The sequence below is a fragment of the Topomyia yanbarensis genome, chromosome 1 (assembly GCF_030247195.1).
Source record: "Topomyia yanbarensis strain Yona2022 chromosome 1, ASM3024719v1, whole genome shotgun sequence".
NCBI classification, from domain to species: Eukaryota; Metazoa; Arthropoda; class Insecta; order Diptera; family Culicidae; genus Topomyia; species Topomyia yanbarensis.
In genome coordinates this window covers 166,167,196-166,427,778 of record NC_080670.1, presented here as the reverse complement: position 1 = coordinate 166,427,778, position 260,583 = coordinate 166,167,196, and the positions used below count along the sequence as shown (strand labels likewise).

Genomic DNA, 260,583 nt, shown 5'->3' with positions numbered 1-260,583 from the left:
TTTCCAGAAGCTGAGCAGAATGATAATAAATTAATAATATGAAATAATATCCATTATCTTACTTTGAACACTAGCAAGTAAAAACAAAACTTTGAAAAACCATTGCTATGAACGTTTCATTCCTGTTACTAGTTTATTGGACAGAAATTTCTGACAGTTGGATGCAAAAGGGTTAATATCAACAAGTGAGCACGTGTGTGTCACAAAGCTTCTACACACTACAATATATGTTTACATTCGCAAGTTCCACCAGTTGCATGTAGTGAACTTTCGTAGTGAAGAAAGGAGAGAAAATCACACACACATACATACTCACTCAAAACTTCAAATCCAACTCAATCCAAGCAGCATCCCGCAAGTAGGTACTCGTTTGCAGAAGTTGCCTGCCTATCAGCCTGTTGGTACAAAAGTTTCGCACCTGCGCTTTTGAGCTTTCGTGGCGGTGAAGCTTTGGCCCGCGTCAGTTCATTCACGAAGAAGGCGGTGCCCGGACGGTGTTCATCCGTTGTTTTCGGTCCTGCCCCTTTTCAGGATTCTGCTTTGTGCTATCTTCGAGTCGACTCCATGCTTGCTGTTTTTATGATCTTTCTTTTATTGCCCCGGTGATGATCTGCGGGACAACTTGTTGCATTTCAGCGATTTGAGTAATGTTGTTGGTTTAACGATTTCAGCGATGTTAGCTGAGCTCTTACTATACTGCTGCAGATGGCTTGCAACTAAGCGCTAGTTTGTGGAATCAGTGACAATGTTGAACAAGCAATGTTGATCATTGCACTTTTCGTGTTATGTTTTAGGTACGTTTCGATCGGCATCACAGATCAGTAATTAAAACAACTTTGTGACCATAATCTCAAATAAAAAATATCTAATTTTTGATTTCGCCATTTTTTACATACACGGAAACATGCTAAATATCGTGGTAGCAATAAAAGGGTGTGATATCGGAATCTGTGTTTCGACTCAATCTCATCAGAATCTGGCACTGACTAAGTGCTAAAAAGACGCTGAATTTCTTATTGAATGTGATTCCAAAAGATTTTAACTCACTTAACACGAAGGTTGTTAAGTATAAGTGGAGTTCTTGCCAAGTCACTATTGAACTAAGAGGCTCCTATAATAAAACAAAATAATTTAAGACTAGAAATATCTTTGTGCGCAGTTATCAACCTCATAGTTTTATGATGTTGGTTGAGGATAAACAGTGAATTGACCAAAAAGGATTGCATTGCTTACATATGTTTTCAATATGAGCCTAAATGTCTGTGATTTGTGTTACTACTTTTGATTTACACTTTTAGAACACGATGTTATTATAACTTGCAACCAAATAAAACTTTTCCACACTACATCAAAATTAACCAAATTTGGCACAGTTACTCTTTGAAGTGTATAGTTTACAGGGTGTTTCAGAATAGGCCCATCCTAGCCCATCATAGATCGAGCCCATCACAAATCAATAGATAATGGTTGTGATTAGAGATTACTAGCCACCCACATTCATTACTACGTCAGGAAGGGATGCTACGTGAGGCCGCTGATGTTTCTTCTTTACTACACTGACGTGTATTTAGTGTTTAAGACTCCTCGCCGATTTTTTGCATACGATCTCAAAATAGTTCGTCACATCCGCTCAGTTCGGGATGGCGAAATCTTTTATAACTGCCAAAAATCTGCAGAATTTCGCCAAGCACGTTCACGTGAGAAATAACGCGAAAGAAGGTCCTGGGTAATAGCCTGTTTTGATCACCCTAGGTGAATCTCTAAAATATTCATGCGGACCCCTAGGAGGTCGTGAAGTCGTTACTGGGGGTCCGCCAAGGCAAGTATTATTGCCGAGTGAATATAGAAATTTCAAGTCTTGTTTCCTAACAGACTAAAAATGATATATTGATAACATACAAAATCGATGTTCAACCGTGGGGGTCCGAATCAACCCAGAGTGATTTCCAAGGAGTCCTTGGTACGAAAAAGGTTGAGAACCGCTACTCTATCGTGCAAATCGGTCAGCCAAAATTGAAGATCTACTCAACAACTTCTGATCATTAAGAGCGCTTTCATTGCATTACTTTTCAATTGCAATTATCATATTTATTTGACTAAAATCGCGAGAAGAGACAAGTACTTTTTATAAAATAAAGTGAAACAAACACATTAAACTTATTTCCCCTATTTAAAAAAAAATTCCTTAGAAAAATCTCTAACCCTATGTGCGGGGTTGGGACTCGAGCCCAGGTAAGCTGTGTACAAGGCAATCGATTTACCAACTATGCTTTGCCCGCCCCATGATTTTCTTTAACTGTAGTCGGACGTTCCATAATTCATAAGTATTGTTACCTACCTGTTATGTGCTTGCCCCAAAGTTTCCCCATCTTTCGAATCACCCACAGAAAAGACGTGAACTGACCGGTCAGTCAGCTCAGAACACTTTTAACAAGCCCCCGCTGGGAAGTTAAGCAGCGTAATTAAAATCGTCTGAAAATAGATCCGATTGAAGTGAAAACTTCCTTTCAAGTCACCCCGAGGAGTGGAAGAACGACAGAAGCTAAAAGAACCCCTTTTTTGCTCTACCCAAATAGTATCCTGCCAAAGTTCATTGTGGCACCATCAGCGTTGAATTGTTCGCAGTGCTTTGGAACATTTTATTCTAGAAATTTCACTCGTAACTTCGAGTGAATAAAAGTTGAAAGTTTGTAAAAAATCCCATTTTAACTAAAAAAAACAAATAAAGACCTAAATCGAACAAAGCATGTCGAAGAGCGGGTTGGGATGGGAGGATGGTCGCCCGTAAAGTGGGGGACGACAACATAAAGTAGATTTTTTACAGCCCGTATTATTTTTGTTAGGATCGTCGTCCGCCATGATGATAGTACATAACAAAGCGGTAGCGGTAAACCGCAAAGTTGTTGAAAAAATCTGGCCAAAAATATGCTGTTTATTTTCACTCGTCTCCTCTCGTCATCATCGTTGCCGTCGTTTTTCACAGGCTCTCTAGACTGCTGTGGCAGTTCATTATTATTTTTTTCTCCATGCAGATTAGAGGTTGCTTTCATTATCAGCATACACATCGGCTTATGTTTCACATGTCGTTGCTTTTTATAGAGTGCTGCGACGATTTTTTTTTCGGTCTCAAATGTGTTGGGGAAGTACTGAAAGACTGATGGGAGACTGTAAGCAGAGCGTATTTATAACCGTATTTGTTACTAGACAGGATATCAGCTTGATATGAGACAGCATTTCCGTCGTACGAGCCACTGAAAGGTTCTCACGAAGGTAATATCAGTGCATCTCTGTTGTAATTTAAAATGTGATATTCTATTCCATCTAATTTGACTTGTCATTAAAAAAAACTTGAAACAATTCAAAACAAAGTGACCGTAAAACTTTTAGTTTGGTTTACCAAAATGTTAATTAGATCGTTTAGAAATAGGGCACTTTCACATGAGCGTTCCCTCGAAAAATTTTCTAAGAAAATCAAGGATAAGATTTTAAATATTTCATAATGTAAAACTGCATTATTTCGAAGAGAATATTCAATCAGGATTTTTGGTTAGCTGATTCCATCAATTCTTCATCGGACCAATGCCGTGGGTGACTGTTCCCTTCATATTCAGTTGCCGCTTAATTATAATTATCGTTCAATGCTTCTCTATTAAACGGAATCTGGTGAATTGGTGGACTCCACTGTTTTGGAATGAACTGTACTTTATTGCTGTTGTACACCCTTGTTGTAATGGGAACTGATTAGATCAGGATAAAACGTGACCAGACCATCAAATCGTCTTATTCACTAGAAAACGTTGGGTTTATAGCCACAGGAATGGATCACTTGCCATATCATAAATTTTTTCGCGAAATTATTGAGTTTAAGACCCGGTTTTTGCATAGGTATCTTTGGCGATCCAGACTCTTTCATCGAGTTTTGTAAGTACCTAGTCGTACAACTGTTTGTTGTAATGCACTGTACTACGCCTATTATTTCGTTTTTCGCTAAATCATAATTCGAAATGACAGGATCAACTTTGCTGAATTGCTGATATTAAGTTTGCGATTCGCAGTTGTGAGAGTTTTCTTGCACCTTTTGAATCAGTCGAGCTTTTGGGACAATCCAGCAGTTTTGCCAGTATTAGAAGTAACGCCGGATGTTTTATGAAGTAAATGAGTACAATAGTTTTTCTTTTGACATTGACGCAGTAAGACATTTTCTGCGCTATCTGAGGCTGGATGTCATCCTAAAATCTAAAATCAAACGATGTAACGTAAAAAACAGATATCGGAAAACGTGAAAACTCCCATACATGGGTCAGTATATTCTGGACCGAGCCGTCAACAGCATCTAGCGACTCAATCAAATACCACGATAGTATGTATACAGGTGCCGCGTGTCTGTTTGAGTCAGTCGATGCTTGCATTTCAAACGAGCAGCACCATGACTATATTGTTCGGACAGTACAATACGCGGTAAACGTTATGGTATTTCTGCAACCCGCAACACAACTTGCACGCCGGGGTTGCAAATATGTCAGATTTATCTAGCACAGCTAGAATTTTTTGCAGCTTTCAAACAAATCAATTAAGTCAAAGTATGAAAATACAGAAGTACTTTAAAAGTGGAATAAATGTTCGAAAACTTCTCTAACGGGCAAGATCATATAATATCGAAAGCATCAACTTTGGAGTTAAAACATCCTCGAGGAAGCATTCCGACATAAAAAGCGCATCTTTTAAGGTAATAATTTTGGTGATTAAATCTTCTAGAATTAATTATGGAAAAACTCTTCAAAAATATTAAGAGACTTGGTGTCTTCAGCAAAGTTGATGATCTTATTTTAAACACTTTTATTTAAAATATGAAGGCGACATGAATGCACTATATCGAGATATAAAACGATATTTAAGACATTTTTTTGAAGTCAGTTCTTTGACTCTGAGTTCCTTGAATAGAATTTGAATTATATTGTTGATACACAGTAGATGAGAATTATCAATTACAGTAATATCATATTAAATTGTTTTTTCACATATAGTCTAATATATTTCGATATTCTGAATGCACGGAATATCCATGTCCTCAACAAAATTATTTTGTAATGTCTTCAACAAAGTTTTTTTTTTCATTTTGGCTATAGAGGCTTTGACCTTAGGGTCTTTCTGCTCTTTTCCAGGTTAGAAACATTTTTTACTTGACGCACGGGGGTTGGGAAGCGAACCCAGGTGAGCTACGTACAAGCCAATCCACTGACCAACTACGCTATGCCCGCTTCTTTCAATAGTTGTTTGAAATGGCATTTTTTATAATTACTACTAGGAGGATGGACTACCACAATTCTTTTATTAGCTTTATGTTTTTTATTGTTTAAAGATTCTGAACATCCAAAGTTGACAGTTTCGAAATAATGTGATCGTGACAGTAAAAAATATGTTTGAGCATTAATTTGCTTAAAACTATAGGTTTTCAATGTAGTTATCAGACAATATACTTCCAAAATTATTATTGTGCAATATTTAATTGAATTAGTCAGCATCAATTGATTTGTTTTTTTTAATCCAACTAATTTTGGTTAAGAGAGGTTTTCACCACCACCATACTCCCCCCCCCCCCCCCCATGACTCCGCAACTGAGTCATACTGTCAACAACTGTCTTTTACATGCAATAGGACTATAATAAATGCTAGAAAAATCCAGATTAAGCAGTTTTTAGTATTGCTAGAAAAGCAAGTTCGCGTAAATACGACTTCCTGGTGCTGTTGTGTATTTAAGAAGCATTTTGGTATTCTAGTTGTAGGTTAAATCTTTAAAATGTGAATTAAAATGATATACAAACTGTTATTTTAAACGCTCAATCAGTCAGCTGGCTCAAGGCATAATAGCAATAAGCCAAAAAACTGTTGCATTTTACCCCACATAGGTAGTTAACATAGTTAACCCTAGAATGATGCACTGGGGTACAAATGTACCCCATGTCTTCTTTGGAGCCGTGTGAAGACTAGAATTCGGCATTTACGGACCTGGGACTCTAACCATAATTCAATTTAGTGTTCCTAGTAAGAGTAGAAAAAGGTGGTTTAGCCAGTTTGCTTATAGCCTTCGTAGAAGCAGGTGCCAAAGTTGGCGTGGGGTACATTTGTACCCCAGTGTACGGATGCCGTTAGCGTTTCTTCAGGTTTCGTGCTGTCAGTGGAAATGTGAATAATCGAATCTCAATCATTTGTTCAATTAATTGAATTTAATTTTGAAGTAGAAAAAAATTTTTGCAAATGTTCTCATTTTTGCTGATATTATTATTGTTTTATTGTTTATTTTTTAAAACAATGGCTCGCAAGTATAATTTTCGCACAGTAACTGCTGTAACAATAACGTTGCGTGTTACCAATGTATCACTGGCCAGAAATATTTTTTTCATTTCAATTTCCACCCCATTATTTGGGTATTTTCCAAAACCCGATTTTTAAACTTTCATCCTTCCAAATAATTGCACTTTTACAAAAATATTGAGATTTCATTTTATCCCGTTTCTAGACCATTCTTTCAACTTTTAGAATCATTTGATTTTCTTCAAATCGGTTGAAAAGTCGCAAAGTTATAGTAATTATTGTGGAAAAAGTCAAAGCCGCGCTTTTTTCACTTTTTTTTGTTCAAACCAATTTATGTATCATAGATTCAATAAATTCCATACTTTCACTTACATAGCTGTTTTGCAATTAAAAAACAAAGAAAATGACGTATTATACATTTGTTTCGTTTGGATTTTTACCTGCGAAAATTGCGATCAAACGCGTGGGGTACGTTTGTACCTTAGTGCAACGTTCTAGGGTGGAAAATGCAAGTGCAACGTTCTAGGATTAAATCGCTATCTTGCGTGTATTTGAGATGGTAAACAAACATGCATTAAACAGTAACGTTTGCTCGATCTCGATCTGCCCGTAAGAGATACAAATTATATACCATTAAATTGGAGCAAAGCACGACATTCCAGCTTCTTTTCTATTGAAAATTCTTGAAATACCGAGGATTACCCAGTTACGCTAAAGAAACCGAAGATAATGACTGGTAGTGCATGATTATCTTTTATCATATGCTTACATTTGACAGCTATAGTGCTAAATTGTAAACATCAGGCCCGTGCGCAGAAATCTCTTAATGGAAGGGTTTTGATTTATTTGTTCCTTGAATAAGGAAGGTATAGAAACTCTCAAACGTTCAAGTATTTTCCGAGTCCCAGAGGGCTGAGTCTTGTGTCGATTTGGTTAGACAAATTGAGACAATGACTGTTATTGAGAAGGAACTTGGATCAGACACCACCACCCGCTGGCTCATGGTACACACTTAATTTTTTCTGCCGAGTCTCAGCTTATTTTGTAGCTTTTGCCGAGATTTGAACAGCCGAGCACTCGGCAAATTCATATTTGGTTGGGATCTCAGCAAAAGCCATAATTTTTTACTGAGACTCGGAAAATATTTCGCTGAAATCAGCAAATGACATTTTTCCGAGATATCAGTATAAACATTTACTGATTACTCGGCTGTGCGGTAATTTGCCGAGATCAACTAAGTGTGTAGTGCCGGATGCTAACTGTGGTGGTTTGTAGTAAGCCTACCGACTCTGGTAGCTTTTGGCTACCTTTGGTTTTTCGAAGGTAAGGATTGCTCGCTGTGTATAAGGTAAGACTAAGAATGTTCTTTTATTAATTCCCAAGGCTTATTTTATATGCGCTGGCATGTTGCGCGACATGTTTGTATTTTTGGTTATTCTGAGTAAAGCCAATTGGAGAGAGACAGAAAGGCTACCTAGAATTGGTCGCTACTCGGGCAGAGGGTGTGTGCCCATAGATAGCACTGGACGTAGGGAAAAACGCTTGTAAAGCGAAAGGTTCTATCAATAAACAATTGAATATATTTTGCTTTAGCTGGGTGTTTCTCGGCGTTCACGACACATGCGAACTATATGGACGGTTTCGCTAAGGCGTGTACCGAGCCGAGGTAGTTAATTTGAATGAGCTAGAGATAGGTGATTAGATGTATTACACCACCCTCCTTTTGGAAGAATAATGTAACTAAGTGAAATTATTCGAAAAAAACTTGTAGCTTTTGCTTCTCTCCAGATAGCTTTTATATTTTGGATGTACATTTGTGGTATGTGGTTTTTTTTTTTTTTATAATCTGATTATCCTGTTTTTATGAACAATTTGTTTTAAACCTGTGGTATCTTCTTGTATGGTAATATTTGGATGCTGAATTGAAATAACTGTGTACGGGCCTTGGTATACTTTATCTAACTTTCTTCTATTTTCGTTCTGCAACATTACCTTATCTAGAGGTTTTACATCAATTGGGTTACTTATTTTCTCTTGACTTAAGTTTCGTATTTGCTTTGTATTATCTAATATTGCTTTTGTTTTTTGTGCTGCTAAGTGTAGTTTGTATTTTAGTTCTGCGTGGTATTGGTCAAAATTGTATATGGGTTGTGTGTGAGTGTTTTCGGAATACATGAGATTTTGTGGGATGTTTGCCTGTTTACCAAATACTAATTCAAATGGTGTGTATTGGTGGTTTGTGTGAGGTGTCGTGTTATAACAGAACGCATAGTAAGGCAGCCAATCATCCCAGTCCGTTTGGGCGTGATTGATAAACTGTCTTACGTATTCATTCAGACAACGGTGATTCCTCTCTAAACCTCCAATTGTTTCTGGATGGTATGCTGTAGAAAACTGATGGTTTAACAATTTATTCACGTGTAAGAATACTTCATTTTTGTACTCTGTTCCCTGATCTGTTCTAATTAATTTGGGTGCGCCATATACAAGGATACAATTTTCGACAAGTGCCTTTGCTAGCGTATTTGCTTGTTTATCAGTAATCGCTTGGATTATTACATATTTTGACAGATCGCATTGTATTGTTATGGCATATCGGTTACCACTGTTTGATTTTGAAAATGGACCGATTGTGTCTACTGAGATACTATCTAGTGCTTTAGTAGGTGTAGGAGTATGTATGAGGTTTTCTTTAGTTTTGTAAGTATGTTTATTCTGTTTACATTTTAGGCAATTTTTTACATATTCTCTTATGTGTATTTTCATTTTTGGCCAGTAGTATTGGCAACGAAGTTTTTTATATAATCGATAAGATCCAACATGACCGCCTATCGGTGTGTCATGGTTGGCTTTGATAATTGCTTTTTGTTTTTCAGGATTTTCTATTATTTGCTGGCGAGTATATAGAATTATTGATACATTCTTCAATATTTGTTGGCCTTTATCTTTAAATTCTTGAATATTCATATCCTTAAGAATCTCACTATTTAGCGCTAGAGCTAAAGTGGTAATTTTTTTATTGTTTGCCAGTAATTCCACATTTTGTAAAATGTGACCTAGGTTTTTTGATAGCTTGCTAGGGACTGTTAACGCTGGAGTCAATTCCCTCTTGTAGCTTTTATCCATGATTTGTATATGGATTTTGTTGTTTTCTTGTGTTAACATTAATTTTGGGAGGTTATATGCCTCTTCATTGTTTAGCGACTCGTAGATTTTGAGTTGATCGGGCTCAGCATCATTCGATATCGCGTCTATATTTGAATTTGTTTGTTTGCGAGTATTTGCTCTAGTTTGCACCACGTATAAATTTAATTGTTTTAATTTTTCAGAGTCGATATTTATTCTAGAAAGAGCATCAGCACCTACATTCATTTTACCTTGTACATATTGTACCGTAAAACTGAATTCCTCTAGGTCTAGTCTCATTCTAGTTAATTTAGATGATGGTTCTTTCATTGAAAAAAGATAGACCAACGGTCGATGATCAGTTTTAACAGTGAATTTTCGTCCGTATAAATATGGTCGGAAATAGTTAATAGCCCAATGTATGGCTGTTAACTCTTGTTCTACAGTAGATTTATTTGCTTCGCCTCTCGTGAAGGTTCTGCTGGCAAATGCTACTGGTAATTCAATATTGTCATATGTTTGTGCTAGGATAGCACCACATGCAATTTTGGAAGCATCTGTTATTAGAACAAATTCTTTGTTAAAATCAGGAAATTGTAAAATTGTTGGGGAAATTAGTTGATTTTTAAGCATATCAAATGCATTTTGGCATTCAATATTCCAAACGAAGGTAGTGTTTTTCCTTAATAATTTGTTCAAAGGGTTTGCTATCTGAGCAAAATTTTTTATAAAACGCCTGTAATAATTACAGAACGCGACGAATCGTCGTACGTCATCTGCATTTTTAGGTATAGGGTAGTTGCAGATCGTATCAAATTTGGATTTATCTGGCTGAATTCCTTTTTCAGAAATGTGGTGACCTAAATAAGTTACGTCAGCTCGAAAAAAATTACATTTGGATGGATTTAATTTTAAATTGTGGTTTCTTAATTTCTGAAAAACTTTTTCCAAGTTTGCGAGATGATGGTTGATTGAACAACCGATGACTATGATGTCGTCAATATAGAGAAATGCGCACTCGGGACCTAGTCCGCTAAGTGCGATTGACATCATGCGTTGAAAGCTATTCGGGCTAATATTGAGTCCGAATGGCAATCGTTTAAATTGAAAATGTCCGCGTTCCTGTAAGGAGAATGCGGTGAATTCTCTAGATTTTTTCTCGATTTCTATTTGGTGGAAACCGGACTGTAGATCTAGAGTAGAGAAATACTTTGCTCTGCCAAGTTGGTCAAGAATGTCGTCAATTCTTGGTAGAGGAAATTTGTCGGCTAGTAATTTTTTATTTAGTTGCCGAAAATCTACAACTAGTCTCCATTTCTTTTCTGTGCTAGTTGTTTTCTTTGGAACAAGCATAATGGGTGAATTATAATTAGAAACAGATGGTTCTATCACATCATTTTTGATTAAGTCGTCCACTTGACGGCACATTTCTTCACGCTGGCTATGCGCGTTTCTATAATTTTTTATATATACTGGTGATTTGTCACTCAGGTGTATTTTTTGTTTATAGAAATTGTTTGCAGATAGTGTGTCGTCCTTTAGGTGGAAGATATCGTTATACTTATTGCATAATTTAATAAGGCTATCTTTTGCAGATGCCGAAAATTTTTTTAAATTGAGCTCCTCTTGGAGAGCATCATTTCGTTTAATATTCCGAGAATCAGTTTCGCTGATCGTCGCCAATTGAAAATTGGTTAAATGTTCATATTGTGGTAACAAATGTTTGATTAAAACGGGTTCGTTATTGGTATTTACAATCTTTATATAAGGAGATTCTTTATTTACAATTGCGTTGCTGCTAAATACTCCAGGAGCGATCTCTGAGGCAATTAACACAACGTCTCCTTCTGGATTAAAATTATTAATTATTCTATATGTTTCTGCTCTAGCTGGTAACCAGGTTGAGCCACCTAGATTATTGTGTATAGGTATATCTATATTTATGTTATGTACATGCATTGACAGCAACCATGCATCATAATTTATCGAGCATCGGTATGTTGCCAAAAAATCTCTTCCAATAATACCATCGGTTGGTATAGGAAAATCATCGTTAATTATATGCAGAGTACCCTCAATAGGTGTGTCTTGCATGTAAAAGATGCATTTGGTAATTCCATGGCTCTGCAGTTCACCAGGAATAATCCCTTTTAGTTTGTATTTGCGAGTTGTATCTATGCTTGTACCTGGCAAGATACATTCGCTTTTAATGAGTGATATGTCAGCTCCTGAGTCGACCAGGAAAGTGCACATCTTGCTCGAATTGTTCAATTTGAGCTTTATGAAATTCGAGGCAGCTACGTTTAATGTGTAGACTGCCCGTTTCCTAAAAAAAGATGGTTGGGCGGTGGTTGGATCAGGTCCGCTGTTGGTTGATCAGGTAGGCTGCTTGGTGTTGAGTCAGTGACATATATATATACCCGATCAGAATGAAATAACAAGATTATAACAGAACACATTTTTTGTAACATATTGTGTTATAAATTAGGTCTCGTTAGTAGTTAAAATAACAGAAATTTATAACAAGTAACAATGCGAGTTATAGTTTTGAAATATTTTTGTTATGTGTTTCTGATCGGGTATCGTCCCTGACCTTGCTTACTGCGGTAATTGTTATGCTGAGGAGTCGAATTATTTCTTCCTCGTCCTCTGTTATTGTTTTGGTAAAATTGCTGCGTGTTCCCGTTTGTGCTAAATCGGTTAGCTTGTGTATTATTAGGAGTATAGTGCTGCATGTTACCATATGTGTTATATCGGTTAGTTTGTGCATTGGGACGTCGCCTATCAAAATCTCTAACACGTGTATTGCCACGATAATTTCGTGTGTTGTCAACACGATCGTAGTGTTGACGGTGCCGGAAATGCATAATTTGTGCATTTGGTACGCTGTGGCTTTCGTGCTCCGAGTTCTCCAATACTTTTTGTGTGGCTATTTTTATTGAGGAAAAATTTCCTGCTTTAAGTATAGTACGTGTTTCATGGTTTTTTAAACCGTGAATTAGGGCATTAACTCCAGCTTTTGTAGCCATTGAAGCTGCTACATCACCTGGAATTTGCCTTTCTATATAAGTGTTTTGCAGTTGAAGTGTTAATTCTTCTACTTCATCACAAAATTTGTTGAGAGGTCCTCGCTGTTGTGAAAATTTCAATTTAGCGAGAACTTCATCTGGGGTTTTGATTGATGCACAGCGGGCTTTTACATCCGCTGTAAGTGCATCAATTGATACTAAGTTAATGGGTAGGCCAAGTCTTGCCTTACCCGTTAATCTAGTTCTAAGAAATTTTATTGCCATCGGCATATGTTCTGCCGATGTCATTTCTTTTAGTAACTGAGCCGAGTCGATAAATGCCTCCAACTCGTCAGCAGTTCCATCGTACTTTTGTACGATGGCTGTCGCAGTTTTAATATCAAAGTCAGGCATTTTTGGTTTACCTGCCGATAGCCGTCTGCAAAATATGGCTGTTTTAGCTAGAGTTTTTAAAGTAGTTTTCTTTAATATTGTTGTTGTATCCAAGATCTCTAATGATGCTTGGTACTTTGTTTTTAAATTTAGAAACTTATCGCATTCGATGTTCCACTCTTCGTGCGATATCCGATGTTTTAATTTATTTAATTTGCTTTTGTATTCATTATAGAGATCGGAAATTTCTTCCTTTTTCTCTAGAATACCTTGTAGGGTTCTAGCCCTGCCCTTGCTCTTATTTAAATTTAGCTGTATCCTGCAAAGGTGCGAGTCTATTTCTCGTAACCTTTGCATGAGCACGCAAAAACAAATGCGTATGTTAACTTGTCTATCTGCTTGTCTGTTTTATCTCTAATTTATGTGCATTCTAAACTTGATCTATACTTGCAAGCGAAAAAAACTGTATGGTGCTAACCATGATTTTATACATATATATTTTTTGACAATTTTAGCCTAGGTTTTAATGAATCTTGATTTACATCTTCTCCGGTGACATCTGTATTTCATGCATTGGAAAGAAAACAGCGTTTTCTGTTCATCGAACTCTTACCTCCGGATTCTGCTGCTGTTGCTAGTATCACCGTTACTCTCCGACAGTCATGCACCCAAACCGTCCGAGTAGGGAGAGGTACTGCTACGTGTCGAATTAATTTGTAACAACTCGTGGGCCTGTGGCGGGTGTGTAGGCATCGTTACCAAACTGTTGCCGTACAGCTGCTTCACTTCCTCATGGTGTTATGCGGGTGTCTCCGTTTCCTTGGGTCATGATTAGTCAATCTCTACGTGGCACTAGTTCTCTGTGTGGCACTAATTCTTCTTCGGTGTGGATGATTTCACACGTTTGTTTCATTGCCAAAAGCAAACTTGCATGCTTATCGATCACCAATCAGTAGTCTGAATTTGTTGCCACTGTCAAACACTTGAATGTCCTTATCCAGATATAACCAGTTATTTCAAAACGTCACTTGTTCGGAATCGAACTTTTCTCGATTCATAGTTCAAAAAAAAATGACATCAACAAACCGATCACGTTCAGGATCAACTTTAACTTCTCGTAAACATCCTTATAACGAACTTTTATCACTCCTGTTCACATTTCCAAGTATATTATTCAGTTAGAGGCTATTTTTCTGTGGCACTCTTGCTCGATTTCATGCAACTGAGTTTTTCGTTTGTTGGTTTGCACCGTTTTCACTTTTTCTTTTTCACGGTCGCCATCTGGTAGCTTTTGGCTACCTTTGGTTTTTCGAAGGTAAGGATTGCTCGCTGTGTATAAGGTAAGACTAAGAATGTTCTTTTATTAATTCCCAAGGCTTATTTTATATGCGCTGGCATGTTGCGCGACATGTTTGTATTTTTGGTTATTCTGAGTAAAGCCAATTGGAGAGAGACAGAAAGGCTACCTAGAATTGGTCGCTACTCGGGCAGAGGGTGTGTGCCCATAGATAGCACTGGACGTAGGGAAAAACGCTTGTAAAGCGAAAGGTTCTATCAATAAACAATTGAATATATTTTGCTTTAGCTGGGTGTTTCTCGGCGTTCACGACACATGCGAACTATATGGACGGTTTCGCTAAGGCGTGTACCGAGCCGAGGTAGTTAATTTGAATGAGCTAGAGATAGGTGATTAGATGTATTACACGACTAAACCTAAATCTCTTGTTCCTCTCAATCCTCATCCTTCCGGGACCACCATTTGGTATTACTTCAGGATGAATTGTGCTCTTGCTCTTTTCATTTTGCATTAATCGTTCGCGTTTTGCATTGATTTTATTTCTTGCTTATTGTCCAACCATCGTGGCATAACTGACCTATTCAGGTCAGCTGCAAATATTGTTACCTGTCGAGACGCGAACAGATCCAGAGATGCCGAACATAACGACTTAAATCTCTTTACAACTATCTTCGTAAGGTTCCTATCATTTTTGTCCATATTCGTTCCTGGTACTGAGAGTTTCTCGTCGGCGGAATTTCTCTCTTTCTCTATTTAAATAATAAATTAAATATTTCTTAAAAACAGGATATAATGAGACCCATTGCTTGGGTGACCATCCATGTATCACAGATTATAACATAAAATGTACTTATATTATTTTTAGCTTATATACATTATTAGCTGTTAACAAAATGTTATATTTTACACGCACCTATAAGTACGTAGAACATATTCAGTTGCGCAATTACGATTACAATACGGAAAAGTTAAAAATAACTAATTTTGAGGTTGAACTGCCAAAGAACGATTTCAGCTCAAAAAGTAAATCTACAGTATGTATATCGTATTTTCTACAAAATTGTTCAAAATACAACTTAAAAATTACGGGAGATAGGTTTCAGGCCGTGGACCCTTCCCCAAAGTGGCTTCTACTGGAAAAGGCTGCACAGTTGCTGTCTTGTGGCAAAATTACTTTAAAAATATTTCTATGCACCACAACTATAAAGTTAGTACTATATTGCACATTTAACAAGATCTCGATTCACTTCTTTATTGCGTCTAGAAAAAATCCCGAAATATGCCTATTTTTCCGGTATGTGGATACAATAGGTATAGGGCATTATCTTTGCTATGTTATTGCAGTGGTCGCTCGTACTGCGTGAATTATTGTGGGTACTAAAACATTGCGGAAGAAACCAAATCGACAAGAAAAAGTTTTTTACGCGGATTTTTAAATTCACACGGTTTTTTCACGAAAAAATACCAGAGTGTATTTTATTATGGTGAAGGCTATATGGTTCGACAATAAAACGGAAACAATTGCAATTTCTGTATCAGCCAGGTACAGCTTTGTTCGCTATCCGGAGAGAACTAAATAATATCATACCTTAAGCCAAATCCACTTGAACTGCGGATGAAAGAGTTAGGAGATATTGAAAAGAGACACCCGTGAAGATCTTTTAACAGATCATCTTTAAGTGAAATCGAAAAGTGAACTTTTTCCAACCTTGCTCGCATACAATAATTTACCGAAGTATTGTTCGAGAGAGCACCTCTGCGATTGTGCTTTTTTCTTTGGTTCTTATCAACATTTTAACCTATTTTTAAAGGATTAGAAAAAGCACACTTCTCACAGTTGACAATATTCGCACCTGATGTTGTGGAAAGTGATTTAATTTTCGATTCACCGAAAGTCGGCAAAGGAGTGGAAATAATACACGCATCAACGGTTCGACCAAAAAGAGTGGGTCCACACAATCAAATGCAATTGTGTACTTTCACTTACTTAAAATTGAATTATTACACAGTAGAGCTGCAAGAGGTGGCTACGTGTAGACGTTTAAATGATCAAAGACGATGTACTTATGACTAGATAACGACGGTTAGAACCAGTTGAGTACGAGCCAGTAATTCGTAATACCGTCAGAGCAGAGAGTTATATATAACACCTCTTCTACGCCAGATCATGCAAAGCTAAGCTCGCGATTTTTTTAAAGCGTTCTATGCAATTTTTATTTGAAAAAGCAAAAGACAGTTCGTTGATAGCACTCTTGCAAATCAAGGTTGTCGGAGTTATGTCAGAGGTTTAAGGTGAACGCTCTCCAAGCCGAACCGCTTAACTGAAATCTAAAAACTAAAAAGATTATTAAAGAAAAATATACTGTGGTGTACTTGCAAGGATCGATTTCCCAATAAATTTTTGTTCTTGCAAAAAAACATGTTGACCAAAAAATTGAGTTTTGCTATGTTCAAAGTTTTGAAGTAAAGAATCGAAATTTTTCCGATGAAAATGGAACCGTTCAAGTACACAAGAATGTAAATACAAACATATACAAAAATGTATAACGGATGAACAGTTTTTGAGATATCACGTTCACCGCAACGGTACTTTTCAAAAAACTTCATTCTGAAATAATTGCATTTAAAGTTTTGTGTTAACCTTCCGGTAGTCGCGCTAGTGCACCGAGTGCACGCTGCTCTGAAAAGCAAACGAAATCGTCTTAGAGCATCAGCGGTTGCTCGTTCAGTGAGCCATATGCGCGACTTCTGAAGGGTTAACTTCAATCGTGGAAGAACCAGCGCGCTGCAAACTTCTGTAATTTAAAATCTAGCGCTCCGATCTGGATGAAATTTCGCACAGAAATTTTTCCAAGGTATGTATTCAATAATCTTTTTTAGATGTTTTTTCCAACTTTGTATATAACCCCTTAAACCATTCGAACCGGAGAAAACTTGCCACAAAATCGGGTGCATTTTTTTCGGATTCGCGCTAATAAGCATTTCAATGTCAAGATTGTACATAAATAAATACTTTAAATTTCAAAATTGTACAAAAAAGAGTTGAGTAACCAAATAAAAAACCGGTATAAAATATCGTGAGTGGTTTCCTTGTAATCCATCCTGGAAGAAATGCTCGAAATTCGTGTTTAGAACCAGACGAACTCCTTAACACAGCAAACGTAAGACCCACGACACTGACTCGAAAGTTAAATTGAATACACATATTATAAATAATCTTATAAAATACTACAGTAATAACCTGTCTTTATCAGCCCCGTGGTTTATTTTAGGCTGAAATAGGGGCAAAATTTTAATAAACCGAAGCTGTTAAAATATTCCCATTTAGATCCTCGACATACCTACACTACTTTTACAGTAAACGGCAAGTTACGGCGGATGGAGTTCCAAAGTTTCAATAGCCTACCGATCGCTAGTTTAATCCGCCTAGCCGCCTTTTCGTGTACCGGGTAGCTTCGTTATGTATTCACACTATTTAGTGGAAATTATCAAACATACTACACTGATAGAATATATTCGTAAATCGCTATGCATTAGTTTCGTACAGATAATTTTCATAAAATATACGAATTTTTCGTACATATAATTAATCGTTCGTAGTTCTATTGAAACACATTTATTTTTTATTACGAGTTTTTCGTGAAAACCACGAAACGACTTTCGTTGGCTTATTACGAAACAGCTTCGTTCGGCAAACGAATTGTTCGCTGCTATATACGAATATCTTTATAATATTTACGAGCACCATTCGTCGAACCGTCAACATCAATAGAGCTTCAATATGGAGTCATTGTTGCTATACGTCAGATAATTGTTGATGATCACGACGGTCTCGGTCTGACTATTTAGTAGCCTTATCCGTGTCCGCCGGGTTCAGGAAGATTTTCTAAACCTCTTCCGCTTCTAGTTGATCCAGAATCTGGAGCAGTACGGATTCAGTTGAGCCATCGCAAATCGATGGTTTTGTATGAATAATTTTGAGTTTTTCTCTGCCGGAGCAATGTCAAAAGAATATGCTATTAAATACGAAAACTTCTCTTAGATGAACGAAATGAATTCGTGCGATCAACGGAATTGTTCGTAATATACATAGACGTTTATTAAAATAAACAAAACATTTCGTTTCATTCACGAAAAATAATGTCGTTATCAACGATAACATTCGTGCAGTATACATTAAACGTGTAAAATTTACGAAAGATTTCGTTCACCAAGCGGCCATTCTTGTTCATAAAATGCACGAAACCTACTATTTAGAAAGCAAGAAAATACTTCGTTGCAGAAAACGACGAATGAATTCGTGTATTGTATGATCAATTTCATTTTATTTACGAATTTATATTATCAGTGTAAGACCGTTATTTCGCAAAAAAAAATTAAGTTAGTGGGAATTGACTACTGATTCACCACCACGTGTTATGTAAACATGACTCAGGCATCACTAGTTTATTAACTTTTCCTAAGGGAGTTTTCGACTAAGTTGTAGGCAATACAATTATTTCCTTTATTTTCACCTGCAGTGATAAACTGATGCATAGAGATGTCTGATTTTTTGCAAATAATCGATTATCCGTTAAGCGAGTAATTTTCGAGAGCTTGATTAATTGATTCGATTAATCGATCAAGATAATCGATTAAGATCACTAATCGATTAGGTGGGAAATCTTAGTTTGCCAACAAAAAAAGGTACATTTTGAAGTTTGGAGGACGCTTGTAATTTTTGTTCTGCGATTTTCATATTTAACGTTGAATTATATTGTCGATTCATTGATATCAGCAATTGATTTACTCGATTATATCGTAAGCTTATAATCGATTATTGATTTTTCGATTATTTTAGAAGTTAATCGATTATTTTCTTTAATCGAGTAAAAAAGACATCATGTGCATACAGCGCTACCAAACGGTGCAAATGCAAGTTAGTGTGCTTTCTACATGCAAATTGCCGTAAAATCTCATACAAACTTCGAACATGTTGATCCGATAGCTAGACTTGTCCGATTTGGCTGAAATGTAGAACAAACACTCCTGGTGGGGTTAGAAACGGACTCAGAGGTGAACAAATTAAGTTTTCAAAAATTCGTATTTTTTCTGAGAATTCTAGTGCACATTTCTATGATACAGTGGAGACCAGTTTTTATCAGCCCCTTGGTGAATTTTAGGCTGATAAAACGGAGATATTGCCAAAATCGGGACACATATTTTTTCTTTCTTTTTCATAAACAGAAGCTCCTATAATATTCTTCATTAATCTCTAGATATAGCTTTATAACCCTTTCTGAATATTTAGTTTAAATTTTCGTTAAAAAATTGACATTTTTATGTTTGCGTATTTCTGAGATAAGAAAAATATTCTCAAGAAAGGATTTACTCGAATTCATCTTGATTTGTCTACTAGAGCCCATCAAAGTACTGACTATCAATTTTCATGCGATGCTGACGAAATCGCGGGCTGATGAAATCGGTTCTACAATGTAGTTCAGTGAAGCGCACACTATACAACTTCACAACGTGCTTCTCCGTCTTAGAATAAGATTTAGCAAATACAGCCATGTAAAAAATATTGTGTAAACATAGTAAATAAAATAATAAAAAAACTCGACTGAATAATAAACTGAAGAATTGTGCGTGCCACTTACATTTGCATGCTCTAAATGTAAATTCATCCGAAGTGTGTAGAAACGAACCACTCGCCAGGTGGGTTATTTGAAAGCTACCAAAATTTCCAGCATTCTCAGTAGAAGAGTGATGGGATTTCCAGCATTTGTGCACATTTTGTTACTTGTAGAGTAAACACTAACTAACACCCACACATTGCAATCACAATCCCCCTTTATTCACATATATTTATCATTATCACTAGTGCTTACCGGCAACCGGCAACGGCTTTGCATTCATTCGTTCATTTAATCAGCTGCTTTTTCGGAAAGCATGTGCTGTTGAATGAACATAAACAGATGACACTTCCCCGTCTACTGAGCCAGAGCCAACCTACCAGCCCCCACTCGGGTTCACCGGTGTGCTTCTGCTCGGATCAAAGCACTCGAAATCTTCAAAAGACAGCGGAGTAAATGCGATCGAACGCAGTAAATGAACACATTCGTGCTCTCGCTCATTCCCACATCGGGGTACAGCGAGCCAAAGCTACAGGCACAGCACAAACCACTTCTTCTCGTTATTGGGGGCGAGGATTTTGTGGTTGCGTACGCTTTGTGTCTTTTCCCATTCATCAGTTCTCGGTTGTTGCTGGACGTAGCGAGACGATTCTCACAGCTCAAGTTCAAGCTCTGAAGCTCCCTACTACTGCTACTGCTGCTGAGCCCTGCCCTATACCTTAAAGAACGGTTCGGTGTGTCCATTCGCGGTTTGATGCGCGGTTTTATCCGAAGAAGTGAAGTGCAGTGCTGATTTTTTTGTGCGGAACAGTGTATGCGGGGGTGGTGCAGGGGAACGCACCCGCCAGCCTGAATGCGGTTATCCTGAACTTGAACTGTGATCGATCGATCGAAGGCCCCACCAAAGACTGTGGAGAAAGCTATCTTTGGTCTGGTGGGGAAGTTAATACGGTTTGACTTCCGTGGGTACGACCGCAAGCTTTCGGTTAGTTGTGACGGGTTTGTGCGTTGACATGCGAAGCAACTGAAACAATGGATTTAAGTGAAAATTTGATAGCATGAGATAGTGAGAATGTGTACAAAGCAGTGAAAAATTGTCCAAGGCGTGGTATGAATATGAAACCCTTATCCTGGGTTAAACCAGTAGCCGAATTTGTACTAAATTTGCGTGAATGCTTGCCTACTGTCGCACAAAGGGTTAATTGGGAACGTCAGCTCTACCGTCTGAGTCACACCTACTATTCGATAATATTTATGATGATTGTTGATGCTAATGTTGTGCAAAACGTGCGACTAATGTCTACCCAAATATTTCCGTGTGACTAATTGGCAAGGTGATATTGACTACTAGAATTTTGGGTTTTAATTTTATCTTAATATTTCGAGTGTATTGAAATTAATAGATGAATATAAACCAATATATCGTGATCCTTCGCATGAAATATAGCTTTCTTAGGTGGCTTGAGTAACTCATTGTATGAAATATATTGTTGTGTGCATTGTTGTTTAACTTCTAAGAAACAATTGGCTTATTACAACACACCTATAATCGTGCAAGTACTTCAGATCAAACTGGGAGAAAGTTGATCTTGTAATTTGCTTCTCTATTTTTGCATACTTCCTGTTTCTGAGACGTTTTGCTCTAAGAAAACAGAAGTAAGTTGGAAGTACTAAACCAAAATAAAATAATAGCAAACAAACCTGATTATGTGAACAAGTAAACTATTTAATGAATATTGTAATTATCATGCCAATTTGCAAGAATAGAAAATGCTATTGCTATCCACACGTTCACGTCGCGACGTCAGGAGCAGTGCGGATTTCAGGGTTGCTCTGTTCATACCAGCCGGTATGAGTAGTAATTATAAAAAATCAAATTGAGCTCATATTTACTGTACAAACAAATGGTTTAAAATGCCATAAATCTAATTTTAGCTAATCAAGACAAATTTATTGAAATGCAACGTATCCACAATAGATCACATAAATTGATGATTAATAATTCAAAATATTATTAGTAACATAAATAATGTTATTCTGTTCGTATAGTTGCTTTATTTGGCTAAAAATAGTGTCTGGAATTTGCATTATCAGTAAATCAGTGTCTGAGGGTGCCACTCGCGAGTTTGACCCGGAGACGGTTTTTTGGGGCGGTTTCCGGATTTTAAGTCAATTTCTCCGGGCCTGGTAAGACGATGGACAATTTTATTTCTTTTAGCACAGCTTTCAATTTTCTTTGAAATATTTTCTAATATGTAAGTAAGACTTTTACCACTATTTGAGTTCAGATTTATTTCGGCCGACCCTTCCAAGATTAATCTACCAAGTGTTTCGAATTTTATATGCAAAATAAGGAAAATGTAAAACGCTTCTTCATCACTATTGGGAAAAAAACTATTCCACTACATCGTTCAAAGTAGTTTTAGTAAAATTGCATACTTCAACTTCACCAAATCTAGAGAAAATTTTCAATAGGACGTAAGTAACATTGAGAGCCTCTCTTTGTTTACTTTCTCTTTCGTTTATTACGACGTCATTACAACACTTTGTACTAATTTTCCAGTACATATCGAAAACCGACGGTTTTTACTAGAATATTATGCAAAGAGTAGAGTAGTAAATGCTGAAATGGCCGAGTAATGAAGAGAAGAGAAAGACCCCAAAGAGAATCTCTCATTGTTACTTACGTCCTATTGAACATTTTCTCTAGAAATCGTTGATGATTTGTAGCTGTTGCGTGATGATAAGGCGAATGTCGAGGTATTCTTTTTGGATTCTTGTGGAGAAGGTATTGTGATTCTGGTGACAATTATTTGGCTCATCCCTTGTGTTGTTCAGCGTAGAGTAACGGAATGAATTACATCCTTCACTGAGTGACACCGAGAGATTTTTGTGCAGTTATTTGAATCCGTTTCGCATATACAAGGTGATTCAATATGTTTTTAACAGGGCATTTTCTAGTGGTTAACAGGTGCCAACAGCAAACTGCCATGCTATTGTTGTTCAAGTTTGTTTGCCATTGGCGATTTGCGGTAAAACCAAAATTAGTCATGCGACACCTATGATTCAGCACATGAACTGGCAAAGTGATACAGTTTGCTTTTTTTCACCCGTGAGTGAGTCGTAGCTTACAACAAAATCTTCATTATCTTCTCGGAAAAAGCTAACCACTGCCAAAATATGAATGAAACGAGTAAGAAATTTAGTTTTATTTGCAATTATTCTGAAATTACAGCCATTTGCAACTATTTCACTCATACATTTCTTCGAAATGTAATCGGGGTATTATTGTGGTTATAAAAAATCGTTCCATAAATAAAGTTCCAACTCGAAACCGAGACACAATCAGTACCAATGTCAAACTCCTTCATATTTTGAACTACGTAGGAGATTCAGTGAAGACTATCGGAGAGAAGGATCGGCTGTGCACGATACAAAGCTGACACTTTCCTATTAGCCGGATATATTCTTTCCTCGCCTGATCTGGAGAGTTTCATTAATTTACACCATCTCATGAAAGTTTAGCTTAACTTAGGACGAACGGGAAATGCTGTTTCGGCGGCTACGGTGCTCAACAAATTACATTTCGAAACAGCGCGCATATAGCTCTGCGAATAATATTAGAAACCACTATGTTTTACACTCTTTTCGCAAGATGTTTACTCATCATCTTATAAAATAATGGTTTTCCTTCATTTTCATAAACAATTATCAACAAATTGATCGGTAATTTGGTGTTTAAAAGTCATTTTTTACCAATGTTTACAGAAAATATATGCACTATGACAGAACAGAATAAAATCAGCAACACTTTCCTTCCAGCGCTATCTGCGAGCGGTTTCAACGTAGAATTGCCAATGGAACGGCTCTCCGACGCCCGCAACGCTATCTATACCTCATTGTCTGCATTTTCAGATCGGCACGCATTATGGCAAGTGCATGTGATCACTGCGCAAAAACCGTCAAATCGGACGACGACTTTATTGAATGCATGGGCTTATGCAAAAATGTTGTGCACATACAATGAGGGAAACAACTTAACAAGCAGTTCTTAAAAATCTTACGGAAAACCCAAATTTATTTTGGATGTGCAATGTATGTGTCAAGCTAATGAAGTTTGCTCGCTTTCTCGACACCGTTTCTTTGCTTGGATGCGTTATCGCTGGGAAAACTGATGACGTCTGTGCTGAACTAAATATCCAAAAATAACGCGCCTGGCTAGAAAGGTTTCAACGGCTACTCCAGTCCGACCAAATTCACGTACCTCTCGTCGACCTCAGAAAAGTCGTCGCGAAGATGGTGCTGGTCCGAGCAATATTCTTGTTGGTGGTCGAAAGCTAATCGATAATAGTAACATTGTTACGGTCCCACCTCCCACGTCGTTACTCTGGTTGTATCTTTCCCGCTTTCATCCCAGTGTCAGCAAGGAGACTGTTGAAAAAAAATATACAAATGACTAGATTGCAACGGGTAGATAAAGGTTATTTCGCTTGTTAAAAGGCATAAATGTCAGTGCTTTGAGCTTCATATCCTTCAAAGTTAGAGTTCACCCAAACTACCGTGATGGAGTGTGTATGGAGAAAGGGTCTTTCTAAGCCGTCTTTCTCGGAGGTATTATACAAATTTTAACGATATAACGGTTGAACCGATTCACGATTCTAGCTCATCATCTGACTCCCGCCGCAAGCTACTACCGTCCTGTTTTTGCTCTCCACATCGCGCCATCCGGGTTCAACACATACTGGGAATTGAATTGATAGAAAGGATCTCCCTACATTGACTAAAGGATCTCCCTAAACGCCCAAAACGAGACTGAAGTTCACTCCTGGGGTCAAGATCGTCGGCTTTGCCGACGACATAACCTTGAACGTCTACGGGGAGTCAATCCTAACTAACTGCAGAACACGCGATCAACACGGTGGAGGAATGGATGAGCGCGAGAGGCCTGGAGCTCGCTCAGCATAAGACGGAGGTAGTTATCGTCAACAACCGCAAGTCGGCACAACATGCAGTTATCCATGTGGGAGAAGTCGTGATCGCCTCACAGCGGAGTCTGAAGTCTCTCGGAGTCATTATAGACGACAAGCTGACCTTCGGCAGCCACGTCGACTATACATGCAAGAGAGCGTCGACTGGCAGGCGTTGCCGTATCTATCCTCAGGTACGGCGGCCCGTCATGGTCAAGAGCAATGAGGGTAACCAGTTACCTACAGCAACTGGAGAACACCTACCGCGTGATGTGCCTCAGAGTGATATCTGCCTACCGCACGGTATCACACAATGCATCCTGCGTGATAGCGAGCATGATGCCAGTCGGGTTGGTCATTCGGGAAGATAAGGAGTGCTTCGAGCTACGTGGAAATAGAGGAGCCCGCGAGCGCACCTGGGTGACCTCGGTCGCCAGATGGCAGCGTGAGTTGGATAACTCCTCGAAAGGTAGGTGGACCCACCAGCTGATATTGAGCTGGGTGGGAAGACCCCATGGGGAAGTTCGCTTCCATCTGACACAATTCCTGTCAGGCCATGGCTGTTTCCGACAGTACCTCCACAGGTTCGGGCACGCGGAGGTCCCAGCCTGCCCTGACTGCCCAGGTGTAGACGAAACAGCCGAACACATACTGTTCGTATGTCCTTCGTCGAAAGAAGAGCAATGCTTGGCGCCTGTGGCTGGGACACAACCCCTGATACCCTTATCCAGCGGATGTGTCAAGCGGTGGAGAAGTGGAACGCAGTCTCGACTGCAACCACCCAGATTGCTTGTAGGCTACAGATAATTTGGCGCACCGAGCAATAGACGACGGGCACGACTAACTAGTGATTGGTTAGTTGAAGCGAAAAAGGCCGAGCGCAGAAAAGTGAGAGAATGGTCTGTTCATGCTGAGGCAGGTTTGGCGCAGCGACTGGCAACCGCGTAAGGGGTAAACCCAGCTACCCCGAAGCAAGGCAAGCGTATATGTGGACTGCCTCATGCCAAGATGGGAGGGTCGTAGTGTAGTATATTGGGACTTAGCTATCGATGCCTCGTGGCGTCGTAGAGGAGTGAAAGGGTGAGCATCCAAGTCAGTCTCACACGGTATGTTAAGGGTGAGCACAAAAGTCAGCCTCACATGGTATGGTAGAGGCTAGCACAAAAGTCAGCCTCACAAGGTATGAAAACGGTGAGCACCCAAGTAAGCCTCGCATAGTATGTCAGAAGTGGGGCCTAAGAAAAATGTCCCACATGGGATGCCAGGGGGAGCGACAGGGGTGTAATAGAATAATGGGTATAATGGGTCCAAGAAAGCCTCGCAAGGAATGAAAAAGGTGAGAACAAAAGTCAGCCTCATGTGGAGTGTTAGAGAGTGAATCAAGGTGCGATAGAGAGAGCACCCAAGTAAGCCTCATACAGGACGTATGAACGCGTGAGTGAGAGTGAATGAGTACATCAAGTACAGCCATCCCCCCAGAAGTAATACCGAGAGGTAGTCCCTGGGGGGAACGATGGCGGAGCCCAATGGAGTTTAGTAGGTATTAATGGCAGCGTCACCATTCGAGCCCGACTCGCCCCCAGTGCACCCCGTGTGGTAGCTTGGCACATACTAATAGCATGTATACTGGGCTAGTACGTAAATGTCTTCTCCATTGTAAAAACAAACACGCCCAAAACGGCAACATGGCTTCGCTCTCTGCTGAACCTGATCCATCGTTCTACAAACATCGAGGTCTACTATCAGAATGTTGGTGGCTTAAATTCATCAACGAATAGCTATTTGCTCGCGACCACGGGCTGCTGTTTTGGCGTCATCGCCTTGACTGAGACGTGACTCGACAAGCGTGCTCTGTCTAGTTAGAAGATTGGTTCATCATTCGATGTCTTTGAAGACGTTACAAGATCTATCGTTAGCACGCTGTTGGATATAAATTGGGGTCAAAATTTTAACAATGAAGATGCGAACGAATGGCGTTTTTTTATTTTTTTAACTTCCTAACCGACTTTCATGTGCAAAAACGAATAATTAAAACCGATCAACACCCTCAACCGTCCTCAGATGATTAAAAACTGCGAAACGAGCTGCATTTCGAAAATTCTCAATACATAAGACAATGCCATTTCAACACATTACGAAACTACAATACAAACAGCAGAGCAGACACTCCTTTTTTAGACACCAGCGAAACGTCGAGCGTCAACTGAAATCTAAGCCCAAGTCATACTGGGAGTAGGTGAACGAGCAGCGAAAAGAATCCGGTTTACCATCTTCTATGTTGGAGTTTTGGGCATCAACTTTAAGGAAATTTGCCAACTGTTCTCCACAAATTTTCAAGCGTTTTTTTCAACGAGCGCCTTCCATCACAACAAGTCGCTACCGCCGCCAATTTGACTCCTTCTCTAGGACGAACCATCAACCGAAATTGAGTCGATAATGCTGCCATTCTTGCAGCAAATTTCAGACTGAAAGCATCTAATTCCTCGGGCCCAGTTGACGTTCCCTCGATTTCTGTCAATAAGTGCATCAGCGGGATCTTCAACCACTTTGCGCGAGTCTTCACTCACTTACTACTTACTACTGGAACATTCCCTTCCTGCTGAAAAGTAGCGTACATGTTTCCAGTTCCCAAAAAAAACAAATCCAACATTAATAATTATCGGGGAATTTCACATTACATTGCAAACGATCAACACGGTTTTTTGCCTAAACTATCTACAACGACCAACCTGTGTACTCGATGGATTCGCAGACGGATTGCAGACCGATGCTATCTACATGGATCTATCTGCGACCTTCGACAAAATCAACCGTGATATCGCAATAGCGAAGCTGGACAAACTCGGTATTCATGGACAACTTCTGCGCTGGTTTCGTTTCTACCTCGATGGAAGGCAACTCTGAATCAGCATTAACGATTGTCTAACTGTACCATTCCTCGCTACATTCGGCATCCCACAAGGACGCCATCTAGGTCCAGTAATATTCCTCCTCTGCTTTAATGACGTCAATATCAAATTACAAGGACCGTTTCTTTCGCCGACGACATGATTTTTTTTCGTCAAATACGAGATAGTACGTGGTGTGATCTAAACTGAATGGTTTTAAACCCGAATAAATGCTCAATCGTTACCTTCAGGCGGATACACCATCCGACTCAATTTACCTACCATTTCTTCGACTCGAGCATTCCAAGACACTCTCATGTCAAGGATCTCGGATTAATCATGGATTCTGTACTAACGTTCAAACCACATACTTCATACATCGTGGTTAAGGCATCAAGGCAGCTTCGGTTCACCTTCCGAATAGCGAAAAACTCTAGGGACGTAAACTGTTTAAAATCGTTCTATTGCGCATTGGTTCGCTATTGTTCTGTTGTTTGAAATCTGTACTACGAAAACGGCATTCACAGAATCCACCCGTGTGGTATACGGCAGGCTGAAAACTCTCGAAGTATTTCAGTTCAAAATTGACCCACTGGTTTCTGTTCCCATGATGTAAGAGGCAACTAACAACAGATGTGGCTGTGGACCACTAGGAAGTTGATAGCAGTCTATTATCTTTCTCAGGACGACACCAAACAAGAGGACGTGTGGCATCCGGTGTGTTGCAGTATCTCAGCCAACTATTGATCCACTAGGTGCCTGCTCCCATGTCGTATGAGGCGACTGAACACACGAGTCTTCAAGTCGAGGTATTTGTCCGTGCAGAGGACTGAATGGCTGGCCTGATTAAATTATGCCACTCGCGTATGGCCTTAGCAAATATCTGACATAGAGGACGTTTGTTTCTTCGCAAATCGTGGGATTCAAATGTTGGTCATGCCCCTAATACCCATTTCATGATTCGCTATAAGCCAACGTGTTTGGTATCTTCAAGGGGCGGTACAATAAATGCTGATGATAACATGTGCAGTGCTGTAATCGATAATGGTTGGAGTAGTACAAATTAATCTTCAGCATAAACGTACAGTAACTAGGAATCTATCTAACTAGGAATTCCCTAGTTACTGTACTATCGTACAGTAACTAGGAAACTTCCATAACGTTAGTGGAAGAACCTTATTTTCATAGAGGAAACTTCCATGTCTTCGTAGCTTTCAACAAAAATGGCATGGCAAATCCACATGAAATGTCTCGTGTATACTTGCGAATAATGTTATTGATGCATGTCTTTTATCCGACCTCACAACTCGCGATATTTGTGTTCGTCTTCTGATGATTTCAAAAGGATTGTATCATACTGTAGCAGAAATGGGTTAGTGCACTTAGTGCTCGCTGCTCTGAAAGTCTAGCGAAGTCGTCTTAGCGCACCAGCGGCTGCTAGTTCAGTGGGCCATTTGCGCGACTTTCGGAGGGTTAAGTAGTACAAATCTGTACGTACTTAATGTAGGAAATCGCCCAATATTTGCACGATCTGGCAGGGAAGAGGTGTTAGATCTAACCCTCTGCTTTAACGGTATTAAGTAGGAGTTGGCGAATTGGCTCGTACCCAACGAGCTCGAACCGTCGTTATCTGATCATAAGTACATCGTAATTGATCATTTAAAGGTCTAGATGTAGCTTTCTCTTGCGGTTCTACCGTGTACTAATTAAATTTTGAATAAGTGGTAGTACAAAATTGGATTTAATTATGTGGACTTTGCTAGAATGTAAATTTTCACTCTTTTTGATCAAACTGTTAATTCGTGCAAATCATTTCCAGTCCTTTTCGGATTTTCGGCGAATTGAGTCCTTTCACACAACATCAGATGTGAATACTAACAGTTGCGAGAAGCGTGCTCTTTCTAATCCCTTAAAAACTGGATAACATTTTTGATTTCGAGTGTAAGGTGTCAAAAATGCCGTCCAAAATGGCGGCTCCAGCAAAAGATGTTTTGAAAACTGACCTCATCTGCGGGCACGATACAGGTCGTAATTCGTAGTCTACAAGCAGCAAACCAAAACGACCTTGAATATTACATTCCGTAGAGGCGGTCCAACCTAAAAAACATGAAAAAATTCGATATAGAAACAAAATGGCGGACACTTAAAAATAAAGTGTCGTTTTTTCGTATGATTTGTCCACTTTTGTCGGCTGTAAAAAATCGTTAATGATCAAAATATTGCGATTTTGTAGGTTACAGCGCTCGAGAATGTTGATTTCTTTTAGGTGGGCAAAACCCGAAGTTGATTGGTTCAAAAACGAAAATGCTCGCAAATTCGAAAAAAATCTTGTTCCGAGAAAGCCGCCATTTTTGACAGCTTACATTCGAAAATTTTTATTTTATAGATGAAACCTTAATAAACAGTTTGCAGAATAGCGCACATGTCTAAGTCATTTTACCGTTTCAAAAAAAAAATTAAACATTGGGTACTATTTGCATTATAATTATATAAGAGATCCCCTTAAAGTGTGGTATTGTTTGGTTCTCTCCGGATAACGAATAAAGCTACACCTGTCTGAACCAAAAATTGGAGGAGATAAGTGGAGGGTATTGGACTTCCGTTTTATTGTCGAACCATATACTCTTCACCAGAATAAGGTATTCCTTTACATTCCGTGGAATCCTAAGGAATGTTTGAAGAGTACTGATGTTTTGATATGGCTAGATTTCCATAATCCTTGTTCGCGGGAAGTTCTAAGTCGATAATAAAGAAAATACAGTAGTATTTTTGCAGTATCGACGACCGATCTCTGGAATTTCTGGCGAAGTTATATGCTGAACTCTGGCTTCCAAAAAGTGACAGCGAATGTTTATAAACCTAAATCCGTTAAAACCGAATTTGAATAACAATATCTCTGAAGAATACTTCCTTATTGTCTATGTTCTCTGTGTCGAAGTTTTTCTTATCCCTAACCTTACCATTTTCCCCAATCCTTGCCATCAGGGAAATGATGAAAGACAAATCACGGCAAGGCACCAATCTTCGATCAACATGATTGTGTATTCTCCCATCGGTACCGAAAAAGGGACCACCCAGCAAACTGTGCTTTCGCACGTCTTACTTGCTTGAAAGTTGGAAGCCGAAAGAGGATGTTGTAATGGCGATCAGCGTGTTGATCTCGCATTCCTGAATGTGTGCACGCGTACAGAGTGGCCATTTCATGTTCAGCATACGTTACACTGTCTTAGTACTTCAGCCTGTACCACACAATGGTGGACGTGCCATTTGAGCCAGTCGCTACCGATTCCTGATTTGCTCTATTGCGCATTAGTTCGCTCAACACTAGAATATTGTTCTATTGCTTGGAATCCGTACTACCAGAACGGCAGTGACAGAATCGAGGCTGTTCAATGCCGGTTCATACACCTCGCATCTTCCTTGGTAGAACAGATTTCAGTTGCCGAGCTACAAAAACTGTTGTCGGTTAATACATGTTAATACTCTAGGCATCCGGAGAGACTTTTCTCGAGCCATATTCGTCTCGGACTTACTGTGTGCCAGGATAGATTGCTCTACAATCCTCGGACGCCTAGATCTTTAAGCCGCGTTCGAGCTCTACGCAATAACTCTCTCCTGCGATTACCATTCAAGAGAACCAACCATGGTCGTCAGAGCGCTGTTACCGAACTTCAGCGTAACATTAACAGTGTGGTGACGGTCTTTGACTTCCACTTAACGAGGAATTCGATAGAAGCTAAAATATTATCCATCCTTAAATGTAATTAGGTTAAACAACACCATTGGGGCCAAGGGGTCTGTTGGTAACGCTACAACAAATAAATAAATAAATAAATAAATAAACTAAACTTCTTTCCAAGCTCTTCTGCAAAACTTTTTAAATCTAGCAGGTTCGGCATTTTACCAAGGCGTTCCTCTAGAAGCACGCATAACTCGAAACGAACAAGCCCTTTGGTAGGCTGCTACTATGAGTGAGTTTGCTTGTCACTCCCTCTTCGTAGAGGTCCCAGTTCGTAGATTTGAGATGATATCTGACGATATCTAGCGAGACGATTAAATGATCAAAGATGATGTACTTATGAGCTGATAACGACCATTCGAGCTCGTTGGGTACGAGCCAGTTTGCCAACCTAGAGACCGGATAGTTATGACTAACGTCAAAATTTCCCAAACGGGGCACCCAAAATAGATACCATTACAATATCAATGGAAAATCTATTTCAAGGTGGTATTTGCGAATATAAAATCAAATCCAGATGAACATCACGAAAAAAAAAAATGTTGGCGGAAATATTACCCTTTAAAGTTTTTAAAGTTTAGGTTTAGGTTTGGTTTAAAAATCGTCAAGAGATACAGATTCATCGTGATGTTTTCCGATTCGAAAAGTCTCTTTTTCGTTTGTATTTTCGTGAATTCATAGCAACATGAAAAAAGATCTTCTGGACTGCTTTTTCATTCGAAAAAAACACATATATTACTTTGAGTACCGTAAAACGGGGTATCTTTGATCACCGAGGCAAGTATGATCAAATGAGACTTTTTGAAGTAGAATACTTCTAACGTTTCAATATGGGGTCCCGTTTCAAAAATTTCAGTTGAGAAATTTTCCCAGATTTGAAATGCGAATATCTTCCGTTCTACTGGACGAAATCGCAATATTTTTGCACTATCTGATCGGAAATTTGTGCACGTATTTCGTATTAAATTTCGGAATTACTGCGACTACTATAAATAAACCAAAACAAGGATTTTCAGAAAACAGCTAGGAAAATGCGCAATTTGCCAGCATATCCCACGCAGAGCCGTCAAAAAGGAGCATGTAAGCGTTTCATTACATACGGGAATGTTATATATACAGGTCACGCGAGCTTGTTTTGTATCAGTGGGTGCTCGCTTACCACACGAGCAACATGCTCGTCCGGACGGTACAATGAGCGGTATCATGTTTGCGTTCCCGTACCAAGCGTCATTGCAAGGTTCTTCGTGATAAAATGCAGGGAATCACCAAATCCGCCATTCGGCGTCTAGCTCGTCGAGGTGGTGTAAAATGCATCTTCGATTTAATCTACGAATGATGATGGTGTGCAAGAAAATGTCATCCGAGATGCCGTGACCTACACTGAACACGCCAAGCGCAAAACGGCAATGAATGTCGTCTATACTCTGAAGCGGCAGGGACGCACTTTGTATGGATTTGAAAGTTGAAAAGGTAGAACTCACTTGTATCATTATAAAAAAGGCCCTTTTCAGGGCCACCAAAATCATTTCAAAGAATAAGTTTGCATTTTCTGTTTCATGGACTGTTTCTCCCTGGAGAGAAATTTATGTTAAACCCTAAATTATGATTTATTTCAGTACGCAAATTGCAAATATGGTCAGAAACAAACTGGAGTGAAGTGGAAAACATTTTTACTAGGCGCATTCAAAAAAGGTTTCAATTCTCAAACATTTTACCAAGGTGTCGTATTACATTACTCTCTTTACCCTGAGTGTTCGATAATCTCCGTAGTGGAAACACAATTTCAATTTTGTTCTTTATCAAAAATATGTGGTCGGCCAACAAAGGTGTGGAGCTACGAAGAACACATATTGAGGAAAACACAAAAAAGGACGAGCTTACTTTGTGCTGTAGTCAGGTATAAAAACTCAGCATGCTGTTGCTCACGCTCAGTTCGTTTCCAGCATCGCCCGCAAAATTCAAACCGCCGTCCGTTTGCTGCTGTCAGAAGAGTTGGCCAAGCACGCCGTCTTCGATGAAACCAAAACTGTTACCATATACACCAGCACCAAGTAAATTTCGAACACTGCCCAAACAAAAGGCCCTTTTCAAGGCCATCAATTTATCGACAAAGAATGAAATTGAAGTTTTGTTATTACAAGCATCAGCTTGTCAAGAGCGTTGGATGGTAAGTGAGCCACTTGTGAACAATACCCTCGCTTTCACGAGAATGGCACAAAATCAAACGTTATTTGTGATTTATAGACAGTTTAGTGTAATGATTCAATTTACACAAATCGAACGTTTTCTAACGTTTCGATATAGGTGCTCCGTTTCAAAATTTTCGGGCAGAATGCTGCCTGTTTTTTCAAACGTGAAAATCTGCTGTTGTATTGAATGAAAACCTTGGATTTTTGCGCTGATTGGAAATAGTTGTGACTAATTCTGTAGAATGTACAATTACTGAAAATAACGGATTTTGTGAAAGCAGTGGTTGGTCCATACAATTCGATTCTAAGCGAGCCAGACTAGTTTTCGTTGGAAGGTCCACCTCTGACAATAGAAGTAAACTATTTTATTTTGAATTCAACTACAACTTCCTTGAAAACAGCACAGTTAAAAAACTTTTGGGAAAAACGCACAGACCTAAATTTTCCACTATAATGGAAACTGCCTGTGCCCCGCCGCACAGCATCAAGATTGATAGTAATTCAAGCCGGGAGGAAAGAGGTTGTAAGGCAATGGAAAACGAAAATTTCATTTATATCTTACTGGAATATAATTGGCTGGTCCTGAAAAGAACTTGTTGGTTTGTGGTTTATTTTGGGTTACAATTTAGGCCTGCTCGATTGCTGATAGCTGTGAATTTCTCGCAGGGCGACAGTTTCTGTTCAGTAGTGATGAGGCTTCCTAACGCCAACCGTTACTGGGGTACTTTTACACGACCTTCGTTGCTTACTGTTTGCGGGGAGGCTTTCCTCTGGTGGACTTACGAGCGGTTTGTTTGGTACGGGCCATTTATCAACAAAGAATCGAATTGAAGTTTTGTTATTACAAGCAGGGTTGCCAAAATTAAATCTGTATTTTAGTCCTAAAAAATCTTTTCATCTGTATTTACTCTTCGAAAAATCTGTGTCGATATCTGTATCGAATCTGTTGAGTCGTTTAACCTTTTGCTGGATAATCTATCGAAGATATTAATTCTTGTGGTTTAAATCAGTCAAGCAAGGGCAGTTTACATTTTCATAAAAAACACTACAAACAGAACGACTTCTGATATTTTACATCCAGAAACTTGAACTTTAGGAATGTGCACAAAGGAAAAATAATTTTCTTCGTCATTTAATGACTTTTGTTGACATATAATGTTATATACATTAAGTCGACCAATGCAGCTATCGAATTCTCGGAAAAATTGAGAATTAAAGACACAGAGCATTACAATTACGGCCAATTTCTTCACTGGATGAAAACCAGTTTTCAGGTTGCTGGTGACCAATTTTCCGAAAACCGTTTCATTCAAGTGAAGAAATTGGCCGTTAACGTTTCTGGAAGTAGACTTCAGCCACCCGGTCAGCGTGGCAAGCAGAAAGTTAGCAAAAGTTGAGCAAAGCGAAATTGATGCTGGCAGAGTTTCTGCGAGCATTTTGCGCGTTTTGTGCGAGAATTCTGGCAACGAATTCGCTCAAATGCAAAAACCGTTTCTGACAGAAGCGGTTAAACCAACCGATGCTGCTCACTTTTATCCAGAATCTAGCCAGAAATGTACTACCAAGATCTCTGCACGCTTCCTGCAACATCTTTGTCAGATGTTTTGCTCGATTCGTGCTAAATTCTACCAGGTAGGAATTGCCAGGATCTTTGCACAGTTTATGTCCGAGTTATGCCAGGGTTTAGCTTGGTTCCTGTCAAAATTTGCCAGAAAATGCGAGCGAAACCGAGTTCGCCCTAGCTCAACTAACCCGACAAGATACGCGCAGAAATCTGACAGGGCTGCCAAACCAAGACTTACAGAAATCTAGCAGAGCGGTCTCTGCCAGAAAATTTGCTCACTGGGCAGGCGTTTGCTGGGTGCTAACCTGAGTGTATTACAAACTTTTGTCTTCAGAGTGAGCGACCAATCTTAAAAGTGAAGATATATTTTAATATAGAGGGCTAAGCTGAGAGAGACAGAGAGGAAGTATTACTGAAACTGAAAAAATTATGTCCAAAAACAGTATTTGTAACATCATTTCTCAAAAATCTGTGTATCTGTACATACACGGAAAAATCTGTATATCTGTACATACAGATTCTTGGTCTGAAAATGGCTGAAAAATCTGTATAAATACAGATTATTCTGTATTTTTGGCAACCCTGATTACAAGCATCCGAAAGTAGCTTGCCAAGAGCGTTCGATGGCAAGTGAGCTACTTGTGAACAATATCGTCGATTTCACGTATTTCACAAAAGAAAAAGTTATCATTTGTTTGTTTGTTTACAGTTTCGTGTTTACTAGGCGCATTCAAAAAAGGTTTCAATTCTCAAACATTTTACCAAGGTGCCGTATTACATTACTCTTTTTACCCTGAGTGTTCGATAACCTCCGTATTGAAAACACAATTTCAATTTTGTTCTTTATCAAAAATATGTGGTCGACCAACGAAGAGGTGGAGCTACGAAAAACACATATTGAGGACAACACAAAAAAGGACGAGCTTACATTGTGCTGTAGTCAGGTATAAAAACTCAGCATGCTGTTGCTCACGCTCAGTTCGTTTCCAGCATCAGCATAGAGCAGTTCGTTTGCATCATCGCCCGCAAAATTCAAACCGCCGTCCGTTTGCTGCTGCTAGAAGAGTTGGACAATCACGCCGTCTTCGATGGCACCAAAACTATTACCATATACACCAGCTCCAAGTAAATTCCGAACATTGCCCAAACAAAAGGCCCTTTTCAGGGCCATCAATTTATCGACAAAGAATGAAATTGAAATTTTGTTATTACAAGCATCAGAAAGTGGCTTGCCAAGGGCGTTGGATGGTAAGTGAGCCACTTGTGAACAATACCGTCGCTTTCAAGTAGAATGGCACAAAATAAAAAAGTTATTTGTGTGATTTGTAGACAGGTTAGTGTAATGATTCAATTTACAAAAATCGAACGTTTTCTAACGTTTCGAAATAGGTGCTCCGTTTCGGCCAGAATGTTGCCTGTTTTTCTAAAAGTGAAAATCTGCTATTGTACTGAATGAAAATCTTCGATTTTTGCGCTGATTGGAAATAGTTGTGACTAGTTGTGTAGAATGTTCAATTACTGAAAATAACAGATTTTGTGAAAGCAGTGGTTGGTCCATACAATTCGATTCAGAGCGAGCCAGACTAGTTTTCGTTGGAAGGTCCATCTCTGACAATAGAAATAAACTATTTTATTTTGAATTCATCTACAACTTCCTTGAAAACGCACAGCTAAAAAACTTTTGGGAAAAACGCGCAAACCTAAATTTTCCACTATAATGAAAACTAGTGCCCCCGCCGCACAGCATCATCAAGATTGATAGTTATTCAAGCCGGGTGGAAAGGGGGAGGGAGGTTGTAAGGCAATGGAAAATTTCATTTATAATAATAATACTATATAATTGGCTGGTCCTGAAAAGAACTTGTTGGTTTGTGGTTTATTTTGGGTCACAATTTAGGCCCGCTCGATTTCTGATAGGTGTGAATTTTTCGCAGGGCGACTGTTTCTGTTCGGTAGCGATGAGGCTTCTTAACGCCAACCGTGACTGGGGCACTTTTACACGGCCTTCGTTGCCAACCAGCCCCCTGTCAAGGACGACGTCTCTGTACAGCCAGCATCACTGCCATAAAAGGCAAAACATTGATTTTGAACCGAATGATTAGAAGCTGTATTTAGTTACAAAATGTCAATTAAATTAAATTATTAAATCATCCCACAAGATGCAAAACGTCGTGTGGAATGCTTGAATATCGAGCATAGTGCCGAACATAATTCTTTGTTTGGGGCTTTATAGCTATAACACCCCATACATGTCGGTCGCTGTCAAACTCCATAGGATGGTATAGGGTTGCCAGGGGGCTGTTGCCAACTGCTTGCGGGGAGCTTTTCCTCCGGTGGACTTACGAGCGGTTTGTTTGGTACAGGCCATGTAGCGAAAAATGCTGATCTGCTACTTCTCTGATGCTGGTAGTAGGACGACGGTCAAACGCTCGTTTGCGTACCTTCATTCATAAAAGTTCAACAATATTTTCAAAGAATGTTGCAAATTGTCAACTTGATAATTCCAAAAATACTCCAAATAAACTATGAATGTGCTAAAGTCGACAAAGTCGCATAGAAATTGCTTATTCCAGAGCAGAATTTACCGGTCTAAAGTGTATTCTACTTCACTCCGGTTATGTCTCTGACATTACCCACCCATCTTTTTAACTATTTAATTTCGACTATTTTCCTGAAAAAGTTCAAAAAATGAACCCTTTAGGCAATTTTGTTCTCTCTCGATTCGTCATAGTATCAGGCCATGAAATTGCCTACAGATATGAAATTTACACAACATTTGGAGCGTTATTTCGCATTTCGATACACATATTTTACTGATCAAAGTTACCCCGAAAACAACGTATGAAAATTTACAACAAAGTAATTTTGCTTTTATAGTAAAACGAAATAAAATACCCAATAATTTGAACATTTACAATCTATGGGTAACAGCACTTGTTTGAAAAATGCAAACAGTTGCATCTACTCGAATTTAAGATAGTTATTCGAAAAACTTTTGAAAACATATTTTGTATTTGTCATATATACACCAACAGGCAATGCAAAGCCCCAATGATGTCATAATGCTAAACTTATTACTAAAAGTTGTTAAAAACTTTGATAAAAATAATAACAATATAGTGAGGAAATTAGCCGAAATTAACGGGTCCGTTGAAGGTTCTGCAAAATCGTAGACGTAGAGTTGGGCGAGACAAATTAAAGTCGAAAGCCGATGCGTCTTGGTTGAAGATCCTTTGATGGCCAGTAATGGCCTCGTGCGTGCTATAATTAGTGCGTCGAAATGGCAATCGGAGCAGGAGCTTGTTACGCGTTGTTCGAGGTGCGACATTTATGTTAATTTGCTCCAAGATCGCTGGGCAATCCAGATGACCTCGCAAAGTATCAGCAACGAACAAAGCCCTTTGTGTATTCCTTCGAACAAGCAGGGGTTCCAAACTAATCAGCTAGCACCGGCTTTCGTAACTTGGCAGACGGACGGGATCTTTCCACGGCAACCTACGAAGCGCAAAACGTAAAAAGCGTCGTCGGACTGGAGGGTTCTGGAAGAACCACTCTAAATGATATTTTACTTTTCTCGTTGTTGAATTCATCTTTTTAGATAAATATCTGAATAAGTAAAATTATATGGATGGTTATGCAATGAAATCTGTACGGAACTTTTCGTAAGGATTCATGACCTGGCTCAGAAGACAAAAAACAAGGCGACAATCCAAATAAATTGGCTCAATTAGCACATTCCCCACGTTGTTCGGAGATTAAGCAGTATGTCTCAAAACTTTAATGAGTGTTACAATATCAACTTTTCGATTTTAAGTGATCTTGGAAATTTTCATTCTTATATTTAAAATGTGTGTGCTTATGATGCTCGGTAAATATTAAGATATTTTATTTGAAATAGAAATACATAATATGATTCTACAAGTCTTCTTTTACAACTTTAATGGTGGTTTTGAACAAAAATAGCTTTAGATTCTCCTGAACTTTTGAATTAACTAACAATATTTTTGGATAAAATACAACACAAAAAGAAGCTGAAATCAGTCCATTAGTCCCTCTTGTAATGTAGGTATACACAACATTTAAAAACCAGTAAAATCTGTTAAATGATGCGGAAATCATCACACTACACTATTAAACAGCATATAACAATGGTAACATAATTTGAGATTTTTAACTTTTGATCAGGTTTTGAATTTACTCCTCTGTGCGGCGCCGCACACGAATTTCGAACAACGGGTTGAAGGCGTAAAAAACTTGCGTTTCCGCGAACCCGCATGGACCAACACGGATGTTGAAGCTATGCGACAATTGAAATTAATGCAGGCTAGGATTTGTACTGGAAAGTTGTTTGAAATTATCAGCATTTTTTCTCAATGCACAATAGTGCAGTTCTGGATTTTTCATGTCAACGGACACAATTTTGCCAAGCAACTGCGATTCCCTCACTTGCATCTTTGGTGCAACGAATTGCATAACTTTAAAATTCACAGGATGTCAATAATACGCTTCAAAGAAAAACTACAAAATTTGCTCAATTTCTGACCAGTGAATAAACCAGTTGCAATAATTTCGTGTTCACGCTTTACTAAATGTAATAGGTTGTAAGATCAGTTGCTTAGGTTGACGAGACGACGCCACTGCACTGGTTGGGATATATTTTCCACCGAACCGGTTTTCAAATTCCCAATTCTTTCAAAAACCCACTACCCCATCATGATTACGATCGAGAAAATTGCGTAACCCTGCCAAATTTATTTCCTTTTCCCTCGCCTAGCGATTGTCTACATTTCGACAGGTTTCCCCAAAACACAATTTACCCTCAAATATGTAGATATTACCATTTAGCACCTTCCCGGTAAGTTTAGTTGATTAGAATCGTCCACCCTCTCTCATCACGAACGCAGTTAAGGTTCATTCCTTTCCCAACCATCAGGAAAATCCAAATATTCGCGTTGATCTTTCAAATGCTGATCCGATCCGATACAAAACCAGTTACTCAGGGGCACGCTCCGTATGCGTACTATTTATTTATGCTGCCAATATTAATGGTGACAAGATACTGACAGCGCGTCGACGAGCGGTGGGATCGTCCAACAATCCGGAGGCATGTCCGTTGATTCGTAATGATTAAAGGTGATTACTCATTCACGCGGGAAACAAACATCGACGAGCGGCGTGTAGGAAAAAGCTGGAAGTCTGATGGTCGTGAGCTTTCTGTGAGCATTTCGTCATCTCTCGGCGTCGTCCGAAACTCCGCATCGACCGGTAAGCACGCCACTTTGTGGCAACAATTTCTACGTACGCGAAACAAATTATAAAAAGGGGTATTCCGCAGAAATCTGTTCGTGTGGATTGAATTGAAGTTCGGTTAATATACAAAATTACCGCTGCTTGGCGTTTTTTCGAGCATGGTGTGATAAGCAAAGAATTACCAAGATTGAATTAACACGAAATCGAATATGCTGATGAAGCCTACAGCTCTTTATCACATTGTAGCTTTATCCAACTAATCAACAATGGTAGCGCTAAATTTCAACTGGGTAAGATATTTGATTGGCCAATTCGGTCTGTTAGATACTGATGAGACGAAGTCGAAACACAAATTCGTGACTTACTGAAATAATTATTGGGACAATATGATGAAAGAACTCAGCAAATAGATTGAAAAATTAATGTATATCATCCAATCTCTATCCGACTACCCTATAGCCAAAACCCTATACACAATGTAAACCAAACCGAAAGCCACACTCATCTGTTTGACCAGTGAATGTTGGTTTCAATGTTTATCCTGTGGGCTAGTTATATGTGTACACTTACCCACTAACGTGTTTAGGTGACGACCTACCTCCCCGCTACCGTGGACACCACCCAGACAGTTAACCCTGAAAAGCAAATCAAACAAAGCCATCGGCAACCGTTTTGCACCCACCGCGGTCAACTGTAAAACGCATCAACTAAACTAAACAAATATTATCGATTAGAGGCAGTGCAGCAGACAATACGTCCCTACATGTAAGCGGTAGTAATTAATAAGTTATACCCTCTTTTTCTGGTTTCAGTTCCTGGTTGAAATTGAAATAGTGGTTAGAGTAGTGTACGTGGGTGTGTGCGCGAAAAAACGTTCACCGTCGGTATCTGGGTGTACGCAATTAAATCACGCATAAAAGAGTTCCGTTCGTCGATATAGATATAGATATACGATCTACTAGCGTCAGTTGACCACCGAATAAACCCGCGCGCCGAGTGACTAATAATAATCGATTGTGTCAACATTGAATGGTGAGAGTGTGTGTGTGTATGCATATTAACGAAGAAATCGCGAAAGTAGTTAGTATTCATCACGGCGCACAGCCAGGTTTTGCATCAAGTGAGTAATACCACAACACGATCGCTGTTGTTCGATTCTGCTGTGAACTGCTTCGCGCATAAAAAGCCTTCAAAATTGCTCCGAAAACTTCGTTCCGAATGCATTTGCCCAGCGGTGGAACCACGGCAGCAGCGATAACACCGGGCGGCACCAGCGCCAACGCAAATACAGCGCCGACGGTCCCGACCGAGTGGGACATCTACAAGGACGAGGAGATGCTGGAACCGCCCGCCGGAAGTAACAACAATGCGGAGAATAGTTCGCCCAGCCCGGGCGGAACCGGCGATTTGTGGTGGATCGAACGGTTGGTGATGGAGGCGCAGCAGGAATATCCGGGAGAGTTGGGTGAGTTGATATTTATTTGGAATGTTGTTCTAGCTTTCGAAAAAAAAATACAACACGGGCACACCGGTCGGCTGAAGCAAAAAATCAATCACGTCATATAATAACCAAAAATGCAGCACGCCGACGGATGCAGCCGGATAGCTGACCGAAGCCATACAAGCTTGCATCAACTTTCTTCAGTCACCTACCTTATGTGATATGGGCCGGGCAGATATCGATGCTCCCGAAAATCACCGTTCCCTTCCTCAACTGGTTTATATGTGGTACCCTCACGAACATGAATGGATTAATGACAAGAGAAATCAGAACAGAACTTTTTTACCCCCGATTTATGTCGTTTCTTATTTTGGTGCTGTCTTGTTCACTGCACTTGTGTTTCGAGTGGTTTCATGTTTCATGTTGTCCAGAAAGTATTTTTTTTTCTACCTTGGGTCGTGTGTAGTGATACATATTTTCAAGCAGTCAGCACTGGTGTCGGTTAGCTAAGAGAGAAAAAATGGAGTAACTTAACATTTTTGGTTTGGTTCATCCCAATGACCTGTTTAGTTTTCGAACACACTTCAAGCTTTAGCAATTTTGCCAAGTCTTCAGCTTGTGATTATTTTTATAAAAGGATACTTCTAACGGTTCAATATAAGGCACACAATTCAAAAGTTCTGGAAACTGGAGTGAGAGCTCTTGAACGTGTATAACCAAATTACAGTTGTTACCTTTTTTTGTAGGAAATTTGTTCACCAACTTTGTATTAAATTTGCATTAAACGCATAAATAAAAATTGATTAAAAAGATGCGTGGGTAATGTCCGGGGCATACCCGGTGTGTCGTGACTGCGCTTAGTCCTGGCAATTGAAATTTAATAGTACGCACAATGAATGCTGTAGACAATACATGGAATTATTGATTTATTAACAGATTAAGGCCGAAGTGGCCTGCGCCGTATACAAAAGATTCCTCCATTCCACTCGGTCCATGGCCGCGCGTCGCCAGCCACGCAGTCTGCGAAGGGTCCGCAAATCGTCTTCCACCTGGTCGATCCATCGTACTCGCTGCGCGCCACGTCTTCTTGTACCGGTCGGATTGCAATTGAGAACCGTTTTCACCGGGCTATTGTCCGACATTCTGGCTACGTGCCCGGCCCACCGTAGTCGTCCGATTTTCGCGGTATGACAGATGGGCGGTTCCCCCAACAGCTGATGCAACTCATGGTTCATTCGCCGTCTCCATGTGCCGTCTTCCATCTGCACTCCACCGTAGATGGTTCCACCGTAGACTTTCCGTTCGAAGACACCAAGTGCGCGTTGGTACTCCACGAGCATGGTCCAGGTCTCGTGCCCGTAGAGAACTACCGGTCTAATCAGCGTCTTGTAGATGGTCAACTTCGTACGACGGCAAACTCTGTTCGACCGAAGTGTCTTGCGGAGGCCAAAGTAAGCACGATTTCCTGCCACGATGCGTCTACGAATCTCTCTGCTGAGTGCTGGTATCATTGTCGGCGGTCACCAGTGAGCCCAAGTACACGAACTCTTCAACCACCTTGATTTCGTCGCCACCGATGCAAACTCGAAGCGGGCGGTTCTCATTCTCTTCTCGTGAACCTCTTCCTATCATGTACTTTGTCTTCGACGTGTTGATGGCAAGTCCGACGCGCTTGGCTTCTCTTTTCAGTCTGATGTAGGCTTCCTCCATCTTCTCAAAGTTTCGTGCAATAATATCAACGTCATCGGCGAAGCCAAGTAGCTGAACGGACTTTGTGAAAATCGTACCACTCGTGTCAATCCCTGCTCTTCTTATTACACCTTCCAGCGCGATGTTGAATAACAGACACGAGAGACCATCACCTTGCCGTAACCCTCTGCGTGATTCGAAGGGACTCGAGAGCGTCCCTGAGACACGTACTACGCACATCACCCGATCCATCGTCGCCTTCACTAATCGCGTCAGTTTGTCCGGGAATCCGTACTCGTGCATAATCTGCCATAGCTGATCTCGATCGATAGTGTCGTATGCGGCTTTGAAGTCGATAAACAAATGATGTGTGGGCACATTGTACTCGCGGCATTTCTGCAGTACTTGACGAAAAGCGAACACCTGGTCCGTGGTAGATCGTTCGCTCATGAAACCCGCCTGGTACTGCCCCACGAACTCTCTTGCAATTGGTGATAGTCGACGGCATAGTATTTGGGAGAGTACCTTGTAGGCGGCGTTCAGCAGGGTGATTGCTCGGTAATTACAGCAATCCAGCTTGTCGCCCTTTTTGTAGATAGGACACACGACACCTTCCATCCACTCCTCCGGTAAAATCTCCTCCTCCCAAATCTTGGTAATCACCCAGTGCAGCGCTTTAGCCAGTGGCTCGCCACCGTGTTTTAGTAGCTCGCTTGGTATTTGGTCAACCCCAGCGGCTTTATTATTTTTGAGCCGGCTGATCTCCTCCTGGATTTCTTGGAGATCCGGAGCCGGTAGTGTAAGGTCTTCCGCGCGTGCTCCCAGGTGCGTTACCGTGCCATCCTCGTCGTCTGCTGCATCGCCGTTCAGGTGTTCTTCGTAGTGCTGCCGCCACCTGTTTTGCATATAAAATATTTAAAATAATCCATAAAAAATTGTAAAACGATTCATAAAAAAGTTGTCCATGTTCCATAAAACAAAACTGAAAATCCATAAAACAGTGTGAATGATCCTTAAAAAAGGGCGATTTGATCCATAGGTTATGTAAAATTGAACCATAAAATGGTCACAAAAGAGCACTAAAATAGTAATAAAAGAGCAATTAAAATCAACCAATGCCCCATAAAAATATTGGAAATGTTCCATAAAATGATACATTTTGCGCCATAAATTAACTGACATTGATCCATAGAATATTAACAATGTACAATAAAACACGTCGATATATTCCATAATATCGACAAAAATGTTCCACGGTATTACAAAATGGAGCAATAAAATGTTAGAAAAAGTCCCATAAATTTGATGAAAATGTTTGCTAAATAATTTTTATTGGTCCATAGAAGATGTAAAAATGAACATTAGAAATTCTATGTATTAATTCATATATCGAACGTTAAATTATGGTTCACGGATATGTATAAAACGATCCATAAGAAGAGAAAATGTAAAACGATCCATTAATATGTGCTTATGCACCAGAAAAATTAAATTTAATGAATTCATGCGAAATTTTTGCTATTCGAACTAATAATAAAGTATATTACATTTGGTTGAAATTCCAAACTACAACAAACAATGCATACATTATAGTTAGAAAACTTAAGCTTTCGTATCCCACTAGTCAGGTAACTGACCTTCGCTAACCTGAAATCATTGTGGCAACTATTTTAACCTAAATAAATCCTAACCTAAATAGAATCCGAGAGCGGAAATATAAAATTATTAACCAAAGTATGGTAAACTGAAAAAATAAGTTATGCTAAATAATACTCATAACAGTGACAGTGTTTTAACAAGTGAGCTTATACTGGGAGCTAGTGTGATGCGGCTTGGCCGCATATCCGAGGCCAAGGATCCGAAGCGGTGCAAAGTCGCTGAGGATCCGTTGGACGAGGCATTGATTAACCCGTAGCTGGAATTGCAAGCGAACCTGTGATCCTCTCGTTTGCCCGGTTTACTTAAACATATGGGCTATAGCTAGTTAAAAGCCGACTGAGCGGCAGCGAAGTCGGACAGTGCACTAGAAAGCGATGTGGCGTAGCCACATTAGTCAGTGTTCGTGTATAACGTGTCTGTTTTCGCTTCAGATATTTGGTATTTGCGACTCATGCCAGCCTGTATCAGTGGTCTAATAACTCTCAGCGCGATAATGTCATAGATACGCTGCCCTTTAAAGAGTTGCCACAATGATTTCAAGTTAGCGAAGGTCAGTTACCTGACTAGTGGGATATGGAAGCTTAAGTTTTCTAACTGTAATGTATGTATTGTTTGTTGTAGTTTGAAATTTCAACCAAATGAAATTTCAATCAAATGTAAATTTCGCATGAATTCATTAAATTTAATTTTTCTGGTGCATAAGCACATATTAATGGATCGTTTTACATTTTCTCTTCTTATGGATCGTTTTATACGTATCCATGAACCAGAATTTAACGTTCGATATATGAATCAATACATAGCATTTCTAATGTTCATTTTTACATCTTCTATGGACCAATAAAAATTATTTAGCAAAATTTGATGAAAATTTATGGAACTTTTTCTGACATTTTATTGCTCCATTTTGTAATACCGTGGAACATTTTTGTCGATATTATGGAACATATCGACGTGTTTTAATGTACATTGTCAATATTCTATGGATCAATGTCAGTTAATTTATGGCGCAAAATGTAACATTTTATGGAACATTTCCAATATTTTTATGGGGCATTGGTTGATTTTAATTGCTCTTTTATTACTATTTTAGTGCTCTTTTACGACAATTTTATGGTTCAATTTTACATAATTTATGGATCAAATCACCCTTTTTTATGGATCATTCACACTGTTTTATGGATTTTCAGTTTTGTTTTATGGAACATGAACAACTTTTTTATGAATCGTTTTTCTATTTTTTATGGATTATTTTTGTTGTTTTAGCAGCGCAAACTTAGGGCTGCCATTATAATATTGCACATCCAGCAAATATTAACATAAATTACATGCGGAACTATATTTGTGCCGCAAAAATTCAATGCTTTTTTACTGTGCCGTCTGAACGTCCACATGCTTCTCAATCGACTAACGAACAACGAATTACATACTTTTGTTCGTGATTATGCAAAGCGGAATTTAAAATTTCGGAAATCATTAACATCATCATCGAATTGATGTATCGAATTTCAGAGACAAAATGTAGGAGAATTCGTTCTAGGTCAATTTTAAAATCAAGTAAGAAGATTTGATTTGGACAGTGATCATGAAAATACGGAGCCAGCTCTCAGTTTTCTTAACGGCCTATAGGACCATTCATAGATTACATAACGCAAAAATTGCACGTAATTTATTAATGGTCCCTTATTGGCATTAAGTGAAGAGGAAATGTGATCAAATCGGCAAGTGGTGTCTTGGGGCATAAGCGTTAAAATTCACGTCGGAGAAATTCAAACAATTGAAATAATGTTTTATTCCAGTAACGTATTCTATCGAAAACTTCCAGTTGCTGGCAGTTACCGTCGGGTTTTCAATTAGTTGATCAGAAATATAGTCGAATGTGGCTATAAAATCATTAACTCGGTTCAAAAGAGGCGATACTGGTGCTGTTGAAAGACACGAACTGCATTAATGCATATCAACCAGATCAGGAAAACAGCAGCATTTTTATCCATATCATTTAACCCATTCATGCCCAACTTTTTTCTAGCGTATGTATGGTTTCAAAACTATTTTTTCTTGACAACGGTAGGGTTAAGAAACACGAAAAGCCTTTTTCATACATGGTAATCACAACAAACCTTATTATAACTATGAAGTACGCATTTTGGTGGGAAACAGGGACTACCCATAAAATGAATATTGTTTTTACTCTCTTTTTAGTAAACAGAATGTACGTCAGAATCTGCATACTTTCTACTCCACACAACAAAGTAAAAAATGCATAGTTTTGACTCTTTCGGCGAAGTATAAAATGGGTAATTTATACTCATACCTGCAAAGCAAAATGTATAGGTTTTAGTTTCTTGAAAAAGTAAAAAATACCTATTTTCTACTTCTTATAAGAAGTCAGTAATGCGTAAATACTGTACAATTTTTGTTTTTCAATTTCTTTCCGAGAAGTAAAAAAATACATTAACTTTTATTTATCTAATTTATTTAAATACATTTATAGGTAATGTGCCGTAATCGACTCACGCATTTTGTAGAGTAGTTGTTTGACTGAGAGTCGAGAGCTGTTATTTCCAACTTTGCAACATAAAACTTGATCATAACTGGGATTCCAATATAAAAAAATTAAGAAACTTGATATTTCAAAGAAATTAACAAGAAACAAGCATACGTACCATAGCATTATATGATTTATATTGAAGTTTAGAAGTTTCGTCCGAATTTCCTTGCCTGTGACAAATAATCGCGGAAGTAAAAAAGAAATGCTGTTTGCAACACGAACTTTTATTTGAAAATGGCCTCACGTCAAAGTGTAAATTTTCTTTTCTCTGTAGGTATACTTTTTACGCATTTTTCTTTGTCGTTGACATTCTCAAAAATGCGTAAAACATACTCTTCGTTCATAAGTAAAATCTAATTACTTTTTGACGTATAAATGGTATTCTCAAAAATGTGTGAAACATAGTCATAAAATGGGTAATCTCGATTTACCGTGGAAAGATAGGTGCTTCCATCGCAGTGCCAGAAGCTGCTCATTTTTTACCTTCCAATGCTCAATACAATTTTCCTAGAATACTTACAATAGTCCACTTGCGTGGAAAACGTAGCTAGAGACAGTCCAAATTGATAAATTTTCTCAGTTTAAATAATATTGTAAAATAACGAAAATATATGAAAAATTCATTTTCCGTCGTCAAGGTAAACTGTCCCTGGCAGCACTGCTCCATCGGAACCCTATTAGACTAATTACAATAACTTCAGTTCCAGGGCTGATCCTTATTAGTGTTGTAATACTCAAATGAAAGGCAATAGTCATATTTATTATCCTTACTTGTTTTTGTGAGCAAATTTTACCTCAACCAAAAGGTATAGCTGGTTAAAAACGTTTTTCACAAATAACATGAGCATGAATGGGTTAACATCTGAAGAAACCGATGATTCCGGGAACTGGGAGTTTCGGGGGCGTTTTACATGTTTTGCAATTTTTGCTCAAAAATCTAACATTCTGTACTTTTTCATAAAAATCGGAACCGTACAGATTCTATCGATAAAATTCCAAAAAGCTGTTATTTTGTAGATAAATCTGTACATGTGGAAACACTGCTTCTAATATTCTGTGGTTCTCGGAATTGAGAAATCTTCTATTCTTACTCACTTTCTCATGAGCGCAACCTAGTAATTCCAGTCATAAAATGAGCCGGAATTAGAATCGGTGCTGTCACTGGATCCGGAATACTAACTAGAACCAGCCAGCATTCCAGCTAGGATTGCCACCTCTAGTGAGGCTTTCACCCGGAGATTTTTACTGACCTAGGATAGGTTTCAAAAACATGAGTATCGGCTGAAACCAGACATAAATATGAATCAAAGCGAGTTTTTTGTGATTTTAGAGCTATTAAATCGGTTATGTTTATCTACAGAGAAGAAAATAAACTTTTTAATTTCATTAGTAACTCTCCTGGGTATAAATTTAGCACTGGTAGCGAAATTACCAAATTAACTGACATTTACCATTGAATGTTTTGTATTGGCAAAGCATAATGGGCACCACGATTCTGGTCCGTTCACAATAAGCTTTGTTATCCCACATATTTCGCGTTAGTAAACAGTTTTGTTGGTTTAGATAGGTGTAGAATTTCTCTTCCCTTGTTAACCCATTCATGCCCATGTTGTTTGTGGACAACTACGTTTTCAAACAGCTATAACTTTTGATTAAGACAAAATTTGCTCACAAGAACAAGTAAGGCTAATAAATGTTACTATTGCCTTTCATTTGAGTATTAATAGTTTCAAAAACCAGCTGTAGAACTAAAGTTATTGCAATTAGTCTGATTAGATTCCGATGGAGCAGTGCTGCCAGGAATAGTTTACGTTGACGACGGAAAATTAATTTTTCATATACTTTCGTTGTGTTGCAATATTATTGAAAACTGATAAAACTTGTCAATTTAGACTGTCTTTGGCTACATTTTCCACGCAGTTGGACTATTGTAAATAATCTAGGAGAATTGTATTGAGCATTGGAAGGTAAAAATAGAGCAGTTTCTAGCACTGCGAGAGAAGCACCTATCTTTTTGAAAAAAGGCTTTTTATGTTTCTTGACCCCACCATTTTCAAGGAAAAATAGTTTTGAAACCCTACATGCACGAGAAAAATGTTGGGCATGAAAGGGTTAACTGCAAAGAATCGCCCCCTACAAAAGTTTAAAAATCCGTCGTCTCACCAGACCCGAAGAAATTGATGTAAAACCCTGAGGCCCGGAGATCACTTTCAAAAACCGGAGTCTCTGGGTCAAACCCGGAGGGGTGGCAACCCTAATTCCGGCTGAACTTTTAGCTTTTTCCACAAAGGGAAAACATTCAAGTTGATCCAACTCCGGGTAGAGGTGGATTTACTCCGGGCCGCTGTGATATTAACAGCGAGGATCTGTGTGGAGATGTAAAAGTTGAACCAATGGTTGGTACAGAGTGTAAATTTTCAAAAATAAGGCGAAGAATACACCCTTCAGGATTTGCTGTTGTGGGGAATGAAAGCGATAAGCTGCTTGCTTTCAAAAGGGGCTGAATGACCCGGTGTTGATTTTCATAAAGATAAAGCAAAGACCGAATTCAACCGCTGTTCATGAAACTTATCTTTGACGGATGTAATTAAAAATTTCAACAATTCAAAATTAAATTAAAAGTTGTAAGTAGGGGTTTGCCCTCTACTGGGGTTCTTATTTGCCCGGCAGACCCCTTTGTCACGGCGACCTATGTGCCTCTACAAGAATTTCGGATTTTCGTATACAAACAAAAAGGTAAACAAACAAAAAAAATCTTAACTTTACCGTTTATTCTTCCACCGTCACTCTTCTCTTCGACAGATCCGACACAGTGAGAACGGTCGGTGTTCAGTTCCTGGTTAATTAGCTGGGGTAGCGAAATTAGCTAACCCCTTTTGGCGAACCGACACCACACCGGCAATCTTGACGGCAATTTTTACCGTCGCAGTCGCGCACTTCGCTACGCTGGTTATCGTGACTGAAAACTGTCCCGAAAACCAAACACGGAATCTGGCGGATGTCTGTATATAGTAGTGATTCGTCACCAAATACCAAAAAAACTCGATAGCCGCCTTCCTCACGATCAAAACAAATTGTTCCATACCAAAAAAAAACCGCTCCGCCGCATAGCTGTCATCCTTATGGTACAGCATAATCAGAACACTTTTCCAGCAAGAGGAGAGCGGTAACCTCACTAAAACCTATGCTAATTATACAGAAATGTAAAACAAAAATTACTACACCTATCTAGATCAACAAAATCGTTCACAAAAGCTAAAACAAAACAAAAAACGCTTTTAATCCACCTAACAGTGTGATGAGACATTTCTTATAACTCTTATCACTCTCTTCGGATATTATATCGTTTGAGAACATTTAGAACTTGATGCTTCGCGATGTTTTTGATAACACATACTACATGGGATTGTGGCAGGACACAGAGAATCGCTCAAATCAGCATAGGACAACATCAGTGCTAGAAATCTCAAACCAAATCAATGGGAAAGCGAAAAAATGGCCCATAAAATAGACATACAAACGAATTATTGGTAATGCTCTGTTAATAAAATATCTAAATTCCTCAATCAATGCATGGTGGTGGGAAAACTGAATTTTCCTAAAGGGGGTATGTATATTGTACTGAGCCAAAAAATCGATTTTTTTTTTAATCGAAATGAAGTTTATACTTTACTCAAATTTCCAACGCGACTGAGACCTAAAAATCAACGCTTTTTCTGGAAAAAAGCGATACTAGCAGTGACACCATTAAAAGAAAATCAACAGTGAATATTTCCAGACATGGTTTTATTTTCTATTTAAGAACTATTGTGTTTTTTTACATCCTAGATTGCATGATTCAGTGATCGAAACCCAAAACTTCATGAAGTATTTGAAATTATTAAATTAAAATTTGTGTTTGCTATTGAAATTGACAAAATGATAGTATCGCCCCTTTGGCGATTGTTTACTTTTTCGGTCCCACCTATTAGCATTGAAGTATCGCCCTTACGTTTTTTTTACAATACCAATTTTACAATTGGTGGGGGTTTGGTGAAAATCGATCTTACTGTCCAAACGGCATAATTCCGAAACCGTAATTTTTGAAGTTTTAAAATTATGCAGAAGTAATTTTTCAGAAAATAGTAACAGAGTTCGTGTTTAAGCGAATTTGTTGAGTCTTTATTGTAGTCATGAATATTAACCTGAGAAAAATCACCATAAATACTTCTTGGACGATATACCGCCAAAATTATTTTATCAAATGATGCGCTGTTTAACGTTTGTAAAACTCATCGAAGATACTAAACCTCCGAAATTTGCGGTTTCAAAATGATGTTATCTTGACCTTAAATTACTGTTTTTGAATATTTGACCTATACATATAATTGGTCATACAACAAAAATCAAATTTTCATCAAAATCGATCAGAACCTTCTAGAATCGACTGGAAATCGTAATTTTTCATAAATTTCTCTCTACATTCGGAAAGTGTTATCCTCGTTATTAATCATATTACGTTTTCGTCTCAACTCAACGCATTCCCAAAATAAAAACCTGTTTTAATCCACCTAGTGGTGCAATTGTGCTTTTCTCATTTGTCCAGACTACGATGGTTATGTTCAATAAAATGGTGAAAATGAATATTACATGTTCAGTACGATTTGCACATACGTACAATGGATCGACAGCCACGATCTTGAGATACTACGCTTGACCGCCGCTGGTTTCAAGCGATGTTTCAGTATCACATAGTAAGATCCGGGAGGTCCGGGTCCTGCCGAAAATTTTCAACTTGTTAAGAAATTTTAAACTAGTTTTAATTTTAAAGTAGCAACCACTCAATGCATACTCCCTCCGGGCCGGTATGATTGACGATTTTTAGAGTGATTGCATAACCTAAAGTCCAAAAAAAAAAATCAATTTTTGTCAAACATTATTTTTTTCGAGTTTACATCAAATCTCAATGTTTCATGCATTTTAAAGTCATTTGGCATCAAAAATACAAATTTGATTTTGAAAATTTTTCATTTCAGTTTATATGGGAATTTGCTGTGCGATTGCACTCTTCAACTCGTAACTCTGGAACCGGAAGTCCAATCAATAAAAAAAAATCAATTGCAGTCGATGGGAAGGTTGTACCTTTCATTTGAGACTAACTTTGTGCAAATCGATCCAGCCATCTCTGATTAACAGAGGTCACATTTTTTTTCCACATACACACATACATATACACACAGACATTATCCGATCCCGACGAACTGAGTCGATTGGCATATGACACTCGGCCCTCCCGGTCGGGATTAGATTGACGAATTTTAGAGTGAATGAGAAAGGCAAAAACATTTTTAGCAAATGTTGAAAGTTGTGCATTTTTTTAGTGCGCAGTTCTATGTTTCATAGACATTAAATCAATTTTAACGTCGCTTCCTATTAAATAAAGACCCTTATTACAGTACATCTCTACAAAAACGAGCTCAATTTGAAAAGAAATCTGAGGATTATGATTGATTACAGAACTCTGGAGTTTTCTATTGGAATGTTTTCAGGCAGGAATTTGATATTGATGCAATTAGACAACTGTGAAATCAAGACCAATAGATCACTTACATATCAGGACCCCATTTCGACAATTTATCAAAAGTCCTCATGATGTTTACAACAACAGGATATCAATGTACGGATCAGATAATTGTTATTGTAATATTGGATTAAATCAGTCTGCATCAATAAATTTTCAGCTTCAATCCAATTTTTTTTGGGTGTGGTGGGGGGGGAGGGGGGGTTGTATGGTGTTAAACCCCAAAACCTTCTCTTGGCAACGCTGTTGCTTGGAGTTATTTATTTCGCTTTTTATTTTCCGATATGTTTCAGATTGATCCGATGGTCATGAGTTAGAAAAATTGCAGTCAGAAGGTTCGCACAAATGAACATTTTTGCACTGATAAGTTATCAAGTTCCTTCCAGACAACTTGGAAGTGTTCGGTGATTATTTCTAGCGGTTGTAGATAGAAAAATGAAATACAAAATTCGTTTTATCGAAATAATGTTTGGCTTATTTCAATAGATTATTACTATATTGAAAAATAAATAGGCGACAAAGAGTAATCCACAAACAACAAGCCATAACTTTTGAAATATTCAAAATAGATATTTGAAGTCTTCAGTAAAGTTATTCGCAAAAGTAAGAGCTACAAATTTGCTGAAGGCATCATTTCGATATAATCACTTCCAAAAAAATTTGTGAAAATATCTCACTCATAGGGGGATTAATCAGCAAAAGCACAATACCAAAAGAAAGGGCATATTGCCTCCATTAAATTCACCGAAGATACTATTGTCCTAAAATAAGCCGTTTTGGCGTTAAAAATAGATTACATGTTTTTGGTCATATTTCTGGCAATGGGAAATGATAAAAATCTTTCGTCCGCATTTAATGTTAAATATCTCTTTTGATAATAGTCCGATTTCAAAAATCTATAGCTTGTTCGAAAGATATTCGTTAAAGCTGTCTAAAAATATATAAATTGTTAACCTATATTGTCAATTTCGGCAGATAATTCAAAAAAACTGCAAAAAACGCCATTTTTACGCATTCAAATATTCATATCTTGGAAACTAAACATCAGAATCAAAAACAAATTAATAGCGTTCATACTGTTTTTTAGTTCTTTAATTTAAAATTTGTTTGGATAAGATCGGTTCAGCCATTGCTGAGAAACACGAATGAGAATTTGTCCGTTACATACACACACACACAGACACACACACACACAGACATTGTCCCAAATCGTCGAGCTGAGTCGATTGGTATATAAGACTCGGCCCTCCGGGCCTCGGAAAAAATCTTGAAAGTTTGAGCGAATTCTATACATTTCTTTTATAAGAAATGTAAAACAAGATAAGGAACAGCGGTGAGCATTATGTTACATAAACAATACACTCTACGGAGAGAGTACGTACAAAGGTATATTTCCACCCAGTAGTAAATTGTTACTCTGACGAGTTACAAAGCTTGAATATTTTAAAATATAAAAAACTTACATTTTTAAAAATTTTAAATTTCCGAATTCAGAGATTTGAAATATTAAGAATTTTGAGATCTAAATTAAAAAATCGTAAAATTTAAGAATTTAAAAATTTAAACCATTCAAAAAAAGATAGCAAATTAAAAATTAAGAAACTAGAAACAAAAAAGTAAAGAGTCAAAGAATTTAGAAACTTAAGAATAAGAAAATGCAGAAGCTAAGAAATAAAAGAATCGAAAAATTTTACAAAATTTCAAGTTAAAAAATTTGGTAATCAGAAAAATTTAAAATTAAAAAAATAAAACTTAAAAAATTTTAAGTAAAAAAATAAAAATTCATAATTAAAAATTAAAAACTACACAGCTTTGTTACCTAAAAATTTAAATTGATTCCTAGAAATCTAAAATGTAAAAAATCAAGAATAAAATAAATATTAAACATAACAAATTAAAAAGTATAAAGCTAACTAAAAAATAAGGAATAAAATATTAAAAAATAAGAAAAAAAATATTTTGAAATTTAGAAACACAATAAATGTAAAAATTTTATTGTCTAAAAATCTTAACATTTGAAAAATAAAAATTTCAAAATGTATTCATTTCAAAGATTTAAAAATTTAACTATCTAAAAATTATTTGAAATTTAAAGATTTTATGAACATCTAAAAATTTGAAAATACGTACGTACAAAGAAATTTAAAAAATTTGAAGTTTAAATTTAAAAATATAAAAATTTAAAATTCTAAGCATTTAATAATTTAAAAGCTCAAAATTTCAAAATTTAAGAAACAAAGAATTTGAACATCTGGAAATTCAAAAATTTTAGTGATGAAGGATTTAAAAATTTGAAGCGCGATATTTAAAAAAATTGGGAATTTCAAAATATTCAAATTTTAAGACTAATAAATTTAGGAATGTATAGAGTAACCAATTTGAAAAAAATAAAAATTTGATGATTTAAAAACTTAAAAATTCAAAACTTTGAAAATTTAGCTGTTCAGAGATTTAAAAATTTAGAAATTTAAAAATTTAAAGATCTAGAAGTTTTAAAAATTGAATTTTCAGAAAAATTTAAATTCTAGTATTTAAAAAATTGAGGATTTGAAAAATTTGAATAAAATACTAAAAAATAAAAAAAAATCATAGAATAAAATTTTTCAATATAAACAGATTTAAACTAATAAAATTAAGGTATTGGTAGGACAATCTTTTTTGATAATTTTTTATTGAGACTTTTATTTTAATATGAAACTGTTATTACATATAGCGAAGGTATCTTTGACGAAATCTCCGCACTGATTGCCACTGTCGACTGGACCGATTTAATGTGTTGTAATGAGCTTGACGAAGCAGTCGCGCTATTTTATGGCAAAGTATATGACATACTCCGCCTAAAGGTTCCACTGAAACGAGTCAACAGGAGGGTGGATTTCAAATTTCCATGGTGGAACGCTGAGATTCGCCGTTTGCGTAATGCACTGCGAAAACAACGCAAGCGGTATTTCCGCCATAAGTCAGAAGAAAACAAAGTTACTCTTCGACGGATAGAGCTGCAATACGAAACGGCCCGGAATTCCGCTTTTCGTGAGTATTTGAATCATGTGCAAAATAGCCTTCGCGATAACCCCGCAACATTTTGGAAATTCGTTAGCAGCAGAAAACGATCTGGTAGTACTCCCACTGACGTTTTCCTTGGAAACGCAAGCGCGCAATCTCCAGCTGATACCGTAAATTTGTTTGCTGATTTCTTTCGCGGAGTGTTTAGAAGCGACTATACCGTCCCTTCGGAAGAGTATTTGGAAACATTATCATCGTACAACATAAATCTCCCCCGTCCCACTGTAAGCCGAGCTGACGTCTTGAAGGCTCTGACTGCTGTTGATTCGTCGAAAGGGCCTGGCCCCGATCATCTCTCGCCCCAATTTATAAAAAGCTGCGCCCACGTGCTGTCTCTTCCGGTGTGTATCATTTTCAATCGCTCTCTCGCTGAAGGCATTTTTCCTATCGCCTGGAAAGAAGCTGCTATCGTTCCCATTCACAAGGCTGGAAATATTCACAACGTCGAAAATTACAGAGGTATCTCATTATTAAACTGTCTCTCCAAAGTTCTCGAAAAGCTGGTCTACAACGTCACGTATGCAGCTGCATCCCACATTATCTCGGAGTATCAACACGGGTTTGTCACAAAACGATCAACAACTTCTAACCTGATAGCCTACACTTCTAAGTTGTTTCCCGCCGTCGAGAAGCGTCATCAGGTGGACGCAATTTACGTCGATTTCTCAAAAGCTTTTGACAAAGTACCGCACAACATCGCAATCTTGAAATTAAAGCGTTTGGGATTTCCCACCTGGTTGACTAACTGGTTGCAGTCGTATCTTTCCGATCGCTCGGCATTCGTGAGTATAAAAAACACGCGTTCAAGCACATTCAGAACACCCACAGGTGTCCCGCAAGGAAGTCATCTGGGCCCGCTTATTTTTATTCTGTTTATTAACGATATCTGTAGTCGGATCAAGTCTGGGAAATTGCTGTACGCGGACGATCTCAAAATCTTCCGAACTATCGCTTCTGCACTTGACGCCGTAGTGCTTCAAGAAGATATCTGTACTATTCAAGAATGGTGCACGCTTAACGGAATGGAAGTCAACGTTAATAAATGCAAAGTAATCAGTTTCGGACGCTTGCTTACTCCAGGACGTTATGAATACAGCCTAAAAGGTAGAACAATTGAAAGCGTCGACTCGATCCGTGACTTGGGAGTGCTCTTCGATAGGAAGTTGAGCTTTTCCGACCATATCACCGCGACAACTGCTAAGGCTTTCGGAATGCTGGGCTTCTTAAAGCGGAACACGGCGGACTTCGATGATTTCTACGCACTAAAAGCACTCTACTGTGCCCTGATCAGAAGTGTTCTGGAGTATGCTGTGCAAGTGTGGGCACCATACCATGCCGTTCAAATTGACCGACTAGAGCGTATACAAAGATGTTTTGTGCGATTCGCCCTCAGGAAACTTCCATGGAATGATCCAGTTGTGTTGCCGACTTATGCCGATAGATGTATGCTACTCGGTCTGCAGACTCTGGCGACTCGCCGTATCTTCCTGCAAAGAGTTTTTGTTTTCGACTTGCTGTCAGGTAATATCGATAGTCCCGATCTTCTCTCGGGCGTTAATTTGTATGCGCCTCCTCGTGTTCTCCGTAACCCCACTCTGTTGTGGATCCCTAGACACCGTACTTCATATGGACAAAATAATCCACTGGAAAGATGTTGCCGCAGATTTAACGAAGCTTCTTCAGTGTATGATTTTAACATTTCCAAGCATAGATATAAGATATTAATAAGAAATATATAGTTTTAAAATGCGTCTGTACGGTGTATACCGAAGATAAGGAAATAAATAAATCTTGGGGAGTGTATAACACATATTTTTCTAAAATTTTTGATGACTGGTAGTGAGTAAATGAAGTTCATTTTTTCTGGCCGCTGCACAGTGGCTCAAAACAGCGTTTTGAGGTACATAATTCATTAGAGTCAAAACTGTCCATATTAGCGATTTCGCATATTCTACCATGTTTCTGTGTGTAAAAAGCGCCATCTTTTGGCAATATTATTTTTTTAAATTGATCATAGTAGGCTACAGAAAATTTAACTTTTGAACCGACAAAGATAGCGCTTGGCTGTCTTCGACAAAGTTGTAGAGGAGAGTATTTTTAAAAATTTTGCAGAAGACATGTTGTCTCTGTCACTCATAGTAATCGAGTTATGAGTTATGAACGGGTGCTTATGGACAAACAATTTTACCTTCGTTTTGTAGGTGAAACCTAGTCCTATCAGAATAATTGATAGTATAATTGCAATTTTTGCCGATAGTGAAGTTACACGGGTTCAAAAACAGGCCAAAATTAAATCAAAATCAACTATAAGTCTTTACACAGAATTCATACCTATCTAGTCTCTTCGGAAAAGTTGTGTGTTTTATGATAATAAAAATACCTTAGAACATTGTTAATGCGAAAAATTCGAACTATAAAAGTTATAAGTAAAAATAGGAAATGAAGGAGTTCACCATAGAGAACTTCTCATAACTCGATTACTATGAGTGACAGAGACAACATGTCTTCTGCAAAATTTATAAAAATACTCTCCTCTACAACTTTGTCGAAGACAGCCAAGCGCTAGCTTTTTCGGTTCAAAAGTTAAATTTTTTATAGCCTACTACGATCAATTTTAAAAAAAAAATATTACCAAAAGATGGCGCTTTTTACACACACAAACATTGTAGAATATGTGAAATCGCGAATATGGACAGTTTTGACTCCAATGAATTAAGTATCTCAAAACGCTGTTTTGAGCCACTGTGCGCTGTGATTTCGACCTAACTACCTAACTACTTTACCGATTTGCTTATTTTTTTTAATGTTCATGAAACGTCTGGCTATCGTCCTTACCACGGACATGTCGATTTCTTCCCATGTGTTTTACAAGTTTGGATGCCTTTTGGTCGCGATCGTCAGTTGCTATGCAGAATATGGTCCCAAAGGAAAACTTTTATCAAATCACAAACTCTATAATGCGACGTGTCAAACAACATGGGGAATAAAGTTCCGAAGGGAGCATTATCTAAAACTGCAAACTGTCACCTCACGGAAATTGTTGAATGACTGCTAGAATCATCTATTGCTCACCCGAACATTTCTAAAGCGAATCGTGTTATCTATCAACAGGCGTAATTAGTATAAAATAATAAATTATTGATTAGAGCCATTTTGTAATCCAAGATGGCGGCTTCCGGTTATCACAAAATACTAGAAACACGAATGTAAATGTGTCTGTCGGTTCCGACAGCATGAAGTACAATTTTTTTTTACGCTCGTCCGGACATGCCGCAGACTCAGGTGATTCGACTTTTCAAATAGCAAAATATTCTGACTCCTGCGGTAGAGGATAAAAGGTTAAAATCGCTGGGAAACTCTAAGATTGTTCATATGACCTTATTCTATTCTCGCAGATGAACCAAGTCAAATTCGTCTTTGATTTCAAAATGACGCCAATCATCCATTTTCGCCTTCTACTAATCACTACCTTTCAAATGACATCCATATTGATTGTGGTTTTCATTGTTTTGTGGTAACCGGAAGCCGCCATATTGGATTTCAAAATAGCACCAATCATCAATTTTTAGCTTCTACTAATCACTAGCTTTCAAATGACATCCATATTAATGGTGGTTTTCAGTGTTGTAACTGGATGCCGCCATCATGGATTTCAAAATGGCGCTAATCATAAATTTCTGTCATTCAAAAACTTCTCATACACTAAACATTTGGGATCAAAATTTGTTGAATTTTCATTCCAAAAGTTTGGTGTGCAACTGCCATTATCCAAAAGAAAACGTTACCCGAAAATTCAAAAAAAAATATTTGAGGGTTGTACATGAAACGACCACCATTCCATTGAAAATACAGTATGTCTAGCGAGCACCATGCGCGAATTTATTTCATTGCATCAATATCGCATCAGAGCAATTTTTAACTAATTTTTCAAATTTCGAATTTATTTCATTTTATCGGTTGCTTTTCGTTTAATTGAGTTTTCGACGTTTTATTAAAAAATATTTTTATGTTGAAAATAAATACTTATTTTTGCATTTCGTCCGGTCTAAAATTCATCTACTATAAAATTCCTCACATTTCATGTCTTTTATTTAATCTCATTAAGTTCACATTTTTTTTATTTTCCTGATTTACTGTTTTGCCATTTGCTCATCCATTCCATAAAAAATTAAACTATGAATTATATGGAAGAAAAATGCAAAATACAAACAGAAAAAAAGATAAAAATGGAAAAAAAAAACTTCATAGAATGAAAAAAGTGTAAATTGTAAAAAAATAATTGGGAGAAAAACGAAAGACATCCATAAACGAAATATGCAAATTGGGAACAAAATAAAAGCCAGAAAAAAAATTAAAAACAAAAAGTAACACATGTAACGAACTGAACAAATGAGCTACAATGTCAAAAATGAAAAAGGACTCATATAGAAAAATATGGTTGGGAATAGGGTAGTTGGTAAATCGATTGACTTTTACGCAGCTCATCTGGGTTCGGTTCCCAATCATGTTTGTTTTTTTAAGAGATTTTTTTAACCCGAAAAAGACAAATAACTGTAAGATGAACCTCTATAATCGAAACAAAAATATTAAAAGAATTGGAAAATATGGATAAAATTTTAAATAAAACCGATAGTAAATAGAAGCCGATAACAAATTATTGAACATTCTAGATTTAACGGAAAAAGAATCAAATGAAGAAAACGAAATAAAATTAACAGTGGAAAACGTGGCAAATATAGGAAAGAAAAGCATAGAAAATAGTGATAATATAGAATTTGCTTGAAAATAAGTGGCCAATGCTGGAATAATATAATAAAATAAAGAGAAAGATAATATAATAAAATAAAGAGAAAGAATGTTTTTGAAAAAAATGAAAAAGTAAACAGTTGTATCAAATAAGAGAATGGATACAGTCAGAAGGGTAAAATAGGAAAATGAAGAAAAAACAAAAATGTATTTGATGTACATGAAGAACCAAAAAATAAATGAAGGAAGTTCGGAACAATTCAATAATAAGAAAACATGTAAAAAATTAGAACATGTGAAAAACAGATATATGCAATAAACAAAATAATTATACTAAATTCGTTGACCAAATTTCAAAAACGGCTTGTGATAGGATCGTGTCCAATTCTGGCTTTGACAAATTATAAACTATAAGAAAAACGTCGACAAACATATGATAAGTGCTTAAAAGTCAACTGTAAAGATTCACTTTGAGTGGAAATTTCGGAGAAACCGTTACTCGCTAACTACAGATGTTGTTAGAAAACAAAAGAGAAAAGTTTTCTCTTTCATTAACTTCTGTGAATTGTGTTTGGCCAGTAGCAGTTTGTCCGGAATATCTTTTTATAGAAAATTTTGGTAGTTGGCTTTTAGACCGTAATCATATGTTTGTCGAGACTTTTACATTGTTTGTGTTAGATGTATCAAAAAGCTTTTGAAAATCATCAGACCAGCAAGTTAAAAGTATTAACATTGAAATTCTCTCGCTTCTGCAATTAGATATACTCGATATCAAAATCTAAAATCGTGAATAAGATATATTTTATTGGGAAACAATTTGTTGGCGTTACCTAGGTTCCTTACTTTCTAAATAATGGGTAATTCGAACATAATTCAAGATTGTTGTACTACAATATTAAGCACGTTTGTTTAACTCTATTGCGATATTGTGGGTAATCCAGCGAAACCCCGTCTGTATCAGCCCCTGTGGTGTATTTTATGTGGACTAAATGGAAACAGTGACAAAACATATTTATTTAATTTTTTTTAATAAACCGAAACTGTGAAAATATTCTTCTTTAATCTGTAGACATAACATCACAACCCTTGCTGGCTGACAAAATCGGGTCAAAAAGCTGACAAAATTGGGGGCTGATAAAAACGTGTCTTCACTGTATTGTGTGCAATATAGACATCATTTAGTCTTACTCGAAATAAAGGTTTTCGCTGAAAACCATATTTATAAAATATTCAGCTGTAAATATCGTTAGTGCCAAGTCAAAGTAGTAGTCAAATTCCCTATAAAACTATTTTTCATTTGAAAATAGATCCACATAGCAGCAACGCGCTCCATTGTGTCTCGCATAATTATGAATGAGCCAAAGTTTAATTGACAATATACCTAATGCCGACCGCTGTAGGAGAAAATCTACAAAAATGCAGCGGAATCTTGAAACATTGAGCGGTGTAGCAAGCGGGAAACCTTAGTACAGTTTACATCTCCTCGCTCCCCAAGCCCAAGACGGTAAATCTATAGGCCCCGAACCAACAAGAACCAGCAACCAACGAACGAACGGTTCGACGGTTGCTCGCCTGCTCGGTATTAGTGCGGCGTTCACTTTCCCCTCTCGCAGCACGCCATGCGCACTCATTTTCTTGCATGGATAAACTGGCTGCCGGGCTGCATTTTCTAGTTAGGTTAGGTTGGTAGATACCTACCTATAGCGACAAAACTTGAATGAAACGCAGTCACTAGGAAATTGCTTCATTTTGCATCTGTAATCGAACACTAGACTTTTGCCCCAGTCCCGTTTTCCCAGATTCGCTGAAATGTAATGAGATGAAACTAATTACTCCTTACGTGATATCGCATTACATAGAGCTGTCGTATGGCTCCATTTATAATTATTAATGTTTCTCTCAATCTATACTTGCAGTGCGAACCGGTAGTCCATATTTCCTCTGTTCGGCGCTGCCGAACCACTGGCGATCGAACAAGACGCTGCCGAGTGCCTTCAAGGTGGTGTCACTTGGGGACGTCTGCGACGGGACGATGGTGACGATCCGGGCCGGTAACGACGAGAACTTCTGCTCCGAACTGCGGAACTGTACAGCTGTGATGAGGAACCAAGTGGCCAAATTTAATGATCTCAGATTCGTGGGCCGAAGCGGGCGAGGTAAGGATGACTACACATACAACACAATATTCGACAGTTTTGTTTCTGCTCTGCCTACCTAATACCACACCATATGGTGGTGAATTCTGGAAGCGAAAACTCGGTCAAACAGTAGAACTCATCAGGTTGGCACGAGCTACGGAAGAACCCAAATATGTGTATCGGCGGTAATTATACGTCACTACTGATTGACCGCATACGCCAACCGTATGCGACGGGCGACCCTCAAGACACACTTATGTACAAACAGTCGCGCTGCCGTAGCTTCTGCGGTTGTCTCGTGGCTAAAGGCGTGCCTCCCTCCATCGAGTCGCTCGGTCGGTCGGTCGGTCTCTGGTTTTGGTGAGGGACACGCAATCTCTATTATCATGTGCCGACACCTTCTTCGTACACAACCCACGACGTCCCAGGTCTCGTGCCGGTTCTGGCCAAACTCAAATACAGTTGCCTCCAGGAGGGAAAATTGAACAAAAACAATACGTCAGTGCAAAATAATCATACAGTTTATGAATTGCAGTTCATTATTAGCTCGTTTAAGTAACGAATATTTTAAGATGAGGAAGAAGAAGCAATACTTTGGATATTTTTCAAGCGGTTGGTGACCTCAGTTTAAAGTGAACCAGATATCGTTTAACAAGTGACGCACGTTTGCAACGTTTTTTTTTCGATACAGAAACTCCGGAGCTGTTCCAGTGTCAGCTTTATGCATGGCCAAACTGGACTAAGCTCAGCTGTCTCGAGATTTCGGAGGTCACTAACTTGATAGCGAAGCAATTTTAGAGTTTCATGTATTTAGGTATTACAGTCAAACCAGTTGTCTGGCCCGGCCCCGTTCCTTGTTTTAGTTATGGGAAGTGCTCGTATCAGCATATAGGTCTAAGATTATTGGGTTTTTCGCGCAAAGAAAGATTATAGCTTCAAAATTCGAATTCGACTCAGTTCAAATGGAAGAGATTAAGATGCAATGTGGACCACCTCCATTTATCTGTACTTTGTTTTAAGGTCATGCGCCTCTTTTTACGGGTAGAAAAATCTCCAAACTTATGTGCAGGGTTGGTAATTCAAACTGCTAAACTGCGTACAAGGCAATCTACTTATAGGGTTGGATACAGAAAAAAATTTCGGCAGGGGTTTGAAATTTTGTTTTAAAATGAACATTGTACAATAAATAATACGTTATAAAATGTTTAATATTTGCGAACAACCAGTAGTTTACTAAGTGCTGCGGTAGTAAACATTAATAGTTTTGCTCGAATCATTCCAGTCCTTATGATTATAACCTTGTAAGCAAACTTAATGGAATTGCTTGTTTTTAGAGTCGCTTGTTAAATAGTTAAATTGCATTTGAACGCGATAAAATTATAATTTGAATGGCATGTCGCTACCTGATACTGGCAGATGTCGTAAACTGTTTGATATGATCAGGAACGCAGCCAGAAGGGGTAGAGGTAGCTAGCCCCCCCCCCCTCCCGAATTTTTTCAAAAATGCATTAAAGAAAGAAGATACATTTCGGTGACTCTTAACAAATTTATATATTGTTTGATTTGAACAAACTGACGAGGAAATGCTGAAGTAGATTGAATTTTCCACCACCAAAAACAACGGTCACGATATTCAGTGTACTTTCTGCATCAGTCCCAGCCAGCAATAGGTGAACGACAAAAACAGTTACTGTTATCTTGTATACCTTGTCTGAGAAACAACAGAAACTGTTACTTTAATTCTAGCTGTTGGGATCTGTCAAGATGAGTGCGTCGCGAAAACAAGAAGTGGTGCTCCGGTCAACCACTGTGGCTATTGACTACCGGTCTTTCCGCATTAGACTGAGCATTCGTGATGTGGAAGTGAAAATGCAGCTTAGGCTTACGAAAGTCGCCTTTGTCGAGTTCAACCAAGTCAGGCATTTAGTGCTGACAACTTTCTACAAAATGGTCTAGGCGGAACCATTCATTTTGCACAACTTTAAATACGTAATTCTATGTGACATATTGTGGACGATAAGAAAATCGAGGTCGGCTAAGAGGTCTGGCACCACTTACTTGCACAGTGGCCGATGGGTCATTCCATGCGAAGTGATCAAAGCACGTGTAATCGACCTCCACGGATTTGAACAAAATTTAGAGGAATTGTTCATCTAGGGCCAATATATAAAAACCCAAATTTTTGTGACAATTGAACCACCCCTCGGGTCATGGGAGCACCCCCCGTTTTGGCAAATTGCCACAACCCTTGATTTTCTTTTGATCATATCTTCGGTTCTATTTTCTCTAGAATCAAACCACAAGATGGCTTTTGAAGAAAATTGTTCAAGGAGTCTATAAAAAATACTATTTTTTGCCGACAGTGTTGCCAACTATGCAATTTTTTCAGTTAAATATTAAAAGTTAATTTTTCTCTCAATACGTATATTTTAATTTTGAAAATTTTAATGCCATCGCGTTCCTCAGAAATTTTTACATAAAAAACACTTATCATCCCAATATAATATGAGCGCATCCTGAGATACACCGTTTTGAAGAGAAAAAACCCATATAAAATCGCAAGCGCACAACACTAAAAAATCAACTTGAGTATTCTGAGTTCAAACATAATTTTTCGAGAAGTAGACGAGAAATGATGAAAAACTACGTATTTGGTTTGCTTCTAGCAGATCAGGGTCGATTTTTATGACAGTTTGAAGATTTTCTCAATTTTTGCCAATAAAAATGGATTTTTATATGAGAAAATCGGAGTTTTTCCCTTCAAAACGGTGTATCTCAGGATGCGCTCATATTATATTGGGATGATAAGTGTTCTTTATGTAAAAATATCTGAGTAACGCGATTGAAAAAATCGCATAGTTGGCAGCACTGCCGGCAAAAAAAAAAATTTTCTAGATTCCTTGAAAAATTTTCTTCAAAAGCCATCTTGTGGTTTGATTCTAGAGTAAATAGAACCGGAGATATGATTAAAAGAAAATCAAGGGCTTTGGCAATTTGCCAAAACGGGGGGTACTCCCATGACCCGAGGAGTGGTTCAATTAACACAAAAATTTGAGTTTTTATATATTGGCCCTAGATGAACAATTCCTGCAAATTTGGTTCAAATCCGTGAAGGTCGATTACACGTGCCTTGATCACTTCGCATGGAATGACCCATATACCATTTGATGCAATTCATCGAGATCGGAAAATGTCTGTGTGTATGTGTGTGCGTTGCGTTGCATTGCGTAAGCACGGTATACTTGGGGATGAGTGGGTTGTTAGTCAGGATTCGCTTCAAGCAAGCGATGCGACTGAGACTATATTTTCGTGCATGTTTGAATAGTTTATTGACTGCAGGATACGTAAATCTTCTACGCGTTTAAACTCTGGCTAATCGTTTATCGAGATTGTTTCATCGAAAACAACTTGAACTCCGGACAGCCGGCTGTCGGGAGTGTTGTCGAGAATGTAAAATGGACCGTAAACAATGAGTTTAAAAGAGGTATGGTGGAACATTCAAAAATTATGTCACGCAAAGAGTACCCAATACTAACTAACTCTCTGCCATATTAAAACGCTATTTTTCCCCTTGATCTAATACGAATCAAATTCTTTTGGTTTTTCCTTCATTTTGTAGTGTACTTTTATGCCGCTACTCGCAAAAGTGTTCATGTTCTATCGAATTTCCTATATACATGGCGCAATCGTACGTAAAACGTCCGATTGCGTCAAAGCACATGACGTGCTCCCCTCCCATTTATGTCACAATTAGTCATATCTCTTCCTCCTAATAGCGTGGCAGAATCTATAACTGGTCCTTATTGGCATAATCACAAGCATATTGAGATCCCGTAACTTGAAATTTTCCACCTCGTTCGAGTAAACGTTCCGATATTACAATGAAGACGCGAAACAGAAAAAATATAAATGCTGCGTTCCTAAACGATATTAACATCATGCACGAATCAAACACCCCCCGTTTCCAAATAGTACGTACTTATTCTTATCTCAGTATAATTGACTGGTGAGGTAATGTACTAAAAGTAAAGCATTAAATATGACCATAAAACATTTGTTCCTCGTGCTGAAATGATTGCCGCAAATTGGTAATTGGATTTAAATTGATCTTTCGAATTGTCAATTCTCCACCTTCATACATAATTCAAAAGTCATTCACTCAGACAAGACCATGCGTAGTTCCCACCCGCATTAAAGACCCAGTGGATTCGTTTCCTAGTTGGTCAAATAAACACTAAACAAACAAATAAATTAGTTTGTTCAGTCTTAAGAAATGTCAGCTCGATTGGCATCAACCGGCGGATACGTGTTCCCTTACAATGCCATCAAATGAAAGTACATTTAAAATTACATGCGACAAAATATGTGCAATTCAGAATATAACGAAATGAAGATTGCTTAATTATTTGCATTTAAAAAAAGATCGGAAAAAAATAAAGGGTTGTGTACAGGACACGACCACGGTGACATTAAAAATGTAGCTTTTTTCAAGAGCGTGCAAATGTATTTTATCTATCACACATATCGACTCAAGTTCTTGCTCACTCACCTGTTTTTTATGTTACAATTTGCTATATACCCTCCCCATTAAAACATAATTTATTGAAGGTCTTTTAACGGTAATCTATTAATTAATCAAGTATCTCACTAGGTGATTGGCATTATTTGGCTGATCCATCTAGTAAAAATAGGTTGGTCTGTCCAGAAAATATATTCAAAAGAAAAGTTCCATATTTAGAACCGTGACGAGGAAGCCCACGCCCAGCAACGGAAATATACAGATTCTTCATGAAATATGAAATTTCATTTTCCATTTAAATTTTCAATAATGTATTAATGAACTTAAGTAAACAATCTTAAGGTTAAGTATTTCTTGATCGATTAGTGGTGAAAAAAATGAAATTATTTGATAAATTACATTGTTATGCAACGTTCGCACTACCAGTTAAAACGGGTTTTATGCTATCTTGGTGACATTTTCTCTTGTTGCTAATTATTAAAACGTGTTATAACTCTGTAGTGTAAACATTGTATTATTAAACCAATTCTGCAGCGTTTTATGTTATATAGGTGTTTTATGTGGTAATAGGACTGACATAATTATATCTTCAGTACAGCGGTTTGTTGCATAATTTCAAATAGATATATTTTAAAATTTAAATTAGTATACCTAACCGTTCTATTTGTTGTATACTTTAAAACGCAATTAGAACTGTGTTTTAACTACATAGGGCAGGACAGATACTCTGACTGGATAAACTGGGAAAACAATTTTAAGTCCAGTAACGATTAAGACATGGCTTGAATTTGAATCGAAAAAGAACACCCGCCTAAACTGCTGCTGGGACGGTAAGTTCTGTTTTAAAATTTTCCGTTGTGTACAGTACGAAACAAAAGTGTTTGAAATTAGAAAACAAAAAGTTCTGCTGGGAATGTGATTGTTTCCGATGCAATTACACTCAGGTTTTTTTACGCAGGGGATACAGGCCGTGCAAATGAAAACCGCCTAAATTTCAAAAAAACGCGTAAATGAAAACCGCGGAAATTTCAAAATTCGTGTAAAAAATACCGCGTAATAAAACCTGAGTGTACTCCCCTATAAAAAATACTACGCTGCTGAACAGTGCAATAACTACAGAAGCACGTTGTCAGATGCCTTACTGATAAAAAACATATAACCAAAATATGAAACATATGAAAACCAATAGGCTCTTTACCCTAGGCAGCTACAATGCGCCGTAAACATGGATTAACAAGTTACAACGCACACGCATGCATAAAAATAAATATATTTTATTCAAACGCAACACTCTTAAGCAGCACACACCGTATTGAATTAAATCCAAACCACCCCACCCACCCACTTTGCAAATCATTCTGTAACACCGTGCTGGTACCCGAAAAATCCGCACACGGCCACCGCTGCCGAAAATGCATAGCGTCTACCGCTTATTGTAGTGCCCAGACGCTGCAGCCATGATCTTACCCGTTCGACATAAGAACAAAAACTGATTCAAACGGGTACGCGTCACCTCTATTTATAAACTAACCGTATATGGTTTAGTCACTTAGGTGCAGTGTGGCCACTTTTGAATGAGGTCAGATCCGTAGGTTTTGAGTTTACCCGCCAGAATCCAATTTTTAACGTAAATTTGGATTCTTTTTCAATCCCAATTGATGGAGCGTTTTGTTATCTTGGATTTAGTTTTTAGCTTTCTCGTGTTAATAAAAAGCTGAATTGGAGCCCTGGGGCGTTTTTTCAGCAATTTCACTTAACCCTCCGGCACTCGCGCGAATGGCTCCCCGAATGAGCAAGGAAGAAAATTTCGTTAGAGTTTCGGAAGGTGTTGCACAAAATACAACGACGCGAGTGCCGGAGGGTTAATACTTTTCAGTTTTAGATCAGGAAATAGTTGATATTTTGTCTTTGGAATTCTCTCAGATACAGGCCGCATAAATGAAAACCGCGTAAATTTCAGGGTCCGCGTAAATGAAAACCGCACAAATTTCAAAATACGCGTAAAAAACCGCGCAAAAAACTGCGTAAAAAACCTGAGTGTATTAATCAGTTTTTCTTTTTACATTTGAATTATCAGGTTATGAAACAACATAAGTATGGTTAAAATATTCTCTCTATAAGGTCAGTTACATTTCTAAGTATTATATCGCGAATAATTAAAAAAAAGCCACTTCCTGATTTGATTTGCATATTATACTTTACACATAAAAGAACTAACAACGACTCTGTTTTATAGGTTAAAGGGCCGTATAGTTGTGCTGTAGAATCTCAATGGCTGGTATATGCGAGAAACTGAAAATATGGAAGTTCAATTTCTGAGAAATAATTGACTTTAGGAAGAACTCACATCAGCATATTTGCGATCTTTAGAAAACAATAGATCAGCGACATGAATGGCAGATCCTAGCTGACCAAGATATCACGAATGTGGACACTGAGTGATCTAGCTCGGACATTTAAGGAATCTTATAACCAAACAACATGCTCGATGTCTTGGTAACTCTTGCCATACACGCATATTTCACTATCAGTGATTCTAATATGAAAGAGATGTGCATAGTGTGTATAACCAGCGAACGTAGATGATGCGGACTCCTGCAAAAATTCTCTTCCTTGGACGTGTATTCTATGCAGAACGTGTAATCTGAATGTGAGAGAAACACACGTAAAGGAATTAATACTTTGCGCACGTGGCTGAAGGGATATCCCAGAATTCGATTTCGGGCAATATACAAACAACGCAACTGTATTCGTTCCACGTTGATAATACAAGTGTTTGTGGCTGAACCGAAACACAGCTCCCATACTCATTTACAGAGAATATAGTTATTTGATACAATCTTTTTAAGTTTCATAGGTAAACACCATGCAAAGATCAAATTAATGCGCGAATAAAATTAATTCCGTGCTGACATTTAGTCTAACGATATCGGATCCGAATGTATCTTTTTCAAATGCATTATGAATCGAACTACCCTTCGGGTGCTTAAATGCGAAACTTCAGCGATCATTCTATCCTTTATTAGAAGTTGAAGTTGAGCTGGACCATGCTTCATTGAAAACCAGCTCAATTTCCTTCTTGGGGAACTCGATACGCGAATTTCCAGCCAGAGTTCAAAAATGTTCAAATATACCTTGCATTGTTTTTCGAAAATCTGTAGCTCTGTGACAGAAACCACGACGTATGGAAACAACAATTTATACAAATAGTTATTTAAAATTGTACGAACTTATACGAATAGTTACTTAGAACTAACGGTGAAGTTTATTCCAGATAACAATTGCTACAGAATCGTATGGTCCTTTATTGGCCACGAATACACAAACCAGTCGCTCTTTATTGCGTATGCTAGTTGAATTTTCGCCGAAAACAGCGTAGGAAAATCATTTGTACCCTTCCCGTTGCGAAAGGCAAATTGAATTTTGATAACAAGCCGTTTACCTTCATCCAATTGTCTGGGTGTAGTGTAATGCAATCGACCGATACAAATTGTGGTCGAATGCTAGTTATATATGAATAACAATGTTACATGTCTTCTGTCGCGTGGACCAATGCCTTTCTGCAGAAATCAGTTGTATGAATTCAACTATCGACTCTTTGTCGGATCATCAGATACTTCAAAAATTGAGTTTGATTCTGTCAAGACCATTATTTTCGCATGACACTAGTGCATCTGGGAATTCATCGTTAAATGGGAGTAAATTATGTAATTATGTAATTCCGCGGAGACATATTACGCACAATTTTCTGTATATAAACGGAGTACTGGCATACCTTTCTAAAGTTTATCTCGTCGAACTACTTCGTGTGCTCGAAAAAAACTTGTTTGAAGAAATCCAATCATCGTTTCGTTGACATGACATTCTTGCCTAAGGCTATGTTCCAATTTTGAGCGAAAAAGGCTCACCTATTTCTCGAGTGCGGGATCTGCACCAACGACATCCAGGTTCACAACTGAACAGAACTTTAGTTGTTTTCTTTTCCTGCAAACTAGCTACATACCCGGTTATTTGTAGTCTGCTGTACTTTATAAGCCTTTCATGTTTGCATACCACTTGATAATCAATTTCCGTCAACGACCGCACCTCATATCTGAATAGAGCAACAGGGAGTATCAGCGATATGTATGAAAAGAGCTTTGTGTGTGTCAATAGGCTGCGGGACTTTAGTTGAATACGTAAATCGTAGAAGATGCCATTTACAGCAGCAATCCGCTTTTTTCCCACGACTGTCACTAATGTCACTAGTCTTCCAAGATATATGAACTCGTGGACAACCTGTTGCTGCGTCAATTTCTATCTCGGAACTAACACCGTGCTGGCGATCTGGTTCTCTATCAACTACAATTTATTTTATTTTACCAGAGTTTATACTCAGACCGATATTGGCAGCCTCTCTTTTAAAAGGCAAAAAAAACCTCTTCCACTGCTCTAGGGTCGACTACAATGGTGTCTAAGTCACCCAGAAACCAAGAAGCATGCGAGATCTTTTAATGGTAGTTGTGTTCCTTTCGCACAGCTGTTCTAAGCATCACACTTTCAATCACTCTTCAACATCAAATCAGAAAGTGCATTGCTCAGCTTCAGTACAGCAAGCGTCACAGACGAGTCGGATGTTTAATAGCCAAAGATGTAGCTTGTTTTTAACCTAAACTATTCAATTTGTCGGGAAGTCAAGTTCAAACATTATCTGAGACCACAACTGATTTTATTGCACTGAATCATGGACTACCTTAAATTCCACAAACAGATGATAAGTTGACAAATTGCATTCCCAAAATATAGGGTTAGTCTTCTAAAGAGCAATTATTAAAATCGAGAGCCCTTACCTAGTTGTATTGGTTCGTATTGGTGTAAAAAATTCAATATTGAATTTCCGGATATAAATATAGATAGATAACTCAATACAGATATCCTAACAACTTCTTCGAACCTGTTCAAAGTTTTTAGAGTTGGTTTCAGTAACTGCACAAATTTGAACAAGATTTTCTGGTTCCACAAAGTATCCCAATGTTTGTTTCAGCTTCAGTCTTCTGACCTATAATACTAATCCGATTTTCTCGATGCGAATAATCTGTTGAGTTTATCGGTGATCTGTCACACTATCGCAAGAAACAAAATACAGTTCAGTTACTGGGTCCGATAACATTTTATGAATTTGTTTATCATCGTAGAAATTATTCACGTTTTCAACCCAGAGTTAAAATTGGCTCAAAGGTACCAATAGTATTCCCCAGTTGCCTTCATGAGAGAAAGCCCTCATCGTCCATTATAGGAATTCGCGTTGCTCTGTACTTCAAATGAACGAACTATACGAACTTTAATTTAAATGTTCTAGATTGAATACCAGTCAAATTTTGCAGAAATATAATTCGGGATTCTTGTGTATTCCTACTCCAATTCATCAACCGATTACGATTCGATTGGCTTCGGAATTCAAAACATGCATGATTGTCTATTTGATGTCATGAAATCGAATACGTATTATTTTTACTAAACTTCCGTAGAATTCTGAAGAAATTTTGAAAATTCCGTAGATTTCACGAGTTAATCCGTAGATCCGTAGAAAGGACAGAAATCCGTAGATCTACGGGAAAATCCGTAGGGTTGGCCACCCTGCTTAGGTGCGAGTGTGTGCAAATGCCAACGTTACCGAAAATCGATAGCGCTTATTGCATCGCCCGGAGACGACGTTGCTCGTGTGGGATAAGAGCAACAACTGATTTAAACGGACATGCGTTGCTTCTATTTATGACTTTTCGTGTTTCATTGAGAAACTAAGCTGCCCTCTTTTGACGGCTGTGTCTGAGAAATCTGCCTCACGAATGGTATTTTTCCCGTTTTTGTGAAGTTTTTAATTTTACCAATTTCCAAAAGTCTACTTTTATTGGGGAGATATTAAATTATTACCAATATTTAAGTTAGGTGTTTCTGAATCGGTTGGTGTATGAATGATTAAAATCCATCTAGTAATATCGGAGTTATAAGCGTGCAAACCTTACATAGTTTCGTTACATGGGAGACAGTTTAGATTTTAGAATGACACCTAGCCCCAGATAGTGGAGTAAGACATTTTTAATGTCAAAAATTAGTTGCATAACCAAGGGTGTTCATTTTCAAAGATAGCACTGCTGATGAATCACTGTATAAAAATTGGTGATAAGGGACGCGGACGAAAATAGCTGACCACCGCCGGAAAATGTCTGTGTGTATGTGTGTGTCATCTAAACTCACACAATTTTCTCAAAGATGGCGGAACCAATTTACGCTCTCATAAGCTGCTATTGAATTTTTAGTTGATCCGACTTCCGGTTCCGGAGTTACGGGCAGAAGAGTGCGGTCACACAGCAAATTTCAATATAAACTGGTACCACCATGATGTCTAAATGATGTAATACATATTTAAATGAATGCAGCATCACTTGGAGTCTAGATCACTAATGATCAATCAAAGTAGTTTTGACCACATCAGCCACATGGACGGTTCATGATTCCCCCGAGGAACTCTCCAAGTGCCTAAGCTAATATCCCACCTATTCCTCAGCGAATTCTTGACCAATTTTTACAAATTTGATTTCAAATTAACGATAAAGTAACCTTATTGACTGCTATTGAATTTTATTCGGTTCTGACTTTTGGTTCCGAAGTTACACGTTGGTTAGTAAGATCACACCGGAATTTCTCAAATAAATCGTTACAATCGCAATACCTCAGAGGCTAGAAATTATTGAAATAATCGCCAAATTACTAGATCACTGATTGCGAATCAAAGATTCTTTGAATATATTGTCCACTATCGGCTATTCCGGCAGTTCCAGATTCCGGGTGTAAATATTCCGTTTGCTTCGAATGTAAGGTAGTGGGGCTACCCATTATTAATTGCTACAAGGAAATTACTCGGCACGGAAGTCGACTGTTGGGACGAAATATTACCTACCTGCATAATGGACTGACGCAAAATGAATGACGGACTGCGCTCTCGTTTTCTTACCCGCAGGGTAATTTGGGGAGAGATTCTGCACATTTCTAAAAATCGATCCTGCATCAAAGTAAACCATTCAATATTCGATGAAATCAATTTTATCAATTGCGACAAGTTTCTAAAATACTGTGAAATGGTTTTTATCATGAAAAAAAATTATCGAATTTTCACGATCATTTTTTAAAAAAAGGTCATTGCAGGTGGGATGCCGGATATGCGGGTGAGACGCCGCATCGTGGTCAAATCTGAAAAATGGCAACCAAAAGTATTTTTTAGCTCCCGTTGATGTTTTTTTTGTGATTAGGTGTCCAACTAAGTTTCTTGAAGTTTGATTATACCTGAAAATCGGCTAGCGCCTACACTTTTCTTAAGGGGGTACTACCATTTCTGAAATATTTTTTATTCAACATTTTGAAAAATATTTTTCCTTCACAACCTTGTGTAACAATTAAGTTTGAGAAACTTAATTAAGGGTACTATTTATCTATATGTTTGCACAAGCGATATATATCTATGTATTAGTAGGGGCTCCTTAAAAGCCTTAAAAAGGGGTCCTTTTTGGTTGTTTCTCCCAACAATGAATTTATGCAAAACTATATTCTGGAAAGATTCATTTTGAAAAAAGCATTATTTCCATGAAATTTTATTTTTTATCCCAATATTGACATCTCTACAAATCAATGCGTTTACGAAAATTAGTGCCTGAAACTTTTAAGAATAAACCGAAGTATCTAATACTTAGATGCATAACGCTCGTTTAAATATATAGATAAATAGACTCATAATCCTATATGGTCGGTGTTAAGTCAGACCGGACTAAGTGACAAAATATTGATTTCGAGAAAAACAGGTTTAAAGTTTGAATCGCAGCATCCTTTACATTATGAATGGAAATTAATTATTGCCATAACTCTAGTTTATTGTTACTTATTTCAAATCTGGCAAAAGTCGGATGTAGCTGATGATATTCTTTATCAAGTGTTGTCATTATCTCATTTTTTGATGTTTTGCGACTTAGTCCGGTCTGACTTAACACCGACCATATGTCACTGTGTTAGGTCCGTAAGTTTGTGGATATACCTTATTCAGGACCTATATCTAATGCAAATGTTCATTTAATGACATTCCGATGTGAAAAAAAATCTTTTTGCTATGGATCCTCCGCCATCATGTGCGACATCTCACCCGCAATTTTGATGCGGCATCTCTCCCAATTGTAGGGGAGAGATGCCACACGACGATATTTTTTTCGGAATTAAAAGGATGACCGTGCTCATTATCAGAATGCCTTCTAAAAGGCCCCAGCTATTCAACCGATACATGATTACAAAAAATCGAACAAGTTAGAAAAAAAACAAATTTAATGTTGTACTTAAAAATGTTCGACGCTCCGTGATGCAACTGGACGCAAATAATCATTAAGGGGTTATATATGTTGAGATGCGGGAAAAAAGGGAAAAGTTTGAATTTTTATAAAGGTATGTAGCCATATTTTTATGAAATACTTGTTATACGTTTAACGTAGTACAATGTCAAATTTGCAAAATCCACTTGAGAAAATAAAAAATATTAATAATTGTCGAAGCTATAGCAATTTCCGCAAACGCGTTTTTTTTTTCAAAGACGTTTGTTGTGACTACGATTCCAGTCCAACAGCTCAACAGAAACCATCAATCTAAAAAAATTCATTAGTATATGTACCTGTGGTGTCCTTGAACGATCGATTAAAAAAAAATTCTTTTTTCCAAAAAAATCACTTTTTTCACCTGAAAAAAATTATTAAAAAATTGATAACAATAATATGAAAATTTTGATGAAAAAAATGGAATCGTTCAAGGACACGGCAGTTAAATTACGAACAAGTCCAAAAAAAGTTGTGAGATCGGTTGAAAACTTTTCCGGCAATCGTAGTCACCGCAAAGACGCTTTTGAGAAACATGATTTCGAGATAAACGCGTTTAAAGTTTCAAGTATAAGCAACACCTCCATAAGGGAGCAAGATGAAAAACGCTATAACTTTGCGTCCACTGCTCCGATCTCTATACAAATTTGAGGTAACATTCTTAAGAACCTGAGCTTTACGATAGAAGAATAAAAAAAATCGATTTTTTGGCCGACCTCAACATATATAACCCCTTAATAAAATTTTTATGAGTTAATAATAAGGATTATTTTACACCTCCAGTGTTGTAATTCTTTGAAAGACAATTTCACAATATCATATTACCGTATAAAAGTGACCCCATATACGAGATATAGACAGTGCGGCATCTCTCCCGACGCGGCATCTCTCCCGAAATTTTCCTACCACAATTCTGGCTCCGATAGTGCGGATCGTATCGATCGAGATGTCCTTCAGTGATAGGAATTTTTGCTTGCTGCAAAATCCTAAAAATCGATTTCTTGAATTCTTCTGCAAATATTTCTCCATCTTTATGTTCTAGCGAGGCCAAACACTGACGCTCCATTATCTGGACTAGATATCTCGGCTGGGATTCAACCCAGATCAACCTAAGTAAGTGGTGGTCACGCTTGCCACTCAACCACCGGCCATATCGGTATTTATTTATTAATTTTTTCTCTAAGTTGTTATAAAAGTATCTCAATTTTTAACATGTGATTTGAAGGATTTCTGTTCAATTCAATTCACACGAATTTTTAATATTTTCGAACTACAAACGACGATATCTCAAGAATTACACGGACGATTAGAGTAGTTTTAAGTTCATTCGAAAGGAGAATGGTTATGTTGAACTGCAGGTTTAAGCATTCTGCGCACAAACCATTTACGTTTGTTCTGCATCAAGAAAAAGCAATTGCGAAATTTATGCGATCTCAGAAATTCGTATACAAGATCGTAATCTGCGAAAATTCCATGGAACTCTAAATTGAACCCCAAAACGTATTTTGTCCCCTCGAATTGAACACATAGGGTGATGAGCCCATTATCGCTATGTTTCTATTATCACGCTACCTATTTGAAGCCGTTGGTTAGAGCAGTGTCTGCCATCCTTGTTTAACACATTGAGTCAAATGGTAGCGCAACAATAGGGGCACTCGATTCGTGTTTTCGTTGCGCCCAAACACGAAAATTTCACTGTTTTCAGCGCATGTATGTTATTATCTTGGTACTTAACAACGAAGCAAAGCTGTATGCCAATTTGTACGCATTCCATTGTTTGTAGGCCGAGTAATTAATGAATCAGTGAGGCGCCCTCCTTAGTATGGTTAAAATAGGCACTTCACCCTATATTAAGACGAGCCACAAAGTATTCAAAAATATCCGTTAGAAACAGTAAATTGTGATATTTTTTGTTGTGATCATCATATTCCCAATATGTCCCGCACCATATCGTCGCTGTTGTGCTATCTTATGACAAGCGCCATTTAGCACATTTTGAGAAAAACGATTTTTAAAGTTTGAGATTGAATATCTTGAAACTTATAAATGGTATGAACAATCCAAAGAAGACAATTGATGCTTCTATCTGTTCTGCATTAATCTCTCAAATATTACGAAGATCGGTTGACTATGTTGCGAGTTTTTACTATGAATGTAAACAAAAGTCGCACTCACACGTGTCATAGGCGTGTATTGATGACAAAATTGGTATGACGTGTCATAATCGTGCATGGAAAATTTTCCATAGAAAAAAATCATCACTTTTTAACTTTTATTCATATCTTTGGGTTCATATGGTCTATAAACATTCGGTGAAATGCATTTAAAAGGAAATGAGTCAGGGAATCTAGGAAAAATGGTTATTCTTGATTACAGTGTTGCCAAATATATTTTATTTCCAGTTCAAAACTAAAACTGTGTTTTTCTCACAACTCGTATAATTTTCTTTCGAAAATGTTTATGCCATTGTGTTCCTCAGACATTTTCACACATAAAATCGTCTAAAACTTCAATATAACTTGAGCCAATCCCTAGATATAGTGATTTGAAGCAAAAAACTCACAATTTCTTATCATGTTTCTAGCTATATCTAAGTAATCAAGTAGAATTTCAAAATTCTGAAAACGCCACTTTGTAGAGATTTTTCAAACAAGTAATGTGGCATATCTAACTCAGTTTACCCCAAAATGGCGTTTGTCGTAAGATAGCACAACAGCGACGATATGTCCGTTTCACCAACAATCAAGAGGGTATGTGTCCTCTCGAAGCTACCCTTGATACTGCACCCCCTCAAAATAATTTTCGGTTCCAGTCTTCTGTTGGACAACATACTCCCGGCTCCGTAGTTGATATTCATCAAACCATCTGCAATCTAAATTATGATGACCTCACGACTGTTTCTCCAGGTAAAGCTAAAGAGGGTATATGTCCTCTCGAAGCTACCCTCGATACTGCATCCCCTCAAAGTAATTTTCGGTTCCAGTCTACCGTTGGACAACACACTCCCGGCTCCGTAGCTGATATTCATCAAACCATCTGCAATCTAAATTATGATGAGCTCACGACTGTTTCTCCAGGTAAAGCCAAAGAGGGTATATGTCCTCTCGAAGCTACTTTTGATACTGCACCCCCTCAAAGCAATTTTCGGTTCCAGTCTACCGTTGGACAACATACTTCCGACTCCGTAGCTGACTTCCACCTAGCTATCCGTGACTCAAATTATGAAGACACCACGACTGTTTCTCCAGGTAAATGCCAGGAATGTATATGTTCCTCCGAAGCTAGAGATACAGATACTGCCTCCCTTCAAATGAATTCCCGTTCCCAGCTCAGAATATACTACCAAAACGTGAGAGGACTACGCACAAAGATCGATGAGCTGTTCGTAGCTGTAACCGACGCAGAGCACGACGTCATTATCCTGACAGAAACATGGCTGAACGACGAAATCAATTCCCTGCAGCTGTTTGGACCTAGATATACGGTCTATCGTAACGATCGTGACCCAGTCGTTTCTGGTAAAAAAGGGGCGGGGGTGTACTTATAGCTGTTTCTAATCGGTTAGCGTCTAAAAAAAAAGTTTTAACAATAACGGCGTAGAACAACTCTGGGTAACCCTTAATAGCCATGGTATTAACACATGCGTGGGCGTCGTATACCTCCCTCCGGACTCCGCAGATAACATAAACGTTATTCAGAACCATATTCAATCCGCACTTGACATTGCTAATTCGCTAGAACCCCAAGCTTCTCATTTGTTATTTGGAGATTACAACCAGCCTGGTCTTGTATGGAAAACGACTTCTTTCGGTTATGCTTACGCCGACCATTCCGACTCATCCCTTTCGAGATCTAGCGTTGCTTTACTAGACGGGATGTCATTACTCAACATGCTGCAAATGTGTACCATCACGAACAGACTAAATCGCACGTTAGATCTTCTGTTTGTAAATGAAGATGCATACAAGAACTGCCATGTCTATCGTGCAGATGAGCCACTCGTTGAAATAGATTCGCATCATCCTCCCCTCTTAGTTGAGCAGACGAGATTCTTGACGATTTGAAGTATAACTTTTCAAAAACCGATTTTCCTGGACTCAACAACTCACTGCAAACGATTGACTGGGTGACTTTGCTCAATAACGCAACCGATGTAAATGACGCAGTAGAAGAGTTCTCATCGATCCTGACCCAACTGTTTGAAATATATGTCCCAGCCCCGCGTCCTAAACCAAAACCACTTTGGTCCAATCGACGTCTCCGAGAACTTAAACGACTGAGGGCAGCCGCGCTTCGGCACTACACCAACCGACGAAATCCCAATACAAAGCGGGAATTCATATATGCTAGCAACAATTACAAAGCTTATAACCGCTTCCTATACTCTCGGCATGTATTACAAACGCAATCTGACCTTGAGCGAAATCCCAAACGTTTCTGGTCTTTTGTAAATGAGAAGCGTAAAGAGAGTGGACTTCCTTCTAGTATGACTCTGGCAAATGAAACTTCTAGCACGACTCGCGGTATCTGTAACCTGTTTGCAAAACATTTTTCGAGTGCATTTGAAACAGTTCCGACTACTCCAGAACAGGTCGAAATCGGACTACGAGATGTTCCCAGGGGTGTGATGGACCTAGGTAACATCCATTTTGCGGAGGAAGACATTGTTGCTGCTACTGATAAATTGAAATCTTCGACTTCGGCTGGTCCTGATGGGATTCCTGCCATTATTTCAAAAAGATGTGCGAGTGCCCTTTCCGCTCCCCTAAAGCTGATTTTTAATCTATCTTTGTCGCAAGGGACGTTTCCTCTTTGTTGGAAAAAATCGGTTATGTTTCCTGTTTTTAAAAAAGGTGATAAGCAGGACATAGCAAATTATCGGGGCATAACCTCTCTCTGTGCGAGGTCCAAGTTATTTGAAATTCTAGTAAGCAATGTATTGTTCCGGGAAGCCAAAACATATATATCAACAGATCAACACGGGTTCTTCCCAGGTAGATCAACATCCACGAATTTAGCACAATTCACTTCACACTGTATTAAAAGTTTTGAATGCGGAGCACAAGTGGATACTATTTATACAGATCTCAAAGCAGCATTCGATCGTGTTGATCACTCGCTCTTACTGGCGAAGATAGAAAGATTGGGTGCCTCACTCAGCTTCACCAAGTGGCTTAAATCATACCTTGTAGGTCGTACCTTATCTGTCAAACTAGGAAATGTTGAATCACATAACTTTATAAATTTATCAGGTGTGCCCCAGGGTAGTAATCTTGGACCCTTGCTATTCTCCTTGTTCTTCAATGACGTTTGTAATGTCCTTCCACCAGGATGCAAACTTATCTATGCTGATGACCTTAAACTGTTTCTTATTGTACGATCTGAATTGGACTGCATTGAACTACAGCGACAACTAGATGAATTTTGTAACTGGTGCACTCGAAATCGGTTGACTATCAGTGTATCCAAATGCTCAGTAATTTCTTTCACGCGCAGAAAAAATCCAATTTTGTGGTGTTATACTATCTCAGGGAAACTACTGGATAGAGTGTCAGTTGTCAGGGACCTTGGTGTACAGCTGGATTCTAAATTGACGTTTAGAGATCACTATTCCCACATCATTGCGAAAGCCAATCGGAACCTTGGTTTTATCATTAGAATAGCCAAAGAGTTTACTGACCCATACTGTCTGAGAGCACTGTACTTCTCTCTTGTACGCTCCATCCTGGAAGCTTCAGCTATCATTTGGTGCCCGTACACAAATGTCTGGATTACCAGAATTGAATCTATACAAGCTAGGTTTCTCCGATATGCCCTTAAAACCCTGCCATGGCGCAACCCGATAGAGTTGCCACCTTACATTGAACGCTGTCGTCTGCTCGACATGGACCCTCTTTCAAAAAGGCGAAATATATCCAGAGCCGTGTTTGTAGGGAAAGTTCTAACTGGTGAAATAGATGCCCCAAATATACTTTCTCAGATTAATGTAAATGTGTCCGCTAGAAGTATAAGATCGTGGAATTTTTTAAGACTTGACTATCAAAGTACTGATTATGGACAGAATGAACCCATAAGGGCGATGTGTAACGTATTTAATAATGTTTATGAATGTTTTGACTTCTCTGTATCAAGTGACGTTTTTAAAAATAGGCTTAAACGGCTAACTTAGTGCATAAGATGTGATTTAGATAGTGATTTTGATTTGTTAGATGTATTATTAGTAACACATTGTAATGTAATGTAATGTAATGTTATGTAATGTAATGTAATGTGTAATATTGTTTAATATGTATATGTGAAAAGATAATGAGGTTTTTACGCGCATTTGGAGGTTGTTTGATGGACTCCAAATGGGCTTTTCCTCATTCTATATTTCATGTAGACCATGTAGGTCAGATGAAAAATAAAATAAACAAATAAATAAATAAATAAATTTAGCTCAATCTGGAAAAAGTGCAAATATTTCTTCATTTTTTGTTTTTTTAAAGACTTCTTAATTTTTGTAACTTAATCCTTCTGGACACTCACAAGCCAACATATGGACCTACAGCAAAGAGTACCGTTAAACGGGAAAATTTTGCGTAAAACTGTTAAGGAAAATCGGATTATTCTAACCAAAACCAGCACACATCCTGCGCTGAACCGCAATACCAACATTTTCGGTTTAAACACTTAATTTTTCTGCCGAATCTCAGCTTTTTTCATCTTTTTCCGAAATCTCATCATTCAGATTCAGCAAACATTATTTTTTTCTGATATCTCAGTAAAAGTGACTATTGAGTGCTGAGATTCGGAAAATATTTCGCCGAAAATCAGCAAGCTAATCTCACTTTACTGAGATATCAGTTTGTAAATTTGCTGACTACACAGCGTTGGGAAATTATTGAGCAAAATTGATTGTGCGGGTAGTTACAAATATTCACTCAATAACGATCGCATTCAGTGTCACTAAACCAACAAACAGCAGCAAAAAAACAATGAATCGAATGCCGAAGAAGACGGATACACAATAGCGACCCACAAGAATAAGAAACAATCTAGAACATCCGACCGCGAACAGCATGAAAGTAGTACAGATGAGGATATGGACAAGTACGATAACACGAGAGCAGATAGACAAGTTGTCGCGGATAACGTAGGATTCTTCACATTTTCTTTCGATCATGCCCATATGAGCCTGCATAGTTTTAGTTTTCCGTTCTAAATTTATAACTGATTCGCTCTAGAATACCTATCGGTCTTTCAATTTCATTACTTTCTTTTCTCTTAGTCTTAAATTTGCCGCAGATGGCCAACAATATCGATACAGTAAAAAAAATAATTTCAGGGGATAAGAAAACACTTTTTTTCGTTTGATAACAAAACATTCAGTCGAGCTCGATAATTTATTACGAAATTTCGAAGCCCGGGAGGTTTTTGAGGTTAGTTTGGTTGTTCTATACACGGAAAACATTTTTCTAGAATTTGGATTTATCAGTAGATAACCTTTGCGCATTCTCTGTCCAACCTTAAATAGTTCGAGTTGTCACATATTATTCATTCCATACAAAATTTCCGAGCGCTCATGCACCAAAAAACGTTTCATTGAAACTTGATGAAACTGTGCACCGATATAGAAATTTTATGGGCTAAAATAAACTACATACAATGAAGATGTTTCATCAATGCAAACAATTCGCCGACACTTGCTCCACCCGATAAAGCAAGCGACCGAAGTGATTATCCTGCTATACAGTGTTCATTTCTCACGTCCCTATACGATTGTTATTGCTCAGCACAATTGATGCCATTTTAATAAACCGTGACCCTATTCATCAGTCTTGTCCGTTTCCAAGCTTCAGGGAGTGTGCCTTGGATCTTGAGTTGCCCGACAATCCAATGGTCTTCTATCCCGTCAGATGTTTTACTGGAATGGCAAGCAATTCATGACGGTGCTTCAAAAGGGCATATTAAAATTCATAATAAAATTTCAGTTGTTTTTTTTGTGACAAGTGGACTCTTTTTGGATGAGATAAAAAATTTACGCCAAGGCTGGGAGTATCATCAAATACCTATAAGCGAAGCACACACTATTTACAAGCATAATTTCCAACAAACCGTGGTAGAACTTCTATGTGCTATCATTCATGATACTTGTACCCAGATTCTTGATATTCATCAAATCCTGCATAATTATTGTTCGCCCGTGTCGGTCGGCAAGTATTTACGCTTCCAAAGAAAACTCATGAATAGAATCACGACTGATGATCCGAGCGGGTGATTTTTCTTCCACGCGCGGTAGTTAGTTCTACCTTTCCACCGTACTGTAACCCTTTCTAAGAGGTAAATTAGCACCGCTTCATACAGGAGTGGAGAGATAAAATGAAGGTTAGATCTCTTTGTTAGGAATTTAAGGTTATTAATGGCGCGTGTCAGAGCTATTTGACGAAAGTAATCTCTCAATTAGCCAACTCTGGATGGAATTTCTTTTGATTAAGTTATTCCTACAGATTTCCCAAGAAATGCCTAAATATTATGTTCTTCAACCGCGTATCAGTTTTATGCTCGATAATAGCGTGGAAAAGCAATGGTGTGGATGTGTGCGTTTGGGTTTCCGCAAAGCTGGCCTCGAATGCAATCCTGATGCTATATTTGTCGTTGATTACAATGTTCATTTGAATGTCACCAGCAGAGATCACATCTCGCGTCTCCCGTCGCGCCACATACTATACTACGGGCAAGCAAATCTACACTGATGACAATCGTGGATGTCCATTCTGGCGGACGGGTGGATAATTGCCAGCGTTGTTGTTTGATCCGTGAAGGTAACATTTAACGTGTCTCAACGAAACAAAAAAAAACAAGTCTGCATGATGACGCTGCGACGGAATTGGGACATTTTCGGGAAACATTTACTCTCGCTTGAAGAAATATTCTGTTGATTAACTTCCCGGATTCTCGGACATAGTGGCGCATAAAGCCACACCCGGTCGGACGAGTTGAACGGGTAAACAAATTTTAAGTCTGGATGAACGGGATTGTATTGCAAAAGAGGGTGTCTTCAACAGGATTATGGTTTCTAAATAAACGGCCTGCAGCAAATACATCGCCATCGGTGAGGTCAGTTGAACAGGGGAGAAAGTATGGGGGACCACTGTTACAGCAAAACACCCACCCATAAGCTATTCGGTTGTGTACACTGATAGCTACTGTGAATGAGCTTTTTTACTGATGGTTCCCGACGGCAATAAAGTGGCTCTTCAAGCTAGGAACTTTACTCCGTCGCCAACAATATCGGTATCCAGGAAGGGTGGAAAACGTGTGCGGTATAATGAACCTGAAACCCCGATGGATATCGATGTAATCACTTTATTAATACAAACGCAAATATGATGCGATTATGTGATCATGGTTGTTATCGTTCGTTATTCAATGGCAGTAAATGCGATTAGAGCGATAACCCAGTCAGTGGATGGTCACTTCCCGCCAACAGAGATGAATCGGAATGATGATAATAGCAGCGGGAAACCGATGGTTACAACGGAGAATGTTCTACCAATTTCAGGGAAAATAATAATGGATAATCTGCTGATGACATTTGCTGGGTATGGTCTAACCTGCATCGATTCAGCTGAGTTGGAGATGCATTTTGAAAGCGACATTTTAATGAAAGTAATGAAAACAGCACTATTTCAAGTTTACGGATACATGTAAATTATTTTTGCCGTTTTAGTCTAACTCGAAACTGCGTAAGGTTGCAACTCCACCCACTGCCAGTTCAAGCATTTTGGCGACAGTTGGAGTTAGTACCTGAGGCAGTTTCGTTTCAATTTTTTGGCGGCTTCGCATCAATATCATGGTAGACCGACTTGGCGCCAGATAGACGCTACTTGGCGGAAATGAAACACTACTTATATTCACGAGCAAACAACGTGGTCTTCACTCATGTACAGTTGTTTGTTCGTGAACACAAGCATTGCTTAATTTGTTGGATTATACTTCCATTAAATGCGTTGAATTTTTTAATAAAGGAGGAAAAATTGTATAAATGACCTTTTTTACTCAGTCTGTTTATTTGGAAAGGCATGGTACCATTACAGCAGTGGCGTAGTAAGAAAATTTTCGGGGTGTGATATGATTTTTTTGTACACCCAAACCCCGAGGGGAATGTTTCTATTACTTTGGGGTAATATTCTATTGTCATTTCGGTAACAGACCACGCAATTGCGCATTGCGGTATTAAACTCATATTCCCGCAAAGGTAGTAAACGACGGAATAACGAATTTCGGTTGCTGTTCACGTACATATGTGTATCACACAACCAAACACTTTTTCAGTATGTGTCAACCTCGGCTCTGTTCGTATGTAAGATAATTCGGTCGATTTCTCTGATAGTGTTAGTATCAGGTCAAGCCAACCGGAGTTTCTGCCCAAATTTCAGGCTTGAATCTGCCCCACTATTGGCAGACACCAGCCGAAATCACGGATTTTTTTACTAGGTAGGTTGGATAGTGATATAAAAATTATAGACAGTTTCCGGATCCGGCACAGTCCTCGATCCGGACCAGTTCTCGGATCCGGACCACTTCCCGGATAGGGAGCAGTACCCGGATCTAGCTCATCCCCTTACCAGGTCAGGCCCAGACTTGGTGCTTAGATCCAGACAAATGTCTGGATCCGGACCCTCGATTCAGATGCGTGGATCCAAACCGTAGGTCTTGCTTCCCGTTCATGACGGGAAGGATTGCGCATGTTTTGCGCAGTCGCTACCTTGCAGTTGACGTCGGTGATAGAAAATAAATTTCAATTTAAAGCTGACCGAAATACCCCACCTCTATTCCTAGTCAGTTTTTACTGACTGTGCTTTGAAGTTAGCCGGGTGTGTAGAGAAAATCGCAACTCGTCTTTGTTCACATTGTGTTTGCTTCGCTTGATGCGCAATACAACGACAATCGAAGTGCTACACACTTCCAGAGATGATTGTATAGAGATGCGCGAAAACTGAAGCCGAAAGTTGCAATCGAACCCAAGACAACGGTTCCAAATGAGTAAACAAGTATGGTAGATTTAAGAAATAACTCGTGGGCAGTATTGAGATTGAAATAAAAAGAAATGGATGTAATTATGTTTACATACGAAGAGCGTAAACTTTATATACATATTGCGCATTGCCCACCAACCTGGACTCCGCACTTTCAAAGTGCGAGTGATCTCAAAACTGCGAACTGTCAAAACACATGTATTTCAAGTGATAGAGCTGGTACTTTCGTAGACAGACCAGTTGAACTAACCAGTCTATGACAAGAATTTAAAAGAAGAATGGCAAGTGCGCAGTGTGGTTAGAATCCAGTTTTTAGTGCCAAGCAATCTCGCAAGCAATACATACTAAATAACTTTCATGATTCAAATAAAGTACGAGTAAATTTAAACACACCGTAAATACTGAGAACTGACATAGAAGTAAAGTTTTAAACTTGTGTAAGAAATAAAGCTGCGCTTTGAAATAGCAACAGCAAGTAGCAACTTGCCACTGGCTTGCGCTTCGATCAGCCAGCGATCGCTATACGGGACTTGTACGAAAACTTGGATACAATGGTGACTCACGCCTACAAACCTGTATGCGATGGTAATTTTCAACGAATTTTTATTTATTTGTTTAAATGTTTTTCGGGATAGTTTGTTCTAGCTTATATGTCTGTTCTCTGTGCTTTAAACATTACAAAGCCATTGATCGATTGTCTAGTCCCTCATTGTATATAACTGCTAGATAACATTATAAACCTGTCGACTAGTTTTCTCCTATTATAGTGATATTCGTCATAAATATTAATTTAGAATGGCATCAGCAAAGTGCCAACTGTGCGATAATATCGTTATTACTCATCAACTGTATTTGCGATACATCCTCTCTAGTGCAACGGAAAACATTTACAGAGGCTCAGTTACGTGAATCAATGCATTTTCGAATTGCATGATTGAGTATTTTGCAAAATATTTCTCAAAAGAATTTCGTCAAGCATTTATTAAATCAACAAGTCACTCGCTGTTTACTCAAAACTGCTGGTTGCCAAAACTAGCATACAAAACAACTTGGCACACCGTGCAGCCAAATTCAATGTTTTTCTCTCCTAATATCTTTATATTTAAAGCATTGTCTTTGCACACTTCCAAACTATCCGACGCGTTATATTTATTGTATAAGAATAGATGAAACATGAGTGCGACGCAGAGAAGATTTGAATGTTATGACTTTTTAGGTTTTTGTTGTGACCGTTTTAGTATTAAATCTCTTGCTATTTGAGTATTTTTTCTTATTACCGTAAAAGTATTATGGCCGAGTTTTGGTTGTATATATACAATATATGTATGTATGTATATATGTTTTTAGAGAGCAAAAAATGTTCAAAAACAACCTGAGCAGGAAAAAAATGTACACAAACCAACAACTCAGGGAACGGGTTTTGGTAACTACTCGACCCGCTAATACAACTACTCTTGCGCGGAACCTAATTCCTCCCCGGGATAAGCTTTGGGAAGAGATTTTTTTATTTGCACAGCACACACTCCTATCCAACTACTTGGTAGTTAGTTCTTTCAGTAGGGTAACAGCACCCATCCTCGACACACTACCAGTTTTCGACCATCAACACAACGTGGCAATTTCTGTGTGGTAGTAGGAAAACTAGCTGTGGGTCGAGAATTAGTGCTCTTTCCCTACGAAGATAATTTGCTGAGCCCTTCAGTTCCCTTGTGCCATTTAGTACCACTTCCTCGATGAGCTTCCGACTTGTTCGCGAATTACTCGGTTTAGTCCCCGACGATGGATCTAACCTACTCCGATAAAGAGTTCCCCGGCGAGAGAAGTTGGAATACAAGCCAACCAGCCAGGTGCCAAGGTCAGTTCGGCGATTCCGGTGTAGTAGGGCGTCCGGTTTGCTGCGTGACTGGTTGTGTTTCGTCGCGATCTACCCAGTCTAGTCCCCAGCAGTGAAACTAGCTTACGGTGACGGAGAGTTCCCTAGCAAAAGAAGTTCTCCCAATATCGATTCTTCTTTGGTTTTCGCTATATTTCTATCGAAATAACTGGTGGGGTGCCGTGGTCGGTCTTGCGATTCCGGATGGAGCGTGGCGTCCGGTTCGCTGGCGATTCGACGACCCATACTCGGTGCTCTGTTGCAGTCTACTCGACTCGAGGTGGATCTAGCTTAATCCTTGGATTTGATAGTGCTTGCTTATAGATTAGAATGTATATGGCTTTGTTTGCGGAAATTTTCGGATTAAAGTGTTATTTCATATAAAAATGTTGCTCTTTTGGCACTAAAACTTTCGATAACTCTACAGATATAAAAGGTAGAAATAAACTTGTATAACTAAAATTATGTATTTTCTTATGCCAAACAACACCTTAGAACATTTTGAAATTCTAAAAAATCACCCAGAAAAGTTATTTTGAAAAAAGTGATTTTCAGAGGTGTGTCAGAAAACTCTACAAATGAATATTAAAATCAAAATACATAGTCTCTTTAACAAAGTTACTTCTGATTATATTCCCTACAACTTTGCTGAATATAGGTTTTTATTATTTTCATAAATGACTATACAAAAATTTGCATCTCAGCTTTAGGGAGATTAATCACCAAACTAATACTTTGATAAGATGGAGAATATTTTATAGACAAACTTTGCTGAAGACACTATAGCTCGAAAATCGTTTTTTCGTGGTCAAAACAATTTCGATCACGTTTTGCCTATTTGGAAATTCTGTGTGTTGCTCGATGTTCATCACGCCGTTTCCGCTGCAAGACGGTCCTGATCTACATCATAATGTTGACTGCGTTTAAGAACTTTAAATGATTATTCAAAATCATTATTAAACTTCAAATTTATTACACTTTTGTTAGCAAATTCCCACCCAGTTTGAAAGGGTTCAAACATAGCGGTAGAATTTAGCATTGCAGTCATCAATTGAAACATTGATTGCTACAAGAAATTCAAATTTTCTTCTGTACTGCTACCTAGATCGGTTGGAGCAAAAAAAGCGACCACCATTTTCTGCGTCGATTTTTCGGAAGTTATAATAAAACCTATTTTAATCCACCTAGCGGTGCAATCGTGCCTTTCTCAATCATGAATCACGAGAATGTGTGCGTTGTTTATATTCATTAAAAGCTTTTAAATGCATATATTACATTTTATTATTATACATCACATGACAACTATATACAGGAAAATAAATCATTATTCGAGTTCCAAAATTTTGTAAAAGAAAAAACAGCCACGGTAATATTGAACTGAAATATCGGTTTGAATCGGAGTTTTCTATGTGATCGCACTCCACAACCCGTAACTCCGGAGCCGGAAGTCGGATGGAGATGGAATTTAATATCAGTTTCCGAGGATGCAACACCTTGCATTTGAGACTAAGTTGATCAAATCGGTCTAGCCATTTTCGAGAAACCAATATAACCGTTATTCTGAATTTGGATGCTTCCGGATCCGTCGATGGTTGCCAGTGTGGCCAAAGAGACCTTGAATGACTGTTGATGACCTAGATATACAAATTCAACAGTTGTGTTTACATTTTGGAAAAAATTTCACCTTTTTACATTCATCGCAGAATTCGTTGGAATCGGGATTTGCTGCGTGATCGTACGTATCACCCTGTAATTCAGGAATCAGAACTCGGATCCACACAAAATTCAACAGCAGCTGATGGACCTTTCATTTAAAATCAAGTTTGTCAAAATCGGTTCAGAAAATTCCGAGAAACCGATGTGGACAAATCAACAAATTTTGTTTTGTAACCATACTCTTCAGCTCGTTATCCGAAACAAGATGTCGGTTGAAAATGAGATTCAATAGCAACCTATGGGAATATTATACCTTTCATTTGAATCTTAGTTTGTAAAAATCGGTTCAGCCATCTCCGAGAAACCGATGTGTACATTTTGTTAACAAATCCGCACATACACACACATACATACATACATACATACATACATACATACATACACACATACATACACACAGATATTTTGCGATCTCGGCGAACTAAGTCGAATGTTATGAGACTCGACCCTCCGGGCCTCGGTTAGAAAGTCGGTTTTTGGAGCAATTGCATAACCTTTCTATATGAAAAAGGCAAAAGAATAATATTTAATTAGCATAATCAGTATGAGTTCAATGTTATCTTCATCTGATTATAATTTAGAAAGGTTGGTGGAATGGGTTTGAGCGTATAGGGAATGGGGGTTAGTAGAGTGGGAGTGGAGGATGCGTCAGAAATCCTTCATCTTATTTCGGTATACGGGGTGGATGAAGGAAATGCGTGAGGGTGGTCCAAGAGGAGGGGAGTGATGAAGGAGGGAAGTGTAAGGGCAAGGGGGGGGGGGGGGGGGCGAGGGGCGGCGACGCAATACTCAACTGCATATTTTACCTTCCATTTGAGACTTGGTTTGAGAAAGTCGGTTCAGTCATGACCGATGAACCGATGCGACTTTAATTGTGGAATATGCCCGGAATTCCGGACTTCCGTAATCGTCGATAGTGGACAATATATTCAAAGAATGTTTGATTGGCAATCAGTGATCTAGATCTGCGATTAGAAGTAATTTGGTGACCATTTTAGCCTCTGAGGTATTATGATTGTACCGATTTATATGGGAAAGTCCAGTGTATCCTTACTAACACCCCTGTAACTCCGGAAGCAAGAATCAGAACCGAATGAAATTCAGCAGCAGTCAATGGCATTACTATATCTTTCATTTGAAATCAAGTTTGTACAAATCGGTAGAGAATTCGTTGGGCAATGGGTGTGCTATTAGCTTAGGAACTTGGCGGGTTCCCCGGGGGCGTCTTGAACTATATAGGTGGCCAATGTGGTCAAAGCTGCTTTGATTGATCATTAGTGATCCAGACCCGCAAACTAGAGTACTGTTACGTCAATTTTAATATGTTTTACATCATTTGAACATCATGGTGGTACCAGTTTATATGGGAATTTGCTGTGTGACCGCACTCTTCAACCCGTAACTCCGGAACCGGATGTCGGATCAACTAAAAATTCAATAGCAGCTTATGGAAGCGTTATACCTTTCAGATGAAACTAAGTTTGCGAAAATCGGTTCAGCCATCTCTGAGAAAATTGTGTGAGTTTAAATGACACACACACATACACACACATACATACACACACAGACATTTGCCGATCTCGACGAACTGAGTCGAATGGTGTATGACGCTCGACCCTCCGGGCCTCGGTTAAAAAGTCGATTTTTACAGTCATTGCATAGCCTTTCTTTATATGAGAAAGGCAAAAATATTAAAGACCATTTGCGGGTGTATGTGGTCCGGTATTCCACAAACTAGAGATGGTCGGGTTCGGGTTTTAGGACCCGAAATCCGGACCCGACACGAACCCGACGGGTTTTGGGTCGGGTTCGGGTTCTATAAATTTAAGCTTCTCGGGTTCGGGTCGGTTTCCGGGTTTTCAAATTTGAAATTCTCGGGCTCGGGTCGGGTCCGGGTTTTTGAAATTTTGAACTTTCGGGCTCGGGTCGGGTTCGGGTTTTTCACATTAAAAATTATCGAAGTTGGATCGGGCTCGGGTTTTGAACAAAACAAACCAACCATTTGTTGACGCTGCTTGCTTCTGTTCACAAAACCCAGTCTAGTAGTGAATTATGCTTCTTGGTACGAATGGATGACATATATAACCGTACTAAATGTTAGCATCTTTGAATTGCTAGAATTCGTCGTATTTTCTGGAGATCAAATATGGTATTATTTTATTCTTGTATAAAATTTCCTCTCTTCAGATTTCATTTAAAAAACCTCCGCCAGGTTTCGTTGTTCATGACACTTATATGAGCGACCAAAAGTAAAAGTCGCAGGGACAGAACATGCTTCGAAAAACTTCAAATTTCAAATAAAGGGTGATGAGCCCATTTTCGCTATGTTTCTATTATCACCCTTCCCATTTAAATCCGTTGGTTAGAGCAGTATCTGACATCTTTGTTCAACGCATTGAGTCAAATGGTAGCACAACAATAGGGGCACTCGATTCGAGTTTTCGTTGCGCTCAAACACGATAATTACACTGTTTTCAGCGAATTTGTGTTATTATATTGGTTCTAAACAAGGAAGCAAAGCTGTTAATGTCAATGTTTACGCATTCTGTGGATTGTAGGCCGAGAAATTAATGAATTAGTGAGGAACTCTGCTTAGTATGGTGAAAATAAGCACTTTACCCTATTAGAATATAAAAACCGGATATAAACTTCAAGCATAAAAATCGGACTGGGACTTTCCTTTGTAAGAGTCGGATAAAAAACCTTCAGTAAAAAACAACCGGGAAAAATATATCCGATTCTTACAAGGTAATTTTTGTTAGCCGACTTTTAATGTTAAACATTAAGATATACGGATGCTCCTACGAGCGATTTATTTATTTTTAATCGATGTTTATACTGCAGATCCATCCTTGCCGAGTTGAGAACTTTTTAAGCGATTCTTATACTGAAGGATTTCGCTCATATGATTATGGTATATTAGCGCCACTATCAAATCAGTGGTACATATATGAAACAAGCACCGTCTGTCAGATTGTCCCCGGGCTGATCTAGATTCCTTAATGGAAATACATGAATTTCCATGATCTTAATGAATTGATCGCAAAAATCTTGTGTGCTCTGTTGAAGCCATTGACGGATTTTAAAAGTTCGGAGTCGTTCCGAAAGCTCCATTGGAGATGTCGAAGTATCTCTACTGGCGCTTCTGCTCCGGTGCCTAAACTTAAAAATCTTCGAGATTTTTGGTTGATTCTCTGTATTAACAAGTTGGGTTCGGATCGGATTTCTCAAATTTTAAATTTTCGGGTTCGGGTTCGGGTTTTTCAATTTTCAAGCTCTCGGATTCGGGTCGGGTTCGAGTTCGAAAAAAATGAAACCCGGCCATCTCTACCACAAACCTCACCTTTCATGGATGTGTCGAAGAAAACAGTAGTTTTAGAAGTATTTCAGAAGTGAAAACAGTTGGATTTGCAAGAGCAAGGGTTAACATTCTGCGCTATGTAGTCCAAGTATACGGACATAAAACGAATTTGAGAATTGAGCTCGACAAGCCTTCCGGAATTTTTAGTCATCGCCGGGACCAAGTCACTACATTAAATTAAAAATCGATATGAGAGTTCCCTTAATCGATTTTTCAGCGGAGAACACCCGATAGCTCTTCTAGACTCATCGTATGAATCGAGTGCATGCAACCCAAAGCAATACGCAAGGAACACTACTGAATTCACTCTAGTTTATTTTTTATTGGTTATACCTTCACCAACAGACCCTTTGGCCCCAATGGTGGTTGCTTAAACTAATGACATTTCAGAATAGACATTATTTTAGCTTTTATCGAATACCTTGTCAGGTTGATGTCAAAAGCCGTTGTCATCTGACATCAATTTTCGTAGCTCGGCAGTGCTGAAATCTATTTTACCAAGGAAGGTATCAGAGTTCAAAGCGTATGAACCGGAGTTCGACGGCCTCGATTCTGTCAATGCCGGTCTGGTAGCACGGATTCTAAACAACAGAACAATATTCTAGTGTTGAGCGAACCCACGCGCAATAGAGCGATTGCAGACGGTATACGTCCCTCGAGTTTTTCACTATTCGGAAGGTGAAGCTAATCTGTTTTTCTGCTTTTTCAACGATGTACGAAGTATGTAGTTTGAACGTTAGTGCCGAGTCCATGATGACTCCGAGATCCTTGACGTGAGAGTGTCTTGGAATGCCCGAATCGAAGAAAAGGTAGTTCAATTGAATCGGATGGCGTTTCCGCGTGAATGTAACGATTGAGCATTCACTCGGGTTTAAAACCATTCTGTTTAGGTCAAACCACGTACTGAAGCTCTCCAGTTCACTCTGAAGAAACTCGGCATCGGTTTTATTCTGTATTTGTTGAAAAAAATTTATGTCGTCGGTAAAAGAAAAGCCGGGGTCCTTGTAATTTGATATTGACGTCATTAAAGAAGAGAAGGAATATCACTGGACCGAGATGGCTTCCTTGTGGGATGCCGGATGTAGCGAAGAGTGGTGTATCGAGGTAGGAACGAAACCGCATGTCCATGAATGCCGAGTATGTCCAGCTCCGCTATTGCGGTATCATGGTTGATTCTATCGAAGGCCGCAGAGAGATCCATGTAAATAGCATCGGGTTGCAATCCGTCAGCGAATCCATCCATTACATATGTTGTGAACGAGAGCAGCTTTGTCGTTGTCGATCGTTTAGGCATAAAACCGTGTTGGTCATCTGCAATGTAGTGTTTGTAGTGAAAGAAAATAGGGTCTAAAACAACTAGCTCGAATAGTTTTGATACGGCACCTAAACACGAGATTCCCTGATAAATAATTATCAATGTTCGATTTGTTTCCTTTATTATGAACTGGAAACATGTGCGCTGCTTTCCAGCAGGAAGTGGTTCAACAACACTTTTTGACAAAAATCGAAGGAATGCCATCTGGGCTCGAGGAAATAGACGCTTTCAGCTTGGAATGGCAGCATTATCGACGCAAATTCATTCGATGGTTCGTCCTAGAGAAGGAATTAAATTGGCGGCGGCAGCGAATTGTTGTGGTGGAAGGAACGCTTGAAAATTTGTCAGAAATTAGTGCGCAAATTTCCTTAGTGTCGGTGCCTACAACTCCATTAAGGGCCGATTTGTTCACCCTCGCTTAACGTTTAAGCCAGATATAAACGTAATGGTAAACCTGGTTTAAAAGTTAATCGAGAGTGAAGTAATCGGCCCTAAATGACATGCAAGATGGTAAACCGGACTTCCGATTACACCAAAAAAGTACACTCTAAAGTTCAGATACAGTTTTCAGTAATCTTTCAAACTGCTTAAGCTTTATTGGAACTTGGAAACGGCTTAAACCGCTATTGAACATTGAACTTATCGGAAAATTACTAAAAACGATAAGCTTAACCAGCTCTTTTCTACGAACTTATGCTTGATGAATTGCATGTTGCATGTTTTGCCAGATTGCTTCGTTCAAACAAACAGCTCAACTCCGCCATCTAAAATCGCCCTGCAGAAACATCCACGAGAACAATCGATGGAAAATGTAACGAGTCAAAGTAATTTATTTTGAAAGACGAAATCTCTTCCTTCGTATTTTTAATTTTCACTTTGCGTCGGGCTCTAGCCTCTGCGTAAATAAACTATCTTGAAAAGTCCCAGCTGATGGTGAAATGGATGTTGAACAAGATTTGTCATCAAAGACTTTGACATCCCGTTTTAAGCATACACATTGAACTCCGTGAGACCATATCTGATTTTCTTTCGGATCAAAGATAGTAATTTAAATATTTGGACCAACACCGCAATATTCAGCCGTGACAGATATCACGAAAGTTCGTCCAGAGAAACTCATAACTGTGCTAATCTGTCTAAAGCAAGCAAATGGCGTTAATGGTGACAAGTATTTTATAAAGCAGTGTGCCGTATCTACATACCCGCTCATAAAGTTAAGATTGATTGTGTGGTCACCGATTCGAGTTTGTCTGGTGTAGGTTTCAAGGGCTTTGAAAGACAACCGCGCTATGCGGAACTAAATTGTGTGTCACTTCAAACTCGTATCGGGTGAGCTTTGGCTGGACTGCTTTGCATTTAATTGCGTATTCTTCGACAAGAATCGTACCCAGTTCGGTTATTTTTACATCGCGCCATACATTTCAGTATTTCACTTAATACAAACAAGGAAGTGGGCAATTGTAGTATTAAGGTTCGGTGTGACAGCTGCACACCAAATCATAGCGCTTGCATTAGGAATGCTGAAAAGTGCGCCTATTGACACAAAGTCGACACAAACAGAAATAGGAAATTTTAGATCAAACGAGAATTTACCAGTTCTTCCAGAAACTCCAAAAATCTTATTTGACTTTTCAACCAGAGATTCAATTTACTGCAGGACTGGTTAGGAACTCCTCTCGGAACCGACTTAAATTCTCACGGTGTGGAATGCAGGAGGCTTCCCGCTCTATTGTCAATGGCCATATATGTCCAACTTGTATTTGTATGAAACTGAGAAAAAGAGCGATTAAGTTTGTAATGATTTCCACAGTTTTATTAATTTCATGTCTTTGCAGTTGAAGTTTATTGTGAATAAACCTGAAAAAGGACTGATAGAGCCGTAATGTACAGTCATCTGGTGTCTTTGGTGTAGTCTCAGTTGTGCGTATTAGCTTTTTCTATCATGATTTCTTTTCTGACGTATCCTAATTTATTAAATAAAGCAGATGATATAGGCTCTGCTGTTATAGAGGACACGCGACCCTTTATATTCACATTACATATTGTAACAAATTCTTAGAAATGATAGATCAAATCAAGATAACGGCATCGGTACAAGGAATGAAAAAAAAGTTTTTCATGTTCTTCAATTTTCTAGGGAACCTGATAAACGGCTTATATTCGTGTCCACAATTTTCGGTGAATTCTCTATTAGAAACCCACGCGCTCCCCATAATCCGAACAGCTCAATGACACCGAGAAGCAACCATCGATCGGTTTTCGCCGAATAAACAAACACTTGAGACTCCCATAGCCTGTGGTTATCGACAAACCTTAACTCACCAGAGTGTCAACTGGGAAAATGTTGAGTTCATAAAAACCGCCCCACAAACACCTCCGTTTCGGTTTGCCCCACATATATATACACGTAGGTTCGGTTATTGTGGTTCCGGCGGTGGTGCGTGCCCGACGCGACAGACCAAGACAGAACCTCAAAACTGGCCATAGTTTGGCCGATATTCTTCGCCACATCAGATGGGATTAACCGCACCGGGCGGACGAAAACCAAACACCTCGGTTTGGTTTCATAGCTAATTGATTTTCCCGAATGATTCCTTCCGTAGGTGGTACTTCGGAAGAGGAAAGAGCAAAGCGAAAGAAAAAAAAACTATGCGACAACCGTATGGAAGTAGATTATTACGAACACGACGATGAGCTGCGGTAGTAAAACCGGACTAAACATTTACCGCAAACTTTGATTTGCACCGATAAATTATAATTTTTTGGGTTTGAGGTTATGTTTGGGAGTGCGCGCGTCCAGCTGTGCAATTTAGATATGTGTTCGCGAGATAGGAGTGAATTAGGGCTGTCTTCGAGTTAGTTTGTATACGGGAGCCAGTATTACACACCGGAGGTTTTAACAAAAACATATTTCCAATCGTCGAACCCTAATCGATTACCAAGCGAACCGCGCAGATCGTCCATAAATTACCCCGCGCAATTCTTCAAAACATTAAAATGAAGTGTTAATGCTACTTTAATATTTTTAAATCACAGCTTAAATCATTTTTACGACGACGAAATCCGCTCTTACGGTGTGCTACAATTCCGTCCGATCTTTTGAACCTGATGCGCCCGGCTTTGTTCTCGACCACACCGTCGATCGTCATCGCAGTTACGAGGCTATGCACCTTAGTTCGGGTGTGCTGCAGATCATCTGCACGCTCCCGAACAACGACAGACTCCAAAACCAAGGCGAGAAAACCGATTGCTGCTCGTTTGTTTCCCGACGGACGGCCGAACGAGCGAAAAAATAATTAATGGCCGTAATTTACTACAATGAAATATATTCCCTATACAGCGCGTACACCTATAGACAACACGTACCTAACCAACGTTTAGCGGTTTTAGGGGAACCGCCTACAACAATAACTAGCCGATCCGTGGCTTCGCGAGAGGCAACAGGCGAAAAGGACCGCAGCGATAAAGTAGCAAAATAAGTACGGTTTAAAACGCCCGTCACTAATAGTTTCCAAACGCGCGGTATTATTTTCTGACTAATTTGGAATCTGACGAGGGGTTTCGATGATTTTTTTCTGGAAATTCTTTGCCACGAGAATGCAATCAATGTAGGCATTGTTAGATGTATGATTCAATTTGTTCAATTGTCAACAGGAGCCCAAGTCCCCAGAGGCAGTAACCTAGTTTAATTGAATATCGAATTCCGTCAGTCGGTTTGAGTCGTTATTTACCTCTCCCCCTTGACCCATACCCCCAAAACCAACAAACCGCTATCAGGGTAGACCACTGCTGCCTGTTGACTGTCCGTAGTGTGGTGCGAAGCCAATATGTCTCTGAAAGCCGCAACATAAGATATTCGTACAGTCATCCCATAGTTGTGAAGCAATATTTTCAAGTATTGGATTGTAGGGTGAATTATTTGAGGTGAGATTTTTTGGTGATTTATGATTTTGACATTTACATCAACGCGTAGTTTGATTTTACTACCTACGTTGTAAATATTGTTTTGATTGTATAATCAATGAGCATATTTAAATCTTTAACTAGGATTTAACTTGATGAAATTCCGTTTAATTTTTATGATTGGTTTTTGAATGAGATTGAGAATAGGATATATCTTTTCGATTTGTAATCGATGCATTGAAAAATATTCATTTTTACATTTCTTATAAAAGAAATGTATAGAATTCGCTCAAACTTTCAAGATTTTTTCCGAAGCCCGGAGGGCTGAGTCTTATATACCAATCGACTCAGCTCGACGATTTGGGACAATGTCTGTGTGTGTGTGTGTGTGTGTGTATGTAACGGACAAATTCTCATTCGTGTTTATCAGCAATGGCTGTACCGATCTTATCCAAACCAATTTTTAATGAAAGAACTAAAAAACAGTATGAACGCTATTAATTTGTTTTTGATTCTGATGTTTAGTTTCCAAGATATGAATGTTTGAATGCGTAAAAATGGCGTTTTTTGCAGTTTTTTTAAATTATCTGCCGAAATTGACAATATAGATTAACAATTTATATGTTTTTAGTCAGCTTTAACGAATAACTTTCGAACAAGCTATAGATTGTTGAAATCGGACTGTTATCAAAAGAGATATTTAACATTGAATGCGGACGAAAGATTTTTATCATTCCCCATTGCCAAAAATATGACCAAAAACATGTAATCTATTTTTAACGCCAAAACGGCTTATTTTAGGTCAATAGTATCTTCGGAGAATTTAATGGAGGCAATATGCCCTTTCTTTTGATATAGTGCTTTTGCTGATTAATCCCCCTATGAGTGAGATACTTTCACAAATTTTCTTGGAAGTGATTATATCGAAATGTTGCCTTCAGCAAATTTGTAGCTCTTACTTTTACGAATAACTTTACTGAAGACCTCAAATATCTATTTTGAATACTTTAAAAGTTATGGCTTGTTGTTTGTGGATTACTCTTTGTCGCCTATTTATTTTATAATCCATTGAAATAAGCCAAACATTATTTCGATAAATCGAATTTTGTATTTCATTTTTCTATCTACAACCGCTAGAAATAATCACCCAACACTTCCAAGTTGTCTGGAAGGAACTTGATAACTTATCAGTGCAAAAATGTTCATTTGTATGAACCTTCTGACTGCAATTTTTCTAACTTATAACCATCGGATCGATCTGAAACATATCGGAAAATGAAAAGCGAAATAAATAAACCAAGCAACGGCGTAGCCAAGAGAAGGTTTCGGGGTTTAAGCCAATATAACCCCCCCCCCCCAACACAACCAAAAAAAATATTGGATTGGAGTTGAAAATTTATGGATGCTGACTGATTTAATTCAATATTACAATAACAATTATCTGATCCGTAGATTGATAACCTGTTGTTGTAAACATCATGAGGAAACATCATGATAAATTGTCGGAATGGGGTCCTGATATGTAACTGATCTATTGGTCTTGATTTCACAGTTGTCTAATAGCATCAATATCAAATTCCTGCCTGAAAACATTCCAATAGAAAATTCCAGAGTTCTGGAATCAATCATAATCCTCGCTTTTGTAGAGATTTACTGTCATAAGGGTCTTTATTTAATAGGAAGTGAAGTTAAAATTGATTTAATGTCTATGAAACATAGAACTGCTCACCAAAAAATGCATAACTTTCAACATTTGCTAAAAATGTTTTTGCCTTTCTCATTCACTCTAAAATTCGTCAATCTACTCCCTACCGGAAGGGCCGAGTGTCATATGCCGATCGACTCAGTTCGTCGAGATCGGAAAATGTCTGTGTGTGTATGTATGTGTGTATGTGGAAAAAATGTGACCTCTGTTTCTCAGAGATGGCTGGACCGATTTGCACAAAGTGAGTCGCAAATGAAAGGTACAACCTTCCCATCGGCTGCTATTGAATTTTTGCTTGATTGGACTTCCGGTTCCGAAGTTACGAGTTGAAGAATGCAATCACACAGCAAATTCCCATATAAACTGAAATGAAAATTTTTCAAAATCAAATTTGTATTTTTGATGCCAAATGACTTTATAATGCATGAAACATTGAGATTTGATGTAAACTCGAAAAAAATAATGTTTGACAAAAATTGATTTTTTTGGACTTTGGTACATTTTTGCCTTTCTCATATAGAAAGGTTATGCAATCACTCTAAAAATCGTCAATCATACCGGCCCGGAGCGAGTATGCAGTGAGGGGTTGCTACTTTAAAATTAAAACTAGTTTAAAATTTCTTAACAAGTTGAAAATTTTCGGCAGGACCCGGATCTCCCGGATCTTTCTCCGAGATCCGCCGCTGGTTTCAAGCGATGTTTCAGTATCATATAGTATCTCAAGATCGTGGCTGTCGATCCGTTGTATGTGTGTGCAAATCGTACTGAACATGTAATATTCATTTCCACCATTGTATTGAACATAACCAACCATGGAATCGTAGTCTGGACAAATGAGAAAAGCACAATTGCACCACTAGGTGGATTAAAACAGGTTTTTATTTTGGGAATGCGTCGAGTTGAGACGAAAACGTAATATGATTAATAACGAGGATAACACTTTCCGAATGTAGAGAGAAATTTATGAAAAATGACGATTTCCATTCGACTCTAGCAGGTCCTGATCGATTTTGATGAAAATTTGATATTTGTTGTATGTATTATATGTATAGGTCAAATGTTCAAAAACAGTAATTTAAGGTCAAGATAACATCATTTTGAAACCACCAATTTCGGAGGTTTAGTATCTTCGAAGTATTTTACAAACGTTAAACAGCGCATCATTTGATAAAATAATTTTGACGGTCTATCGTCCAAGAAGTATTTATTCTCAGGTTCATGACTACAATAAAGTCTCAACAAATTCGCTAAAGACATGAACTCTGTTACTATTTTCTGAAAAATTACTTCTGCATAATTTTAAAACTTCAAAAATTACGGTTTCAGAATTATGCCGTTTGGACAGTAAGATCGATTTTCACCAAACCCCCACCAATTGTAAATTTGGTATTGTAAAAAAAACGTAAGGGCGATACTTCAATGCTGATAGGTGGGACCGAAAAAGTAAACAATCGCCAAAGGGACTATATACTATATATACTATCATTTTGTCAATTTCAATAGCAATGGGTTTCGATCACTGAATCATGCAATCTAGGATGTAAAAAACACAATAGTTCTTAAATAGGAAATAAAACCAAGTCTGGAAATATTCACTGTTGATTTTCTTTGAATGGTGTCACTGCTAGTATCGTCCTTTTCAAGTAAAAGCGTTGATTTCTTAGTTCTCAGTCGCGTTGGAAATTTCAGTAAAGTATAAACTTCAAATCGATTTAAAAAAAATCGATTTTTTTGCTCAGTGCAATATACATAACCCCTTTAGGAAAATTCAGTTTTCCCACCACAATGCATTGATTGAGGAATGTAGATATTTTATTAACAGAGCATTAACAATAATTCGTTGGTATGTCGATTTTATGGGCCATTTTTTCGCTTTCCCATTGATTTGGTTTGAGATTTCTAGCACTGGACAACATCATGCTGATTTGAGCGATTCTCTGAGTCCTGCCACTATCCCATGTAGTATGTGTTATCAAAAACAGCACGAAGCATCAAGTTCTAAATGTTCTCAAACGATATAATATCCGAAGAGAGTGATAAGAGTTATAAGAAATGTCTCATCACACTGTTAGGTGGATTAAAAGCGTTTTTCTCTAAAAAATGACAATTTTAAAAACATTTTAGCTATTTTCAACAACCAAATTGAGCATAGATTTGTATCAGTAGCGGATCCAGGGGGAGGGTCTTGGGGGTCCGGACCCCCTCCGATTTTTTTAACTTGTTGAGAAATTTTAAATTAGTTTCAATTTTATATTAGTTTCAAACTTAAAATCATTTCAAACAAAATTTGACCACCAAAACTGATTTTCATTAAATGAGTTTTTGATGCATAACGTATTGTACAATGTTTATTCCAAAATGAAAAATTGCGGACCCCTCCCGAATCTTTTTTTCTAGATCCGCTCTTGATTTGTATGGATGAATTTTGGAGTAAACTTAGGACTATAAATCGCTGAGAGCAAGAGTGGGTTAAATATTCACTGCGAGCAAAAACGTTACTCGTTTTATTAAGAGCAAAACCAGTTTAAGGGGAGATTATCATATAAACTGTCAAAATCACACTTAATATTTACGCTTGGTTTAAAATAAGTTTCCTTGCAAAAGACACATTTTTTTAATTTTTAAGACTTTATTATAAATATGATGATTTTTTTTCGTCAAAATATATGCGTTCATTTTGAAGATATTAACGCGCCAAGACGACTTGTTTTTTTAAGCCGTCGTCCCGGATTGTAAGAAAACAGTTTCATCAATTTTCATTATATTAATATCACATTAAATGTTATCTTCAATGTGAGCCTAAATTGAAACAGTTTTGTTTTTCGTGCTGTTTTGGCTAAAAAAGACTAAAACATCATATTTTTATTAATTTTTAGGTAAAAAGAGAAAAAAGATTTTTTAACTATTTTAGCTCCACATTGAAGAGCTTGAAATTACTTTTAATTCGATTAGGTGTCAGCAAAACCGATCAAGCGGTTCTCTTGCGATCCGGGACGCCAACTTACAAACACAAATCGACTTAGCGAGTTTATATCTCCCAAATGAACTAATATATTAAAACTAAAAAAAATCAACATATTTATTATAGTCTCCAAAATTAAAAGTTAAAGCCTTTAGCATGGAAACTTGTTTTTGAACTGCTTATAGTAAGAATGGTTTCAGAAATTATTATTCATAAATCAGTGAAAACCATCATAGGTGTTATTTAAAGGGTGGTCAGTAGACACCAGAAATTGATTATTAACGTCATTTCGAAAATCCAAAATGGCGATTTCGAGTTAGCACAAAACAGTGAACACCATCAGTAAAAGTGTCTTTTGAAAGGAGGTGTCAGTAGACAACGGAAATTGGTGATTAACGCCGTTTTCAAATCCAAGATAGCGACTTCCGTTTAGCACTAAACAGTGAAATCATCATCAATATGTGTGTCATTTGAAAGTGAATGATCAGCAGACATCAGAAAATAATGATTAATGCCATTTCGAAATCGAAAATGGGTACTTCCAGTTAAAACAAAATAGTGAAAACCATCATCAATATCGATATGGGCGACATTTGAAAGGCGGTGGTCAGTAAATAAGAGAAATTGAAGATTTATGCCATTTTGAAATCTAAGATGGCGACTTCAGCTTACTAAAAAATGGAGAGAACCATCATCAATATGGTTATGATTTGAAAGGAGCTGGTGAGAAAACATCGGAAATTGACATCCATACTGATGATGGTTTAACTGTCTTGTGGTAACTAAAAGTCGCCATCATAGACTTCACTGTGATGCCAATAAACAATATCCGTTGTCTACTCACAACGTCCTTTCCAATGACACCTGGGTTGATTATGAGTGTCATTATTTTATGGTACACGGAAGTCACCATCTTGGATTTCAAAATGGAGTTATTCATCAATTTCTGATGTCTACTAATCACTCCCCTTCACCCTGATTGCTGACAGTTTTTGCGGTAACCGGAAGTCGCAGTCTTAACTTTCACAATTCCTGACCTAGCAGAATATTTTAAACCACTTTCGCTCTGAATAAAATTCCAACACACTCTTGCTCTCAGCTTCTCATCTGCTTGCGGTAATAACTTTATGGAGTATCTTGCAAATATTGTATTTTTCCATAAACTTCATGTTTTAAAAATATATTTTTGCTCGGGGTTCCTTGCCAACCATTGTAATTCTGAATTATCTCATATTCAAATTCCTCAGACAATTCTGCCCCTTTTGAATGTATTATAGTAATATATTTCGTCGAAAAATTTGGGGTTCAGCACAATTGAAAGACTTTTCAATGAAAGACGCTTGTCTAAACTAATAAAATATACTTTTTTCCGTCGTTTAAGCTACAGTACATAATATTTACTCGAAAGATTTAGTTCAAACAAACAAAGTTCGAGTTTAAACAAGCAAAACAAATAGTCAACAAAGAGCTTTCGTTGAACAATCTCGAAGCTGAATAATTGTTTCATTACGATGTTATGACTGTTTTATTCTGTTACAAGGTTACACTTTATTTGCTTTTTTATTATCTGTTTATGTTTTTGTGTGTTTCACTGCTGCCATCTAGGCATGTACATGGTGAATCTTCAATAAAATACAGAAAATATGTCCAGGAAAGTAAGAGTTCTGTTTAGAAATAAAGCAATAAAGAGACGAATATGGTGATTCCATTTTACGGTTTTGGTATAATCGTATAACCAGCGACTTCACAGCTCAGTGACTGTCATTTCAGAAATATGGGGACTCTTCTCTGTTTGGATTTCAGGGTAGCGTACGATCCAGTGAAACAAAGCGAACTGTTAAATTAAACGCGAGAATACGACTGTCTGACAAAATTGATGCTGATTCTTTTGATGCTGGAAAGGTTAAGATCAAGTGTCAGGATATCCGAAGAGACATCTGATTTGTTTGTGACGTTGGATGTGTTGACACAAGGCGATGCGCTTTCTAAATTTTGTTTTGGCACCAAATTATATGATGACTGGTAAAAAACGAGGCTGAATAAAAGGTGTTGTCGCTGAAGTGGACTTGCAGCACTTGTGATAATAGGTCTGTTCCAGTACCAGGAGAAACTGAAAGTACTCCGGATAAAATCGTTCCTGTACTCTCTTCTTCTCTTTTTTCTTCTTCTGGTAGCAAACCGGAGTAAAAAGGAGCAAAGATTTCTTGCTCCTGTTTACTCCGGAGTGACTTCCGTGTACTGGAACAAACCTTATGATACACTTCGCAAGGGAAGAAGACGTGTTACGGTTGCTATATAAGACATGTTTTACCCAATTCCCATTGGACCAAATATGTCTTTTTTATTCTACCTTCTCAATTCACCCAAAACAAAAGCTAAAAATCCCTTCGCTACAGCTGTCACTGAAGCATGAAAACAATTCTATCTACCGCTTTGTGGCATATTCACCGTACAAATAGTATACTATCCTTGCACCCTACTGTGCACCACATAAGATGAAATTTACATAGCTGGAGAATACAATTGTTATTGATTTTAAACAAACTCACATTAGAACTACGAATCGCGAAATGGAACAGTTATTAAAAGTAAGATTGATACCTAAACGGAAGTAACCCATCTACAATTCCACCACGTGAGCAGTACAATTCTGATGATGGTAGAAAATTATCTGAGACAAAAAAAGCTTCAGCTGAATTTCGTCCTAGGATCGTGATTTGAGTTCGCATGGTAAGAATACGGGTTGGAAATTAATTTATTCCTATTCATTATATCAGGCATACCTGATGACATTATCCATAATCAGACTATGGTGTGTACCTACCCAGATCAGTTTAATACATGACAGTATTGCAATCACACTACAAAAACTCTTCGCTGAAATTTGCCAGGAAAAAAATAATCAATTACAATAAAAATATGCGTTGGTACGCCATCGAAAACTTCTGCAAGGCCGTAAACGGCTATTCTGATAATGATTAATCACATTTGCGCACAGTACCTCAAAACCAACAGCCAATACCACCAACGGGGGAAGGTAACACCAGAAACGGATACACTATTTGAACCTACCAGAACAACAATCAAGCAAAAACATTCGACTGTAAACATCAACAGTAGCGACAGCGACAAGAGAGCGTACGACAACAAAACAGAAGGCAGACTACCAGATATCCCACAAACTGCAGTAGATGACGCAACAAATGTTTTCATGTGGTGAAAAAAGATCTGAACACGCAACAATAGGTAGTGCGCGCACGGTTCGGATCGTCGAAAATTTATTTTTTATATCTTACAGGACAGGCCCGTGCGCAGAAAATTCTCAAGGGAGGGGTTTTGATTTTTTTGGTTTCTTGTACCAGAAAGGTATAGAAACCCTCAAAGGTTGAAGATTTTTTTTCAGTTTCCCGTACGGCTGAGTCTTTTGTCGACTTGGTTCATCAAATTGGGACAATGTCTGTCATCGAGAAGGTATCTTGATCATATCAACGCCTACTGACTCATGGTAATGTCGGAGTCCTATTGAGGGGGTTTGTAGTAAGCCTACCGACTAATCCTAGACCTCTTGTTCCTTCCAATCTTCATCCTTCCGGGGCCACTGTTGGGTATTACTTCAGAAGGGATTGCGCTTTTGTTCTTTTTTGTGTTTATCGTATTTGTTTTTTCATTTATGCTGTTTTTTGCTTGCCGTCCATCCGTCGTTGTAAAATTGACCTGCTCAGGTCAGCTGCAAATATCGTCACCTGCCGACACGCGAACCAATCCAGAGCTTCCGAACATAACGACTTACATCTCTTTACAATCGTCTTCGTAGGGTTTTTTTATCCTTCTTGGCAATACTCGTTCCTAATCAGCTACAAGCTGATGCTGAGAGTTTCCCAGCAGCGGAATTTCTCCCGATACCAAAACCTGTTTATGTTTAGTTCTCAGCCACTCTGGCGCAGAGATCACCTACAGTGAAATTTGGCTAGACAATTATATTTAAATTTTCTCCGAATTCGCGTTGTTTGTTCATTTGTTTTACCTCTTTAGCTGCTGTTTCTAACTCTGACCGTCCTTTGCTGTGTAACTGATCTACTCACAACTTGTCAAGACGTGAACCGATCCAGCGATGCCGACCAACTGGACCAACTTCAAAACACTCATGGAAGGGGTTTGAACCCCCAAAACCCTCCCCTGTCAGGCCCGTGTGCAAAAAATTCTCAAGGGTTTTAATTTTTTGTTTCTTATAAAAGAAAAAAACTCTCAAACTTTGAAGATTTTTTTTCGAGACATGGAAGACCGAGTCTTGTGTACCAATCATCTCAGCTCATTGGGGGGGGGGTAAATGTCTGTTATCGAGAAGGAATCTTCAACACTGCTGCTGCTGTGCCTATCAAATAAACGAACTGAATAAAAAAAACACCGCTGCTGGCTCGCGGTAGTGTCCTATTGGCTTGCAGTAGTTCAACCAACCGACTAAGCCTAAACCTCTTGTATCTCGCAATCCTCATCCATCTGGGGACATTGTTAGGTACTACTTCAGCAAGGATTGTACTCTTGCTGTTTTTATTTTGTATTAATCGTTCATGTTTTGTTGCATTGCTGTATTTTCTTGATTGCTGTCCCTCTTTGCGGTATATTTGATCTGCTCAGGTCTGCTGCAAATATCGTCACCTGTTAAGATGCTAACCGATCCGGAGGTGTCGACCATAATGCTTTCAATCTCTATACAACCACCCTCGCAGCGTTTATTGTCCTTGTTGGTGCTACTCATTCCTATTTATCTGCTACACGCAAAAAAAGATTTGTAAGTTCAGTAAAAACATGGATTAAATTCAATAAATAAAATTATTGGTTGGGAGGCAATAAATTTATTTATTGAATTCAATAAAATTTATTTATCGTTTCAATAAAAAAAATTATCGTTCCGTTCTTTAATAATTATTTTATTAAAATTAAAAGAAATAGATTGAAATTAAAAATGTTTTTATTGAAAGCAAAAATTAGTTTTTCTAATAAAAAAGTATTTTCAAGCCAATAAATTTGTTGGTTGAAGTGATAAACAATGGATGATTTGGTTCAATAACACATGTTTTTGGTTTAAATATGCTAAATTTTTCTGCGTGTAGCTGGTGGTGAGAGTTTTTCGGCGGCGGTATCTCTCCAGATACCGATGCCCATTTTTGCGAGCCATTCCGACGGAGAGATCATTGGTGGTGAAATTTCTTTAGACAACGATATTCTCATCCATTCTCGTGTTTTTCCTTCTTAGTTTCCGTGGCTAGCCCTTTGACCGACCGTTGTTGTGTACTACTCACAATAGTTGTTATTACCGAATTAGAGAGGCCGATCGACTTGGCATACATCCCTTTCCAGCCAATCTCATAAGGTCTCTCTTATCGTTTCCTTTACGACTTGTTCCTAGAGTGACATTTTATGTATCAAAACGGCTCGCAGTACAATCTTTTCCCAATCAGGAAATTAATAAATTTTTAAAAATAATTCAACACCCTAATGGGAGGGGTTTGAAACCCACTAAACCCTCCCCTTGCGCACGGGTATCTCGCTATTTAATTTGATGCCTCTGACCCTAGCCCAGCATGTTCATGCGTAAGGACGGCGATTCGCTCCAATCTGTAATCGTGCACTTCTGTGACCAGATTTGCTAAACATATTCCTACCACTTATACTCTCAGCCGCTTCATAACTGTGGGTTGACTGTTCTCAATGGAAAGGAGAAAATACGTATGCGGACTGAATAAAGCTTTGAGTAAAAACAGACTGCTTTCTAGTTGCGTTGCACTTCCTTGTCCAGCAAATTTTCTTCTGTGGCAGATCATGTCGGAGAGTGTTCATATGAACACAAGAAGTGTAATAACAAGCTGCGCTGCCCTGTACACAGTTGTTGCATACTCAGTCGTAAGGAAAGTATATCGTCTCTACACTAGAAGAGAAATGAAGAAAATTGTCATTCTTGACCACAAAGACGTTTCACAAGTATAGTGAACCATACTAGCCGTTGTAGGAAATGCTTAAAACTAAACTGGATAAGGCGTACATATCACATTCACTTGCTTTAATTCGTTTCAATAAATATAAATTGCGTATAAAATTGCTGTCCAGTCAAAGGAAGGATTTCTCTGGGATTGTAGATGTGTTAATTGCATATCACGAAGAGACTATTGTGAATGAATAGAACATAGGTATTTATTTATTTTTGTTTGCTTTATCTTGACTGGTGCAAAGCGTCTCGAATACTAAAATATTTCCATTGGGAATCTTTCAAATTCTAAATAGTGACTTCTGAGACATGCACTACACCGAATTACGCGCCCATTCGATTTGCATCAGTGCAAGCGAAAAAAAACGTTTTGATGTTTATCTTTGTTTTTATCACGTTCAAGTTTTTCTCATTTAGCAACAACTCGACATAATACTAAATTATATTGAGATTGACAATAAATAACCTTGAAGAGAGCGCCTCACAGTGGCGGATCTTCAAACAAAAGTCGTACAAAACCTCAAAGGTTGCCTAATTTGGCTGCAAATCACAAACTGTGACACACATTTATTTGCTTTATTTGTTTTTTACAGGGAAAAGCTTTACACTGACGATTACCGTTTCCACGACGCCTCCCCAGATTACGACCTACGGCAAAGCTATCAAAGTGACCGTGGACGGACCAAGGGAACCCCGCTCAAAAACCAGTGAGTATCGAAAGTGTTATTTCATTGTTTCTTTGCATAGATGTATTCGAGTTATGACACCCGCATTAGGGTGGATGTACCAATAGTCGCATGCTTAAGGAAAATTTTTGATAAAAAATCGATTAATAGACCTATGGGCAATGTTAATACATTAAACGAAAGCTTTCAGTCCCTACTTCATAGGAAAAATATAAGGATGGCTTAATAACCAATTTATGTATTCAAAACCGCTTGTACCACTATAGGAACACATGTACCAATAGTGGTGCAATCGCTAATTTCGGTTCCTATTGTTGCAAATCCCATTGCTTTCTTATGGGACTTGCAACTATAGGTACATTAGATCAACTATAGGTGCAAGGGAGCTCAAAATTCTAAGAAAATCATTTTTTTCAATAGTTATTTGAGCAAATTTCAAGGATAGCAGTTATATTGTCGCATAATTTTAGTGCGATGAATCGATAAAAAAATATTTGTTGATGGTTGGTACCTTAGTTAGGCGTATAACCCACTACTGCAACTATTGGTACACCTCAACTATAGGAGCACCCACCCTATATAAACTTTCCACAGCGTACATGAAATTCCCATTACAAACCATAACTGACCGCTAGTATACTACGTCAAATATTTGATAAAGAGAATCAAATTGATACAGATTTGCTGAATGAAATATCGGTAGATTCCACTGATTGCTGACAAATATCGACGACCTATTTACAAGCTACACGATTAAGCCTTCCTCTTCTGTACTTATAACATTTATTAACATTGGAGACATCATAAACAATATTGATTTAAAATTTTAAATTAGTGTCTGTCCTTTACAGGCGTCTTTTGACTGATATTGTCCAATTTGTTGCTTCATAGGGTGAGTGAGAAATAAAAGTGAAGTTACCGAATTGAAAAATAATGATCTGACCTACGGGAAAGAATTCATTCCTCAAGGTTCACAATGATGCCTCTATCTCTATGATCTTTGCCACGCTGGTATTTCTTTCGAAAAAAATCACTATTTTGGCTACTTACAAATTTCCTGCAGTGCTTCGCAGGTGTTTAGTCCCGACAGGGTTCAATCGAGTTTAATTTTAAATTCTTCATGCAGTAATGAACAAACGCAACAAAGTGTGCAATAATTGATAAGGCTGCTGTGCGTCTTCCACCCACGAAGACTATCGCATCGGTCGTGGGAATTTTTTTTCTGTCTCCTTTTGACAAAAATAAACAGTCTCTGGCTGATATCGACTCTAGCTACGGTAACAGCAGGCAAGCGATATGTATGATCAAAAGAGTTCCAGCTTCCTTTGCGGTCCGACGAAGCATACATGCGGCATAAGTCGCATCGCCCACTCGGAGCTAATCAGCGGCAGCCAGCAGCGGTTAATGAGTTTGCCTCACGCTTGTGGGAAATAAGATAAGCATCTCGACCGACTTCGCGTGTCGATTTCGCAGGGCGCCTCGAGGGTAAGTTTGTTTCGCTCATTGACACTTTCGGGATTTCTCGGCTGATGTGATCTTTAGGCTGAAAAAGTTGAACTTTCAACGGAATGAAATGGCAATTGATGTATAATCAGAGATAAGTGAAGTTTATTCAATTAGTTCACGAGGTTTACTGCGCGCATCCAAAATCTAACTCATTACGTAAATAAACGCGTTATAACGATTTTAAAGTAGAGTGAAGTAGGCCAGTTTTTTGCGAGCTCCTGTGACGGTATTTTTGCACTGATTTTGACAAACAAGTACTCATTGGAATGGTTATCACGGTGTCTTTGTCGAACAACGTTATTCGAAAAAATTCGACATCCACGAAACTTCAGAATACGAATGAATAGACTATTCCCTTTCATTTGCAACCGATCTCAAAATAATCGATTTTTGTTCGAAAACTTAGATTTTACAAGGGTACTGGTTCACATTTTTGCCACTAGCTGGTACTAAGATATTCAAAGAATGCTGAAATTGATAATCTGATAAAAATTTCATTGTTTATAACTTTATAAAGAACTATAAATTGACATAAAATCATTCGAGAAAATTATTAACATTTCATCAGTTTTTAGATTTTCACGGGGCCTACTGGTTAAAATGTCGATTTGCAAGGACTCACAAAAAATTGTTAGAAATAGTTAATTTAAGTGATTACAAAGTCCCATTTTAAACGGAAAAATTATATTTTCAGATTCCGTCGGTTCTTGGGCGCCAATGATATTTTATGAACATGGAAGTATAGAAAATTGTAAGACTTGTTCAATACTCTTACCTTTTATAGATATTGATTAAAATAGTAAACAGATTTTATTTTTTCTATCATGTATTCGTGTCTTCTTTTTAATATCTATTTTATTTCTAGGGGATGGCTCTTGTAATTTAGAATTATCCTCCTTCCTGGTCAGATCCTACCTAGGGTTGCGGTACCGGTAATACCGGTACCGAAAAGCCCGGGAATACCGACCCATTTTTGGTACCGTAGTACCGGTACTGAGCAAAAGCCAGTACCGGTATTTTCGGTACTATACAATGTTTCTATGAAAAATATGTGGACCCTCTAGATGGACCTGTTTAAAAATATCGGTCAGCAAGATGATTTTTAATTATAATAATTACCTTCTATAAGTTAAACATTACTAGCTCCCGTTGTACTGAACGGTATATTTAAATTCCTGCTTTATTTAGTCGAAAATAAATTTTAACGATCTTGTACTAAAATTCAAAATATTCACATCTAGAGTAAGAGACGTAGAAATTTGCTATGAATTTATTTAATAGCGACATTCTGATTGGTTTCCATTATTCACTGGGTGGCGCGTAATAAAACTATGGTCTAAGTCATGTCTTTGGTTTGCTCTTAAACCTTTATTTATAAAAGAACGAACAGCGATTTAGTAGCAATTTTAGTAACAATTTTAGACTTGATGAACTACTTCAAATGGGGCGATTTGTAATTATTGGTGATCGGAAAATTAAGCAAAACTCCATAGTTAACAGGAAAGCAAGGAGCCTTGGTATGCAGGTTGAAACCAATTTACAGAAAATCAAGAGAGGAAATTGATTTCAAAGTGGCCTAGATTTCGAAATAAAAAAAGACGCCGCATCCGAAAAATATTTTCTGCTGAAATGAGTCACGCCATTCCGAATCAACTAAAACAATAAACAATTTTTGATCAGCACAAATCAATCATCTGAGAATAAGGTCATCAGTTTGAGCATTCCATTTCACTTTGAAGCTTTTTTCCAATTTTTTAAAAAAATATTCGAGTACCAGTACTTTACCGGTACTACCGGTACTGAGGTCTTCAGTACCGTAGTACCGGGTCTCGCCAAAAAGGGTCGGTACTGCGAACCCTAATACTTCCTGGTAAAATACAATTGACTCAAATTCAAAACTTTCTATTTGAATGAACTTAATCAGACAATTCGAGTCATTGTAACAAATGACAGATTTTATCGCAACTTTTGATTGAAAATCCTGTTAATCCTTTTCAATATTAAAAGAAAGATGAAGAGAAAAAAATGAGTTTAGGTATATGTTTGATAACTTTTGGGGCAGATTCGATTCATCAGAATGTATAGGGTTTCGCTTGCACTCAAATCGCATTTTATTTCCAAAAAGAAACATATTTCACAAAGTTTTAGGAAAAGGCATCAGAACCAAGTTTCATAATTTCTTTTAAGAAGAAATTCCAGAAGCGTTACTCGCAGAACACGGATCACAACACTAAACGAACAAGAAAGCATCGCACTGAACCATACATTCAGTAAATTATTCAAGTAGTTTAAGTCTGTTTATTAAAGATTTCTCGCCTAATATAGGATAAGAGCAAAGGTGGCATATCAAGAAAACTGGAAACGCTGTCCAGAGTAACAGCAACACCTGTTTCGGGTTAAAATGGTACTTTCTATATCTACTTTTATATTTATAGGCTCGCTATTTTCATACAATAGACAAAAGTTTTATTTCTCATAGACTATTGCGATTTCTGTTCAGCGTATAGCAATTTCGGAATTTCTTCTTAAAGAGAATTATGACTGTTGGCTTTGACACCTTTCCCCTAGGTTATGTGAAATGTGTTCTTTTTGAAGCCAATGCATGATTGGAGTACAAGAAAAGCCTTGTAGGTATATACTTCGATGAACAGAAGTCCTGCAACCTTTTCAAAAAGTTAATAAACTTGAACCTAAATCTCATAGAATTAAATTTTTATGCTAATTTTGAAACGGTCAATCAGGATTCTCAAATGACTAAATATCTAATCGAGTTTTTTTTTCAAATATAAAGGTTTAAATTTCAGCCAAATGTATCTTACAAGATGTTGATGGAAAAGGAGGTTGAGTCAAGATTATATCAGCCATCCTCCAGGCAAGTCTGGGGGAAGAAATGAAAAAAGGAACTATTATATTTTTGATAGAAAAAAAAACTATTTCTTTTAATTACATTACCCAGCACCTTTGAAAAGAGTACCAATTCCATACAAATGTTATCTACTCTTCTCATTATTTCCTTGGTCATAAGATATCATTGGTGTACAAGAACCGGTGGAATCTTAATTATATAATTATAAATTATAGTTTTTTCGCTTTTATGTTTTTTCCGCACTTTGTCAGCACTCGGATTCCTCTGAATACACTGTTCAATTAAAGCAAACCATTTTTCACACATGAAAATATTTTTTTTAAATCGGCATATTAACCAGTAGGCCCCGTGCAAATCTAAAACTTTGATAAAATTTTAATAACTTTCCCGTACGATTTTAGTCGATTTATAGCTTTCTACATAGATGTAGGCGATGCAATTACCCCTCAAATTCTTACTTTTAGTAATATGTGAATGTCTATAGCAATACCTAGTGGCAAAAATGTGAAACAGTATCTTTGCAAAACTTAAGTTTTCAAGCAGTCTTTAAAATAAAAAGTTGTTCTGGAGCCCCTGACCGATTATTTTACTTTAGGTTGCAAATGAAAGAAAAAGGTCTATTCTATCACATATTGAAGTTTTAGAGATACCGATTTTTTTCGAATAAACTTGTTCTCCAAACACACCGTGTCATACATCTGGCAACGTTTTGGCAATAATGGTTTTATGCCGGGTGAAATATTTTTCAATCTAAATCCAATAAGGCGAAGGTACTTTTTTCGATATTTTTTAAATCTAGGGGTATGATAGGTCCCTTTATTCGAGGTCAAATACCACCTAAAAATCAGCGGTTCAACTTTTATTTGAGTAGTATTATTTGAAAATAATAACACAATTCATAAATACGATTCATTGACGTCATTTAGGTAAGAAAATGAGGAAGTGGTAAATGATATAAAAAATCATGAAACCGCGGAAAGAAATGTTGAAAAATCATGTTTCAAATGACTTCTTCGATGTCCTTGTCGTCGCCAAAGTGTGGAATTGAAGTTGTGCATTCCTTTTCACGTGGTTGCTTAGCTGTGCGACGATCACGTTTTCGCTTCGGAACATTTTTTTTAATTCCTTTTCCGTTTTCTTTTTCGATTATCTACTTCAACAACACCCTAAATTAAGGTATCGCAGCAATCGATGTGACCGCATGTGCACTTTTTTTCGTTCTATTAAGCTTCATTTTAAAATGTCTATAAAATCATAGTCCCAAATTTTAACGTAAAAATCGTAATCGCAGTGAAGACACATTTCGGCCTGGTGAGCGTCTGCTAGTTTGAAATCTGTTCGGAAGCTTCCCGCACCTATACCCAGTAAAAAAACCGCATTAATTGGAAAACCCGCGTAAAAAAAACTTAATTCGAAAATCCTCGTAAAAAACGCGTTAATTCGAAAATCCGCGTAAAAACCACCACGTTAATTCGAAAATCCGTGTAAAAAACTCAGCAAAATACTTAGACGGTACTCCTTTTGAATGCAAAAGACTTCGACTTTTTCCTGAAAAAAATGCAAAGAACTTAGAAGAATTTTGGCAGATTTTTTTGGGCGGATTTCGCAATTAACACAGTTTTTGCAAAAATCCTTTTGAATGCAAATTTTCGGAAAGATGGAAGAGACGGTCTGGACTCCTTATGGCCCGCACCTCAAAAATATGGGTATTTTCGGAATGGTCTTGACGAGTAGGTGCCAGAAATTGATTTTTGATGCCATTTTGAAATCAAAGATGGCGAATTCCGGTTTAGCGAAATGATCCGGAATGGTCCTGACGAGTAGGCGCCAGAAATTTATGTTTGACGCTATTTTGAAATCCAAGATGGCGACTTCCGGTGTAGCGAAATTCGCTATAACCCAATCAATATGTGTATTTTCGGTATGATCTTGACAAGTAGGTGCCAGAAATTTATATTTGACACTATTTTGAAATTCAAGATTGCGACTTTCGGTTTACTGCAATTCGCTATAACCCAATCAATATGGGTATGTCCGATCCACCGAAATTCCCGCTTGAAAATTTGGTAATCATCCAAAACATCCTCGAATATAAGATTTAATCATAAACCAGCGAAATGCAAAATATTTATATATGTTCATCCTGAAGAGTGCTGTGAGAATGGAAGTGAGAGAAGGAAGAGACGTATGTGGTGTGAGTTGGGCGTTTGAATTGATTCAAATTAAACACAGTGCTTAAATTCTACAACTTCAACTTCCAGAAATACCCATATTGATTGGATTACAGCGAATTTCGCTAAATCGGAAATCGCCATCATGGATTTCAAAATGGCGTCAAAAATCAATTTCTGCCACCTACTCTTCTATAGTAATCTTGAAGAACCATCCTCCACGCGAACCAAACCGTCAAATAAAGTGGCTATGTTCCCAAATAAAAGCAACTTTGAATACGTCCCTCCCGGACTGTTCTTCTACCTCATTGGTCTGTTTTTTTTACTTCTATTAGTTTACTTTTCCACTACTCATCTATACCAAAAAAATATCAGTCAATCTATACGCTTCTACTTAATCGCTTCATATTTTTTTCTTTTGATTCGGCATCTTCGTTTACCTTTTATTACTATATCTTAACTTAGATTCATAACAACACTCACTAACACAATCAATGGTATATTCTCTCATATACACTCATCATATCTCATTCAAAACGTACAAACCGCGCCAGCCTTCGCGGTATCACAAACCGGGACACAAACGCGAACATGCAATTGCAATCATCCACACATACTGGACCATTAAAAAATGAGGCTCATATTCACTAGACAACACATTCCATGGAAACGTGACCGGGAACTCTAGTGTTATGGGAGAACTCTCTTCTAGCACCTGAACCGTACACTAAAAATTAAGCAACAAATTCACGGTCCGCGCGATCATTCAAGAACACATCGCGGTATAAGCGACAAGAACGTAAACATACAAACGCTTGAGCTTTTCGCGATCTTGCACGCTCATGTACGGTTGCGGTCTCACAAATTTGATAAACCCACGGGATAAACTGAACTTTTTAACACATGAATCGGTATCACATAATCGCAAAATACATACATTTGCTATCAAACCTTATGGAGAAACATATTATATTTATTTCTGAACAGCCAACAGTAGTACTGTTCAATGCACCTTTTCATCACATTCTGCAGAGCAATCATTCGTATACATCAATTCATTAACCCTACCCCAACCCACACCCTGATCCTCTCCCATGGCGTTTTTTGTGGTCTGCATGGACTATTCTATTATTACTTCTCCTATTATCGCCTTGAACTGACTTGCGCTATCATTGCCCCAACAAATGCTGCAAAATGCAAATGAAAATGAAATTACGAACAATTTTCCTGTCAAAATAATTCAATTTTACATTATAGTAGTAACCTATAGTGCCCCCAAACGGCTGATCTGTCGTGCCTCCAAGCGTATGTTTCATGATGATGTATTTTTTTCAAAAACAGACGATACTCGTGTTCAGCTTTAATTTTTACGTAGCTCGAAAAAACTCACATTACATTTTTTACATTGATTAAATGTACTATACTGAAGACAAAAGACATGCGTTTTCGCAGAACAAAACGAGAAAACATAACGGTGCCGTAACTAATACCGCTGATCTACGGTTACAACTGAAATGACAGTCGTTAGCGATGTTCTCTACCGTGTATATAATTCACGCAACATGACCGACCTCTGCAACAACATAGCAAAGATAATACCCTATACCAGCCGCTCTCAACCTTTCTCGTACCACGGACGCCTTAGAAACTACCCTGGGTCGTTGCGGACCCCCACAATTAAAAATCGATTTTGTATGCTATCAATATATTATTACCAGTCTGTTAGGGAACAAGACTTCAAATTTCAATATCCACTCCGAAAATATATTTTTCTTCGCGACCCCAGCAACGACGTCACGGCCCCCTAGGGATCCGCGGACCACAGGTTGAGAATCACTGCCCTATACCTATGGTACCCTACCTATTTGATCCCATTCTACCCTACCTAATCAACGATCAACATGGCTTCGTGTCTGGTTATTGAACAGTGACTAACCTGCCGAGTCTAACATTCTACATAACAAGACGTATGGCTCGTCACGCTTAAACTGATATTATTTACACCGAGCTATCTTCAGCTTTTAATAAAATGAACCACGATATAATAATCGCTATAAAGGAGAAATTTGGAATCAACGTTAGTTTGTGCAGTTCTTTCGATCCTAGCACAGACACCCACATTTACTTCTACATCAGGTATAGCCCAGGGAAGGTACTTGGGACCGTTGATGTTTCTGCTTGACTTCAATGATTTTGTGCTGAATGCTCCTCGCCAGTCTTTAACAGATGATCCCAAAAATATTTCGACTTACTTCCAGATTTCTCCAACAACATCACGAAACCCTCGCTGATTGTGCTGTAGTGTGTGTAAATCCGGTTAGTCGGTGATCGGACTGTCCTGGATTTCTACGCTCCAAAAGAACACCAAGCGGATTATACCCAATACAGTACAGTATGTCCAACGTACTTGCAGTTTTTTTGAGTTTTGTTTGTTTTTTTGTTTATTTTAAAACTCACTGTTTTTAGTTTTAGATGTCGTTCATGCATTAGAGGCACTATTTTGAGAGAGGGAATGTACATTTTCACTACGCACTACATCCTGTATCTATCTAGATGCCAAAAAAGGGGGGAAGTAGTTTACTGCACACAGTGATGGCATTTCACCCTAGTGATGCACTGGCGCGTAAGTGTGATGCCTACACAGAGGATACAATGATCACACACCACAGAAAAAAGCAGAACGCTCTTTCTTTCGGAGCTGTATAGACCGATTTCAAGTGTGCGCTGGTGTTGAGGTAGTTGGGTGCGAGATAACTGTGCTCTCTTGCTCTTTAAATTCTCTGTGGCGCGCTCAGATAAAGTCACCACCGCGCGCCCCCCAGTGTCGCTGTGGTGTATTCACTGGCGTGCGATCTTTGGTTTGTTTTCGTCTTACAAGCGCGGGTGAGATTGATTTAATTTGCACAGATTGTTGCGTTGTGTTGTGTGGATGGTGGTGGCTTATTTCAAGCTTATATGATTTTCTATTGAAGATTTCATACAAGTTGCTTGGTAAAGCGAACGAGTTTATAAAGTATTGTTACACTACCTGCAAAACTAAAAGTACTCGGTCCTCGGAGCAAATTGGGAAAACTTTTTACGTATCATCGTATAGCAGTGGCGTAGCCAGGGGGGATTTTGGGGGTTAAACCCCCCCCCCCCCAAACCAAAATTAATTGGATTGAAAAAAAAATTGATACTGACGAATTTAATTTAATATTCCACAAAATATTTTTGGAAAAATATTCTCTGATCACTACATTGAGAGCTGTGTTTAAAGCGTCATGAGAACTTTTGGAAAATTGTGGGAAGGGGATCTTGTAACTTATCTCTTAGCCAAAATCCCATAGCTATCAAATTACTTCAATGTAAAATAAAATAACTGTCTGAATTATTATGAGCTCATTTTTGGAAAGATACTTCAAAATATGGATTAGAGACAATTTTTCGAAGGGGAATCTAAATTTGAATAGGTTGATTGCATATAAAACATTAGCTTGTTTACAGAAAACTTACATACATTTCAGCATTTGCTGAAAATGTATTTTTTTAGATTGTGTAGAGTTTAGACAACAAATCAATATGGTTAACAACAAGAATAACATTTCAGAAACTAGTTGAAAGCTGATGTAATTTTGTCTCTAGCAGGTCAGGTTTTTTTGGTTTTTGAGCATTGGATTTTTGTTGTATTATCAACTATATGAATAGCCTCTTAGCAGGATGCAATGAATGGCGTTCTAAAATTTTGTGTGCTACGTACTAGTACTGCAAGTTGTGAGGTTGACTAATGAAGAAAAGTAAAATTAATGCTCGATAAATTTTTAACGGTCACGATCACATTCATTCGAAACTGCCAAATTTCGATGTTAAGTAACATTGAAGAATTTCAAAACGTAAAACTGTTCATCTGCTGATAGAATAATTTTGACGGTTAATTCTCCTAGAAGTAATTATAGACAAGAATTACTCTTCAACCAAATTTGGGTCGAGACTTAATGTCTCCAGCAAAGTTTTCGAAAGTGCTATTTCAAACAACTTTGTCAAAGACATAAATATCCCACATATTCAGAGTATCGAAATATAGTAGCAGAAAACGTTTACAACAAGCTATTCTGAAATTACTGTATTTGATAAATCTCTTCTGCGGTAATTAAATAATAAATTCACATTGCGTTCAAGGTGCCTTTGAAGCTTACAAAAAAAATAAGGGAACTGGATTTAAATAATTCCCAGATATTAAAAGGACTCAAAAACACAAACAGTGATTCCATTTTCAGGAGCTAGCATCAATTCGGCGCTAGCTTAGTCCGCCGACCAAGTTAGTGTCGGATTCTGATGAGATGAAGTCGAAGCGCAAGTTTCAGTTCCATCCATCCATAATTTAGTTATAGGTTTTGTGTTCTCAACTCGCAATGATTGTTTCAAACAATTTTATCCGTAGCGCAGAAAAAAATAGTTTTCACCTAAATTTTTCTTCACTAAAGGAGAAATATAGCAGGCCCAGTCCATTTAAATCCCTATATGTTGAATTCATGTAGCCTTCATATTTTCAACAAAATTGTTTGAAATGACATTATCAAAAACTTTGCTGAAGGCACCATGTCTCTTAATATTTTTGAAAAATTAATTCACCATAATTACCTCTATGAGAGTTAATCACTAAAATTTCTATATCAAAGCAGGCGCTGTTTTATGTTGATAACTTCCCGAAGTTGTCAAACCTTCAAAGTCAAGGATTATTATATTAGGTGATCTTGGACGTTAAAATTTTTTTAGATCATTTATCCCACTTTAAAAGTTCGCAATTTTTGACTTCATTGACATATTATACAAGAAAATAATCTATAGAGGTTTGAAAACTGTTCCATGTTAATCCTTCTTGTTTGTAGACTGGAATAACATCTGTTAGACTACTTATGTTTTTGAGTTTTCAATAATTTATCAAACTCATTAAATTTTAGCATTTTTTCAAAAAATTTGCGATTTTCATCAAAACCCCCTCCAAACCAAATTTCTGGCTACGCCACTGTCGTATAGAGAGTTTTATAATGACCAGAGGCACCTGATATTCAAACTCGTATTATAAGTATTAATAGTTTTATTATAACTTAATCCTACAAGTTTAAAACGAAATCTTAGATTTCGTCCACAGGCTTGACATATTCAGTGAAATTAGGTATACGCTTGTGGCGATAATTAATTTACATACAACATCACAATTGAGCGTACACCCGTTATTCATTTGTTCATTTGTCTATTATTTTGCGTGGTAATCGTTTAAACAGCAGGCGAAAGCGAATGTTTCAAGAGCAAGGGAGCTAGGAAGGGGATTCTGCGCGTCAACGAGCGAAATAAATTGGCTCAGTTTCGGGGTCAAGAAAAAAGGCCACTAGTGTTCATGCTTATTTTAAATGAACAATGAATCTTGTGTTCCATAAAGGGCTGTTATAAATGGGTCAGCAGCAACAATGTTTATTATACGTAGAAGATAAAAATTCGGTGAGGTCATAAACATCCTCTGATACATAAAATTAATATTATAAGTTTTACAAATTATAAAATCACGGTAAACATATAAACGTTCCTTGGAACAATTTAGTATGTACTGCGAAGACGGTGGATTTGCCATTTTGAACTTCTTTGCTCTACTCGAACATGTTAGGTTTTAATTTTAATTCTCTCTCTTATTATTCCATGGCGTGTAAATTCGAGAGAAAACCAACTAATTTATTTAAATGATGGCAAAGAAGAAAAATGCCGTCAAAAGATTCCAGAACTAATTATTGAGGGGTTACACCACTATAGAGCACGAAAGATAAGCATATTTCGGGAATTTATCTTGACGCAATAATGAGATGAATCGAGATCTTGTTCAACTTTCCGGCTGTGCACGCTGCTCTGAAAATCTAGCGAAATCGTCTTAAAGCATCAGCGGCTGATCGTTCAGTGGGCCATAAGCACGACTTCCGTAGGGTTAATGAAATATATAACATAAGTAATGAATTGCAAAAAAATGATTTATTCGAGTAATTTCATCACAAGATGGCGGCTGTGCAGCACTTTCCCGTCGGGGGAGTTTTTTTGGAAGGGGTCCACGGCCGGAACTCTACGTCCCGTAATTGTTGATCCAGAGCCAAAAACCAAAGCTTTTTAAACTTCTTAGAACGACAGCAAGCGGCGTACGTAAGATTTTTTCTATGTCTTGATTTTTTCGCGAAATGGCACATTTTTAGTCGCTGAAAATGTGTTAAAAATCGACACAAAATTGCTTATTAAAAATTATGCAATGAAAAAATTAAATCCCACGTATATCGCTGGAGAAAGTAATCTTAAACATGCTGTAAAAATTTTAGGCTCATCAAAAATCATTTGTTCGAGTTACATTTCCGGCCAGATCAAAAAGAGGCGTTGCGAAAATTTTTAATATTTATTTATTGTTTTCGCGATTCATTTTTTGGAATATCATTTTCAGCATCCTAAAGCACCAGTAAAGAAAATTCAACCAATAAATAAAAATTAAATGTTTTAAAAAATCTACAGTGCTGTAACCCCTTGAAAGCACTGTACCAGTCAAATAGAAGCGCTTTTAAATTGGCACGTCATTATTTTTAATAACGCGCTACAGAAAAAAAACAAGTAACAATGTGAATTCTCGTGAAATTTATCTTGTTTTATGTGGACTTTACCTCGGAAAAATTGGACATCGGATAAGCCTCTTCTAGCGTGAGTGAGAGAGAATTACAATATGATAATAATCGAAAACGTGTGTAATACCAGGACATTACTTGAAATGGATCACTTTACTTTTTGGCGTCGCCAAATTCGCAATCAAAATAAGTTAAATTACCATTGAGTTATTCAGTCGAACAAAAAATAGGCCGGTCCTAATGTGGATGTACAAATCCCGTCTTACATCTGTTATACGATTATTCTGCTACTACAGATCATTATAAAAATTTGTTTATACCAGCCGATACCTTGATACGTAAAATGTTTTCCTTGTTTGCCCCTAGGCTCGAATACTTCAGGTTTCCCACGGTAGTGTAACAACACTCTATAAACTCGTAAGCTTTACCAAGCAACTTATATGAAATCTTCAGTAGAAAATCATATAAGTTTTAAATAAGCCACCACCATCCACACAACACAACGCAACAACCTGTGCAAATTAAATCAATCTCGCCCGCACTGCCGCTTCTAAGACGAAAACAAACCAAAGATCACACGCCAGTGAATACACCACAGCGACGCTGGGGCGCGCGCGGTGGCGAATTTATCTGAGCGCGCCACAGAGAATTTCAAGAGCTCTTCTCCACACTCTAGATCGTTCCAGTGTTGGGTGTATGAAAATTTACCTCTGCCATCAACATGCGCTTACACACATCAAATACGGCGGTGTATATGAACGAAAGAGAAGCGCTCTCGTTTTGCTTGCCAGAGTGTGGGGAGTAACTTCAATTTCTCTTTACTGCACAGAGGATAGGGACATCACTGACTGCACAGACTTAAATGCCTGCCAGCCCGCCAGCAACTTTTAGTCCTAGAGTTTGCAATTAGGACCACTTTCCTCTATTGTTTTCGCTTCTGAAATATCAATATTTTCTAAACTATTTGCACCAAAACCCATTCTAAGCAAAATTTCCGGCTATGATGCAGACTGCAACTGTTAGACATACCAATAAACTACACATAGGAACGCCATAAAATCATCATCTATCAACCCTTCCACAATGGCCAACATACGGAAGTAAGATTTCTGTTAAAAATTCAATCGTGTAATTTGCTTCTCTTGGTAAGTTTTGAGTTCCGAAAAAGGCAGCTGTAATACTAGATATTACAAGCCAAAAGTTGTTTTCCCTGGAGTGCTGGCATCTAAAGGATTACAAAAGCCTACCGAGCCAAGCAGGTAAGATAAAAATGCGAAAATTGGCCTCTACCCATCTGTGGCCCTGTGCGTTACTCGTTCAGCAACGTTTAGCGTACAGGGGACTCTGTGGGTGTTTGGTAATAGGACATTGCAGGGAACACATCTGATCTGTGCGGGCTCGTTAAAATCTAAAACCGGAGATGGGCCCTGCTGCTGATGCAGGATCCCAAAACTGCTGCTGCTGCACTTTGCATCAGTCGGCATGAATAATTCGGAAACAAAACTGTCCTCTACATTTGGCTCGGACTGCTAGCCAATCTGCTAGCTAATGAAAAGAGCCGTATCCTCTCCGCCACTCTCTAATGGATCCTGTGTGACTGCTGCGGAGGACATTCAACGCGGGGTATCCTTTTTCCGAGCCAAACGTGTGCTGATGTGCAGTTCCGTCCAATTCTTCTGTTTGGCATACGGCAACGAAGAGTCCAAATGGTAGACATGCACGAAATAAAGAGGCAATTACATAACTTTTCGCTCGGTTTACGACAAACGTGTCCCCTCTCTCTCAGCAGAGCACCGTGTGCCAAATGGTTGTTGTGAACACGAAACGTTAGAATAAATGTTGGTCATTCAATATTATGCTAACTTTGGAGTGGTAATTTTGTAATCTTTGTTAAACAAAGGTGAGTTTTGGAAGCAATTTGCAGAACTGTGAGTGAACGTGTTTTTAATATCAGTTTATTAGGTTTGAACCAAGAGTTAGATTTTCCAACGCACTGTACGAGTTGAGCTCGCTTTACGCTCAGGTGCTATGATGTGGTTATAAAAGTATTTCCTTTATCATTCTACTTGATAATAATAGTTTTCGTCTGCTAAAATTTATGTAAAACAAACAAATCTGTAAACCGGTTGTTTCAACAGAGTTCAATTACAGGGATGGTGCAACGGACCACCTTTATACTTAGAATCCTTTATTGTCGGGTTTCTAAAAGCAGCGCTTTCGAGACCTGCGCGTGCCTCGATATTTCCTGACAATTTTTATGCTACTCACTTGAACCCTCTCAGGCAAGGTGAGGTACAAAAAAAAACAGGGATTGATCGGATTATATGATCTCATATTCACCACAAGCCTAGGTTTAGTAAGAACTAAGCCAACCTTAGGGCAGAGCTTGAACTCAGCCAGAATCTGTTCTTGAATCCAACGCTCGTCGAGGCTAACGAACTTCCCACAGCGCAGTGACTAGAAAGACCTTTTGTTTATGATACATCACACAACAGTCGCCGGGAGGCGCAGCATATGTTGCAACGATGTTGCGGTTACGGGCAGCTCTAATTTTTGCCTTTTTACATTCGAGGAAGAGACGCTTCACGCAAAAGAAAAGCTTCTACGAACTTTTTACACGTCGTTTCGTCTCTTTTTGTAATCGAAAATAAATTTGACGTTGCGGTTTTCGATATTTGAAAGGCACACATAAAACAGCAAACCGTCTCTTGTACCATGTGATCCCTGGCATAGGTTAGGCATAGGCATTCTCATGGAAAATGGAAACTCTGAACCAGGCGGTAATTACATTGCTATTTGAACAGCTGCACGAGAATGTACAGCGGAGAGGAAAGTCAAGAAAGTGCGACATCGACATGTATCTTAATTAATCTCCCGTTGAAAGTGTCAAATCCTGACATTCAATTAACTGTAAGCCAAGGATCGAGATAAAGAAAAAAAGAGGCCACCCGCTATCCAAGTGTGGTACCGAGAGAAAGAGCCCTTATCAGCATCCATGCAAATTCTTCACTCCATATTGTCTCCGTAAACGGTGCGGCCTCAGCGGCGGCGGCGACAACCAACGAAACGCCCCGGGGCTTGTCATGTGCATACAGCATAGGGACTAATTATGGAAATCTGACAACGGCCGTTGCCTGCCGATCCGCTCCGTCATGTTTGCTGGTACCGTGGTAGGATGGGAACAATAATAATATTGCAATCGTCTCAAGAACGGCGAGTGTGGGATATTTTTTTTGCAGCCGCATTAGGTCAACGATCAATGGTTTGTAGAAACGTGGTGATAACAGCGCGGTAACCATTAGAACGGTTTAAATAGTATTGATTTCGAGATTGTTTTTTTTTTGTTTTTGTATTATGATTACACATTTTTGTCAGCTCAGATGCATAACCAAAAATTTAGCGTGGAAGGGAGGCACAAATCGGAGATTTGCTGAAGAATTTTCGAGTTCATTATATAAGTATTCCATTCAATATTGTATTTGAAATAATGAAGCAAAAATAAATCAAATAGTCATCATCCTAGTCTCAAGCAACCTAGACACACTGAATAATGTTTTATTACGTTTATTGAAGTTTTAACCTTAGGGTCATTCGCCTCTTTTTTCACCTTAAAAAAAATTCTAACCCCATATGCGGGGTTGGGAACCAAACCCAGTTAAGCTGCGTACAAGGCAACGATTTACCAACTACGCTATGCCTGCACCTACTAAATAAATATATTACAGTTTACGGGGTTATTGCCTTGATGTTCGCGATCAGATGTTGTTCCTAACCCCAAGTAACAGTTTTTAGCTCGCTACAAGTGCAATCTAAGTTTTATTAGTGGCTATACACTACCATAAAACCTCAATTATTACTAGGGACTTCTTTCCCTTTCGGGTCACGAGCGTGAACCCTCCGTCATTGCTAGTAACTCCCTCATTGATAGTATTAGCTGTTGAGTTTATGGTACTTGACTGAGTGTTGGCATTTCTTTCTGTAGATGAGCTTTCTTTGCGGTTTCTGAGCAGGGTTGTCCGTAATGTGCCGTTTGTTCACAGAACTGGCACGTGTTAGTTTGTCCTTGATATGTACATAGAGTTCGCTGTATAATGTAATCACCCCTTCTGTTTTGTACCGCAGGGTAAGGTAGGATGGAATGGTTTAGTCTACCCGCATTATCACCACAAAAGCATCATTTGAAATACCTGGAAAGTAGTTCCTCCACGTGTCCTCCGTAATGGATTCCACTTCTCCGAAATACGACATAAATCTTTTGATGGCCACTTCCATATACACAGGGATCTTGATTTTGGCGATGTCACAATCCAGCACGTGTTTCAAGTTGTTTTACAAAATAAATGTTTTCGCCTGGGCGAATTTGTTGAATGTTATCAGCACCGCGTCCCTGACGTGCTCCAACTGGATGAAGCTGGCCTCTGAAAATTTGAAAATGGCGCATTTTCACCTTCAGCAAATGTTCCACATCACCAATACTCGGTCTTATGCGGAAAGACCGGAAGTCAATGGCCACCGTGTTAGCCCGAAGAATCACATTTTGTTGACTAGACTCAGTCATCTTGATAGATCACCACGCAAGAATAATAGTAACGGTTTCGTTTGTTCTTTAGACAATGCACACAAGTAAAAAATAACTCATACTATGTTGCGTTTCGGCTTCGCCTCATCAGAAACCGACACTAACACATTGTCGGAATAGATTAGCGCCGGCTTGACGCAAATCCCTTAAAACTAAAACACACTATGTGTTTCAATCAAACGACTGATCAAACGTGATGTCCCGTTCGAGCAGAAGTTCTGTTTATGCCGATGAGACACAAGTGAAGCCGAAACTTGTCTTGGCTTAGCAGGCCTATGCGAAATATAGTCGATGTTCAATGATATCCTCTTCTGTTAGGAAAAACTTATTGCATCTACAGCAAATCGGACCCTTACGACAAACTTTCTGGTACAGACTGTGGTTGTTCTCAACCACATCGAACAGTTCGTAGAGTTTATCTATTTGAGTTTTCATCTGGCAAGGTACAAACTTCGTACCTTTTGAAGTCAAGCCTTGATCCTCGTTAGTTCCGGCGTCGGTATCGTACGAAACTGCAGCAACCTTTTTGGTTGGCTTTTTGCAAAAAATTAGTTTGCTCTTTGACTTCAACTTTTCCCGACTGCCATGGCCATTCTCCTGAATAGGTTTGTTCTTTGCCTTCAACTTTTTCCGATTGCCCCGATCGATTGCGTCGATTATCTCAACGAAATTTTCAAACACAAGCAAACATCCATCGCACTTGTTGACAAACTGATGCGGCTGCATACGCAGCTGACAAATCGAGCAACTAACAAACTCAATTGTTTTACCAGGTTTGATGGTATGCAGAATCGCTTCCGCGTACAGCTCCACTGCCAAATCGTCCATCCGAACTTCCATTTTCTCCCAAGCGCGAGCAGTTTGTTGGCGGAGAGTTGCTTCAGAATCCAGACACTGTCGCTTCAAGCCACATCCTACGTCCAAATGGTTCAAACAAACATCGCAGATGTACGACAGTTGGTAATCTTCTGTTTCAACCCTGACTTCCCCCAGGAACCGCAACATATCAATGATAGGTAACTTCCACGTATCACAGATACAGTTTAGCGGATACAATTCTTCGACTTCCTCATTTAAACATATGCGACAGTGCAAGTCTATCTCCTCGTGTTCCATGGAGAATTTTTGTTGTGCGTTTGATGCACTATATTGTTGCCAAAGTTCGTATGTCTGATCTAGGCGCGATGAACATTTAGAACAAATGTGCTCCGGTAACCCATCCGTACAGTCCAACTGCAATATTGGATTATATTCAAACTTTTCCGTGTTACACAAATGGTAGCCGTTACCTTTTCTCCAATTAAAACTTCCATCATCTTTAAAATGCGTCCTTGCTGGGAAATCAAGGATATCCATTTACCTGGTATGAGTTCCAAGCAAATACGGCAACGAGGATCCATTTTGCAGAAAAGTAAAGTTTCCGAGCAATCTCGGAATAATGATAATGAAAATTAATTAACGATCACTGTCGGGCACTTTACCCGGCTTCGTCGTGCCAGCCAAGATTAAATTTTGTCAGATACAAACCAAAGACAATGTTTTTAATCTGAAGACACGCGGTGAAAAAAACAGTAATTTGGCTGCGCACTGATAAAATCAAGCATAATTTTTAAAAACAGCGAAACTCATATTGTACCCAAACAGCAAAAGCCGATGATATTCTCTAAGTTTTGTTTTACCGTGCAGAGCCCATCTACCCATACCGATTTTTACGCCAATTATTCAGCTAAAATGCACCAAAAGGGACTTTTCATTGAATGGAACGAACATTCGCGATCAAGACATTCAACAGAGTGTTATGAAGAAAAAATTAAAGTTACGATGTTATTAGTGATTGTATGTTGTTTCCCGGAATTCCATTTCCCGGAAAACCATTTCCCAGGATGTCATTTCCCGGAAAACTATTTCCCGGAATATCATTTCCCGGAATGTCCCATCTCCCGGAATATCGTTTCCCGGAATATATCATTTCCCGGAATACTATTTCCCGGAATGTACCATTTCCCGGGACGTACTTTTTCTCGGCAATTTGTTATACTATTGAAATCTGAAGTACTTTGAGAACATTTGCATTTAGAACTATGTTGCTACTCAAATATTTGTTTGGCTCGCTGATCATGTTAATGAATTTAAAAAAAAACATAATAGCATAAAAAATAACTGTTTGTACTGGCTTGGGTAGCAGCAGAGAGCACACTGGTATTGTGACTGATGCCTGTGGTGGTTGAGAATAGACTGATTCCGTTATATTTGATGAATAGTTTATGTTACAATTTATAGGTTTCTTGCTTTCTTCAGCCACGATTCAGCTCTTTTGGGATGAGCTGGAATCCAGTGTCGTTGTACCAGTGCAATACGTCCATACTCTACTAGTAGCTGCCTATATCTCGCAAAAATAAAACTGGGTCATAACGGAAATGAAATCCTTTTGTTGAAGTACCCTCTTTTGTAATACTTCTGCATAATTTTATTCGTCACAAAAACGCAATTTTAATTTTATTGCCACATGAACAAATCTCTTGCCAAATCCTAACTTTTTTGCATCTTTATCCGTGAAACCCAACTTGAATTGGCTAGTGTGTTAGGAAAATATATTCTAAACGACCAGCTACATATTGAGGACTGTTGTAAACTTAGGTAAAAAATCTTTGGGTAAAGTATTTCTTAATCGATTAATGGAAAAACAAAATTAAATAATAAATTACCATGTAATTACCATTCAAATCTCAAATTTTCGCTATTTGAGAATCATACCGGGCCCAGTTTGAAACTAGAATAGTGACCTTAGGTCATGTTCAGGCGTTCAGCAGCGTTTTATTTTATATACGATATACAGTTTCAATATGGAACTGGAACTGAAACAATTACATCCCCAGTATAGCGTTTTGTTTTATAATTTAAATTAGTACCACCGTTGATTAGCTGCTTAATTTAAAACACGTTAAGCATTGTGTTTCGTGTCTCGACAAAACCTGCGGAGAGTGCCCAAAGCATGACGTGAAAATTGTTATCGGGCACGCCATCGCTCAGATTGGTAGAGAGGACTTTTTCCGTCCAATCATTGGTAAGGAGAGCCTTCACTCTTGAACCAATGACAACATCCTGAGACTAGTGACCTTCGCTGCAGCTAGAGGGATAGCTATCAGCAGCACTTACTTTGCACGCAAAGACATCCGTAAGCACACCTGGATGCACCCGAACGGCAAAACTTGCAATCAAATAGACCATGTCCTGGTAGACGGCCGTCACTTCTCGGATGTTATAGATGTGAGGACCTTCAGAGGACCAAACATCGACTCTGATCACTATCTCGTTGTCAGTAAGATTCGAGCACGGTTATCAACCGTAGCGAACTCAAGAACTCAGCGACCGTTGCGTTTCAATATCCAGCGCTTCTCGGCAGAAGGTGTGACGGACGAGTACCGCCAGAAGCTTGATGAGCGGATAAGGGGAATCAACGTAGACGACAACCTCAACAATCTGTGGGAGTCAATCCACGGCACTATGGTCCCAAAACTGTATTTAGGAAGACAAAACTGTTTGCGTCTGAACCGTTGGTTTTAGATATATAGTATCTTCGGCAAACTTTCTTAAAACTTTCTTGCCGATTTTTTTATATTAGTAGAATTAGGGTGGTCCTTGTCGTTATGGTGTTCAAAGTATCAACTTCTCAGATATGTAAAATTCAGCTACATAATGTTCTACAAAGTTATAAATCAATTAAATTAAAGCAACTTTTCTGAAGAAACTATGTGGTTATCTCTAATGGTTCATGTGCTATGATTTTTCCAATATTTAAGGTAGGGTGGCTCTTTAAAAATTGGTTTTCTATTAATATCTTTTTATGTGTTAATTTGTTGCTAACACTTTGTTCTAGAGGTTTTTAGAACTTTTGTATATAAACATTTTTGCTGAAGCAATGAAGTTTCTATCTCTTTTGTTTGCATAGTTACAGGCGATTTTCAAAACAAAAATGGTTTTTTTCAAAGCTATATATGTTCCAACATTGCAAATGGATTTTCAATCTTTTTATTTCATTTGAAAGATCGGAACTTTTTTAGTTTTTGGTGAAAAAATTGCGGGAGCGTTATTTCTGTAAAATAAATAATTAATTTTTGAAAATGGTGTATTTTTCAACAAAAATCGTTCATAACTTTTCAAATAGACGAGATAACAACTTTGTTACTTGAGCAAAAATATTCGCCATATAAAGTTCTAAAAGTGCTGCAAACAAAGTATTCACGATAAATCAATGTATGAAGTGATAAATGAGAAATAGTGGTTTTAAGGGGTCACGTTTTCATAGCTCAATCTCTTATGGTAAAATCAACTGAGAAATAGTCAATGTGTGTGATAATAACAAAAATTACAGAAAATCTATTGACATCTATGTGACACAACATTCTACCGTACTACTACATGTTAGTGTGAATTTACAATAGTGTTAATAGCGTACTACAGTAAACTCTAAATAAAAGTTATCTATTACGTGGCCAATGAAGCAACCGTCATGCATTATATAGTTGCTAGGGAATTATGCTTTATGAGTTATTTTACCAGTTCGCGGTTAGCGATTTTCAGACCTCTTACTTTTATTTGTTTTTAAGTAACAAAAAATTGAGAATCTTTCCTTAACTTACCCACAGCCGTCATTATAGTCGATAGCTAATTTATAGTTTCAAACATTGCATAAATGTTGGAAAAGTATACAATAATTTCCGCTGCTATGAATAACAAACTCGTTTCTAGATTTTATTTTAAGATAACAATACGTGAACTAAAGCATTTTCTTTCTAGCACTCGTTTTGAGCACTAGTCCAAACCAAAAAGGATTTACTTAAGTAAGCATAGATGACTTTTGTTGGCCGATTTAGAACTAACGATAGTTTGCAGCTAACACTACTGTTAATCCACTGCACCATTTAGATGTACGGTAGACTGTTCTTTGAAAAACGTTTACAAATCCTAGAATTGCCATGACATACGGCACACAATGACTATTTCTCAGTTGATTGTACTAAAGAGATTGAGCGATGAAAACGTGACCTCTTAAAATCACTATTTCTTATTTGTCACTTCCGACATTGATTTATCGTAAATAGTTTGTTTGCAGCACTTTTAGAACTTTGTGTGGCGAATATTTTTGCTGAAGTAACAAAGTTGTTATCTCGTCTATTTGAAAAGCTATGAACGATTTTTGTTGAAAAATACACCATTTTCAAAAATTAATTATTTATTTTACAGAAATAACGCTCCCGCAATTTTTTCACCAAAAACTAGAAAAGTTCCGATCTTTCAAATGCAATTAAAAAATTGAAAATACATTTGCAATGTTGGAACATATATAGCATTGAAAAAAAAAACCATTTTTGTTTTGAAAATCGCCTGTAACTATGCAAACAAAAGAGATAGAAACTTCATTGTTTCAGCAAAAATGTGTATTTACAAAAGTTCCAAAAACCTCTAGAACAAAGTGTTAGCGAGAAATTAACACATAAAAAGATATTAATAGAAAACATATTTTTTAAAGAGCCACCCTACCTTAAATATTGCAAAAATCATAGCACATGAACCATTAGAGATAACCACATAGTTTCTTCAGAAAAGTTGCTTTAATTTAATTGATTTATAACTTTGTAGAACATTATGTAGCTGAATTTTACATATCTACGAAGTTGATACTTTGAACACCATAACGACAAGGACCACCCTAATTCTACTAATATATAAAAAGTGGCAAGAAAGTTCTAAGAAAGTTTGCCGAAGATACTATATATCTAAAACCAACGGTTTAGGCGCAAACAGTTTTGTCTTCCTAAATACAGCTTTGGGACCATAGTGCACGGTGAGCGCATCAGCGCGAAAAGCAATACGTACTGCTCAGAGACGACCGAGAAACGGTTGATTCGATGAGGAGTGCCAGAGAGTTACGGATGAGAAAAATGCTGCCCGGAGCCGGATGTTGGTGTCTGGTACGTGGCAGAACAGAGAGCGGTACAAGGAAGCAAGAGGAGCCGAAAAAAGAATTCACCGCGGAAAAAAAAGCAGTATGATGAGAACGTCATTACTGAAGCGCAAAACAGTATGGAACAAAATGATATGCGGAAATTTTATGAAACTGTCAATGGCGTACGGAGAAGAACAGCGCCGTCTCCCGTCATGTGCAATGACCGTGAAGGTAACTTGCTAACAGATAAAACTATGGTAGCAGCCATGTGGAGAGAGCACTTCGAGTTATTGTTGAATGGAGAGAATGTTAGCGCGTCAACGAACAGAATAAGGATAAGTGACGATGGACAAGCTATGGAGCCTCCGACGCTAGAAGAGGTGAAAAAGGCAATCAAAGAGCTGAAAAACTGTAAGGATGCTGGAAAGGACGAGCACCCGGCCGAGCTTTTCAAACACGGTAGTGAGCAGCTGTACGAAATACTTCACCGTACTCTTTTGAAGGTATGGGAAGAAGAAGAACTACCTGCTGACTGGCTAGAGGGCCTCATTTGTCCTTTATACAAAAAGGGACACAAACTGGAGCGCGCCAATTATCGAGGAATATCGCTTCTCAATTCGGCGTACAAAATTAAGTTACGTGTTCTGTTCAACAGATTGAGGCCGTTGGAAGAGTCTTTCGTCGACGAATACCAAGGTGGTTTTCGTGAAGGCCGATCAACAACGGATCAAATGTTTACCCTGCGACAGATCCTAGATAAATTCCGGGAATACAACTTGCAGGCACACCATCTGTTTATTGATTTCAAAGCTGCGTACGATTCAGTGAAAAGAAACGTGTTATGGCAGATAATGATAGAACATGGTTTTCCGACGAACCTGATTAGGCTGATTCGTGCAACGCTGGATGGATCGAAATCAAGTGTTCGGGTTACGGATGAGATTTCGACGTCCTTCGTAACCTTAGACGAATTGAAGCAGGGTGATGCGCTGTCAAACTTGCTGTTCAACATTGCTCTTGAAGGTGCCATTAGGAGAGCAGGCGCGCAAAGGAACGGTACCATCGTCACTCGGTCGCATATACTCCTAGGATGTGCGGACGATATTGATATCATTGGAATCGACCGCCGAACCGTGGAAGAGGCATTCGTGCCTTTTAAAAGGGAGACAGCAAGAATTGGTCTCACAATCAACACCAGCAAGGCGAAGTACATGATAGCTGGAAGAATACGTGGGTCCAATAGTGATGTTGGTGGTGAAGTGGTGTTAGGTGGTGATAAATTTGAAGTAGTGGAAAAATTTGTGGACCTTGGAACTCTAGTGACGTGCAATAATGATGTTACTCGCGAGGTGAAAGGGCGTCTTGCAGCTGCAAATAGGTTGTTAATATATGTTATATCGTGGTTCACTTTTTCAAAACCGGCAGGTAGGTGGGTGTAAATATAATCAGTTTGTACGCGACGCTCCATAGTTAATAGACAATAGTTCACGAATTTTCAGCTAGATGGAAAAATTCTACTGGCAAGAGAAGCTCGAAAGATGGAAATAAGCCGAGTCATCAAAACGTTGATGTGACTTTTTAGAAGTAGTTAAGGAAATCCGTCGAGTTTCGATTTGAAAGACGGTTTATCAACGAACGACCGTAAACCGTTCGTGTTGTTCTTATTGTCTTCTCTATTTTATTATTTTATATATTAATTATAATACTTCTACTCGCAATTTAGCATCTAAAATGTCAACATGCCGAAATTCAAACGAAAAGAAACAAAGTTGAGAGACATGGCAAAAACAAACTGTATTTAAGCAAAGCTTTTGTGCAAGATGCAAGAAAGAAGCAGGCTAGAAAGCAGAAGACGTCTAAGTTGGCAAAAAATACATGATTTGGCAGGCAACTTACTCAGTGGAAAGCAGAGCACCCCGGTCGTGACAACCGGAACGGTCAAAGCTTAGAAGTACTGGAAAGAATTCCTTTAAAAGCGCCAACTTCCACTTCACGATGGTCCTACGATTTGCTAGCCGGATTTTGCCTCGTGCCATTACTCAAAAGATGGTCTGGAGCGGTACAAGGCTGAGGAGGTCATCGTAAAGTAAGTACTCCGGAAGCATGCTAAGAAAGTTAAATCGGAAGCATGTTTAAGGACAAAAAGGTTTTCACTCTAAACAAGTTTGTTATTTTATAATATTTTATAATATTTTATGAACAGTATTAAGAGTATGGTACGTGCATTTGGATATGGCTATGAAAATGAATAAAACGAAAGTGAAAAAAGTTTGCCATATGTTTCATTATATTTCCAGTTCTTATGATGCATTTGATTCCGTACATCCTATATTAGTTTAACAGCGGCCTCAGTACATAGAAAAAAAACCAACCCTGCTGATAATTACCTTTACTAATCTCTTGGAATATCCGATTTCAGGATTTCACCTTCGGGGTAGAGTATTTTCAAAAAAATAGGAGAGCGAAATAGATTTTCAGCGATACTCAAACTATATTTATGGAAGTAGCAGTTAGGCAGTAACTATGAAAGACTCAAGTAAAACAAAGTGACAATTATTATAACTCCTTAATGTACGCCTCCCGTAAGAATAATTGTTTTGAATATCTTCTAGCACCTAACAATAAAACGCTCGAGCTCATCGCGATTATACACCCCTGGTCACAAACACCAACATGCAATCGCAATCATCTATGAAAACAAGCAATTATAAAACCGCTTCGGAGACTAAGTTAACGTGTCAACCCTTACGAACTTGTACTTACGGTTTTTACGGCCATCATATAAACGTTTGTTCCCGTGCTATCGTTAATCGTCCAAACCAGAGTTCTTACTCTCGACTTTAGCGGACTAGGTCCATGGCTGCAGTTGGACCAATCTCACATACGACAGCAAGTTTCAGCGTGTCATTGCCGGCTACTCTAGTGATATGGGGGAACTTACTCTTTTCTAGTATCTGCGTACATTTGAAACTGAACATTGGAATCATGGCCCGCGCCAACATTCCAAGAATAACGCAGATGTGCGAACGGCCACCCGGTTATACAAAAACCATACACACGACATCCAAACCCCCGCGCGCTCAGACCCGTATAAACGCCTGAGCCTTTCGCCATAAAACAAACCTGGTCATAAACCCAATGCAATCGCGATTACACACGCACACCTACCCCAAAAATATAAAAACGCCCCGGTGATTAACTGAACGTACTAACCCTTTCGAATTTATCAACTCGAGGTCAAGCGCGAACATACAAACGCTCGTTCCCCAGATCATGAAATCTCCACGTCTATCAAAATCTCAGCTGACGCCAAACGCAAACGCAGAATCATGGTATCCTGCAATTGGCCGCAGCGTTTTATTGGGTGACATTCCCTGTCTCGTGTGCAGTCTGATCCTAATGGGAAGCCCTTTCGAAAATCTAGCTCTACAGCTCCAACCACTCTGAAAAAAAATCGAATTTGAGGATTGGTCGTAAACCTTCAAAAAACTCAGTCTGGAAACTGGACCTTAAAGCGGCCATATGTTTTTGTTCAAAAATAACTATTTAGTTCGGTGAAATAAACTTGAAAAGAAAATTGACTACTTTCAATTCAAACTAATTGGGTCATTAAGCTATATATAATTTTCCATTCCATTCGATAAATATTAGGTCCAATATACATATTATAAAATTATTTCACAAAAAAATTCGTTGTAATACGTAAAAACGATTTTTTTGTTTTTTAAAATAAATCTTGTGTAAACTAGGCAACCATACATAGGAAAACTGCGGTTGTTTACATATGGCCTATCAAGACAACACCCAAAATGTAAAAAACTATATGCATTGGATGCAGGGTGGCCAGACCTACCGATTTATCGGTAGTCCTACCGATTTTGGTCTTCCCTACCGATTCACAGACGACCAAGGCAAAACTACCGATATTTTGTTATTCCTACCGAAAACTACCTATTTTTATTGATTTTGGACACATCCTACTCAACATTCATTTTTTTGGTTGGATTTGGTCTGAGATCTGTGTTGTCAGTATTTCACAATTCTATGTCAATACTACGTTTTTGGCACAACAACCCGGCCTACCGATAACTACCGATAAACTTTTAGTGACCCTACCGATATTAAGGAATTCTATCTGGCCACCCTGATTGGATGGTGTTTATGTCAAATAAAGCTATCCCTGGAGGAAAACCGGGTAAACATTTATTCATTTTTTCTGACAGGGCATCATTTGTCATGAAATTCGATATGTCAAATGCTTCTGATAGTGTCAAATCTAGACTGTCAATTTCTTTATTTTAAATTTAAATTTTATTTTCACGTTTCCTGAGTTGGAAAAAAAACATTGTTGCAATCACGAAAATCGGCTTTATCGATGTATGTAATAAAAAAAAGTTTTTTTTTTCTCATTTAATGACCCAATTGATGGAGTAAAGAATTATTCCGGATTGATACATTGGATTGAAAGAATTTGTTTAGAGCAAACTTCCCAGCAAACAATTTAGCTAGATTTTAGCTTGAAGAGTTATTGTTCAGCTTATTCCCTTGTTCAGCTTTCGTTGTTTGTTGAGTTTTTATTGTTAGACAGGTTGCTGGATCTTAAAAATCAAAATAGTGTCGCATACATTAAATTTGATAAGCATCAACTATTTACACTAAACCCTTCCCCAAACCAAATGTCTAGCAAAGCCACCGACTTGAATTATATTTTTGAATCCCTTTTCCAACCTGAAATCATCAACTATCGAAATATCCCCCGGTCCAACTAGCAGTTAACAAATGTGACAACCCACCAAAACAACGGAAAAGCTACAACCCAAACATTGTCGCCAATGCGCCGACCGCAGTGATGCTGAATCGCGGATTGTCTGCCTACACGCAGGTAAACCGCACAGAGAAGTACAGTCCTTGACCATATTATTGTACTCAAGCTATGAATTGGAATTTTCACATAATTTTCGTCATTTTATTGCATTAATTCTCAGCTGAACACGTTCACCGCGTTGAAACATAGATGGCAGCAGTGGAGAACACAAAGATGTAAAACAAACGAATAAACGTGTAACGCTAAATTTGTGTAAATACATATTACATTGTTTTGTTTGTTTTAATTAAAACTGTCACTGTACTGTTTGTTTCAATTAAAACTGCCAAATGATGTATGTGCATTGTAGTTAAAAAGGCGGATTAGTAATTTTAAAACTCAAGTATAATAATATGACCAATGACTGTACATTAGAGTGGGACATGGTTATATGAAAAAAATAAAATTTGGCTCCGAGTAACTTTTTGGGTTCCATTTAGCTCCCAGAACTACTCTGCAAATTTTTAGCTCTATCGGTGAAACTATATTTTTGCGCCCACTGTTTAAAGTTTACATGGGATTTCATATGGGGAAATTGTCTTTTGCAAATTAATTCTTCCAAGAGTCGCCCGTTATCTCCTAAAAATAAGTAGATGTCTGATTTTTATAGGAAATTTGTCAAGGAAACAAAGTCTAGAAGACTGCAAAACGATCTGATACTTGTGGAAAAAGTTATTAAGCAAAAACCGATTGATGCCCTGAAGATTGACAAAAATTTCACTTTTCATAGCATCACTGCTTTTGACGATCTAATTATATACAAAAATTTTAACTTTTTCTTATTATGTACAAAAGAAGCCTCAATTTATCCCTCAAAACCTTTCGAAGTGGCCAAATACTATAGATAAACGATTTAGACACATTAAGAGAGGATTAAAACAAAATTGCGTATAATTGGACAACCAACAGCAGCGGTGCTAGAAAAAATGAATATTTTATCAATCGTCAGACCATCAATCGGTTTCTGCTTAATAACTTTTTTCTCAAGCGTCAGATCGTTTCGTGATTTTCGAGACTTTGTTTCTTTGTTAAATTTCCTATAAAAGCCACGTAACGATTTATTTTTAAGAAGTAATGGGCGACTCCTGGAGAAATTATTTTGTAAAAGTTCATTTTCCCATACAAAATCCCATGTAAACTTTAAACAGTGGGCGCAAAAATATAGTTTCACCGATCGAGCTAAGAATTTCCACAGTTGTTCTAGGACCCAAATGGTACATAAAAAGTTGCTCGGAGCCGGAATCTAATTTTTGTCCCACCCTACTGTACATCAGCATCCTGTTGTACCATCGATGTCCTGCTGTACTTTGGCACTGGTGGTCGGCATTAAACTACCGGAAAAAAGGCTATTTCCGTTCCATTTTGCTTGGTCCCTACTAAAGCGCGATACCTCCAAGGACACTGTTAAACTCAGACGACGGTACTTGACAGTGGTTAATGTTGCGCGGGACCAAATCGAACGCATCCCGTACATTCACGTGTCTAGCTAACTACCTACCACTGCAACTAGCGCTGGATGGTGGGGTGAAATTTGTGGGTCATGAATGGATGCACATTTGGTAGCGATGCTGACGGCGAACGATTTTTCAATGTTTGTAACCAAATCGATTGTTGTCTGGCGAATTTTACGCTCGCACCGGAAGAACTAGAGGGTGTGAGGATCAAGATAAGTGCTACTAATAACCTAATCATGCTGTCAAAACAGACCGCCCGACTCATCAGAAGCGTTCAAAGAATAAGGGCGGTATGTTCTATGATCGGCCAACATAAGGAAAAAAAAGTATAGCAAAAAGGGATTGGGAACGATTTTTCGATTCCTCTTTTCTTCGCTCGATACCTACATAATTGATTTTTTCAGGGTATAATTAAGATTGTTGTGTCAGAGCAATTATCACACCCCACACACGGCAGTGTTTTATACAATAACGGTTTCAGTCTACCTAAAAATCTGTATCTGACGAATAAACTTTTATCATTGTAAAATCCATATGGCTTTCAAGTGCTTCCCTTCATTTCAGATATGCCTCAACTGCGGCCTCCACCTCTGCACCGGTTTCTGGAACAGCCTGCATTCAGCCACTTTCCGGCCCGGTTCAATTCCAGCTCTAGCAAAGCCTCCCTCAATACCTACAGTGCAAGTACAAATCATCACCACGGCAGCAACAGTGGCAGTTCCAGTCTGAACACCAGCGTCGAATCAACCAGCGATTACAAGCCGAACATTACCCTGCCAGGTTAGTTAGTTGATTTCATCCTGCTCATCTATAGTTGGCCCGCATGCCGAACGGGATTGGAAATTCGCTCGTTTCCATCATTTTGGGCACGGCGGCCGCCGTTTGGGGGTCATGCTCGGAGAAATGCATCTGCCTTCCGCCTAATGTGACCCCGTAATTATGTGTATGCGAAATTGATTACATCCACGCAATTCACAAGTTCGGAACGGTCAAAAATGGAATGACTTTTGGTGTAGGATATATCGGATTGTGGCCTCGCGGTGCGTGCGAATTGAGGTTAAAAAGATAAAATGTGCGAGGCTGTCGATTCGTCGACTGTTTTTTCTGAGATTTTTTTCTTTATAGCATGTAAGATTTGAGAAATTAATTCAATGCACAGCAATTCCAAATATTATTCAATATTAAAACATTATCTGAAGCACCGCAGAAAATGTATGCAAGACGGTTCGATCTTATTATTTATTCTTTCATTATATATAAAAAATCAACGAATTTGATTCTGTAATCGTATCACAGGATCATGGCATAGAACAGAAGCTTAAAGGCAGCGAAAATTGCCTTTTTGCTGCGAGAGGTTTTATTGTTTTTGCATATTTATCTGTTCTTCTTTTCCTCTAGTTCACGACCACGATGCAGCAATTGAAAGGTGGGAACATTTGTCACTTTTGAGTGTGTTCGTTTATTGCTTGCGATACTGGGATTGGTGGTCGGTTCAGCGGAACGTTACATCAACATCACAAATTAATCAGTACAACCTTGTAGTACGTGGTAAAATATAGCATGGCAACCGTGCTTGCGAAGCGTAAATAGGGTAAAGTGTCTATTTTCACCATACTAAGGAGGTTGCCTCACTAATTCATTAATTACTCGGCCTACAATCAATGGAATGCTTACAAATTGGCATCAGCAGCTTTGCTTCGTTGTTAAGACCTGCCGTAAAAACACAAATGCGCTGGAAACGCTGAAATTCTCGTGTTTGAGCGCAACGAAAACTCAAATCGAGGGCCCCTATTGCTGCGCTGCCACTTGACTCAATGCGTAGAACAAAGATGGCAGATACTGCTCTAACCAACGGCTTAAAATGGGTAGGGTGATGGCGAAAATAGGCTCATCACCCTAAATCATGATTTGCGTTAGACCTCACTCGAAAAAAGCTATATATAGAAATGTTTCCACCTTCTGTAGTACACCGCGGTCCAATACTACAGCACGTCTTGGCGTGAGACCGATCGCGACCTCAACAGCGACCCAAACGTTTGCTACCTGTTGAATTGCGGTCAGATCTTTGGCCAATCAGAGAGTATCATTGCGAACAGCCTTGCATATTTCACGGCTTATTTTCATTGCACTGAAATCCGTTCGCCATTAGTCGGTTAATGGCGGTCGAGAAACATCAATTTACTTTTATATCGACACACAGCTCAAATATTTCTATTATTTACTGATCTTGTAACAGGCTCACAGCAAAAGGAATTGGACTCTTGATATCAGATCAAATAAAATAGGTGTACTTTTATCATGTTCGAACAATTCGGATGTTGTTCCTAAAAATGATAAAACGATTTTCTTCGATTAGACGCATCCAGAAAAGACAGTCTGAGAGTGCCCAGAAAAAATGAATTTTCGAAAACTCAATAGCCTATCTCTGAGTCGATTTCTAGTCCCACTAATTGAACCAAATTGGAAGCTTAAAATTTGTATTTTTTGCGGCAATTTACTTGAAGACAACCGGATCGGAGTTCTGGTTCCGGACTTATGAGTTGAAAAGCCTGATTATACGTGAAATTACGCGTGAAAATCTGCATTCCACTTCATGTGAAATTCAAGGTGGAAATCCACATGAAAGTCAATGTTAAATTCCACGTGAAATTTCATGTGATTCCCATGAAAAATTCCGTACGAAATTAGACGGAAATTCTAGGCGAAAATGCGCTTAAAATTCTACGTCAAATTTATATCCGCGCGACATTCCACGATATTCCATGTGAAATTCTGCGTAAAATCTCATGTCAAATTACGCGTGACAGTTCAGGTAAAATTCAACCAGATTTCCTTGTAAATCTCTGCGTAGAATCCCACATTATAGACCACATGAAATTTCACGTTAAATTAAAAGTGGAATAGTAGACAAAATGCCGCGTGAAATCGCTAGTTAAATTCAACGATAAATTCCGCCCGAAACCCGACGTAAAAACCCACCTGAAACTCGGCGACTGATTCCACGTGAATCCCACATGAAACCCCTGGTGAAATTCCACGTGACATTCCGTATGAAATCCTACGTACGCGACATTCCTGGTTAAATTCTCCGTGAAATTTTTACAATGAATTCCACGTCAAATTCTGCGTAAAATGCCACGTTCCCTGAAAAAATCTACACGAAATTTCACAAAAAAATTGAATTGTAAGTGATATTCCACGTAATTTCCAAGTGAACTTCTGTTTCAAAATCCCACGTTCATTCCCATCTGAAATTCCACGTTGAATTATTTGTAAAATTCCCGAGGAATTGTAATGTGAACTTGCACCTGATTTCTTTGTAAAATTTCACATATATTTCTACATGAAATCCCACGCTAAATTTTACGTGAAATTCCACTTGAAATGTCGCGCGAGGTCTCACATTAAATTCAAGCTTCACTTAAGCTTCCACGTGAAATTCCGCCCTAAATTCTCCGGCTACTTCCACGCGACATTTCTCGTAAGATTTCTTCTGAAATTCCATGTGAATTCCATATAAAATTTTACGCGAAATGCCACTCCAAATTTTACACGAAATTCACCGTGTAATTCCACATGAAATTTCACGTGAAATCCCACGTGAAATTCCAAGTGAATGCCACGTCAAATTCATCGTGAGATTCCACGTGGAGTACAGCGAGTAACTTCCACGTAAAATTCCAACTGAAACTCTACATGAAATACCACGTGAAATCCCACGCAAAATTTTGTGTGAAATTACACCTGAAATCCCACGCGAAATTCCACGTTAAATCCAATCAGGATTCAATCGTCAGACGTGAAATCCAAAGTGAAATGCCACACAGTATTCCATGTGAAATCTCAAGTGAAATTTCAAGCGAAATTCCACTCAAATCCCACCTGAAACTCCACATCATGCTCCACATAACCAAGCGAAATTCCATGCGAGATTCCACGTAAAATTCAACGAGTTAATCCACCCGTAATTCCAAGTGAAATCCCACGTTCAATTCCAAGTAAATTCCGTCGTTAAATACCACGAAAAATTCCTCATGAAATTTTACATGTTTTCCTGGTGAAATTACGCGTTAAATCCCATGTTCATTTCGCCGTGAAATTCCACTTGAAATTCCTCGTGAACCACCACGCTAAATTTCACGTTAAATTTGACATTAAATTACACGTGACATTTCAGACGAAATCCCACGTGAAATTTCGCTTAACTTCCGTAAAATTTCACATAAGCACTCCACGTAAAAAATTACGTTAAATTCTAAGCGTAATTCCACGCAAAATTCCGCTTGTAATTTCGCCTGAAATCCCAATTAAAATTACACGTGATATCCTCGTTCTGTTTAAAGTGATTCTACGCGAAATTTCATATAAAATTCGCGTGAAACTATACATGCAATTCCATGTGAAGTTCCACGCAAAATTCCGGATAAAATCCCACGTTGAAATTCCACATAATATAAGCAAAATTCATTGTGAAATTCAACGTGAGAAATTCAGTGGGTAACTCCGCATAAAATTCGACATGAAATTCCGCTTCCGCGCAAAATTATACGCAATATTCAATGTGAAATTCCACGCAAAATTCAATATGGAATCCCACATTAATTTTCACATGAATTTCCACGTCAAATTTCACGTAAAATTACACGCAAAATTGAAAGTGAAACACAAAGTAAAATTTGACGCGAAGTTTCACGTGAAATTCCACTTCAAATTCTTCCATTTGAAATTCCACATTAATTTCCCACGTCAATTATTACAAATTCTACGTAATATCCCATGTGGAATTTCAGATGTAATTTAACGTGGGTTTTCAGGCGGAATTTCATGTAGAATTTCATGTGAAAATCGACGTGAAATCCCACATAACATTTCAAATGAAATTCCACTAAATTTCCACATGGAAATGTGGAAATATCGCGTTAAATTATACCTGAAATTCCATTAGATTGCTGCATGAAGTGCGGTGTGAACTAGTTTGCATGTATACCTTTTGTAACGTTTTGATTCAGTGTATCACAATTTAGCCCATAGAGCAGCAAATAACATGTGGAAGTCGATCAGTAGCATCGGACTTGGGAACGCCCGTTGTAAAATTATTGCGGGAATTTGTACGGTGAAACAGAACCGGTGAACCAACAGCCTTTTACCGGCCACAGAACGACACCGGAAAAGTTGGACAGTAATAGCAGTTCGACGGACGAACAAGCGCATTCAATACTATCCGGAAACAACACCAAACAAAGTGCTGTGACGAGCAACGAGAAAACACACGGAGGTCTAACCAAGTTGATCAGTAATGTCGGCCCGAGATAGACATATACTCCGGATAAACTGTCTACCAAAATCATTCCGGTGAATATTGAAGCGCACCCAGATCGGCTAGAAGCCGTGAACCCTAAACCGGGGAATGTCGACTATAAAAACATAGGAAGAGGCCCTACTCAGTAAGAGAACTTTCTTTTCAAACGTTTCTTTCTGGTGTCTTCTTTTTTAATTTATTTTCTGAGTAACTACTGTCGGGCAGACCAACGACATAGCAGAAAGAGACAAAAGTTAAGTGTAATCGTTTTAACCCGTCAGGGTAAGAATTTGGCACTGGGTGAAAATAAACAAGTTTTGGTTACTCTCTCTCTGTAGAGTGTATTTGTTTATGCTAACCAATGTCGTATATACAGGTCTGGCGAAGATAGAACTATGGTATTCGTAAGATGAATCTTACATGAGTGGTGTGAGTGATCACAGTATAAATCGACTTGTTTTCGTCATAGCGGTCGTTCCGCTCCCATTGAATCGTGTGACCGCTATGACGTCGACCCGTTGTGCTTCTGGATTGTTTACATATTTTTGGTTGCCAACATTAGCAAATCGTGTGTTCTGCCTCATTGTATGCTAACCACTGTTCCAAATGATCGCTCACATTTCCCTGTAAATGTTTGTTTTTACTCTTGTGAACGTTTCGGTAGCGCTAAATAGGTGTAGTAAATTTTGAGACATATTTGTATATAAATGTTAGGTTCCAATTCTCCGCTTATTGCGAAAAAAGGAGTACTGAATTCGCAATTCAACAAGGAATGGCGGAGGCGGTGGTGGAAGGCAAGGTTTGTTTGGTGGTGGCGGTTTGAAAAGGAGAAAAATCGAGATCAGATGGGTTCTAACCTCGAAAGTGGCGACGGCGCGGTATCGTGAGAGCTCCGAAAAATACGTTTTTTTTTGCGAGAAGAAAACATCTCACGTGTGAAAATCGGGCCCGCCAGATTACCCGTGTGTGCGGAAGAAAATATATTCCTGCGAAGTGCCGCCAGGCCAAAAGTCTGGAAGGAATCGCCCCGCCTATCCGCCAACAATAACAGCCAGCGAAGGAGAAGAGGATTAGGACCAAGTTAGTCAAAACTAGTTTGTATTCCTATGTTTGTTTTTTGTGACTACGAAAATCCGGAATTCCTTGTAGTAGTTCATTGTAGTGACGTGTAGTGTAGAGTACTCTAGTTAGAGTGTGGCCAAGAGGCCATGACGTATCCAAACGAACATGGAATTTGACGTATACACAAAAGAAATGCGTCAAATTTCATGTTTGGATACGTCATGGCCTCTTGGCCACACTCTAACCATTGAGAACTGACATACAAGTAAAGTTTTCAACTTGTGTAAGAAATAAAACTGTCGCTTTGAAATGACAACAGCAAGTAGCAACTTGCCACTGGCTGGCGCTTCGATCGGCCAGCAATTGCTATAGGGGACTTGTGTGCAAACTTGGATACAATGCACAGTGGTCCAGATCGCTAATTTAGGAGGAATTTTTACTTTCTGACAAACCTGTATAATTTAGCCGTATCATGTCTTAGGATGAATTTGTGTACTTTAGAAGATGCTTCTTTTTATTGGAATAGTTATTAGGGTGGTTCTAATTTATCTAAAATACGAAAATAAACTTTTTACTGATGAAAGATAGAGCTCCACAGTCTTCCACAAAGTTGTAAAGTAACTTATTTTGAATAAATTTGTTGAACATATTAAAGCTCTATCTCTTTTAGTTTTTGTTATACAAGAAATTTAAAAAAAAGATTAGGGTGTTCCTGAAAAAAACGTTTTTTTGGTATAACTTTCGTATCTTTTACTTTTTGTTAACACAACCTTTGAACAGCTTATTGAAAACTTCAAGCCGAGTATTTTTCTCCAAGACACCGAAGGTCTAACTTTTTTCTTTAAAAAGTTATGGACACTTTTCGTTAAAAAAATAGCCTATTTCAAGGCTTAATATCGCTGATGCGGGCACCTAAAATTGAATTCTGTTTCCACCACATGAAAGACCATACTTATTAGTATATTTGAGCAAAAATTGGCGAATACGATATTTTTTTAAAATTTGCAATTTAGATTTAAAGTTTGTAGTTTTGCAGGTTCAACGCATTAAAGCATTTACACACATATCGTTGTATTATGAAAAAAGCCACTTTCAAATATCATTCTCTCATCGCAGCAAGCTTTGCATAAGTGAAACGACTGTCAAAAAAGGTTTCTGATTTTATTCGTTTTAAATAAAACTAGTAAATATGGATATTAGTCGAAGAGAGTTGGCGAATTTGCTTATTGCTGGTAAAAAGACAGATGAACTGCTTAAGTTCATTACAAGTAGTAATCCAAATGTAAAATTGAGACTTGTTAGTGCTCGGAAGAAAATAAAAATCTTCATGTTGGAATTTAGAAGGTTGTGGATTCGGAGTAAGCGCACGCAAATTCGGTTTGAGCTGGAAAATTTTGTGTGGCTTGAAGGAAAGCTAAGATTCGAAGTCGAAGGTAAAGGTAAAGGCCGAAAGAGGAAACCATTTTCCGAAATATGTCGCAGAGCCAAAATAAAAAGATTAGGAAAGTTGCGCGATAAGTATTCCACGGAAGAACTTGGTTTAGCGTCAGCCGTCAACGCTAATTCTACTGGTTTCCGTTTAGTTGGCAGACAAATCGAACGATTGTCGAAAAGTCCCGTCAGATCTACCGTAGAGAATTTAGGATCTATGGCTGTCCCGATTGCAGAAGCGTTTACTGCGGAGGAGGCACTTAGATTTATTTGTGAAAATGATTTTTCTAAGGCGCAGTACCAAAACATACGCAGCTCAGTTATGCAGAAGGGTTTGGACATTTATCCCGCGTATAATAAAATAGTAGAAGAAAAGAAACTATGCTATCCGATCGGTATGTACTATTCTCAAAGATTCGTCCCTGAATCAACCATTTTTTTCAGGAATTTCTGTTCAGCCTTCTTGTGCGTATGTTCCCCTTCAAGCTCTTGTTAACCATACCGTGGAACGACTCATCTCGTTTCTGAATATTGGAGTTCTACCACTGCATCCTGAGGATAATACGTTTGTTATCTTTAAGTGGGGCTGCGATGGAAGCAGCAACCATTCCCGGTAGGCAACATTATTTTTCTTCTAAACTTTGACTGACAGTCTCTTTTCCACTTGAACATAGATACAAGCAAATGTGCGTTGACGAAGATGAAAATGGAGAACTATTCGAGTATAACGATTCGCATATATTTGCTCTATCTATAGTACCTTTACGTGTAGTTAGTCGCCGGAAAGATGAGTCAAGAGATTGCATTCTTTGGAATAATGATTTTCCATCTTCAGTATCCCTGTGCCGACCAGTAAAATTAATTTTTAAGAAGGAAAATCCTGAACTAACAAAGGATGAAGTTGCCGCGATGAACAAGCAAATCTATGAATTAGTCCCGACTATAGTAAATGTTAATATGCGCAAGATTCCGATTAGTTCAAGCTTCATATTTTCCATGGTTGATACGAAGGTAGTGAATGACGTAACAGGCACACCGTCTCAAGCGTGTTATATATGCAAACGCTCCGGAAAGCGATTGAATGATCCTTTACTGGAAGCCAGCGATCCACCGGATAGTTTATATGTTTTTTCACCTTTACATGCATTAATACGAGCAATGGAGTTACTATTGAATATTGCTTACCGTTTAGCTCTAGCAAAACCGCGTTGGCGCGTAGGCAAAAATACCAGCGAGCTTAAGGAACGACAAATAAAAATTCGACAAGCGTTACGTGACCGTTTAGGTCTTCGTATTAGCGAACCTTTGCCAGGTGGCGGAAATTCTAACGATGGTAACACAGCTCGAAAATTTTTCAGAAACCGAGATGTCGTTGCAGAAGAAACCGGGTTGGACGAAATGTTGCTAGAACGTATGTATGTGCTATTAACAATCATCAACAGCAAATTGGGAATTAACGCGGATGCTTACCGGAGTTACGCCGAAGATACACGATTGCTTTATGTACGCCTGTATGGTTGGTACGCTCTCTCACCAACCGTGCATAAACTCCTGGTCCATGGAGGAAGCATTATTCAACATAACATGCTGCCAGTAGGTATGTGCAGTGAAGAAGTTCAAGAAACCAGGAATAAAAGTATTCGCAGATTCCGAGAATTCCACGCACGCAAATTCGATCGACTCGTCAATCTTGATGACGTTTTCAAGAGACTTCTTGTTTCATCAGATCCTATAATTTCTCTTAAATGTAAACGTCGAATTCAACGAGCACCGCTGGATATACCTGAAAATGCAATGCATCTACTTTTGAATTAATTGGCATTGAATAAATTCTCCTTATATAAATCATAAATTGTTGTCATAGCCAAATTATTTTTAATGAACACATTCTGTATTGTTGATATGTAAGCAAAACAGAAAAGGAAATACAAAGGCTTTAGGCAATTTCTTTTATGTCGCTATGCGATAAAATTTAAAACTTTGGTTAGTAAATTTAAAATTACATGCTTAAAAAAAATAATATTTTCCAATTTTTGCTCAAATATACTTAAAAGTATGTTCTTTTCTATGGTTCAATCCGAACTTACTTTTATTTGCCCCAATCAGAGATAATGACATTTGAAAAAGGGCTATTTATGAGCGAAAAGTTTCCATAACTTTTGAAAGTATAAAGTTAGACTTTCAGAGTTATGAAAAAACGTGGATTGAAGTTTTCTAAAAGCTGTTCAAAGGTTGTTTTAACAAAATATAAAATTTCTTTCGAACATTAACAAGTCTCAATTTTACATTTGGATTACTACTTGTAATGAACTTAAGCAGTTCATCTGTCTTTTTACCAGCAATAAGCAAATTCGCCAACTCTCTTCGACTAATATCCATATTTACTAGTTTTATTTAAAACGAATAAAATCAGAAACCTTTTTTGACAGTCGTTTCACTTATGCAAAGCTTGCTGCGATGAGAGAATGATATTTGAAAGTGGCTTTTTTCATAATACAACGATATGTGTGTAAATGCTTTAATGCGTTGAACCTGCAAAACTACAAACTTTAAATCTAAATTGCAAATTTTAAAAAAATATCGTATTCGCCAATTTTTGCTCAAATATACTAATAAGTATGGTCTTTCATGTGGTGGAAACAGAATTCAATTTTAGGTGCCCGCATCAGCGATATTGAGCCTTGAAATAGGCTATTTTTTAACGAAAAGTGTCCATAACTTTTTAAAGAAAAAAGTTAGACCTTCGGTGTCTTGGAGAAAAATACTCGGCTTGAAGTTTTCAATAAGCTGTTCAAAGGTTGCGTTAACAAAAAGTAAAAGATACGAAAGTTATACTAAAAAAACGTTTTTTTTCAGGAACACCCTAATCTTTTTTTTAAATTTCTTGTATAACAAAAACTAAAAGAGATAGAGCTTTAATATGTTCAACAAATTTATTCAAAATAAGTTACTTTACAACTTTGTGGAAGACTGTGGAGCTCTATCTTTCATCAGTAAAAAGTTTATTTTCGTATTTTAGATAAATTAGAACCACCCTAATAACTATTCCAATAAAAAGAAGCATCTTCTAAAGTACACAAATTCATCCTAAGACATGATACGGCTAAATTATACAGGTTTGTCAGAAAGTAAAAATTCCTCCTAAATTAGCGATCTGGACCACTGTGCAATGGTGACTCACGCATGCGAACCCGTATGCGATGGTGATTTTCAACGTATTTTCATTTGAATGTTTACACAGGTTTTTCGGGAAAGTTTGTTCTAGCTTATATGTCTGTTCTCTGTGCTCTAACTAGAGTGCTCTAGTGTAGTGGTGTTTTCAGGGATGCCATTATGCCAGGTTTTGGCAGCTTCCAGACAAAAAGACAAACATCTCATTCTGCCAGATTTTTAAGCTTTAGAAGCTGCTACATACACATTTTGAAAATTTGAATAACAATGTTCCAAATTAAAAAAATCGATTAATGCACATTCTATGAAAACTAAAATGTATGCCAAATTTCGATGATTTTGAGGTCGCTGTCAAGTGCCGGATTTTGCCAGACATTTTAGTTGAACTGCCAGATTTTCTTTGAATAGTAGTAACCCTGGGTGTTGTACAGATCCTGTGAAATTGAAGGGACAGACAGCTAGTCCGCGACAAGGGAGGCACACGTATAGTTACTGTATACATAGTTAGGCGGAGACACTGAGCGGAGCCAATTCAACATGTCAAATGCCGGAGCCAATCGAGCATGACGTCACATATCATGTTCGTTTTGGATGTATATGGAAAAGGTATTGTAATTATGGTTATAATTATTTTACTCTTTCCTTGTGTTACCGAGTGTGGAGAAACGAAAAGAATAAATTTTTTTCTGTAACACCAAGAGATATTTGCACAAGTATGATAGCATATCATTATAGCTTCGAGTTGGTTTTTCAATTCGTACATGTAAAGTTCTCATTCATGACGACAATAAAATTATTAAGCTAGAGCTTGAACATTTGCATGGGATGCCAGTATTTTCTTCCTGAAATAAGAGCTGCCAGTTTTCCGGCTTTTGTGTCCGCCTAACTCTTAATATAGTAACTCTAGGCACACGTCGTTCCAGCATGCCACCAGCTTCACGATCACGTCCGGGTAAATACGACGGGTGGACTCGACAAAATTTCATGTAAAGTAGCATTAAGAACGCGAGCTCCGACGAAGATTGCTACCGTCGAAAGAAGAGATAGAAAATAAAGAGATGTAAGTGGAGCTGGTCAGTCTAAAAAGGAAAATAAGGAGTGAAAAAATGACGAGGAAAGTTTAAGCATAGTGTTAAAGTGATAAAAGCTGAGATATGCTATTTGAATACAATCGTATAATATGATACATGGTTTACAAAAGTATAATATTTAGTTTGGGTAAGGTTACTGATCGTATTCCACAATATTTGATTACTTGAGGTGTCAAGTTTCAACTTCTCAGCACTGTCGGTAACGAAGGTTAGACCAAATGCAGTCAGTGCTGTCAGTTGACTTGCACGCTTATCCTCAGCTACTTATTGCAACTAAAACGCTTTTACTCAAAAATGAGTAAAAAAAAATTTGTACTGTGTCGATTTTGTTGGTTATTTTCGGCAAATTTGAGACTAAGAGAAACGAAAACAATGAAATTGAAATACGGATAGGTATTCTAGAGCGAATCAGTTATAAACTTAGAACGGAAAACTAGGACTAGGCAGGCTCATATGGACATGATCAGAAGGAAATGTGAAGAATTCTTTGCCTTCTGCTAAGTAGGAGTTGGGCGTTACACCCAAGTCTACCGCATGGTCTATGGTAGAACATAACTCATCATCATGTTTTACCGCCGACGCCGGCTTCGTTGGATGGAGATGACCTACTTCGATCAGACATCAAATTGAACTATCAAACAAATTTTACTCATTTTTTAGTAAAAGCGTTTTAGTTGTAATGAGTAGCTGAGAATAAGCGTGATGCCATAAAATTAGCATGCAAGAATTTTTTTAAATTGAAATAAGGTAGGTTAAATAGGCGATAACCGAGAAATAAGAAGTTTCTTAACCAGTTAAACCGCCGAATAGACAAGACCGGAATTAGAAAGTTTTTTCAATCAAATAAAGTTGTCCGAAGTGTTACTAGCGCGCACTACCTTCTGTTGATGCATTTCCCACTGATAATTAGCGGTTCCGTTCGGTGGTGCTATGTTTATATATGTGATAATTTAGAAGCAAAACACAGGATGTTATCATTCGTAGAAGCGTTATATAACAAACCGTGTGATATTTTTATAATCCTTTACATCAAATATCGTTAAATATCAACAAAAGGGCACTCTCGTATCAAAAACAAAGACATCAAAATTGTAATGTTTCAGAATACTTATCATCCCTCAAGTTAACGAAGTTTAAAAACATTGACGTTCGATTTTAGAATGTTGGCCTATGAGCGAATCTCCGTGCATTGCCCTGAAACTTCAAAATACTGTATCCGATTTCAAATTATTTCACCTAATCGCCATTTGTCCAGTCGAATTCAAAGAGCATTTATCAACAAGAGAAGATCATCAACAATAGTGGTAGCAATAGTGCACACGTATTGCACCCGGTTCCGATTAAAGAGTATCGTCCGAAGAACGTGAGGAAAATTAACCATTGAAGCGAACGTTCTTATTCCAATTCACTTACCTACGGGTCATTATGTTGCCCTCCCGTTCCCCGCTCACTTGGATTTGGCCAAGAAGGAACAGCACAAATAACAATTCTGCACACATCATTGAGGAATCGGCTGCTCAAAGAGTGTTCATCAGTTTCGTGCCGATGCAGATTGCAAATTTTCTGATTCTTTGTGATACCCCAACCAACCCCTCCCTGTGCCGACCCTCAGCACACCGCCTGATGAGGGCAAATTGTCGGCCGGCGAAGGAAATTCATTCAAAAGTAAAGTTGCGCCCGATTGTATGGCGTACACATAACATAACCTGACCTTTCGACCTTTCACTTACAGAAGCTTAGCCCGGCTGGCAGCCAACGATTGCCTTTGCCGGTACCAGCGGCAGTGGCAGTGGCAGCGGCAGCAGTCAGTAGTGGCGTTGGCCCATCAACCCGACCGAACAGGTCCATATGGTACTGAATTACCAATCATTACGAATGCACGGACCAGATGCAAGATATGTTAGTTATTATACGTTAATTTTCGCAGCAAAAAGGCGTTAGGTGAAAATGTGTTTTGAAGTGGCGCTTTTGTGGTAAGGCTTGGTATAAGTTACCATAGATACGAGGTGATTTTTGGATTGTCCTGTACTAGTACAATCATAAAATTGGCAAGAAATGTGATTTATATTTACAATACTTAATATGCCGTTGATATCTTTCACGTATTATGTACACAGAAAAAATATTGCGTGATTTTACATTTACTTTCATGCACATATTTGGAGCTTGATTAAAATTAAAATTAAGTTCCACCACAAATACACACAGCTTATCGTGCTTTCTTCAACGAATTTTATTATAATTTAACACGTTGATTGAAGATTACAGTTTCATTAAAAGGGGACACCAAGGCACTTTAATGTATTTTTAATCCAATATTGCTGTAAAATAAATGAAATGTAATATTACACGAACAAAAGTTTAAAATCAAATGCTCTTTGATGCTCCCATTGAGTGCATCGAATTTAACCTAATTTTCAATCAAATTTTCGTATGTATGTTTACATTCGTATTGATTTACATATCGTTTAATTATTTTTTGTGTGTAGAAAGGCGGGACGATTTCCTAATAATAAATTTTATGATTTTTCCCCAACTGCATTGCAATATGTACTCCCATAATCTTTCTTACTATATTTCCCCGATGACACAAAAAATAAACATATACTGCATAAGCATATGTATAAGCACCAATCTGTGCAACCCCCGTGAAAAAAATCGCAGCAATTCTGCATCACAAAATCGGTGCCGGTAAATTCTGCTGAACGGCGATAAATGTCACGATGAAAATTAAATAACTGGCCAATTTTACGGATAACTGACGATGCAGCCGAAACGTGTTACAAAAATTATGATGTCCCCAAAACTTTAAAACGTTTTGGGGTCGTGTCGCGGCCATGCGTGCGCTGTGTGCATAACCGACGTAATATGTGTATAAACGGGCCAGTAAAATTTGGTATACTGGGTGTTTAATTATGAAAATAAAACATATTTACAACATTGAAGCGGCTCGCCGTAGCCAACAAAATGTGCTGCCCCATTTCATCTCCTGCAAAGTTGCTGAGAGCTTTCCATCAGTTCACATCACATTTTCAATTTCCAGCTGGTTTCCTAAAATAAATTGAGGCCTTTTAATTCCTCTGCCGTAGAGGCTCTGGCTGAGGATGCCACTGGCTGCTGCCAGAACGGTTCAAAACCCAAAGACACGACCTAGCTACGTTTGGACACTTCCAGCCTTCGAATGGTGAGGAGGGCACGATTTATAATTGTAATCGAAAATTATATTTCTAACATCCAATCCGGGGGACATTGCATTCGAACTTGTGTGCATCATTCCGAAAGCGTCCATCCAGCTAGCAGTGCAATGGTGCATGCCGGTCACTTTTATATTTCAGTCCGTGCGTCGGTCGGTTAGATGATGCTTCTCAGCCGGGTTCCAAATGTGTACCCCACATCATCAATGCTCTTCCACCCACAGCATATGTAATTGGACTTCTGGCTGACTATCTCTTGTGTTGGCACATGCTACAGCAGCACTCATACGCAACTTTCCAACAGGAACTGCATTGCGAACGGATGAAGCTAAAATGTCATCATCAGAGCACGGACAAGGGTGATTATCCGATTTTATCCTCTATTTAAAATTAAACAAGAAGCAGGATGCTTCCCCATACTACCTCACCAGCCGGTAGGATTACGGCTGGGATACACAAATGCTCTGCATTGACTGAAGAGTAGCTGAAACATGAACTAGAATTAGCTCTTCTAAGAGAATTATTATGGAGTCATTGCATTCGTCGGTGAATAAGGAGGTATTCTGTGAAATAATTCCGTTGCATCGCTATTAGCCCTAATCTCATTTACCCATACGCAACACTATTCTGTTACGTCGTAAGCTACATTCATCCGAACCCTATTGGACCGGATATCCGATGTGCTTAAAAAGGACACATTGAACTCACTTTATCTTACCTCATTTACCCAAAACCCCTACTGTCGAAACAGAATGCTTACAGAACAGAACTACCATTTATGAACATTTACGAACTGAACACAAAATTTTACTGCTTGACAAAAAATCTTGAGTGTGCTGAGTTCGTATTGCAATTTTGGAGAGAAGAAGGAAAATGACGAAGAAGTTTTTTTTTCTAGTCAGATTAAGTAGCAAGTCAGATTAAGTAGAATTAAAACGAAAGAAAAATAAAAAAAAAGTATAGTAAGTGTCTATTTATAGTGTACATTTGAGTACAGAATTGATTGGTGTAAACAGATTTTGTAAACAAGGTCTCGTTCCCAAGTTATCCCCCACCCCTAGGTTGAGGGGTTTGACGGTATTGCAAACATCATCAAATTGCATGCATAAGTGCTACAGAACCTCTGACAGACAATTGCTTTAGGATGGTTATTGCATCACGCCTCGATAGTGGCGCACCGAGGAGACCGAGAGGGCTTATGGGCCTTTTTGCCTTTCTCAATAGAAAGGTATTGCAATTGCTCTGAAAACCGACTTTTTAACGGAGGCCCGGAGGGCCGAGTGACATATACCATTCGATTCAGTTCGTCGAGTTCGGCAAATGTCTGTGTGTATGTATGTGTGTATGTATGTATGTGTGTGTGTATGTGTGTGTGTATGTGACCAAAAATGTCACTCATTTTTCTCAGAGATGGCTGAACCGATTTTGACAAACTTAGTCTCAAATGAAAGGTGCAACGTTCCCATAGGCTGCTATTGAATTTCTAATGGATCCGACTTCCGGTTCCGGAATTACAGGGTGATAAGTACGAACACGCAGAAAATGTCGATTTTAATAAATTCTGCAATGAATGTATAAAGGTGAAAAATTTTCCAAAATATGACCACAACTGCTTCGATTTGTAGTATTAGGTCACTAACATCCATTCAAAGTCTATTTGGCCACATTGGCCACCATCCTCGGTTCCGGAAGCCCCGGCGGAAGTATCTAAATTCAGAATAACAGTCACATCGGTTTCTCGGAGATGGCTAGACCGATTCGACTAAACTTGGCCTCAAATCAAAGGTATTGCGTCCCCGTAAATGGCTATTTAATTTCATCCCGATCCGACTTCCGGTTCCGGAGTTACAGGTTGTGGCGTGCGATCACATAGCAAATTGTGATTCAAACCGATACTCCGATGAAAGCAAAAAAGGTAAAAATTTCGCTAAAATGTCTCTCAAACAACTTAAATTTGTTGTTCTAGGTCACCGACGGCCAACCAAACTTTCGTTGACTACATTAACCACCATAGACGGTTCCGGAAGTGCCCGGGAAAAGCGGCCATCTTTCAAAATTTACGAACTCACATCAGTTTCCCGGAAATGGTTGGGCCGATTTTCACAAACTTAATTCCAAATGATAGCTATAATATCCCCATAGATGTCTATAAAATTTCGTACGGATCGCTTATATGAGTCCGGAAATATAGACTAAATCGTCCGGTCACATATGAAATTCCCATATAAGCCGGAACTCAAATTTTTTTTTCAAAGGGGGGACCCCATGAAATTTCAGAAATCGAATTCGTATTTTTGATGCCAAACATCTTTAAAATGCATGAAACGTCGAGATTTTATGTTATCTCGATTTTTTTTTTTTATAAAAATCGACTTTTTGGGACTTTGCCGATTTTGTACCTTTTTGCCTTTCTCAATAGAAAGGTATTGCAATTGCTCTGAAAACCGACTTTTTAACGGAGGCCCGGAGGGCCGAGTGACATATACCATTCGATTCAGTTCGTCGAGTTCGGCAAATGTCTGTGTGTGTGTGTGTGTATGTGTGTATGTATGTATGTGTGTGTGTATGTGTGTGTGTATGTGACCAAAAATATCACTCATTTTTCTCAGAGATGGCTGAACCGATTTTGACAAACTTAGTCTCAAATGAAAGGTGCAACGTTCCCATAGGCTGCTATTGAATTTCTAATGGATCCGACTTCCGGTTCCGGAATTACAGGGTGATAAGTACGAACACGCAGAAAATGTCGATTTTAATAAATTCTGCAATGAATGTATAAAGGTGAAAATTTTTCCAAAATATGACCACAACTGCTTCGATTTGTAGTATTAGGTCACTAACATCCATTCAAAGTCTATTTGGCCACATTGACCACCATCCTCGGTTCCGGAAGCCCCGGCGGAAGTATCTAAATTCAGAATAACAGTCACATCGGTTTCTCGGAGATGGCTAGACCGATTCGACTAAACTTGGCCTCAAATGAAAGGTATTGCGTCCCCGTAAATGGCTATTTAATTTCATCCCGATCCGACTTCCGGTTCCGGAGTTACAGGTTGTGGCGTGCGATCACATAGCAAATTGTGATTCAAACCGATACTCCGATGAAAGCAAAAAAGGTAAAAATTTCGCTAAAATGTCTCTCAAACAACTTAAATTTGCTGTTCTAGGTCACCAACAGCCAAACAAACTTTCGTTGACTACATTGACCACCATAGACGGTTCCGGAAGTGCCCGGGAAAAGCGGCCATCTTTCAAAATTTACGAACTCACATCAGTTTCCCGGAAATGGTTTGGCCGATTTTCACAAACTTAGTCCCAAATGATAGCTATAATATCCCCATAGATGTGTATAAAATTTCATACGGATCGCTTATATGGGTCCGGAAATATAGACTAAATCGTCACGTCACATATGAAATTCCCATATAAGCCGGAACTCAATTTTTTTTCAAAGGGGGGACCCCATGAAATTTCAGAAATCGAATTCGTATTTTTGATGACAAACATCTTTAAAATGCATGAAACGTCGAGATTTTATGTTATTTCGAAAAAAAAAAATTTTTAAAGATCGACTTTTTGGGACTTTGCCGATTTCGCACCTTTTTTCAGTTCAATATTACCGTGGCTGTTTTTTCTTTTTCAAAATTTTAGATCTCGAATAATGATTTATTTTCCTGTATATAGTTGTCATGTGATGTATAATAATAAAATGTAATATATGCATTTAAAAGCTTTTAATGAATATAAACAACGCACACATTCTCGTGATTCATGATTGAGAAAGGCACAATTGCACCGATAGGTGGATTAAAATAGGTTTTTATGTTTTATGTTTTCCATACTCTGTGCCAGCCCATACTAATGCTCAACCACTAGCCTGGGGGCGCGGACGTAGCCGGCTGGCGGGTCGACGTGGATTGACCTTTGCTGTGGGCTGTGTTTGACGACATTATTCCACAACTTAATGGCAGTGTTGGTTAGGGGTCATTGTGTGTCTATTTATTGGTAGACTTCGTCATCGTGCACAGGCTGATTAAATTAATTTAATGAATACATGAATAGAAATATATTAGTAGTCGCTTTGTAGTAATTGTAGTTTATAGTACTAGTGTACAATTGTTATGTGATAGTCGTATGTCTATCTGTGTATGTGTTCGTCGGTTGTATCAAGGAGTGGATGCAGAACTGATATGATAGAATAGTGGCCAATACTTCCGGTGTTCAATTTGTGTGTATTCGATTCTATTCATTCGGGAAGGTCGGATTGGATAAATTCAGGTACTATTAATTTACTGACGCACGTGAATCATCCATTCCCCATTAGCATGACATGATGAAACTCTAACAGAATGCAATTATCGTTAATGGTACATAAACATTTGCTGCATTAAGACGAGTTAAAGCAGTTTGATTGCATGTTACATGTGTTTTTCTATTCTACTTCATTAGTCGGTTTCTTTTGTACTTCTATTAGTTTGCTTTTCCATTACTAATGTATACCAAAATAGTATCGGTCAATTTGTACACTTCTAATTAATATCTTTGCATCTTTTTTTCTCTATTCGGCATGATATAATTCCTTTTATTACTATGTCTTTATACTATACTCTATACATACTCATATGGGTACAATTGTACAAACGCTCGTGACATTCGCGATAACATAAACCTGGTCACAAACGCGACCATGCAATTGCAATGATCTACACATACTTACGCCCGCGATTTCGCGAACAATAAAACACCCCGGTCGTTACGTAAACGTTGTAGCACCTATAAACTTACAAACGCGGTCTCAAGCATTAACGCACCACTCGCGCGATAATGAAACGGTCACGTCCGGAAGTCTTACCTCGGTCCTAGTAGCCTAGACTCATGCCTTCAGTTGAACTAATAAAAAAATGACGCTCATATTCACTGGAAAACATGTTCTATGGCGACGTGACCGGGAACTCTAGCGAAATGGGGAAACTGACTCTCTTCTTCCATATGTGTATGTCTCAGCTGTTATAAATTTTCAAACGCGGTCTCAAGAGTGAACCAAAAAACTCCCGCGCTCGCACGATCATGAATCGGTCACTTACGGATGCTTCTGTGCTTTGTATCAGCAGACTAGGTCCAAACCTTCAATTGGACCAATTAAAAAAGAAAGTGAACTCTAGTGATACGGGGTAACTCATTCCCAGTCAGAAAGTGAATTATGCATGATCGGAATGACGGTCCGCGTGACCATCCAAGAACGCACGCGAATATGTAAGTGGCCATACTATTACAAAATTCGAGTTTTGTACACGCAAAGTCACATGCCCACAATCACACGCGATAAACTCGTTAACATGCGAACGCTTAAGCCCTTCGCGATCAACAACGCACACCTACGCCCGCGATCGCTCAAATTTGATAACACCCCGGTAATAAGGTGAACGTTTTAGCACTTACGAAGTTTTAAACGCGGTCCCGAAAACGAACATACAAACGCCCATGTTGGCGTGATTTTGAATCGGTTAGGTCCGGAAATCATTTGCCTCCGTCCTAGCAACTTAGGTCCATACATTCAGTTGGACCAATCAAAAAATAAAGCTGATATCCACTAGACAACACCTTCCATGGCGACATGATCGGAAACTCTAATGATATGGAAGATCTCGCTTTCTTCTGTGTGCGGTAGTGGAGTTGTTTACGCACATTCAAACGTCTGTAGAGCTGTCGGATTTTATGACGAGGGAAAACTGTTCGGTTCACGGTGCAGTAAGAACTCGCGGTATCTTAGATAAATTCCGTGGGTTTATTCAGAAGGATTAGGCACTTATCGTAAGTCCAAACTGTTCAAACGTGGCACTATTCTGTATGTAATTCATTTTCTTCTATATTGTGACCTTGTAGTATGATAAGGTTTGTTACAAGTTATTAGGAGTAACTTTTGATACTGATTAACTATGAATAATGACTGACTGTTCTGATTGCAATTTGTACTATATATAGGTTGCTACAATTATTAGATGAACACAACTGTTCTGTTCAGGAAGTGAGAATCTTCTAGAAAACTGACTGCAGTATGAGTGTTGAACGCAACAAACTCTTCCGTAACGCCTATAGTAGTTGGTTCATTATGCGATACCTAACTGTCCTGTACTACAGTGAAGTCTCACTTCCTCGAACTTATGCAACCCTAAAGCTGACGCAAACAGGAGTCTTTCAGACTTCCTATTGCGGCAAGTATCCATCTGTTTCGAAACATTCCAGCGCTGGAATACTATTCGATTCCAGTTTCCCGTGGATTTCACGCGCTATGAGTAGCAGATGCCGCATTTCTTACCAGTGATCTGCAACCTTTCTCGAGTGGTAACCCAGCTGCATGGAGTACATTCCAGGACTCCCGTCTCCGCTGGGACGTATAAACGTAGCTATCAATATAATTTTTCACCATTCGTGAGGAAGTCCGTAGTCCCCCGTCACAATCGAAAGCCCTTAGTCCCCCATTCAGTGAACAGCAGCCATCTTGGTCCGTGTGGTGGAGTTGGGCCGAGAGATCTTCCGCAAACCTACAGTAGGCAAATATAATGCAGCTTTGGAAAAACTGCTACTATACTACCGAAACCAGTACCGTCTTTACGCATGGCCACACTGGGCCAGGGCCAGGGGCCCCGGGCTTTCAGGGGCCCCCAACCGAGGATGAATATAGAATCATTCTGAAAGCTATGTTCCAAAAAATAGTAGCACTCAATTGTTTATAACTCTAGCGTATGTGTAATAATGGATCAGTTGCTCGTATTCGCACATTGTACCTTAACCCATGTGACGTTTTTAGAGCATCGGACAATCAAGCGGAAATTCGCATCCTTCAGTGCAAGCGACTTCAAATAAAAATAAAAATAACTTTTAAAACATGAAAATCAAAGTTACGAATGCATGCTTTAACCAGTACTATGCAAAACAAAAATTGATTTCCTGAAAAATATACTCGTATACGGCGTTTACGTCAGTTTTACTTACAAGGGCAGTATTGAAATGAATTTTTTTAAACTTATATTTTTATTCATTTATTGTGTTTACATTTTGTATAGTATTGCAGTCTAAGTGATATAGCATTTGCTTTTCGTCTTTGATGAGCTTCGTTGGTAGATGGTTGCCTTTCTGTTTGTGGCTGATTATGAACGAATTCCTAAAAGTTGTGGTAGTGAATTACTTAAATGAATTGTGTTGCTCATATTAATAGGTTCGAGTAATTTCGATGTTTCGCTATGTTTATTTGCTCACGTACCAATAAAAAGCGAATATTTAAAATGAACGAACTTCGAATCGCTCACATAGATTCGACGTAATATCGATTGATTTCAATGGCTACAATATTCAATATTGTCATTTGTAAATGTAGTTGAATTATGATTGAAAAAATATGTTTTTTTAATGCTGGGAATTGACTTTTTCCGGCTACATCATATCAGGAACAGCAAGAAATTGAGAACAACATTGTTCGAATCAATGTAGATTTGGAAATGACGTAGTCGTCATCTATTAACGTTGAATTTTAATTTAATTTAATATGCCATACTTAATATTTTTCCTATATTTGAAATTTAATATGCCATACTTAATATTTTTCCTAGATTATCATAGTGTAAGGACACGATTATTGAATGAATTGTCGACATTGTACACACTTAAGAATATTAACATCTCGTAAGATGCACATAAAAGGAGCGTCTCAATTCATTTGAATTTATGTACATTCAAGAACATGTGAAAGTGCGCTTTGTTCACAATTCTCCATCTTCATTCAACCGAGTTCTACATGAAAAGAGACACAACATTTTATATCACATGTCAAAACATGTAAAATTTCATTATTAGATGGCAAAATACCTCACAATGTAGTTTACGTCAAATATAATTTTCATTTTTTCTATGTGTGTAGTGGCAACGTGCCTTACTCCATCATTCCTCATTATTGACGGACGTACTCTTCAGCCTCAAACAACGTCTTACAACTGTAAAGGTCGGATTATATCATATAGAGAGGGAATAGCGCAGCTGGTAAGTCTATTACACTGTACGCAGCTCACCTGAGTTCGAACTGCCACAAGCGCATATAGTGTGTTAGGCCCTTTGCCACTTTCGGTCAGATTGGTCAGACATGTTAATATCTTTTTAAGATCTTTCAAAATCATCTTCCGTTTTTCGGCGGTACCTGGACATTTACAATGCCAACTATTGTGATCGAAACCTAAAATTTTTCTCCATATATTCTGATTCCTACAGTATTTTTAATACTTTCACATGGTTGAATGATTTGACCTAAATTTGAAAAATAACGGATGGTTTCCTGATGCTGGGGATCATTGCTAGATCATCCCACTCTATATCAGTTTCTACCTGTTCAATTATAGAGGCCCTCGGTTCAGTTGTGCCCAGGGGCCCCGAGTGGTCTTAATACGGCTCTGATCGAAACGTTGGTGATATCAATTTAACCGTTGACGAATATCGCCTTACAGTCTCTGCTAAGGAGTTTTGACATCATTATCCTTGTCGAAAAACAGTCTCTACACCCAAAACGAATCTTTGAGAGTGGAAATGCATCTGTTTTTTTCGCTCTCGAACTGTGAGCCAAAAGCTCGCAACCGATACGTTAGTGTTCAACCAACCTCATACTTGTGCAACACAATGTCGTACCCCATAGCTAGACGCTGCACTATGGGGTAACTAGGCCGAAAAACTTGACAAATTTATTTTCTACTGTTCTATATATTATTTTGCATTTATAATTCAAGAGAAGCTTAAATATTTGATGTTGAGCACATTTTTCATAAAAAATCCACCTATCAGTGTGATATTTGTTTTTTTTTTTTTAATATTTCTTCAAAAACTTAACCTAAATGAAACGATTGTTATTGGTGGCTATAGTAGTATTTGTAGAACGATTTTTTAACGTATTTTATTATATTTGTCTTAGTATTGGGGACAATACAGAAACTATCTTGTTTTATTGATAATCATTATTATGTTATTTTTCTAAAAGCAAAAAGTAATATTTTTAAAGGAGACGATATTTAACTAAACACTACAGAAACTGCTGCTTTGTATGCATGCATTCAATATTACAGTCTTGATAATGGTGTTCGTCATTGTGTATGTATGTGTTTTTCAAATATTGAGATGCGGATGTATATGACTACCCAATGAAAATATTTGTATCAACGTAGATGAAAAATTACTATGGTTATCTCATTCTCTTGGTAAATCGTAAATTAAAGAAAAAATCATTTTTTCAGTTTATCAGCTATGAATAAAAGCATTAAAAACTTTTTTTTCGGAAGCGCTAGCGTTTGTCAACGAAAATATATGACTACTATAAATGGTAAACAATTTACGAAACTGATAGGAAATCTTAGCAGGCAGTCAAATAAGACTTATAGTTGCTTATAATGTTTGATAAAAAGCACCAAAATTATGTAAAAACTACAATTTTCAAATTGCTCTTACATCGGATGTGGTCGGATGAGTATCCACCTGCGATGGACTGACAATAGCCTATAGTTTCGTATGCTTTCAACCTTTTATCCTAATTTGATTTAATTTGACAACTTTTTTAATTACGAAATTGTACTAAAATCATAAAATAAACAAGTATCTATTTTTTAAAATAAAATAAAATAGTTGGACTTTTTGATTTCGATATTTCCAGCATTAGGGAAGTTAGAATAATCGTTAGCTATGTTTCCTAGTATAATAGTACTTTATTGATTGTATTGTTCAATTTCTGTAGAAACTGTTTCCTTTGCCTGATTTATTAGAAAAAAAACGTGTTTATTTTTAATGATGTTTGACCGTGTGTCACAAATTTAGATTAAAGTTTTTAGTTAATATTTCAATGGTACATGATGTAGAAAATATTGAAGAATGTTTAAAAATATAGTTTGATTAAAAAGTTAGAATTTTTTCTCTATTTTGTCATGCTGTCCCACCTCTAAGTCGATTCCTAGTCCCACCAGGAGTACTTGCTCCAAATTTGAAGCAAATCGGACAAGTCTAACTACCGGACAAACGTGCCTGAAGGTTGTGTGGGAACCCACAAGCTCGCATTTTCGCCGCTAGGCGGCACTGTATGCATCGTATTATCACTGTAAGTGAAAATAAGATAGATAATTTAATTGTCTACAACTTTGTCGAAGACTGCTCGATCATCCGGCTTTATTAAAAGAATCAGTGCTAGGCCCCATGCAAAACTGGCTCAGACAACACTTCCTTAAAAGTTTGATAACTTCTTTCAACAAAGCTGGGTTGAATAGCAGTTTTCGACAAAGTTGTAAATAATTGAATTATCTTTATTATTTTCGCTTACAGTGACAATACGATGCATACAGTGAACCCTAGCGGCGAAAATGAGAACTAGTGGGTTTTGTCCATATAAATTGACGAAAAATCTCACACAACCTTCAAGCACGTTAACTCAGGGGGGCGGGGGGTTAATAGGGGTAATTTTATTCTTGTCGCTGTACTCTGCAGTTGTAAGCGAGATTCTTTTCTCCCATATGTAAAATCCGCATGTGTCGTACATCGCATCGCGCCTTGCGAAAACTGATGGATACGCAATGTATATACATTATACATTGTTCGACCGTCTCAAAAGTCCTGCAAAGGCTCCCGGAACCGACGACAGTGGACCACAAACCAGGTGCTGGACGAAAACCAGAAACAACGTATAAAAAACAAGAGAACAAACAATCCAAACATTTCGACGCGAGACTTGATCAAAGAGCTAGATATTTCGCTGGCTCCTCCAGAAGGGTCAAGAAACGATCCGGATGGAAACGTGCAGGGTGCAGAGCTTACCAAATATGGACGAACGCCAGTAGAGAGTCTCTGAAACTCACCTCCCGCGGAAACTCATCACGACGCTGCCGTCGAATTACCGGTGATGATAAGATCCACATCAAAGCGGATTTTAAGCAGTTGCCGAGATATGTGGAATGTCTCACAGGTAATTTTCTGTGGATAAAGGCTAGTTTACAGTTCGGAAAACGTGTCACGGGATTTGGGTCCCTGTGTGTTTTAAATGAAGCTCGGGATTTCAAATCCCGTGACGGGAAATGAGTCTATACAAAAATAACAGTTTTCCTATAGTGTAAACCCAACCGCGGGAAACATCATGGGATTTTAAAGCTCTCTACAACAGAAATCCGGCCGGGAACGATCCAACACAAATTGTTTCCGACGGGGACAATAGTATTTTTAAAAGGTTTGCAATTCGCTGCAAGTTTGATACTATTTTTAAGAAGCAGCAGAGTTTTTGGTTTGACAGTTTGGAGAGATCTCGGCTTGAAATTTTCCCTGATCAAATCCCGACGCAGACCCTAATAAAAATAAATTATACACGAACTTTAACCCATATAGTCCAACTATTCCACATATTCTTTGGATGATTCTCTTAATAGGTCGTTAGGCTCTTGTTTATTAGGGGATCCCGTGCGAAATCCCGTGATCCATTTTCCGAACTGTAAACTAGCCTTAACCGTTTCAAATGGATGAAGCTGTCAAAATTCGATTTGTAGTACCTGATTTGGTAGGCCATATGCACTTGGGGTAACCGTAGTGAAAAATTCGTTACCAAAGTCAAAGGGAGATTTAAAAAACTGAGTGCTTTTAAAAACGGCTTTTGCAGAGTCGTTGTTTTGGCCCAATTTGGCTTCGTGTCACTAATCTAATACCGTTCACGAGTGGTATGCGGTTCATTCTGTGGATTTGGTGCCAAAAGACATGAACCAAGGGGTAATACGCTTAGCACAATTGAATACTTTACGGTGACGTCACAAATGAACTGACCCCATAGAAAATCCTCCCGATTGTCCCACCGACTAAATCGGCTTGCGTCGGCACAATCGGCCGACTATTCCACCAATTAATCGGTCGATTGTTGCACCGACTCTTATGCGGGTTTAAAATGGACGTATACCGACGCGACAACCGATTAAAAATATCTGACGAAATCTGTTGAAATCGGTCTATTTAATCGATCGATTAGTTGGTAGTTTAAAACTGGAACCAGATTCACACAGATTAAATATGGCGATTAATATGGTGACGAAAATTGTTCACCGAAGAAACCCAACTTGGTCGGTCAATTAATCTGTCGACCTCGAAGCATCCGATTTCGTCGGTCGACAGGGAAATTTATGAACTGTTAAATCTTCTATGGGGGAGTGTTCATTTTTGACAGTTCGCTTGAACTGTTTACATGGACTTAGAAAAAATCTTTACGATTTGCTTCGCGCGAATTTAGTCGTCCACAAATTTTTCTTAAGTCCATGTAACCAGTACAAGTGAACTGTCAAGAAAAGTGAGGTTAACTGTGTCAGTAAAGAACCTAATACGAGTTGTGCTTACAAGCAAACAGCGTGATAGCCTGTACAGCAATGTGCCACGATGTTTAGCAAAACAAAGACACGGGTTACTATGATCATGTAACTGCAGTTTGTTGACTGTTTTTGAGTAGTCTGAAGTGTGCCTCATTGTGATAACGAGTGAAATGATTGTGTATTACTGTGGATCGTATTCTTTGTCGTGTTTTCGTAGCTAATATAATGTGTATGGCACATTGTTCTATGCGACTTACCCCTTGACATGAACCCACTATATTGTCCAAACCTCCGTCCGATCGAAACCTGGCGCGAACTTTGGAATACCAAAGGAGAGGCAAAGGCGGAAAGGAAATGGCTAGGAAGTGTAAAATACTGAGAAAACGTACCGGAAGCGAATATGCAAGCTCTGATGAAACAAACACAAACGATTCGATTCACCCTTTAATTACATGAAATACAACAAAAAAAATTAAAATCCGCTGTTAGTTCCTGGTCAACTGCGGGCGGGCAGCTAAAATGAAAAACTAACTGCCAGAGTTCTTGCTTTAACACTCTTCAGTGTCACTATGGAATACAATTCTCACAACTTGGGATAGTTTTAACTTTGTCAAAGTAATCGCAATCGATTGGGTGACAAACAATGGTTGTGAAGCTCTGTATATAGAGATGTGAGTAGGTTGCTGCCACAATTATGTGGACATGAAAGAAAGCAGTGGGTACAATGTTTAAATTTTTACAGCTTAATAAGTGTTTTACCCAAATATCCCTGAATGACATTCCTTATATGTCGTGCGGGTTTTCGGATATATACAATGTAAACTGTGTATACCACTCTTAATTTCTATAATCTTTTGCCGTATATCGTGTTAATATTATTTCATTGTGAGCTTTTCGCTGAACACTTTATCGTGCGATGCTCTTTTCAAACGGTTAGGCATCTGTTCCAAGCCGAACAGCAGGTGTCGATCATTAAATTTGGACAGCATCCCTGCAACCGGCCATGCTGCATAGGATACCTACCCCAACATACCTACAAAGCACTGAAAGGGTGATGTGAATTATGATTTTTGTTGCGTTTTCTGGCGGTTTTTCTTCGGTTTGTTATTTAGTCCCGCGCGCGGATCCAAAAATACAAGGTACAAAGGAACAAAAAGGAAGTCAATTATGAACCGTATAATTTTACACGGATCACATCCCTGATATGCGGCCGTAGCCGCGCGAATCGTGTTTGTTTGTTTTGAGATTGATGACTTGTCGGTTGATCAAAAAAGGATCAAGCGACGAAGATATTCTCAGCACCGAATTTCACGTCAAATAGTTTTCCTTGAGATGAACCATGTTTATCGATGATAAATGAAAGTATTTCCCAAATCCATTAGCGAGAAATGAATCGTGGAATCCTTTTGTCCCCGCACTGACTGGCTACGTCGCGCCGAAGGTGGGTGGGCGCAAACAATATTTTGAAACATAATTTGATTTCGTTAATTAATCTCTATTCTTACCTAAGCTTTGAACCGACGAGATCCGACTGGCATTTTGTTCGAATTTGGCGGGAGAAATTTGAAACTTGTCGCATGTCATAGCAACACATGCGGAGACGAGACGTCTTTGTTCTTGTCTGAGAGCGCGCAGCGAATTGCGAACTCTTCACAGCTCATGTTTCGCACCCAGCTGCAGGAGGAGGTATGTTTCGCTAATCGAAAGCAACAGGCACGCCGGATCAAAGGGGGGACCATGAGGAGAAACTTTATTCGGAGAAATTAGCAGCATTATCACGACAGTTTGATTTAAGTTTCAATGATTTTGCTCGAACAGACAACTGCAACGGGAACGCAAAATTAAATCCACTAAATAGTGGGACAGAAACTTTTTCTACTGCGAGATTAACCTAACGTAAATCTTTATTTGTTTCGTTTTTCCTCGTATAATTCATGATTTATTAAATTTCGTGATTTTTCTTTACATTTGCACAAAATATATAACATTTATGTTGAACTCACATGTGCAAATCGCCTGCCAAATCATATATTTTCGATATATTTTGATTAATTAATTTCCTTATGGTAACCTACATGAGCTTTGAAATTCGACTTTGTTAACATTTCATTTTCACTCAATTGAGTAGTAACAAAATTGTCAGATACAACGTTGAAGCTCATATTTCCGATCTATTTTGTTAACCACTTCGGTTAGGATCTACCGCCGCTTGGTGCTTTGGTAAGTTTGTTTTTCCTTATTACATGACAATAAATTTGTCTTCCCAATTCATCCCTAATGACTACATCAATATCGTTCGGTGGCAATCGTTTCCACATTATCAACAGACGATCACTGGAGGAAAAAAACTCTACGGGTTATTTGTGGCTTGGCTTGCGGAGATAAAATTTAAAATATGTTAATAGATACAGCGTGAAGTCGAGTGAGTGTATGATTTCGATACCGACCACAAAAGTGATTATTTGTTTCCGCTCTAGCCGGCTTGATATAGCTATCACGCTGCCTGGTTCAGCCAGAAAAAGACTAATTTAATTTTATCCCACCGCTGCACACTGTTGTAACCTACATCCAGCAGGGCAGGAGTGAACCCGTTGACCATCAGGGGATTGAAGGTGATTGATTGGATCCGCCGATCCAAAGGCAATCTTCGATTACACCTTGCTGCGAGTGTCTAACCACTCCCTCTTTTCCAGACGTCGAGTCGTCGAGCTTTGGCGGAATCATGTCGCATCGGCATCCGTGAATGAGAATAGTTTTTCTTCAGTTTTTTTTTTATTTTCATTCAATTCTTTGGCGGTCCCATTCATAAAAGTTTGACACGATATACCTACTTATAGCGATGCTAATTCCGTTTGGAATTTCTTATTTCGCGCTTGACCGGCACTGCTGGACACGACACCGTCTCTGACCGATCGGGTTTGCTGTTGAAGGCGGCGGCCAGCGGTGATTGCAAGACTGTGGTTTTGGATTTGCGTAATCGGTGCGCTGTTAGATCAGTCGATGCCATTGTTTTCAACATTGATTAGTTTGTTAGTATATGTACGGCACCTATTTGTAATTATCAACTATTACGTTATTGCATTTGAGCGAATAAGGACTCTTTTAGCAGTACTACATGCTACGTGACTAGGGGCACGCATTCAATTGGCAGCTAACTCACGTGCATTCGATTGGAGAAAACATTAATAGCTGGTATCGAAGTCAGAGGAAAAGTGTTAATAAACGTTATCAGTTTTGAATCGAAACGTACTTCCGTACTGCAGTCGACTGATCAGGTCAGAAGTCTAGTTTTATTCTGTATGATTACCAAGTTTTGTTGATAAGTGTAATGTTACGTTTGACAAAACAATGACAACTTCAGGCTTTGTTCCGAATTTATCTGTCATGAAGCCTAACGTTGTTCATGACAGCGTTTAATTGAAATGCAGAAAGAGAATATTTGAAACATAACGCCAATGATATAAATACTTATTTATATGAATATTCAATGGGTTCTTACGGAAAATTAATTGAGATTACAATTTTTTTCTTCAACATAATAATGATTGCTCTGAAAAGGGCCGATATGTTGGTCGTTCGATAGACAGCAGAAGTTATTTCATGATGATCTAAAACACCAGACAGCAACTTAAGAACACCACAATTATAGGTCGTGCCAAATTCCACGACCATTAAAATATCACAAAATTATCACAGTAACCCTTAAATACATCACATTATGATTTTATATGGGATATATCGTACCATGATGATGACGTTTTCATTGGTTGATCCCATTTCAAACATTATCACCTTCACATTAATGGGGGTGAATTTGAACCAATTGCATTATGAGGTATTATTAGAAGCAGCGTCAAGCAGGACACATTTTAAGTTTTTTACGCCGTTTGTGCCAATTTCTTTTTCTTTGCAATGTAAATTTCCTAAAACTAGGAGATTACAGTTTGGGGATCATGATTCGGGTTTTTTTTGTAAAGGATGCAAATTGTTCATGGAAAGACGTTCACATTGGAAAATAATTCCAACAATCGAGTAGCAGAGACTATATCAAGAACAAAGGAGGTAGAGCGGTTCAATGGGAAGGGGAAAAGAAGAACATTTGTGTCCTGCTGTATGGCAAACAAAAGATCACTGCACAGTGGTCCAGAATGTAAATTTAACAGGAAATTTAACTTTTTGTTAAAATTAAATGACAGCCTTACAATATGTTTGGCAAAGTTATTGTACTTTACAAGGCCCTACTTTTTGATTAAACAGAAGCTAGGGTGGTTCTCATTTTAGCAATATTTAAAATTGAGATGGAGCTTGACTGTCTTCGATGCAGTTGTAGAGCAACACGTTTTAGATAAATTTGCTGATGACATGCAAGCTCTAGCTTTTATACTTTCCATTGCACAATAGGTTCAAATGTAAGCTTTAGGGTGTTCCTTTAAAAAATGGTTTTATTTCTATAAATTTTGTAGTTTTTATTTTACACCAAAATAATCTTTGGACAACTTGAAGATTATTTTAGGGCGCATAATTTGCTTTAAAACAACAACTACTAATCTTTTCTCGTTTCAAAGTTATGAGAACTTTTATATAAAAAATATAACTATACTAAAGCTTCGATTAAGGCACTTAACATTAAATACCGTTGCTATCATATGAAATAGCATGCTTTGTAGTATATATCACCAAGAAAATGGCGAATGCGATATTTTATCATATCTTGCAATATTCACTCAAAAAATAGTTAATTTTTAGTAAAGAGTGTGTACAACTTTTTAACGAGAGAAGCTAAAGGTTCGGTGTAGTGAGACTAATTATTCTCCTTCAAAATATCTGAAAGCATTTCTAAAGTGATCCTAATGCAAAATCAAAACTGCGAAAGTTATATATGTAAATAAAACCATTTTTTAAGATACACTCTTACTTTTTTGGTAGTTTTTTTTTGTAAAATGGAAAATACCCGACATAGAGTTCCAGTGTCTCCAACAAAGTGTTTCAAAAGTTTATTTTCTTCAATTTTCTGCCAGGCAGCGAAATTCTATCTCGAACCATTAAAAAGTTAATCTTCTGAATTTAAAAAATTTAGAAGCGCCCTACCCACTATTGAAAATAATAGAAGGGTATAGTTAAGTGCAATATTTTATAATGAGAACGAAACTATATTTTATAAACTGTCAACCGTAAAAATAATTTAACCTTATTAAAAAGGTCAATTCATGAAAAAATAAATTTTTAATATAACTTTTTTAGTTTGCATTTATTTCCAACCTATCTTTCAGATATTTTTCAGATTTCTTGAAGACGAACATTTTCTTCTAATACATCAAAACTCTAGCTTCTATTATTCATAAGATATAAGCACTTAATATATCAAAAATATATTTTTTTAAATCAATTTTATGTAATTTTAATTAAAAAATATCGTGATCGCCATTTTTTGCTCAATTATAACTCTAATCATGGACTAATTTATAGTTGAAAAAGAATTATCTTTTGTTTGCACCAATGAGTGATAGCCCCATTTTTGGCGAAAAAGTGCTCATAACTTTTCAACAAAAATAGTTAGATATGTGGTGCCATGAAACAAATTATTCGCCTTAAAACAATCTAAAAGTTGTCTGTACTTAGTTTTAAATCAATACCGCAAAAGTTATTTGAATAAAACAGTTATTCTAAGAAACGTTAAGAAGCACCCTAACTTTCGATTTTAAATTTGTTGTCAAAGGAAAGGTATGGTAGATAGTGCTTAAATGTCTTCAGCAAACTTTTCTAAAACGTTCGTTCTACAACTTCGGTGAAAATCGATTAGCTCTAGCTAGTATGATTCAAAAGTTAATTTTTGGATCTTGGTAAAATTAAAACCACCCTAACTGTTGTTTTAACAAAACAGAAGGAGCTCACAAACTACGAAAACTTCTCTAAAGACTTACTTAGGCTATGTTGTTTAGGTTTAGTGAAATCTCAAAATTCAAAATTTGCATTCTGGACCACTATGCTTTGTGAAGGTATTATCAAACAGAGCGACGGCTGGTCCGCTGTTAGCGTTAGATCACCAGTTTGGCAGTATTTGACTTCCCTACAGACTCGTAACATGCTGAGAATGATAAACAAAAAATTAAAAAAGAGATGCCTAAATTTTGATACTATTCGTTTTTTTATAAATAGCTAGATGTTAGACATATAAGGGAGATCGCAGATAGACAACACATCCCGTACCAAAACGTTGAGTAGCTGTCCTCGCGATCGAAGGGAATCGCTTAGCTCAAATCTAGCACAGCATGACCAGATAACATGTTCGATGTCACGTTAATCGTCATCGCAAGCGCAAAGACCGATCTCCATGAGCCCAATACGTTGCACATTCAAACTTATAATGATTTGACATGAGCCCGGACATAATCCGAATGAAGTTACGAGCCACACCCATCCTCTTAAAAATTTCCTATGTCTTCATTGCTCCATACGACTTTCCAACTTTCTGGTGTCCTGTAACGAAAAATATTGTAAAATTAGTTCAAACTAATTGGTCTATCATAAATGTCACCTTCAAATGTGACCAAATGAGCTAAAGCGTCCCTCTTCTTATAACCCGGAATAGAGTTCGGCAAAGGGACTTAAACAAAAGCAATCCGATATATTTTTTTAAGTTTATGTACATAAAAGCTCCCGTATTTCTGAGTATATTCATAATCTAATATTATTGAATTTAATCAACTGCACAAAATTACATGGGAAGGAAGAGAGAGAGAGCATCACGGTACCTTATGATTGGAAATGTGGATGATGGAGTGGATTGCCAACCTGAATTACTTGAATGAAATAGCCCGTTTTCTTCTGAAGATCTGACATAAGTGAGACATGCCTTTCTAACAAACAAACCATAAGGCGGTTTTAAGCTGGAACTGTGAAATTGTGAAATGTTATAGTTGCAACGAAATTCTCTGTTTTCCGCACAATGCACGTAAATGTCTCTGTTTACGGGTTCGGCCAACCTTATTTTGGCCCTTCGTTAACAATAATACTATGGAAGTTACTTGATAAACACTGTCCAGTCTACCCGCATGCACTGGTGATGCCTTGAACTGATTGTGGTTTCCTACTATATACATACATAAGAGCTCCCGTATTTTTAGGGAAAATACATGAATGAGATTATCATGCTTAGTCGAAAGGAGAGCCAATAGAATATAGACTACCTGTAACGTTGAAGATATGGTCTGTGGGAAAAGTGTCAATGATCCCAATGGTAGATTAGATAGCGGCGTTAACTAAAGCAGGATGTAGGAAGCGGTGGAATTTGGATTGAAGGTTCCGAAGCCAGTAGATTCGTCGTCCAACAATGCAAAACATTATTTCGCGGTCGACTTCTCGAAATTACAAAAATAATATTTGGAAAAACTTGCGATGCCATGAATCTCTTCCAACATGGATGTGTTGAAAAATCCAATTAAATTAGAAGTATCATGTTCTTGGACACGCTGTGGATTATTGGAAGAAGGATTGATAGTTTTTTGACATGTAGTCAAAGTACAAGGACATGCGAGTTTGAAAATTCAGTTCAACAAGTTTTTCGAAGCGTTCTATCACTAGCGGGTTCAAGGCACCGCATCGTATGCTCAATCCATATGTGATCCCAAATAGGATTTCTCAGCGAAAGTTCGCTAGCCAGCACTCCGAAATCCATCCTAGTAGCCTCCATTCGGTAGCTACGCCGTCGATCTCGACTTCGTTTGTAGGTACGTAAATGGGGTACTCCTTCCTAAAGGTGCGTAGCTAACAAAATAATTTGCTTCCTTTAGGCTGATCACCACCATCCAAAGCTTACTAGAACGACTCTTAGATATTTATGTCCCGGCCGAACAACGTTGCGTCAGGGCTCTTTTGTTTTTGGCTCGGAATAAGATCTGAAAGGATCCGATTGAGTAGTATTAGCATAGGGGAACCCAGGGCTATTCAGACCCATCTAAGCAAATCGCCCTTTTAGGTGGGTATATGTGAAAGAATGTGTTGTTCAAAGGTCCTAATTGTTAGTTTGTAACCACAGCTACATTTTGAAGCCATGAAAATTCATTTGAACCACTCCATGGCAGGGCTAGGCGACGTTTTTCCGTCCATTTACAACATAGGGGTAATTTGGACCTCCCTACGGGGCCTATTTTTTGCAATGAAATTATGTTTAAATATGAAATTGGAAAATCACCAAAAATGTAAAAAAAATGTGCTGAAAATGTTAATCTGGTTAGTCACAGCTGTCGATTAGTGCATCATCCATTTTATTTGGCAATCGTGTGCGCCGACGCAAGCCGCTGACAGCTGGTTGATGTTACACTCATTTCGCCCAAAAGTGGTAAGCGTATTGAAAATATCTGTGTTTTCACCTAAACAAGAATCATTCTATAAAATAGAAGCCTTAACCCTTAAATTTGCAATGATGCTTTCAAACAACATCGCGAAAATCATCTCACAATTATCATAGTAACGTATTAAAACTGTGAGACAATTTTCAGAAAATTTGAAAAAATTGGTTTGCGCCTTTAAGGGGTAAGCTATCCTATCCAATTTTGCCATTATAATGATTTTTATTTTGAGAATAGCAAAAAATGAAACACGTTGTATAACCTTTCTAAAAAACTGAAGAATGAGATTCAGCTGTCAATTTTTTTAGAATAGTGGTTCCACAAATATGTACGACTGTCAGAAAGTCTTACGATTTTCTGAGAAATCGAGTAAGGCTGAATGACCCTCCTCTTCATAGTCCCGGGCTCCCCTATAAACTTCATTCTAGAATTTAAATCAGGTAGATTGCTCTATAATCAGGAAAATATTTTTTTCGAGAGTTATTCTACTGGGGCTAGGGTCTCGGAAGTTATTCTACTGGAGCCAGGGTCTCCTTGTCAGAATCACTCAATACAATTGCAGACTAGACGGGAAATGTCACCCACTAAAACACTGCTTAAGGTCAGTTGCATCGAGCTGTGATTCTGAATGTTATATTCTTGTATGGTTCAGATATGTGCGGGCGTATGGATTTTACGATCGCGTGTATCATCGCGAAGGGTTCCAGCATTTGTACATTAACGTGTTCGATCTCGTGTGCATTTGTATGTCGCGTGTGCTAGCATGTATGTAGCTACGCATGTACAAATTCGATTCTATAACCATAATCATTTTTGTGTCCATCCGCATAATCGCGTATGTTCTTGGATGATCGTGCGCGGATCGTGAAACTGCTACTTAATTTTCGGTGCACGCTTTAGATGCTAGAAGAGAGTGAGTTCTTCCATATCACTAGAATGCCCGGTCATGTTACCCTGAAACGTGTTGTCTAGTGGCTATGAGCCTTATTTTTTTATTGGTCCAACTGAAGGCATGAGTGTAAGCTGCTAGGATCGATAGTATAGACTTCCGGGCGTGACTGATTCATGATCGCGCGAGCGGTGGGTTAATACTTGAGAACGCGTTTTTTGCAATGTTTTTTGGCACGGTTTTGCAAAATAACGCGACTTTTATGTATTAAACACTTATTTCGATATACCGGTTTAATTATACGATCGTGAAAAAAACCGTGCGAAAAATATCCATGTTATTTCGAGAAACCATGCAAAAATATTTTTAATAGACATGTAGTAACGACAGCTGAAAATAAATGGATTTGGATATTTACAATGCAAATGGGGATAGTCTGCCAATGCGTCCAAAAATCATATTTTTCAATTTTAGAAGAGTTTCTAATCAAAATTCAAATTATAATAGTTGAAAATCAATAATGTTGCGCAATTTGCGTTTTCATAGGATTGGGTGATTTTTAGATATCAAATAATATTCCAGTTCGGATATCACATCGCATCGGTAATAGAGCAATGGGTCTACGGCCAAGTTCCCCCCAGGTAGTGCCGCTGCACAAAGTATATTAATTTTGCTTGTTCACTTTTATAAGCTAGAAACTGATAGCGGGGATTTTAATATGCATGGAAAATACGTATTGTTTGGTCTGAGTAGATATGGACTGATGTTTCTTTTTATCAACCAACTGGAGATCTCTGATTAAATGAGGCTTGTATCGATTTTGTTGGCTATTTTCGGCAAATTTGAGACTAAGAGAAACGAAAGCCATGAAATTGAAAGACGGATAGGTATTCTAGAGCGAATCAGTTATACACTTAGAACGGAAAACTAGAACTAGGCAGGCTCATATGGGCATGATCGAAAGGAAATGTGAAGAATTCTTTGCTTTCTGCAGAGTAGGAGTTGGGCGTTGCACCCAAGTCTACCACATGGTCTATGGTAGAACATAACTCATCATCATGTTTTACCGCCGATGCCGGCAAAAAATTCTTCACAAATCCTCGCCTAGAACGACCATGCGATCATTCTTCTCCCTTTCTACTAGCATCAAGCCGTGACGTATGCATTCAATCGTTTGGTCGTTTGGAGGATTGGTGGTCTCTGAGAGCAGATGCAAATAACTCTGAAGTACTCAATAAAGGATGGTTGTTTCTGTGGAACTTCAAAATATTGTCACTAATCATATATAGCATATTTTCCTAGTGTACATCATAACAGCAAGTGTACAAATTAGAGGACATCACACTTTTTGAGACACACATGCGCAAAATTTTGTCATCCTCGTGATGATCGGTGTTTAATTGGCAGACAGTCGCCATTTCGTCCGGTTTTGCAAAGTTTGTCTCACGGGACGGAGCGATATCCACCAAGGCATGGGCTGCAATCGCTAAAAAAACTGGGCGAGTTAAATTTTTTTAATCAAAATGCAGTTTTGGAAATTTTTAATGCAAAGAAGGAGTCTGTCAATGTTACAAAATGGTAAATGCTGCATCTTATCAGGAAAAAGTATTTAATTAACTAAAAGCCAATCACTAAGCGGTTGAAAATTGACAATTTCTGACATTTCAAAAGCACAAGAGCGTCTTTGTATCAAAATTATTTTTTATGCCTATCAGGAAAGCACTTTTAATGAGAAGATAACCATTTACATGAAAAAAATCGTTAAAAATGACAATTTCGGTATTGTTGTCCCTGAATTGCACAATATTTTTTACAAAACTGTATATGACAGCATACCGTTTGAAAGGTCTAGTTTTCTTCTTTTAAAAAATGTTACAAATCCGAAATTCGACTGAAAATGACAATGTAGCTAATTTTGTTGTGACGAAGATCCCAAAAAAAAGTATTTTGGCTTCAAAATTTTGAGTGTAAAATATTTTGCATTGCATTTGCTATACTAGTCCATTTTAAAAGTTCAAAATCACGGGACGCATCCCCCGTGCAAAAAAAGACTTTGGTGTATTTGAAACGGACGAATTCCTCAGTTCTCCCCTTCAAGTGTGACTAACAACTGTCCGTTCATCTTTGGGTGTGATAGTTGTCAGGCTCCTTCCAATTTGCATAATTTAATCCCACACGATGCTTTCTTGCTAAACAGTCGGAACCTGCTAATAGGCATGTTTCCAAATCATGCTAAAATGTATCACAAGAAAGAACGACAAATTAAAACCCGATTAGCGAAACGATCGCAGGCTTTGAAGCATCGCTCTATAATTTTACCACCCGCCGCTACTCGGAAGTGGCCGCTTATGAGAATTTATCTTTATTTTGCTTTTTGTCTTTTTTTCGAATTCACCGCTGATTAGACCTCACACGCTTGACATTAACGCATCTCTTCGTTTGATGTTTGCTCCACAGATTACAGCAACGCGACAGATTGGCCTAATGGGCTGAATTCATCCACAACGGCGGCTTACGTTAGCAATTATTCGCCGATTCAAACGACGCCGCCTTCCTACGGCGGATACGATCCATGTCCGATGGCGGAACACCCCAACTACAATCTTCCAACAGGTAACGATTCAAATCTACTATTTAACTGTACCGCGACTAATCGTTCTCTTACTCAGTACTTCCAGATACCGCTCAAACCTACCAGGAATACTACAGTCTCCCACCGGCTTCCAGTTCAACACCGCACCAAGCCATGTCCCATGGGTATGTATCCAAAACAGCCGATCTGGACGGTTCCTATGGTCCCTACAGCCAATGGGCGAACGGTTACGGAAGCTATCAGTACAATACCGCATGTCCTCCACCGTTGCCCCCACCGCAACCACAGTATCCTTCAACAGCACCGGCCATGGTCCTTTGCCCACAAATGTTCAGCACAGTCAATCAGAACCAAATCCATGTACACCTGCATGGCACCGGCAGTGAAAAACTCGAACAGTACCTTGGAGGTTCAGAGAACGGATTTACGATCAATCCAATTTCGACCGGGGGTACGCGACCCTCGGCGTCGGCCGTCGAAATCGGTATCGGCACCCACGACAACAGCAGCCTGATGAGCCACGACGGCAGTCAACAAGCACAACAGCAGCAACATCCTGGTGATGTTGTTAGTGATCCACAGGAGAGCCGCGAGGAAACGGTAACAGGCGATCCGAGCAGCGTTTGGCGGCCCTACTGATGCTACGAGTTTTAAGGGGGCTCTTCTAGACTGATTTTATTTCGGCGAGATATCTTTGTTTTCAACTGCAAATGAACTAGATTTACCCCATTTGCCAATGCAGAACCAATCGCTCAAATACTTTTGATTGTAGGAATAAACGTACTCTCTTTCTCTCTTTAATTGTTTAGTAGCTAATTTACGTATAGGATAATTTATGCGAGATCTGTGTAAGAATCGACAAAATTTGTTAGTTGAAAATATTCCAGCGATGCGGAAAATTCCATTAGCTGTATTGAACTTGTTTCATGTACCTACGTACCAAGCAGATAGAAGTAGTAAGTCTTCTTTGAGGAACAAAAGGAATGGTAGAAAAATGTAAAATTACAAAATGAGCACAGTAGTTGAATGTTGAATTTACAATAAATATTTGTATAAAAGTCCGTTCTATCACTTTTTTGCGTTACTCCTCCGTGGCAGATGTCATACAATACGTGCAGTGAATATATCAACTAGTGATAATACTAGTCCAAAGCAGAATAAGACTACTATCATCCAACAATAACGGAACGTCAAAGGAACAATCAACGCTGATCGGTCACAAAATTGATCCACCACATTAAACTCTTGAAAGAAAAGAAAATTTTCCTAAACATGTCGACATATTTAAAATTCCTCCGGAAGTCTACCTCTTACTTAAAATTTGTTTGTTTTTTCCGAGGGTTTTGCTAGGCGGCCATTTTTTTAGCCAACATTTGCCTTTGTAGAAATCAAAACAACCCAATGTAAAAGAATGGGCCATCATATGTTGGCTACTTAAAAGCCTGTACATCGCCATAGCCTTGTCAGAGAGTTTTCTTTTTACCGCAAAATAACTACCGAAGGACCATTTTCCCTCCACGTCTCCACAAATTAGTGATGATCAGCGATGAACTGAAAATCGGCTGTGAGCTGTCACTTTTATGCAATCATCAAACTGTTAGAAGACATGTCTACATTGAGGAGTATACACGAGGCCGATAAATTTGTTTGGTTAGCCTGCCTCTAGGCGCAATGTATGCGTTTTTACATCTGCCGCTACCCTGCAATAAGATCGTTTTAACGACAACCGACTATCCATCCAATGACGATCGCCTCTATTGGGGGATTAAGATACCTTGGTCTGTTGAATAATTTTGAGATGTAGCCTTCTGAATTACGTCGAACTGTTCTTGCGAGCAAATTTAATGTTCATTCTCAATTGGCCTACCCTAATGGCAAGCATAGAACTGAGCAATGGTGGGGATTTTCAGAAATTGCTTAAAGATTTAAAATGGTCCAGCTAAGGTGATGAGCCTATTTTTACCATGTTTCTATTATCACCCAACCCATTTGAAGTCGTTGGTTAAAGCAGCGTCTGCCATCTTTGTTCAACGCATTAGCTCAAATGGCAGGGCTACAATTGCAGTACCCTAATATTCTGGTTGCAGTTGAAAACTGGAAAATCCAACCAGCGACGATCGTATTTTCTCTGGTTCTAAACAATGGAATCATGTCGGAAGTAGGGCAGTAGTGTATTCGCACAATGATGCGCACTACTTCCGACATCATGGATTGGCACTAAACAAGAGGAAAAACGATTGTCGCTGATTGGATTTTCCAGGTTTCAACTGTAACGATAATACTTAGTAAAGTTCAGCCGGGAATGAACCGGAATTCTGACTGGTTTTAGTTAGTATTCCAGCACCAGGAACAGCCGATTCTAACTAGTATCAGTAGTGTCACTGGAGCCGGAAGACGAACTACAACCAGCCAGCATTTCGATTTATTTTCCATCTAAGCATTACTGGGTACACATGTTTCTTAAGGTATTCACAAAAAGAAATTTTGAATTTCGTTAAGTGCTCTTTCCGGATTATTGAAAATCGCACCTTAAATCATCAAAACCGCCATTATTTGTGTGTCCGACCACTTATTTCTATTTGAAAATGTTTAATGTTTATTTTTTTATGAACTGGTTATCACAGCATTGGAAATATTGGAAATATGTCATTGCGTTGAATTCAAAGGTAATTGCATTAATTTCTTCGTAGCGCTTTGATATTCTCCCATTATTTTCAATGAATTTTAAAGAATTTTTTTTTTGAACAATAGCCTACATTAATTGCAATCGATTGATGCACCGCTTCGAATTCAAAGTAAAAGCCTGAATTAATAAAATTCAGGTTGATTTTCACGCGGAATTTCACGAATAATTTTACGTCAAATTTCACGTGTGGAATTTCACACGGAGTTTCACTCGAATTTAACGCGGAGTTTGACGCGGAATTTCGCGCAGGGTTTCACACAATATTTTGCGCGGAGTTTCGCGGAAAGCTTCACGCGGAATTTCACACGGAATTTCATCCTCTACTCTACGTGGAATTTTGCGTGAAAATTCAGGCGGAATTTCAAGTAAAATGTCACGCGGAATTTAAGACACAATTTTACGCGGAATTTAACGTGCAATTTCACGTGAAATCTCACGCGAAATTTAACTGGAAATTTCCCGTGGCATTTCGTGTGGAGTTTCAAGTGGAATTTTATGTGAAAATTCACGCTGAATTTCATTTGTAATTTCAAGTGAAATTTTCGCGCGGAGTTTTACGTTGATTTTCATCCGGAATTTCATCCGCTACTTCACGTGGAATTTCATGTAAATTTCACTTTTTTCGAGTAAAATTTCACGTGAAACTTAACACACAATTTCACTTGAAATTTTACGCAGAATTTCATCCGTAATTGCACGCGTCATTCGACGTGGAATTTTACATAGCATTTTGCGCTGAGTTCTACGCGAAAATTCACGTAAAGTTGCACACGTAATTTCACACAGAATTTCACGCGGAATTCGCGTAGAATTTCACATGGTATTTTACTTGATATTTCACGTGGCATTCCATGTGAAAATTGAAGCGGAAATTCAGGTGAAACATCTCGCAAAATTCCACGCGGAGTTTCATCCGACATTTGACGTGGCATTTCACGTGCAATTGCACGCGCATATTACGTGAAATTTCATATGAAATCTCGCGCCTAGTTTCACGTGAAATTTCACGTCGCGTTTCACGCGGAACTTTACATTTTCAATTTCTACGTGGAATTTCATACTGCATTTTATGGGAAATTTCACGCAGAATTTCATCCACGATTTCACGTGAAATTCCACAAGAAAATCACTTGGTATTTTAATTGAAATTTTACGTGGCTTTTTGTGCGGTAATTGAAGCGGAATTTCACGTGAAATTTCACTCGGAATTTCATCCGACAGCTCAGGTAGAATGTCACGTGAAATTCCACGCGCATTTTACGTTTGATTTCATGTGAAATTTCGTACCTAGTTTCACGTGGAATTTTATACAAAGTTTCACACGGAATTTTACAACTTGAAGTGTAATTTCACGTGGGATTTCAAGCAGAATTTCATCCTTGATTTCATGTGGAATTTCACGCGGACTTCGACCAGAAATTTCACATAGAATTGCGATCTAAATTCCGACATGCGAGTAAAATTTTCCGTAAGATTCTGCTTGAAATGCGCTGCGTTAAATTTGGCATGAAATTCCGCGTGAAATTCCATGTGAATTAACGTGTGAAATCCCACATAAAATTGCAGATGAAACATGATAAAATTTCACGTAATTTCTTCGCGATGAAATTTCACGTAAAATTCCGTGGGAAATTACGAGTGAAATTCCGCGTGAAATTTAACGTTGATTTCCACGTAAGATTTTACGTGAAATTCCACGAAAAAATCTACATGTGATTTAACTTGAATTTCCATTCGAAATTCCACGAGAAATTTCGCGTGAAATTGCGAGTGAAATACCATGTGATATTCTGCGTGAAATTCCCCTTGAAATTCCGAGTGAAATGTCACCTGAAATTCCAACCAAAATCCCACGTGAAATTACAGAGAAAATACCGCGTGTAGCACATGAAATGTCACGTGAAATTCTACTTGAAACTGCACACGAAAATCCACTTGCAGTTCTGTTTGAAATTTCAGACAAAACCTCATCTGAAATACTGTACGAAACCCCACGCGAAATAACGTATGAAATTTTACGTGAACTTCCTTATTAAACTCCTCGTTATACTCCACGTAAAATTCCGCACAAAATTTCACGTGAAATTCCACTTGAAATTTCAAGCGAAACTCAACACGGTGTTTCATGCGGAATTCCAGGCAGAATCCGATGTAAAATTTTACATGTAATTCAACGCGAAATTTCACGGGAAATGGCACATGAATTTTCAAGTGGGATTTGCTCCGTAATTTCACGCGCAATTTCAGGTGAAATTTCATGCTTAGATGGAATTCGCGTGGAGTTTCACTTTAAATGACAAGTAGAATTTCATGTGGAATGTCGTATGGAAATGCAGAATTAAACGTGGAACATCACGTGGAGTTTCACCTGTAATTTCAGGTGGAATTCCACGCGGAGTTTCGTGGAACTTCATCGGCCATTTAACGTAGAAATATAAGTTAACTTTCAGGTGGAATTTTATGTGTAATTTCACGTGAAATTTCATGCGGCATTTTACGTGTAATAACCAGTAATTTTACATGGAATTTTCGTGGATTTCTGCGCAGAACTTCATGTGGAATTATACTTGAAATTGCAAATTGAATTCAACGTGGTATTTCAAAAGAGATTATAACTACTAGAGGGAGCAAAGCGCTACAGTCTCCATGTATTCACGGACTGAAACATGGGGTCTCGCTCTAGCATATTGTATCCCATTAGTTTGACATGTATGTACCCGGGGCAATATGTGTCAAACTAATGGGCCTAGCATATGTAAGAGCGAGATAATAAATTATCAGTGTTAGCAGCGACCTCTAGTAGTTATAATTTCTTTTGGTATTTCGCATGGAATTTCAAATGAAATTTAACGCGAAATTTCACACTGAATTCTACGAAGAATTTCACGCGGAATTTTACCTCAAATTTCAAACGGGATTTCACGTGGAATTTCACTCGCAATTCTACGTGGAAATCCAAGTGGAATTTCACGCGGAATTTTGTCATTGGTTCCAGAATCGAAATATTCTCTTGGACTTGAGCACCTTCTAGTTGAAAAATAATATTCTAATTAAAAAGAGTATCATCAATTCACTGTTTTGTAGCAATATGAGAGAAAGGTGGGAGCATTTGACACTTTTGAGTGTATTAGTTCTATACTTGCAAAAATAAGCATGGCGGGCGGGACCCTTGAAGTGAACATAAACATCCGAACGAGCATCCTGATTCTTTGGCGCACGATGAAAAGTGAAAAAAGGCCGAGCTTCACCTCGGACCTACCGACTAGAGCACTTAGGAACACCTTTAACCTCGAAAAAACCGATAAAATTAACGTTGACCGAACCGAAACAAAACTTATGGCAACAGAAAGACCCACTACGTCACTTGTTTGAGCTTTTCTTCTTCATATCCTCTTGTTTTTTCCGCTTCATCAATGAAAAATGACAACCGCACTCACGCACAGAAAAAATGTGCACACCTGTATCCGTCTTGGTTTTGTAGTACGTAACGATTGTTTAAGAACAATCATTAACGGATCCTCCTGGCGATTCGGCGCTTAGAAACGATTTTGCCTCGTTTTTAAATGAGTATTATACCCTAGAGGCAGTATACTTGTTATGCATTTTTTTAAATCAACGAAATTATATGCATTTCAGCGTAAGGCGTTTGTTAAACACATTGTTCTACGAGGGAGTGCAAAATTGAAGCAAAAATGGAAATGAAATGCATCTTTTCAAATTTGATGCAAATTTGTTAGGGCCAATTTCTTCACCTTCGCTTAACTGTTAAACCAGGTTCACCAGTAAAAACCTTGCTTAAGCGCTAAGCGAGGGTGAAGAAATCGACCCTTTATACATTTCTCGACAAACATATGATTAGGGCTCAAAAGCCAACTGTTAAAATTCGTTTCGCGGGTAGATTACAGACTAACCGTTAATCATCCAGCACAGTCGTTGATAGCAATTAAAAAAGAAAAGTTTTCTCTTTCGTTGACTGCTATGCACCGTGCTTGGGTAATAACGATTTCTCCAGAATTTCTCCTCAAAGTGAATTTTGACATTTGGCTTTTGTTTATCGAGATTTCTAGAGTGATCTGTCCTTAGGTTATAACTCGTTTTTGCCACTCCTGAGATCAACTACCCTACGTTTCGGCCTCTGGTTTTGGCCTTTTTCAAGAGTCGTTGAATAGTGCACAGTGGTAAAAAGGTTGATGTATAAACTAACTTGTTTTACTCGCCAAACCGTTGCATATGAGGCAAAATTTAAGGATTTTCCCAACGTCGATAAACGACGTACGGACGTAGAACGATAACATATTTGCGTTGAAAAAAGGCCAAAACCAGAGGCCGAAACGTCAAGCAGTATAAAATACCCGTTCTGATTTAAAAGACCGAAAAGTCGAGGAATTAAAAAAAACAAAAAAATAATGGACACAATAGCGGTATAAAATCTGATTAAAGGTGTAAAACGTAAAGCCCGATAATTCGCAATGGAAAATCACATGATTGTTTTTATATTTGATGGTAGTGAATGAGCATTAAAAAGAAATACAGTTCGTTCCTTTATATAAAAACATAATCAGCGACCACTTAATCATGTTTGACCAATTTTAGACCGGATTCGTTTTAATGCAGTTTTACTTTATGACGTTCTATGACGCCCCTGACGATGGTCTGGCGGTTCAGAGAGCAAAAGCACTGGTCTCATATATAAGTCGTTCGTCGTACGCTCGAGCCCCATCATCTCAACGTCATAAAAAACGTGTATTTTAAGTTAATTTATTCTAGTCACACAGGCCCAGTTTGAAAAGTTTCTAAATTTTTAGAACAACATAGACTCGTTTTGCTTTTGAAAGTAAACCATAGTTTGCAAGATTTTTCAAACCGAGCTTTGACGTTCCCTCAATCACGGAGAATTCTAGTTGACCTTTGAGAGTCAACCGACGACGCCGGTGGTTGCGAGTGGTATGCGTGACCGCCACTTACCCCAGTTGGTCTGGGCTCAATCCCAGCCGAGGTCGTTGAGATTTTTCTGAGCTGAGAAAAATCTGAGATCACGCTTCCCTTCAGAAAGGAAATATATATAGCCGTTGGTCCTCGGCCCATGAGTTTGATGGGTCGATATCTAGTCCAGATAGTGGAAGTCGGTCACCTTTCTAACGTTGGTGTTTGGCCTCGTAGCGGGATTAGACCGTCGGAAAATAACTTGAGCTAGAAGAAGAAGACAAGAGGCAGCTGTGAAGTCTGCCCAAACAGAATATTGACTTCATCTACTACGGAATGTAGTGCTCGTTTGCTCTATGAAACTGTCAATTGGTGTGCATTGACTACTAGCTCTTCAGGCTGCCGGATTTTAAAATACTATTAACCTTACGGAAGTCGCGCTAGTGAACTTAAGTGCAAGTTGCTATGAAAACCTAGCGAAATTGTGTTAGCGCACCAGCGGCTGCTCGTTCACCGGGTCATTTGCGCGACTTCCGGAGGGTTAAAAGAACATATAAATTATAATCGTATGCAGCTCTGAGCCAAGGGATGTTTCTCTTTATATTAAATAATAAGAACAGTAACATAGACTATTTTTATGTAAAATGTACCATAGCTAATCTATGCTTACCCAATCTACAGATATCATTTATTGACTAGGCTTTTTGGTTCCAATTTGTAGCTTTACCTTAACCTAATCGTTTCACAAATGAACGTCACTTCACTCAGCAAATCTCTCTCCACCATCGTGGCATGCTTCTACAAATTTATCACATTCAAATGTTTCCATTTACGCGGTGACGATCGCCGGTTCATCACTCTACGATGAAAGTCTTTGTCGATCCGGTGTACGGATACACTCCTCCCAGTATGTATCGGTAGTAACCGAAATGTCGAATTCGATAGGTTCCCAACTTTACATCCGGTCCGATTTCCCACATGAACTCGATGTCACTGAAGCCCAGGATCGTCGACTGTCGTTCCCATTTGAATCTAAAATTGGTGAAAAATTGCTAGAAAAATTTGTTGCTAAGAATTTGGAAAGAATCTTACTTTGTTTCCCAGTTGGCATCAGTGGCAATAACTGTCCAATTGCCGTCGATTTGTTTCTGTTCGACTGTGAAGAATGTTTTATCGTGCATTAAATTATTCCGTGGATTCCCGGTAATAAAAGTCGTATAAACCGTGTCCCCACGTTCGTAAGTGTTGAGCGGTTGAACTTTCACGCTTCCAAATTCCCGTCCAATGGGATGACCATCAAATATAACCCCCGTCATCAGAGATATCTGCTTGTCATCCTGATAGGGTGGCGTAGGTCCAGCATCTAACGGCTCGTTTTTCACCAAAGATTTAATCATTTTCTTGTACTGCTGAAGATAAATCGTCAAGGTATGCGGTCCGAACAGAGTTGATGCCCCTTCGTATCGTTGAATTTCGTACTCCTCCGGTGTCGCTATGTAACTCGAGTACATATTCGACAAACCAGCCACGACGACCTGCAGTTCGTTTCCACCGGCAGCTACGGAAGCTCGTGAAATTTCGTTTCTCATCCGTCTGCCGGACATTGTGGTAAATTCTCCCGGCACGGCCGCAATAGCAAAATCCCCTATCAGTAAGATCTGCGTCGGTACTATCTTTGGCTGCCAGTCATAGGGGAACGTTGCCCGCCCCGTTGCCAACAGAATCGGTTTCGGAGCCTGACACTCCTTGTCATCGTTCGTAGGCTCGGCAATAAAATCCCGAACCGCGTTCCACAGAGCATTGTCCGTGATGGTACCCTGCTGGAAATCGAAAGCACCCGGTCCATCGGTGGTACCGGCGGCAAAGCTGTAACCCATAGCCGGAACGCAACCACGGACCAATTCGAATACTCGCGTTTTAGGGTTGTAATACATTGCCTCGGCCCGCGTCATGTCGATAAACTGGTGAACAAAGCCCACCGGTCCGGTCACCTGGCGTCCGCCGGATTGAGCTAGCAGTTTCTGTTGAAGGGACGTAGGAAAAGAACCAATTAGTATGTACAGCAATGAGGGTTTATGCAGTACATGAATAGTAAAAGCAGTTGATAAGAACTTGCATGTGTTAGCAAGGGGAGATGAAATCTGACAAGCCCTTACTTTGTAACTGTACCTCTGTACGCATATATTACAATTAATATAGAACTAGGTATATGCTTAAATACTTGAGTCTTAGAAATTGGGTTGAGCTTCTTATCCGAAGTTGTGTCGCCAGAAAATGAGATTATTTCGAGAGCACAACAATTTTCTAATGAACTGAAAACGATAATTAATTACGATCAACGACGTTTGAATTCTTTGGGGCAAAATCCCTGTTAGTAATAACTCTAAACATATTTCAATTCGAGTTCGAATATTCTCACCATAATCATGACGTATTTTTTGATAAACTGACGTGAGATACCTTTCACGATTTATGCCAAGATTAACATAACACACTAACCGTAATTGCTCTAATGTTCCTCACCATTCCAGTTATTATGTCCATCGTACTTACCGATGCTGCATTGTACAGCCGAGTCGCTATTATCTTGGTGCTCTCGTACATGTCCTTTCCAGGGCCGGATGCGAAACAGGCTCCAGCTCCAGACGGACAGGATGACGTCAGAACATCGCATGGCAGTCCAGTTTTCTCACACTTCGGTCCCATGATGTTAGGCGAAACGTCTCCGAGATTGCTCGATGCGAACACACCTACAAATTCACCCTTACCCACCAAGCTGCCCTTATTTCGTTCTTGTTCCAACAGAACGGAAGCATAGCCCACATTATCGCTGGACACGAACCGGTTGGTATTGTTCATCGAAGTAGGATGAACCGCAAACCAGTTGATAGCCCCGAACACCACATTGTTCTTATTTACCATCCGCATCTGTACCATTCGCTTATCGACATTATCCTTATACTGTGCCTTCTCTTCTTCCGGATTATTCTCATACGCGCTAGGACTGCGGTTGATGTTCGCGTCCTGAACATCAATCTCCGAAACGTAAATCTTCGCATCGATCATGTTATTATGCGCTCTGATGATACTCTGCGCTATGCCCCGTACCAAAGCATTAAACGTCTCCGAGACGAATCCAAGCGAAGTCATGTCGTACAGCAGATACATCAGAAAGCCACCCGGGGTGCTATGGGTATGGGACCCACTGATGGCCACATTGTTCACATTGTACATATCTCCATACTTCTTCTGCAGCACGGCCAGGACATCGCGTTTCACCGCGTGTCCCATCATACCTGCGTCCACGCTTACAAAGACTGCTCGTTTACCGGATTCCTCGAAAATGAACGCCCTCGAGTACTGACGCAAATGGATACCGGCCCCGCGTTGGGACAATTGCGCATAACCCATCTATAAAGGAAAAAGAAAAAAAAATGATTGTGTCGATGCCATCGGTGCGTAAATATACTTACAAAGGTAATCTCCACTGGCGGCCCGGTACAGTCGGAACGTCCCACTCCCACCCGGTAGGCTGTGGCCATTGTCGACGTCATCGCCGTCAGGCTAATCAGTAGTATATACAGGAAGCATGCTCGGCACAGGTGTTGAATTTTTATCATATTTCACTATCGGCTGCTGAAGTTGAGTTCTTAACTTTAGTGTTATAGATGTTTTTGCGATCGGGTCCGCTTCACTACCGTTCTCAACAGCGGCTCAGATCACAGTGGCATCTTTGCTGTGCGAACCTTTTCCAGCTAGTCCCGTCTCTGCGTGATAGAACAGAAATGGATTGTCAGTAGAGAATATTAAAATCATCGATTAGCATAGTTTGGGGTAGAACTGAGCGCTTCCTGCCCACCGCCGTCATCGAGTATCGAGCAAAAATATCAGAAAGGGAAATGTTACGAGAATCTGATTGAATAGTGTGAGCAGGAACGTAGCAAGGAAAGTTGTGTGGGTGTACTGGGGTAATGTTATTTCTCTAATACATAATTCGTCATCTTTCTGTTTTTGAATATTTTCATTTTAAAGCACTGTCAGGATAAATATTTTCGAAGCTACACGCGATTGCGGAAACGCGGTTTGTACCTTTGATTCTCCCTAGGAAGCTAAATTAGGGTAAACCCTCGAATTTATGCAACAGGTGCACATACCTACTTAAAGTTTAGTAAGGATTTTTGTGTTTCGTAGTAGCTAATAGCAAACAGGGCCGCTAATTAGACACTAAATCGAAAAACGATACACAATTTGCTTGTACGATTGAAGAAAATGGTCGGAACTGATATCCGAAACACCAAAAATCCCGACTTAACTTTAAGTAGGTATGTGCACTTGTTGCATGCATTCGAGAGTTTGCCCTAATTTAGCTCCCTAGAGAGAATTTACATATTACCACATTGACATGATATTGATAGCCACAAAAGTTTCGGATTTTTTTTATTTCAATTATAGAGGTTTTAACCTTAAGGTCATCCGCCTCTTTGGGTTAGAAAAATCTCTAACCCTATGTGCGGGGTCGGGATTCGAACCCAGGTGCGCTGCGTACAAGGCAATCGATTTACCAACTACGCTACGCCCACCCCCTAAGTTTCAGATTCAATTTAGTCCTCATCAGTAAAAACTTTACATATGTATACTGCGCGCTCATTTGCTTCCGCCGCAGCTGACACGCGCACTTATAGCTTCTGCTCCGCTTCCCACAACGCAAATACTGCTAACGCAACCGTATGTTTCAACACCGGCGCCAATGCACGTACTGTCGCCACCTTCCAATCCCTTGCTCATTAAATGCCGTAACAACAGTTGACCAAACTTGATTCTCTGTGTTAAGCTAGTACGCCAAGATCGTTAACAAGAACGACCATTATCTTATGTATCTTTTAAGATCAGTGTTCCTACTATGCTCTCAAAGGATTTCTGGCCTCCCGGAATTACTATCTCTCCTTTTTTAAATCGAAGTTTGAACAGACGTTTTCAAACCGCCCCGTTGATCACAGAGAATTTTCCGCTACCAAGTCAACGTCTCTCCAATACCGTGCGACATATTACCAACGGAATACCAGCACGAACAATTCAATCACCGAGGACCCCTTTGTTACTCAATACCCCATTGCCCAATCAACTCTATCAGTGCACCCTTCAAGCCCATCGCACACCAACACACTCACTTCAACTGCCACGAGAACGAAGAATTCGGACATCACTGATTTGAACCAACAGCTTGATTTCTATTACCAAAATGTTGGTGGTATGAATACGAGAATAACTGATTACTACTTAGCCTGCTCCGAAGTATCATATGCCATCTATGCTTCAACCGAAAACAGGTTGAATGATAATACTTTATCACACCAAATATTTGGCCGGCTTTACACCGTTTTTCAATTCGACCGAACTAGTTCTCACAGTTGCAGGAACCATGGAGGCGGAGTTATTATAGCAACACGCTCTCGCTTTAAATCACACTAACTCTTTCGCTTTAATTGCTCATGTGTAGAACAAAGATGGGTCGCTCTAACGCTTTCAAAATCTACGTTATTCATTTGCGTAATATATATTCCTCCTAATCGTACCAGCGACGAAAAATTGTTTAATGAACATCTTAGCTCTGTAACATGGATCGCTTCACGCTTCACTGCTCCATTTATGAAGCACCGTTTCCGCTTGCAAAGAAAGGTAGCCATCATCAACCTTTACAGTTTTCGGTTCGCGATTGCCCGCCCATCATCTTTCGAGATAGGGTGAAGTGCCTATTTTCACCATACTAAGCAAGGTGCCTCCCTAATTCGTTAATTTCTCGCTCTACAATCAATTGAATACGTAAAAATTGACATCGACAGCTTTGCTTCGTTGTTAAGAACCAATATAATAACACAAATGCACTGAAAACAGTGAAATTCTCGTGTTTGAGCGCAACGAAAACTCGAATCGAGTGCCCCTATTGTTGCGCTACCATTTGACTCAACGCGTTGAACAAAGATGGCAGACACTGCTCTAACCAACGGCTTCAAATGGGTAGAGTGATAATAGAAACATGGCGTAAATGGGCTCATCACCCTATGTCTGAGTCTATCTATTATGATTACAAGAATGCAAATTTCCTCGTTATGGACCAATTCTTCAGTAGCATGATCTGAAACAATGTCGTCGATGGAAGAGATGTCAACGAATCTGCATCCCTCATATCAAACGTTCACTATAGACCAGTAAGTACCAAAAAAGTTAGAAAACTCGCTGTTTCCTTTCCTGGACAAATAGAACACTGCAATGTTAAAAATCTTCCAAAAGGTTTGCTTTGAAAAAAATCTCAAAATTTCGCGCGCAGCTATTGAAAATTCGTTACATTATTTCTAACGACAGATATAAACGTTTAAACAAGCGTCTCTCTTGTATCCACGCACAACGTACTCAAAATCACCTAAAGTCCAATCCAAAGGCCTTTTGTGATTATATAAATAATCAAAGAAAGGAGACAGGTTTACCATCGGTTATGATCCGTGATGCAAACGAGGTTTCATCCACCAAAGATATTTGCGATTTATTTCGTAAGCAATGCGGAAATATTTTTACTTGTGATAAACTGAACTCTTAGCAAATCTCTACTCTCCCTATTGGTCAACATCCTCGTATCACGTCTGATGCAGTTATTACTGCATGCAGAAAGCTAAAAAAAGCCATGCAACGTCGGTCCTGATAGGATCCCAGTGATTGTTCCAAAACAATGTTCTGCTAGTCTCGCTATACCTTTATCACACCTGTTTGACTGAAGAATACCATGGATTCATTCCTAAGCGATCTACCAGTACAAACTTAGTTTCATACACATCCTACATAACTCATGCACTTCAACAAAGACATCAAGTCGACGCGATTTATACAGACCTTACTGCAGCTTTAGACAAGATCAACCACCGTATAGCTGTTGCCAAACTCGAACAGCTAGCTTTTAATGGACCTTTTCTTAGCGGGTTACGTTCTTACCTATTTGGCCGTCAAATGAGCGTTAAAATTGAAGATACTGTTTCCCTACCATTAGCTGCTACCTCCGGCGTTCCACAGGGCAGCCACCTGGGACCCATAATCTTCCTGTTATACATGAACGATGTCCACCCTTCACTAAAATGTGTCAAGCTTTCCTATGCCGACAACTTCAAGCTATGCACCATCGTAAAATGTCTTGATGATGCAAGACTTCTTCAATGCGATTTAGAAATCGTCGCCAATTGGTGCAGCAACAATCAGACGGTCTTGAATGCATCTAAGTGGTCCGCACACGGGAAAAAATCCGCTCATAAATCCATGAACAAAAGGTCACGATTTCGTGAACTGAATGATTTAAGAAAACCGTTACCAAGTTCCTGAAATTATGAATAATAAAACTCGTATTCATGAAACTATTTGTGTTTTCGCCCCGAATATATAGATGGCGTTACATTAGAATGTTTGGTTGAGTTACTGTTGTTGTTCGCTGGACATGTTTATTTTTTGTTGTGATTCTTGTTCATGATTTGGGAATACATAGTCTACACTCAAACGTTGTTCACGATTTCAAGAGCTTATTCGCGATTCTTGGGAATTCTCATGACGTTAGCGGGATTAAAGTTCACGATTTCAAGATCTTAGTGGCGATGTTCGAAATTTTTATTCACGTTATCGTGATATTTTAGTCATGAATAGAGCAATTCATGTTCATGATTTCAGGATCTTAGTCACGATTTTCGTAATTTCTGTTCATGTTATCATGATATTTTATTTTATAGCTTACTTTCAAAGAGTAATGTAACTAATGTTCATGATATCAGCAGTTTTATCATGGTATTCGTAAATTCTTTTCACCTTATCGTGATCTATTATTTTTTGGTTACGAACGGTTTTTTTACACGGACAATAATTTATGCCTAACGTCCATTATGCTTAAAATCTTTAAGCCTAACATCCATTATGTCTAACGTACGTATGCCAAACGTTCGTAAGCCTAACATATTTATGCCTAAAGGGGTATATCGAACCCAAGTTAAGGGGTGCACCTCGTCTACAAAGAGTAGTGGTAATTTGAAAATTTTAATATATTCGTCTTGTCACTGAAAAATATGTTATTAGAAAACTATAACCTTGATGTAACAAAGTTATTGCTACATATCTTTAAAAATATCAAAATAATTTAACCTTAACCGTCGCAAATGGATTAAATTATACGAAATGGATAAAATATGATGTTTGACATATACTGCAAACATTTTTGCATCGCTGTCAAAATTTTTAAATTGCTGTTTTTGGTGAGACTATATTAGAATGGATTAATTACTCATACAGTGCGCAACCGTGTATAAGAATGGGGTATTCTCCCTATTTAAGCGATTAATTTTAGGCCCAACAGAAGTAGTTGATAAAATCCGGAAACATTTGACTGAATGCATAGAACACCGTTTAAACAACAGCTTCAAATAGGCGAGTTTATGATAAGAATCGAGCCAACCAGTGCTTATCATTTTCGATACGTACAAACAAACAGCCGTTACTAATTTTACTTCTTTTAAGCAGACTTAGTAAATAAATCAAATCTTTCCCACATGCACCAAGCGAAAGTAAAATCAGTCGCTTAAATATGTGTGTAAGTTCCTAACTATTACCCAAAGCTGAAAACACTCGGCTGAGATGCTTTCCACATTTGAAAACAGTCGGCTCCGGTGTTTATTGGTGTCTCAAATGAAGGGAAATACAACTACAGGTTTTTCATTCATCGCTCTGCATGCTTCTAAACTAGCTGACTGACAGGCTTTAAATATGACAGCCGCTGCTGCTTTTGTAGCGATTTTGGGTTCTATTTTGCAGTATATTACCCTGTAATGAATATATATCCTCTCTAAACTTCGACTTTGCATTATGATTTTAATTTATAGTGTTTCTTGTATGTTAGGTGTATTGTTTGCTGATTTTTCGTTTCTACCCAAATTCAGGAAAGATTTATTTTCTATAAAATCATATAGATTTTATAGAAAATAATATATCTTTATATTTAAAATTAAAGTTTTGTCCGATATGTTTAACAATAATTAAATCGCACGGAAACGTTCCCAGTATTATGTTGTCGTGATTAGATCTTTCAATGGCCACTCTTATATAAAATCATTACTCGGATCTGGACTCCAAAGTAACAGCACGAACATCTCACGTGTGTGTCAGACACATATACATAGGTCGGCACTCAATATTCAATCGTTGGGAAATAGTAGCTTTGTTCCAGTACATGGAAGTTACTCTTTGTTGCTCCGGAGCAAAAAATTGTTGTTCCTTTTCACTCCGGTTTGCCACCAGAAGAAGAAAAAAGAGAAGAAGATAGTACGGGAACGATTTTCTCCCTGTTTGCTCCGGAGTACTTCCAGTTTCTCCTGGTACTGGAACAAACCTAGTATAACAAGTATTTCTTGTGCGTTTTTTCCAAACGTCATATCTGCAATGAGTTACTCTCTTTGTTTACTTTCTCTTTCGATTTATACGGCGTCTATAACACTTTTCACTTATTTTACAGTACAGATCGAAAGACGGTGGTTTTAACTAGCATATTATGCAAAGAGTTGAGGGATAAATGTTAAAGTGACCGAATTATTAACAGAAGAGAAAGTAAACAAAAAGAGTAACTCATTGCAGATATGACGTTTTGAAAAAACGCTCAAGATTTGACGTTTAATTGATAACATTGTTATCGCGATTTGGTACTGGTAACTGTTCATTTTAGCGAGAAGTATTGCTCTATGCATCATCTCTCCTATTACGACATTAATACCAGATGATAAAGATATCTTGAGATTTTTTTAAGAGACAAACCGCCAGTGTTTGGATCTTGAGGTGGAGCATAGACTCAGCATTATGTATCATTTGCTCAAACATTGTCATATTCCAACGAGATAGAGTGACGGAAAGATGTAAATATTTCCTCATACTTTGAGTAATACCTGAAAAAATACAAATACAAAGAATTCCCCATAACGAACTGTAAAGAGTTTAGGTTGCATGTTTCGCGATTCAAGTGCTTTCGTTTTAATACATCAAACGATAAAACCTCCAAATTCTCGACAGTCGGCTGCCCAGAGCAATTATTACGTGACAACGTCGTTGGCCCATTAACTAGCAACTATCCCCTTCCCATGATACATGTGGAGATGCAGAGGATTCCTTGGTCTCTAGCAGCTACATATCTCGGACTAACATTTCTTCCTTCCTCAAAAGATCTGCATTCGGACGTGGGTGGCGTCGGTATTGATCAGCATGCAGGAATTCATTCCCATAGAAATATGTTACTAGTTTAGTCTTGTTTTTCTTCTGACTATAGAAGCGCACAAAAAGACAACAAAGAACTACATGAAATATGCTAACGGCAAACGAGCGCGGAATACAACTTGAAATATGTGAAAAAATTGGTATGTGATTAATACCGTTAGAATTTTTTTTCAATATTTTCCTTTATTTTTTTTTTTCGGCAATATGCCCAAAATACAATGAGCTTGTAGATCTTCATTTCCTGATTTCATTCGTTCTATTAGGTAAAACTGATTATTTCAGCAGCAAGAGTCGGTTACCGAAAAATAAATCGAACCCAGACCGACTGCGTAGCTACGCTATTCCGGCCCCCGCTTATGGGTGTGTGCTCATTAACATTCTAAACCTATGATCTGTATCGCTTATGAATATGAAATTAATCATCATTTGCATAGACGATCGCATTGTTTCACTACTATTCTATGGTAATATAATAGATAGCAAAAGCTTGTGATGGAAACCTGTATTAACTTGAAATATGATTGCCACCTCTGTTGAGAATGTGACCAGAAGATATTCACAGACCCGGAATTTTGAAACCGATTCATCCCGTACAGCTAATTTTAGCCAAAATCCGAGAATGCAGTTACTGCATTCTCGGATTTTGGCTAAAACTTGCTGTACTGTTATCCTTTACTAACAGCGTTCCAAGCGATTGATCTAGGCAATTTTGAATATTTTTATCTTTTTATGCTACTTGATGAGTTACAAAGAGACAAAAATGCGATCTTTCACGATTTTTTAAAATATACTTCAAAAGACATATAACACTCTGTATAAATATGTTAATAATCTCAGCGAAGAAATTTACGTAAGACTCGAATACTCTGGAAACCCAGGTTTGCGGAAAGGTGATAACCCAAACACGAAAAAATGCTATATCTGATATAAATGGATCCAAAAAAAATAATACCTAATATGTCAATAATCTGAATCAAGGAGTCGAAAATTGCGAGTACATTAAAAAGACCCTCTGTAGAAGACGGAGTAACATTGCACGATCGCTCATGATCAGGCCAGCTGTAAGATTCAGCACTGCTGCATCCATGAACGACAATGTGGTTCTGTGTGATACTACTCGACGTAGAAAACAGAAAAAACATCAAAGAAATAACAAGAATACCCAGAACCCCACACATTGGTGACCCCAACACTGGAAACGTCACCGACCAGTTGGATTCTATGATGTACGAACGAGAAGAATACGAGTGCATTCCGTGACCGGCATCGCTAAACAGGAAGATACGTTCGGTCAATTAAGAGTCGGCGAGGTGTAGATGAATAGCGTTGATAAACACATCACGGAGAGTCAGTTTGTTTTGTTGTAATGTCTCTTCGCGGTCACTTGACAGGCGATCGCGGAACCGTTAAATAGTATTACGAGTGCGGAAAACAACATGAAAATAACTCAAAATTGCAACCCCGGCGAAACGAAGGATGATTTTTTTTTCTGTCGCTACAGGTTCGTTGGCTCTACACTTCATTTTCATTGTAACACAAATCATGTCGCGTCAGGTGCGGAAGTTCAAAGTAAGTACATTATATTCTAGATACTGCACACGTGATATTTGAAGAACGAGTTGAATTAATTGAGTAGATATGATATGAAGTTGTGATATGTTAAGCAAGGTTGTTAATTATTCCCGCCAAATTTTATACTAATGAGAATACACTGTTAGAAAAGTCTGAAAACAGTTTTTAAAATTTGAAGCCATTAGCGCTGCCTTGTATTAATTCTCTTTCTTCAGATTTTGTTCGCGTCGTTTTTCAATTAAGTTTTTAAAGATTTAAGAGACAATGATGTCGAGGTTTATGCAACTTAGGTTTCGACAAAAATCACTGATAATATGGTACACTTTGAAGTAGAATACTTCTAACTTTTCAATATAGGGGTCTGTTTTCAAAATTTTCGGCGGGATTTCACCAGAATTTTTTAACGTGAATATCTGCTGTTGTACAGAATTAAAAAAAAAAAGATTGAAAACTGGTTGAAAATGTGTGCAACAATTTTGTAACTAATTCCGTAGAGTGGACAAATACTATAAAAATAGTGTGCACTGCGATTTATACATTGGAGTTCGCATTGCGCTGACGTGTTTCGTTTTTCACTGGCAATCGGTAGTGCGGGTGCGATTGAAGATTTGATAAGCACTGATTGTTGCGTTGTGTAAAGAAGATGGTGTGAGCCTTTTAGATTTTGATATTATGAATTTCTGCTGATGATTTGATAGGAGTTACTTCGCAAAGCTTACTTACGAGTTTATAGAGTATTGTTACACTATCCGGGGAAACTTAAAATACTCAGTCCTCGAGGCAAACCGGGAAAAAAGTTATACGCATCATCATATATGCTGCTACAAACATAGTTGTATAACGATCCGTAGAACCATTTTAAATGTATAACAGGTAAGGCGAGGCTTATACATCCACGCGAAGACCGGTTATGCTTTAAACTGGCCTATTACTAAAAATATGCAGCTTGACGATATATTTTGATCCCACAATATAGGTAATGAAAAATTCGATAATCGTAAATAAAACAAATTACTTGAACTGGATTCATTCCATAATCTCGAAGAAAGGTACAGATATTTCAATATTGTCCATTCCAAGGTACGTGTACCACTATATCGGGATTTCCACCAGTTATATAAAAATTGCGGATATCAAATTAACAGCCTGAGTGTATTCGTCTTCACTTCACTTTAATTAGATACATCGGAACATTGTATCTATGCAGCTGAAACACGAGACCATCATGTCCAAGATTGGCATTTCTGATCGACCGACACCGACTTGTTCCGCCCAATGAGAGGGCCAGGACTCTGGGGCGAGAATGTTGAACTGGCCGGCTTGCGAAGCCTTCGGCGCGAACGATCGCATTCCGATTTCTCTGTCTATTATCCCATAGCACGTGCCGAGTATTGATGATGAAGAATTTCCCGTAAGACCGTGTCAGCTTGGCTAAGTCATTTTGTAATAGAGCCGATGTTCCATTCTGGATGCTAGTTTGTTTAGAGTAAGCAGCAATGATGATGATAGGGCCAGACGAAGAACTAACCTTGACTCCGATTGCTTGGATGATCTTCAGTTGTATATTCGGCAACAGATGGCACCTGGTGTTGCGCCTCACAGTAACAGCCACTCCTCCTCCTCCTCCAGATTTGTTTCTATCGTGTTTTAAAAATCGGAAGTCTAACAAATAAACGTTAACTTCCGATTTTAGATGCGCTTATGGATTCAAGACCCACCTAAGAGAGGGGGGTAGTAAATCCTGGTACTATGTATACGCAGGATGGTGATGACCTAGGATACCAGCGTGACGAGTTCTTTCGCTGTGAACGGGGATCGCTGCTGGAATTATCTCACACCGCACTGGTAAACGGCAATCCGACAGGAGTGCGGCGGGGCTGCGCTGAGAAACGGGTCTGGACGTTATTGACTCGTTGATTGTTGACAGGAACCAGTTCTAAGTTCGGGATTGCTCGTCGGGACAGTAATGCTGTGTAATGCGCTTCATTAAAAACCGTAGCGTTTCGAGGACGGCCCGGCTGATTGCCCACCGTCGCTTTTTTCGAATAACGATAAACTTCACTCGTTTCTTGAGTATGCGGTCAGATACGCGATGGGTTTCGTCAATGTTGACACATTTGAATTCGCCGTCATAACCAAAACCACACAATTCGGTAGCATGACACTTGGCACATATGTCACCACACGCATTCTTGTGGTAATTTTTCGTGTCCTAAATCTCAGCTAGTCCATGGTCACTTCACGATGCTGCAGTCGATACGGTTCTATGAGACAATAGCGCGGAACAAATCCAAAACACCTCTCAAGGCGCCGATGGTAGTGGTTCCTTTGGCGGAATGGATAAAAAAACTGCTGTTTTTTCCGTCGACTCATCGGGTACACTGCCATTGATTTTAAACTAAGCTGTTCGAGCTCTGCTTTGGCGAATGGTGTCAATCTACGTAACAACACCTTCAGAGGGTTTGCCGACAGTGGATCGTGGGTGTAAAATACTCACCAATTGTCTTGAGAAAAGTTTTTGTGTACTCCTCCATCCTGGAACACACAATTTTGGTAGCGACGTTGAAAAACTTGACGAATGAACCTGCTTGCTCAATTTCGCACTGAACTTGGTGATATTTTTCACGGGGATGAAAAGCGGGGACAACCGTTGCTGTTGCTGCTTGCAGCGCTTTTTTTTCGCACTATCCACTTCTTCGCTGGGCCGATGACGTCAAATCCACTAGTACATGTGCCAAACAAGCGGACGAGGGAACATAACTGCGAAAATTTAAACCAGTTTAAACTGCGCGAACTAAAGGCGACGAATGCTGATTATTCATTCTTGTATTTACATTCTTCATAGTTATTGGTCTGAACGTTCCGTCTGGATAAAGTCTGATTTCAGTTTTGAGAGAAATAGAGAGAGAAGTATTGATAAACGACATGTATATTTAAAATTTATAGAAATGTTTATTGATTTTAATTATACTAGCATTCTGCCTAACGGCATCCCTAAATCACCCTTTTGGGCAAATAGAAATCGGACGAATGGCTAACGGTCAATCGACTTGGAACCCTGTATTCGAATGACGGCGCATGTCGGAAAAGTCACAAGGGTGACAAGAAGTCATTCTATCGTACCCCACAATAGGGTGACCATACGTGCTGGTTTACCAGAACACGTCCTTGTTTCTTGCAGACTGTCCTGGTGCCCTGGGATGTCGAGCAAAACGTTTGATTCGTCCTGATTTTTCTCCTCTAAGTCTAAAATATTGTTTCATCGAGCCTTCGCTTTATTCGCTCTGGTTCAGATTCCAGTTACTGTCGATCTCTAGTAGCTGCCAGAAGATCTGGGGTGTTGTAAAAAACCCATTCTGCTATAATTCTGCCAGCTATGGAGGGTAGATTCGCTGCACCGGTTCACCTTTGTTTCTCTTTGTCTGAATTCCGTTTACGTTTTAGATGCTAAATTTCAAACACGGATTGCAGTTAAAAACACAAAGGGCCAATGGAATTAAGTTCTAACCCTCCGGTACTCGCGCTGTTGAATTTAGTGCAACACCTTCAGAAACTCTAGCGAAACCTTCTTTCAGCACCAGCGGCTGCTCATTCCAGAAGCCAGTCGCGCGGGTGCCGGAGGGCTACATATGATAAGAAGTTTGAAATTTGGGGTAATTGGCATTGTTTTTATTATTAATGATTTTCATCAGCTTAAATCGTCTTTCAATCCGAGACCCGACTGATTCCCTTTCGTGCTTCTGGAAATACACATCCACGTTTTGGTGACTCTGCTTTTTAAAAACTTTCGAGCATCTCTTGCCAGCGGTATTTTTCAATCTTACTGGAAATCCGCCAAAAAGTTAAAATTTTATTGAGCGTTGTCTCGAGCTGATGCTAATGGACCACTTCTGGCTTGTAGCAAGCAGTAACTAATCAACAATCAACACGGCTTCACGTCTGGTATTTGAACAGTGACTAACCTGCCGAATCCTGCAGCTTTATTATTACACCAAAGGGGAACTCAACTATACGAGAGCCTAATATCCTACATGACAGGGAGTATGGAACGTGAAACATAAACTGATATTATTCACACCGACCTTTTTTCCGCTTTTGATTGAAAGAACCACAATATAAGAATCGCTAAAGTGAAGAGATTTGGAATAAACGGTAGTTTGTGTACTGTCACTGTCTTGGGTTTTCACGCACCTGGTATGGTCACCCTACCCAATAACAATACCTTGTATACATATGTAAACTAACTGTTACCCGAAGGGGAATGGTTATGGACTAATCAAATCAGGCCAGTTAAAATCAAGTACAGGCTACACGGACAACGACTTTAATTTTACTACTCAATGTATTTACCGAAATAACTATAATTTTGACAACTCCAAAATGTCAAATGTACTCCAATCGTTTGGGTGGAAAAACGATGTTGCCTATTGTCAAACTCTATAGGTAGAGATGGAGATGTCAGTTTCCTACCATTAACATTGATTTACTATCCTAATTCAGCTTTCTAAAGTCAATTCTAGATAATCAAAGGCTTATGGTAGCATATGAAAATTTGCATATCGAAGCTGCTCGACAGCGTGGAGTGATTTAAACTAATATCAAGCCAATCACAATATATATATTCGAATAGAGCGCTTGTGTCTTAATTAATCCTGTATTAGTCGAGGTGTCATAATAGATCATTGATCCACCTAGCCTAAAGTTGCGCTTAAATTGCTATCAATAGCTATAGCAAAGCCGATTATCTAACTAATGAGTTCAAATGACTAGGATGAATGTAAGAGCAGAGATGAATAATTAACTAGCTACCCTATGAAAGTGTAGTGTTGTTGACGACCTTAAAATGTGCATTAATGTTATGTTAACCATGATGCAAACTGAAAATTTGAGACTATTCACTCAAAAGACGGTTGTCGCATTGCGCTAGTGTATAATCTTTTTAGGTTTTATATTTGAGATATTCTGCAACTAAAACATTTGGACTATACTGCCTATGATCGCAAATCAGTCCCATAAACATGGGAAATCCCATAGAAAATAGGACTAATATGCGATCGTGGGTAGTATAATACTGTGAATAGTTCGACAGTGAAAAAACCGTTTCAAATACGGTCATATCTTCTTGTATGGTGGTGTACAAGTACACGTACATACGACCGGCAAATTATATTGAGTTATCCACGAGAAGGTCGCGAGTTTTTATTCCAGCAAAAATACATTTATTGAAGCAGATTGCAAAACTACCATACCGGAAGATCAATTATCCAAACACCTTCGTCATGTTTATTTATGACAACGCTGTCCATCACTGGGCTACTGCTTCTATTCCTCTCCTCCAACACGTTGTAAAAGAAGCACGTTTACAACCATCCCCAAACGGTACCCACACTATGGTGTACGAAAAAGTAACTAGGTAACGGTGATTTGAACGATCATCGCCAGTGGTAGTCACCAAAACATTTCTTCCACGGGCGATCGGCTGCATCAATACTGTTTAGCCAAGGTCAAGGCTGTTTGGTTTGACAGTCTGCTCATGTCTTTAATTCACACTTCGCCTTAATCTAGCGGGTCGATTGGTTTGCCCGAACGAAAATGAAAGTAACGGTTATCGTTCAGGTTATCATCGTGAGGGCAGTTGGCGAAGCCACAGATAACAGACGTTTAGGTTCGCTTCGAAAGGTGTGTAAATATCCGCTACTGAAATTTCGACTAAATCAGAGACACGTATGGTAAACGTTTATAGTAGACGCAGCGATCGATGCAATGCGGTTGGAGTGCAGCTGTCAAACACTTGTAGCAAGCAATTGCGTAGATGACAAATAGTAAAACACTGGTTTTCAACGTTTATCAATTTGAAACTTTACACAGGTTTTGAAGGAGTTTTTTTTTCTAGCCTAAATATCTGCTATCTGTGGTGAAGCGAACTGATAGGAAGGGGATAAGTTTTATTATTCAGATGCCATTGATGGTCGATAATTTAGTAGTCAAACTAGTTCAGCCTGGTGTAACGGCAACTGGTAGATGAACTTTTTTATCGCACGGCTAGTTGGAAGACGATTTTTATTAAAGTTTAACGGAGATTGAAAAAGATTCTGAACACATTTAAAATATATCATCGGCGAAAATTATTATTTTTTAAAAGTTATTGTTCAATAAGTAGTTTTTTTCGGAGACGGTTTTACGAAAAATCTAACAAAATAAAAATTACTAGGAAAATGAGGTGTCTTAAAAAATCAATTTTTTCTTTAGAATAGACTATCCCCACAACCACTGATTTAATCTAAAGTTTTCGGGGTAATCTACAAACTTGTTATAAGATTCCCAATAAAAATAATTGTTGGTAAATATGATATATAGCTATTATAGTAATTCGTTCTTATCTAAATTTAAAAACTATCATTTGAACTTTTAGAATTTCTACCGATGAAATATTTAAAATCTTTAGAATCTTTTTTTCAGGATCTTTGCTATTAGCATATTGATTTAAACATTGTAAGTTAATCCAACTTTAATAAAATTTGTCTTCTACCTGTGCGTGCTTTGTCGTTGTCGTTTTAGTACGTGCGTATTGTATTCGCACGTGTTTATTGTCATTTCACACACCACCCTCGATGACGAGAATGAGGATTCGGTAATCGGAGCACGTTGCCTTACAGTATAACCTTGAGAAGTCGATATGCCCTTCACTTCTGCTCTCAATATTTTCGATCCAGCAGGGATTCCACGAGAAAGCAGCAGGCCAAAATATTCGACCATCCCCGATTTGAACTAAACTAGGTTATGCTCGGTTTATAAATGTCCATGTAGCCATTGCCATTGGTGCTTGTGATGTACGCAGGATCCTTCTATTGTAGAGTTACGTGTTGTGTTTACATTTCAAATACTCCAAATGATCTTACAAAATCAATACAAAAGTGACAGCTCGGAGCGAACCTAGAGCGACTCGGTACTAACAACGAAATTAGCAGACAATTTTTTACCGTTTTTTGTCCTGAAGTTGGCGGCATATATCTTTGAAACGATATTAGACGTAATAAAGATATTGTCATAAGCAACCTGTGACTAAAACGCCATCTCTTAATGCTAAAAACAATGTAATCGTTCTTCGCAATAATTTGTGGTCAATAAATGCTATACCTTTCGACTAGACCCGTCGCATCGTAGCTGTCACTATTATCGCCTTCGCCGTTAGAAACGTCGCAGTAATCAGTTTCATTACGTCCACGCAGCAACACAATGCAAAAAAGCCAAATTTCCCTCGCGGCGCCGCGCGACGCCACAAGACGCAACAAACACACACACTTACACACACGCACTTGTGATTCAAAGTTGTTCGAGCCTGCTGCCTATTTGTTTGTGCTGTTAAAATTCAGCGTGACCTACTCACTAGTGCACACCTGGCGGCGCTGATAGAATTAACATTTTGTGGCAATTTACATTCATTGCGACACTTGATTTGCTTGGATTTTGCGAAATATGACCGTTCGTCGCAGGAACGATTTTATGCTTCACATTATTCGTTCTCTCCCAAAAAACATAACTACCATAGAGGCACTTGACACACTTTAGCTGAGATCACTGCACTGCATGAAATTACATAACTTTTTCTCTTCTTTCAGCTAGTAATCACTTTCTTCCACTAGCCACTAGGAAAATTCATTTTTTTTTGGAATCCAAGCTCTCTTCTTTGTTCCGACTGTGACACCATGCTACATTTTCAACTCCACATGACCGATTGAGGCCTAAAACGTTTATCAAACTTATCACCAGCAGTTGTGGAACAAAACACACGCGCGGCGGAACCGAAAACCTCGACCACACGTTCACAAGCTTTCTACGTGAGTTTAGTTTCTATACTGAAGGCAAGTTTGAAAAAACCGCCATCCGCCCAGTCCCGACGCCTGATCAGGTGCGTTGATGCAATCGTCATTCGGAATGTGTAAAGACGAGGAGAGCCCACAAATTCGCTCCGAAAAGAAGCAAGTATTAACTAACCGTAAGCTGGAGTATATTTGAGATATTTCTTTAAATGAGTTTTAGTTTTGATTCAACCACAATTACCATGATTCAGGCGTCCTAATAAGAACTGATTTCAATTTCTAAATCATGAAGCTGTGCGGATATTTTTTGCATGTTTCTAAATTGTTCAGACCGGTTCGGTGTTAAGTCAGACCGGACTAAGTCGCAACACATAAAAAAATTAGTTAATGATAGCACTGGATAAAGAATTTCTTCAGCTAAATTTCACTTTTACCAGATTTGAAATATGAAACAATAAACAAGAATTATGGCAAAAATTATTTTCCATTTATAATGTACAGGATGTTGCGATTCAAACTTTAAACGCGTTTTCTCGCAATCAATGCATTGTTACTTAGTCCGGTCTGACCTAACAACGACCAATTCTGCTATGAATGCTGCTCTTGGATTTTTTCTATATATTTTTTTGCTTCTAACATATATTTTGAGTGATGAGATGCATATGAGATTTTGCTTTGTTTTTCTTTTCTAATCACATTGTTTCATGGTTTTATCGAAAATTGTTATCTAGGTGTTTTTTAAATAATCGGTACGATAAGCAAAAAAGCAACGTATTTTCCAGTTAGTTCAGATTTGTGTCTTTTCTTTTAGCATGAATTCGCAACGTTTCGATGCTTTTGACAATGCGAGAATTACTTTTTCATAAGACACTAGTGTTCATTCCATTAGACTTAATATACTAAAAATTAATCTACCTAAATTTAATATTCATTTACATGTAAATAATTTGGGAAACATGTAGAGGCTATGCGAATTAGGGCATCGCATTTTTTGACGTAGGACTTACGTCTTTCTTTACTATACTGGGTTTCATTTCAAAATTTTCAAAACGGATGCGTTACGTACACTTTGAACCTTAAGAACTTTTCTCCTACTAAAGGAATTACTAATATTGTTTCATAAATCGAAAGGAAAACGTTCAACGCTTGCTATTGATACCTTGTTTGCTATGTAAAACTTGTGTAAAAAGTTCAAAAACTACTTTTAAGGCTCAAGTTACCTCAAGGCTTGGTAGTATGCGTAAGAAAAATTGTGTTCAGCTTTGCCACCAGATTATCCATTTAAACCTTTTCACAACTCTAAAAGAAGAATATCAGTCGATTTATTAGATCATCACGATTCAATTCATGCAAAATACCTGCTGGAAAAACCATCGGCTTAGCTGGATGGTGCTTTTGAAAAAGTGGCTGTGATTTTTTATCACACTACCACACCGAGCTGGGGTACGCACCACAACTGCGCAATGAAAAAACCACAGCCACTTTTTCAAAAGCACCGTTTAGCTAAGCCGATGGTTTTTCCAGCAGGTATTTTGCATGAATTGAATCGTGATGATCTAATAAATCGACTGATATTCTTCTTTTAGAGTTTTAAAAAGGTTTAAATGGATAATCCGGTGGCAAAGCTGAACACAAATTTTCCTACCCACACTACCAAGCGTTCAATTCTAACACATGCTTAAAAAAGGTAACTTGAACCTTAATGCGAATCAACATTAATGCTAGAACCTATAAATATGGGTGTCACAGTTTTTCTTAAAGCCAGACGTGTCTAAGCCACAGAGCAGAAAACACGTACGTGTGCTGCTCAACGAGAAGCTGCATTTTGACCACCAACCAAATCATAGCTACTGCCTTATCGCTGCCAACCAAGAACTGTCGTCGCCCTGCGTGAAATTCATCGCTCTCAGAAGTGGACAGAGTTACTAATTCGCAAGCTGCTCTTCTAGTACCTGGTCTGTGAGATTGCACAGCATTTCAAAACCGATCTACTCTTCCGGAGCTCAGCCGTAATGGCCCTCTAAGAAGCCAGCGAGGCCTGCCTGGTTAGTTTGTTGTAAGATACCAATCTGTGCGCTATCCATACCAAGCAAATAATCATCATGCCGAGCGGGAAACGGCGAAATAATATTCACAACAAACGGTTCTTATTAGGACCACAAAATCGTTCTCAGAAGAATTACAATTGAAATTTCCATTTCGTGCTTTGGAAAATAACTTCCCTCTTATCGGGTTAGTTATTTTCTATAATAATATCCGAAAAATGTACGATAAAACTAATAAACTGACCAATTGGACGGAAGCAAGAAAATACCTACAAAAATTTGAGTCAGAAAAGTGACATTGACGGAAAAATGCTTCGATCGTTTCTAAGTGTTTGGCAGCTGAAGTTGCCGATTTGTTTTCCAACGTCAATTATTTGCGCTGTGCTGTACGGAACAAACAGATTTTTGCGCGATTCGTTGGGAAATAATCAAAACAATTGTGTAGTAGATTCCGTAGATTTTACCGTAAATTTTGATAGATTTTGTAAAAGCAAAAGCCTGCTTTGATTGGTGGTTTTTGCAAATCTTTCAAGAACATTAGTGAATGTGGCAACCCTGCTACTAAGAGAAAGCCGCATAAAAAAGAATGATGAAAATATTTCCATTTGTCGCACAAAAGGATGGACTTCCATCTGCACTACGAAGTTTATAAAAGAAATCGCATTGCGATATACAATGCTCATTCGATGTGAGCTGCGAAAGGGGAATGTTCGTGTATGTACGCAGCAGACACGAATTCGGGCAAGGTTCGAATCGTTAGAAAGGATTCTCTTCTGGTATCACCAAAAATAGTTATCTGAAAACCGTTCTTTTTAGGATGAAAACATAATGGAGAAAGAATTGAATTAAAAAGTTCCATTTAAGAGCATGTTCAGGAGTGTTTCAGTTTTAGATTTAAAATTTTGACAGTTCTATAATATAAAACTGAAAATTCTAAAACTGGAACTTTCTGTCCCCAGCAGCAATTTTAGCGGGTGTTCTATTCAGTTTAAAATTCATGTCTCGCCATGCCTTCAGCGTTACTGCATTCAAATTTATTTTCCCCCAGTCTATCGGGTCTAAGTGTCTGTGCTGAAAATTTTGCATGTATTTAAAACACAGTTCTAAACAGGGTTGTTAATGCGATACAATATTCACGATAATTTATCGGCGTTACTCGTTAACGATAATGTATCGTCATCGGAAACTCCGTTAACGATAATGTATCGTCGCCTTCATCGTCATCGTCGATAATTGTATCGTCGCTTTCATCGTCATCGTCGGTTCATCGGTTATCGCGATACATTTTGCGTTACTTTCCCGTTTATTGCAGTTGAAGTTGATGCGGCCAACTTTCAATTGTTTAGAAATAAATACCTTATGAAGGACATGTTGTTGGCAGTTGAAAATCAATAGTTTTGGACATTTTCTATGCACATCGGGGTCTGACGATGTGTCAAAATGAAATTATTTCAACTTTTCGGGAAAATGTATTATGTTGAAGGGAAAGTTGTTGGCAATTGAAAATTAATAATTTTGGACATTTCAATACGCAGAAGGGTCCGACGATGTGTCAAAATTGAAAATCAAAATTTCGAGTAAGTTGGTGCACAGAAGAGTCCCAGGTGCACAGTGTTTCCAAGCGGCAAAAAGGTGACCAAAATTGTTTTGACCATGAAGAAAACAAATTTTGAGCTATTGCACAATTAGTAATTTTTAGCACGCAAAAACATATATTGAAAAAACCTACTAAATCGCTATTATTAGTCCATTCACAAATTACACTACACATTTAAGTCGTGTGGTGATTAACAGGTTTTATTGTAATTTTAATTTAATCCAGAAGATTTCGGATTTTAAAAAGGAGAATATACATACATATTTCCAACGTTTGATTTCCTTTTCTAGTTAGGGAGCTTTTAGCCCCCTCCTCCGTTTCTTCTCTCCACTATGTAACAAGATGCTTCATGCTTCCTTCTTTTACCCTTAAATATGTAGTGTGATTTATGTACGGCGTCATAATAGAGTTTTATTCGTTTTTTGAATACAGTGAAGACCCTTTTTTATCAGGCCCTTGGATTATAGGCTGATAAAACGATGACATTGACAAAATCGGCACATATTTTTTCTGGTTCTGAAGAGACGAAGTCGAAAACGCAAACACCTGGACTAACATATTTTTTTTCTTTCTTTTTAATAAACCGGAGCGGTTAAAATATTTTTCATTAGTTCCTCGACAAAGCCTCATAACCCGTTCGGATCATTTAGCAAAAAATTCCCTTAAGGAGGTCTTACAGTACAGTATTATTATTTTTGTATATTTTGCATTTCTAATATAAGAAAAATATGCTAAAGAAGGAATTTACTCGAATTTGACTTGAACGTAAGCTAGAGCCCACCAAACGATTTTGATAGTGTTTGTTTTACAGATTCGTATTGGTATTCGTCTGCGGAAATTTGCGGCTTCCGTACCAAAATATTGCTTTTTGGGCACTAAAACATTCGATAACTTCTAAGTTGTAAGAAATACAAATAAACTTACATTACAAAAATTCTGTATTTTCTTATGCTGAACAACATCTTGGCACATTTTGAAATTCTACAAAATTACCAGGAAAAGTATTCTGAAAAAAGCAATTTTCAGGGGTATATCAAAGAAATCTCCACAAATGTAAATTAAAATCGATAGATAAACACATAGTCTCTTCAGCGACGTTAATACTTAAGATATTCTCAACAACTTTGCCAAAGAAAGTTTTTTATAATTTTCATAAACATAAGCAAAAAATTTCTTCTCAGCTTTAGAGGGATTAATCACCCAACTAATACTTTTTAAATGCAAAAAAATATGAATAAACTTTGCTGAAGACACTATAACTAAAAATGTTTTTCGTGGTTCAAAGAATTTCTTTCACCTTTTTGCCAATTTGGACCCTCGTGTGAATTGAAAATGTCCAAAACTATCGATTTTCAACTGCCAACAACCTGCCCTTCAATATAAAAAGTTCGCGAAAAGTTGAAAAAAATTCTATTTTGATGCAATGACGGTACATTGAAAATGCCCAAAACTATTGATTTTCACTTACCAATAACTTCTTCAATATAACAAACTTTCCTCAAAAGTTGAAAAAATCCATTTTGACACATCGTCGAACCCCCTGTGTATTGAAAATGTCCAAAACTGTTGATTGTCAACTGCCAATAACTTTCCCTTCAATATAAAACTCTCCCGAAAAGTTGACAAAAAATTCCATTTTGACACATCGTCGGACCCCCCCCCCCCCCCTGTGCATAGAAAATGTCCAAAACTATTGATTTTCAACTGCCAACAACATGTCCTTCAATAGTTATTTATTTCTAAACAATTGAAAGTTAACCGCATCAACTTCAACCCCAATAAACGGGAAAGTAACGTAAAATGTATCGCGATAACCGATGAACCGACGATGACGATGAAAACGACGATACAATTATCGACGATGACGATGAAGGCGACGATAAATTATCGTTAACGGAGTTTCCGATGACGTTGACGGGTGGTTAACGTTATCGACGATGACGATTAATTATCGATTAACAACCCTGGTTCTAAACATGTTTTATAATCAGCAACAAATAGAACGGCGTCGTATAACAGTTTTAAATTTTGAAACAAAACTGTTCGAAATAATAAAACAAAACGCTCTGCTGGGGATGTGAATGTTTCAGTTCCAGTTCTACTTTGAAACTCCTATATAAAATAAAACGCTCCTGAACATGCCCTAATAACTTGGATTGAGTTATTGTGGCATGTTCAATTCTTCTGTACATGTACCAGTGACTCATATACGCAAATGTTTATCAAATTAATCTACAAACCCGAAGGTTTTTGCAAGTCCTAGAAAATCAGTGAATGTGGCAATCTCATTCGACATGAAATTTCCAGTAAACATTCATTCATAAAGTGCATTGGCTCAAATTATCCATGAATGTCATATGATATGCCCAAGTTTAGTCCTACGTCAATACCGCGGTTATGTCCCGGACATTACCCACTCCTAGATTTTTTTTGAGATCCCGAAGCCCCCCCCCCCCTCTTTTATATTGTGACAAATGTCAAAGCAAACTCAGATGCCAAATTCCACATTATTTGGTCAATTTTAGACCCCCGCCCACTTCGCTTGAAGTTTTTGACATTGGCACTATAGGAAAATATGAGGAAGTGATATATTAAATGCTATAACTTTTGAAGTAGCACTCGGAAAATATAATTTATACACTTTTTTAAAGAAAAAAGCATTGTATTGAAAGTGTCTTCGTTTCCCAAAAATAGAAGAAGCTGGAGTTTTGGGGCATTTTGTCCAAGAAATTCCCTATTCTTAATAACCATTCTGCTCTATCCTGCAAATTAAGCATATTTTTCTGGTTTTTCAATACAAAAAAGGATCAGAAATCTAACGGAACTATGGTGACCTTTGTCAGAATACGAAAAGTTGGGGGATCAAGCGCATTTCGTCAAACAAATTAAATTTAATCATTTTCTCGCGCATATATCTCCAAAATCCTTCAATCGAATTTTATTAAAAGTATCTGTTGAATGTGAAAAATTCTAAGTATCAAAAAAGGCTTAAATCAATTTTCCCACTTTTGGGAATTAATATTGCATAATGCCAGGCGTTTGGCTCCCTAACCATAAGACAAGAGTTCGTTTTCGCTTTCTCGTCAGCAAACCAGATTTTCAGAATTTGCTTCCCGGAACATCACTCGGAACAAGTCAGTTGGCTTAGACGTTCAAATGTGTCGTGTGAACTGTTTGGTATTTTTTGTTTCTAATTAGTGCTAAATTGAGTACTAGTTTAGATAATGCTAATTAAGGTAAAGATAATGCCCGACGATGTATTTAAAATAGTACCCAATACTAGTTTAAATACATCGTCTAACTAGACACCCTATAGTTGGTGATCACTAGTTACTGGCGAGATAACAAGTGCCTTACTCATTTCTCCAAACTATGATTGCATGGCTGGTTATGTTCGTTTTAATTGTGGAAGTGTCTAGTATATTCTTAGTACACTTTGCACCTACACACAATGGCTCGCCAGCCACGAGGCTTATGAGCTACATGTCGACGGTGAAACACTTGAAGCAAAACATATCATAATTATGCCTAATCAGCATTAGTTCAATCTTGTTTTCCCGCTAACTAATTTTGTAATGCGAGGGTGAGTGTGTGGAGAGGGAGTGTAACAGTAACCCCTAGCTCAGGGCCGTCTTAAGACCATTCGAGGCCCCCGGGCACTATTGAACAAAGGGGCCCCTGTAGATGAACAGACGTGAACAGATTAAGCGTCAAATCACGGAAATGAAATCAGCATATCGTATTAAAGTTCAAGAGTTCCAAAATAAGACATTTTGTAACGGCAATTGAAAAGATAAGAAAAAACTTGAAGGCTAGAAAAATGCGTAGCGATTCTTATAATAGCATCCACAGTGCCATTCAAAATTGTTTTTAAATATTACATATCAAAAGATTCATTTTATTTTTTAATTTGGATAACAAAATCATTTTTGGCCATAGTTTTTCAGTAGTGCAATAATTTCGTAGTGAATCTTTATTTGTAAAGGAAAAAAAATAATATACAAGAAGTTATGATATATACTACATCAATATCACTCAGTTTGATGCGTTTCGATTGAGCTTGTGAAATCAGAAGTGCACATGTCGGAAGTTCGATTGTCTGTTCCATTTGTCCATGCATTATAATAGGGTTGACATAAAACTATGACAATCTTCTGCTGATACGTCAACGAGTTGTCCTACGTCAACACCGTAGTTATGTCCCTTAATCAATAGACACGAAGAGTTAAAAAACGCACGCGGAAAAAAAAATTCAAAATTTTCATCTTCATACAACCATATTTCCCAGTCAAGTCAATTGTTTTTCTAAGATACCCAACGATGTCCTTAACTATAGTGTATCTAAACGCTCAGTACAGAACTGAATTAAATTGTAGTAGATGTAGTTTTCGATTTTTTGGTCACATGCCACGCCATAGTGCAACGTTTCGAAGAGATTACCCTTCATCTTAATGACAAAGCAAAATTTGAACATCAATTAGTTACAGTTTTCTCATAATAAAAACATTTTGAAAATTTTCTCAGGACTACAAATACTAAATTTTCGCTAGAATTTTGAAATTCGAAAATACAGTTACTCTCGGTGATACCACGAGCGTAATATGAATTTGAATTGTATGAGAAACCTAATATCTCACTACTAGGTGATGTACTTGGTGATTCTGTGTATTTATACACCATACTTATGGCTGAACGTAACGCATGAACTCTGGAAAAAATTCGCTTGGAAGTGCATTTACACACTATTTTGTCTTTGAAGTAAACTTACAGATTAATCCATGAAAAATAATAGACAAAATCATATATTTCTTTTTTTGCTTTTCTGGGCGCACTGCTTTCCGCTTCTCATAGTGATTTTCTTTCTTGGTAGTGAGCAATGACCAGGTTTTCCTTCTGTCGCTTGTTGATCAATCCGTCTCCCCTCTCTCTCGCTCGTGTTTGCGTTGATGTCTTTGTCGCTGTTAGACGCTCGATGCCTTTTGTGTTTTCGATTGACTTATTCTTTCTTGATTATTTTTCCCTAAGTATGTTAACTATTGGCTGGGGGATACCGTGGAATATAGTTCCGGCATTTATTTTTTTGATCGGCTGTCTGTTGTGCATCAACAGAGTTGACGGCTGTTTGCTAGTGTTGGTTGTAGACGAGTTTTCTTTAGTTGTTTTGACGTATGCCGTCTGTTTACAGAACTGGCACGTGGGCATCTGTACAGAGCATTCGTATAAGATTTTTTGAATGCAATTAACACCTTGGGACGATCTGCCCTCGGAGGTCAAGTAAGACATTATAGGTTGGTTCAGCCACATTCACACAACCCGAAAACCGTTGAGAATACCAGGGAAAAAGTTTCTCCATGTGTCGTGAGAGACGAATTTCACTTCTCCATACTTCGACATGAATCTTTAAATATAATCCGTACTAGTACAAGGTGCCAGATGATGTAGGCATATGTCCGTTAGATCAAGATCCATATACACGGAGATCTTGGTTCTGGCGTTGCCATATTCGACGTTATGTTGCATGTTGTTCTTTGCTACGAAGCTTACTGCCTCGGCCAAAAAGTTGAACGTTCTAAGTACTACTTGTCTCGTATGGTGTAGCTGGGTGCGTGAATCTTCTGTAGGATCAAGTTCCATTTTCACCTTGATCAGCTGTTCCATCTCGCGCACTGAAGACAGGACTGCGAAAAGTCAATCACGATTGTGTTCACTCACAGTTTGGCGCAACAGAACTTTGCCGTGTCTATATGTTACACACACAATAGAGCGAGAGTATTTGTTTCTTGCTATTCGCGGTCGGATTTTTTTGTTTGTCTCGAGTTTCTATGGGTCACTGTTGTGTATTTGTCTTCTTCGGCGTGCGCCTCTTGGCTCGTGGTGTTGGTCTTTGGCTTGAAAGCAAAAAGTGCGAGCGTTGTTAAGTGAATATTTGTTACTGTCACTTCCGTAGGTATTGGTTTTGTCATCGTTTGTGGTATAGCATAAGATAAGTGTGTACTGCTTTTGGTGATAGTAGGCGGACTTTCCTTAGCTGATTTTGCGCAACATTTTCCGTTGTGTAGCATCCCATTCAGAGCTTTCACCATTCATTCAAATTCAATCCGAACGAACCACAATACAGTTCAGTAAAACGCATGCCTTCACCCCAACCGAATGAATTGCCGCTATGGATACCGAAGCAACAACACGAAGAAATAGAAACAGGAACGAATATATCCACATTGCATAAGCACGTATCATTATAATGATGAACAGTTGGGAGTATCATTGAGAGAGAGGATATCAGTATTCTCTTCTCTCTTGAATAGTGGTTCCTCTTTGCTTGGTTGATTATTTAGTGAAATACTATTCTATACTATACTTAATCAAGCGGTTTTCGGCGTCTTTCGCTACGTCAGTTGAGAACATATGGCTTGTGAAGCGGACACTAGGCAACAGGTACCGCTTATTTGATTCTGCTGAGGTTTGAGGGGAAAAATTGAAGAACTAGTTCAGTTCACGATGCATTATAAATTTAGGGAAATCGTGGATATTCAAACATCGATATGCATTTATCAGTTTTTTGGATGTTGGTTCCTCAGACGATTCAGCCCAACACATATAGGTTCATTTTTTTCTAACATTGTATCTCTAGCTTACGAATATTTGAAATTTTATAATCGTGAACCAAAACGAAGTGGTTATAAGCTTGGTTATAAGTTATTCGCATTTAACAAGGACAATATATGTTTCAAACTATGATGTACTACATTCTTTTCCTAAATGTTGTACAGACAGGTTAAATGTTAACAAATATAATATTAACCACAAATTCGATGAGCAAGATTTATGACTCCCGATTAAATTGGATACCTACTAACGGAGTGTCTAAAATATACGGCACATTGTGGAATATTTAATAATCAAAAAATTACTTCGAGCTGCGTCTAAAGTTGAGCAGGAATAGCAAAATTACACATGCCTTTTAATCTTTAGGAAGAAATTAGTATCCCGCTTTAATGCTTTAGTGATCTGAACAGATTAGTTCGCTGCAATTATTCCGAGCTTGGCGAATAAAGTTTTATTCGGAATATCCTCCAAATGAATCTTGACAGTTGACTTTAATGCCTTTATTCTAAGTTACCCGAGATTTTTATTGCAACCAGGCAACCAAAAATGTTTTCAAATTTTGTTTAAATGGAAAAAAATCACACTATATTTTTGCCTTTCTCATATAGAAAGGTTATGCAATCACTCTGAATAACATCAACCTAATCCCGGCCCGGAGGGCCGAGTGTCATATCCCATTCGACTCAGTTCGTCGAGATCGGAAAAAGTCTGTATGTGTGTGTGTATGTATGTATGTATGTGTGTGTATGTGTGTGTGTATGTATGTGCGTATGTGTCAAATAATGTCACTCATTTTTCTCAGAGATAGCTGGACCGATTTGCCCAAACTTATTCTCAAATGAAAGGTGCGACCTTCCCATCGGCTGCTATTGAATTTTGGATCGATCGGAATTCTGGTTCCGGAATTACGGGTTTCAGAGTGCGGCCACACAGAAACTTCTCATATAAACTATAGGAAAAATTAAAAATAAAAATTTTTATTTTTGATGCTAAATGTGTTCAAGGTGCATGAAACGTCGAGATTTGATGCAAACTCGAAAAAAAATTTGACGACGATTCACTTTTTTGGATTCTGGCACATTTTTGCCTTTCTCATATAGAAAGGTTATGCAATCACTCTGAAAAACGTCAACCTAATCCCGGCCAATTTTTTTTTTCGACTCGCATAAGGTTTCTGGATTTTAAAAGGGGCGTAGTTGATGGTTTACGGAGAGGGGTTTTACCCCCCCCCCCTCTACTGTTCACTCCCCTCCTTTAAAAATCTCCTTAAATCATCCCTCAGACCACCACCCCATCCAGCCCTCATACCCCTCCCTTTCAACCCCATCATCTTTAAACCACCACTATATTACAAAGCATACCAATTTAAGCTTGGGAGTCGTTCGTTCATGGGACTTTCGTCCTCCTCACACACCCACCCCCGCATGACAAAATGAGTTAGCAAGCAGATAACATTGATCTAATGCTGATTAGGCTAATGGAGTATGATATTTTTTTGTTTCAAGTGTTTCACCGTCGACACGTAGCTCATCAAGTTCGTGGCTGGCATGCCATTGTGTTTAAGTGCAAAGTGTACTAAGAATGTAATGGACATTTCCACAAGTATGTTGAACATAAAAAGCCTCCGTGTCATAGTTTAGAGAAATGAGAAAGGCACAATTGCACCGCTAGGTGGATTAAAACAGGTTTTTTCCTATTCCATCAACATTATTATCCTATCATTCAAAATTTGTCAACTGGTTAATAAAAACAATTTAACAAATTGCATTCATTGACATTTAAATAAAACATGATTTACGCAATTGGTCGGTGTTAAGTCAGACCGGACCAAGTCGCAAAACATCAAAAAATGAGTTAATGATAGCACTGGATAAAGAATTTCTTCATCTACATTCCACTTTTACCAGATTTGAAATATGAAACAATAAACAAGAATAATGGTAAAAATTATTTTCCAATTATAATGTAAAGGATGCTGCGATTCAAACTTTAAACGCGTTTTTCTCGAAATCAATGCACTGTCACTTAGTCCGGTCTGACCTAACACCGACCAATTCATAGTCATGTGAAATTAAAATTAAATCTAAAACATTTTTGATGCTCGTATATGTCAGGAGCAGAACACGTAAATTTTTACGATTTTTTCTAGTTCTGTGTAATACAAAAAAAAACCCCTGAGTTGAACTTGAACAACGACTGGCTTATGAATATTTAAAAATATATTGTATTCCATAAGACAAATTGTTTTTGGTTTAATAATTGAATGTCTTCCAAAACTCGTTGAAATGTAATATGCAAAAGTATTCTGCGTATTAACGATTTTTTTCAGAATTGATAATTTACTTTTTCAAAAGTTACAAAAGTTTTTCTGTGATCGTTTTTTCAGGTCAAGTCTACCCACCGCGGGAGCCTTGACCAAGGCATGGGGAGCAAGAGAATTTTAAAATATCAGAACAAAAAACAATGGCATATAACATGCTGTTATCTTTTCTTCCCATATTGTTGAGGTTCTTAGTACTAGTTAAAAATATAAAACGATTGTATTTCATGAGCTTTGATTTTTTTTAATGCATTGCTTTTTTGGATTAACTGTACTGATTACATTGCAGGTTCACGTGTCACAAAATCAGCCATAAAAATCATTAGTGTATCTATCTGTGGTGTCCTTGAAGGATTGATTGAAAAAAATTCTCTTCTTTTTGAAAACGGGAACGATTTTTCCAAAAAAACACCATTTTCACCTGAAAAAAATTATTAACAAATCCATAACATTAATATGAAAATTTTGACGAAAAAATGGAATCGTTCAAGGACACGGCAGTTAAATTACGAACAAGCAAAAATAAAGTTTTGAAATCCTTTGCAAACTCTTTCGGCACTCGTAGTCACCGCAAATATCGTGATAATCGCGTTTAAAGTTTCAAATATAAGCGTAAGGGAGCAAGATGAAAAACGAAATGAAGAAGATGAAAAATTAGCTGATGGGATCGAAACAAATATAAAAAAAATTATGGAAAAATTATTATGGATTATGGAACATGTTATTAATAATTGTTGAATTTCGTACTTGGTAAAGTCTCCACATGTTCCCTTAACCCTATTTGTATTTTCACAATTCGACATATTCAATAGGTTGATGACAAAACTAAAAAAATATTGCATATGAAAAGCGCACAGAATATCTCGAATAAAAATAATAAAAACAACAAACACATTCTCGTTATGAGTGCTGCTCTCCGGGGCAGCTGGGCGGCATCATTTTTCGTACCTACATTCGCACCCAGCAAGCAAAGAGAATCTGGGTGCCTATGTACAGCTTGCTATGGAGAACGAATGATGCATAGCAGTTGATATCTCTTCGAATGGGAGAGAGAATGAGCAACGGGTACTATTACGCTATGCTCATATACCTACACTATAGAACAGCAATGATTCACCAGCCTCGGTGGTGGTGAACCAAAGCCGTCAACTCCGCAGCTCAGTGGTGAATGGTTCAATAGGGTGTATGTTCGTGAAGCGAAGAACGAATGAAGAGTGTTCGTTCTTTTTCAGCTGATTCGTTTTCCAAGCTCTGATTCCATTACATTACACGTAGGAATCTGCTCTAAGCGCGTGATCAGCGTTGTTCGATAATACTTCCCCAATGAGAATGAAAGGAATAGTTTGATCGGATGCTGATTTTAACGCTACCGCATTCGGCGGTGTTCTGCAAGTCGTTCTACGTAACGAATGACCCTGCTTGGTTAACGTTCTTGAATATAATCAGTACGCTGTGTATAATGTGGTGAAATTGTAGAGTATAAACATCTGCCAGCCTTCAGCTCCATCGACACTGAGTAATCGTTCCTCTTCTTAAATAGCTGAGGTCCGACAGGACATTTCAAAAAATTAAGACCAACACAATTCGACCACAATGGACGCTTTAAGCTAACGTAACGTGCCTTGTCAAATAAACAAACTTGTGAAAATTGCTCCACTTCGCGAATCTTTAGTCTAATACGGAGTCTAAATGAACAACCGAAAATAAAAGTCGCAAGGACAGAATATGCTTCGTAAAACCCGCTTCAAATATATTAGAACATAAAAACCGGATATAAACTTCAAGTATAAAAATCGAACTGGGACTTTCCTTTGTAAGAGCAGATAAAAAAACTTTCAGTATCAAAACCGGAACAAATATATTCGATTTTCACAAAGTAGTCAGTTTTTTAGTCGACTTTTAATCTTGAACATCACGATACACGGATGCTCCTGCAAACGATTTATTTATTTTTAACCGGATTACAGTTACTGACAATTGGAACGCGAAATATTCAAATCCAACCTTCCTATGTTAGATCTTGTGCCCCATGTGCAAATTGGGTTATCCAATTTATTCCGTTGGGCAAAAATATTGCAAACTTACGACTGAATAATGACCTACTCGTAATTTTATCTGCTTTCCATTGAGTTTCATACGAAGTATGTATTACAGTATTACATTAAGTTTTACTTTCGAGCAGACATTTGACACTCTGATCGATCCAATACTATCGCTAGCCGACAGTTCAAATCCAGTTCCCCGGTTTTCATAAAGAAAACTCGCTGAAAATGTGATGGAATATTCTGATTGGATTCATACTGCTATCGTAAACGAGTACTTCTTTCATTAATCAAATTTAAGCTTCGTTTTAAATACCAATACTAGATGATAGACACAAATCTGATAGTAGACTGACAAATAATAAATTCAACACAAAGGGCTCTCAGAAGGTCCCCGATTTCTTATATTAGTTCGTAAGGAGATCTGCGCCATTAATAAAATCTATCATTCAGATTTTTGTGTAACACTACCCATTTCAGATGCGATACCGGGTGTTCTGAAATCAAGTTTCAAATGGAAAACTCCAACTCCCTAGCTTAACTATGTGCAACGAGATCACCTTCTACAACACCAACAACATAAAACGAGACCTATCGCAGCGACGAATCGATAAAAAATTTAATTTATTCGAGTTTGAGCAAAAAAAAGGAACTATGATATAACGTGAGCTCATAAAGCGTGGATACCCGCATCACATCGCGTGAGACAGCCACTCCGGCAACCGCTTAAAATTTGATGGATCATTGAACGCGGAAGCAGGAACGGAAATTCTTCACACAGCATCCGTCCTTGTGTGCGGGTATGTTTTGATATTTCGAGATTTTACGATATGTTCAAATATAGGAGGACAGGTTTCGAAGCGGCTAGTTTTTTATGCAGAGGCACTTGATGGTTTCGTTGTTTATGTTGATGAATGTTTGCAGTCGGCGTGTTCCAAATTATTATCGCGCCCAAGCAAGTTACGTGCACCGGTCCAATCTAGAAGGTCGACTACCTTTCAGCGATAGCCTCGAAGACTTTCGTCACTGTAACTTATACTTAATTTCAATGCTCTTGTTACTATGATTATCTGCAAAAACTGCAGTTGCGATTACAAAACTGCAAGCTCCAGTACCTTCTGCACTTCAGAAAACTCTCGACAACCCTGGCCGGGCCGGGCCGGTCACCGACTCACGATCAGCAAGTATAAGTGCACAAGTATTACCCTGCAGACTGATTCGGTGCATGCGGTGATGATGATGGTGAGTCGTCCATGCAGTCGGAGATAATTATTGTTGCCGGTATTGATCTTGGTGTTGAAATCCGTTTGTGCGAGACACTGCGCGGTTGTGGCACTGCTAATTGCGATACCTCAATTCGGTTGCCTCCAAGGAGATTTTGCTCGCTGATTTACACCGTTCCGCCGCTTCCAACGCCAACGTCTTACTTGGGGCCCGCTCGCAATCGCGATGAATCACTATAATAATGCATATGAAAAGCTTCGATGTTTGTATGTATACACATATGCTCATATTATCCTGCGAGGCTTTCATTGAGAGGCGTTGAAGAGAACGACCTTCAATTTACAAGTGAATGCAGCTGCAATGAAGATCTCGAGTAGTGCCAATTTCGAATAACGTTAACGGGAGGTGGGTCGCAGTTCGAGGTTTCTGACTAAAGTGTGAGCTTTTACTTACTTTTGTCAATTCAACGATTGGTTGGCGATGGAACTTTCCTTTTCTGTTAAACACCAAGGATCGCTTCTATTATTTCTGTCCTAAATTATGAGTACAATGTAACGGAATATGAGAGTGTCTCTTTACTTATATTCACATTCGTTTGTTTATTTATTTATTTATTGGGTCTTTAATCTTTAAGGTCATTTGCCCGGCTGGAGTAAGCGATTTGTCGTTATGCTGCCTAAGCTTGACTCCTGCCAGTAGAAGACAAAAGATTAGACCGTAAAATTTTAAGCCTGTTTCTAATGACCCTTCCACTTCTAGTTTTCCGATTTGTATATTTCGCATCCTTGCTCTCACTTGAGTACTATGGCTTCAACTGTTCAAACCTTTCCCTACTCAGCAATCTCTGGATAATTGAATGTCGTAAAAAAGTAAAAACCTTTAAGATCATTAGTCCAGCTTGATTGTTTGGTAATTTGATTTTGGTACACGTTCATTCGCCGAAACGCTGATTTAGTTTCAAAAGTTTAAAAGCTTTTAGCTGTTCTTTTCGCTTCATACTATAACCATAGGGCTTCATATCGAAACCATGAAAACGATGCACTTTTATAACAATAAAATTGTACTCATCTTATGTCACAATGAGATAATTTTCTTCTAAACTCATACTTCCACTTATCGGTAGAGTAAACTAACCTACCTTCGTAATGAAACGTATTTAACCGGTATTGATAAGGTCAATGACAGCAACTCGATTTCACCACTAGCACAGATAACACTACTGACCTACTGGAACTTCCCGACAATACAAATCGTCACCCGATGATATGCGGTGTAACAGCATGAATGATCGATATGTTCGTAACACGACTCACCGTCGAGCGTTCTAGACAAACTGTGATATGATTTCCAGTTTTATCGTTGTGGCGCACAAACAGGTTCTTTCGTGTGACAACGAGTTCCTAATGGTAGTCAAGATGAATTAGCACTGAGCTGCTAACGTAATAGATGAGTTGTTTTATACGAGATGTGTTTGTGATGCTTGAGAATTATCAACTGACCTGAAATTTTTTTCAGCGACTAACTATCGGTTGATGTTGATATCTACATACTTATAACATGTAAAGAGCACTTGAAATTCCAAAGAGGGTAAAAACTTCTACTTGTGCATTGAGATTTCAAACCAGATGGGTAAAGATTTGTGTTACCATCAAGGGACCAAGAATAGGTAAAGTTTAGATCCGTACCTAGTAAAGAAATTATCAAATTAACTATAGAAGTTAACGAATAAGTCTAGAGTTACCCAATGAGAGCCACATAACACTAGAACGGTTTTGGGAGGTACATTCGTACCCCAGACCTCTTTGGAATCCCTGTTATTCCGTTACGGTTTATTTTAACTGCAAGCTACTTTCCTCGTAAATCAATTTGATTAATAAAACTGCATTAAAACAGGTGCAACCTATTTGTTTCACTTGACCAACTAAACAGTGCCCGCTTAAAGCTTATCTGGGGTAAAAATGTACCCCACAAAACCGGTTACATTAGTGTTTTGTTAATACTTTAGCAAAGGAACTAGAAAATGCGCTTAGATAATTATCGTAATTTTTGTTTTTGCGGATGAAAGAGCCAAACACATTCGCGAACATGATTTGTATATAATATACACCAAGAACCCTCTCGATGTTCTGTAGCCCATGCTGTGGAACATACTTCCTAAATTAGCGAATTTACCAAAAATTCCACGCAGCCTTTCCCAATTGAAAGGAACGGCCGCGCTATATGAAACGCCGCGCTTAACCGATCTGTCATAATAATGCGAATTTGTATAACGAAGGGCTGAATGGGAATACAAGTTGTTCCAAAAATCAGCCCTGCGTTATGTAACTTTTAGTGCCGGTTGATTATACCAGGTGCAAATGGTGCCAAATTCACCACGTTCAGTATAATTCAAAAATTCTTTTTAGATTACAGAATTGATATTAAATGAGTTAATCTAATCAATCAAAAAAAAAATTGTCTGAATTTAAGCCAAAACAGGATGCTTATTACTACAGCTACATTACTTAATTTCAAGCGCAAATAGCAAATATAAGTACTATACACGCAGAGAAATAAGGCATATTCGAATCAAATATTTTGCTACTTTGATTCTAATCAAAGATTTTGTTGAAACAGAAATAAAACTTCTATTTTTTAAATACCAAGCATTGTTGGTACAAAAATATTGGTATTAGTGACAAAATAAACTGTATTTTGATTTTAACATCCCTGCAAAAAAAACAAGGAGTATTCGTATCAAATATATTGAAACTTTGATTCAAATTCAAGCATTTAGTTTAACCAAAAAAATTGGTTGGTTTTACAATACTATTATTTGAAACAAAAATACTGCTTTAGCTTTTGAAATATTGCTTGAAAAAAGCGTTTGACTGTGTTTGGTTCGATCTCCTCCATTTTGTTGTATCATACAAATAAAAAAATGGACGCATCGGAGGTCGAGAGTAAAGAATTGGAGTTCAAGACGCTGCAATTTGATTTGTGCAATGCAAATTTTGAAATTTATCGAACGTGAGGAAGTAGAGAAGCTACCCAAGTAACCATAAGCATTAAGCCATTGCACTATAATGGCTATAAACTTGCACTAATGTTGCATTGAAACTCCATTACAGCATTAACAACGCAATAAAGTTCTATATTGGCATCAATAATGCATAACTGCACAGCCGACATATAGCATTATAGCTTGCTCTATATGCGTATATAAAGCTGATATAACGCGTACATGCTTCAAGGATCTTTAAAGCATGTAAGCTTTACAAGTGCATTTAATGCCATTATAGAGCAAATAAAAAGCTGATATAATGCTATTGTAATGCTGTGGGTTTATTTGTTATGCAACTCTTCTTGAAGATTATATTCGGCATATTTCATTTCAATCGAATATATGCAATATAGTCCAGGAAGCAAACGCAGCGCACTTACCGTGAAGGACGAGGCAAGGTATCTCAGTTCGATACATACTAAAGGTTATTTTCGTAAACATTCATATCATGTGAGAACGAAAACCCATTAAGGATATTCATTACAATGCATTAGAACAGAGTCAATTACGGTTTTAAACAGAATATTTATAATATAACCAACTGAAGTTTTTAATAGCATTAGTAGTGCCAATATAAAGCTTTCAAATTTGACATTTGTACGCTTTTGCTATATAATAGCATTAGTACTGCAGCAACGAGCTGTCAATCTCTGCACAGTAATAGCACTATATTTCTCCTTTTCTGGCATAATATCAGCTTTATATAAGTATTTAGGGCTTCGTGGCTTTTTAGGACAGCTTTATATGCGGATCTAAAGCAAATATTAGGCTACATTATAATGCATTGCATATTGGTTACTTGGGTAATACAGCATTTTTATGTGAGTTTGGAGAAGTTGTCAGTTAGGAGTTGTAATTATTGACATTTAAGAATATAGTTTAAAAACCGAAAATGTAGAACTTACATTTTACCTATAACGAAGTGCAAAGATTTTGCTTGTGCTTCTAATTCTGCTCACAATCTAAAGTTAAAGATAAAAGAATGTAAAATCACTTAGTTTCTAAAATTCATGACATATTTTTGAAAATCTTAAGCGAAATTGGGATTCGGTGCAAAATACGAGCACCTCAGGATAGAGAAAAAACATTAATCAAGATATTAATATTAATTACACAGGTTCAAATAAATTTTTTATTGAATCTACATAAAGTCGTATGAGGGCTTGTTAGTATAGAAACAACAACCATTTTTTTGGAATCCAACAACAAATATTTTTGAATCCAAAAAAATGCAATTAGGCCCTGATTCAAAAATAGATATTTTTGATTCCTAATCGAATTATTTTAGAATTTAATATACATTTTTCTGCGTGTAGTTACCCCAAAAACTTACTGGCAACCTTACAGTTGGTGCGGCGTTTACGTTTCGGTGTATGTTTCAATATGTACACGTATAATGCACCAGCTCTACCTGTTTTATCTCCGCTACTGCATATTTTTTACTGTTTGTATTGGCATTTGATGTTCAAAGAAGCATCGGAATAAATACACTTTTACCGGCTTATGAATAATTTGCTACTTCCTCAAAAGGCAATTTGACAATCTTCACGACGCCGTTTATATGATCAAAATCGGTTAGAAACTTCCGAAGTTATAGCAATATTACGAAAAAAGCGAATTGTGTCGAATTTTAAGGGTTTAAAATATATTACATGATAAAATAGACAAACCACGAATACTTTTGAGAAGGATGCTTTACGAATGTGCCCCACAAAACCGTTTACGTACAAAACGAACAATGTATTGTCCTTGGGACCTGGAACATTTTTTAACGTTAAAATTTTCCAAACGTAACCAATGCCAAAACATTCAACTGCGGTAGAAGATTAAAGGGTTAAATCGTCAGAATACTCTTAGCTTGCTTATATGACCCTATTCCACGCTTGTCTAATTTTTCTTCCTTCACCCTCTCGCTCTCCCTTGAGTACTTGGCTCCTAATATTAAAAGTGCTTCATACTCCCTGTCCAATGCTAATTGAATATGAATGGATAAATTCCAGAAATACAGCATGTGAAATCACCACCTGTTTATGGATTTCAAGGCTACGTACAATTCAGTGAAACGAAACGAACTATGCCAGATATTTCTTGAACATGGCTTTCCGACATCTTTGCCTGTCTCTTTTAGTAATGTAATGCTATATAATTACTTTCAATCGAAGCCCGGAGGGCTGAGTCTCTTATACCATTCGACTCAGTTCGTCGAGTTCGGCAAACGTCTGTGTGTGTATGTAAAAATGCACATCTGTTACTCGGAGATGGCCAAACCGATTTTATCAAACTTAATCTCAAATGAAAGGTGAATTTCACTGAATTCCGAATTTCGGTTCCGTAGTTACGGGTTGAAGAATACGGTCACCCATGAAATTCCCATATAAATCGGATTCAGCATGTTATCTAAACGATGCAAAACTTCATAAATTATTTACTAAATTGCTTGGATCTATAGCTTCAGCTCAGTGATGCCCAATTAAACCCACATTGGACACCTTCGGCGGCACCGGAACCTTCGGGAAAGTGGCAAAGTTCCTGAATTGAATTCACATCTGCTGTAGAAATGTCTGACTCGATTTTTTCAAATTTAGTCTCAAATGAAAGCATCCCTATTAACAAATGAAAGCATCCCTAATAACTGCTATTAAATTCCATTGAAAACTAAGCTCTGGTTCCTGTGTTACGGGTTAAAGTATGCGGTCACATGCGAAATTCCCATATAAACCAGTATAATTATTTCATCTAGATGATGGAAAACTAATACAAATGAGTTTTAAATTGCTTTAAATTGTTGATCCTGATCACTAATTGCAAATCAAAGTCTCTGTGACCACTTTGGGAACCATTGAGGATTCCGGAAGATATGAGGAAATGGCCAAGTTCCGAGATTAGAGTTACACTTGTTTCTCATATATTGCTGAGTCGATTCTCACAATCCTAGTCTTAAATGAAGGGTGTAGTATTCACATTAATTGCTGCCGAATTTCATTTCAACGAAGTATTGATTCCGGAGTTTTTTTGTAATACATAATAAAATGGGTGCAACGTTATTTGGATTTGCCGGTTTAGATCAATCAAAGTAGTTTTGACACAAGTGAATTATTGACCGATTTTTGCAAAGCTGATTTCAAATGAAGGATACAGTAATCCCATTGACTGTTATTCAATTTCATTCGGTTTCGACTTTGATTCCGGAGTTACAGGTTGGCTAGTACGGTCACACTGGAATTTCCCATATGAACCGTTACAATCCACAGTGCCTTAAAACGTCGTTTTCGTGCTCAAAATTGATAGCGTCTAAACCGTTGACTTTAGAGGTATAGTTTGTTCGGAGAAGTTGTCGTTCTTATGATTGCACATCCACAGAAGTATACCGTTTAGTGATTAATTCACCTATAAGTGATATACGAAATTTATTTTCCGAACTAATTAAGATAGAGACTTTGTGTCTCCGGCAAATATGTAGCAAATGCCATTACAAAAGAAATTTCTGAAGACATTATATATCTAGCCTTAATAGTTTACGAGTTATGGAACATATTATAGACATTATGGAACATATTGTAGACCCCTTAAAATTAGATTTTCATGATAACTTTTTTAGACGTTCTCGTATCTTCTTAGAATCTTCTACAAAGTTGTTTGCGGTATCGAAACACATATTTTTGCCGAACATAGTAAATTCCTATCTGTTAAATTAAAAAAGATATTCCAAATTTTACGATTTTTTTGGGTAACTTCCACCTTAAATAATTCGTTAAGGAGCAAAAAGGAGCAAACAACATCATAACATACTGAAAGTAATAGCTTTTTGCTTCCATATAGTGGCCCGATTGTTAGTCGACGCGATTCTCCCCGAGTGTTATGTTCAATACAATATGCCATCGCAGTGGTATAAAATGAAATATTGAAGCGCACTTCGACAAACAGCTTCATGTTTTTATGGTAAATTGCATAAAACATATTCATAGATATCCAAAAAAGGAAAAGGGAACTTTGACCACAATCAAGATCAAAGTACGAAACTTAGTATATCGTGCGTTCGAGAAGTGTGTCACGTGAAACTTAAACAATCAGTGGATACTGGTAAGCTTGAATAAACGATGGAAATCCCACCAGAAGGTTTATTAATGTCTTTCGTGACATTTATAATGGAGCTTGATTAACGTTACCTGTTCACAATGTGGATCCTGTCGTGACTGAAGCTCGGGGATGGCTAAAAAAGTATAAAACGATTTTAAGAAGACAAGAAGACGCCAAAGCTCTTCTAGCGGAAGAAGAAAGCTTTGAAGATGACGGAGAAAGCAATTATTAAAAAAAAATTTATTTATCTGTTTATTAAACACATCTAAAACTATACTTTGATTTTTGAAAGGCAAACCATATGCATTGCATATTATAGGCGAACGTGTTCTATGCAATTTACCATAAAAAACATGAAGCTGTTTGTCGAAGTACGCTTGAATATTTCATTTTATACCACTGCGATGGCATATTGTATTGAACATAACACTCGGGGAGAATCGCGTCGACTAACAATCGGGCCACTATATGGAAGCAAAAAGCTAGTATTTTCAGTATGTTATGATATTGTTTGGTCCTTTTTGCTCCTTAACGAATTATTTAAGGTGGAAGTTACCCCAAAAAAATCGTAAAATTTGGAATATCTTTTTAAATTCAACAGATAGGAATTAACTATGTTCGGCAAAAATATGTGTTTCGATACCGCAAACAACTTTGTGGAAGATTCCAAGAAGATACGAGAACGTCTGAAAAAGTTATCATGAAAAAACTAATTTTAAGGGGTCTTCCATATAATATGTTCCATAACTCGTAAACTATTAAGGCTAGATATATGATGTCTTCAGCAATTTCTTTTGTAATAGCAATTACTACAACTTTGTCGAAGACACAAAGTCTCTATCTTCATTAGTTCGGAAAATAAATTTCGTATATCACTTATAGGTGAATTAATCACTGAACGGTATACTTCTGTGGATGCGCAATCATAAGAACAACAACTTCTCCGAACAAACTATACCTCTAAAGTCAACGGTTTAGACGCTATTAATTTTGAGCACGAAAACGATGTTTTAAAACACTGTGCAATCGTAACACCGCAGAGGATAAAAATCGATTGGAATGGTCACCAAGTTACTTTGATTCGCAGGTCTAGATCACTGTTGGCCAAACAAACATTCTTTAAATATCTTGTCCATTATCGACAATTCCGGAAGTCCCTGCTTCCGGGCATATTCAACAATTATAGTCACATCGGTTCTTCGGTGATGACAACCATGACCCCCTTGCCTTTAAACCTCGCTCCTTTATCACCCCTCTCCCCTTGGACCACCATTACATCCGCATTCCCTTCATCCACCCCGCATACCGAAATAAGATAAAGGATTTCTGACGTAAGCTCCACTCTCAAGCTACTAACCCTCCACTCCCTCCCCTTTCAAACCCATTCCCCCTGCATTTCAAAATATGATCACATGAAGATAATATTGAACTCATGTTGATTAAACTAATGAAATATTATACTTTAAAATGTGTCAGCGTCGACTATCGCTTAGTCGTGGAATACGTACTAAGTATAATATGGATGTAATAGACATTTCCACAATTATATTGAACATAACCCGCAAATGAATCATGGTTCGGATAAATGAGAAAGGCACAATCGCACCACTAGGTAGATTAAAACAGGTTTATGAACATTGGCTTGATCAAGCTGATTCGTATGACGTTAGATGTATCAACATTAGGTGTCAAAATAACCGGAGAGTGTGCAAAGAACGGAAACCATCATAACGAGATCTCGCATGCTTCTTGATTTCACCGACGATGTCTACAACATTGGTGTTGATCGCAGAACAGTGAAAGAGGAGTTTTGGTCTTTTGAAATGTTGGTTACGAAAATCTGACGGGCTATAGACTCTGACAAGACAAAGTACATAGTACCTGGTAGAGAGCAAGGCAATCCGAACGGTGCTGGTTTCGAGACGGAAATCGATGAGGTACGGTATGACGCTGTTGACGAATTTATACATCTTGTAATACTAGTAACATGTGGTAACGATGTTAGCCGCGAGGTAAAAAATAATGTTGCGGCTACGAATAGGACTTTTTATGGTTTTCGTAGCCAGCCAGTCATAAAAACAAATAGAATATTCTATGGTGGTAGAATTTAAAGAAAAAATCAAAAACAAGAACAAACGAGAAAAAACTAATAAATAGTTAAAATGGAACAAAACAAGAAAACTACAAAATCACATTTAAAATGAGGGTAAAAGAAGTATGTATGTATTTTTAGTATGGAAATAATCAAAAAGCTACCAATATCAAAAATAGAAAAAAAAAATTCAAAACTGAGAAACGACAGAAAATAGATAATATTAGGACAACGCAAAAAGACAAATGAAAGTATGTAAACAATTTGAAGAAGGAGCAAGATATAACAGATCTAATAATTGAAACAATCAAATTAAACGAAGGAAATGCTAAAGGAAATTAAACGAACATTGAAGAAATAGAAAAATATTAGACAAAGAAAAAAATAGTGAAAAACGGATAATAAACAAAATGAAAAATAAAACATCATGAACATGGAAAACAGTAAAAATGGCAAAAGAAGGAAAAATGAATACAACAAAACTATAATAAACAAATAAAAAATGAACAAAGAATGTATCCACTGCGTTAGACGTAAAATAACAATTATACCAAATTGTTGAAATACAAAAATTAGTACCAAATTTAAAAAATGAAAAGCATGAAAACAAAAACAAATGAAAAATGTTGAAAAATCAAAAAATGGAGTTATTTTTTTAAAGAACTAATAGAAATACAAATAAATGCGAACAATTGAACGGTATAGATTGAATAAAAAAAATAGAAAACAAGAACCTGTGAAAATAGCGCAATACAGTGAAATCATAGAAAACGTGTCAAATCAAAATGGTTAAAATGGGTAAAAATGAAAATCCTAGAAGAAATAGAAAAACGGGAATATTATCGTATAGAAAAACAAGAGAAAATTAAACAAATAAAAAGTGGAAAAAAATAAAAATGATGAAATGGAAAACTGAAAGCATTCACAAAACGCAAAAAGATCAAAATAATATAATAGGACAAATCTTCAGATGAAAAAGTAGCAAAATAGAAAACATGGAATTCAAAATTGTTTAAATGGGTAAAAAAGGAAACAAGTTAATAGAATATACCAATAAACAAATATCGGAGAATTTAAAACAAAAATCTATGCAGAAGAAAAGCATCTACAGTAGGATTCCATTTTTGGCAACAATTTTATTTTTTTCAGTTGCCAAAACCGGAACCGTGCCAAAAATGGAACCTTTTTTTTAAACTTTAGATTTTCAATTTACGATTTAAAAAATGTTTCAAAAAGGTGTTCTAAACTTTCTTCGGCAAAGTTGTTTGTTTGATATTTTTAACACATGTGCTGAAGACATTTATTTTATAACTTATGTAGATGGCGCTACATGACATTTTAAAAAATACTTGAGAAAATGAATTTTAACATTTTTTATGAAAAATATATCTAGAAATAAATGTTTTATTCCAAAATACAATAATAAAAAAAGTTTCAAAGTGTGATAAATGTTATCATGACATTCGCTCCTGGGATTGTTATCTTCTCTTTCGTGAATATTAATGAACAAAAAAAACATAGCTCTTTAAAAAAAATACATAAATTTTGTTCTCTATACCTAACCAATCGTCGATCTTCCAATTGGAATTGATAGATTGAAAATCAAATTGCAATGTTTGAGGTTAGGTTCAAAGAAAACCTGTATAAATCACTTGCAACTATCCAAACAAAAGGGATTGAAACATCAGTGCTACTGTGAAAATGTGCTCCAAAAAAAATTTCCAAAAATCTCTAGAACAATGCATTTGCGAGAAATTAACATATCAAAAGATAATATAAGCAACCCTATTTTTCAAGAGCCACCCTACCTTAAATCTTTAAAAAAAAATTCATAATAGATTAACCATTACAGATAGCCTTGTTTATTTAGCAAACTTGCTTCAATTCATTTGTGTTATTATATTGTAGGTCATTTCGCAGGTAAAATTCACACATATAAACAGTCGATACTTTGAACACCTCAACCACAAGGACCACACTAATTCTATTCATTTGAAAAAAAATCGCCAAAAGAACTAACAAATGTTCCAAAGCTAAACCAAACTATTTGGGGGCCATCAGTTTTGTATTCCCAAATACGTCTTTGGGACGCACCATGGTCAGCTTTCGATATGTACTGAAAATTTAGTGCCAAGTTTTCTATTGACGTCGTAATAATCCAAAGAGAAAGAGGCTCGCAATGTTACTAAGGTTCTATTGTAAATTTTCTCCAGAACTAGTCTTACTATGCAGTGTAGCGCATTCCTCTTTACTTTACTCTTAAAATGCTCCGGGTCTTACTATAAAAATTGATTCCGTCAGGCACTAGTTACACTGTTACCAGTTATATTATACATAAATAATACATTTCTATACTTATTGTGATAACTAAACACAACGCGCATAGTGTACAATTTAGTTAACCCTTAAATGCATTACACTGTTTCAAAAAACATTGCGAAAAACATCTTAAAATTATCACAGTAATGAATTGAAACTATGAGACAATTTTAACAAAATTTTAAAAAAAATGATTTGCCCCTTTGAGGGTTAATATGACTTCCATGTTTGGAAATAAAGTCAAATGTGATGTCAATTGATACAAAAAAATATTTATTGCGCAGTTTTAAAAGACTTATTATGTACAACAAGAATGTTGCCAAAAACGGAACCCATTTGTTGCCAAAATCGGAGTGTTCCAAAATGGGAGCATGCCAAAAACGGAACGTGCCAAAAACGGAATCTTACTGTATTTCAAAACCAATAAACGAAGAACAGAAAATTTCACAACGCAAAAAAATAAAATAAAAAATAGAAAAAAATTCAAAATAGAAAAAAAATTAAAATATGGAAAAAGTACGGATAGATAAATACACTCAGGTTTTTTAACGCGGGGGATACAGGCCGCGTAAATGAAAACCGCGTAAATTTCAAATTCCGCGTAAAAAACCTGAGTGTACTTAAATAAGTTTATTGGAAGATATGAAAAAATACAAAGAAAATAAGTTTAGTTAAATAAATCAAATAAATTTAATGAAATCAATTAACAAACAAATACAAAAAATTCATAATGATAAAATGAAAAAATGGAAAAAAAACGTGAAAAGATTAAATGAATTGAAAAAATGGAACAAATACAAAAAATGGAACAAATTTTAAAAAGGAAGCAAAAATAATATAAAAGAAAAAGGAAAATATGGGGTAAAGTACACAAAAAAGTAAAGTCAAAGTGAATGAAAAAAATAGAAAGAATACAACTCCTGAATTAATTGAAAAAACAAGCAAAAAAAGAAAATATGAAACTAGAGAAAAAATTAGGATTTCAAGGATCAGCTCTAGAACTGAAATTATTGAAAATAGTCTGATTGGATTCCGATGGAGCAGTGCTGCCAGGGCCAGTTTATGTTGACGACGGAAAATGAATTATGTTGTTATATTGCAATATTATTGAAAACTGATAAAACTTATCAATTTGGAGTGCCTTTGGCTACGTTTTCAACGCAAGTGGACTATTGTAAATATTCTACGAGAATTATATTGAACATTGGAAGGTAATGAGCAGCTTCTAGCACTGCGTGGGAAACACCTATCTTTACGAGAAAAAAAGGTTTTTCGTGTTTCTTGACTCCACCGTTTTCAAGGAAAAATAGCTTTGAAACACTACATGCACTAGAACAAAGTTGAGCATGAAAGGGTTCAATTTTTTAAAGTGAATACGAAAAATTACTATGTATCGTTTTCTTCGCGGATTTTCTTTCTTTCTTGATTTATGGGGTTATTCAGAATTCGTTTCCCAAATCCTATTTGACCAATTGAGCATTCTAAAAGAAGGCTGAGTTTTCTTCCAATTTCTAATAGATTCTTTTAGCAGCCACGACGGATTGAAATAAGTAGAAATAGAAGTAACATATCGCCCTGGAAAGATAAAAATTACAATTGGACTAATGATAAAAAAAAACTATTTTAAAAAAACTATCCATAGATTGAAAGTTTCGAATTAATTAGTAAAATACGAATCAAAATAAATTTCGAGAGCCCAGAACTTTCAACTTCAACTAATTCAAATTTACAAATAGAGATAATTTTTATAAAGTATGAAATAGAAAATAAATTTCAGTCTTTTAAAACTATCAACCTTTTAACTATTCAGATTTTCAAGAAATGAACGAAAAATGGCTAAAAAATGTTAACTTTTAAATAAATTAGTAACCTTTTACATAACCTCATTAACTGAAATAAGTAAGGACACCATGCAATTTTCTCACCTCACTTTTCTAAGAGGTATTTAAAGACGAACCAGTTATTTACAGAAAAAGTTCAATAACTCAGTAACGGTTGAGATTGGATTGTACATGTATAACAATTTTTCCCCAAATATGATCCTCTATCACCACTCAAGAGATTCCTAACTATGAACCAAACACCTTGTATAGTGGAATATTCATAACCGCTACTAATGAGATAAATAAGGAATTTAATATTATTTCATTTCTTAATATCTTAATGATTTCATTCATTTTATTATTTTTGTATAAATGCATGATCAATATTCATGCAGAGCACTAAACTGTGTTCACACTATCACTAGTTGAGCACATACTTCGCATGAGTTGTACAAAATAATGAATATGGCAAACCGTTAAACGTGTGAAAAATGTCTTATTTTACTGCAAAAAGAAATAAATCGGCGCTTTGAATTTAAAATGATAAACATTTATAAAATTGAAATAATTGAGCGACACCTTCGTTTCAACCACTATGAGCTCTATCTTTGTGCTGGGTCTCCTGTCAAAGATGCCAACCCATGTTGCAAAAACCATTATAAACTATGATAGTGTAAAATCTAATGCTTTTTGGTGGTACCATCCAATTCCGCTAAGGAAGTTGATCTTAATCAAGACGTTTAATTCACAAACTGCTAATATTGAAATTAGTACCAAATATGAAAAGAAGACACTGTTTCTCGCATAACGCATCCTTACGTCATTACTAGTGTCAACGCCGAAATAGTTTGTCACGAGTGATTTCTAGAGAAGCACAGAAGTTCTGGTTTTCTAGTGAGACAGCATAATCTAAAACTTGTTTGCGGCTAGCAATTCATTCGATTTCGCTGTCTCATCAACTAACCTGCACTTCCGTGCTTTCCTAAACCTGACTTGGGATAAGCTGTTCCGGTGTTCACACAAGTCTAGCAGTGTCTAGTCAGAGGCCAGGACGTAGAATTTTTGCATGTGTCAAGTTCAAAAAAATATTGATCTGATTTTGTGCCGCAAAACTATTTTAGAACGAGTAGCAGAAATATGATTACAACAAATTCTTTCATCTTTCAGAAAAAAAATGTTGTCAAAGAAAGAAAAAATAAAGGTAATTGCATCAAAACCATAAGTTGTTTACTTATGGTTTTGATGCAATTACTTAGCTAACCTATTTTTAGCAACTTTGAACTTTTTTATCAAAATTTATACTGTTCACAAACAAAAATTCAATTTTCTTTTAGAATATCTTCCAATTAGTTTAAAAAACAAATTATTTGTGAAATTTCTAGCTCTTTACAAGGTATTAACACATCTCCATCCAAATTCAAGAAATCATTCCAAATTGTTCCGAAAATCATTCGAGTTTAATTGTAATTGTAATTTATTAATTATACGAGGGCCTGTTAGTTACACTTTACATCAGGTCAAGGAAGATAATGACTTTTTTCAATAAACCAATAACAAAAAACGCAACTGTTCTATTCAACAGCTTGTGCAATGCTACCTTGATCTATTTTCAACTTCTAAACATTACTGCACAGCGCATTGTAGCAGCGAAAATGGACCCTCTCTACACTCCGCAGACGGTTTCCTCTTCCATTGCATGGTGATGACGAACAAAGAGAAATGCATTCATTTCTATAGAGTAAAAAACAGAACAAAGCAGTGCAGATATGGGTGGGTAACTCACATTTCAGTTTCTAGCAGCTTAACTAAACTTTCCTTTTCACTCGATAACTTCTTTCCAATTGAAGTTTCCGCGGAATACACTCACTTCCTATCGCAGTTATGACTACTATCCCGAGACGCTGACGCTGCAGAATAACACCACCCGGATTGCACATACACAAAACAATAATAAATTCTGTACCAAAGCACGCGTTTACCGTACGAACCGTCAAGCAAGACTGAATCGATACAATCGCAGCCCCGCAGCGAGCTGGCGAATGTGAAAAACTATCTCCGCTCTGCCGTCAACATGAGTGGCCTCTGCTGATGGCGCAGTGGCAGCAGACATACAGGAAAACGATCTGTACCTTCAAAACCAGACCTGTACCACAGAGTTCTTGCGAGTTGAGCATTCTTCTTTCTTGTGGCTGACCAGTGTGTTTGTGTGTGTGCGTCAGCAGTTTGTACCGCTCGTAAATAAAATCATCTGTTCGCGAAGAAACGAGCAGAACCGGCTTTCAGCTGTGGCTGCGGTGTCTATCGGAAGAAAGACTGCGACAAAAAGAAACTGCTGAAAAACAAATGCGGGGGTTATAAAACGAGAGTGAAGTTAGTTTCGAGAGATTGAGAGAAAGAAAGAGAGCAAAGTGTAGCCCGTCGATTGAATCCCGCCTACGATATGTGCTGCCATCTTGTGCCAATGAAACGAAATCCCATTCTGCTTGACTAGTTTGTGTTCCTTTATTTGTATCACAATCCACAATACAAATGAATAATCTCATCTCTATAAAATGCTAAAATGTCTAGTAGTACCATTGTAAGGATATGTGCCCCCTAAAATATACCTCCAATAACCGAAATGCTGTATTCTGTACACACCCTCCTCAGGCTCGGGTCCAGTCTGCCATTCAACCTCTATGTCACTGTACGCGAACAGCGTAGATTTCCGAATCCACCTGAACTTTGTCTCCCAACTAGCATCCGTCGCTATCACCTTCCACTCATCTTCGTCGATTTGCTTTTCTACAGTTAGGTAAGTCTTTTCATGCATCAGATTGTTTCGTGGGTTACCTGCCACAAATAATGCTTTGACTGTGTCCCCTTTCTTGTAACTTTCCTCAGGTTGAATTTGAACATCGCCAAAATACATTCGGAATGGATGCCCATCGAACACAACACCGGTGGACAGTGTGATCTGTTTATAATCCTCAAACGGTGGATCAGGTCCTTCGGGAACACTTTCTCCTGTGACGATTGATGTCATCAGCTTCTTGAAATGCTCCAAATAAATCGTCAACGTGTGTGGACCATACAAAGTGGATGCACCTTCGTACCGCTGAATCGCGTACTCCTCCGGAGTGGCAACGTAGCTCGTGTACATATTGGACAAACCAGCTACTACAACCTGAACCTTCTTGCCGCCGGCTTCAACCGCAGCATCTTCGATTACCTTACGCAATCGCCTGCCAGACATGGTCGTAAACTCAGCTGGAACAGCCGCGATTACAAAATGCCCCAGCGACAGTATCTGTGCCGGTACAATTTTCGGTTGCGTTTCGTACGAAAAAGTCGTACGTCCACTGGCGACCAGAATCGGCTTCGGTGCCTGACACTCGATGTCCTCGGCCGTCGGAACGGCAATGAAATCTCGCGCCGTGTTCCAGAATGTCGTATCCGTGAGCATGGCTTGCCGGAAATCGAATGCACCCGATCCGTCCGTCGTTCCAGCGGCAAAACTATAACCCATGGCCGGGTAGCAGCCATGGACTTCCTCTACCTGGTCCGTAGTGCGATTGTGGTACGGCACGACCGCCTTTGTCATGTCAATGAACTGGTGTGCGTAGGCGATCGGACCCCGGATCTCGATGCCATCGGTGGATTTGAGCAGTTTCTGGAAGTGGAAAGATAATTGTAAGAATAAGTTGGTAATTTATTAATTTATAGAGAGTAACACAAAAATGGTACAGTGTGCGCTAGAGTGGGACATGGTTACATGAAAAAAATAAAATTTGGCTCCGAGTAACTTTTTGGGTCCCATTTAGCTCCCAGAACAACTCTGAAAATTTTTAGCTCGATCGGTGAAACTATATTTTTGCGCCCACGGTTTAAAGTTTACATGGGATTTCGTATGGGAAAATTGTCTTTTGCAAATTAATTCTTCCAAGAGTCGCCCGTTATCTTCTAAAAATAAACAGATGTCTGATTTTAATAGGAATTTTGTCAAGGAAACAAAGTCTAGAAGACTGCAAAACGATCTGATGCTTATGGAGAAAGTTATTAAGCAAAAACCGATTGATGTCCTGAAGATTGATGAAAATTCCACTTTTCATAGCATCACTGCTTTTGACGGTTTTATTATATACAAAAATTTTAACTTTCTCTTATTATGTACAAAAGAAGCCTCAATTTATCCTTCAAAACCTTGCGAAGTGGCCAAATAGTATAGATAAACGATTTAGATACGTTAAGAGATGATTAAAACGAAATTGCGTATAATTGGACAACCAACAGCAGTGGTGCTAGAAAAAATGAATATTTTATCAATCGTCAGAGTATCAATCGGTTTCTGCTTAATAACTTTTTTCTCAAGCATCAGATCGTTTCGCGGTATTCGAGACTTTTTTTCTTTGTTGAATTTCCTATACAAACCACATAACGATTTATTTTTAGGAAGTAATGGGCGGCTCCTGGAGGAATTATTTTGTAAAAGTTAACTTTCCCATACAAAATCCCATGTAAACTTTAAACAGTGGGCGCAAAAATATAGTTTCACCGATCGAGCTAAGAATTTGCACAGTTGTTCTAGGACCCAAATGGTACCTAAAAAGTTGCTCGGAGCTGGAATCTATTTTTTGTCCCACCCTAGTGTGCGCTGTAGGTAAAATACAAAAAATATCACATCATACTCAAAAATGTTTCTATCAGGATTATTGATAATAGTAATGAATTATTCAGAACCAGCTACTTCTCATTAAGATCGATTCTGTTTTGGTATGGTATAGTTCAATACTTTTATTATCATTCCTGAATTATGCGGAGTCAACCATTTTGATATGCTGTACACAAGCAGAGCATTATTCGGCTGCCGAAACAAAATAAGTTAAAATCTAATAATTCAATATGTGTGTGATAAGTTCTAATCCTAAATTTACGGACAAACTCCAAGGCAAATAACACTAGTTTACAAATTTTGGGTTAATTGCATGAAGTTAAGAAAAAAGGTGTTTTCTAAGTCAATTTTGGGTCGCTGAGCACGAAAATCATATCCATTTTCTTTTTCAAAGAACCGTTTTTGTGATTTCTTAAAAAAGGTGTTTTTGAGCACTTTTTGCAGTTTTTGGCCAATATCTCAGGAATTAATCTGCCGATTAACACAAACGACTCACCATTCGAAAGGTATTGATGTTCCTATTCCAAAAATGTATAGCATGTTGGGATAAAATATCAACAATTTAGGGTTAAGAGCAACCAACCAACCAAAGTGGGAGTGGGCGTAGCGTATTGGTAAATCGATTGCCTTGTACGCAGCGCACCTGGGTTCGGGTCCCGACCCCGCACATAGGGTTAGAAATTTTTCCTAAGAGATTTTTCTAACCCGAAGAGGCGAATGACCTTAAGGTTAAAACCTCTATAATTGAAATAAAAAAAAAAAAAAAAAAAAAAGCAACCAAAGTCATAAAAAGTAGTGTTTGGTAAAATTACTAATTTTTGGTTGATTTTTCATAAAAAGTAAATCAGCAAAAAAAAATCTTTTAAAATCTTATGTGACAGGCAAACTTTTCACGTGAATTTTTAGCCTAAGGTCACGAAAATCTGACAAAAACTGGTGATGTTATTAGGCACCGAGTGAAAATATGTTTTTCACATATCTCTTTTGGTCTTAAATAAGATTACACTAGTTTACAAGATTACACTAGTTTACAAAAAAAAAGTTACGAGAAAAAGTGTTTTCTAGATTAATTTTGGGTCGCTGAATACGAAAATAATACTCTATTTCTCTTTCAAAGAAGTTCGAGTTTAAAAAAAACGTTTTTCTTTTGCTTCCGTTTTTTTTTTGTTTTTGCTCTATTTTTTATCACAGAAAAATAATTTTTCATATTTTCAGAATCTTATGTGACAGATTTTAACAATTTTAAGATAATCGCGATAAGCTAAGAAGAAAAATGCTTCTTCAGTTAATTTTGGATCGCTGAATATGAAATACAAGTCCATTTTTTCAAAGAAGCATTTTCAAGATTTCTTTGAAAAAAGTGTTTTGGGCACTATTTTAGTTATTTGTCAATATCTTGTTCAAATAGGATCCGATCGAAACAGTTCGAAAGGCATTGATGTGCCCTTTCCGAAAATGTATAATATGCGTAGATAAAATCTCGACAAACATATGATTACGGCTTAAAAGCCAACTGTCAAAATTCTCTTTGAAATGAAATTTCAGACAAACTGTAACCCGCCAATCACAGATGTTTATAGCAAACAAAAGAAAAAAGTTTTCTCTTGCATTAACTGCTATGAACTGTGTTTAGCCAGTAACGGTTTGTCCGGAATTTCCTTTCAAAGAGAATTTTGACAGTTGGTTTTTAAGCCGTAATCGTATGTTTGTCGAGAAATGTACATTTATTATGATTACAATCGACCAAAGTAAAAAAAGTAATGTTCGGCCTTTTTTAAAAAAATGCATATTTCTAGTAAATTTTTTATAATAAATCAAGAATTCTTTTAGAATCTAATGAGATAAATATTTTTTTGCATAAATTTTAATCCAATGGTCACAAAAGCCGGATGAAAAATGTAGATGGTATGACGCATTGAGTGAAAATTGTAACTTTTTATTTTTCGCACAATCATACTTTCGGCTGAAATAATCTTCTATACTTGATAGTTATTGTTTGTGTTGGGTACTGTCTTCTCGAGCTTGCATCCATCCATCTTGCGGCATTTGAATGGTTTTGGATATTTCATTGTACAACTAAGTGCTCTTTTTAAAATGTGGAAATATCGTTGGAAAAATTTTGTTTTGTCTGTGGTGAGTACATATTTTACGAATTAAAGGAATTTTAGCCTTCTGCTTCAACAGGCTTCTTCACAGCAGATTCTGAGTTCACAGAATATTACGTGGCCAGTGCTACGATCCCACTGAGACTCCTTCCCGATAGGGACTCGAATATTTGACGACTGGCTTATGAGACCAGTGCTACACCCTCTAAACCGTCGCCCCAGGGCAGGGTCCGTTAAAATTATAAAATTTCTATTTCGCTCAATGTGCCATAGCATCAACATTTTCCATCCGATGTTAGTGACATTAAGCTTAAAATTAACGAAAATATATTATTTGTCATCTTATGTTCTAAAAGGTCCGAAAAAAGTTGTTTTTAGGTAAAAAAAAATCATTTAAAAATGAGTAACTTTTAAAAATGGCCAAAAATGCACTTTTTTAAACTTTGGTCGCTTGCAGCACTATAAATTTTACATTTGATCGACACATATTATATGTTTTTGGAAAGGGCATCTCGGCACCTTTCAACCTGCATATTGACTAAATTAATTGAACGATTTTGACAAGAAATATTGACTAAAAACTAAAAAAAATGCTCAAAAACGAGTTTTTTGAGAAAATCACAAAATCGCTTCTTTGAACAAAAAAATGAATATTCTTTTCGTGTTCAGCGACCCAAAATTAGTCTAAAAAATACTTTTTCTTGAAGCTTCATTTTTCTTGTAAACTAGTGTAATGGGTCACATCTTAATACATTTATCGTCTATCCTACATGACTGGTTTCGAAATATGTTTACCGCCAAGATTAATAGCTTCGAGGTATTTTAATGTTAGTATGAAAAGCAATTTGAAGGGGCTACACTCCTTTTTGAGCGAAAAATGTCAAGAAAGTTTGAATTTACGTAAAAGCATAAAGCAATGATTCCATTACATCAAACTTATAGTATTTTGGTAGTACATTTCTCAGTGAAATTGCATATGTTCATAAAAATATATTGATAATTGGCGCAGTTATCTCCGAAACCCTTTTTTATTCAAGAGGTCTGCGGTGATCACGGCTGAAGACCAATAGATCAACTAAAATCCTAAATTCTATTTTTACCATTTTTTTGTTAACCATTTTTGTTAACGACCTATTGAGTTAATTTGTCAACAGTTTTTTCGGCATTTAATTAGCAAGGGACTGGAAGGTGAAGTATATTTTTCAATATTTAGAGCCATAGTACTCAAGGGAGAGCAAGGTGTTGAAAGGAGAAAGTTTAGAAAAGCGTGGAAGGATCATATATGCAAGCTTAGAGCTCACCGGCGACTTAACCCTTTGTCTGCTACCGTAGTGGTCAGGGTCTTTTGGCATTAGAAATGCGAATCACCTGAGTCTACGGCATGTCCGAACAAGCGTAAAGTAACTTGTTACTTCATGCTGTCGGAACCGACAAAAAGTTAAGTCACGGTAAACTTCCACACTAAGCATTTGCGACGTTGAAACTCATTGAATGAGCCAGTTTTGTTTGTTCCCTCACCAATTGCCTGCCTGAGTGATTTTATTTTATCGACTATTGTGACTGTCTCAGCGTGTGTGACAATATGGTCACATGTGTTGCTGATTTGCACGGTGTCGGCAGCTTTCACCCAACGCTGCAACGATGAATCCCCATCACGGTAAGTTCTATTTTTACCATTTTTTTGTGACTGTTGACAAATTAACTCAATAGGTCGTTAACAAAAATGGTTAACAAAAAAATGGTAAAAATAGAACTTACCGTGATGGGGATTCATCGTTGCAGCGTTGGGTGAAAGCTGCCGACACCGTGCAAATCAGCAACACATGTGACCATATTGTCACACACGCTGAGACAGTCACAATAGTCGATAAAATAAAATCACTCAGGCAGGCAATTGGTGAGGGAACAAACAAAACTGGCTCATTCAATGAGTTTCAACGTCGCAAATGCTTAGTGTGGAAGTTTACCGTGACTTAACTTTTTGTCGGTTCCGACAGCATGAAGTAACAAGTTACTTTACGCTTGTTCGGACATGCCGTAGACTCAGGTGATTCGCATTTCTAATGCCAAAAGACCCTGACCACTACGGTAGCAGACAAAGGGTTAAGTCGCCGGTGAGCTCTAAGCTTGCATATATGATCCTTCCACGCTTTTCTAAACTTTCTCCTTTCAACACCTTGCTCTCCCTTGAGTACTATGGCTCTAAATATTGAAAAATATACTTCACCTTCCAGTCCCTTGCTAATTAAATGCCGAAAAAACTGTTGTAAAATCCTAAAACTCAAAAAATCCTATTAGTATGTGAGTATTCCTCGTACCTTAACGATTAGTTGAATAAATAATATTTTTTCCTGCATTCGGGAATGTTTTTCCTAAAAAAAATGCATTGAAAAATTCTCATGTACAAAACAAAACTTTATGCATAAAATTTAAAAAATCGGTTGAGTGGTTTTTCGGCACTACTCTTGGTAGCCGAAGGGCGCTTGGAAGCGCTGTAACTTCAATCTATTTCTGGGATCTCTAAAAAAATTGCGAAAACTTGCTCAAGCAGATGTACTTTCAGAAATAGTAATAGAAAAAATTTCGGTTTTTTGAAAAATAAAAAAATGGGTGTATAGTTTTCGGGCCCGTGACTTTCCCAACGCATTTTGCCGTTCGTCACGATTTGGAGCCTTTTGAATTTTGTACGTATGCAGTCCCTCCCGGTCCTTTACTCTCTGAACGTAAAATTTGGACAGATTCAACATTTTGGCCATATCCCTGACCGAAGTATTGGGATTCCGCTTAAACGCTTTCACTACAAACTCGTGATCCTGATCACTAATAGAACATCCATTCTAACCGCATTTCTCGACTAACATATGATAAGTGTCAAAATTTACTTTGGGGGGAAATTCCGGATAAACCGGTAATCGTCCAGCACAGGCGTTGATAGAAACCAAAAGAGAAGTTTTCTTATTCGTTGACTGCTAGGCACCGTGCTTGGATGATAACGTTTTCTCCAGAATTTCTCCTCATAGTGAATTTTGACAATTGACTTTTGAGCCCTAATCATATGTTTGTCGAGATTTCTTCTTCTGTTCGATGCTCAGAGTTAGGTAGTGACATTTAATCATACGACTCACCGTTGACTGCACGTATCCGAGTTGTTTTCCGATGTTCCGAGAGAGTTGAGGATTTTCCAGGTGCTTACGTAAAATCAATTCGTCGGATCACGCCATTTTTTTCGATTTTCGAAAATAATTGACAACGATGAAAATGCATTGCAAACCATACACTCTAAACTACTTCTACTCAAATTTTCAAGAGAAAATACCCAATGGGTTATTTTCTACAGCGTTTTTTTCCGTAATGCAAATTGATGTAGGACACCCTTTATGCACTATTTAGCCAATCTACTACTAAGACTGTGAACCATTTCGTGATTTTTTAACCATTAGTTAAAACTTGACAATTTGAAAGTTATTTTCTCTAGAATTTAACCGAGATCGATCCTTTTTAAAGAATTACATTTGGATGGTTATTTAGCATTGGGTCATTAAGCTATATATATTTTTCCGTTCCATTCGATAAATTTTAGATCCAATATACATAATATAACATTATTTCAAAAAAAATCGTTGAAATGATTTTTTTTTTGTTTTTTAAAATAAATCTTATGTAAACTTGGCAACCATACATAGGAAAACTGTGGTTGTTTACATCTGGCCTATCAAGACAACACCCAAAATGAAAAAAAAAACTATATACATTGGATGGTGTTTATGTCAAATAAAAATAACCCTGCGGGAAAACCGGGAACACATGCATTCATTTTTTTCTGACAGGGCATCATATGCCGACGAAAAGAAAGATGTTGGTACATTCTTCAACTCTCTTGCCGCCTTATTGCTTATTCCTTTTCGATTTTCGCCAAGATATGTTTCAATTAGATCCTCCGCTTCAGGTTCGTCAAGAAATTTTCAAATGGGCTAGAACAAGAGGCGTTCTTGAGGACAACTGGAATCTTCAAATGCTCAGTCTCCTCTAGCGACCGCTTCACGTAATGTGTCGAGGCAAGATCCGGCCAGAATACGACTTCGTCCATCGGGTTGTGCTTGTTAATGAAGGTCGCAACTACTGGTAAACACACATGCTATGCGTCAACCCGTTGACCGCAACTTGTGCGTAAAAGAAGACCGGTTTTGAGGTCCCCTTCTCACATTCATTGCCGTCGAGCGTTAGGTACGTCTCGTCATCCATGATCAGAATCACGTTGCGCTTCGAGGGAAGAAAACCTGGACCTTCAGTCAGTGCTTTTGGTTGGCCGCTTGTGATTCTGACACGGAAGGCCTCGACTTCCGCTTCCTCAAGACGATGTCCATGTTGGTCAGTTACGTTTTGACCGCGTGGGCGGTTGCGCTGACCTCCCGGGTCAAACACGGTAGAATTTCGCCACCTTGCCTTCCGTATTCCGCTTTGGCGCATGCTGCACCTTCTGGTCACGTAAAACCGTCGGACGACTGGAACATGGCTAGCGCTCACTTTGCTCCAGGAGAGTTATATGTATATGGGTGCTCGACTGTATCCGGGTGACATAAAGTGTGTCACGATGACGGATTTTTCTGCTTCGTGGTGAAGCCGACGATAATTACAAACCGTTGAACGTAGTTGCTTAATTGAGTTTCGATGAACTTTGTCTCTTTTTTAAATTTCTTGCAAAAGAAATGTAAAGGATTCGCTCAAACTTTGAAAACTTTTTCCGAGGCCCGGAGGGTCGAGTTTCATATACCACTCGACTCAACTCAACGAATTGGAACAATGTCAGTATGTGTTTTAGGAAGGTTTAAAAAGCTGGTCTGTAGTGTATTGGCACTGTGTGAGACTCACGTTCGTGTCTAACCACTAAAACAATCCTTACTTTTTACGCCCTTCTTCCCTACGGAACTACGACAAGGTATTACTTCGTGGGGGGACCGTTGTGCTTTCGTCGCACCTCTTTCTTCTGCTCTATCTCGGAGCCTCACTTGGTTTATAGAGTGGCTTGATCTATGAGCTTTGATTTAACTCTCGACTCGTCTCTCGCTTCTTGTCTCCATCTATTGCGTCGCCGTTTAGCTCTCGTCCCCGTGAGCCATTTAGGTGCTGATTCCTTGAGTCATTTAGCTCATGTTTCCGTGATTCATTTAGCTCTCGGCCTTATCACGATCTACCTGTATAGTCCCCAACGGTGAACTCACCCTACTCCGACCGATAGTTCCCCGACGGAGGAATTTCCCCCGACAGTGATACTCGCTTCCTTGAGCCATTTAGCTCCCAGCTATATCTCGATCAACTCGGATATTATCCTATTCCGACGGCAACTCCCCTTTTTGTTACGATTCTGTCGGGTAGTCCCAGGTGGTAGATTGCTCCCGATACCGATGTACCTTTCTGTGAGCCATTTAGCTCCCCGCTCCGTCTACTCGGTTTAGTCCCTGGCGGTGGACCTAGCCTACTCAACGGGCCAGCCAGTAGGTGCTGTGGTCCGTCCAGCGATTCCGGGTGGAGTGTAGCTTCTAGTTCACTGGCGTTCCAACGATCCACTACTAGCTATTCGACACGGTCTACTCGGTGTAATCCCCGGTGGTGGATCTAGTCCACTCACGTGTCGAGGTCGGTCCGGCCATTCCGGTGAAGCCTGACATCCGGTTCACTGGCGCCCCGACAACCCAAGCCCAGTGCTATGTAGCGTACTGAACTGGTCCCCGGCGATTGACCTAATCTACACTGTCGGAGAAAAAAAACACTGTCGGAGAGTTTCCCGGAGCGGCGTTCTAGCCAATAACGCTACTTTGTTGGGCCCTTCATCACTTCCCCTGCAGCTCGAAGAGTATACTCTTAACCACTCTGTTGACTGCGTCCCAGATATGCTCGTCATGGCACATCTCTTCGACGATATTGTCCACTGTCACACTAGGCATACCCCTACGAACTTCTCCGAACCTGGGGCATTCAAATACCACGTGTTCTGGTGCCTCTTGCACGTCCACACACTCCGGGCAAAGGGGTGACGAAGCATGTCCAAACCGATGCAGACACTTCCCGAAGCATCCATGCCGGACAAAAATTGAATCCAATGCAAGTTCACCTCTCCATGTTTTCTATGTACCCAAGCAGATACATTTTAGATGAGTCGGTGGGTCCACCTTTCTTTCTCAGCGTTGTCCCACTTATGCTGCCACTTAGCCAACGAGTCCACTCGGACCAGTCTCCTTGCACTACGTGCATTTCTTCGTTAGTAGCATTCCACGTCCTCTGTCAGAGTGATGCAGATGGGAATCTTCCCGGTAATGACGCATACCGCCGCCGACGATATCGTTCTGTAGGCACTCGCAACACGAAGAGCCATAAGTTCCACTTTGAGTTCAGTGCAGCAGCCCAGGCCGTTACGCCATACCTCAGTATTCAATATGAGACACCCGCCAGGAGACGTCTCGTGCTGCCTCTTGCTCCGCCGTGATTCGGCGTGATCCTTGCCAATGCGTTAGTTGTCCTCGCAGCCTTGTCACATACATAGTCGGCATGGCTGTTGTAATTTAACCGATAATTGACTATGACACCCAGGTACTTCAGCAATGGGATGGATTGTCCCCCGTCGCTGATCTCGACACGCTGGATTTTTTTACAGATGCTGACCAGCACTACCTCGGTCTTGTGGTGAGCCAGCTGCAACTTGATGTCAGCCATCCAGGTTTTCACAACGCCTATTGTCTCTGCCGTCAACATCTCCCCCTCAAGGGTCTCGCCGGTTATCGTCAGGACAACATCATCTCCAAAGCCGACGATCTCAACTCCACTGGGCAGTTCAAGTGTTAACACTCCGTTGTACATTATATTCCAAAGCCCTTATGGGTCGAGCCCTGAGGTACTCCCGCCGTGACCCTAATCGACTTCTGCCCCATGTTCGTTTCGTAGACCAGCACTCGGTTCTTGAAGTAAATTTTCAGAACCTTACACAGATAATCCGGAACCCGCATTCTGTGCAATGCTACGGCGATAGCCCCCCAGCTAGCACTGTTGAATGTGTTCTTCACGTCTATCGTTGGGGATACCATCCGGTTCGGGAGCTTTCTTCGCTTTCAGCCGTTTTTCCACAATAAGGAGCTCGTCGTTGGAAACTCGATTGTCACCAGCATTTCCACCATCTGCATCAACGTACGGTGTAGGCGGCCATACGATTGGACCGTGCTTCGGGAAAAGACCCTCCACGATAATGTTCAGTTTGTCGTTGCACATTTCGACTGGCGTCATTGGACCCTTGATCCTGGTCATAACGACACGGTGAGCATTGTCCCAGGGGTTGGCATCTACTTCTCTGCACAGCTACTTGTAGCAGATGGACTTGCTTAACACTATCTCGCGTTTAAAAGCAGCCCTGGCCGCCCGGAATGTTACCTTACACTCTTCTCTGACTGCCTCAGATCTTGCTCTCTGAACGCGTCTTCTGGCTTTAAGGCAGGCAGCCCGGAGGATGCTGAGCCTGTCGCTCCACCATTACGCCGAACGCCGGTAGTTCCTCGGCTTCATTTTCCTCGGTATTGTTACATCACATGCCTTCGCTACTGTTTCCGACAGCTCATCGGCACTCGAAATTGGAATGACGCTATCAGCACGAAGTGCTTCCACAAAAAGGTCATTGTCGAAGTCTGCTATTTTCCACTTCCACTTGCCAGTCCTCACTCTTGGTGTTACCGTAGCATTTCGCCGACCAATGGTGTAGTAGATCACTGCGCTGCTCACTAACTCGCCAGTTCATGTTATCCGTTAGCGAAGGGCTGCAGAATGTTATTTCGTTGATGGATTCTCGACCGTCTTTACGGAATGTGGTAGCGGAACCTTCGTTGCAAAGTCTCACACTCACCTTCGCCAAGGCTTTCAACAAGCTGTAACCTCGTGCGTTGGTCAGCCTGCTACCCCACTCCACGGCCCAAGCGTTGAAATCTCCTCCTATAACAACCGGTGTTCGTCCGACTAACGAGTCGGTTGGTGTGTCCAGTATCCGATTGTACTGCTCTGGTGTCCATCTCGGAAGAGCATAGCAGCTACAGATGAATACGCTGTTGATCCTGGCGATCACGAAGCCTTCGTGTGTGTTATCCACCACCTCTAGGACAGAGAAACCGCCCATCACTTGTATTTCAACCGTCCCTGCACTATCCACCACCCAGTTATCGTTTCTGTTTCGACTGCCAAAACAGTTACTGTGCATGTCGCAATGATTGAGATTAAGCTGGGTTATCTCCATCATCATTTGCCTGCCTTTATGTACGCAGGGCATTTGAAGCCTGCCGTCGTGTGGTCGTTTCCGTCCTCCGGTTTACAGATCATGCACCTTGGTTGCTTCGTTCAGTCCCTAGAAACGTGCCTCTTTTCTCTGCATTTCTGCACAGTGCTGACTTGTCCGGGCCCTTGCAGTTCCTCGCCAGGTGTCCGAGGTCAAAGCATCTGAAGCATCGCTCCAACTACTTGGAAAATCGCGGAGTGACTCTCAGCGAGCACACCAACCATCCGACTTTTATCTTACCGGTCTCCACCAGCTTGTTGGCAGCGGTCACCGGTAATTGAATCGCCGCCGTTTGAGTACCTTCATACGATTTTCAAATCCGGATAGTCGCCGGTACATCCAGTTTGCAATGATTGATCAGTGCACTCTTCAGTTTTTCAACGGTCGTTATCTCATCTAGACCTTTGCACTCGACTATGGCTCCCTGCGGACAGGGCTCTCACGTTCGCTTCGCACCCCAATGATTTAGCAACGAGCTCGCGGTAGGTCGAGCTCTTGATGGAAGGATCCTTCTTCAGCTCCAAGATCATCTCGCCCTTCCGAGTGCGTCTCGTTCTAACCGCGTTCTCTACTCTACTCTACAACTACTTTTTGGGTCCTCTCTCACTTTCTTGAGAAAAGCGGCGTAGGACGTCGCATCGTTCGCTTCGATGATCAGTGCATCTCCTTTTGGCGCCTTCCGACGATCCGAAGGCTTTTCTTCCTTCTTCTGCTCCCTTTTTTGCTCTTCCTTCTTCTTCTGCTGTTTCCCGTGTTTCTTCTTCCGACCAACAACGGTACTCCAGCTTTCTCCCTATTTGGTGTCGTCTTTTTCTTCGGCAACAGCCACAGCATCTTCGAGCGCCAGGTTTTTGGGTCCACCTGGTCTTCCGTCTCCTGACGAGGTCCTCTTTGGAGTTACGAAAACTGGCGTGTTCTCCACACCAATCTGCTTCTCCTTACCCTGCTTCGGAGGGGCTAGGAAGATAGTAAGCTTAGCCGACGCCAATGCTCGCTCAGCTGCATAAGCCCTCCGCGTTGCCGTGTCATACTCATTCACGGTAGATAGTAGCGCCTATCGGATTCTGCTGACCAGCTCTTTAATGTCTTTATGGACATTGTGGGCGCATCCACAAACTTGTGGAGGTCCTCCACCAAGTGCTTCGCTGAAACTACTTTTGGCTTCTGTGGGGTATAGTTCGTCCGGCTCTGCTCTGGCTGTTGTTGCTGCCGCTGCTGCTTCTCCACCTCCTGTTCTTGCTGAATGAGTTCAGCTGCTGCTGGTGGTGGTGACCTCACCAATCCACCTCTGGCGAACGGATTCGCCGTGCCTGTACCGTATATGTTAGTTTCTTGTTCTTTCTCCATTTTTTTAGGTCCCAACTCCGGGCCGCTATCTCCACTCGCTGCACATAGTCGCCTCTCGTGATGCCATGATCTATACTACCAGAATCTTCGCATCAGGGAGGTCATGTAAGGGTTGACACATCCTTCATGGGGAGTAGTGTTCAGAGCCGGATCGGCGTAAATGGGAAATGCTCCAACCGAACCAAGTACCGTAAACTGAATGGTGACGAGTTTTGAACGTACCCGGATACCTGCCAAGGTTTTATTGGGACGAAGGAATCCGTGCTGTTAGCCCCCATTTCAAGTCGATGTCATCCTTTCTTACTCAGGGAGTAGAACTGTACGTCTGTCAGCCCAAAATCGCCGTCCAATTCCTGATCCGTGTCCTGTACGTTGTCGTTCGCAATGACCAGTATGCCACAATCAGGATGTTACTGGTGTGCCTGATGTGCCGGTTGGCACTCCTGTTGGGCTAGAGTGCTTTAATTGATAAGATCTTTGATTTCTAAAAACAAAGGATTATAGCAGAAGCGACACAGACTCCCTTCGTTGGAGCTGCGTTCGGAATTATGGCATTTTTAGATGTTTAGCAGAGCCGAATGCTGCCCTAACCCCACATCATCCTAGCAAGGCTCTCCAACTCGCAGTGAGCCGTCTGCGCGACTTCCAAATGGTTAAGCTTTGCATATAATCCCCCCTTTACTTCCCCTCACAGGACTAGTAAGCTCTTTTGTTTGCATTTTTGACAGTTCGTTTGTCTGCAATTTTTGATATTTAGCTAGTCTGCTTGTAAAGAGTCTGTAGGGCTGACGGGCTGGAGGGTTAATCCGAGCCATTATTCATAAGAATTTATCCATAATCGAAAGAGTTATTTTTCTCTGATCACCGATCGCCAGTAATGTACATATGGCTTTTTTTAAGATTTAGACTCAACTCATGTTTAGAAAGCGTTCCACTGCCCTGGAACAGATGGGTTATGAATCATCAAAATAAAATTGTTCAATTGGCACGTTCCCCAGATTGTTGCGCCTTAAATAACAACAGCGGATGATCGACACGTTAGTTCTGCTTTTCTTGAATTGTATCTTCTTGATATGAACATTTCTAATGTTAGCTGGGATTGGAGACGTTTCTTAAAACTAGGTATTTCTGTATAGAAGATGTATGCATTTTCCTAGATTTATGTACTGCGCAGTTCAACAAAAATTATACAATTTTAATTTATTGGCTTGAAAAGGTCAAACTAGTAGAAATGCGAAATAACAAAGCCAACAAGGAGAGCAAATGCGTTGCAATTGTTTCCAGTTTAAGAGATGCTTTCACGTCCTTCACTGAGAATACCAAATAAACAACGATAGGTCTCAATGTTGACGCAGCACTATTTTTTTCGCAATATACGCAATTGATCGAACGACCAAGAGGTCAACCCCGACAATAATAAATACACAAATAGCGATCAATACGTTTTCGCCACTTACCGACGCAGCTGAATGGATCCTTTGTGCAATCAGTTTCGTACTCGCAAACATATCACTACCGGGCCCGGAAGCGATACACACTCCGGCCCCGCTGGGACAGGAAGACGTTAGCAAATCACATGGCAGTCCCGTTTTCTCACACTTGGGTCCCATCACATTGGGCGACACGTCACCCAAATTACTAGCAGCCACAGCACCCACAAAGTCACCCTGCCCGGGCAAACTGTCCGGGTTCATTTCCTGCTCCAGCAGGATCGACGCGTAGCCTACGTTATCACTCGAAACGTAACAATTCGTTTTGTTCATCGACGTCGGATGGACAGCGAACCAGTTGATCGCTCCCATAAGCTTTCCGCTGGTGTCAACTAGCCGTAGCTGGACCAACTTTTTATCGGTGTTATCATTATAGAGGGCTCGTTCCTCTTTCGGATTATTCTCGTACGCACTGGGACTTCGGTTGATATTAGCATCCTGTACTTCCGTGTTCGAAACGAAAATGCGTCCTTCACGCATGTTTTCATGTGCTCTTACGATACTTAGCGTAATACCTTCGACCAAGGCATTAAAATTCTGCGGCACGAAACCAAGCGACGCTATGTCATACAGGAACGACATCAAAAAGCCGGACGGCACACTATGACTGTGCGTACCGCTAAGAACCACATTTTCAAACCGGTACAAATCACCGTACTTTTGCTGCAGCAAATCTACAACGTCTCGCTTGACTGCGTGCCCCATCATTCCCGCGTCGGCACTAGCGAACACCACCCTTTCACCGAGTTCATCCTCAATAATGAAGGCTCGGGAGAACTGACGCAGGTGAATGCCATGACCTCGCTGAGAGAATTCCGCATAGCCCATCTATAAAAAATTGGTAGCTTAATTAATATTTCTCCTGAGCATTAATAGCGAAAAAAATTGCAACTCACGAAACCAATCTCGACAGGTGGTCCAGTACAATCCGCTCGTCCCACACCGATTCGATACGCCGCGGCGGTCGTCGATAGGTGTGAGTAGAATAACAAGCCTACCAGCAGTAGACGTAGCTTCGCCAAATGCGTCATGTGGATGCTGATGCGCAAGCACGTTGAACCACGGTTAGCTTACAACCATCCACGCGTGAATAGTGCTCTGAAAAACGAGAATAACAAATCGTCAACATCACCATAAAAGTGCCAGGCTGTGCGCGGTTGCGGTCGGGGGGGTATGATTAATTGTACGGAATTGTATCAGTTCGTAAACTGATTTGTGATAAGCTAAATCGGGGTGCAGCGGGTAATCTGTCATAAGCTTCAGATTAGATAAAATCGAAGAAAGGATATTTTTACCGATGAATAATGAAGTAGCTGCACGCAGTACACCGCTTGACACTTGCGTTTTTTATGCAACAATTTGCTAAACGACCAAATTGCATAAACTTACTTATGCTGCCAGCCTATGAATGAATCCCTCGCTACTAACACCAATCAAGGTAAAACGGTTTCTCGATCACCCTCCACTATTTGTTCGAGTACAAATTTATTGGTTGGTTGGTTGGTACAAGCAAGTTCACGCTTTGTCTCCGATCACACCAACTCTCCGGTGAGAGTTGACTCACGAACGTCTTTCTTTCACTCAACACTGCTTTTTACTCCGAAAGCACTTGTTGTTTGGTCCGACCGGACTGGTTGAAGCACTCAGCTGTACTGAATAATGAACGACTTTTCCTTCACTTGCCGTTCGCTTCCTGATGACTGCCTTACGCTTACGCTCTCTGACTGGGGCTATCCGGTCACACATGTTCTGCCGTTCTTTGTGTGTCTTTTTCACACATTCAACCGTCTGGAGACGCTGTTTTATCGCTAAATCACCGTTTTAGCTGTGTCGAAGTTGTAGTTGAACGTCGTCAGGCTTAAATATTAAGGAAACTGCGATTAGACAAGTACGAGTGCGATGTTTTGCTTATCAACTTCGCGTTGAAGGTGAAACATTGTAAAACATTAGCAGAAATCAGTATGTGGCAAATCGCCGGAACTAATGCTGGTGATAAGGTGGAAAAGGGTATACCAACATGATTTACATTTAACCTACTTTCTGAAAACGAAGATCAAAGGTGACGATAGTAAGGGGACTACCGAAGTTTCAATGAGGTATAATGGTCAAAAATAGTATCGTCTTAATTGAATTCAAATACTATCGACAGAAAAATGATTGCATCTGTAGGCTTTCCTAAATATTAAAATCTCATAACTTTTAATTCATATTTAACAAACCTTACCACAACGTATTCCATGTGACCAGATAAACTTAAAAAATTGCGCATGATTCACTAGGATACAACCTAGAGTTGAGAAATATCCATCGCACTGACATTGCCCTCATTCACTGACACCATTAATACCACTGCCACTGGAGCTAGTTTTCTTCAATTACTCTCACACAAACTCACGATGACCATCCCGTCGGTCACTTAACTGTGCTTCAGCCAGTTCAAAGATATCGATAGAGCATAAAGAGAACTCGAAGCTAGAAGGGGCCCTTTTCGTTTTGATTACGCACTTTTTGTTACGTTTTGTTTTGACGGCGTTTTGAGTGCTTCTTCTTCTCCTCCTACTTCTACTACATTCGAGCGCTTCAATGAACAAATCCCGCCTAACGGGATAGCAATGATATGCCGCCTCCTAGCGGTCACTAGCTGAAATCATCTGTACAGTTCATTCTCGAAGGCGGCTCGAATGAATGAACAGTTATCGGTTTTCCGTGCCATAAGCAGAGCTGCCACTTAATCAGATTATTCCGAATTACACAGATTTTTAATGTTAGTGAAGATCTTATAAGAAAAACAGATTTTTTGCAAATTTTCACAGATTTCTAACACGATGCTAACTTTTTAACCTTCGCTGTAGGATTGTTTAGACCATTTGTCCAATAAACTTTTGTCCCATAACGCATTATATAACCGGCTTTAAGGCTAGAACAAATTTTCCTTGAAAACCTGAAAGTAGATAATCGTTGGAAATTAGAGTTTCTCAATTGCCATCTACACAACTGTTTGCAACACGTGTTTGACAGATGCACTCCAACTGCATTGCATCGATCTCTGCGCCATACATAATTGTTTACCAAGCGTGTCACAGAGGTCTGATTTATTCCGAATTTAAGTAGTGTGTATTTACGAACATTTCGAATCGAGCATAAACTGTTAACAGTTATATTCATAACAAACGAACTATGCAAGTGCTCGGTTTGAAATGTGTTTTGGAGTATAAACCTAGGTAAACAGCTCATAGTTGCACTTCGTGGTAATCCCAATGAGTGAAAATGCACAATGAACCAGCAAAATGACGGGGAAGGAAAGAAATGTTAGGTCGACATTCGCTGTTGATAGAGCCCGAGACTACCTCTGCATCTTTACGAGCATCACGGGAAAGGAACTGTGTTAGTAGGAAAAAATCAAGAGGCACGGCTTGGTAGACAATTGGCGATTCTACGTTGAAAACGTCCACAGATAGCGCTAGAAGCAAAGTGTTTCTGATTTCATTTTGTTATGTCATAGTGATTTTCTATAAACTTTGGTGAGAAAATAAACTACATGTCTTTTAAATTTGTTAATAAAACTTACGAAAACGAAGTTAGTTTTATAAGATGGTGAGTAAAAATCTTAGGAAAATGGTGAATTATAATATTATTCACAGAGCTACATACTGAAATGTGCCCGGCTCTGAAATGTAGTTTGTTGATTACTGTAACCACCGCAACATCATTTGCCGTTACTCCTAAGTCAAGCAAAACCTTTATGAGATGGTGTAAATTCATGAAACTCCCCAGATCACGAGAGGAAAGAATTTATCGGGTTCAATGGGAAGTGTCAGTGAGAAGAAGATGAGTTGGTGTTTTTGAACAGCAAAACCTAGTAAACTTTTGGATCCCATGAAGCATCTTTCCCTGTTTTTGGAATTCCCCATGTTTGTTTGGTGTCAGTGCAAGATAGATATTCTATTTGTTTCAAATAGGGTTGCCACCCCTTGAGAGGCCCCGGAGATTTTCACTGACCTGGGGGGTGGTGGATTTTCAGTGAAATTAGATATAAATTGGAATCAAAACGATTGCTCGGCATTTTGGATCACTTTAATCGCTTTTTATTACTACGTTAAAGTAAAACTGTAATCTAATCTGGTGTAGTATTTAACTTTCCCGACTAAGTGCCACGAATACAAAAGCATCTGCTACTCTCACTGTGGAGGACAAGTCGAATAACTAACAGGAAAAGGCGAGCAAATGAGGCAGGGCAGCAGTATCACATAGGAAGCACTATGTGGTGTCGGTTATTCGTCACTAGAGGTCGCAACAAAGGAGCAAAACTCACCTCCCTAGCCATCAGTTAAGCATCGCTGCAGGAGTAACAACAACACCGGAAGAACTCGTTTGATGTTGACCTAGCCAGTTGGATCAGAACAAATCTGCCATACTTTGGTGCAGCTGGTGATAAGCACCACTAACAGTGAACTGATTTGGAAAAATTGCAGCAAAATAACTTTTTTACACCATTTTGAGCGACTGGGATGCAACATTTCAATTGTAGCATATAGTGAAATATTATTTTCCTTAATTTGTATTAATTTGATTTGTTTTTCATTTTCATTTCTCTGTGAAAGAAATCAGAAATATTTGGTGAACTTATCTTCACCATATTGAAACGAAGGGTTAGTCGGGCAACATAAATCTGAACCAGAGTAATAGTTAACTTAGACTTTTTAAATATTTTGAACAGAATAAAAATTGAAATCATGCTTTTTCCCACCAAAACCCAGAGAAATTTATGTAAAACCCGGAGGCCCGGAGATCGCTCCCGAAAACCGGAGTCTCCGGTGTTGTGTACCCCAAAATGGGTATAATTTAGTACAACACTAAATTATACCCTAAATTAGGTTACGCTCTTTTGGCGTACCTACCTTTGCAGAAAGCAAAATAAAAACATCTGCATTCGAGACGTCAGTCTCTCTTTGCAGTGTGTCATTACAAAGTGATAAGTAGTGTTTATTTATTAAGTTAAAAAGAACTTTCCCTTCGTGGTTCCTGCATCTACTGAAGCTGTTTCTGCTCTACTGGTCCACCTCCCGGACGGATCTTTTAACTGGCGACGAGAACAACTACGGAACGCGGTACGACGATATCCAGGACGGATTCCCGGTCATCCGGACCATCAAAACCACCACTTCCGGAGCGTGATCAATGGAGCGCAGAAAAAATTGTAAGTAACAGAGAATAGAACAAAATGTATTCCATGCACAGTAACGTGTCTTAAAAGATTTTCTATTAATACTTCCCAGATTCAAATTGGAAGCATTCCAATTCTCGTCCATCATTCACAGCTTAGAGTTTCTGAAAATCTGGACTTGATGGTTCGGTCAAACGCGCTGACTACGGCCAGATCGCGTAAACAGGACGAGGGACGAGAAAAAGCTACCGTTAACGAGTATGCTGAAAATAGCAGCAACGAAGAATTACGACTGGAGCAAGAAGAGATTTTACGGCTCATCGAAGTTCCGCGGCCTAATTGGCCAGTGTCAAATGGATCGTCGAGTGACGCCGAGGCTTTGTCTCCAGCTTTGCTCCGTGGTTTCCCAGAAGAGACTTCCGCAGCAAAGAAGCGATCGAGGAAACGCAAGGCAGTGATGAATGCGTTCGAAGCATTCTCTACTAGATTCAAGAGATTTAAGATTCTAAAAAGTTTCAATGATTTTGTGACTTAGAATTTGTTATGTCGATTACTGTAGATTTTTCGTTTAGAATAGTTTGATTAGAAAGTTTTTAAATGTTTGTAAATATTAGATATTGTAATATCTTTTCGAAAATTGCATAATTTTCTTCCTAAATGAGAAGGACTGTTGTGTACCCCAAAATGGGTATAGTACAACAATAAATTATACCCTAAATTAGGTTACGCTCTTTTGGCGTACCTACCTTTACAGAAAGCAAAATAAAAACATTTGCATTCGAGACGTCAGTCTCTCTTTGCAGTGCGTGATTACAAAGTGATAAGTAGTGATTATTTATTAAGTTAAAAAGAACTTTTCCTTCGTGGTTCCTGCATCTACTGAAGCTGTTCCTGCTCTACTGGTCCCCTCCCGAACGAATCTTTCATCCGGGTCAACCCCGGAGAGGTGGCAACCCTAGTTTCAAACTAAGTAAAATATGAGAGTAG

At 38.4% G+C, this 260,583-nt stretch overlaps 4 protein-coding genes across 8 annotated transcripts; 1 reads left to right on the top strand and 3 right to left on the bottom strand.

Moving 5' to 3' along the window:
• Positions 1 to 20,387: 20,387 nt before the first annotated feature.
• LOC131680448 (protein lozenge) lies at positions 20,388 to 181,086 on the top strand. Its single transcript, XM_058961164.1, has 7 exons — positions 20,388 to 20,859; positions 41,161 to 41,813; positions 62,974 to 63,213; positions 110,531 to 110,644; positions 141,201 to 141,416; positions 179,932 to 180,087; positions 180,144 to 181,086. The coding sequence occupies exons 2-7, from the start codon at positions 41,567 to 41,569 to the stop codon at positions 180,704 to 180,706; spliced, it is 1,536 nt and encodes a 511-aa protein (XP_058817147.1). The 5' UTR covers positions 20,388 to 20,859; positions 41,161 to 41,566; the 3' UTR covers positions 180,707 to 181,086.
• On the bottom strand, positions 128,609 to 129,876 carry LOC131680457 (uncharacterized). Its single transcript, XM_058961170.1, has 2 exons — positions 129,661 to 129,876; positions 128,609 to 129,604 (listed from the first exon to the last, which is right to left on the bottom strand). Exons 1-2 carry the CDS (start codon positions 129,769 to 129,771, stop codon positions 128,645 to 128,647), a joined length of 1,071 nt encoding a protein of 356 aa, XP_058817153.1. The 5' UTR covers positions 129,772 to 129,876; the 3' UTR covers positions 128,609 to 128,644.
• Positions 181,087 to 188,306: 7,220 nt separating the features above from the next.
• On the bottom strand, positions 188,307 to 238,664 carry LOC131680406 (neutral ceramidase). 3 transcript variants are annotated; one of them, XM_058961125.1, is made up of 5 exons: positions 238,318 to 238,664; positions 191,150 to 191,443; positions 190,230 to 191,087; positions 188,769 to 189,697; positions 188,307 to 188,708 (listed from the first exon to the last, which is right to left on the bottom strand). In XM_058961125.1, the coding sequence occupies exons 2-5, from the start codon at positions 191,294 to 191,296 to the stop codon at positions 188,531 to 188,533; spliced, it is 2,112 nt and encodes a 703-aa protein (XP_058817108.1). In that variant the 5' UTR covers positions 191,297 to 191,443; positions 238,318 to 238,664; the 3' UTR covers positions 188,307 to 188,530. The 3 variants fall into 3 exon arrangements, with proteins under 3 accessions (XP_058817108.1, XP_058817119.1, XP_058817114.1); XM_058961136.1 differs by lacking the exon at positions 238,318 to 238,664 and adding an exon at positions 224,319 to 224,449; XM_058961131.1 differs by lacking the exon at positions 238,318 to 238,664 and adding an exon at positions 206,664 to 207,386.
• A 347-nt stretch (positions 238,665 to 239,011) lies between these two features.
• On the bottom strand, positions 239,012 to 257,010 carry LOC131680424 (neutral ceramidase-like). Of its 3 annotated transcripts, none has more exons than XM_058961150.1 (5): positions 256,652 to 257,009; positions 255,822 to 256,289; positions 255,329 to 255,530; positions 254,400 to 255,260; positions 239,012 to 240,186 (listed from the first exon to the last, which is right to left on the bottom strand). In XM_058961150.1, exons 3-5 carry the CDS (start codon positions 255,461 to 255,463, stop codon positions 239,080 to 239,082), a joined length of 2,103 nt encoding a protein of 700 aa, XP_058817133.1. In that variant the 5' UTR covers positions 255,464 to 255,530; positions 255,822 to 256,289; positions 256,652 to 257,009; the 3' UTR covers positions 239,012 to 239,079. The 3 variants fall into 3 exon arrangements, with proteins under 3 accessions (XP_058817133.1, XP_058817125.1, XP_058817139.1); XM_058961142.1 differs by having other exon boundaries at positions 256,657 to 257,009; XM_058961156.1 differs by lacking the exon at positions 255,822 to 256,289 and having other exon boundaries at positions 256,657 to 257,010.
• Positions 257,011 to 260,583: the final 3,573 nt, after the last annotated feature.

Coding starts and splice junctions, on each gene's coding strand:
- LOC131680448 (XM_058961164.1), top strand. CDS start 41,567: ATGCATTTGCCCAGCGGTGGAACCACGGCAGCAGCGATAACACCGGGC. Junction 63,214..110,530: donor CGTGGGCCGAAGCGGGCGAG/GTAAGGATGACT, acceptor TGTTTTTTACAG/GGAAAAGCTTTACACTGACG. Junction 110,645..141,200: donor GGAACCCCGCTCAAAAACCA/GTGAGTATCGAA, acceptor CCTTCATTTCAG/ATATGCCTCAACTGCGGCCT.
- LOC131680457 (XM_058961170.1), bottom strand. CDS start 129,771: ATGGATCCTCGTTGCCGTATTTGCTTGGAACTCATACCAGGTAAATGG. Junction 129,605..129,660: donor AAGTTTTAATTGGAGAAAAG/GTAACGGCTACC, acceptor CCAATATTGCAG/TTGGACTGTACGGATGGGTT.
- LOC131680406 (XM_058961125.1), bottom strand. CDS start 191,296: ATGATAAAAATTCAACACCTGTGCCGAGCATGCTTCCTGTATATACTA. Junction 191,088..191,149: donor CGCCAGTGGAGATTACCTTT/GTAAGTATATTT, acceptor TTTCCTTTATAG/ATGGGTTATGCGCAATTGTC. Junction 189,698..190,229: donor GGCTGTACAATGCAGCATCG/GTAAGTACGATG, acceptor TCCCTTCAACAG/AAACTGCTAGCTCAATCCGG.
- LOC131680424 (XM_058961156.1), bottom strand. CDS start 255,463: ATGACGCATTTGGCGAAGCTACGTCTACTGCTGGTAGGCTTGTTATTC. Junction 255,261..255,328: donor CACCTGTCGAGATTGGTTTC/GTGAGTTGCAAT, acceptor AATTTTTTATAG/ATGGGCTATGCGGAATTCTC. Junction 240,187..254,399: donor GGATCCATTCAGCTGCGTCG/GTAAGTGGCGAA, acceptor TTCCACTTCCAG/AAACTGCTCAAATCCACCGA.